The 239,369-nt window shown below is 46.3% G+C and overlaps 3 protein-coding genes across 4 annotated transcripts; 1 reads left to right on the forward strand and 2 right to left on the reverse strand.

Moving 5' to 3' along the window:
• The first annotated feature begins 3,931 nt into the window (after window positions 1-3,931).
• Window positions 3,932-79,531, forward strand: USP40 (ubiquitin specific peptidase 40). Of its 2 annotated transcripts, XM_080799856.1 has the most exons (32): window positions 3,932-4,025; window positions 4,692-4,904; window positions 7,411-7,478; window positions 8,584-8,697; window positions 11,139-11,303; window positions 13,097-13,243; window positions 15,599-15,742; window positions 17,934-18,062; window positions 23,986-24,084; window positions 25,765-25,872; window positions 34,033-34,333; window positions 37,268-37,349; window positions 38,809-38,980; window positions 41,414-41,498; window positions 42,869-42,939; window positions 44,036-44,355; window positions 46,687-46,810; window positions 48,313-48,370; window positions 53,089-53,142; window positions 53,898-53,986; window positions 55,185-55,271; window positions 59,218-59,254; window positions 61,002-61,066; window positions 62,967-63,041; window positions 65,100-65,223; window positions 67,331-67,419; window positions 68,598-68,716; window positions 71,777-71,842; window positions 73,795-74,005; window positions 74,138-74,233; window positions 76,454-76,545; window positions 77,898-79,531. In XM_080799856.1, the coding sequence occupies exons 2-32, from the start codon at window positions 4,706-4,708 to the stop codon at window positions 78,004-78,006; spliced, it is 3,699 nt and encodes a 1,232-aa protein (XP_080655982.1). In that variant the 5' UTR covers window positions 3,932-4,025; window positions 4,692-4,705; the 3' UTR covers window positions 78,007-79,531. The 2 variants fall into 2 exon arrangements, with proteins under 2 accessions (XP_080655982.1, XP_080655983.1); XM_080799857.1 differs by lacking the exons at window positions 3,932-4,025; window positions 4,692-4,904; window positions 7,411-7,478; ... (5 more) ...; window positions 23,986-24,084; window positions 34,033-34,333 and having other exon boundaries at window positions 25,770-25,872.
• A 5,229-nt stretch (window positions 79,532-84,760) lies between these two features.
• Window positions 84,761-202,707, reverse strand: DGKD (diacylglycerol kinase delta; the record flags this gene model as incomplete). Its single annotated transcript, XM_080799097.1, has 30 exons — window positions 84,761-86,937; window positions 88,187-88,317; window positions 89,496-89,613; window positions 97,426-97,545; window positions 98,528-98,620; window positions 98,705-98,816; window positions 100,473-100,624; window positions 100,943-101,077; window positions 102,150-102,263; window positions 103,208-103,315; window positions 103,564-103,660; window positions 105,053-105,163; window positions 107,613-107,709; window positions 108,900-109,028; window positions 109,907-110,056; window positions 111,400-111,673; window positions 111,750-111,849; window positions 111,955-112,049; window positions 113,235-113,319; window positions 114,476-114,615; window positions 117,770-117,878; window positions 120,733-120,895; window positions 121,520-121,622; window positions 121,752-121,877; window positions 122,235-122,341; window positions 123,790-123,922; window positions 124,180-124,284; window positions 176,836-176,916; window positions 178,611-178,721; window positions 202,552-202,707. The coding sequence occupies 30 exons, from the start codon at window positions 202,705-202,707 to the stop codon at window positions 86,848-86,850; spliced, it is 3,645 nt and encodes a 1,214-aa protein (XP_080655223.1). The 3' UTR covers window positions 84,761-86,847.
• A 7,039-nt stretch (window positions 202,708-209,746) lies between these two features.
• Window positions 209,747-235,565, reverse strand: SAG (S-antigen visual arrestin; the record flags this gene model as incomplete). Its single annotated transcript, XM_080798777.1, has 14 exons — window positions 209,747-209,852; window positions 213,160-213,219; window positions 214,722-214,745; window positions 215,792-215,869; window positions 218,856-218,993; window positions 220,912-220,984; window positions 222,908-222,992; window positions 223,521-223,656; window positions 224,527-224,603; window positions 226,028-226,087; window positions 227,671-227,864; window positions 229,493-229,537; window positions 231,735-231,795; window positions 235,491-235,565. 14 exons carry the CDS (start codon window positions 235,563-235,565, stop codon window positions 209,747-209,749), a joined length of 1,212 nt encoding a protein of 403 aa, XP_080654903.1.
• Window positions 235,566-239,369: the final 3,804 nt, after the last annotated feature.

Consider the following 239,369-nt stretch of genomic DNA (forward strand, 5'->3'; position numbering starts at 1 on the left):
CCTGCTGTCAGCACTATGTGTTAGCTAGCATTGTTACTCATTGGCTAGAACTGTGTCACATGATTACTCAGAGAGGGAAGTCGCGCCCCCTGTAAGACTGAGTGTCTGTTAGTAGAAGGAGAGAAGCACACTGAACAGCCGGCTAGCAGTGCTGCAGAAGAGAAAGAAGGAGGGAGAGAGGATGACCAACCCAGCAAGCAGGTGACTGACTTAGAGAGGCAGTGTAGTATCCGTGATTAAAAGGGCAAGCCCTAGAGCCAGGACTCAAGTCTTGGTTGGAGATTTTCTGTGTAACCTTGTAGGAATTATATGCTTCCCAGCATCTCAGTCTCCTTATCTACAGAATGGGAATGATATTAGTTCCCACCACGGGGCATTGTTATGAGAATTAAATGAGATAGTGCTTAGAAACCATCTGCAGGGTGCCTGGGGGGGCTCAGTTGGTTAAGCAACTGCCTTTGGCTCAGGTCAGGATGCTGGAGTTGTGGGATCGAGTCCCACATCAGGGTTCCTGCTCAGTGGGGAGTCTGTTTCTCCCTCTGACCTCTCCCTTCTCATGCTCTCTCTTAAATAAATAAAATAAAAAGAAACCGTCTGCAATATAAATGCTCACAACGTTTTTAAAGCGTCACTAAACCTTTCTTGTGCAAGACCTCACATGGTCGACGTACAGGGCGGAAGCTTCATGAGCCCAGAGTCTGGTCAACAGTTTTATAGGTTCAACTCAAATTTTCTGGGAAGCAAATAAGGATTTAAATTTTCACCATAAAGGGGGGCCTGGGTTGCTCAATCAGTTAAGCATCCAATCTTGATTTCAGCTCACATCGTGATCTCAGGATCCTGGGATCAACCCCAGTGTCAGGCTTCTAGCTCTGTAGGGAATCTGCTTGAAAATTCTCTTCCTCTCCCTCTGCCCCTCCTTCCACTCACATGTGCATTCTCTCTCTCTCTCTCTAAAATAATTAAATGTTTCTTTTTAAAAAAAAAATTCTAAAAATTCACCATAAACTACAAAGCCACATATCAGTGTTATTAATGATAATGCAACTAATATATTTAGTGTTAACTGCTGTGGGGGCAACAGGACAGATAAGGTATGATCCCTGACTTGGAGATGCTAACAAAATGATCAGATGTGACTTTGCCAGATTCATGGGTTACAAGAGAGTTACACATAATCCTGAAGGCTTAATGAAAGAAAAAGACAGATTTGTTTAGAGCTCTGGAAAACTTTTATGGATGATTTAGAGTCTGCGATGGGCTTTCATTGAAGGCAGTGAAGGGAGGCTCTGGGAGGACAGATATCCTGCACAGAGAGGACAACATGAATCGGTCACAGAAGCAGGAAGGCAGATGGCACCCTTGGAAACACTTTAACTAGAAAACAGGTGAGTAGTGAGAAATACAGCAGGAAGAGTGTTGGGACCACAGTGGACTAAGAACATCAAAATGAGGAGTTTCTACAGAAGACACTGGGGGAAACACTGAAGCTTCTTGGTAAAAAATGTGACCTCAGGGTAGATCTTGTAGTGAGTGACAGGTAGGGTGGACTGGATAAGTTGGGAGTCCACTGAAAAGGCTGTTGGCCTAATGCACATGAGGCTCAGTGAGAGTCTGATGGGCAGAGTGGGAGCTGTAGAAATGAAAGAAGCGTTGTCCAGGCGATACTTTGAGTCACAAATGGTTGACTTTATGGACAAAAGATGAAATTTCAAATACAGCTGCAAGACTTTGATGCCTATGAGAAGAACGATGGTGGTTTTAATAGGCCATTTGTTTAACAAATATTTATTAAAAGCCTTTTTAAAAAAGATTTTATTTATTTATTTATCAGAGAGAGAGAGAGAGAGAGCGAGCACAAGCAGGGGGAATGACAGGCAGAGCAGGCAGAAGGAGAAGCAGGCTCTCTGCTGAGCAGGGAACCTGATGCAGGACTCAATCCCAGGACCCTGGGGTCATGACCTAAGCTGAAGGCAGCTGCTCAGTCTACTGAGCCATGCCGGTGTCCCTATTAAAAGCCAGGAACTGGTGGGACACCTGGGTGGCTCAGTTGGTTAAGCGGCTGCCTTCGGCTCAGGTCATGATCCCAGCGTCCTGGGATCGAGTCCCACATCGGGCTCCTTGCTCGGCGGGGAGGCTGCTTCTCCCTCTGCCTCTGCCTGCCACTCTGTCTGCCTGTGCTCGCTCGCTCTCTCTCTAACAAATAAATAAATTTTAAAAAAAAATTAAAAAAAAAAAAAAAGCCAGGAACTGGGGACGCCTGGGTGGCTCAGTTGGTTAAGAGGCTGCCTTCAGCTCAGGTCATGATTCCAGGGTCCTGGGATCCAGCCCGGCATCAGGTTCCCTGCTCATCCGAGAGCCTGCTTCTCTCTTTCCCTCTGCCTGCCGCGCTGCTTACTTGTGCTATCTCCCTGTCAATTAAAAAAAAAAAAAAAAAAAAAAGCCAGGAACTGTTGAGGTGGCTAGGATACAACCCTGCAGAACGGAGAGCCTGTGTCTTCCTGGAGCTAACCTTCCAGCGTTCGTTCTTAGTCAGCGAATGGAAATTTGAGGAATATCTACTTTTAGCAGGAGGGGTATGAAGCACCGCAGGCAAGGGAGAAGCATTCAAAGGGCAGGATAGAATGCCACGGAGCATCGTGAAGAGGAGGCTGCCAAGGTTGCCAAGTGATAACTGGTACCTGTGAACAGCCATTCCCTCTGCGGTTTCCTAACCTAAACCTTAGCCTCGCAGCCGGTCCTCTGTTTCCAGTTCTTTCCCTATCAGCATTTCCTGAGCAGCGCAGCCACACGAATCTCCCTAAAATGTTCCAAGTACAAATCCCTGAGGGTTCACGTTGACACCTGCCTTGCAATTTCATCCATCTCTATAGCTGTCTTAATCTCTCAAACCTTTCGCTGAGGTAAAAACGATGTTCTCCCTGTCTCGCTCATCCGTTCCAGGATGGAGGCTGGATTAGACGAGGGAGATGCTTGAAGCAGAGCCTGAACAGCTCATTGAAATAGTCCACTAAAGGTGTCCAAAGGGGCAAGAGGAAAATTTTGAGGTTTTTATGTACTCTTGTGTATGCTACTTAGAGTTGGTGCAGACAAAATAAACACTGAACTAAATAAACACCGAACTAAATGCTGTACAGGTTTAAGGATATGTGGAACATTTTTCATTGGAGACACGTTTGGAATTGTCTTCGGAAGAGTGTGGCGAACTTGAAGCCCTGCAGTTTCCAATGTTTAGGTAACTTGTAAATTAACCATGCCAAAAGACTCTTTTGGAGTGCGAACAGCAGTAAATATAAACTCTAAATTGTGAATGAATGCATCGCCGTCTGACCGAGCGAACCCGTGGACCCCCGCACCCGCGAACACACAGGGACGCCAACATAGTCCTCCCACTGCGAGACTCCCGAACTCTGAGGGCAAAAGAACCACATTGCCCATAAGGTCCCGCGCGGCGGGCCGGCGCTCCCGCGGGGCATCCTGGGAAACGTAGTTCGCGCATTCCTTAAATGGCCCACGCTCCAGGCCGCGGGAGACCTCCCTGCACCAGCATGGCTGCGCCCGTTTGGGGCGCGTATGGTTGTTTCCAATGTGGGTCTGAGCCGGCTCGTGGGGCTGGGCTTTAGGCAGTAAGTGGGGCTGGCAGCTGGGGTTCTCGGGGTGGGGACGTGGGAGGCGCAGGGACGCTGTGGGCTGCACGCCTGAGGCCCGCGAGGCGAGGGGCTGCCTCGGCGGCCTCCAGACGCCACTCTCGTCGGGCGTCGGGTCAGCGGTACGCGCCCGCGGGGACCGTGGTGACTTAGAGGGCTGGAGGCCTGGCCTCCGCCGCGACGTGGGGCAGACCGGCATCCAGACCACATTCTCGAGGCCGGAACTTCAAGCTCCATTTTTTGTGCCTTTTTTTTTTTTTTTTTTTTGAGGAACGGGTTGAAAAGGAATATATTGCATTTCAGCGCTTCCTGCCCCTTAGGAACTGTGCTAGGCGCTTTGCGTGTCTCATCTCCAAGTGACCCTGCGCCACACTCGAGGTGAGACCTTGAGCGGGTCCTGCAGGTCCCCACAGCTAAGGTTAGCATCACTGGACACAGAGTGGCGGGCCTTTGGGCTCGTTGGTTTTCATGGCAGTCTTTTCCCAGTGAACCTCCTTCCCGCTCTTTAGCTTTGGGACCATGTACTAAAGTGCTGTAAAGATTAGGTTTTTTCCCTTTGCTTCCTCTGAGTGTCATAGTCTGGTACAAGAAGTGTGAGAAGCTGAGATTTCAGGAAGCGGTTGATGGCCCCCAGGCCCTTGCCAACTCTCAGACTCTAGGATTGGCTTTGCCACCCCAGCAGTAGATGAGGTGTAATGAAGGGTTTTCTTTGTTTTTTCACCATGCCTTTTTTTAAAAGCAGCTATTCTTTATCGTGAGCCAAACCCTGTGCACCAAGTGCCTTTCTTAAGTCTCTCATTTGGTTTAAGGGACCCTGCATGGTAGTCGGTATTCCATTTTACATATGAGAACACAGATTAGTTAACTTGCCTGCAGTCCCTCAGGTAGTGTGGAGTAAGGATGAGAAAATCCAGATCTTGCAGTCTCCAAAGCCCAAACTACTGGATAAACTTTCTGATGGAAGTATAAGATTGGGAGATGTGTGGAAAACTTGTTTTATCAATAAAAGCATTTGTATAACATGTCATATTTTTTTAAGAGTAGGATCTAGTTTCACAATGTTTGGGGATCTATTTGAAGAAGATTATTCCAGTGTGTCAAATTATCAGTATGGAAAAGAAAAGACATTAAAGAACGAAACCTTGGAGCCACCAGCTCCTAGGGAATTCACCAATTTAAGCGGAATAAGAAATCAGGGTGGAACTTGTTACCTCAATTCCCTCCTTCAGACTCTTCATTTCACACCTGAATTCAGAGGTATGCTGTGTTACATTTTGATTAATAATATGTACCTTTGTCTTTACGTGTAATCAATTATGCAAGATTACAAATTACCTCGAAGGTGTATTCCCCAGTATGTGTTTATTGTGGCTAAGGTAAGAAATGTTCATCCTCTCTGTAGGGAAATGTGTAGCTTAAATTATCTTAAATACATTCTGTGCAAGCGCAGTAATTTTTAGTAACAAAAAATAAGGCAATGGATTTCTTTTCTAATTCTAATTTAAAATACAACGTAAAGACAATTTTGCCAGCCTTCATTACTGTTATGCTATTTGTATTTTTGAGTTTTAAAATTTCTCTAAAGTAATAAACATTCCCGCCAGAGTTACCCAAAACAATTCTGTCCTGCCTTTTAGAATGGCGACGGGGCATCACATTATTTATATAGTCCACAGTCGTTTATCTGCAATTCTGAAATCCAGAATGTTCCAACAGCCTGGTTTGAACTGGTTTGGGGTCAGAACCTGACCTAATGTGAGGCCACTTATAGTCTTAGTTATCTCACTTGGGTGGTTATTCATACATTTATTACAGGAGTATTAACTCCTTGGTTAATGGATACTGTTTATTCCAAACCCTGCTGGGGATATAATGTTAATGTACTATGACCCTTTCTTATTACCTTTCTAAAATCTGGAAATTCCAGAGACCCAAGATGTTAGATAAGGAACTGTGTATAAGAAACAGAAACCCGTTCATGTTAGCTCAGTTAAAAGGGGGATTTATATAGGGGAATATAGGGAGTCTTCTTGAAACCACTACCGGAAGCCAGCCTGACCTCATCAGAGCCTTGATTTCTTGCCCCTGTTTTTCTCTTTGTCCCATTCCCATCTCTGCAAATTAGCTTCCTCCACGAGGGTCTTAGTCTTTCTGATCCCTTTACTTCAGTATGAACATTACCTTCCCATGGCCCTGACTGGGGCCTTCAGCCGCAGAGCTGCCTGAGTGGCTCAGCTCTCCACAGCCTCTGCTTATACTGAGGACAAACAACCTGGCTCATCCTGTATCCAGTATCTCATCCCTCTTCCCATCCCTACCAAATTTAGCAAATTTTTTTACATTTTCTGTTGCTTCTAAGCTTAGAAAGCCTTCCTGCCTCCAGAGATTTAGTAAAAATATACCATTATCCCCTTCCCAGGGCCATTCTAATGGATTAAGCTACATGTGGGATTTCAGAGTGGTGACATTTGTCCTTGACTCCATTCTCTCCGTAAAAATATCTCGCTAATGTATTCAGTTATTCCACCATTAGAAATTTTCAACATATGTTTCAATAGATTACTAAGGAGAGTTAAAGTCTTCCAAGTTTTAATATAGTTGAAGTAGAAAAGTAGCTTTAACAAGAGACTAAGAAAGGTGATTGGTGGGCAAGTGGTCCAGGTCATAGAGAGGGCCACTGAGCAAGGATAGGGCTGAATGGAGAAGGCCATCAAGCAAGAGCCCAGGCCATCTTACTCTCAGCAAAGGAGATCGCTGGCCAAGCACATGGGCTTGTATCTTAGCGTGGGCTGATGCATTCCCTATAAGGCTTTGCAGGAATCCTGATACTTATTGAAGGGATAAGAATTGGCAGAGTGCTGGCGGGGAGAAGAATTCTGGAACTTTTGGGGACAGTTTCTTGTGTAGGGCTGGATTGGGTTCTACTGTACTAGTTCGTGGTGGCTGAGATAGTGGGAAATAATTGTAAAAGTCCTTATATGGTTTTATGCTTTAGCTTTTATGTTTATAGTTCATTTCTTCCCAGTTCCTGCCAGAAGAGAGGAATATAACATTCATAACCAAGGCAGTGGTGGTTTCCAGAGAGAGACAGTACCCATGCCATCCTTTGTCTTCCTAGAGTAGATCAAAGTTTCCTGGTAGGAGTTCCCATCTAGTTTGAATACAGACTTCCCATAAGATTCTGATATACCCCAGTGGGTGGCATGCCTAGACTTGAGAGTATAAAACAGTTGTGAAGACTGGCTCTGGGTTATCAACTTATTTTTCCAGGTAAGGTCACTACCATCTGTTATTACCCTTAACACAGAAAAGACATTCTTATATCCAAAAAAGTAAGGGCATTGAGAGTTAAAGGTGGCCTTTCTCTCAAGAGGGTGATTAGAAGCCTCAAATGTGGCTTGTGGATGAACACACATGACACTATTATGTACTGTATATTTCCTCATGTGGCTTTTGGGACCCACTGCCATAGGCAATAGGAAGCCATCAAAGATTTCTGATATTACTCTTTTTACTTTTATAAGCGTGGTTTTCCTTTTATTGATCTTCTGTACTGAAACCTTAGCATGCTTCTTCATATAGAGTCGGTGGTTAAAGGTAATGTTATCAGGAAGTAAAATGTGTAGAGTAACAGTATAAATACTGCCACAGTCATACTTCTGAATCTTTAACTGATTTTATTTACTGGAAACTTTGGCTTTCTAAAACCATTTTTTAAAATGAAATAACATCATTTATATCTCTATTTCTACATTTTGTTTAGAAGCTTTATTTTCCCTTGGCCCAGAAGAACTTGGTTCATTCGAGGATAAGGATAAACCTGATGCAAAGGTATTAAATCTGTGATTTACAGGGTCTTTTTTTGGAATATTAAAGAAATGTTTTTTTAAGGAAGGAATTAATCCCTTATTCATAGAGATTCATAATTTTATTAATTACCAAATATTAATCTTTATTTTCAAGAAGCGACTTGGCCTGTGTGCCCGAATGAATGGAACCTTCCTTCCAAAAAATAATTACCTCAAATATACTGCTGCTACTGCTTTATAAACCTAGCTTGGTCAAGAAGATATTTGCAACTAGCCCACACTAGCCTACCGGAAAATCTGCTTAATGAACAGGTTTATAATAGCAACAGAAAAATAAAGACTGGTATTCTTTCAGTTTGATATTCTGGAAAGAAGCAGAGTGAGGAATTTGTTTATTATGAGTGCACATCTAATATGTGTTCTTCCTGGCTCTAAATACCATTCAGAAGTTTATTCCTTTCAGGCTAAAATCTGTGCTTCTTAATAGGAGTCTTCTGTGATCTGGCCCAGCTCTTCTCAAACCACCTGTGATGCAAAGAGCCAATTTTTGTGTATTTCCTTTTATTCCCAGTCTCTTGCAGATCATACATGTGGTGACAACGTCAAATTGCCATAAAAGTGTCGAAAGTCTTATTCTTACTTTAGATAGGAACATCCAGTCTCCCCACAAGGCTCTGAGCATCCTTCTCTCCTGCCCTAACCCTCCCCACACCAAATAAAGCAGGAAGACGATGAGGCAGGTGCAGACTCCACAGCGGGTGGGAGTCGTGACCGGAATTTTCCTCACAGGGAATGTGTCTCTATCTGAGAGGTTTCAGAGGAGTGAATGAGCAGAGACTGAAATGATTGGCAGCAATCAGTCAGGTGGTTTCTTAAGGCCTGTGTGGGTGTTCATACTGATCATACTGTGTCAAGGTAGAAAACTCCAGATAGCTAAAACTTTTTGGATTGGATTAGATTTTTAAAAGAGAAGCAAATCTTACTTCCGCCTGTGTGATAGTTTCAAACCTCCTCCGGGTTGAACTGAATGAACTAGGAAAGAAGAGAAAACTCGTTTGCAGTTCTTTTAAAGCACCCCAACTGAAGTGAACAGATTTCATTTAGAAATGCATTTGCTTCTCGACCAGGTTCGGATCATACCCTTACAGTTACAGCGGTTGTTTGCCCAGCTTCTTGTCTTGGACCAGGATGCAGCGTCCACAGCAGACCTCACTGACAGCTTCGGGTGGACCAGCAATGAGGTACGAAGGTCAGCTCCTCCAAGGAACCAGGTTATCAGCAATAAAGAGTAAACACTGGTTTAATGACATTATCTAACTTCCTTTAATTTTGTCTTAGAGTCTGAAGAAATAGTCCAGATTCTTACTTCTCATGTTCAGTAACTACAAGCTAGAGATATATTTCTAGACACTTGTGCTGTGAATGGGTATGATTTGGCATGGGAGAGAGGGTTGTGGATAGAGGGAGAAGTAGAACTGGCTTTTACAGTTTCTACCCTTCATATAGTCTAGTTGGGATACAACATCTACTATACGGAAATTGCCATCTGTATAACGAATTGCTTATCAGCTCGAAAACCTGACTGGCAATAATTCTGTGACTGTCTTTGTGATGTGTTTCTGTGTTTGGGTCTGGGTATTCTCCTTGGAACACTCGCTTGAAGTAAAAGGGTGGAAATGTTCTTGGCAGGTCTTTTTATTTTCCCTGTCCCACTTTTCTCCAGTCTCTCCTCCTTTTCCTTCCATATGTGGACATTTTCTGAATTTCTGTTGGCATTTCTAAAGGGTACTTCACTATACGCAAACACTAAACATGTCAGCAGTGAATAAAAGTGCTTTTTGTCAATATTGATGAGCTGCAATTTTTTTTTTTCTTTTTTATGGACTAGATGTATTCTTGCAAGAGAGAGGTGTGGGAACTATCACAGAATTTAAAGAGGCAATAACCAGATAATGTTATATTGCCTTCAGAATAAACTTTCCACTTTGGTCTTCTAATGAGGAACCCGCCTAAACCAAATGATGCTGTGAGGTTGAAGAGGTAGGGCTTAGGCTTTGAAGAAAATGGGGTATCATGCAATTAAATTTCTGGTGTAGGGCAGGCGCTTAGGGTTAATTCCTTGTTCCTTCCTTGTTTTAAAAATGGCCACTCTGCTGAGCTACAATTCACACGCCGGAAGATTCTCTCTTGAGGGTACAAGTTGCACTTGTTCGGATACTCACAGAGTTGTACAGCCGTCACAACAGTCCCTTTCAGAACATTTTTATCACCCCCCAAAAAGAAACCCCATACCCAGTAGCAGTCACCCTCCCCACCAGACCCTGGCAACCACCACCTCCTTTCTACCTTCCCAGATTTGCCTGTTCTGGGTATTTCACAGAAATGAAATTATATGACATGAGATCTTCTGAAACTAGCTTCTTTCCCTTAAAATCGTGTTTCCAAGATTCAGGCATGTTATAGTATGTATCAGCACTCCATCCCTTTTTATTGCCAAGTAATACCCTGCTGGAGGGATGGGCCGTGTTGTTTTTTTTAATCTCCTCATCAGCTGATACTTTTTCCTTTTTGATCCTGAGCGTCTACTGAGTTGCTGATTTCACACCCTTTAAGCAGTGAACCCCTTATTTATTAATCTCTAAATAAAATCTCTCAGGAAACCCGCTAGGACTGGTAGAGAGGGACTCAGAGGCGCCTAGGCACCTTTGCCAAACTCAGAATTGTTCAGAAACAGCGTGAAAACGTACACCGGTTCCCTTCAGAGGCAGTGATCATGAGTTGAAAAACAAGAAAAAAGATCCTGAGGCCCACTTCTCGCTCCAGCTTCCCTCCACCTTATCAGCTGCTTTTCCTGTGACACTTTCTTTAAAATTGTCCTCCCTCGTGGTCTCTACTTCACCTTTCATTTGTTCTCTGCCTCCTTTCTGCCTTTCTGGTCAAAGTCACTCATGATATCCATGTGCCAAGTTCTAGGAGACACTTCTCTGCTCTCGGGCGGGCTCTCAGGAGCACTCACCCCATCCCCCATGGAAGCACCAGCTCCCACTGGTTCCGTGACCTCATCTCCTGGTCTCCCCCACCCCCGCTCTTCCTGCTCTGCTCTGCTTCTGAGTGTTGGTGGCCCCCTTGGCTCCGATGTATCCATCGTTCTTAAAGCGTTCGGTCTGTTCTCACACAGTTGCCTGACTCGTGGGGTGAAGCAAGTGCCACCAGAATTTTTCTCATCTCTGTGTTACTTGGTCCGTATATGCAAGCAGTAAATTCTGGTTCTTTTCAAATGCTGGTAATTCGGATCCCCTGATACAAGTGAGATTGTGCCATGCCTACTCTGCCAACTCTTAGAGACTGCTCTGTGCGTATTGTGTTCTTCCCTCTTCTCCTTCTGTGGCGCGGCCATGGGTGTGGTTTCCTTCAAGAATAAAAGCACTTTCCTGTTTCAAGTAAGTTGAGTTGTATATACACACTGAACACCCCCGTTCGTGTTTCATTTTGGAGTGAAAGTAGAAGTAGTGATCTCTTCCCCTGGTCCCGGTTTGTTTAGCGTAGTCATCCTTAATATTTGGTCAAGACTTACCTTTGGATTTCTAAATAAATCTTGTGTTTTTTAACTAATACCTCTTTAAAAATCTGTTTTGAAAAATCTGAAGCACAAAATTCCATTTAAAAGTTACCTGTTTTATAGGAAATGAGGCAACATGATGTGCAGGAACTGAATCGAATTCTCTTTAGTGCTTTGGAAACCTCTTTAGTCGGGACCTCCGGCCATGACCTCATCAATCGTCTGTATCATGGAACCGTTGTTAACCAGGTTGTTTGTAAAGAGTGTAAGAATGTCAGTGAAAAGCAGGTGAATATGCAAGCGTGTTGTAATAATAAGTCATAAGTTCCAATGCACGTAATTAAATTTGTGATTTGTAATACCACATGAGGAGCAAAGTGTTTATTACTAGAAATGACCTTATCATGTTTTTTTTTCTTTTACTCTGACTACACTTCAGTCCTAAATTTGTAATCCACATTTCTTCGTATAAACTGAAAGAAGCAAATGTCTTAAAGCATAGCTTCAGATATTTAGAAAATAAATTTGGGGGATGTTTATAGGTAGAGGTCTGTGTCCTCATGAGAAAGCCAATATCATGGTTGGTGGGGACAAAAAGGAAGTAATAAAAATAGAGAACAGTAAGGAATGTTTACAGTAATAAACATGTATAATTAAATACTGGATTTCATTTATGAATGTCCTTCAGAAAGTTCACTTATATGTGTGAGCTTACGTTGTCCGTTTAATCTCATTGGAAATTAGAAATTTGCTCATGAGATAGAATAATCTCCGCTTGCTCTATAAATCTTGTGCAGCACATGATTGCATCACTGAACAGTTGTCCCTTAATAAAAATCTCCTTTTTTGTTAGGGCAGGAGTTAAAGAAAATTGCTGTGTTTATATGAATAAAAAATTAAATACCATTTTCTAAATTTTGCATTAATTGCTTTTTTGGATACATATATGTATTCTTTTTCTGCTTTTTATGAAAGAGTTGGGGATAAAAAATACTTTTTGGTCCTTTTTGCCTGTGCTCCTAGAGGGTTTGGTCAGCCTAGTTTGGAAATATTAAGACAATGTGTGTCTGGATTACCATATGATTAACTTAACCATTCTATAATAATTCGCAAAGAAATTTTGAGAAATAAATGTATGAAGGCACATAATAAATTATCAACATTAACTTTTCATATATACGTATTATAAATTGCATATAAGTGTTGTTTGTATTACTTTAGATTCCCACCATGAACCAGTTAGAACTCATTAGTTTCCAGTCCCTGTAATAACCCCTTACAGTAATGCTAGTGCACACACACACACACAAAACTGAACGATTTAAGCATGTCAGATTTTAAGTGTTTATTACTAGAAGTAAATTACAATTCAATTGCAGTTGTAGTAGATTCGATGGACTCCTGTTTGCAAAATACCGTTCTCTTAATTTTCATAAAAATACCTTTTTAGGGGCACCTAGGTGGCTCAGTGGGTTAAAGCCTCTGCCTTCGGCTCAGTTCATGATCTCAGGGTCCTGGGATTGAGCCCCATATCAGGCTCTCTGCTCAGCGGGGAGCCTGCTTCCCCCTCTCTCTCTCTGCCTGCCTCTCTGCCTACTTGTGATCTCTGTCTGTAAATAAATAAATAAAATCTTTAAAAAAAAATACCTTTTTATCCTGGCTCAAAACAATTTTTTTCTTACGACTTCTTGGTACATCAGCTGCAGCAAAAGAGGAGGAGGAAGTGGGGTTTACACTAGGGACTCTAGCCCTGCCCACAGCTAAGACAGAACTGATAAACACCGCACGCTTCTCGGTTCAGATGTGTGTTCGGTGGTTTGTTTTAGTGCCTGCTAAAATAGGTTTTATTATAGCTACACCGAACTTAAGGAAACCTGGACATATTTTAAGCCGAATTATAATTTGATTTAGGGTAATTTTGTGTGGTGAATTTCACCGTATCTCATCGGGAGGTCTACACCTTCATACAATACAGTGTTTTAGGGGAAAGTTATGTTATTCCCAGTTTATGTAGGAGTTGGTGATGTGTTCGTGAACCACTGCAAAATTGTTTTTTCATATTATGTTTGTGTATATTTCAGGAAGATTTCTTAGATCTAACAGTAGCAGTCAAAAACGTGTCAGGTTTGGAAGATGCCCTCTGGACCATGTTTGTAGAAGAGGAAGTGTTTGACTCTAACAACTTATACCACTGTGGGACTTGTGATAGGCTGGTTAAAGCCACAAAGGTAAGACAGCTACCTGCCTTCTCGCAGGGGGCCACTCAGTACCTGGTAGCATGAAGGTTTGCCAAGTGAAGTCCGCTTGTATGAGAAAGTCTGGAAGATACACGTGAACCTCTTCATTGGAACTAAAGATTGAAAAGACATTTATATTCTGCATATATCTGTATTTTTATTTTATGCAATCAAGAATTTTTTTTAAGCTTTCAACCCAACAGTTCTCTCAACTTCTTTCTGTCCCAGGAAAAAATTTATGTGTACCTCAGTGTTTCTTAAATATACCTTTTTTTTTTTTTAAGATTTTATTTATTTATTTGACAGAGAGAGATCACAAGTAGGTAGAAAGACAGAGAGAGGAGGAAGCAATCCCCCTGCCGAGCAGAGTGCCTGATGCAGGACTCGATCCCAGGACCCCAGGATCATGACCTGAGCCGAAGGCAGAGGCTTAACCCACTGAACCACCCAGGCGCCCATTAAATATACCTTTTTTAAATAAACCCCCTGTATCCTGGCTTTTTGCAGAGTAACATTAGGAAGAAGGTGATAGGTTTTTATTGCTGCCAAGGAGCTCATTGAGCTTTGCTTTCTTTGCTTACTACTGTGAAAACAGACAGCTTTGTTTTCTGTACACGGAGTTACTTGACTGGATAGATGCACGCTTCCCAGCCAGCTACTCTAGTGCGCCCCTTCTGCCTCCCTCAGTGGGAAATACTCATCTTGCCAGTTAAAGGGCTTGACAGGGTGCCACTGGATTTCTTACTAAAGGATGAGAGGGGGACAACTGTTAGAAACTATTCCACTGCTGCCAGATGATGTGATGGGCTCTCCAGTCTGTGGTTAGTGAGCACCCGCTTATAGAGCTACCACAAAAGATGGGTCTTTGCAATCATCTGTAATAGAGCACCGTTCCTAGAGCTGACAGTTACAGAATTTTCCGTGAAACAGAATGAGGACTGATTCAGATAACATACAGTGTTGATTTAGATCCTGGAGGTTGTGAGAATGTAGTAAAAAACAAACAAACAAACAAAAAACTCCATGCCTATAGCTTTCACAGTAGGATTGGGAAACCAGGGTAATTTTACATTGGTTAATATGTATTTCCATCCAGCCTTTGCCTTGTTGTGACACGCAAATGGAGACATTTATCTTCTGCTTATCTATTTTGTATTTCACGTTTGGTGTTAAAACTATAATAAACATAAAATTCAGGAGATGAAAAGTATTAGAAGGATACTTAAACACATTCTTAATTTTGATTGAACTTAATTTGCACATTAATAAAATAAGAACCATTAGCTCAACAAAAGTAGTTCTTGGCATGTACTTTTTATGTTATTGGTTTAATTCTGTTTCAGTGGAAATTTTTTCATCTCAGTACCTTTAAAATTGCATCATAAATTTCCATTTGGTTGTGATACCTAAAGTAGGTTTTCTTATTCTGAGCAGACTTTTCTCAGCCATAGTATAGATGAGATACTCAGGTTTTTTAGATGTATTTTTTTTTTAACGTGTTGGAGTTACATTGCTGTTTTTTAACCCCCAATTTGTGGAATTGTTTTAAATTTCTCTTTAGGAATGTTAGATACTTATATGTGAGGATAATATTATAATTAAGGATGATTTTATAGATGGGAAGGATTTTTTTGCCACCCCCTACCCAACACACCATTAGTACTAAGGGATTGGGGAAAGCTGATGACTTTTAAATAAAAAGCAGCTTCATCTAGTGTTTTGTTTTAAAGCAAGGAAATTTAAAAATGCCTTTTTACTTGCTTTTAAGGACAATCATTGTAAAACCCCAATCATTGGGTCTTAACATTAGGGGAGTGAGAGCGTTTTGAAAGTCTAATGAAAACTGTGAATCTTCTCCCCATAAAAATTCAAGTACGCAGACCATGTAATTTCAACAATTCAGATCCACTGAAATAGGTCCGTAGGTCCAGGTGAGGAGCTCCAGTCCTTCAGTAAATAAAAGGACCGTGTGCGTGCCAGACAAAGTGGAGACACCAAGGAGGCCAGGACTCACACAGGGAAGCAGCAGTGTTAGAAGGGGGAACACCAGTTACAACATGCTCATCGGATAGCTTTGATTATAGGATATCAACACTAAAAACATAAACTTGGGTTGTAAACTTTTAGTTGTTAACATAAATGAGTCATATCACCTTTAGTCCCATAAAAGAGATGAATTCACATCAAGTACTCACTTAAATCCAGGTTGATGAATTAATGTGCTTGAAGGACACATTTCTCTTTAAACTGCATCATGGGTTGCTTTTTTATATCTTAAGAAACATTATGTATTCTTTTCTATAACTCTGCTTTTAAAACAACTGTAAATGTTTTTTCTTTCAACAGTCAGCCAAATTACGTAAGCTGCCTCCCTTTCTTACTGTTTCATTATTAAGATTTAATTTTGATTTTGTGAAGCGTGAACGATACAAGGAAACTAGCTGTTACACGTTCCCTCTCCGGATCAATCTCAAGCCTTTTTGTGAACAGGTTTGGACTATTTTATTGTGAAATTCTTTCTTTCCTCCTCTCATGACTGTATCTTTTTTTGGCCTGATTTTCGGTTGACTTATTGCAGAATCTTTCAGCCTGGCACAGTTAATATTTTTGAGTTGGGTAATTCTTTGTTGTGGACTGTATCCCACGCATTGTAGGATTTTAAGCCGCGTCCCTGGCCTCTGTCTGCTCTGGGACAGTAACATCCCACCCTCTCACCGCACCCCCAGTAGTGACAAAATGTCCAGATCTTACCAAGTGTCCTGTGTCTCCTGGGGGAGAGCGTGGATGAAATCAGTCCCAGCCAAGGACTACTGGTTTCTTATAGTCCTTTTGATTTCCAAAGTATGGATTTGTTCCCAGTTCTTTTTAGTATACTCTCCTTGAAAAATCTTTGAGAAGAAAACTTAAGAACAGAATGAGAAATGACCCTACATGACTGATGAATGTCTATTAATTAGTATTTTGTTATTTGGATTTAGTTTACGTGAGATGGAATAATGAATTACACATCTAGAAAGTGAATAGATAATTGGAACTTTGCTAGAATTTATAATCTTTGAGATAGAGGAAGGAAAGTTTTGAGAACATTAATTATACAATGTACTTCATAAGCCGTTTCAAAATATTTTCTGTATAATTGCTGTACGTGCCAAGATCAGAGCCATGAGACTGCCGCATTTCTTCTTACAAGTGATTTGTATGTTTACTGAGACCAGAGAGAGCATTTATTAAATAGCTATTGAGTTTTTTTGTATAAAAATTGTATTTTCTTTATTCTTCAATTCGGATGGGCATTCCTCTACTTCAAGCCTGGTAGTTGAGCTTTTTGGGTTTTGTTTGATTGGCACATACAGAATGAACAGTTTTTCCAGAGTAAGTCAACACCCCCCCCCCATTTATTGCCTGAATAAAACAGTTCTTGGGGGCACGTGGGTGGCTTAGTTGTTTAGGCATCCAGCTCTTGATGTCAGCCCAGGTCTTGATCTCAGGGTTGTGAGTTCACGCCTTGCACTGGGCTCCCTGCTGGGCGTGAAACCTACTTAAAAACAGCAACAACAACAATTTTTTTTTCAGGATAACTGCGTTAATTCTTCTGTAATTTTCCAGTTTTGCTGAGAAATAATTGACAGACATCACTATGTACATTGAAGTCTGATTTACATATCTTACGAAATGACCACTCTAGATTTAGTTCATGTGTATCATCTCATACAGAAAAATTTTAGCTCTTCTCAAAAAAGTAGTTTGTCACATTATTTTAACATACTTTGAAATAACAAAATTGAAATAGGTGAACCATTGAGCACTAGCTAAGAAATTGACCGTAGTTTTACTTTTTGATTTCGGTATTCACGAAAAAAATTGTCACATTGCCTCTGTGTTTATATCTCTCATCTTTTGCCTGAACCAGACATTTAAAAAATACTACTTACTTTAGAAGTACAGTGTTTCAAGGAAATAAGTTTCTTAATAATCGTCACCCTTTAAGTGGTGTTTTCAAATGCAAAGTATCTCTTAACCTAAAGTAGGTTTTTTTTTTTTTAACGCCAATATAAGCCTTCATCAGTTGGGTCAGTCATAATTACAGAGCACATTAATTATAGAAAAGGTTGATCATAGAAGAATGAACCTGTTCGTTCCACTAAACTGTCTCTAAACAAACAGATAGTGTTCATAACTGCTTAATTCCTGTGTTGCAGAGCACTGAGTGTCAGGAGGGTGATAGTGAATATGGCTCTGACTCTGAGACCCATGACCATCTAGTTGGAAAACAGGACAAATTCAACAGCTAAAGAACACATTTCTAAAGCAGCGTAATAGTTATAACACAAAGATGGTTTTCTCTTGCTAAAACTATCGCAGATGCATTGGGGAGCATGTTTTATTAGCACTTCAGAGTACATGATCTTAGCCAAAGTTCATAAAAGTAACATTTTGTGTATTTTCCTATATAAGAGGCAGAATTTGCTTTGTCGTTATTTGGTATTAGATGAATGACAGTTTTCAGTCTCAGAATTAAAAATATTTAAATTTAAAGCCAATTACTCAAATTTATCTTAATTTGCCCCTAAATAACAATAATAAACAGGTTTCTTATTTTAATGGAAAGAAATTCTTCTCTTTGGTCATGTGTCTTCCCATTTTACGCAAACTATCACTGTTTATGCTCTGTTTCTCGTAGAGTGACTTGGATGACTTGGAGTATGTCTATGACCTCTTCTCAGTTATTATACATAAAGGTGGTTGCTATGGAGGACATTACCACGTCTATATTAAAGATGTCGATCATCTGGGAAACTGGCAATTTCAAGTAAGCATAGAAATTAGTTCTAGTCTTGGGGCGCCTGGGTGGCTCAGTGAGTTAAAGCCTCTGCCTTCGGCTCAGGTCATGATCCCAGGGTCCTGGGATCGAGCCCCACATCGGGCTCTCTGCTCAGCAGAGAGGCAGGCGGGGGGGCAGGGGGAGAGGCGGGAAGCAAGCTCCCTGCTGAGCAGAGAGCCCGATGTGGGGCTCGATCCCAGGACCCTGAGATCATGACCTGAGCTGAAGGCAGAGGCTTAACCCTCTGAGCCACCCAGGCGCCCCTGCCCATTACCATTTATTGAATAATGCATTCTTTCCCCACCAATCGACAGTGCCAGTTGTGTTATATCAATTGTTTATTTATGTATGAGTCCTTTTGGGCCCCTCTGTTCTGTTCCATTGTTCTTTTCTCTATTCCTAGGCCAATAGTAACACTGTTAATTTTGGTAGCATTATAATGAGTTGTGGAATCTGGTGGGGCAGGTGTCCCTGTGTCGTGTCATTTTCAGTAGTGTCTTGGCCTTTTATTCTTCTGTGACCGTTTCTAGGATCAGCTTGTCAGTATCCACACATACACAACACCCATTCTCAGCAGTAGAGTTTTGAACCAACATGTGTAAGTCAGATATATCTTTTCATATTTTAGAGGTTCTTATTAAAAAGGTTTTGTAATTTTCTTAAGAATTTGCAGATGTCCTGAGGGAAAGTGCCTCCTGGAAGTCTAGTTCCGATTGTTTGCAATGGGAAGAATCAAAGTGTGTTACACACCAAGCCTGGACTCGCAACCAGTTTTCTAACAAGTACCTAAAACACAGTGAAATGTCCATAAGTTACAGACCATCGTGGTAGGATGTAGAATGCTTACAACGTCTTCCCGATTATCAGACAGGTGGTAGTGTTAACCAGTAGTTGTACCACATATAATAATACAGCTTCTCGGGGTGACAGCAGTGTTCTGGGTGCACGTTCTCTTTGATGGCGTTGTTGGCTTTTCAGAACATCCGTCTGCATTTCTCATGCTCCATCTGTTGTACTTAGATATTAAAAAGTATTTGGATGTTTAAAAAGTCAAACTTTTTGCTTGATATTTACCAGGAAGGTGTTCTGTGGGGCTGTGTCTCAACTTTGTATTTTCTAGACTCTGTGTGGTAGTGTTCGAAATGCAGTTACCATTGTTTGTTGACTTTATAAACCAGCCATCTTGCTAAACCCTCTTAGTTTCAGACATCTTTGGAGAAAGGCTGCTTTGTTTCATCCTTTCCAGTCCTTTACCTTCCATTTTGTTTGGCCGAGAACATCATACAAGCATCTCTCCCAAATGCTTGTGCCACGGTTTGCCAAGATGCTGGTTTCTGGGACACATTCCCAGTCAGACAAAGGGAAGGTCTCCTCCCTCATCTGGTCTAATTCAGCTCTCGAGGTCTCTGTGCTTCGTTCGAGCAGATTCCCATCATGCTGCCTGTCTTCGCTGCTTTGCAGCACTTTTAGAGGTGCTGAGATTTAGTGTCAGTCTTTGACGCTTAAATATTCATTAGCAGTTTCACTTTCAAATCTGTGGTGGAGGTCACGCACAGAGGTAGGGTAGCCTAGTACACCGGTGAAGTCTCATGTCTCAAGTGGTGATTCTCTCTTCATGTCTCCTCCGTTCTGGGTTGTGCTTCCTTGGACGGCTCTGCACGTGTTCACTTCCTAAGAATCACTCTGCTCTTTTCTGGCATCGTCAGGCTCCCTTCCTGGGTCTGCAGTGTGACTTGAGAGGGCAGGCAGGTTCTCTGTCATTTGGTTTTGCTCTCCGCGCTGCTCCTCTGTTTCTGAAGCTTCGTTACATTAGAGCAATCAGAAGATTGCTTTCCATTTGCGCTTAGTGTATTTCCTTCTTCATGCCTCCTGTGAAGCATCCCATTTGTACAGTTTTTTTCCTTATTCCATTCTTCCAGGATCACTACTTTTTCATCCAGAGCTCTATGGTGCTCAGATAATGAGTAGTGCTTTAAGAATTTCAACTTCAGGGGCGCCTGGGTGGCTCAGTGGGTTAAGCCTCTGCCTTCGGCTCAGGTCATGATCTCAGAGTCCTGGGATCGAGCCCCACATCGGACTCTGCTCAGCAGTGAGTCTGCTTCCTCTCCCCCACCCCCCGCCTGCCTCTCTGCCTACTTGTGATCTCTGTCTGTCAAATAAATAAATAAAATCTTAAAAAAAAAAAAAAAGAATTTCAACTTCAGTACGTATACCTGCTAGGCCCTGCTTGTCTTTCTGTTACCATTCTGTTACCATTATCCTGGGAGATTGCTTGTGCCCAGAGACGTAGGATTCCATATATTCTAATCACAGCCTGGTATTGTTCTTTCTGCTGACAGTTTGGCAGCTTCTTCTTTCCTTCCAAGGAGCCGTTCCCTGCATTCATGGAGTTCTTTAGTAGGTACCTTCTGCAAAGAAATAACTTTCATGACCCATCGGACGTAATTTTCCCTGGTTTTAAGGCAACATTTCAGGGGCGCCTGGCTGGCTCAAGCAGTAGAACATACGACTCTTCATCTTGGGGTCATAATTTTGAGCCCCATGTTGGGTGTAGAGTTTACTTTAAAGAAAAAAAAATTTTAAATGCAACATTTCTGTCTCCCTTAGTCTGTCTAGAAGATGCTCCCCTTCTTCTAGTATGGACACCATTTCCTATTCAAAATGTGACTCGAGATCTGGCTGTGAAAAGGAGCCTGATCTTTGCTTTCTGCTTCTTTAGAGACTTTTTGCTTCATTGATGGTTGACTGACATTATCTTGCACATTTGAGGGATTGGGTCAGAGAAGGCTTCACAACAGCTCCCAGTAGGCAGCCCTGAACTAGTCCTACTGTCCCAACAAGGCCAGGGTTGGACACCGGCAAAGCAGAGGAGGACTGGGCCTTGCCTGTTTATCACCTGCAGTAGTGTGTCAAATAGGGGGCAGTGCTGGCCTGCCTCTCCCCTTCTGCCATTTTTACATCTTTTTTTCCTTAATGACGTCTTTAAACTTATTAAACATGCTATTTTATTGGTCTGCTAATTGCAGTCTGATTTAGATATCTGCTGAGTCTACTTCCTTGTGATTTTATTATTTTAGACTGTAGCCTAGGGTGGTTGGTTTTTTAAGAATGTGATTTACTGGAGTAATTTGAGGGCTGAGTTGAAAGCGCCTTCCTCTGAAAAAGTGTTTGTCTTTCCCACATTCTTGGGGTCACTCCAACCCTTAACTTTAAAATCACATCCTGACTTAGTGGTTTTAGAGCTATACAGCTAGCGTGAATTTGGACCACAAACCCCTATGGGGACCTACTTGTGAGTACAAAGCATTACAGATATTTTTCTACCTTCATCTCTAGTATCAAGGTCAAACCAAGCCAGTTCCTTGTCCTTTATTGTGTGGTGATTTTTTTCTAGGTCGTGTTTGTACTGAGAAAGTAGGTAGCTCTTTTTTTCTAGCTGTCTACTGAAGTTTATCTTTGTGGTGTAGTTAAAAAGTATATACTTGGGGGTGCCTGGGGTTACTAAGTTGGTTAAATGTCCGACTCATGATTTCAGCTCAGGTCGTAATGTCATGGGTCATGAGTTTGAGAGTCAGGCTCTGTGTTCAGTGGGGAATCTGCTTGAGATTGTCTCTCCCCATCTCCCTCTGCCCCTCTCCACCTGCTCATGTGTACTCTCACTCTCTCTCTCTCTCTGTCTCAAATAAATAAATCTTTAAAAGAAAGAAAGAGAAAGGGGGAGAAGGAAGGGAGGGAGGTAGGGAGGAAGGAAAAGCATGTATTTGGTCTTTGTCCCAGGTTCCTGGCATAGAGGTCCTTGAAATTGCATGAGCGATAGGCATGTGTTTTGTTGTTCATAATAAACCCCTTTCACCCACACCTGAGTTCATGCTAATGGGATGACTCTTGGCGGGGCCTAGACATCTTCAGACTGAAGGCTCATCACCAGAGCAAACAACCACACGAATAGAGCGTTTGTGTTTGTAGCCCCAGCTCCTGGCCTGTGGAGGGAAGATGGGCTGATGATTGAGTTCTGTCAATCAGTCATGCCTGCACGTTGAAACTTTGATTAAAACTCTAAAGCAAGGGGTGCCTCGGTGGCTCAGTCAGTTAAGCATCTGCCTTCAGCTCAGGTCATGTTCTCAGGGTCCTAGGATTGAGCCCCATGTCGGGCTCCCTGCTTAGCGAGGGAGTCTGCTTTTCCCTCTGCCTCTCCTGCTCTCTCTGTTTGAGTTCCCTCTCTGTCAAATAAACAAACAGAATCTTTTTTAAAACCCATGACAACAACTCTGAAGCCAGGACAGTAAGGGAGCTTCTGGACTGGTGAACATATCCACAGGGGGGTGGCCGCCCCTACCCCGTAGGGGAACAGAGGCCCTCAGGACCATTCCTGCCCTATGTGCTTCTCAATCTGGCCGTTCATTTGTATCCTTTGTACTAAACTATAGTCCTGTGTATAAGGTCCTGGGTCTGTGAGCTGTTCCAGGAAATTATCAAACCTGAAGTGGGGATTGTAGGAACCCTAGAATTTGTAATCAGCCCAGCAGAAGTGCAGGTGGCCTGGGACCCCACTTATGGCTGTTGTCTGAAGTGGGGGCAGTCTTGCAGGACTGCGTGAAGTTAGTATCAGAACTGACCTGAATTGTGACCCCTAGATGGTGTCAGAGGACCAGAGAACTGGTTGTTTGGAACACCAATCATTCGGCTCCGTACTTTGGAGGGTCCTTAGGCTTTGTCTCCCAGACCTCATCCTGTAAGAGCTATGTCGGCAAGGTGGGACAGCTGGAGGCCTCAATGCTGGATTTCCTCCTGGTTCCCATTTCACTTGTTCTCTGAGGATTTCCCTGATACTCTTGCTAATTCAGTGTGTGTTTTAAAAAGATGCCTTTGTTTTGTTGCGTTTGCTTATCCAGAATTTTTAGTAATCATTCAGTAGGATGGTTGTATTTAGTCTACCATTTTATTTTACTATTTCTTTATTATTTTTGTCTCATGTCATTAGGTCTATTTGTATTTATGGTTCTAAGTCAAATGAAAATACTTTTACAAGATGGCATGTATTAAAAAATCAGTGGAGGGGGGCGCCTGGGTGGCTCAGTGGGTTAAGGCCTCTGCCTTAGGCTCCGGTCATGGTCCCAGGGTCCTGGGATCGAGCCCCGCATCGGGCTCTCCGCTCAGCGGGGATCCTGCTTCTCCCTCTCTCTGCCTGCCTCTCTGCCTACTTGTGATCTCTGTCTGTCAAATAAATAAATAATAAAAAAAAAAAAAAAAAAAAAAAAATCAGTGGAGGGGCGCCTGGGTGGCTCAGTGGGTTAAAGCCTCTGCCTTCGGCTCGGGTCATGGTCTCAGGGTCCTGGGATCGAGCCGCGCATCGGGCTCTTCTACTCAGCGGGGAGCCTGCTTCCCTTCCTCTCTCTCTCTCTCTCTGCCTGCCTCTCTGCCTACTTGTGATCTCTATCTGATAAATAAAATCTTTAAAAAATAAATAAATAAATAAATAATCAGTGGAGAAAATACCTTGTTTTGACATGTTCTCGAATAACTTCATAGAGTGGGGTGCACAGTTTGGATGATCAGGAAATAGAAGCGAGCACTAGGCTGCACTTGCCAGTGACACACAACATGTCAGGATTTGTAAGGTGCAGCTGAAGTGTTGTTTCCCGGGAACCTGTCGGGATCTGCCACTTGTGTGTTGTGCTGGGAGTTTATCTACAGTCCCGTTCACAGATAATGCCAGAGAGGTTCAATAACGCGTCCGGGATTAGCCAACCAGAGCTGGAAATCAAAGCCTGGTCTGCTGGATTCCAGGGTCTACATAAGTTATTCCAATGTTTTTATCATTGTTTCTCCATCTTGAAACTTCCACAGCACAAACATTTCTGTTTTGTTAATTACCTCTTGAGTGACAAATTTTTATTGCTTTCCTTTCTAGGAGGAAGAGAGCAAACCAGTTGTGAATTTAAAAGATCTCCAGAATGAAGAAGAGATTGATGATGATCCACTGATAATTCTGAAAGCAATCTTATTACAGGTAGAGAGAGAGTTTATAGGGGTGTGTGTGTGTGTGTGTGTGTATTTCAGATATGCACACGTATGTGTTCATTGCTAGAACTGCTACTGGTACTAGTCAGAGTCTTATTCTTTTGGGGCTTTCTCTGTGTCTATTTTTACAGTTTATTTTTTAGAGACTTTCTGGTTATAAAAGAAATTCATGTTTGTGGTAGGAAATTTGAGGGAAAAAACCCTAGGAAATATGTGAAAAGTATAAAATATATAAAAGTATAATTAAACCAAGTACCCAGTAGTTGTTAACACTTTGATGTGTATTCTTTGCGTTCTGTCTTCTCTGTGTTTATATACATATATTGGTATTGGGTTATAGGGTTTTGGGTATTATTGTCCTTTTAAATCGAATTGGGATTTACCGTATGTATTATTGTGGAATTTGCCGTCTTCCTGTGTTAGCCTTCTACTGTCCTTAGTTCCTGAGGTAACGTCCCCCTTTTCATTCCTAATGTTGATATACCGATAATGCCTCAGCTATATGACTTTTTAACGTTTGCTTAGCGCTGTGTTGTAAAGGTGGTAAGTTCCTTGCATGTGTTTATCCATTCTTACAAAGACTTTTTCTTGACTCTTTACCATGGACCTAGGCTGCATCCTTTAACCACCTTGTTCTGTGGCCACTGTATCAGTCTACTGGGGCTGCCATAACAAAGGACCACAGACTGGAGGGCTTAAACAACAAAAATTTATCTTCTCCTGGTCATGGAGGCCAGGAGTCCAAGATCAGGGGGCCAACAGGTTTATTCTCTCCCAAGGCCTCTCCATGGCTGGCACATGGCTACCTCCTTGTTGTGGGCCCACATGGCCTTTCCTCTGTGCCTGGGCATCCTGTAGATCTCTGTGAGTCCATATTTCTTCTTCATATAAGGACACCAGTCAGATTGGCCTAGGATCCACCTTAATGACCTTATTTTGAACATCATCACTTCTTTAAAGATCCTATCCAAATAAAGTCAGAGTTGAAATCTTGAGGGTTAAGGAGTCAGCATATGAATTGGCCGGAGTGGTTGGGGGATGGACACATTTCAGCCCAAAACAGTCACTTCTTACTAGCTTTTAGAACTTGTTTTTATCTGGAAACATTCAGAAGAGATTTTGATAATCCTTTTTTGCACTTTAATATTTCTTGTAAAAATCCCACAAAATAGCAGGAATTTACTCAATCTTAGAATACTCTTTGGATGCTCTTGAAGTGTTTAAACTTGAGGCGCCTGGGCGACTCAGTTGAGTGTTTAGCTCAGGCCACGATCTTAGGGTTGTGAGATCAAGCCCTACATCAGGCTCTTTCCTCAACGGGGAGTCTGCTTATTAGTATTCTCTCTCTGCCGCTGCCCCTCCTCCCACTCCTGTGTGTGCATGCTCACTCTCACTCTCTCTCTCTTTCTCTAAAATAAATAAGTAAATCTTTAAAAATAAGTAAATGTGTAAACTTTGGTGTAGGAAAGCACAATTCAAGTTTTCTAAACTGAGGCTTAATCTACTTCTTAAAAATTTTTTTTATTTTGCAACAGTTATGGTTAATCCACTTACATGTTCGCTGTCTTAGGCGCACGTAATTAGATGGAATTCTGTTGGTGCATTTGAACTCATAAATGTTACAGTTACATCTCATCACATTTTCTTAAATGATTGTTTCTTTCAAAAGGAGGAGAATAATATAATTCCTGTTGATCAGCTGGGCCAGAAACTCTTGAAAAAGACAGGAATGTCTTGGAACAAGAAGTACAGAAAACAGTATGGACCATTGCGAAAGGTAATAGATGACATCCATATGGGAGGTCCCATAACAGGAAATTATGTTATGATCCCTTTGCAACAGAACTTTAGGTGAAGATTAAATTAGTATTTTTATTTAATGGTTAAAGTTCAGTTGAGTTCTTTATTAAATGTTAAGTTATTAAGTAATTTATTATAGAATCAAGAAGTAAGCAGAAAAAGAAGGGAGGAAAGCCTTTTAATACAACAGCAAGAAATGTCATGAAGTTTGTGCCCTGAAGCTCATCATTTATTTACAGAAATGTCTTAGGGTGTTCCCACAGTTTTCCCTTGATCTTTCTTTTACACATAATCCTGGTAAACTTGGTGGTCAGTTTTCCTAGGCTGTGAGATTAGATGCAAAAACTGAACACAAGTCAAACCACTCGACTTAAAAAACACAGCAACACTTAGTAAATATTTTGGAGCTATTCCTTACAGAAGCAAGGGGCTTACACACTTCAGTGTTTAAGTGCCTCTTTTAATTAGACCACACTCCAGAAGTGTATGTTGGCTTAATGACTCTGAGTCCATAGCATAGGTTTTAAAGTTTTCATTTAAAATGATTGGGTCGGGTGCCTGGGTGGCTCAGTTTGTTAAGCGACTGCCTTCAGCTCAGGTCATGATCCTGGATCAATGGATCCCAGGATCGAGTCCCACATCGGGCTACCTGCTCAGCAGGGAGTCTGCTTCTCCCTCTGATTTCTCCCCTCTCATGCTCTCTCTCTTTTTCTCTCTCTCAAGTAAATAAATAAAATGATTGGGTCACTGTCTCGGTATTTTACTCTTAAGTGTGATATTAGCTGTGCAGGTTCTTTAAAAATGCAAATACCCTTTATAAGTTTGAGGGAGTTAGCTTTTTTTCATCATTGACTGATAGTTTCATCTTGAATAGAGGTTGGATTTTATCAAATGCTGACTTTTTTTAATATACCATTTATTCTGTTAATGTGGTGAATTCCATTGACCTCTTTAATGTTGAGCAAAGCTTATATTTTTGAGATAAATCCCACTTGGTCGTGAGCTTTTCATGTATTGCTGCATTCATTTGGCTCATTCATATAGGATTTTTGCTTCACCATTTATGAGAGATATTAGTCTTTGGTTTTCTTTTTTTGTAATGTCTGTCAGATTTTAGTGTTAGGGTTATGTAGGACTCAGAAGTCAGGAAACACTCCTTTATATTCTTGGAAAGAATTCTCTAAGACTGATTTTTTTTTTCTTAAATGTTTGGTGAAGCTACTGAGACCTGAAAATTTTTTTTTTTTGATGCCAGTGTAGTTAACAGTGTTACTAGTTTCAGTTGTACAGTATAGGGACTCAGCAGTTCTATATGTTCCACAGCGTTCGTCATGGTAAGTGTCCTCCTAATCCCCTTCACCCCTTCACCCATTTTCCCCATCCCCCATCCCCCTACCCACCTCCCCTCTAGTAACCATTAGTTTGTTCTCTCTAGTTAAGAGTCTGTTTCTTGGTTTGTCTCTCTTTTTTTTCCCTTTGTTCATTTGTTTAGTTTCTTAAGTTCCACATATGAGTGAAATCATGGTATTTGTCTTTCTCTGGTGGCTTATCTCTCTTACCATAATACACAGCAACTCCATCCATATTGTTGCAAATGATAAGATTTCGTTTTGGTTTGTTTTTTTTTATTGGCTGAATAATATCCATTGTATGTAAATACCACACCTTTATCCATTCATGTGTTGATGGACACGTGGGCTGCTTCCATATCTTGGCCATTGTAAATAATGCTGCAGTAAACATAGGGGTGCATGTATCCCTTCTAATCAGTGTTTTTGTGTTCTTTAGGTAAATATTGTAGTGCGATTACTGGATCATAGGGTAGTTATGTTTTTAACTTTTTGAGGACCCTTCATACCGTTTCCACAGTGGCTGTACCAGTTTGCATTCCCATCAGCAATGCACCAGGGTGCCTTTTCCTCCACGTTCTTGCCAATACCTATTGTTTCTTGTGGTTTTGATTTTAGCCATTCTGACAGGTGTGAGGTTATGTCTCATTGTACTTTTGATTTGCATTTCCCTGGTGATGAGTGACAGTGAGCATCTTTTCATGTGTCTGTTGGCCATCTCAATATCTTCTTTTGGGAAATGTCCGTTCATGTCTTCTGTCCATTTTATGATTGGATTATTTCATTTTTTTGGTGTTGCATTGTATAGTTTTTTGTATATTTTGGATACTAAACCTTTATCAGATATGTCCTTTGCAAATATCTTCTCCCATTCAGTAGGTTGTCTTTTAGTTTTGTTGGCTTTTTATTTCGAGGTAGTCCCAATGGTTTATTTTTGGTTGTTTCCCTTCCCTTAGGAGACCTATCTAGAAGGATATTGCTCTGATCGGTGTCAGAGAAATTACTGTGCTTATGCTGTCTACTAGGATTTTTATGATTTCAGGCCTCACAATCAGGTCCTTAATCCATTTTGAGCTTATTTTTGTGTATGGTCTAAGAAAGCAGTCCAGTTTCATTCTTTTGCATATCATTGCCCAGTTTTCCCAGAACTTACTTGTTTTAGAGACTTTCTCCCATTGCATATTCTTGCTTCCTTTTTCAAAGATTAGTTGACCACGTAATTATGGATTTATTTCTGGGCTTCCTATTGCATTGAGACCTGAAATGTTTTTTTGTTTTTTTTTTTTTTTTGCAGTAAGGTTTTGTAATTATAGTTTAAATTTCTTTGCTTGTAGTGTTATTTAGATTTTCTATTCTTGCATTATTTTGGAAAATTGTGTTTTTTAAGGAATTTGTTCTCTGACATTATCTATAATATCAGATTTATTGGCATAAAGTTATTCACAGTATCCCATATTCTCTGTAGTGTCTGTAGTACCTGAAGTTATTTCTTCTTTTTCATTCCTAATATTAGTAATTTGTATTTTCTCACTTTTTTTTCATCAGTCTTGCTTGGGGTTTATCAAGTTTATTAAACTTCTTAAAAAACAAATTTTTGCCTCTGTTGATTTTCTCTACTGCTCATCTGTTTTTTATCTCATTGATTTCTGCTCTTGTTTTTAATTATTTCCTTCCTTTTACTTCTGGGATCTCATTAGATCAACTTTTTTCCAGCATGGTATCTCAGTTGTTTTTAAACCTTCCTTTTAATACAAGCTTTTAAAGCTATAAATTTCTTTTTAAGGGCTAATTTAACTGCAAACAAATCTGACCTGTTTTCATTATCATTCCATTCAAAATAGTTTGTAATTTCCCTCATGATTTTTTGGGGAACTGTGTTGCTTAATTTCCACATATTTGGGATTTCTTTCTATCTTTTTGTTTTATCTATAAGTTGATTCCTAGTTAATTCCATTGTACCCTGAGAACATACTCTCCATGATTTTAGTTCTTTTGAATTTATTGAGACTTGGTTCACACTTCAGAATATGCTCTGTGTTGCTATAAGTTCTGTATTCACCAGAAAAGTTATTTTCTGCACTTATTGGGTATATTGTTTTATAAATGTCAATTATATCAAATTGGTTAATAGCACTTCTTTTCTGTCCTTACTAATTTTTCTATCTTTGGGTTTTTATCAGTTACTGAGTGGTTTAAATTGTGGATTTGTCCCTTCCCCCTTTTACTTTGGAAAGATTTACTTCATGTACCATGAAGTTATATTATTAGATATATACACGTTTTGGATTTTTATGGCCTCCTGATGTACATTGCCCTTCCTTTATCTCTGCTAGTATTCCTTGCCTTAAAATTTACCTAATCTGGTATTAATGTAACCCTGCAAGCCATTTTATACAAGTGTGTTTCTTGCAAACAGTATGAAGTTGGTTCCTATTTATTTTGCATGGTTGTGATTTTTAAGTAATTTGTTCTTTTATTTAAAGTAAAATTTGGGGCGCCTGGGTGGCTCAGTGGTTAAAGCCTCTGCCTTCGGCTCGGGTCATGATCCCAGGGTCCTGGGATTGAGCCCCACATCAAGCTCTCTGCTCAGCAGGGAGCCTGCTTCCTCCTCTCTCTCTCTCTGCCTGCCTCTCTGCCTACTTATGATCTGTGTCTGTCAAATAAACAAATAAAATCTTAAAAAAAAAAAAAAAAAAGTGAGCCGCCTGGGTGGCTCAGTTGGTTAAGCAGCTGCCTTTGGCTCAGGTCATGATCCCAGCGTCCTGGGATTGAGTCCCACATCGGGCTCCTTGCTTGGCAGGGAGCCTGCTTCTCCCTCTGCCTCTGCCTGTGCTTGCTCACTCTCCCTCTCTCTCTCTGACAAATAAATAAATAAAATCTTTAAAAAAAAAAATCTGGGCAGTCTTATTAAAAAAAAAAAAAAGTAAAATTTGTTGGGGCGCCTGGGTGGCTCAGTTGGTTAAGTGTCTACCTTCAGCTCCGGTCATGATCCCAGGGTTCTGGGATCGAGCCCTGCATCAGTCTCCCTGCTCAGCTGGGAGTCTGTTTCTCTGCCCCTCCCCTGGCTCGTACTCTCTCCTTCTCTCTCTCTCTCTCTCTAAATAAACATCTTTTTTAAAAAAATAGCATAAATTTGTTTGAAATACCACCATATTATCCTTATAAGGTCCATTGAAGCAGATGTTAGGTTCCCTGTTTCATTTCTGCTATTGATCATTTCTGCGTTTTAGCTTTCTTTTCCATCAATATTGCCTAGGGGTTTATCTATTAAACTCTTCAAAAAAGCAGCTTTGTATTTGTTGATCTTCTCTACCCTTCTCTATTTGTTCATCTGTTTTCTATCAGATGACAGTTTGATAGTTTCTTTTAATGAGAATGTTCAGTCCATTTGGTTTTAATGCAGTAATGAATATGGTTGAGTTTAAACTTATCATTGAGGTATTTGTTTTTTATTTGCCCCTTCTGTTTTTTGCTCTTTCATTCTTCCTCACCCTTTAGGTTACTCAAGTGGTTTTCAGTCGTTCTACTTTATCTCCTCTGTTGGCTAATATATTGCTTTATTTCTTTAATATTTTTATTCTAGGGAATATACTGTACATAACTAAATTATACTGTACACAACTAAATTAATAGTATATCATTTCCTGAACTAGGGAATATACTGTACATAACTAAATTATACTGTACACAACTAAATTAATAGTATATCATTTCCTGAACAGTGTAAGATGCTCACAGTCATATAACTACATTTCCCCACCTCCCATCCTGTCTGCTGTTGCCTTTTATTGTACCATTACATGTAAATTCTACTCTGTTACTTATTTTTATTAATACTATTTTTTGCTTCAAACGCTTAGGCAACTTTTAAAGAAATTAGTGAAAAAATAGTGTCTTATATTTATCCATTCTGGTATTTGTTGCTGCTTTTTGCACATTCGGCTGTGCATCTAGTATCATTTCAATTTTGATTGAAATCTTTATTTTGCCTTCAGTTTTTTAAAGGTTGTTTTTGCTGGATATTAAATTCTAGTGTAGTAGTTTCCATTTTTTCCTTTCAGCACCTTAAAGATGTCATTCCATTATGTTTTGGCTTCCATTATTTTGGCTCAGAAGGCTAGTGTCACTTGAACATGGTGTATCTTTTTCTCTGCCTACTTTTAAGATTCTTTTTCTTTTTTCTTTGTTTTTTAGCAGCTTAACAATATTGTGTCTCAGTGTAGTACTCTTTATGTTTATTTGCTTTATATTTGCCAAGTTTTTTGTCTATAGCTTGACGTCTTTCTTCAGTTTTGACCATTATATTTCCAATTTGGTTTTCTGCCCCTTATTTCTTCTCCTTCCAGGACTACAGTTACATGTAAATTAGACCATTCAGGATTTCCTCACAGATCTTAAGTAACTGAGATTTTTTTCTTTTTCTAATTTTTACCTCTCCTTCAGCTTGGCTAATTTACATTGCACCATCTTCAAGTTCATTGGCTCTTTCTTTGGCTATATCCAGTCTTCCATTAAGCCCAGCTACTGAACTTTTCATTTAGATATTGTGGTTGCCAGCTTTGGGATTTCCACTTAGCTCTAATTGAGAGTATCCATTTCTCCACTGAAATTCCCTTTCTGAACCCACTCTTCATCCTTTTGTATAATTTTTGATTATTAGCTTTATTAAGTCATATAAATTAAATATTTTAATAGCTATTCACTGTCATAATATCTGGACTATTTCTGGGGCTCTTTCTGTTAACTTTATTTCCCTTATGAATTGACTCTGTCCTCTCTTGAATATTGAATATTGAATCACACTGTCCTGTTTGTGTGTCATTTAATCTTATATTGCCTACTGGACATAGTGGATTATATGGTGGTTCTTTTTTTTTTTTTTCTTTAAATGGTTGTTCTTTAAAGAGTTTTGCATTATGCTCTAACAGGCTATTGAATCCTTGATCCAATGGAAGCTTCATTTTGGGCTTTGTAGTGTGAATCTACTACAGTTTAGCTCTTAGTCCCGTGGGGAAAGCATGGTTCTTCCTCTGAAGGCAGAGTTTAGCAAACGGTGGCCTGGGGGCAAATATGACCTGCTGCCCCTGAGCTGAGAACTATCTTCACGCTTTTAAGTGGTTATTTTTTTAAAGTTATATATGTACCTACATAAGGTCCTCAAGTTTGCCTTTTATCTGGCGCTTTACAAGCGTACCAGCTCTTGGCCTAAGGCACGGCCCTTCTAGGATTTCAACAGAAAGCCTCAGATATTTGTCATATGTCTCTATCTTGTCAGAACTTCATTTCCGTGTTCTGTCTATCCAGAAATCTCTGCTAAAATCTTTGCACATCTACCCAGAAATCTCTGCTAAAATCTCTGTTCCAATCATGACTCTACCAGCTGTTGCTTTCTGTGGGGTTTCTTGTGTCTTGGGCCATCCATGTTCCAATCAGGAGTCAGCCAAGGATTTGAGGGGGATTTGGTATAGATTCTAGGCTCTTTAATGCAACTCTTTGTCTTTCACTTTCTAGCCTCTCTGGCATTTTCAAATTCTGTTTCCTCAGCTCAGTAAGACTCCTGCCCTTTGCTTGAACTCTCCCACCATGCACTGCTATAAAGTGGGAACCAGTAGCTTCATGTAAAACTCACCTAGTTTTGAAGGATTATGTCCCCTCTGCTTAAGCCTGTTTCTGGTTATTCTCCAAACACTTGTTTTCATTATTTTGTCTGGAGTTTATCATTTCTTATCAGTAAAGGTAGACCATTAAAAGTTCTCTGCCATTATTGGGACCAGACTCTGCTGAAGCTTGAGGCTAAAAAGAATTAACTCTCACTTCTCAAACAAAGGGAAAAAATGGCTACTCTCTGATTGTCACTATTTGATTGTACCTAAAAAATTAGCTGCAACACTGTTTTACCATCTTCTATACACAGTATTAGCAATACTGTCTTTGGGTCGTAGACCTGTTTCCATCTGTCTATGGTAAAACAATACTTTGATTAGTGTTGGTACTACTACACATTATTTCCATCCAAGTGGAAAATGAGAAAGTCACCTTTCCATATGGATTGATGGGCTAAGCAGATGTTGCATGTGCCTCCCGAATGGTTTCCTGTATAAAGTGAGTTCGTGCTGAGAGAAGAGGAGATGTAAGGCCACAGGAGTCAGGGAGTGAGAGAAGAGTAGAGATGGGAAGTGGGGGTAAGCAATGAGGAAAGATGCTTTTTTCTTCCTAGTCCTTTAGCTAGATCTTAAGAAATAGTCTTTGGGATTAAGACCTAAGCTTTCTGCACTTTGGTTTCCTGAGCTAACCTGTCTGCTTCCTTGGACAGACAACATTTGGTTTAGTTAATGTTACGTGACAATGTAGGCTTATGATTATGACTTTATTCCAACAGAGTTTGTCTGAGTCACTAGTTTTAAAATTCTCTTCTGTAGTGCTTCACTGTGGGATTGCCTTTGTGCTTCGTTTAGATTGCTTTAAACATCTCTGAAGTGTTTGGTTCTACCTAATCTGCTTTAGTAAAGTACTTTTTAAGAATGGTGTTACTGAGGCAGAAGTAACCTATGTTTTAGATTATGGCATGGCAGCTTCCTTCCTTGATGTGACTGTTGAACAGAGAGGACTCTGATTTTTATTAAATGTTTTAATCATGACTCAGATGGATTTTTTTTCCCTCCCAGCTGGCTAGGGCAAAAATCAAGTTCAAAATCTAGTCACAGAAAGGAAGATGTAGTTTTTTTACTGTGTCCAATTAAAAAAAAATTTTTTTATTAACCTAGTATTTGTTTTTTGTCTCTGTATAGTTCTTACAGCTTCATTCCCAGATATTTCTACTCAGTTCAGATGAAAGTACAGTTAGTCTGTTGAAGAATGGTTCTCTCCAGGCTGAGTCTGATTTCCAAAGGAATGATCAACACATTTTCAAGACATTTACTTCAAAATCCCCAGGATTAAATGATAAAACCTCCTGTCCCCACTGGTTTGATATAAATGATTCCAAAGTCCAACCAATCAAGGAAAAAGATATTGAACGGCAGTTTCAGGGTAAAGAAAGTGCCTACATGTTGTTTTATCGGAAATCCCAGTTGCAGAGACCCCCAGAAGGTATGGAAAGAGAAATGTTCCTATTTGTTCAAGTTGTTGATGTTAGAAGATAAATATTGAGTGCTATTTTAATTTTTACCCTTTTAAGAGAAAGTGTGCTCTTGGAACATTTTTAAATATTTTCAGGCTAATAGTAAGAAATACATTATGCCAAAAGAAATCCAGCAATCTGTCATTTTATAATTATATATTTCTATTTTATTTTTCCCCCTCTAATGATATGAGACCATAGTTAGTGTTCAGAATTGGTTTTTCTCGAACTGCGTGATGGTGTCTTGTTGGGTGGACCAACCTGAGTACAATTGCCCTATGCTTAGGTTTGGCTCTGTCATTTGGCCATGTGTCTGTCTCCTTCAAGTTGTAAGTGGCCTTTTATTGCCCTCTTTTTTCCTTTTCTTCAAGGTAACTAATGTGTTTTATGAGCAGTTGAAATAAATTCAAAGCATTCTTTGTTAAACCTTCTAACACAGCTCAGGGAGGCTAGACTCTGAGACCTCAATGATAAATTTTTTTATTGAAACCACTGACATGAATCAGTATGTAAGACTTTGGTCACTTCCCAAAGTCTACTCAGAAGTAGAAAATCCTAAGAAGGGAAGTTCCTTAGATAGAGGGATATCTGTAGTTACAAATTAGGACACTGTTCTTAGAAAATGAGAATAGTAATCATTTTTATAAAAAGTAAGAAGAAAGAAGTTACTAATTTGCATGTGAGTCAAAGGAAATTAACTTTCTGGTTTTAAAACAGTTACATAATTATTCTGTTTAACGAGAAATTCTAGGCTTTATTTTTCTGACGGGAAAAATATAGTCGTGGCTCTGGTAAAAAATATTCTGAAGCAGAATCCACAGTTACAGAAATCTATATTAACACAAAAAGAATGAATTGGATTTTAGTATGCGTTATGTTTTGGCTATGCACTGAATGGTAGTTTTCCAGTTAGCTTAGGAATTGAATCAAGGTTTGGCAGAAATCTTGATGGACTTTTTGTGGGGATAAAGGGACAGAACTTGGCAAAGTGATTCTAAAATCCATCTAGAGAGGTGAGCATTCATGAAGACTGAAGAAGGGCCCGCTGAAGGGCATCGACTCCATCAGTCAAACCTGTTTGTAGAGCTCCAGCAGCTAAGGGAGTGCAGTGCTCACACAGAGAGGGACACAGCGCTGGAGCGGAGCCAGCCCAGAAATCCACCCAGGTCTTTCGGAGATTTTAATCTGTAGTAAGGTGACTTTTCAGATGAATAGGAGGAAAGGGAATTACTCAAGATACAGAGTGGGGAAGCTGGTTAGCAGCCAGTCACTTGAATTAGCAGGCAGTATAATCAAGTGACTATAATCATCGCTTGAATGAAATTTGAGTTCCTTTAATGTGTATGTTAAAAGGGAACCTTAAAATGTATAAAATATATTTTCAAATATTAAGGTAGAGAAGACCTTTCTAAGCTTAAAAGCAAAGAAAGAAAAATTAAGGAAAAGTGTTATAAACCTTAAACAATAAAAAAGGCAAATGACAGGCCTAATGGGAAACAGCTAAATAAATGACAAATTTATTTCCCATCTGCCGAGTGCTTTTACATATATTCCATTGTGCTTAGTAGAAAATTGGGAAAATGATATAAATAAGCAATGTACAAAGGAAGAAATAGGAACAACCAATAAACTGGAGGGAAAAAAAAGGGAATCGGGCACCTGGGTGGCTCAGTCTGGCCAAACATCTGCTTTTGGCTCAGGTCATGATCCCGGGGTCCTGGAATCGAGCCCTGCATGTGGCTCCCTGCTCAGTGGGGAATCTGCTTGTCCCTCTTTCTCTTCCCCCGGTCCCTGCTCATGGTTTCTCTCTCTCTCTCTCATAAATAAATAAATAAGTAAATAAATAAATAAATAAGAATCAACCCAAATCATAATAAAAAAATAGGAATTGACATTGGGGAGGGTATGTGATATGGTGAGTGCTGTGAAATGTGTAAGCCTGATGATTCACAGACCTGTACCCCTGGGGCAAATAATATATTAAATGTTAATTAAAAAACTAAATAAATAAAAAATAATTTAAAAAAATAGGAATTGAAACAGAAATGAGATGCCACTTTTTCCCTACCAAGTTAAATGTTTTTTGTTACTTGTTCTCAACAGTTGGCACTTCCTCTACAGCTGGTAGGCATACACAGCCCTGTAACCAGTTGATCATATGTATTTGAAAACCTTAAACCAGTAATTCTTCTGCAAATCTGTCTTGAAATAATCAGAGCTGTATATAGATACTCATGTTCAAAGGTGTTTGTTAACTCCCATTATTTTATAATAAGGACTAGAAATCACCTTAAATACCTACCAGAAAAAGATTGGCTAGATTAATTATGGTATTTATAGAATGAACTACTATGCAATCATTTAAAACTTTGGAGAAACACAAATCTGAAGTGAAAAGCATGTTACAGATTTGTCAAATACGATCCCAGTCACTTTAAATAAGCGTGTGTACACGTGTGTAGGTACATGTGTGCGTACAGACACATTGTGTAGGTTTAGAAGGAAGACCACAAGTACATACAACAGGTCTTAGCAGTATCTCTTGGGAATGGGATTATGGTAATATCTATAAGATATCTTCTGTATTGTAAAAGTAATTTCCAGAATTTTTACGGTGGCAATTACTACATTTGTTATCTGGAAGAAAATAGTGGGTGTTCTTTTTAAAAAGTATGCTTAAAGAGAATTGAAGAATGGAATCCTTCTAGCGTGGCATAAAGAACTGTTTATCTTCCATTTGTTCCAGTGTTTTCATGTTTCACATGGGAAGACAGGTCCGCAGGAAGTTAGCATTCACAAAGGTAGTTAGTAGAGGCTTTCTAGCTCCCAGCACATCCTTGCCAGAGTCCCAGCTGCCAGATTCCATTTAATCAGCCCACGTTAATGAAGCGTTCTGTTCACAGCTCAAGCTAATCCAAGATACGGGGTTCCACGTCATTTGCTGAGTGAAATGGACGCAGCCAACATTGAACTGCAAATAAAAAGGTAATCTTAACCTACTTTTAGAGTTTGAATGGTTTTTTCCTGGAGAATGAAGATCTCATTTAGGTCTTAAGTCTTCAATCAGGAAAATTAAAAAGGAAACGAAGCCAACTAATCAATGCCTGTGTCTGTGTAGCTGCTGAATTTTTGTAGGCAGAGTATCTTACTTTGAAATCGTCTTTATCTGTGAGAGTGAATGAAATGATGTCACGTAAATGGCCATTGCCGAGTAGGGGTGAAGCCTCAGAAGCCTGGAGAAATCGGTGAACATGCAGGACATTAAGTGAATTGTATCCTGGCCCGTCAGGTGATTTCCAAGGTGTAGAGAGAGCCTGGGTGGAAGTCACCCCTCGTGAGTTAAGTAGTTATGGGGACCCAGCACTCAGTGACAGAAGACCAGAGGTGGGTGAGAGGAGGAAATATGGATTCTGCAAACTACCGGGCTTCGTGTCTGTCCGGGTAGACACCTGTAATGGGTTATCACGGGCCTGGTTTGTGAGGACTCGCTGATTTCATCTTCTCTTTTGCGGTTTCGCCTTGGACCCTGAAGAACTGTGTCCTCATTTGCACTCTGCCGTGGTTGGTAGGGGCGCTCGGTTAGGGAAGTGCATGTTCTCGTGGCCTCCTTGTGGACCCACGTGGCTGGCTGATTATGTAGCCAGGATGTGTTCAATATTTTAATCATTGGCTTAAAACTGAGCCAGAAAAGAAGCAGGTAGATTGAATGGCAAACCACTATCAAAGGAAATTAAGACATTAAAAATATAAGAAGTAGGGTAAAATATCTTAAACAGGATAAATAACCTGCGTGAGTGGGTGCGGACTGGCAGTGGGTGTTCACAACCACAGCGGCAGGGGTTTCGCCAGCCAGCACTAAGCTTTCTAATGCGGCCATCAGAAGAGCTAGTGCTGTCTTCGATTACATGAACAGGATTGTGTCAGGAGTTTTGGAGCAATGGTGGTGGCCTCATCCAACTCTCCCTGGGCCAGACTGCCTGGGGCAGAATGGTCGGGCACCGGCTCCAAGGCTGCCCAGCACATTCAGAGGCGAGCCGCCACTTCCGGTCTACTCGACCTGGGGAGAGTGGGCTGGAGGGTCATGAGACCCACTTGAAATATTTTACAGGAGAGCCTACGGAAGAGCATTTGCCACAATTTCAGGAGAAGGTTTCTAGCATATTTGTAACTATTTTCTCAGGGTTAGAAGAGTTTGAGTTTCAATACTTAGAGTAATACTGTACGGTGTATACTAAAATTTATTTTCCTTGGAATTGATGCTGGCACAGCTGAAATTTTGCTATTCATTGAGAAACTAAAATGTGTAAATTTCAGCACGTGGAAGAAAAGGACATTAATAATAATAATTAGAACAGAATTTATTGTAAATCAAGTATAATTGGTTTGGGATGAAACTGTGTTATAAAAACAGAGCATTTGTGTATTTTTTTATGCCTCTTTAAAGGGCAGAATGGGATTCTACAAACAATAATTTAGAGTTACATCTCCACCTGGGCCCTCATTATCATTTCTTCAGTGGGGCTCTGCACCCAGTCGTCTCTCAAGCAGAAAGTGTGTGGGATTTAACCTTTGATAAAAGAAAAACTTTAGGAGATCTTCGGCAGTCAATATTTCAGGTAATTTAGCCTTGATTCCTCTTAATTTAGACATTAAGGTCCATCTCAAGCTGATTTCTCCTTTTCAGAAATCCCATTTAGGATTCAGCTATTTATTTTGCAAAGCACTTAAGAAAATTCTACATCTCCCACTTTCCGAGGGTCGAGCCAGATGTTCTCTCTTTACTTGTACATCTTTTCCTTCTGCACAGGCGAGGCCCGCACTGTCCAGCCAGCAGGCTTTCAGGGGAGAATCAAGCCTGGTACATTTTATTTGTGGGAGAGAAAAGTAGAAAGCTGTTTCTTTCTTTTTGGGGGTGGGGGGAAGGAGTAAAAAGATAAAGATAAGCATGTTGCTGGGCACCTGGGTGGCACTGTCACTTAAGCATCTGGCCTTCAGCTCAGGTCATGATCCCAGGGTCCCAGGATCGAGCCACACATCGGGCTCCCAGCTCAGCAGGGAGTCTGCTTCTCCCTCTGCCCTTCTCTCCGCTCATGCACGCTTTCCCTCTCTCTCTCTCTCTCAAATAAAATCATCTAAAAAAAAAAAAAAGCATGTTGCCTAAAACCAAGAACTAAACAAAAGCAATTAACATTTCTCCCTTTTCTAAGTATAGGATAGCACTTACTACTAAAATTTTTCAGGGAAGGAAAACACCTTCTGTTGTGCAGTGAAAACAAGGATTGTTGTAAATCCTTACGTCCCAAGTAATTGATCCAGGTGTGTTTTTAGGACAGCAGTGCTGTTCATTTTACTTATAGTGCCTTCCTATAAGTTATGTCCTTTGGTTCTTTAATCTCAGGGTAACCTGAAGGTAAGCTAACCCCATTTTAAAGGTGAGAGACTTGTGATTTAGAGAGATCTAGTGGCTTGCCCACAGTCAGCCTTCTGGTTGTAGTAGAACTAGGCCTCAGCCCTGGTTTCCTTACTCGTCTTCCTTTTCATCACACTTCTTCACCTCTCACTACTTCCTGATCAAGGAAAAGGGAAATAGAAAATGTAGTCTTGGGGGCACTTGGGTGGCTCATTCAGTTAAGCGTCTGACTCTTGATTTCAGCTCAGGTCATGATCTCAGGGTTGTGAGATCGAGCCACGAGTCAAGCTCCATGCTTAGTGGGGCATCTGCTTGAGATTCTCTCTCTCCCTCTCCCTCTACCCTTTCCCCTAGTGTGTGCTCATTTGCTCAGGCTCTCTCTCTAAAATAAATCTTTAAAAAGGTGGGGGGGCTTTTATTTTTGCAGAAATAAATGAATTTTCTGGAAAACTTATCAAGCTCCAAATTATTAGCTTTCTTTAATTTTTCTCTGGTACAAAGCAAAGCAGGCTAGTTTCTTTGTTAACTTTAGTTGACTTGAATGATATTTCAGGGTTGAATTGGTATTAGGATTTCTAAAATTTCCTAATGTTTCTGAACTTTTGCATTAAAAGTTCATCCCTGAGCCATTCCCGCAGTGTTAGCGTAAGTGGGTTTGGGGAGCTGCCTTGTCTAGGGGACCTTTAATATGGAAAAGACCTACCTACTCACTTTCATAGGTTTTAGATTCACTCCAATCTGCTTTGTGGTGTTTGAAGTGTACGTCTCTGTTATCCTAGAAGTAGGCCCCTGGCGGGAGGCTACAAAATTGAGACAGTTAACTAATCACTTGTAAAGAGGAATTTTATTTTAAAGATTTTATTTATTTATTTGAGAGAGAGGGAACACTTGAGCAAGGGTAGGGGCAGAGAGAGAAGCAGACTCCCCGCTGAGCAGGGAGCCCCACATGGGACTTGATCACAGGACCCAGAGACCATGACTTGAGCTGAGGCAGACGTTTAACTGACTGAGCCACCCAGGAGCCCCGGGAGATTCCTTTTTAAGACAACTACCATGTGCTATTGTGGAGAGAGACAAAATGGGACTAACTTTATGGGTGATGTTACTCTGGTAAGGTGACCAGTCCCCAGAGTCTTGAATCTAGAAATTTAAAAAAACAATCCATGGTCATATGGAAACTGGTAATGCCACTTTTTTGAATTTATGGTGGAAAACATTCCTTTCAGATAACAAAAATTTTGATGTGTGCTAGAATCTGTGCTGCTTTTCCCTGAATGATGCTAATTAAACAAATGATTTTTGCTCTTTTGGACAAAGATTCCTGGGCTGGTGTGCTGCTCAGTTTGCCTTCTGATAAAAGTGGTCTTCCCATCAATTCAGTACAGCTGTTCTGGAGCTCACTGCGCTCATTGTGCACGCCAGCATTCTCCAGTCACTAGTGGCTGAGATCGACCATTTCTGGATTTGGCGAACTTAGCAACCAGTGGTGTCTTCTTTGGTGTTGGGTGGGATGGGCATACTCATTTGCTAGCTCCCCGTGTCATCTAAACATATGAAAAATAGTTCGATGGTGTTCTTTTACCTAGAAATGTGATACTTATGTTCTTTCTTATTGTTCTCTTTTCTTAATATTCTGTAGCTGTTAGAATTTTGGGAAGGAGATATGGTTCTTAGTGTGGCAAAGTTTGTACCAGCAGGACTTCATGTTTACCAGCCTCTTGATGGTAAGATAAATATTAAAACACTGCGACTCATTTCCTATACTTGTATTTTGTGGGCTCTTCCGTGCTTTTCCGCTCTTGGCCAGTCTTTCCCCCTACCTACTACTTTCTTACCTAGGCTGTCATCACATGGTCAGTCTTCAAATAATTTGATTTCTATAATGTGTGAATTTTGCTAACACAGAAATATTTTCTATTTTTTGAAATTAAGGCTACCTCTCCAACAAAACAATCTTTTTAAAAGGCTGTGGGGGGCACCTGGGTGGTGCAGTTGGTTGAAGCATCCAGCTCTGGGTTTCAGCCCTGGTCATAATCTCAAGAGGGTGAGATCGAGCCCCATATCAGGCTCTGTGCTCAGCAGGGAGTCTGCTTAAGACTCTGCCCCCGCAACTCTATTTTTCTCTCTCAAACAAATAAATCTTGTAAAAAATAAAAAATAATAAAAGGCTATGAAATTGTGTTTGTATTACGACAGATTTTTTTTTTTTTCGCAAAATGGTTCAAACCATTAACATTGTGTTTATATGGCTTAATTTTTTTTTTCTCCCAATCTCAGCTTCAGATTTTGTTTTTTGTTGTTGTTAGTTGTTTTTTTTTAAGATTTTATTTATCTATTTGACAGAGAGAGAGACAGAGCGGGAACACAAGCAGGGCGAGTGGGAGAGGGAGATGCACGCTTCCCACTGAGCAGGGAGCCTGATGTGAGGCTCGATCCCAGGACCCTGGGATCACGACCTGAGCCAAAGGTAGACGCTTAACAACTGAGCCACCCAGGCACCCCAACAGCTTCAGATTTTGTAGTAAAACAAACAGAAGTTCTTGGAGGGCTTAAAAATATTTACTACCTGTGAATAACAACAAAACAATAATAATAGCAGCTGTAGTGACATTTATTTGGGACTTCACTGCACCAAATCCAGAGATAAGTTTTATATAAATTATCTCTTGATTTTCACAAAATTCTTTACCTGCATTTCCTAAACAAGAAAACTGAAGCATGGGGATGCAGTACACAGGACAGACAGCAGACTCGTGCTGGGTCTAGGGCCACGTGCTGGCCAAGCGTCCCTCCCGCACACAGTGTCAGGTTCGGTCAGCGCCTCCCCTGCTCTCGTCCTCTCGGAGCTTCCGTAACAACACAGGGAGATGCTTACACAAGGTGGAAAAAAACCCTAAAGACTATGGTGAAAAGCATAAAGATAAAAATAATCTTAAATAATGCTGAGATAATAAATGTAATTACTGCCTTTTTCTTAAGTTTCCTTGGTGAAAATGCTTTTTCAAACAAATATTTAAGTGTCTCAGCTCTTTCTTTAGTTTGATTGTTTTTGGTGATTGTGACGAATGGTCTCACTGATGAGCTCATGTTCTAGGAGATGACCTGACACTATGGGAAATGGAGATTGCGGACGGGGAAGACCTCTTTGTATGGAATGGGGTGGAGGTAAGCACGGATTGAAGACATATTCTGATGGTCTTCAGTTTTTTTAAATGTCTTGTAAGAAAACTTTCTTCAGCATCTGTGAAGGTAACTAGATGCTAGAAAATATCTGAAATGTCTGACAAGTTTTAGGTATAGTCAGTGTTAGTCATATGCTAAGGAGATATTTGTGGAGCGCTTCTGCAATGCCAGGTGCTCATACGAAGGGACGTGATCAGTCAGTCCTTCAGGCTGTCCTGTTGTAAATAATCCCACTAACACGGGCAGCAGTAGGGTTCTGTGCATGCTCCCTGAGGGAGTTCAGGAGGGGGCAGGTAGCTACCCTGAGTTAGGGGCGTGACCTGCGGGAGCGGAGGGGGTTCTCCAAGTCAGGAAAGGAGTGAGCAGCATCTCACCCACTCTGTGGTCTGTCATTGGTCCATCTCATATATTTCCAAAGTCTTTTTCTCTCTGCTTCCCCCCCGCCAAGTCTTTATTATTACTGCTGAGGACTCCTGCATCTCTGTCTCCACTGCACATTGCTCTTCTAGAAAATAAAAGATGGCTAAGAGAAAGTTTCAAAGGAAAATCTAAAGTGCAAGACATTTCACTTAAAAAAAAAAAAAAGAATTCTCTAAGAGTAGTATTTCTTTTAAGATTTTATTTATTTATTAAGAGAGAGCATTGGTGGGGGGGGGGGCAGTCAGAGGCAGAACCAGACTCCCTGATGAGCAGGGAGCCTGCTGTGGGACTCGATCCCAGGACTCCAGGATCACGACCTGACCCGAAGGCAGTCACTTTAACCAACCAAACACCCAGGTGCCTTTTAAGAGTAGTCTTTTAGGGATGCCTGGGTGGCTCAGTCATTAGGCGCCTGCCTTCGGTTCAGGTCATGATCCCAGGGTTCTGGGATGGAGTCCCGCATTGGCCTCCTTGCTCAACAGGGAGCCTGTTTCTCTCTCTGCCTGCCACTCTGCCTGTTTGTGCGTGCTCCCTCTCTCTGACAAATAAATAAATAAAATCTTAAAAAAAGAGAGAGAGAGTAGTCTTACTGTGTGATTATGTTGACTTGATTTTGGCAAATAGGAACTGTACTAATGGTTGTCTTGGTATATTGTAGGTTGGTGGCATCCAGATTCCAACCGGGAATGACTGTGAACCTCTGCTCATAAGTGTTCTTCAGCTAGCAACAAGCAGTGAGGGGGACAAGTGTCAGCAGTTGATAGAGTCTCCACATGTCTTTCCGTCCAATGCACAAATGGGCGAGGTGCTCACCACCCTGGCGGTGCCCATGGGTGTCCTCTTCATCAACGCCACTGACCCTGCCGAGGAAGAGAACTGGGTCGCCATTCCCAGGGAGGACCTGAAGAAGACTTTCAGAGAGCTGGGCCTCGGGAACCACAGCTCGGTTCTCGTTCAGGATTCTAGAGATGATAACAGGTACCCTGCTGAAACTAAGAGAATTCCTTTTTAAGTTATTTAAGTTTTAAGATAGTTCTGTCTCTTGGAACTTGAAAGCTTTATCTTAATACTGTTAATAGTTCAGTGTTTTCCTTTTGTTTCTAAACATTGTGTCCTGGATATCATCGTATACAGGAGTGTTCTGAGTTAGGCAGCTTGGAGGAAGGTGATATTATAATGTGACTTTTCAAAATTTTTATTTGTTGGTAAATGAGATGACCAAATAATATCGATATAGATGAGATTTAATCTAGATTAGTTGTTTGTAAAGCAAGGTCTTGTCAAATGAATTCCGATTAGCACTTACTACAAAACTGAAGGCACATTCTCACAAAGAAAGTTCCTGAATCTTTTCGTGAGGAGGATATTAAGATCCAGCTAAGTGTGTCTGTTTTGTCACAAGACTCCAATAAGGCAATTCAGGTTTTCATTGTAATCCTTTTTCTGAGTCTTGAGACCCTCCCAGCTTCCCAGAGAGGGCAGGTACGTGGGGGCGCCTGCTCTGGGTTCCTTTGAGTCCCAGTGGAAGCCCAGAAGTGCCACCCGTCTCCGTTTTGTTATCCACGTCTGTTATGCTGCATTTCTGCAGTCAGTGTGCACTGCCCTGTAAACCCCTGGTTTCCATATGTTGAAGACTTGAGGTTGCAAATAACAATTTGTTCCCTGCTCGATCAGTCGGAGTCTCCATATTGTCACTGACGGTGGCTGTGACGCAGAGGCAAATTGTTTTCCAGGCATATATTTCTGCACTTGGTTTCTTTAATTTAAAAGTTTATTTTATGTCCCTTTATAAGAAGTAATACACATGGGGTGCCCGCATGGCTCAGTTAAGCATCTGACCCTTGATTTTGGCTCAGGTTGTGATCTCAGGGTTGTGGGATCAAGCCTCACATCGGGCTCTGTGCTGGGCTTGGAGCCTGCTTAAGATTCTCTCTGCTTTCTCCCTCTGCTCCCCACGAAATTAAATTTAAAAAAAAAAAAAAAAAGTCACACAGCATGTATTAGGACTTGGAAAGTACAGAAGTGAAGACAGGAGGCCCGAAGCAGCATCTGTACGTGGCAGTCACCATCCGCCTTCCTGTTGCCCTGAGCTCAAGTAATTGGTTTTTTTGTTCTGAAGGTTTTTTTCTTTTTAAGCTTACTAATGGTTATTTTACAGGCAGTTAGAGCCTGCTTCCCCCGCCCCATGTCTACAGACTTTTCACTGTGCAGCCATCAGTGTTGACATTGTAGCTTTCCGGATGCAGGAGGCAGTGTATGCAGGGGTGAGGACAGGGCCACCTGGGCTTGTTGCCAGCTTTGTCCGTCCTGACAGTGTAACTGTGTGCAAGTCACCTCCTCTCCTTCTGCTCAGTTTCTTCTTCTGCAAAATGAGGGTAAAAATCAGTGCCAGCTTCCCAGAGCCCGAGGGTTGGGAGTTCAGTGCTTATGGAGCATTTGCACATGGTTAAAGGTGGGGTGTAGTCATCACTGTCCTCATCCAGTCCTTCGCCATCCAGTCCTTCACCACATCAGGGTAGTCTTCAGGGAGCATCTTTGTGCTTAAAACTCTGCTGACTTTAGGACTGCTAGCTCAAGGGGTAGCCCCAGTGTGGGACAGCTGAGATAAAGAGTAGAATTGTGTTTCCGATACGCACTCTCAGGAGGACTTCTGCCCACCATTTCAGCACCTTCATGTGAATTAGAAAGCCACTCCTTCCTCGACAGCCTTTACCTACTATGTGTAGGAAAATTTTGTTAGTACAAGACACCCTACTTGTTCTTGTAGGCCATCTGCTGTCATAAAATAAAACTATTTATAATAAACATAAAAATATACAGCACGTATGATGGGAATGATAAACCCCCTTAAAGGTGGCCTTTATGCAGTGTCTGTCTGTACAGCCTACATGGCTGTCCTATTAGTATGATGCTGGATCTAAATCCTCTGGGCAGGCTTCTGGCATCAGTACTCTGAAAGCTCGCCTCGTGAGTCCACTGGGCAGGCTGAAGTTAGCAGCTGATTATTCCGCGACAACACTTCCCTTTGGAAAATGTGGCAACACAAAAAACAAAACAAAAAAACGTGGTAACAAATTATTTGTATAAGTCAGAGCATACTTGGAGTAGAAATAGACTCCGTGCCCAGCTGCCTCGCACTGCCCTAAAAAGGTAACTTTCTTAAAGCCAGCTTCATAGACCTTGGTCACCTTTAATTAGTCACATCAAAGGACACATGCAGAATTTTGGAAGTGAAGGAACGGTATTAATTTTCTGATCCTTAGAAGCGCTGTGTAAAGACACGTGTCTTAAATGTCTTTGTTCCCACAGTGTGCTCCCTAAACAAGGGAAGTGGTTCACCGGTATGAGTGAGATCAGCTGGCTCCAGGTTCAAAATTTATGTGAATTAGAATCCGAAGAGAAGCAAGTAAAAATATCAGCAACTGTGAACACAGTGAGTAGATTATAGTTCAAGCCTGGTGGACAGTTTTCTAGTTTAACAGTGTTTGATTTAAAAGGAAGTACCTGAAATCTTCCAGAACGCTTGTCTCAGTGGGTTTCTAGAGCTTAAGAAATCAACTTTTGGGGGCACCTGTCTGGCTCAGTAAGTAGAGCACACAGCTCTTGATCTCAGTGTCATAAGTTCAGGCCCCACGTTGGGCATAGAGTTTAACTTTTAAAAAAAAGTATGTTGGGGGAAGAAATCAATATTTTATTGTTCATATTTGATTACCACTCATTTACCTATATTAGCCCTTGACATGTTTCAAGAAAATATGTGCCTTTTTTCCATCCAAAGCTACAATTAGAATGTAGGATTTACCTATTTAATTAGTTCATGGAATCCCCTAGCTTTGAAAAATATAAAACACTATTTTCCCATAATCTTGTCTCTTATTTTTTAAACCAGGCATGTATGTTTTGTTTTTGTGTTGTGTTGTTTTTTGGTGATTGTTTTTTTAAGCTTACCTGAAATTGTTCTACATCATACTCTATACTCTTATGTAAAGCCATCTGCTTTTAAAAACAGAGTCCTTCCATTTTCCACTTGAAGACTGTGACCCTGGTTTCCTTAAACATCATTCCTGCAAATGTCTCTTTATATTCATGTGGTCTCAATTCATGAAGTTTGTTTTTTTTTTTCTAGAACATCAAAAGAAACTTTTTAGAATGTTTTCTATAAATATTATAATTTCTTAACGTGCATTAGTATCTGTTGGCACAGTAGAAGGGACAGTATAAAGCCAGCACTCTGGAGCTTGGCAGACTTGGCCTCCCACCTCACCCCCTGACCCTAAGTGGGAGGCTTTGGTGAAGTCCTGGTTACTCCAGTCCTCGTTCCTTCTTGGGGTGCTATGGGGAACTGCTGGGAGGGTCTAGTCCATGATCGCCGACATCACTTTCACCCCTAAATTTCCTGTTTCAAGCCCTAGAGTCAGTTAGCCTAAACTAAAAAGAAAAGATAAAAAGCAATCCAAAAGTAATTTAAACAAAAATTTTAAATAGTGCCCTTGGATTAGTACTGTCCATTTTGATTTTTTTTTAAGTTCGTTGGCCCTGAATTTATCATTTTTTTTAATTTATCATTCTTAACCTAAAGAAATATGATTAACTGTATTTTCTTTTGTTTGCTCTTGTTAGAAAGGTTAGTATGGGTTTTCAGCTTTTTGCCTTTGTTAGCTAGAATGGTTTCTTTAGCTTTCCGTCTTTCTGTTCTGGTTACCATCGGTTTGGTAAAGCCTTAACTATTAAGGTCCCAACATTTGCTTTTAACTTGGTAGAGGAGAGGAAAGAATATCCAAGATGGAAAAAAAAATCTTTTTCCAGTAGGCAGAAACTTCTGTCTGGTACCTGGTAAGTCAGCTGAGCTGTGTACGCGCACACTGGCAGCCTCCACACCCTCCCCTCCGGTTGTTCTCACGCACACAGAGTCACTAGTTGCTCTCTCTGTTTTAGGTGGTGTTTGATATTCGAATCAAAGCCATAAAGGAATTAAAATTAATGAAGGAACTAGGTAATCATTTACATTTACTTTTGGGTTTTTCTGGTTTAATTTAGTTTTGTTTGATTTTTGGTTGAAAAAATATGGGAGTACGGGGACGCCTGGGTGGCTCAGTCGGTTAAGTGTCTGCCTTCAGCTCAGGTCATTATCTCAGGGTCCTAGGATCGAGCCCCACGTTGGGCTCCCTACCCAGTGGGGAGTCTGCTTCTCCCTCTGCCTCTTCCCTGGCTTTTGTTCCCTCCCACTCTCTCTCTCTCTCTCAAATAAGTAAATAAAATCTCTAAAAAAAATATGAGACTACAAAAAACAATTTAGGGAAAATTCACGTACCTACCACCCCACATGGACAAGTGTTAACATTTTGTCATTTTGTTGTTGTTTGAAACATTGGAAATAAAGTTAAAATTCTCTCTGTTCTCCTCCTGGGACCTATTCTCTCTCCCTGTCCAGATGCAACCAGTATATCTGATTTAGGTGTCTTCCCTGTGCATTCACATTGTTCTGTTGATACTGTGTTTCCATATATCAGGGTACCTATATTTGTATATTGTGTTTTCACATTTAATTTCTGTCATACTGAATACAACATCTAAAACCCACTCTTGACTCAGCTTTAGGTTTTCTTAACAGCTTTATTGAGGTATAATTTACAGACCATCACACACCCATTCAGAGTATGAGTCAGTGATATTAGTAAACATACAGAGTTGTAGAGCCATGAGCACAGTCCATTTCTCCAAAAAGATTCCTTGTGCCCCTTTTGCGTTCCAAGCCCCGATAGCCACTTATCTACTTTCTGTCTCTCTAGACTTTTCTGGACATTTTAAGTAAATGGAAACCATATAATATGCTCTCCCTCTTGTCTGACATCTTTCACTTAGAGTACCAGTTTTGAGGTTCATCCATGACTTAGAAATGTGTTCCTTTTTATCGCTGACCATGTTCCACTATATGGATGTGTCACAGTTTGTTTATTCATGCATCTCTTGATAGACATTTGGATTGTTTCTGGTTTATTTTATGAATGACACTCTTATACACATTTGTGGACATGTTTTCAGTTCTCTCGGATAGATCTGCAGGATTGTAATTGCTGGGTCACGTGGCATATTTGTGTTTACCTTTATAAGAAACTGCCATTGTACTTTGCTGAGTGGCTGAACCATTTACATCCCCACTCGCAGTGTGCTGGCATTGCAGTTCCTCCACATCCTTGCCAGTGTTTGTATCCATCCTGTCGATTGTAGCCATGCTAGTGGGTATGAATTACTCTCATTGTGTGTTTAATGGATTTTCCTAATGCAGTGGTGGTGAATACTGTTGATGTGTTTACTGTCAGAACCAGGGAGTTTAACAAGAAGTCAAAATTAATACACAAATCCATTGTACATTTACTGGGAACAAAAAAAATGGGAAATGAAATTAGGAAAACATTTATAATAGCATAAGATATCATGAAATACTTGGGGATAAATTTTTTTTAAGATTTTATTTATTTATTTGACAGACAGAGAGATCACAAGTAGGCAGAGAATCAGGCAGAGAGAGAGGAGGAAGCAGGCTTCCCGCTGAGCAGAGAGCCCGATGCGGGGCTCGATCCCAGGACCCTGGGATCATGACCTGAGCCGAAGGCAGGGGCTTTAACCCATTGAGCCACCCAGGCACCCCACTTGGGGATAAATTGAATGAAATATGTGCAGGACGTATACACTGACAACAAGAAAATATCCCTGTGAAAAGGCAGAGAACTTGTAAATAAGTGGAACGATGCACCATGCTCTTGGATCAGAAAACACAACATTGTTAAGAGGTAAATTCTCCCAAGATCCATTTGTAGATTCAGTGCACCCTCACTCAGAATCCTGGAGGGGGGTGTGTGTGTGTGTGTGTGTGTGTGTGTGTGAGAGAGAGAGAGAGAGAGAGATAAACTGACAAGCTGACTCACAAGGAAATGCAAAGAACCTAGAGTATCCTGTTTGAGGGGAGAGGAAAATAAAGTGGGAAGAGTTACACTGTCTGATTTCAAGACTTACTCTAAAGCTGTAGGATCGAAACAGTGGGTCCTGGCACAGGAGCAGATGCAGAGCGGGGTCAGCAAGCTGCCTAGGCCTATAACATGTTTCTGTGCAGTCGCTGAGCTGAGAATAGTTTTCACACTTTCAATGGCTCCTTTTCTGCAATAGAGATTATACGTGGTTTTTGAGCCTAAAATACTGACAGTGGCACAACATTGGGAATCCAGAAATAGGTGCAGATAAATAAAAGTCCCTTGACTTTCAACAGAAGTGCCAAGGTAGTCCCATGGGGAAAAGTAGTGTATTTCCAGCATAAGGTGTAGGACCAATTAGCTCTCCATAGATGCAAAGATGAACCTCTCACTTTGCTTTACATCATGTAAAATACTAATTCAGAATGGATCATAGACCTCATTGTTAAAACCATTTCTGTAAAATTTCTAGGAGAGAACTTATGAGAAAAATCTTTGTTACTTTTATCATAAGGAAAAGATTTTTTTAAGTTAGGACTCCAGCACAAACCATAAAAGGAAAAAACTAATAAATTGGGCAATATCAAAATTTAAAGCTTCTGTACTTCAAAGGGCATTTTAAAAGGCAAGCCTCAAACTGGGAGAAAAAAAAATTTGCAGCGCGTTTGACACAGATGTGCATCCAGGTTATATAAAAAAATAATATTAATAAAAGAAATACTTGTAAGAAGACAACCCAGCCCGAATGGGGAAGACACTTTACAGAAGAACACCTACCTATGGATGACCCATAAGCACAGGAAAGATGCTTAGTGTCATTAGCTATGAAACTGATTAGCCGTCCCACTGAAACCGCTGCATACCCAGTGGGACGGTTAGCATTAAAGGACCCACAAAACCAAGCTTTACCGAAGACATGCGGCAGCCCCCACGCGCTGCCGCTGTGAGCGCACAATGCCAGTCGCTTTGGTGAAGAGCTAGCTTGCTTTTTAGGAATTTAAACATTCACTTACCCATCCCAGGTGCTTACCCAAGAAAAATGAAAGCATATCCTTACAAATAACTCTCCGTAAATATTCATAATGAAGAGGTGGCTACAGTCCAAAAGTCCACAAGCCAGTGGATGGGTGAGCAAATCGTGTTGCATCCTAACAGGATGCCGGTCCTCAACACGAGCTTTGAACTGCCGCCCCCTGCAAAACCCAGGTGACTCTCAAGAGTGCAGAGCAGAAGCCAGACACAAAGGAGCACATACTCTCATGACTCCAGTTATGTGAAATTTTCGGAACAGAAAACCCGTGCTTTAGTTACAGGGACGGAAGACTGGATAGCAGAGGGAGGTTGCCTGCAGAGCAGCATGAGGGAATTTTGGGGGGTGATGCAAATCCCATCTCGGGTTTGCTGGTGGTTGCTCAATGTCTAGATCAGACTCCATACGCTTAGACAAGACATGTTGTATTGTATCTTATACCTCAAATTGATTAAAAGCATATGGTTTATTAAAATGAACAGTTTATCATCTTCCCGTGAAACAGGTCTCCCTTCCTTCACTCTTGCCCCCCTCCAAACCACTCTCCTTTTGGCAAGTGACTCAAAACCCAGAGTGCTAAAAAAAATTAAAAATTAAAAATTAAAAAAACCCAGAGTGCTCCTTCCCAAAAAGCCAGCATCTTCACACCTGCAAGAAGAGGGCCTGCTGGCCCTAATCTGTTTAATAAGCATAAAAATCACCTGACCTATTTCACACAGAGGCAGTCTGCACGAATTTCGGTTACCAGGGCTCATTACATAACGTCAGCCAGCCGACAGCATGGTTCCGATGTCCGCTACACTGGACACGAATGGAGTCATTGCAGAAGTGCAAACTTTGCTACTGGCTCTCCATTCCGCAGGTCACTACTTAAATAGCAGGTGTGCATCAGGATCAGGGACCGGTTACCTCCCTCTAAAGTGTCTGATATTCGTTTCAGCACAGCAGAGGGAATGGTCTGTCCCCTTTCTCCCATGGTAAGTCCATGTGACATCTCGCTGTCACAGCTAAGCGAATCGCTTCCTGAAGATGAAGGTGCAGCAAAGGAAGTCTGCAGAGGGCTAGAGGAAATCACTGGCCGTGGGAACGTTGGCACTGCTGTCACTTGAGAGACAATATACACAGCCAGGGGACATGAAGGGATGTGAGGAAAGTGGTTGTGACAGAAAGGATGATGATGTCTGCGAAGAAGTGATGCTGCCAGGAGCCTTCCCATCGAGGGAGCCCCCTGCAGACCCTTCATGAGATTGAAAGCACAAAATAGGAAATTCTGGAAGCAGAGCCAACCTAGAGGATGACGGTTCGCTCAGGGATAGAAAAGATGCTCACTCCGAATTGTGAGCTCCGCACCAAGAAGCAAGCCCTGTGAAAACGAGTCTTGATGTTTTTTACCAAAAGAAAAATTCTCAATGTTTTTAGTGTTTTAACTTGCAGCATAAATATTAATTTTACTATTTTTTAAATTTCACTGTACACGTGTAACTGTGGAGATTTAACTGTTGTGACAATAATGTCAAGAGGTCCGCGGACAGCGGCAGTGTCCTCACGGGGACTCCCCGGCCTTCTCATGGCCCTGAGCTCCTGTGTGAGCTGAAGACTGCCTATACTTGGGGGTTTTTTGTTTTGTCGCTCATTGTAGCTTTCCTAATGAACACAGTAGAGCATCTCTCTTTAGTTGTTCTGGTGCGCTAACCAGCTTCTTTTTATTTGTAGCTGAGAACAGCTGTTTGAGACCTATCAACAGAAATGGGAAGCTACTTTGCCCAGGTAAATCTTCATGGTAGCCTCCAAAAACAGATACTCTCACACCATCGATCTTTCTTATTCTAATGATGGCTTCTGGCACCTAATCTTCAGTCACCTTTTAGAAACTAACTTGCTGGACTTACTGTCATCCCAGGGCAGCCTTCACGTATTACGGAAAAAATCATAACCAGAAATTCAGATCCTTCTGTTTGAAAGGAAAACACCTTTTCTGATGAGCTGATTCTCATTTTAGGCAGTTGTTTTGATTGAGTTACATCTTTCTAGATTCACTGTCAGAGTGTTTGCGCTACTCATGTTACTGTGATAACAACCGCGGAATAGACTCTGTTCTCACCTCTGTGACGCCTCCTGTCATTAGACTTAGTTAACTGATGGTCACCACAGCAGCTTTGAGCGTGCAGAAGGCGGGTCCACCGCTCATGAATCAATTCGGAATATCTAGCCTTTAATCCATGCAAACAGTGGCTCTTTGATGTTTATTAAGTATGAATCTCGAACCTTCGTAGCTGCCTCTTATTCCTTAGCCTTGTTGTACAGAGAGGAAGAATATATTCTAGAGTGTAGAAATGGAAAATCAAACAGAGCCGTAATGCAGGTCATCCTTTTGCATGGAGTGCCTCTCCTGTTTTTTCTTTCTTGACGTTCTTGGTTTTCAAAGGAAGGCTGATTTCAGTGTATTATTTTGTGTACATTTTCAGTATATTCCTGGAGGTAGGAATTAATAAGATTCATCCTGTTCTCCAAATTCTTTGTAGTGCCAGACAGTTACACTTTGAAGGAAGCAGAACTGAAGATGGGGAGTTCCCTGGGACTGTGTCCTGGAAAAGCGCCAACCTCATCTCAGGTAATGTGGGGTCACCTGACAGAGTGAAACCAACCTTCCCATAATCAGAAGTCCTTAATCTCATAATTCTCACCTTAACTACTGCACCAGTAATCATTTTCCTTAGAAGTTTTTTTTTTTCTTAAATGACACCTTGTATGTTAGGCATACAAAGAACCATCTAGTCCTTTGTGTTTAAATCAAAAATACTAATGTCAGAGCATACTCATAAGGTTCTTTTCCTGTGAGAATTTTGTGGTTAAGGGGGACCTTTAAAATTGAGTGGCCACCCTGTTTGAACCACCCTGTTTCATAAATTCTAAAAAGCACCCCTTTTCCCCACATTTTGCCGTCTGCAAGGCTGGCGTCCCTCTTCATCTGTGGCATCTGTGACTACAGCTGGCACGGTTTCTCTCTCTCAGTGGCACGGAAAGTGATGAGAAACAACCAGCGGCTTCTTAAAGTTAGTAAAATAGAGTATACTGATTCTGGACTGAATTACTCTCTGCCTTTGTTTTTAATCAGTCCTCGTTTTCTGTATAAAGTATTAGTTCGGCCTCTGCCAGAAGCCCTGCCTATTTAATAAAGTTTCGTTACCATCCAAAAGTCACGGTGTCCTTCCTGGTAAGACTCTGTTTCAAGGGAAGCTGGACTCCTGTCAGGATCCCTGTGGTTCCTGGATCCGCTTCATTAGTTTCCCAGCTACCTCCTCTCTAATCTGTTCTTCCCCTGAACTTGACCGCGTAGGAGTGCATGACAAGCTGGTAGGAAAACGTGACAGGTGAGATGGAGTTTGAAAGGAAAGGGAGGGCTGTCGGGAGCTGAGCTCACAAGCGATCAGATTTGCTGGACCGAAAATGAGATCACAGCCAAATGAGCCAGAGCAAAAACCCAGTTCATGCTCACACCCTGTAGCAGATCCCTTTGAGGAATAACCAAGAAAGAAACAAAGATCATAGTGGAATAAATAATATCTGTGAGAGAAGAACAGTGATGTAACACCTGTGGGAGTGAGAACACTGGTGTGAAGCATCTTACATTTCTGGGTCATCAAAATTGTTGTTTAAATTGCAACATTAAATTAACCAGCGTCTTTGTTTTTTTATGATAGGAGATTTTTATTAAAATTTCGTGGACCATTGGCTTTTCTTTTTTGGAAGCAGGTAATACGTTTTGTAGAATTCTAAAATTTAGATTAAATTGCATTCATTGGTCTTAGCTGTTCCTGTTTTTCACTGTGGGAAGTGATGTTCAGCCTGGTACAGAGATGGAGATCATAGTAGAAGAAACAGTGTCTGTGGGAGATGTAAGTAATTTTACTTTTTCCTGGTGTGGGGAGAGATCTGTGGGCATTTGGTATGGGGAGCCATGGTAATCCTGTTCGGATTTTGAGGTCCTAAGGCTAGGGTTCCCACAATATACTTGAGAGAATTCTGTCCATTCACTAAAAGAGGAGTTTGGGGAACTTGAAAATTGGTGAACCAACCCAAATTTTTAAAATAAGATTATTATCTTTTTCTTTTTTGGTTATCAGTAATACTTACAGAAATTTGGGTTCTGTAGAAATGGATTAAAAGGGAAAATGAAAACCTCTCATTATCCTGTATCCCACTAATATTAACATTTTGGCATATCTCCTACTGGTGTTTTTAGGTTATATAAGTACATAATCACACACCTGGGCACGAATGTGTGTGTCTGTGAGCACACGTGCATATGGGGTAACAGTTATGTTAGTGTCACAGATAACTACGACTTTCAGTGTTGGAAAATGGAGAGACACATGACAGTGGTATAGTTGAGTAGAGCCTGTACTCCTGAATTTGAATCAGAAGAGGCAGAATGAACTTGGTTGTTTGCTTTTAAAATTTTTTCGAGCTCTGCCCCCTGAAACAGCTCAGACACAGTGACCAACCTGGTGGGAGCAAGTGCCCCAGCACCTAGATTGTGGTTGTGGTTGCTAAATACCGTTTCCTACTGGAAGGAATCAGGGCTTCTTGGAGTGGCGGCTGGGTCTGTATCTAGGTCAGGAACAGGTCAGTGAGCCTGGAACATTTTGTCCTGACAGAAGCAGTAAAGCCAGCAAAGATTGCAGGGTCCACAGAGAAAGCCAGGAACCGACTTGAAGAGGCTTTTGCACGAGTTCATAAATGATCCTAAAAAGACCATCGTCATTGGTTACGCAGAGTGGATGCTGGGGAACCGAAAGGAGAGGGTCAAGCATTTATCCTGCCTTTCTTTTGGAAGCTATAGTGCAGGTATAGGTAATGAGAAGGTGTTTTTATAGATATATATCAGCTGATAAATGAGAGAGTTTTAGGCTGTCGGCTATTTTAACTCCTGATGAATTAATGGGTCTGAACAGTAGTCCTGAAAGCCTGCTAACTATCCAAAAAGAGTAACACACAGACATTGCAGGAGTTCAGAATGCTTCTGTTGCCAAAACAAAACAAGGCTCAGTGGACCTGAGCTCCCAGGTCTGAGGATCAGTTTCTAAGAAGCACAGGGGACAGAGGGAACGTGTCACCACAGCATGGGCCACTGTCTGCATGGTCCTAAAGGGATTCAGGAGACGGGAGGAGCGGGTGCAGTGTGTGCACTTCATTTGGCTCTTGGTACAAACCAGGAAAACCTTAGTTACAGTGTAAGAGAACTAAGGGAATGTGGGGGCCCAGCTGGTTCAGTCGGTAGGCCATGTGACTTGATACGGAGTTGTGAGTTTGAGCCCCACGTCCGGCATAGAGATTACTTTTAAAAAAGAAAAAAAGGAATGTGAACACCAACTGGGTATTTGTTATTAAGGAATTCTTGAGTTTTTCATAATTGTTTGAGGCTTATGTTTTTTAAAAAAATGTTCATCTTTTAGAGATGAGTATTAACTATTAATAAATGATATGATAGCTGACATTCTTGCCTCAGAGGACCTGGAGGGCAGGGGGCGGGACAGGAAATGGGCGAGGCTGTGGCACACGCCACAGGCTGCGGCAGTCATGGAGGTTGGGTGATGGGCGCCGACGGCTCACATTTACCACCCTCTCTACTCGTGTTTGCAATTGTCCACAGCAAAACATTTTTTAAATAATTTTTTTTTACTTGTTACCTGCTATAAATATTTTTAGTGTTTCATTTAGCTTTTAACTTTTTGGTGCTATTCATGTCAGAGAAAGGAGGCGGCAGAACTTTTCAGATGAGCGATGTGTCTGTCTGTCTGCTCTGAAGCCCAGTGTGGGCACACTCACTCCCCTCCACGTGGCTGGGTCCCATGAGCAGTTCTCAGTTGTCCTCTTCCCACTCTCTGTGGCCTCTGATGTGATTGGTGCCTCTCTGAGCCTAGAAATGCTTCTGTCACTTGGCTTAGGAGGACCACAGCTCCTCCCGGTCTCCCCCCGCCGCACAGCCCGCCCCCCCACAGTTTGCTCTGCGCTCCTCTCTCCCGTAGACTGGACCTCGGCCTGGGGCTCTGCTTGTAGGACCCGCTTGGTTGTCTGATAGCTGTCCCCCTGCTGTGTGACCCCTTTCCTCTCACATGCACCTCCATTTCCCTCCTTGTCAGTCGGTGGTGGCACCACCATTCCTCTGCTTACTCAGGCCAGAACACCTGGGAGTCACCCTCGGTGCTTTCGTGTTTCGCACCCAGGTTTTCAGGAAATCCTTTCAGTTCTCCCACCATGATTTGTCTAGGATCTGACCACATCTCATTCCCTCCACTGCTACACCCTGGGCACCTCTCCTCTGGGTTATTCTAGCAGCTTCCCAACGGATCTTTTTCTTTCCAGCCTGCATTTCCCCAGGGTCTGTTTTTACAGAGACGTCCAGCGCTCCCTCCCCTGTGCTCCCAGGCCTCCTGTGCTTCCCTGTGTCTCTCAGAGGCCCTGAGTGCTCGCCCCGCTGGGTCACATCGGCCTCCGCGCTCTGGTCCCAGAACACAGCTGAGGTGAACGTCCACCTGTTCGCTTTTCTTAAGTTACGGAAGTTGGGTGCGGCTGCAGCCGTGCTCCCAGTCCCTGTGTCTTACTGGATTGTGCTCTCACTGCCGTCCTTCTCTAAATAATCTCTAGGTATATTTTAAAGTCTTTTTTATTCTTAATCATACAAGTAATCCTGGGCTTATTCTTCAAACCCCAGTGGGGGTAGCGTATAGATAAAAGTCCTCCTTGGCCACAGCCTACCCTAGCGCCCCAGCCAGACGTCTCCGTGGTCTTGGCATGGCATGACCTGACCACCCCAGCGAGTGCGAGTCCTTCCAGACCGTTGATGCGCTCACACCAGCACAGGGACAGATGAGCTGGACTTGTTCGTACAGTTTCTTTTAAATCATAAATGGGATCACGCTGCATGTATGACACTAGGACTTTGTTTCCCTTCAAATTTGTGAAGGTCTTTTAAAACCATTGTGTATAAATCTATTTTATCCTTTGTTTTAAGACCTCTCGTAGTTTATTTAAGAGTTCCTATTCGTGGACATTTTGATCCTTTGCTCTTTTTCTTATTCCAAGCAGTACAGTAGTAATCCTCCTCATTCTTGCTTCCTTCTCTGCTAGCGTAGTATAATTCAAGTTTTATTTACTCTTGCTGTGAATTTATAGGTAGGCAAAAGAGTAGGTTTTTTCCCCCAAGGAAGTTGGGAGTTTCTGATTTTTATTACTGTTATTTAAATCTTTTTTTTTTTTTTTTTTAAGATTTTATTTATTTATTTGTCAGAGAGAGAGAGAGAGCGAGCGAGCACAGGCAGGCAGAGGCAGAGGGAGAAGCAGGCTCCCCGCGGAGCAAGGAGCCCGATGTGGGACTCGATCCCAGGATGCTGGGACCATGACCTGAGCCGAAGGCAGCCACCCAACCAACTGAGCCACCCAGGCGTCCCTTATTACTGTTATTTAAACTTCTGTAAAGGCTGATCTTTTATAGAATTCAGGGTTCAATGTTTATCTATGAAATCGGCCTAATCAGTGATATCCGGCCCAGACCCCAGCGCTGGTCCTCACGAGCGGGCACTCATGCTGCGGGCCTGCTCGTGGATGAGAGAGTCTAAGCCTCAGATACAGACACCAGCAACTTTTTCCCCTCCTGGCTGGCCCCACCTAGCTCTTAGGAAGCAGAGCTCCCTTAAGTCATCTTAGCTGTACATATCCTCATCCCTCCAGGAATTACTAAATATGATAAGACAGACATGCCCAGGGTCCAACAGGTGTGTCTTTCCCAATGCTGTATCTCAGAAACAGAGAACTGAATGTGGTTTTTCTCTTTTTGAACAGTGTTTAAAGCTCATGCTGGAGAAGTCTGGCCTGCCAGGTAAGTTTCAGACCATGACAAAGTCACTTATCTGTGTCCTCATAGTAAGTCATTTGTAAGCCTGATGACAGCCCCTCAGACATGCTTTCCTCCAGCTTTGTCATGCACGTAGTGCCTTCTCCTGGCTCTGCTGTTTGAGCTAACGGAAAGCCAGCTGTGGCTTAGCCGCTGTGAGGACAGAGAAGCTTGACAGGCTCCAGCAGGCCCAGAAGAGACAAAGCCAGGATTTATGCCCTCTGGAATTACCCAGGCCCTTCACTGATTTTTTTTCTTTTTAACCTCATTGATTCAGAGTTTCAGTGCCTTGTGTTTCGTGCCAGTATTGTTGTGGTGTACATTAGGGAATGTAATATGAATGAAAAAAATAAATCCAGGGTATCTTTGAAGTAGCTCCCCGGGGGAGTCATGCGAGAGGGCTCCCGGGGCATCTCGCTGCTTTCGTTGGGGCGTTGGCCATCCTCAGACCTGCTGAGGAGAAACCTGTGGGAGGGAAGTTCCAGGCCCTGCGGCCCGCTTCTAGGAGCTGATGGGCCTCCGTGCAGGGACCCACCCCTTCTCACAGATGACAAGACGGAGGCTGAGAATGGTTCAGGGTTTACCCGGAGTCATACGTCGAGTAGCTAGGACTCTCTGCTTTCAGAACCCACGTTCTTCTTTCCACATATGCTGCAAAGAAGGAATGGTGTTCACTTTTAACCTATTGGGGTTTGTTTGGTTTTTTAAACACAGAGGGGTGCCTGGGTGGCTCAGTTGGCTAAAGCATCTGCCTTCAGCTCAGGTTGTGATCTCAGGGTCCTGGGATCAAGCCTCAAGTTGGGCTCCCTGCTCAGCGGGGATTCTGCTCCTCCTTCTCCCACTGCTTCTCCCCCGCTTGTGCTGCTCACTCTCAAGTGAATAAAATCTTAAGGAAAAAACACACTTAGATTAAGTGCAATTCTTACTATATTTGAAACTAGAACTAATGGTAGGAGAGGATCTGCAAAGAACGGTACGGTAAGAATTAAAGACCTGTGGCATCTGGAGGTTCAGTATTAGATCTGTGTTTACTCCTTTGGCTGTAGCTTCTCCTGGTGGGTGGGACGGCTGACTGTTTCTAAAACATTGCTTTTTTTCTTTTTTTTTTTTTTTAATCAGGATTTCCAACTTTTACGCTATTCAGCTTCCCTCTCTGCCTCAAAAAATTTCCCATTTCATCAGTACAGCAAGCATATTGAGAGAAATCTAATTAAAGACTATTTAACATTCATAAATTCTTATTTATACCAACTTCATTAAAATGCTATTTCAGAAACACTGGTTTTTGTTAGATTAACCAGTAAGTGGGTGAGAACAGTTTGGTCGTACACATTATCAGTTGCTAAGAGATATTGGCCTATACTTTCAACCAAAACCATGAAATAAAACAACTTCATAATGATTTTAGAAGAGAGTCTGTACGTAGATGGACAGTATCTGTATTCGTGTGTAATGTGTGCACGAGTAACTGATAAAAGTAGGACGTCGGTGCTGTGTGACGGTAGCAAGGGTTAATCTGTTTGCAAGTATGCAGATCTTGGTGGAATAGAGAGGAAATTAACCAAATTGAAGGAATCACTTAATTTTTCTCCTGCCTGGAAGAGAGAATTTACTTTAGAAGTAAGTTATTTGCTCAAATCCCATTTGATACTTGCTTATCCAGAGGGTCATTACTGACAAACTCTTAAAATATATTTTTAATTTTTTTATGCTGATTTTGATTCCTTCACAGGAGACACATGGCATTTACGAAAAATGGATTGGTGTTATGAAGCTGGAGAGCCTTTACGTGAAGAAGTAAGATTATTGTTACACGTTTTATTCTTAAAAATGATTGTATTTGTGTTCTGTACAGGATACTCACCCCACTGGCGTATACATTCCAGAGAAAACTTTAATTATTTTAGGCTACAAAAATCTGTACCTGGTCTCCGTCTACTTCCTTACTGTATGTAGGTCTTTGCTAAAGTCAGAGGGAAGGTCTCAACCTAGTGGGAACATTTCTAACATCTGTGTTAAGTGCTCTTTTGACTTAAGAGAGTATGTCCCTAGAAATAGTAGGCCCTCATGAGAAAGCAGAGGACTTCTGAGAACAAAAGACATTTGTGAAACAATGTCAAGATACAGTCTGAATTTTGAAACCTGAATATTTTAATCTCTGTTTCTCTGTAAGTTAATGATGGCAGAATTCATCTTACCAGCCAGTCACTCAGGCTCTGGTCGAAGCTGCATCTCTAGATCCAACCAAACTCTCTGGGTAGTCTTGGGAACAATTTTATTACAAAATAGTCGGACTCTGGTTAACCATCTTATTACTGACCTAGATAGCGTCGCACCTGCCCGTCAAACCCATGGCCTTAGAGGTAGTCCCAAGAGGAAGCTCAGGGAGAAGCAAGCTTAGGTTCTTGGGGTCAGCCGTGCTCCCCCAAGTCCTGCTGTGCCTGCTGTTCAGTGGCAGCTGGTGCCTTGAGCGTCAGCAGAAGGGTGATGAGGCAGGTGGCCTGGGCCTTCCCCCGGGGCACTCTGCTGCCTGGGGCCAAGGGAGTGAGCGCAGAGAGGCGCCTCTGAGGCTTGGCCGGGAAGCTGACTGCCCAGACTCGGACCTCAAACCATCCACAGGACATGCGGTTTGGGGGTCAGAGAGTGTGTCCAGTCGTGTGTTTTCTGCATTTTCTTCTCACTTAATTCCCAAATCCGTATCAAATAATTCACCTAAAAGCAAACTTATTGCACCTCTTTGCAGAGATGCTGTGCTTCCTTGTGGTTTTGGCCTGCAATGCTGCTTGCCCTGTGGTCCTTCCTCTTTGCTCTCGGCTTTTCCACTCCTCCCTGGCCTTTCCCACAGCTGGCCGTCGGGCCAAGCTGCTTTCGTCTTTTCTTTTTTGTCCTCTTCCCTAAATTACACCAAGTGGCTTCCCCAAGTCACGTGTTCCCCACTCCAGTGTATCGTGCATGTAGCAGCTGAACTGTCTTTAAAAAACCCCTTCTCCCGCCTGGGTGGCTCAGTCATTAAGCAGCTGCCTTCGGCTCAGGTCCTGGGCTCAAGCCCCGCATCGAGCTCCCTGCTCAGCGGGAAGCCTGCTTCTCCCTCTCCCACTCCCCCTGCTTGTGTTCCCTCTCCCACTGTGTCTCTCTCTGTCAAAGAAATAAATAAAATCTTTAAAAAAAAAAAAAACCTTCTCAGAAAACTTGAGCGGCTTTTTTTCAAAGCAGCTAAAAATTCCTTAACGTCTAATTCACAGCCCTTCCGTCTATGACCTTCCGATGCAGCTTCCTGTCCTGTTACTCTCCAGCTGGTGCTCTAGGCTGTCTCGTCTCCTAAGCGCTTCCCCTTATTCTGGACTTGACCTTAACCCTGCTCTTCTTTTCGTGAGAATTCCTTCTCATTTCCTCTGGCTTTCCATATGCAGCCCGGCCTTCGGGCCTAACTGGTATTTCATCCCCTGCAGCTCAGTCTTCTGTCTCTCATCCCATCTGTCCCCTCTCCCCACAGCCCTTATGATGCTTCCAGTCCGTCCCCTATGATCTAATGCAGGAGATACTGCTTATAGTCTTAGTGTATTTCCTGCCTCCTCGATGCCTGCTTTATTGTTTCTTTCTTTACTGAAAGGGTTATAGAGTCATAGGATTCCAAGAAAAGATCCAGAGGTCTTGTTTGCTCCTGTCAGAAGTCATAAAAGAATTTCTGTTTCCCCAGGATGCAGCCCTGAGAGAACTTGCGATACATTCTGGAGATACTTTGCTTTTAATGGAAGGAAAACTTCCTCCTCCGGTAAGGTCTTGCTTCTGAATTGACATTTTGTAAGAACAGTTACTGCTTTCTGGTAACTAAGATGATGTTTCTCATTGTGAGGAGACACAGCCAGGCATGAAGAGAATGCTGGGATTTGGGGTAAGTTCTCTCATCAGACAGCTGCTGTGTTTTACGTCTTCATAGATATTCTTGCAAAATCAGTCGTATAAACCAGTTTATTTCCTGCTTTTCATATTTCAGTCTTTAACCTGCCTGCAGAATCCAAAACCAGTCATTGTATCCAGGGCGTGACTTACCAGTTTAATTCACACACCCTCCGTGAGAAATTTAGCTTGTTGTAAATGTCTTGTTTTTATACCTAATACTTAAATAGAAACCGTTCTCAAGATTGTTCCAAAGTCAAAATGAACAGGTCATAAGGTATGAACTTTTTTAAGACCGGATGCTAGCTCTGTGTTGCCACATTGTTTTCCAAGAAAGCCGCACCGAACCGGTAGCCCCATGAGCTGCGGACAAGAACACTCATTTCACTGCTCTGAAATAAACACCGCGGATTGCTGCTACCTAAGACCATTCTTTATTAGGTTCTTTTTAAGGTGGACACATGTAAAGATGGAAGTTAAAAAATGGCCCCAGATTCCAGCACTTAGATAACCACTGGCTTATGATTAGGAAATTCAAAAGACTTGGCAGGCTATAAAATGAAAAGAGCTTTTCCCATTTTTTTCTCTCCAGAAAGAGTCACAATTAACTTACTTTCCCTTGCATATCCTTCCCAGAAAACAGTTCCGCCTGTTTGTGTGCAGAATGTAAATATGTGCGTATCCCTTTTAAAGTTCACCCAAAGGGAATCGTATTCTATACCTTGTTTGACACTTCTTGTTTGTTTTTATTCACTTACTGTATCTTGAGGATCTCCTCACCCGCACACACGCGGACATTTCTGCATCACTTCGTGAATTGTATTTTATCCCATGGTCTTTAAAGTTAACTTTTTAGTTGGTAATATTCATAATACCAGATTTGAAGTGTATGAAAGCCTGGGCAAGGAAAAGTAAGTACCCCTCAGCCACTCAGGTCCTCCCTCTGTAGGTAGCCGGTTTCCACTGGATCCTTTCAGAAGTCTGTACTTGGTAATGCACACGTGTTTGTGTGTGTGTGTGTGTGTGTGTGTGTGTGTACACAGCACACATGTGTTTGCACATGTGCATATTTTTTCCTTACACAGAAGATTATTTGCTAGACAACCTACTTTGTACCTCACTTTTTTCATTAATATTTTATGGCCATGTGTATGTTGTGTTCGTACACATTCAGCTGTTTCCCTCTGTTCGGTGGCTGTGGAATATCCCATTGTACAGAGGTACCATAATTTATTCAGCCAGTGTCTTCAAGGATTTAGGTGGCTTCCAGTCTTGATACAAATAACAATGCCCAAAATATCATATATATGCCATTTGGGGTGTATATATCTCTAGGATAAGTTCTAGAGCTGAAATCAGTTTGTCAAAAGTCCCGGCCTCCCCTAATATAACTGGTCTAGAGGGACCTGGAAGCTGGTTCATGGTTTTTGCTACTGGAAATGGTACGGCTAGTAGATCAGGTTTATTTCATGAAGTTTCTTTATAGGAATCCAACTTGGAGCAATAGGTTCTTCTTTAGAAAGTGCCTGTAGGAATTTTAATGACTGACAACTGCTTCTAAGTGGAGCGTCGTGCTGGTGGTGCCCTTAGCAGGCCTGAAAATACTCGTATCATTTGTTCTGTCCAGTGCTTTGGTATTCCGTTTAGACTTTTCATTGATTGTAGTAAGGTCCTACAAGTAAGTGTATTTACAAAGATGCTTCTAAGCAAAGAACACTGAGTCCCCATCGTCCAAAGACTAATTTTTATGATCTGAAACTTTTGATTGTAAAAACAATTAACAGGTATAGTATATGGCAGTTAATATACCCAAAAGGAAAAATAATAAACTCAGGAACATTTGTTGTTCTCAAGATACTTCTCTGTGTGTGTGGAAGTAGAAACGTAGTTAATCCATGTATCTCACCGTGGTTGGCAATGCTCCATTCTTCAGGGTTTCCTGAGGGTTCCCGTCTGGTGGTACCAGCCTGGGGGGCCCACGGGTCACTGGAAGAGTCCGGTCCAGATGAACGGCACCCCTTCCCCAGGTGGGGTCTGCAGACCTGCTTCCACCCACGGTGAGAACAGAACTGTAGCCACCAGCATGTCCTCCCGAGAGTACAGTGACTGCTTCTGCTCTGGGAGGCAGATGGAGTTTGTATCTTAAATGTAAGGTTGACAAATCAAAACGTATTCATTCCGTAGAAGAACCCCATCCTGTTTTTATCCAGTGCTCTGCAGCCTGTCAAGTGCCGTCTGTTTCTATCTTTATTATTCTGGCAGCACATTAGAATTTGTCCACATCATCTTGCAAGATCCTCCCGCGGCGTACCCTCCCCTCCATCACAGACTCGGGTACTGAGCCTGAGAGTAGACGCGGGTCCCTCGCGGGGGCTGTGCACCGTCCACACCCTGCCCCTGCTTCTTTCCACTGCCACACCCCAGGGGCAGCTGCTGGGGTGCTTCGCCTCGTCTCTGACTTCTGAGGAGACACACAGGATTCAAACATGCTGTTTTATTCTCAGTTGCTTCTCCACAGACAAAATTCCACACACACATCAGGATGAACAAGAAGTCACTAGCAGTGAGTCTCAATTGCCGTTTGTAAAAAGTAGATTTGTGCTTCATTATAAAGAAAACACAGGGCCCCCGGGTGGCTCAATCAGTTAAGCGTCTGCCTTCAGCTCAGGTCATAGTTTCAGGGTCCTGGGATCGAGCCCCACATCGGGCTCCCTGCTCAGTGGGGAGCCTGCTTCTCCCTCCCTCTCTCTGCCTGCCATTCCCCCTGCTTGTGCTCGCTCACTCTCTCTAATAAAATCTCTAAAAAAAAAAACCCACACAAATTAATTTCCTTTGTAACTAAAGAGAATATGGTAGGACCAACTCTTTATATGTTTTTTCTTTTTATATTTATATGTTTTTTCTTTTCTTCATATGTTTTTTCTTTTCTTTTATATGTTTTTTCTGTTTATTCGGTTTTACTTATTTAGCCTTCTTTAGTGCCTTGGAGTATTACACACTTAATATTTCTTTTTACCTTTTAAGCCTCAGTACTGAAATCAACGTAAGTGAGTCACATTTTTATCTCCTTACTGCGAAGTTAGGGTTATATGTATAGAGCAATAAAATACTTCATACTGAATTACCTATGGAATCAGCATTAAGTTTTTTTGTTTGGGTTACATTAGATAGGTACTAACTCTAAAAATGTTTTGGTAATAGAATAATAATTACATATAGAACTGGATACAACCTTAGAAAGCTGTGTCTTTCTCCATAAAAGTAAAGGAAACAGTTCATTTTTTTATAGTCCTTCTAGATCACAACATCTGGGAAATAGTTTTTCATTCCTGAGTTTCCTAAAAGTATCTTCCTAGTGGTGCCAGCTCGCGGTGTCCTTAAGACAGAAGAACGACGCAGGAAGAGAGCTCTTTCACTTGACCTACTTAATCAAACGTCTTAGTGTGTATTAGCAGTGTACCCAGCAATCAACAGAGCAAATGTGAGTGAAGTTATTCCCAATTTTAAATTTAGTAACCTACATTTATATCTAGAACTTCAGATAAGAGAACATTTTGTTTTCACCTTTTTAAAAATACATGTAGAAAGTCCTTCTTACTGTCAAAGATTCTTTTAGTCAGTAAACCTCTAGTGGCCATTCACTGTGTGGCAGCCACCTGGGCACTGGACAAAGAGGATAGACAGCCTGCCCTCTCTGGAGAATGACGTTCTTTTGGGGAGACGGATTAGGAATACTACACACACAACACACAAGAAAATAGATAAAAGACTAACGTGCTGGGATAAGTGTATGAGAGAAAGAAGCAGGAGGGTAAAATATAGGGCAAGGGCAGTAAATCCTACCAGCAAAGGCCTCTCTGAGGAAGGAGAACATGTGGAGAAGAATATTCTAGGCAGACGGCACAAATGTGAAATTCCTCGAACCCATTACAGTGAGAAAACCAGGGCATGGCGCCCATGGCGTGCTCCCTGCCAGCTGATGCCCCAGCCATGGCTTCCACCCCTCCGAAGTCACCAGGGACCCAATTCATGGAACTCCCGTCCCGTTTCTCGAAGGGAGCTGTACTAAAGCTATCTATGATACCAAAACATGGCGTGTGTCTCAGAAATAGGAAGTAGACACAGTCCAGGCTCCTTTCTGACATCTGGCTCTGTCCTCTGTAGGTGCCGACCTGCACGGAGAGGTTTCCCTCCGCTTCCTGGGGGACCTGGAGATCTCCGAAGACGCCACCGTGGCAGAGCTCAAGTCCCAGGTCAGGCTTCTTCCTGTGGCGCGGGAGTGGTGGCCCGGCTTCTTCCAGTGAGATATTAATACCTTCTTCTATTTCCTTTTCCCTCACTTACAGTCTTTCTGATAGGGCATGTGTTGTAGGCCACGTTCAGTGGTAAGTACCCAGCAGGCACTCCCGCGCTCGGCTCACACGGCCCTGGTGTGTGTTTCTGCCACTCGCCCCGTGGCTGTCATGTGTCCCCACTCGGACGGGCATGCTGTGCGCTTTCATTTGAATTTCTCCTCAGTGACTTGCGGCTTATGTTCATTTTGGTTTCTTAGGGAAACATGTGTTGGATCATCTGTGAAGCATTCACTTTACCCCTTTATTTACATTGTTCTTGTATCATTGTGGTCCCTATGTTAAGTGTCCATTACAACATGTGTCCTAGAATGTGTAACTAGTACTGCACCCTTTTCTTACATACTCACACTCTGTAGACAGAGTTTTGGGTCCGGATGGAAAGGCTGGGCTGAGCACAACACAGAACGCTTTGGAAGTTCCTGCTGTTGTCGGGCCCACAACGCCGAATATCCGCCTTCTGTCCTGGATTTTCCTGTGTGCGCGCAGCATCTGAAGTAACCTTCCTCTTAACTGCCATGAGAACAAGAGAGACTTTTTTTCTTGAAAGAAATACAGAGTTGCTGTTTTTAGATAAAAATTGAGTACTGGCTGTTTTACATATTACGGTCCCAATCTATAAATAGCTGTCAGCCTGCTAAATGAGTACAGAAGTTTAGGCCTAGCAGCTGCATCCAAAAATTCTGGAACACTCCACTGACAGCCAACCTTGAAGAACTATATTAGCACTGAAGACAGCAGAAGGTGAACCCCTGGCTTTCATTAGAGCTTTTGCGAGTTATACTCACATTGAAATGAATTTCTAAGTTTCACTTCCTGAAATATTTAAAAGGAGCTTTTGGCTCATTGGAAAATTCACTCATCCCTCAAGCTGGCTTCCCGCAAGAGGAAGACAGAAGTGACTGGATGGATTTCATTTTAGAGATACCCCTGTGATTTTTTTTTTTTAATAGAGTTTATCATTCTTCGAGGCACTCTTCCCTCAGATGTCACTGTGTAGTGTCTGTGTCTTCCTAAAGCAATGTATCTGTTTGGAGCGCTTTTTCAAACCATTGGAGAAATGTCTGTTTTCTTTCTAGGCCATGACCTTGTCCCCCTCCTCGGAGTTGGTCCTCCCCTCCCCAACCTTCCTCAGAGCGTGGACCATGGAAGGCCAGCGCCCCAGCAGGCTTTTACGCGCCAACCAGCAGCAGCTCAAGTAGGTTCCTCAGCGGAATTGCCATCTTCCCTCGCCACCGCCATGAGGGCCGGGGGGATGGGGGGGTCGGGCAGCCTGCTGGTAGCTGGGTGACACTTTCCGTCAGACACTCTGGGGCTTTACTTTTCCCTATTAGGCATAAATGTAGCTCCCTGTATTTTTACTGTGCTTCAGGTACCATGAACAGAATGTTGAGTTTTTCAGGCTTTATTGGGATATCACTGATACATGGCACTGCGTACGTTGAAAATGATTGCCACCGTGGCGTTAGCCAACCCTGCAGGTGTCACATAATTAGCATTTCTTTTTTGTGGTAAGAACATTCAGGATCTACTCTCTAAAGAACTTTCCAGTCTGTGATACAGTGAACTGTAAGCACAGTGCTGGACATGAGAGGCTCTGTCTAAACTTACGGATCTTAAACTGGAAGTTGGGCGTCTCTGACCAACATCTCTTCCCCCTCCGCCCCTCGCAGCCCTTAGAAACTGCCATGTACAGTTCCTATGCGTTTGGCCTTTTTAGAATCCACATGTATGTGATACCACACTTAACTGTCACACTTAACTTCACCATTAGCCTGATGCCCTCAAGGTCATCCGTGTTGTCCCAAGTGACAGGATGTCCTCCTGATGCTCTGTTGCATACACATGTACACCACCTCCCTGCCCCCTCCCTGCCCGTCCATCCTTCCGTTGACGGACACTTGGGTGGTTTCCGTATCTTGGCTGCTGTGAATAGCACGGCTGTGAATGTGGGAGCGAGGATATCGCTTCCGAGATTGTTTTCATTTCCTTCGGATACAAGCCCAGAAGTGCCAGATCATATGGGTAGTTCTATTTTTAATTTTTTGAGGAACCTCCAAAAAATTGGCTTTACCAGTTCACATTCCCACCAGCAGTGCACAAGGGTTCCCATTTCCTCCACATCCCCGCCAACACTGTTCTCGCCTTTTCGGTGCTAGCCGTTGTGACGAGTGGGAGGAGGTCTCTCCCTGTGCTTGTGAGTCGCACTTCTTTGAGGATGAGTGACGGTCAGCACCTTTTCATGTACGGGGGGCCATCTGTAGATCTTCTGGAGAAAAATGTCAGTTCCTCTGCCCATTTTTAAATAGTATTTATGGTTTTTTTTTTTTTTATTCTTGAGCTGTATGGGTTCTTTATTAACCCTCTATGACATACATGATTTGCTAATTTCTTCACCCATTTCCTAGGTCACATTTTCATTTTGTTGATGGTTTCCTTTGCTGTGCAAAAGCTTTTTAATTTGATGCAGTCCCACTTGCTTATTTTTGTTTTTCTTGTCTTTTCCTTTGGTTTCAAATGAAAAAATCATTGCCAGGGCCAGTGTGAAGGAGCTTACCTCCTGTGTTTTCTTCTAGGAGTTTTGTGGCTTGGCCCTTACAGTCTAGTCTTTTAATCCGTTTGAGTCGATTTTGGGTTATGACGTAAGATAGCCGTCCAGCTGCGTTCTGTCGCACATGGCTGACCAGTTATCCAGCACCATCGACTAAAGAGACTGAGACTGTCCTTTCCCTGTTGTGTGCTCTTGGCTCCTTTGTTGTAAACTCACTGGTCGTATGTGCATGGGTTTATTTCTGAGCTCTCTGTTCTTTTCCACTGATCTTTTGTGTCTGATTTTATGCCAGTGCCATACTGTTTTGATTACTGTAGTCTGAAATCAAGAAAGATGATACCTCCAGCTTTGTTCTACTTTCTCAAGATTGCTTCAGATCTTTGGGATCTTTTGTGGTTCCATACAAACTTTCAGATTGGTTTCCTATTTCAGTGAAAAACGCCATTGGAATTTTGATAGAGATTGCATTGAATCTGCAGATCACTCTGGATAATGGGGACATTTTAGCAACATTCCAGTTCAGCAACATGGCATAGCTTTCCATTTCCTTATGTCTTCAGTTTCTTTCATCAGTGTCCTACAGCATATAGATCTCTCACTTCCTGGGTTAAATTTATTTCTGCATATTTTATTCTTTTTGATGCTCTTATAAATGGAACTGTTTTCTTGTCTTTCTGATAGTTCACTATTAGTGTATAAAATGCTAAGTGGTTCTCGTATCTTGACTTTGTATCCTGCAACTTCACTGAATTTATTTAGTTCTTTGGTGTTTAGGGTTTTCTGCATGGAATAGCATGACATCTGTAAGTAGAGGCAGCTGTACTGTTCCCTTTCTGATTTTATGCCTTTTCTTTCTTTTCCTTGTCTAATGGCTCTGGGCAGGACTTCAGTGGAGCGTCGGGTCAGAGTGGCGCAAGCGGGCACCTTCTCCCCGTGGCGGAGATGGGCATGCGGACGCGCAGCCGTCGGTGGATGAGCTGCCACTGGTTCTCGCGTCTGGCCTTTACTGTGTCCGGTTAGGTTTCTTCTCCTACCGGTTTGTCAAGTGAAGTTGTCATGAAAGAATGTAGAATTTTGTCAAATGCTTTTCCTTCATCTGTTGAGATGATGACTTGTTTTTCCCCTTCACTTTACTGTATCACATTGGTTGATTTGCAGACACCGAACCACCGTTGTGTCCCTGGAACAAAGCCCACTGGATCGAGGTGTAGGAGCTGGGATTTGGTTTGCGGATATTTTGTTGAGCATTTTTACATCGGTATTCAGCCAGGGTGTTGGTCTGTAACTTTTCTTGGGGTATTCTTGTCTGGTTTTGGTATCAGGGTAGCGCTGGCCTTGTAATAGCTCTTCAGCTTTCTGGAAGAGCTCGGGAAGGACTGGTAGTAATTATTGAAATGTTTGTTAGAATTCACCACTGAAGCCATCTGGTCCTGGACTTTTCCTTTGTTCAAGGTGTTTTATTACTTACTCAGTTCTCTTACTAGTAACTGCTCTGTTCAGATTTTCTCTTTGCAACTCAGCACACGCCAAGGTCTGTCCATGACCCCAGCTTGTCGGCATCTACTCACTCATAGTCATCTCTCAGATTTTGAATGTTCTTATTCACTGTAATCTTTTGCTTAAAAAGAAAGCTTAGTGTTTTTCCCCCAAAAATCTAAAAAATTAAATATGTCACTCACTGTTATTTTGTTTCATTTCTTTTATCAGGGAATACAAACTGGGAAGGAAAACTGAGATCTGCTTAGAGCCCCTTGAGAAAGAAGAAAATTTGGGGTAAGTCATCCGATTCTGCGTGCTTGACTTGTCATGGTGGGTAGTTTCTTGAAAACCTTAGTAGCGTGCTCAATAGTAAAGGGTTTTTCCCCACTGCCTGAGCAGCCCAGCAACTTAAACCAGACTGTGTTCTACAAATGCGTTTGTGTGTCTGGTGTCTGGAACTGGGAACTCATCTTCCCATGAAAACAGTGAGTCACAAATGCATGTTGACTCCACAGTGATCGAGTGCGAGCAGAATGCTCCTTCCCAGCCCTCATCCGTGCCCTAGGACAGTCTTTTATCACCGCCCCCTTCCCCTCCTTCATCATCATCACACCCTGACATAGGAGACCCTCGTGTGTGACTTGGCTCCCCCCACTGTGAGCTTTGCGGTCACTGCTCTACCCCCAGTACCCACAACCGTGCCTGTGTCAGAGCCAATGATTAATTATTGACTAAAGAAATACCCCAATGGGGTCTGTAATCAAACCTTCCTATTTCTTTTATCACGATAAGAAAATCTTTTTTAAGACCTTCTGTCGGCATCACTGAAGGGTAAGGTTGTTCTGCGTGATACGACGGGAATACTGTTTCTGCTGCTGCGTAGTAGCGGGAACTCTGCTTCAGCGTGTCTCACCTTCACTTAGCCCCACAGCTTTTATGAAAGTAAAAGAGTACCAAGAGTAGTGTCCTGGAGGGGGGTTTCTGGGTCAAACTGGTATGAACATCTTAAACTTCTTAAAACTGTTCGTTCCTTTCCAGGTAAGTCCTTCCCATTTACGTTCCCACAGGCAGTGCTCATGAGTATCGCTCCCTTCCCCCTCAAACCAGCACTGAATATTTTCTTCATTTAAATGTTTGCTAAATTAATCAGTGAGAAATGGTTGTCTTGTCTCATTTGCTTCAGTGCTCTGATTGCTAGCAAAAGCGGGCATTTTCTCAAAGGCTTATCATTTGTAAGCCATTTGTGTTTTGTGAGTGTGTGAATTCATATATTTTGCATGTTTTTGTAAAGGGGTCTTAGGAAAAAGTCTAATCTGTGAAGCCTTCTGAAATAAGAGCATTGACCCTCTGTCATTTGTCATAAGCAGTGAAGACCTGCTTGGGGCGCCCCTATCCTTGCCCAGCCTCCAGAGCTCTCTCCTCTCCCTCTCTCCCCTTCTTGGGAAGCCCTCTGCCACCCTGGCCCAGCCAGGCCTGCTCTCTCCCCAGGCCCTTGCCTCCGGTGGTTCCTTTTCTCTTTTGGTAAAAGCACCCCTATAACCAAAATAGAACTGAAATCCAGGGGCGCCTGGGTGGTTCAGTGGGTTAAAGCCTCTGCCTTCGGCTCAGGTCGTGATCTCAGGGTCCTGGGATCGAGCCCTGCATGGGGCTCTCTGCTCAGCGGGGAGCCTGCTTCCCTTCCTCTCTCTCTGCCTGCCTCTCTCCTTACTTGTGATCTCTGTCTGTCAAATAAATAAATTAAAAAAAAAAAAAAAGAACTGAAATCCAGCATGTAAAATCATACACGGTGTCCCCAGCCTAGACGCGCATACATGCTTTCCCTTCTCCCTCCCCACCTTCCAGCCAGAGCCTCCTGTCCTGTGACCCGCTCCATGGGCCCCCCACCATCACTAAGCCCTCAACCACTTCTTGCTGCCCTCCCCCCACTGCAGCTAATGGAGCTTTTTCCTGCCAACTTCTGGTTCAGAAATCGGCCTCTTCTGGGGCACAGCTGCGACCCTCATTATGGGCTCCTTCCCTGCCGCCTCCCAGAAGACACCACTGCCGTGGGGGCCCACAATGGGAGCTTCCCCCAGCTTGGGCAGGGTCAGGGTGAAAGAAAAGCAAAGCAGAGAAAAGGGTTAGAGGGTTTGAGGAAAGAAGATCTGTCCTTCTGAAAACCAGAGGGTCAAGGGGAACGTTCGCCCGTCACTGCCCCTGCCCCATGGTTCCTGCGACCTTGTCCTTTGGCTTCTCTTCTGCTGCAGCCCCCTCGACGTGGTGCTAAGGACGCAGATGCGCCTCCCTGGCGAGAGGGCCTACGCCCCGTGCATGGACCTGGTGTGGGACACCACCCGAGGCTGGACTGCCAGCTCCCTGCGGCAGCAGGTCGCCTACTTCTGCTCTCTGCCCGTGGAGAAAATTGAAATTGCCAAGTACTTCCCGGAAAAGTTTGAGTGGCTTCCGATATCGAGCTGGGTAAAGTTGCAGGCTTTCTCGGGAGACTGGGCCTTCCTGGCATAGTGAATAGGTTAACTGCCGTTTTTCACAGATGGGGAATTTGGTAAGAATGTGAATTTTCTTTATTCAAGGTGCTTGCTTTTTCTATAGAATCAGCAACTTACCAAGAGGAAAAAGAAGAAAAAGCAAGATAACTTGCAGGGGGCGCCTTATTATTTGAAAGATGGAGACACGATTGGTATTAAGGCAAGTTATTTAACAGCAAATTTATCATTTCAGTAAAACACCAGGATCGGTGACTTTTTTTTATTTTATTTATTTATTTAACAGACAGAGATCACAAGTAGGCAGAGAGGGAGGGGGGAAGCAGGCTCCCCACTGAGCAGAGAGCCTGATGCAGGGCTTGATCCCAGGACCCTGAGATCATGACCTTAGCCGAAGGCAGAGGCTTAACCCACTGAGCCATCCAGGCGCCCCTATCAGTGACTTGAGAGAGAAGTTGTATCAAATCTTCAAGGCTCAGATAGTGCCTTTTCCCTACATTTGTTTCAGAGAACAGAAATAAGAGGGCAAGCCAGACCGACCACTCCTTTCCTGAGGCCAGTAGAACCTCAGTATCAAAATCTTAATCTTGGGTTGGCCTTGCGTGAAAATGCTTTTGCAGAAGTTTTAACATGAAGTGTGTTGCTGTAGGTTTGGGGTCGGTCCTGACATCAGGGTAAGACATTTCCTTCCATGCCTAGTTTGCACTGAGTTCTTTTTTTTTCCATCCTGAGCTAGCGTCGGCATATTAAATTCCCACTATTTCTGCACCTGTTGAATTAGCTCCCTGGCTTCCCATCTTTAATCTGGTGTCTGTTACAGAAGGGGACAGAGCCATTCTGGCCTACGGTGGACAAACCTCCTTTGTCACATAGTGATATTCTTATATTAAGAATTAATAACTTTATCCTTAAGAATTAATTTACTGATATTAACTTAAGGATTAAGTTGCTAATCGATACTTTCACATCAAGGAATAAGTATTCCCATAAGCCCCACTTCGTCCAGCGTTGTGCCTCCTCCCCCCCGAAGAGAAGTGAACACACTGAGAGAGAAATAAGAGGAATTCTGAAAGGCAGGCCTAAAGCCATCCTTCCTAGGCTGTTCTTCTGCAGAGACCGCAGGGAGTGCTGCGGGGGTGGTACCCACATCTGTCAGCCGGGCAGCCCTGGCACGTGCAGGGAGGGGACATGCAGAGGGTTCCCTGAGACACTAGCTATAATAGCATCGACTGGAAAGAAGAGTGACCCCCAGGAAGGGGACAGAGAAAACGAAGAAAGTGTGGATGTGGTGGCACAGAAGCCAGCGGTTGACATCAATACGTCAGAGCTCCACGTGTCAGCGCAGAGAGACAGCCCATCATTTAATGTTGAAATGAAGTCACAGGGTCACTTCCAGGGACTGGAAAGCCCCGTGCAATGCTAAGGGTGATAGAGGGTTATGCCCCCAGGTAGTGCTCAAGTCCAGGAGAGGACGGGAACAGCAGTGCTCACCTCCAGGGGCGGTGGAGGACCAGCAGCTGATTCAGATACATGCGTCCCGAACACCATGTACTGGAACAGAGGTCCATGCATCTGCTCCATTTTTCTCACCTGAGAGCTGTGTGCGGACACAGCAGGATGCTCCCATGGTCGCTCGGTGACTAAGACAGTACATTTGTAGTCCAGTAGCTGTGTGTGCTGTGCTTTCTAAGAACTGTGAAACACTACAAAGTATGAAAAGGCACAGCAGTAGCGAGTCAGACTCCTCAGAGCGGCGCAGGCGTGTGGCCCCGGGGGTCCAGACGCGCCAGGTACGGGACTTCCTCATCCCCAGATGGCACCCACTCCTGCTGTTGGCCTGGGAGTTCGATGGCGCGGGAGCGGGTTACCTCTGCCGGATGCACCCGAGGGAGGCAGTCCGGAGCCAGGAAGCCGAAACACACCAGGGCGGCCAGTCTCGGAGTCCTTCCTAGAGCGCCGCTCGCTGAGGCCGGCCTGGGGGTGGCCAGTGTTCCTGGGGTAGGACATCTGTATAGGAAACTGACCGCAGCCCCTCAGGAGACTATGGGGGGCAGCCTGTGTCTATGGAGGCTTAGGGTTAGCAGACCGGGCTCACGGGGCAGCTGTGGACATATGTGGGTGTACATGGTGACAGTACTTCTAGAAGAGCAGCTGTACTCCTAGCAGACAGGAGTGCACGTGATCCAACAGGCGTGTCCCTGTGCCAGGTCTCCGTGGAGCCTTCGTGGCCAGAGGCAGAGGTCCGAGGGCTGGCATAACAGTCCCCGTGCCAGCTCTTCATGCCATTTGCTGAGCTAGTCCCCAGCCCTGGGATGCTTGGTGTCCACTGTTCAGGTGAATTCAGATGGCCTTATGTTGAGGTCTTTTTTATGTACACCTTAAGTGTCTGAAAACATTGTTCATTAATTATTTTGAAATGCAGAATCTCCTGGTTGAGGATGACGAAGATTTCAGTACAGTCAGAGATGACCTGGGAAAGGAAACACAGAAGCAGCTCGCTCTGGGAAAGAAAAGGTACTGTCCCGGCCCTCACGCCCGCAGCAGCTTCCACTGGCAGCCCCCAGGCACCGGCTCTCCCTGCTGGAGCACCCTTGATGGGGCTTGGAGCACGGCTTTCCAGACTGTGCTGGAAAGACATGCAGCCTGGGGGCTTCTGGTCTGCTGCCCAGACGTCGTCTTTACATCACCCCCTAACCGGGCTTTCTGGGAACCTGGGCAGAACACAGGGTGAAGCGTCCCCCAGCCCCGGTCTCAGGAACTCGCCCTGCTGGTCCACTTCCTCCCTGCTACCCTCTCAGCCCCTCGCCCCTCTCCATCACCTGAACAAATGAGCACTCGCACTCCAGCCACGCCCTCCTCTGTCTGCCCTCGTCCAGCCAGGGGTCCTCCACAGACCACGGCCCTGCTCAGCACGTGGACCTGCACCCCCCTCGTGCCCCATCCTTCTCCCTCCTTCCTTTTCGGCACATAACCCAGCTGTCTCCCCTGGCCACGGGCCATATACACCTACCAGAATCTGCCAGAACATTCCACCTCTGTCAGTCCTTTGAACTCCACGTGTCTGGACCTGGCTCTCACCCCTGTATCCACGTTACCCCATGCCGGCCACTCCAGGGGTGCCCGTCCTCCTTACCTGCTCCCTGCCTCCAGTCTCCTGAAATCTTCATTCTCAGTCAGCTTCTGATGTGGGGACAGGGGTCCTTCTTCCTGGTGTAATGCAGCGACCTGACCCAGCCCCTCCTTGCTTCTGCACATACATTCTCGGCTGCCTCAGTGTCCAGTGGGGCCAGAGGAAAGCACACACAAGAACGGGCCAAGGGAGAGGGAGTGTCACTCGGGCAAGCACAGCTGTACTGATGCATGGGGCTGGACGTTTCAGATATGTGCCTCTGTGAATGCTACATTTCGATACAGAAGGTATGGGGCACCTGAGTGGCTCAGTCGAGCATCCAACTTTTGGTTTTGGCTCAGGTTACAGTCTCAGGGTCAGGAGATCGAGCCCCATGTTGGGCTCTGCACTCACTGGGGAGTCTGCCGGAGATTCTCCCTGTCCCTGTCCCATCCTTGCGCTCTGTCTCTCAAGGTAAAGGTGTATTTTGCTGTGAGACATTTTGACCCAGCAGACTGGGAACATCTGACTCCCTGTGTGGACAGGGTGTGGGAACCCACTCTCCTGTCACGGGGTGGAAGGGGGCTGCATGAATTGAGGTCCTCCGGCTGAACAGTCTGGAAATACCTGCCAGAGGTCCACACGCACATTGCTGGGGCCTGTTCTAACTTGAGGGGAGTCATCCCAAATCCCTCAACCTGGTGAGGCCTCCAGTGTCCATGGCTGAGTCAGTGACAGCCTCTTCTGTCTCCTGCAGCCAAGCCCTTCATGTGCCAAGCAGTGACCTTTTCTCCGGTACCAAGACACCCGGCCAGCCCCGCGCACCAGAAGCTTCTCTTTCCATCCATGTCAGGAGTTTCAGATAGCACTGGCTGCCACCAACGTCCCCGGGGGCTCCGCATTCCTGCAGCAGCTCGCCAGGTGGGGCGGTTTTCGGCCTTCTGCAGACAGACGCTCCAAATCCTCCACCTCGTTACAAGCAGAGGGATGTCCTGCCTTGGGCCAGGCAAGTGCACCTTACACGTGGCCACGCTGCACTGCACACCTGCGCCGGGGGATGGCCCAGACCTGGCAGTGTCCTCCAGCAGCCGGTGACATGCTGTCCTCACGCCGCACCTGACTCCAGCCGCCATTCGTAGAAGAAAACTCCCCGGTTTTGCATGAACCACAGGCGTGGGTACGACAGCACGTTGCCAACCTTGGACCGATCTGCTGTTGGAAGTCTGCACAGTCCGCCTTCCCCGCCTTATTCCACTGTTCACGTGAGGGTGTCGGCCCCTGAGCCGACAAAGGTTGGGACAGCTCCCCTCACACAATGGGCTGGCCCGGCTCAGGCTCCCCAGCCGGTGGCTGTTTTCTGGTCCCCACGGCTCACACGCCCCCTGCGGTCTGAGTTAAAACGGATTCTGAAGCCTCAGCTTGCTTTCCGGCCAAAGGAAAGAGGAGGCGTCAGGCATAGCTGTGCCCGGGGCAGTGATCTGAACCTTCTCGCTGCCAGAGCCTCCCTAGGGCTGCAAGCCCGGTTGGGGCACACGAGCCCGGGGTGGGGGGCTGAGGCGGCGGCGTGGAGTGGCCACAGCACAGGGGACAGAACGTAAACCAAGACCGTACTCTTTGTGAAGCACGGCTCAGGGTCAGATTTGAAAGACTTCGTTGGCACTTATGACGGACCCGCCTCTGGTACAGACCAGCTGATGGGACATGGGGACATGGGGAGGGCTCACACCCTCAGACTCCGGCTGGGTCAGAAGCGGGGTTCCTGGGAAGGGAACAAACTTCACTTTCTTACCTCAGATGAGGCTTCGTGGCGGCTCTTGCTGTGCAGGCCTATCATGCTCGCTGCCCGCCGGTGCGGAGATGGTGCTCACGTGCTAGGAGACGGAAGGCAGCCGTGGACCAGTGTCCCAGCCGTGCCACGAGCTTAGGGAACCGAGGTTAACATTGTCTCACGTGGTTTCCACAGAGCGCGTCCCCAGACCCAAACCGGTCATGAGGAGCTAGGGCTGGAAGCCGGGCCCTCGGGGAAGCTGCTCCGTTCCTGCTGCTCTGACGCAAGCTCCTTGGTCTGCCCTTGTTTTAGGGTGATCAAATATTAAAGAAATAACCGAAAAACTGCTTTGAGAAAACCAGGGGGCCTCGCCAGACAGTCCTCCCAGCCACGCAGGTGGCTGTGCCTTCATGTGCGAGCCTCGGGCTGCTGTCTGCCCACTGGCCTGGCCTCTCCCTCCCGTTGGGGGGAGTGGGGCTCCATGGAGAGCTGTAAGATTCTGTTAAACTTTGTTCGGGTTGTAGTCTCCCCATTTCTGTTGTGCACCAACTATTCCATGTTCTTCTCCTTGGCATTTTTTCCCCCAAGTGCACTTCAGATGCTCAATAAACGTTTATATTTAGAAATACTGTGTTGGTGCTGGTTCAAAAAGAACAGAAGTATGTTTGCGTTTTAAATAAATCCCAACTCAAGGGGGACACTGTATCGGAAGAAATTAGAAGTGATCTGTTTTCTTTCCCTTCTAGGGAAAGGGAAGTGGCAAGCGTAGTTCATGACAGAGAACCTTTCTTCCCCTAGGACATTTTTCTGGCCAAAAAAAAAGGGGGGGTGCACCAGAATTTCCTGATGATTACCAAATCATGGCTTTATAGATGCCTTTCTCTCTGGAAGGCACTTAGCTGGGAAGGACCACAGCGGGCACTCCCTCCCCTGCCTGTCCCACTCCTCTGGGTCTGTGCCCCAGGACACACCCACCTGAAGCCTAGTCAGTAAAACACCAGTGGGTATATTTGCTCACCTCCCGAGGCACCACGAAGCATGGATAGCCATACATGGAAGAAGAGGGTTGTGGCCTCCCTGCAGTCTCCCCATTTCTCTCTGTCCCTCTGCACCCCTGCAGCGCAGCCACTCACCACAGTCACCCTGTCACTTGCTGCAGAGGGTCATGGCCAGGACCCTTCACTTCCAGGTGACTGAACCAAACTTGGGCAACTCAAGCGCCCAGAAGCAGAGCAGAACGCAGGCCCCGGGGTGGGGGAGGGTGCAGCAGGTGGTCTCCTGGAGGGAGCACCTTGGCCCGAGGTCCTGAGCCCTGGCTGCCCAGCATCTGCTAGGCTCCTTCCCGTTCTCGTATGTTTCCAAGAGGAAGGCACCCACCATAACACCAGCAGCTGTTCCACCTGCACCCTGACCACACCTGTGTCCCTCTTTTGGCACCCCCTGCCCCTACCAGGGGAGGCAACTCACACACAGTCCATGTCCCCAGCTCAGGTCTGAGGTCTCTGAGCCGCATTCCTCTGGGTCAGGTCCAGTGGACGGCCATCCTCACAGTTCAGCAACCAGTGCCTGAGAGACAAGGGTGAATCAGACCCGGAATCCATGTACAAAGCGGGTGAGGAGGGCCACAGCAGAACCTCTTCTGGAAAATGAGGGCACAAATGCAGCAGTCAGGACCCATGCAGCTAGACAGCAATCCCCAAGCTCCTGGTCCTGCCCCAGAGGCGAACCCTCACTTACCCCTCTGGTCGCCCTCCTGTTCTCCAGAGGATCGATGTCCAGTGTCCCAGCATGGACGCTGAGAGGGTGGCACCCCCTGGACACATGTCCTCCTGAGTGTGCACGTCCTGGAGGCCTGGGATGGATGACCCTGGGGGCTGAGTGACCACAGCTTTCACCGGCCAGCGTGGGATTTGGCAACACGCTTCCTGGGAGTGCACGGTTGATCTGCTTCCATCATCAACAGCATGAGTGACAAAGCCTTTAACTCCCAGCCAGCCAGCTTTCTTCTTGTTTTGCAAACCTGTTTTGCTTTAGTGATTTGGAAACCATGAATGGGCTGTGCCCAGTATGCTTCCGACTTGATCCAGACACGTTCTAAGGTCAGCACTTCGGGCTGGGCTGGTGGGGTTGGAGCTGCCATCCCTGGTGTGAGCAGCTCCTCTGTTCAGGCCAACACTGATGCTCTCAGACCCTGGCTTCAGAGAGGCCTCCATGCACTGCAAACACCTGCCCCATGTGTGCACCTGTCTGCCAAGTTTTCTTTGTACCAGTTCACCCATCTCCTTGGGGTTTGGGCCCCTTTGGCCTCACACCTGCATAATAGGTATAACTCATGTCTCTGTATGCTTTCAGTCTTGCTTCCCAAGTACAAAATCTTTACAGAAGGACTGCTACAGGGATAGGTTCAACTTAGAGACAAAACAAGACACGTGTAATTCTCACTCATATAAGAGAAGGCTGCTGGGCAGGAGCAGAGACGGGGCCAGGAACTCTGGGGAGACCATTGAGATGTCCAAGAGTGAGCTGCCACCCTCGACATGTGTTTCCATGCTCAGCGCCATCACGTGGCCCAGACTGGCTGCTGGAGCACCATCCATCATGCCCACCCTCCAGGCCAACCACAGGAGGAAAAAGAAAGGCTTAAAAGAAACTTTCTGGAAATCTCAGTTAATACTTACATTTCTTTGGCCAACACTTGGTCACATTACTAAGTGACCTCAGAGGAGGTACAACTGCTAAGGAGACTGGAGAATGTTGAGCACAACACATGACCCTGATGATGTGGGGATCTGTTAGTGGCACAAGAGATAGAAAACTGTTGTTTTATCGGCATCAAGCAGTGGCTTCCACAAATGCCAGGGAGTTGGAACTTCTAATATTCACAACTAGATTATGCAACAGTGGGCCAGGACTCGGAGAAGTGGAGGCCTTGGGCAAAAACCTAAAGGTGCCCAAAAAACTTGGTAGTCAAGACTGATCAGTTTTTAGTAACAGCATTTTTAGAAATCAAAATTAATGCAGAAAAATCCATGATGAACAAAATATTAAAATGTTAAACCCAGGATCAGTACAAGTCAGTCCTGCAAGCCTAGGGCACCTGGGTGGCTCAGCCGGTTAGGCGTCTGATTCTTGATTTCAGCTCAGGTCATGATCTCAGGGTCACGAGATGGAGCCCTGCATCAGGCTCTGCATTGGGCATGAAGCCTGCTTGAGGTTCTCGCTCCCTCTCCCTCTGCCCTCACCCACCTACCCCCTCATGTGCGCTCTTCAAAAAAAAAAAAAAAAAAAAAAAAAGCCATGCATGCCTAGATACTATCTTTAGCAAAAAGCCGAAGTCCTCCTTGCATCCTGTATGCATGTCCACAAGAGCAGCACTGCCAGCGCTCACCCTCGGCAGGGGAAGAGAAGCTAAGCTGGGGTCAGGAGAAGAAACACCAAGAATTAAAGCTCCCCGTTTCATGAAGTACTGTGGGACAAAGAGAGACGGAAGGAGAAGGATCCAGTGTCCAGATGAGTCTCGGTTTCCTCCTTAGCCCTCGTGCCCCCAGGCTTCATTTCCCCAGCCACCCTCGGCCAGTGGGGCAGGGCAAACACTCAGCCAGGAGCCAGCAGAGTAGCCCCACAGCCTGTGGCAGAGGCCGGAGTTCGGGAGATAGAGGCCACCCCCCCACAGGAGGGCACTGCCAGGAACGCTGCCTGGGTGGGGCCGGGACAGTCCCTGGGTCACAGACGTCAGCTTCCAGGAGCAAGGAGAACCTCCCAGGCAGCAAGTAAGGGCCACTCTGGCAGAAGGAACACTGCTGACCAGAGGACAGCCTGAGGCTCTGTCAAGGGACAGCTTGAGGCCCTGGGGTACCCTTCCGGTCCCCTCAGGGATACATGCCTCTCTCCTGCGAAACACCTGGAAACCCCCTAGAGGAGGAAGGCGAGCAAGGTGTGTGTTGACTGAGGGACCTTCTCCCCGAAGGACACCGGAAAGCAGAGGGGCCCCAGAGCAAGAGAAAACTGGTGATGAGCGATGAGCCAGTGCGTGTGCGGCCCCTGCTCGCACACAGCAGCCGGGCACGGCGGGGCGCGGGGGGGCGAGGAGGGTGGTTTGCCTTTCCAACCACCTTTGTCCAGGTGGGCTCGGGAAGCCTCACACTCCCCCCACCCCAGCAGAAGGTGACCACCAGAGCCACCTTGGCCACGACAGCCTGACCCCCAAGGGACATGAGGAGGGGCTGCAGCCTGAGTTGCAGAAACACACCTGCCCTTGACTGCTCTGGGAACGAAGAATAAACCAGTCTGAGCCATCACAGGTCAAGCAGCTTGGCCTTCCCTCACTTAGGGAGGCTTCTGTCGCTGGATCAGATGAAGGTAAACTGCATAGAGCACCTGGGTTTCCTTGGAGGATGACGTCTAACAGGAAGCGGCATGAGTTTAGAAAGACTGCTCCCCTTGCTGCACACACTGCCTTGGCGAGTCTGGCCATCGCATTACACCTGCACCCTCCCCCTCGTCCCCTCTGGGCTGGCATCTGGCCTCCCCCTGACTCTGCCCCACATGGTCTCCTGCCAGCTCCCTGCCTGCTTTGTGACACAGTGGAGACCAGCCCCGTGCAGTGCGCCTCCCCGGTGAGAGTGGAGGCCAGCAGCTAGCAGTGCCCACAGCAGCCCTCCCCAGACCCACCTCCCAGATGTGCAGGGCCCCCCATCTCCACCCCTGCCAAACCCTATGGAGTTGGGCTTCTGGGCCAGCAGACTGGGATAATTTGGACCCGATTTTCTCACCTGTCATGTGGGCTGAGCTTGGTGTCAGGGCTGGGACAGAGGACAGCAACTGAGGTAGGATCTCATGCACCCACCTGCCCCGTGACTCCCACCTTTGCCACATGCTAGCTGTGTGACGCACCACAAGCTGGGAACCTCTTTGAGCCCGTTCCTCATCTGTAAGCGGCAGGATTGTTAGGAAAAATAAAGGAGTTAGTATGTGCAAACCACTCAGGTCAGCATCTGGATAAAATATTCCATGCGTTAGCCAAACTGATCATGCATGATCAGTCAGCAGCAGCATGGTCCCATTCCTTTCACCCGGGTTTGTGTGCAGCTCTAGACAATGAGGCAGGAGGGGCGGTCAGCAAAAGCAGGGCTTCTGAAAATGTTCCTTTCATCTTAAAAAGAGACACAGAAGAGACCACCACCTGCTCACGTACACCTTACCCTGGACTTGGGTCACTTTTTGGGCGTGATGCTTGGGGTGGTGGCAGCCATCTTATAACCATGAGGCTAATCCTGGATAGCCACATGGGAGGAGGGAGCATACCACAGTACACCTGGGCCCCTGAAGAGCGAGGAGGGAGGGAGAGAGAGCTGTTGGAGAGGGAACCAGTGTATTCAAAGCCCATGCAGTCCTTTTGAATCCTGTCAGTCTCATTTTCAATTCTGTGATCCCAGTCACCATGCCTCACCCCAGAGAACTGAGAGATGACAGCATGACCTTGAGCTTGGAGAGGCTGCTGCCTTGGGATAAAGGTACTAGGAGCTAAACAGAGAGGTGGGAGAGCTGGTCTGTGGTTTTATAGGAAAGATTTAGGAGGATCAGAATATTTGCTTCCATCACATGCCCTCAGTAGGCTGGTCCAGGCTGCCCGTGATGGAGTCTGACCCTCAGCCCGACCTCCTTGCTGAGTTTTTAATTCAACAGACCCAAGAACTCACACTTTAAAAAACACAATGACTTCCCATTTTGTTCTTTAGCCACACCGATTCACCTTATTTTTAGAGTAGCTAAAAAACATAATCCTGAATCCAGTTTGGAAAGACTTGAGCAAGTAATGTTTTATGTCAAAGCACAGAAAATGACAACAAGAAATCTGTCAATGGAAGATTTTATTTATACACAGAACAACCTATTTACAACCCCAGATCGGGTATGTACACAGCAATACAGGAGGCATTTGCTTCCACGGCGGGCACTGTATAAATTAAGATCATAAATATGAGGGGTAAGCCCCACCCGAGGGCACAAAACCTCTTCTCCAAGACTCCCCAGGACTGACCCTTCCTCCCTCCATGCTGACAGGACTGGGGTCCCAGCAGGACCGCGCTCAGCCACAGCAGGGACATCGGGGCCTGGCAGAGAAGCGGGCCACGGAAGGTGACGTGGCCCCCACAGCAACGCAGCGCTAGCCCCACACCGGTGCACGTCCATGCGACACTCACATTTACTCCATTCACCTCTAACTTACTAGAATCAGAAAAATGGTTTCTACGTAAACAGTGTTGTTTTCATCACTGACAACACATTAATTTTAAACACCATGCTTGACCCAACCCTCAGGCTTCCCCGAGAGAGGGCCGGGAGGGCCTGGGGTGGCCTGCAGTTTCAGACCCAGCCACAGCCGCCACTCTCCCGCTTGCCATGGACGTGCTTATCCCTGGTCCCTGCCAGAGGGGACAGCACAGACACCGTGCTGGCACCGCGGGCTCAGGTCCCCACCGTCTCCTTTCTCAGCCTGTTCTACCTGGAAAACCAGTGATTCCTGGTGGCCAGATGACTCCTCTCTGCCTTCCACGTCCCGAACGGCCATCTGCTGGCACTGGACCTTAGGGTGGGGAAGGCCACGCACAGCTGCCCGGCCTACCTCCAAAGGCGCAGCAGAGCGCCCTGCGGAGCACAAGCCTATTCACCCCAAACCCAATGCTGCTAATCCACCCTCAGGGACAGGACTGGCTGGGTGCCCGGAAGGTCACCAGCAGGAGCACCCCCAAACCAGAGGCATGGGCCAGGTTGGCTCACGGAGGGGCCCACCAGGCACACCAATAAAGGGGAGGCACAGGGGCCTGCAAAGCGAGTGGCAAGTAGAGGCTGGCGGTGAGCTGCCCAGGGTCCCCTCAAGGATGACCAGACAGCACTTGCAGCCCAGTCCCCTCACATGGACGAGGGGTGAAGCGAGCTCCAGGAGATGGGGTGGCATGGCCTGCGGACGCTGATGCTCAGCACCCCCTTTGGGGCATGGAGCCCTAGCTGGCAGCCGGACACCATTCCCCCACCGGGGCCCGCAAGGGCTGGGGACGTGGGCCAGAGTGGCATGAGACAGAGCCATCCACATGGTCAAACTGTCGGGACGCTGGCCTGGAACCAAGCCTGGTCTCCCCCAGAATAGGGAGAGACATCTTCCCAGCACCCAGGAAGCGCTCTCTCCCCACACCACCATGCTCACAAAAATAGGTCCTCTGTGGAGAGACAAGAGAGGCTACAGCATCTCGGGGACAGACATCCCACGTCCCACACCAGCAGCTCAAGAGAGGGTACCAACCAGGACAAGGGACCAAAAGCAATGGGGAAGGGATCTGGCAGCCCAAGATCACAGCCACCCGTTTACTTGGCTTTAGGAGGGACGAGTTTGCTTCCTCTCCAGGTCTAGTGACAACAGACGGGACTGGCAATGCATTCCTGTCACACTCAAGCAACGAGAGGCAGATCTTTGTGAAAAACCTCATCCAGAAATGGGACATCAGCCGTGGGTGGCCTGGCAGGGGTGCTGTCAAGACCTGGGTGGCTGGTGGGCACAGAAAGAACTTTCCAGTGCAGGAGGCTGCCAGCCGGGTCAGTTTCTGCACACCCGGGAGATGCCACACGATGATGAGGCTCACGGTAAGGAACCCGCAAGACAATCCCGGGCAGCCCCGGGGCCCAGGAGGTCAGGCCTGGCCCAGGTCACAGGTCAGCAAGAGCGGAGGGGAGGTGGCGGTCCGCCCCACATAACGCTGGGTGGGACGAGGTGCTGTTTCAAGGTAGCTATGTTGGTGTGTTCGAGACCCCGGAGCAGTCACAGAACGGGCGTCTGCAAGGCTTCCTGTCTGGAGCAAAGGGAGTAGCACCATGAGAAGGGGCAGGCGCTGCGCCTGGCCTTAGTCGCGGGGGGCGCGGAGGACGCAGGCCGACAGGGCCAGAGCTAGGCCTCGGTGGCAGGAGTGCTCCGGCTCAGCTCCTTGATGCCACACAGGATCCTCTTCATGTGGCCCACCTTGGTCACACCGAGGTCCTGCAACGAGAGGACAGCACCCTGATGCCAGGAAGGGGGCTTGGCCCCCGCGGGCCTTCTACCTGGCTTTCTGAACACAAGCGAAGGAGAAAAAATGAAGACGGTGACACCAGATGGAGATGGCCCACGTGTGAAGAGTCGTGCAGATGCCCACCACACCCCTCCCACAAGCCTCAGTCCCTGCCACCGTGCAGGACAGACCCGGGACGCTGGCCTGGCGGCAGGGATACAGTGACTCAACAAAGCTGCCACCCAGGACGTCCCCAGGGGTGGGTCACCCACTCAGGTGAGGGGTCACCCACTCAGGTCATGGCTCCAGGAGCCCCGTGCTCAGACTGGCCCAGGCGAACCCCAGCCACAAGCAGCCTGCCTCCGACCGCTGAACCCACAGACCCCACGAACCTCCCACACTCAGGGCCCCTAGCAGCCTGTGTCCAGCAAGTCTGTCGGTCCCAGTTTTCCAACAGCTTCTGTTCAAGCCTCTGTGTCACATATTGGGAATTCTTACAATATTTCAGACATTTTTGCTATTACATTTGTTGCGGTCATCAATGACCACCGATTAGGACTCACTGAAAGCTCAAATGACAGCAGTTTTTTAGCAACTAGCATTTTTTTCACTGAGGCAGGCACACTTTTGAGACGTAATGCTGCTACACACTTGACAGACTGCATGTTCTACATGTGAATGTCCTGTGCACCGGGAAACCAAACAGTTCAGACTCGTTCCCTCACAGCATCTCTGTGGGGTGCCTGCGTGTCAGCTCCAAAGGGAGAGGGACACCTGCATGCTGAGGGCCACTGTCACACAGGGCTCTTCAGCTGACTCCTTAGCATAGAGCTGTGTCCCCCAACAGAGTTTATTTCTATGTGGGCTCCACCCCCAAGGTGGGGCTTAAGCCCATAATCCTGAGACCAAGAGTCACATGCTCTACTCACAGCCAGCCAGGCGCCCCCCGCCCCCGACAGGATTTTTAATGTTAAAATAGTTCATTTGTCCAATTAGATTAAGAAAAGCAAAGTTCTCCATCATGTCCGCTTTAGCTTTGTCTGGCTGTGGGAGGTGGCGACATCACTGCCGGGGGGCAGAAGCGCTCTGCTGGCCACCGTCGTGCATCACCCCAAGACACGCACAAGAGAACCATGAGGAGAGCCCTGATGCTGGGACGTGGCCAGGTCAGAGGGAGGGGACAGAGAAGGGAGTGCAGGGAAGCCCAGGGCGGGTTCCCAGGAGACGATGTGGAAGTACCTTGAGGTCCCTCCGCTCCAGGTGCAGGAGCTCAGAGCCCCGGATGTCGTGCCGCGTGAAGATGTCCTTATACTCACAGAGACTGAGGTGCTCCAGCCAGGCAGCAACCTCCTCTGTCCCCCAGAGGTGAACTGTCGGAGACGGAAAAGCACGAATGCAGTGAGTGCCCAGAGCCCAGCGCGAGGCAGGTGGCAGCCGGCACCTGAGACATCCCAGCAGCAGGCATCCCAAGATGCCCCAGAAGCCAGCACCCAGACAAGATGCCCCAGCAGTAGGTACCCCAGACACCCCAGCAGCTGGCACCCACATGCCCCCAACAGCTGGCACCCAAGACACCCAGCAGCCAGGCCCTGAGACGCCCCCAGCAGCCAGCAACCGAGACCCCCAGCAGCAGGGACCCCACACACACCCCCAGCAGCCAGCACCCACTGCCCAGCCACAGGCACCGCCCAGAGCTACACAGAAAGCAGCAGGGAGCCACCCGCTCTCCAAGGGAAGGAGCTGCAGTCTGTTCCTGCCAGGTCGGCCATCAGCCTGGTCATTTCCCCCATGTCCCAGGAGGGACCAGACACCTCCAAAGAGGTAAATGCCAATGTGACTGTGCCGCTGAAGCCAGCCTGCCCTCCTCTCTGGAGGGTCCTGTCACTTCTGGTCCACAGCAGGAAGGGAAATAGGCAGAGATTCATGTAGCCAGAGCCACCGTCATTAAAAGAAACCCAACTGCTGGACAAACATGCGAAGAAGAAAAATCAAAGGCAGTGACCACTATCCACAAATCCAAACTCGGGGCTTCTCGGCACCTGAGAGCACTGGAAACAGCCAAGCTAAGAGCCCCAGTTTACAGACTCCCCCCAAAATGTCCTTGAGTGCCATTTTCTATTGACCTCCCCAGCTGCAAGCGCCAGTGGCCTGGGCTCCAGCATGGGGCCTGGACTCATGAGTCGTCGGCCGGGGACCAGCAGCCCCTCACAAGAGGCAGGCCCGGTGGGCCCCGCACAAGACTGGAGTGTGAGCTCTGTGTCTCTGAGTGTCCTATCACCTCTAGTGTCCCCCTCCCCCCTTGCACCCCCTAATCCAGGGCAGGCACACAGCATGGTGTCAGTCACCGGAGTCCGCACAGGGGGTGACCCCGGGCAGGAGCGACAACACAGGGCTGGAAGTGCAGGGGCAGCTCCCTAGACAAACACCGCGGCAACAGGGGTCGTGATCAGGGACCACGGGGAAGAGCCAAAAGGCCACAGGAAAAAGCAGAGACCACAATGGCCCCCACAGCCGGTGTGAACAGCCAGAACAGCAGGAGGGCAGGTACCCGGGGCTCCCAGGCTACTGCGAGCTTCTCTGTTCTTGCTGTTTTTCTCTTTCTTAAACTTCGTCACCAGGCGGAACTTGCCACTGCGGCTGCGTTTGGAAAGCTCCAGCATCACATTCTGTGGAGAAAGCAAGAGGCAGGGAGAGTCAGAGGCTGAAGCAGCCAGGCAGGAGTCACACGTTGGGCAGAGGAGCTCGGTCCCTGCTTTACCACTGTCCCCCTTGGTTTCTAGGCTCACAGACTTATCTGTAACGCCTCTTAAAGGTGGTTTCACAGTGATCACAGTGTCTAATACCACATTTGATTTCCTTATTTTATAATGTGTGTTTTTCATGTGATTGAAAAGCTTCATGAATATTATCCAAATACTAATACATTCTACAAAGATTATCCAGTAGGTCACAGCCGATCTTCAGAGCTGCACAGGGACTAGTGGGATGTAAGTGTCTTTCTAAAAACAAAGCTTTTCTGGCATTTTTCAGTCTTTCCTTGGAACCTACTCCCCAAAGCAGCATCATTGAGGGACAGGAGCACTGGGTCTCTGCCACCCCCCCGCACAGTGCTGCCCAGGAAATGGGCAGAGATGACACTGCCCCTTCCCAGCTGGTCTGACTGTATTCACACAGAAGCAGGGCCACGGGCCTCTGCACACAATACACGGGCCTGGATTTACATGTGTACACATCCTACCCCCGTATTCACAAATAAAGCAGAATTTCCTATGTCCCAGGAGCGCCTGCCTCTTCTTGCCTCTGAGGGCCTGGACTCTGCCCCAGGGCCCTCTCTACTGATGTCCCCACACTGACCTGCATGGTCATATTTGGCAGCTTTAAGATACTTTCAGATCTGAAAGGGACACGTGGTCCCACTGAAAAAAAATGCACCAGGGATTTTCATAAGAATTGCACCAAATCGGGGGATGGGGGGGAGTACGGGTCCTCACGTCCAGGAACATGCTCTGTCATGCCTCCAACCCTCCGGGTGCCCCAAGAGCCCCTTCGTGGATTTCTGATCAGAGGCATTTCTGGCTTCAGGTTTTCTACTAGAAAAGAGACTTCTCACAATGGTATTTCTAACTGATGACTGCAGGGCTCAAGGAACTTATTTTACAAATTTCTTAACTTGGCAAAATCATCAACCATCCATTCTAACAGCTGCTCCATTAAAGACCATTAGCGCCTCCGCGCCCAGGCTCTTCTGTGCTGGGACTGGGGGGCGCCTGCCTCACTCCTCAGTGCTCCCACAGGAGGGGCACCCACAGCAACACAGAGCTGCTCTCCCCACAGCCCAAACAGAATCCTATGCCTGACTTTACAATTTCCTTTTTTTAAAATGCCTATGAGGATCACATTAATTTCTAACTTTTATTATTTTTTTTTTAAGATTTTATTTATTTGACAGAGAGAGATCACAAGTAGGCAGAGAGGCAGGCAGAGAGACAGGAGGAAGCAGGCTCCCCACCAAGCAGAAAGCCCGATTCGGGGCTCAATCCCAGGACCCTGGGATCATGACCTGAGCCGAAGGCAGAGGCTTAACCCACTGAGCCACTCAGGCGCCCCAAACTTTTATTATTTTTAAAAAGATTTTATTTATTTATTTGAGAGAGACAGAAAACAAGCAGGGGGAGCGGCAGGCATAGGGAGAGGGAGAGCTGAGCAAGGAGCCTGATGTGGGGCTCAATCCCAGGACCCTGAGATCATGACCTGAGCTGAAGGCAGACACTTAACTGATTGAGCCACCCAGGCGCCCCTACTTCTAACTTTTAATATGGGGATTTCATCCTAGGAGGCCAGAAGAATGAGGCTATCAGTGTATGACCTTGTCTCCCCACCTTTTAAATTAAGCAAATTCCAGACATCAAACTACCCCTCACACACACACAAATACTTCAGTATGCAACCCTAAAAGACAGGAATGCGCTCCTAGAGCATCTACCCACAGCACCATCACCACACTGACACCAGCAAGAGCTCACGGACATCTAGTAACATCAAATCTCCCCGCCTGTTCCAAAGGGTTACCCTCATGGCTGGTGTGTCTGAACCAGGACCCTCGTGAGGGCCACAAGTGACACTCAGCAGCTGTGGCTCTCAGGCTCCCCCACTTCATCCTTCACCACAGAGAAACCAGCTGCCTGCCCAGTAAGACGGCCCACCCCACCCCCGGCCCACGCGGATTGGATCCAAATTCCTGCCTTTAGACAGGACGCTGTCGCCAGTGATGCCACAGGCTTGCAACTGCCTCCCAACAGGTAAGGCCCGCCATCCTCTTTTTAGGGCCAGCAGCTTCTTTCACCACAGGTGCCGCCACCCATGGATGACCCACGGGAAATCGAGTGCTTCCTGGGGTGCGGCAGGGGGTTGCAAAATGGCCTTTCAGTCCCTCTGCACTTTCCACCCGGAATTTTTTTTTTTTTTTAAGGTTTTCTTTATTTATTTGACCGACAGAGATCACAAGTAGGCAGAGAGGCAGGCAGAGAGAGAGGGGGAAGCAGGCTCCCCGCCGAGCAGAGAGCCCGATACGGGGCTTGATCCCAGGACCCTGGGATCATGACCTGAGCCAAAAGCAGAGGCTTTAACCCACTGAGCCACCCAGGTGCCCTCCTCCCCCGGAATTCTTTTATAAAAAATTGTGTCTCAGATGGTTAAGCATCTGCCTTTAGCTCAGGTCATGATCTCCAGTCCTGGGATCAAGTCCCATGTTGGGCTCCCAGGTCAGTGGGGAGTCTGCTTCTCCCTCTGCCTCTCCGACTGCTTGTGTGACTCTCTCTCTCTCTCAAATTAATGAACTAAATCTTAAAAAAAAAAAAAAAAAAGATTAAAAAAATAGTAATAAACTGTTTTTGCGGATCTACTGATAATACAGGATTTTGAAATCAGATTTGTTAGTTTTTAAAATAATGAACTATTTGAAAGTTCCCAAGATTTGCTTCTCAATATGTGACTATACTTAACACTATTTAATCTATACACTTAAAAATAGCAGACATGGTAAATTGTGTGTATTTCTTATCACAATTTAAAACACAAATTGAGCCAACGTCCATCTTTTCCTAGCTTTGATGCTGTTTCTTATATAGGGGAATTACACATTCCTTGACATTTTTCCTTCAGAGATAATTACTTTTTCAAGTTGTCCTGTGGCTATTCTTTTTAAAATGTCTTTAGGGATGCCTGGGTGGCTCGGTCAGTTAAGCACCTGCTTTTGGCTTAGGTCATGATTCTGGAGTCCCAGGATCGAGCCCCACATCAGCCCCACATCCCTGCTCAGCAGGGAGTCTGCTTCTCCCTCTGCCCCTCACCCTGCTCATGTTTTCTCTCTCTCTCTCAAATAAATGTAATCTTTTAAAAAATAATTTACAAATAAAATGTCTTTAGATTTCAATCTGTATAGTTTAAATTTTCCCTGACATTTCAATGGTTTTAGCAAGATTTTTAAAATTAGCATTTCTTTGAAAATAATATACTTGATTTATCCTCTTATCTGATGTTACATGACCTTTATCACTTTGTACTGTCCAGACCTTCCTTGATTATATTTGCCACAGATTGATTTAATTTCTTGTATTTTATAGTTAAACTCTGAACAACACTGAAGTCAGGAGTGCCACCCCCCACCCATGAAGTTGAAAATCTATGTATAACTTCTGACTCTCCAAAGAGCCTTACTAATACCATAAACAGTTAACATAAATTCTCTATGTATATCATATACTGTATTCTTTTAAAAAAGTAAGCTACAGAAAAGAAAATGTTAAGAAAATCCTAAGAGAAAATACATTTACAGTACAGCACTATATTAATCAGAAAAAAACCTGTATAAGGGGACCCATGCAGTCCAAACTGTACTGTTCAAGAGTCAACTGTACTTCAAAGAACGAGCTCACAAACTTGCCAACTTTTTTTTTTTTTGCTTTCAAAGAAGTCATTGTCCTGTTTTTACACTAGTAGAATGTGGCACCACGCCTTCCAAGCTTCCACTTGCTCTCTCCCCTTGCATGGGTGAAACTGTGCAGAGGTCCCAGAGGCTGGGAGCGCTGAGCTGTGAGGCAGCCAGCAGAGAAAGGTGGAGAAGGTAGGAGACCTGGACAGCCCAGAAGGCCCCTAAGAGCACGTGTGGTTTTCCTTTCACTCCCGGGACAGCTGGCTGCAGTTTCTGGGTTGAGGTCCCATGGGATGAATGCTGGCAGTAACACTGCCCCGGCCCCGCCCTGCTCTGCCCCAGTTGGCTCCAGAAGGTTTCTGGTTTTGCAACTAACCTGCCCGTGGCACCATCTGTACAGCTTCCCACCTGTCACCCTGCACCGTCTCACCAGCCCACAGATAGGAGCTCTAGAAACCAGGGCAACTACTGACATGGCTTGAAGGATTCAAGAGGTCAGACATCCAGGAGGGACTTGCACTGGTTTGTTTCGGCAGTGGCTCTACATTTGATGCTACTTGTTTTGAAAATATTTTTAGGCTTAAAGCTCTGGAACCACAATCCCTGAAACAGACACTTTTAGTACTAACACCTGAAAGTCCCAAACAACCCAAGTTCACTGTGGTCATCCTGCAACCAGGCACCAGGCTGCGAGTCTCCCACTGCAGCAGCTGCTACACTGTCCATGGACTGAGGAACGTTCTAGCCCTCCCTCTGTCTTCAGAGGCAATCCGCATGCAGGAGGAATCTACCCACCCTGGGCAGGGCATGGGAGCCCACGGCCCACACCTGACAGCTGGCACTTTGAGTTGGTGTCTGAGGTGTCCTGTGGCCCAGCACTGTGCTGCTCAAACCACTCCTGGAAAGGAACCAACTTTAATAATTTCCATTCCATAGTGGACAGAAACTTCAACGAAATACAGTAAAATAAATCACTAAAAAAATGAAACCAAGAAGGGACATCCAAAGTATAAGCCTCAATTTTTTATTATTTTCAACAGAAATAAAACTTTTCTGTTAATTGTTTAAAAGTTTCTAAACTCTTCCCTTAATTTCTATAATAACAAAGAGTTTTCCACTGTCAGTAGTGCTCATCTAAAACATGATCCAATTCTGAAACTGTCCTATGGGCAAGGGGGGAAAAAAAACATAGTCCATCTTTACAGAGTATAAAATTCTCTCAATGGAGAAACATGATACATACACATACACATACACATACACACACACACACACACACACACACACACACACACATAACTTTTTCAGTTTCCTTTGTTTGCATGCTGTGATAGTTTATTTCATTATTCATGGACTGATAGTGATGGTTCACACTATAATTTGGTTTCTGTCACTTTCATTTCAGGAAGTCTTTCCTTCACAGATTCTATGTTAATTGAAATTAAAATTGGGGGATAGTCATTAAAAGAATAGAGAGCTTGCATTTCCAAAATACTAGAGAGTACAAAGAGAACTGTGTGGGAGGAAGGAGAGACTTACCAATCAAAAAGAAGAAATTAAACAAAAAAAGTAGAACAAATACAAAGCACAAAATACGGCAAAATATACAGATAAATAGATCAGTAATCACAATGAATATAAATAGACTGAACTCCTCAGTTAAAATGCACAGTACCCAACTGGATAAAACCTCAATTTGACAACATGCTATTTATAAAGGAGATACTCCAAATAAAGCTTGAAAGTAAAAGTATGAAAATGAAAATACCAAACAAGTAAACTTAAAAAGAAATTACTACAGAATTAGTCTTTACATAAAAACAAAACCTATATGCACCCAATAACATATCCTCAAAACACAGAAAGCAAAAATAAAACCACAAATGTAAATTGAGATCTCTACATTGATGATCAGAGTTCATGATCAGAGTAACTGATAGACCAAAAAGACAAAAATAAATCTTGCAACTATAAAATTATATTTTACCAATATAAAGTGATGTTTTAATTATGTATTACAATTATATTTTTATATTAAAATTTACTTCAGTTTTTTTCTGTTTCCTTAAAATTGTTTTAATCTTTCGGTGTCATAAGTTTTTACTGAGGATGGAGAGACTCCTGTGATTGGTATATGGTTAGGTTTCCTTTTTAACACAATCTTATAATAATCTGCTTTTAAGAGGGGAAGCTATAACATTTTGTTATCTTACTTGTATGCTGTTAGCTACATCTTTACTAGTCCCTTCTTTTTTCTTTCTTTTTTTCTTGTTTTGTTTTGTTCTGTTTCTCTTTAAATTCTAGTTAGTTAACATATCATGCAACATTGGTTTCAGGAGTAGTAATTAGTGATTAATCACTTACTACATATAACACCCAGTGCTCACTACAACTAGTCCCCTCCTTCATTACTATCACCCATCTAGCTCATTACCTGCCCACCTCCCTCCATCAACTCTCAGTTTGTTCTCTGTAGTTAAGAGTCTGTTATGGTTTGCCTACCTCTCTTTTTTTTCTTTTTTAAAGTCTCTTATTTTCTTTTATAGTGTAGATTATATGTTGTTTTTGATTCTGAAAAACTGATTTGGAAAAACATAAATCTTTTTAATTCTACTAGAAACTACCTTTAACGGTTTTTTTGTTTTTGTTTTTGTTTTTTAAGATTTTATTTATTTATTTGACACAGAGAGAGCAAGAGAAAGACAGCAAGCACAAGCAGGGGGGATGGCAGGCATGGGAGAACCAGGCTTTCCACTGAGCAGGGAGCCTGATGCGGGGCTCCATCTCAGGACCCTGGGATCATAACCTGAGCCAAAGGCAGCCACTCAACCAACCAAGCCACCCAGGAGCCCCTACCTTTAAGTTTTTAAAGATATTACTAACTTTGCATTTCCCTAATTATCAAAGTCAAGAACCCTTTTTTTAAACCTTCCACCTTAATGTGCCTTCATTCTTCTGTCCATGTCTTCTTCCCAGCTTCCCCACCTACTGTCCATTTCACAGGCTTTTGTAACTTAATCTGGAAATCCTGAGCTATGTTACTGCTATATCTATTAAATATTCTATATATTATTATTTTAGTAATTTTTTCTTAAATGAAAATTTTGTATTTACAGCTTATAATTTAACCAAGTTTGAGGAGCTCAGCCAGTCCTTTTAAACCAAAATATCCTCATACTTTAAGTTACTGAGTTTTGTTTTTTCATTGGAAGGCCTCAGAGTCAGTTTTCCATTAAAGGTTGCATTTGTCAACAAATGCCCGCATTTTCAGGGAAGAACAGGATAGACTATTGTAGCCTTCCTCTCTACCTCACCTTACTGCTACCAACAGGTTCCAACAAACAAAACTGGCAGTAGGGGTGCCAGATGTGTAATGTCTAACAGTTCTTTCTCTTGCAAGACAGTAGTACCCTACCTAGGAAGAACTTTTCTCCTCGCCCATTTCTGTTCTACCCCTGATAAAAAAGACAATCTATAGTACACCTTTAACAAGATCTGCCCATAAAACTGACTATCCAACAAGCACCTCTCCTGGACTCTTCCTACCTGTTCACTGCCTGCAGGAGGCAAGCCAGGGTGCAACATGCCCGGGGTTCTATCTATGCTGGCGGTAGGGAGTACACATGCTGGAGTCTCTAAACACATGCAAAAGAAAAGTGTGACTGAGTGGAACACACCAACTCTGTCCCTGTCGACAACAAACTCAAGAAGCTGCCATTTATCCAATGTGTCTTCACACCAGGGACAAACAGCGGGGCTAGCCTCAGGCTTCTATCTGAAGGCCAGCCCTGCCATTCTGTTTCTGAAGGCAGTAAGTGCCCAGTCATCAAGGATTGTGCTCAGTACTAACTCCCAACTCCTTCCTACCTGCCAGGCTTTCCATACCTCTAATGCGTTTTAATAGAGAAGTCTTGAGAAGCCCTATCAGGGGCTGCAAAATGGGCACCATCTTAACCTCAAAGCTACACAGATCACAGGAATTACAGGTACTGAAGGGAGAGCCACTGGACCCAGAGGCGCTCAAGCTGAAGGCCTGTGACCCACATACCTCTTCATCACCAGGCTCCATGGACTGGCACAGCCAGGGGGTGTCCGCCAGCTTCCTGAGCTGCTGATCCACCTCTGTGAGAGCAGCTCCAAGCCGCTCTTTCTGAGGGGGGTCCAACTGCTGCTCCAGGCAGGAAGGAAAGACAGACAGAGCTGATCATTAGCAGTGAGGTGCTGGGCCCACAGCAAAGCCCCCATGAAGGCACGTAGTCTGCTCCAAGGAAAGTGATGGTTCTCGGACAGTTCTTATAAGAATTCCTAAGGAAACTAAGTCAAACAGCACTGGCTAAGGGGCCAGATTCAGAACTTCCCCTTCAAAGAAGAATTGGGTGATGGAACTAAAACTCTCCTTTCATAAATACTGGAAAAAACCAAGCTTGTCTGAAAACTAAAATAGCAGCACTGACACTTGACCTACTTGGGTTTACCTTGGGAGCCCTATGTCAGAAAGAAGACAGGACCAGACTTGCGCCAGAGTGCAGGAAGTGCTATGAGGCAGCAAAGGAGCAGCCGTCACACTCAGAAGAGCAGACTACTGTGAAATGAACAATAGAAGACATGGAAACTAGACCTTTGGGGTGGTTCTCCAGATGTGTGATCTTCAGCAAGTCACTCCACCTCTTGGACCTCCACGTACTCATCTTTTTAAACAAGAATGTTGGCTAGGCCATCCCTCGGGTCTTCCCTATTTTAGCTTCTGCAATTCAGTGAAACCCAACCTACATGCTTCCCCAGGGCTGACTCCTCAACCAGGTTGGCAGGGCCAAGTGAGGAATGGCAACAGCACAGCATGTCTGAGAACAGAGTCTGCCTCCCTGGTCACAGGCAGATGGCTCCACACCTTCAGATTTCTAAGGCAGAATTCTGCGTATAGCCACAAAGGTGGTTCTGTCCACAGGAGTCTAACATGCTAGAGATGATGTGGTTGAGCCATGGCCAGAGGGTTGGAGAACCAACCACATGGCCAGATCAGATGACCTCCAAGGCCCCTTCCCACACTGAGTCTAGAATTCGTAAGGCCAGGAGCTCCAGGCTGAAACCTGCTGCCGTCTGCACAGTGGGCACTACTGCATGCCCAATGGGGGGCCAGCCCCCCGGCTTACCAGGGCCACCCTCCCGGCCAGGAGCAGTGCTGTCTCCCTGCACAGGGCTTGAATGTTGTTCACCATCTCCAGGACAAAGCCGCAGTTCAGCCCCTGAGAGGAACCAGAAGGACACCCATGTAGAAGGCCCACAGGCTACAGGACTCCAGAGGAGCAAAACCTGAGAAGCACAGGCACCTCTGTGGTTCTGGGCTTGCCATACACTCGGTCCATGGACTTGGAGCTGGCATTGACGGCGTGGGCAAGTTCCCGCTCCATGTCTTGATGGGACTGAGCGATCTCCCGGATACTAGAGAGAAAGAAACACAGCACTCATCAGACCAGATGAAGGGGCAGCCTAAATCATGTCACCTCGCTCAGACACAGGCCCAGGTCCAGCCCAGAGGGCCAACACAGACACAGCCCAGCCAACAGGGAATAGAGCAGGTCTTAGGGGAGAAATGGAATACCAAAATCCAAGTTTCTCCAGAAACTCAACCAGGGAGGAAAATACCCAAAATGAGACTCACACCCTGTAAAATGGCAAGCTGACAGGAAGCATGGTTTGCAGGCCTGTTGTGTGGAGACAGCTGATTGTTCCTGAAAGGGGACTTTGCCTCCCCACTCTATAAATGAGGATGATAGGACCCTTCTCTATGAGGATGATCCTGGTTCAAAAGGCTGAGACTCCAGGACATGGCCCCAGGCAGCAGCCCCTGGCCTGAGGGACTGACACCAATAGGGGGCGGTGACAGGGTCAGACACAGCAAGAGCACCAGAGACAGAGGGAGCACAAGTCAGGGAAGGAGGATGGGGAACCACTTGTCCTACCCTGGGGAAAACTAGGAGCAGCTGCCGGACTTTAAACAAGACAATGAGATGGCAAGTCCCCACCCATGGGGCTGGCACAGACTCCGAGGGAACAAGAATGAGATAGAAGAAAAGCAGAAGCCTGTTATACAGCAAGGAACTGAGAAAGAACGTAAGAAGTGAAGTCATCAAGCTGGAATACTGATCTGGTGCCAGCTACTTGAGACAGAGGACACAGCACACGACATGCTTTCAAGGGCGGGGACCCAGAAGGAGGCATGGAACCAGAAGTGCCTACAGGAATCCCAGGAGAGCTACCAACCCACAGACTGAGAGTGTGATGCTGGGGGAAAGGGCAGAAGAACCACCCGTAAGGGCACAAAGAGCCTAGAGCTCACAGGGCGGCAGTGCTCCCACCAAGGGGAGAGGAGGAGGAAACCACAGAGCGGCACAGAAGCAAAGTCAAAAGAGCACCGGGCCAGCATGTGGCCTCAGGGGGCGACCAGGGAAGGGAAATACAGTTGAAAACCAGAACCAGACAGCAGCCGAAGAGGGTCAAGGGATCTGGCAACTGAGGGGGCACAGGTCACCAGGCCGAACGACCCTTTCAGAGTGAGGCCCAACAGCAGCCGGCACCCACGCAGGTGGGAGAATGGACAGTGGCAGAGGGGGACCACCGTGCGGAAGGTCGTCCCCAGTGGCTCCAGGAGCCACTTCTCAAAAGCAGATTAAGAGAAGGAAATGCCTTTGGGTACTGGTGGGTTTTGTTTTTTTCCTAATAACTACAGGGTTTGTTTTTTGGTAACAAACCTGCTCTCTGGGTTGAAGTAGAAGAGGCAGTAACAGGACTATTCTGAAGAACCCGAGACAGATTTTTACATTTGTGAGCTGGCTCTGAAAACACCAGTGGATTTTAAGCTTCCAGCTACATGAACTCCGAGCAATCTCTGCAACTCAGTGAGCAGAAATGAACCAAAGCCCAGGGCCCACAGAAACCCCAGCTGGGCCCTGATGAAGGAAGCAGACTGGCACATGTGCCCCAGAGAAGGGACACCACGCCTGCACCCTAAGCAGTGACCATGCAGCCCTGAGGACGTCGGGGGCCCAGGGGTTCCAGCTGCAGGAGGCTGACCGCACAGGGAAGGCGAGGGCCCACCTGTGAATGAGGGCTCCCGCCGCCTGCCCGAACTGGTCCATCTGGGTGGCCTCTTCCTCAGACAGGATCTCCGGGTGCAGAGAGAACGACGGAGGGCGAGGAAGTTCACACTTCTGCTTGTCTTCCCAGGACTTGAGGGTGTTCTCAAATGCCTAGGGCACAGGACACACCATCATACCATGCACTGCTCTCTCAAGAGGCAAGCAGGTGCCCAACAATAAACACTGCTAGGACAGTCACTGGACAACAGCCAGAAAAGGAGAGACAGAGTTCAGTTTCACACCAAGGAGGGGGAGTGGTCCTGGAAATTACACCCCTGGTTCCCTTAAACTCTGTGTCTAACAAAAGTAAATTCCTAGAACAAAACACTAGAAACTCAGGCCTTCTTTGAGAAGGCGCACACGTGTGCCTGCAGGTGAGCCCTGGGACCAGTGTGTTCTCTCCGGTTTCCCACAGGCAGCCTTTCTTACCCTATCTCTGGTGAGCGTCTGTGCCCGGTTCTTGTGGATAATCCGAATGTATCCTGGAGGCTGGATCCAGGCCTCTCCGTCCACCTGCACAGGCACGCCCTCGTCCCCCAGGATGGAAATCTTCACCGTGCGACACTGAACAAACATCACAGGCGTTACTCGTGCGCCACGCGGAACCAAGGAGCTAAGGGGCTGTATCCCAGCACTGCAAGAGCCTTCCTGTCCCATGTGCCCCTGCACCCATCAGCTGATGTCTGGGGGGACACCACACCCGCTGCCGACCACCACTGCGGCCAGAGCATCTCCAGCCAGGGCACAGCTCATGAAGCCCCCGCGTCTGTCCTACCCCCGCCGCCCCCTACCCAGCAGTGCATCTGAGACCACAGCAAGGAGACCTCAGTGGTCAGACACAAGCACCAGGCTCAGGGTGGGACTCACGCCTGGCAAGAGCCACAGGGCCCTGTGCACATGGCAAACACTCCCAGAACAGGGTAAAGCCCTCCCAACAAGTGGTTAATGACTCACTGTTTTCTCTTTTCAACAAAAAATAATGCCCAAGAGTTAAAATCATAAAATTCAAACACCCTACCCTATATGGGGGCAGAATGAGGCCGGAAGGACTAGAAAGTCACTGGGTGGGGTTTGGGTGGGGTTTGGGTTTGGGTTATCAAACTCCCCACTTCCTTACACATAGGAGCACTGCCCTCCACTACCCATCACCAGAAATAAGTACTAGGGGAGCCTCCTCCTATCTCCCCTCTCCAGCTGGACCTTAGAGCAGCAGGAAGATCATGCTTTCTCCACTGCTCACTGCTTGGCCTCTGTTCCCAAACTCAGGATGTGGCTGCTGAAAGCCGCAGGCTCAGGCCGAGTTCGGTCGGGCCTGTCTCATCTCATCCCACCTCGACAGAAGGGAACAGGTACAGTGCACCCACAGACAAAGTCAGGGCAGGGAGCTCAAGCAGGATTCAGTGGGCCCCAATTCTGAAAGAGTGTCATTTAACTGTCAAATACAGCAGGTGAGGAAGGGCTCTGGGCCAAGAGGCAGGGCCATGGGTGGTCCTGGAAAACCACCCATTCTTCTGGGCTCTGCGCAAGGAGAGCACTGAGGCAAGAGACTGGTTCTGGCCCAGGCCCTGTCTCTCCAAACATGTCCAGGCCAGACTGCCTCCCAGGTCCCTCCCACTTGCAAGACCATGGCTGGTACCTGGGCGATTCGGTGATGCTGCAGCTTAATGACACGAGAGACGGCCATCTGCATGCTGCCAAACACAGCAACCACCTCGAGGATCTTATCATCAAACGATGGAGCTGCAAAAGTCTGCAAGGACCAGTGTTAGGAGCGGACCTCTGCTCCGAACTTCCCCGCACACCCCTCTGTGCTCCCTCTCCAGGCCGCTGCTCTGGTTAGAGAAAGGGCACTACCAGGGGGTGGTGTGTCCTAACTGAGAGGCAGCTGTGGGGCAAATGCATTACTGAGGGGGTTTCTAGGACCAGCTGCTGGGAATCAAATCTCCGAGTTGCCACTGACTAGCTGTGTAACCTCGAGCAAGTCACTTAACTTCTCTTGTCCTCGGCCCCGTCATCTGTGAACCAGAGCTAACCCTGGTGTGTTCTTATGAGGACCGAGGTAACATACGCCCAGTGCTTTCAACAGCTACCAGAGCATCTCCAGTGTATGGTTCACGTTCAGGATTTCTGTTAGCTCTTATGGAAAGGAGACCATGCCCCTGGTTAGAGGCCATTAGTGCCTCCCACAGGTCTTAGCACAGTTTCCCTGGATGGCACAACCCTACATGGCTCGAACCTGTCTGCATTCCACTCATTGCACTGTCAAGGGACCTTCTCCAAGCCACATCCCATCTCACCACTGAGCCGTCACATACACTGTTCCAGCCTCCCCACTCCGCATTTCCCCTCACCTGACCCAGCCAACCCTGTCTTCTTTCAGGTCTCAGTGTAGATGTCCCCTCCTCTGAGAAGCCTTCCCAGACTGCCCCAAATTGGAGTCAGGCCTGGCTTCTGCATCACACCTATACCCTGACCACATCTGTCCTGCTTCACGGACAGGGGTAGCTGTCTGTCTTGTTCTCCATTGTACCCCGACTGACAGCACAAGGGAGGAGATCCGTCCATACCTCTGCACCACTAAAAGAGCCCCCCTAAGAGGTGGAATGCTCCATCAGGGCCTGAAGTGGTGGATGCTCCTTGAAGGAATTACCCACACCCACCTGGGGCCACACCACCCAGGACCCCAGTACGTACATCATCTTCCTTGGTGCCCCCCCAGAAGTTGGTCCCTCCGGCATAGCTGGGAATGTTGAGGACAGCAATCCCCTGGAGGCTGGGGAGTGGGATGGGTCGCCCATCACACTACGCAGCAGAAATGCCAGAAAAAGGAAAAAAAGAAAGATGCGCAGCATCAACCTGGTCCTTCTTCACTAGCAATCCTCCCTTCCCCCACCCTTACCCCCATGCCAGGCTGAGGAGGCCACGGCCACAGCTGAGCTCTCACTGAGGGACCAAAAGGGCAAAGGGAGTCCCCACCCAGGTTGGAGAAAGGCTAAAAGGAGACCAGACGGGCCCAAGCACCTGCAGCTGCAGGAGACCCTCCCGCTCACCTCTAGGAGGACCTTCTGCTCTAGGTTCTTATAGGTTCTGTGCAGCAACTCTTTGGTTCCAAGAACTCCGTACCACATCATGTTCTTGGTCCGGCTCCTGCAGGTGGAAAGCAAAGAACGGACAGGGTCGCAGCTCTCTTTACACAGGGAGCTACAGTTGCTGCCGCGAGCTGCTGATCACACGCCGGTCAGATGCAGCACAGACACCTCGAGGGGAGGAAGGACAGTTCCTCTTTATGTGTGAGATATGGATAAAGAAATACATCTGTTGATGGAAAATTCTGCTGAAAAATAACACTCCCAAAAAAGTAATTTACAGACATTACAGAACCTCACCAAAAAACAAAACAAAACAAAAAATAATAATAATGATTTTTTTTCTAGCTATAAAAGTATGCTTATCACAGAAAATCTGGGAAGTGCAGAAAAGCACAAAGCAGCAAATAATCTTCATAATCCCCACATCTGTATGTACTGATGATGACAAACTTTAGTGCACTTCCTCAGTCTTCTCAAGGTATTTGGCTTTCAGGTGAAAGAGCCGGTCTACAGTCTCCTGACCAACTCTGTTCACTTGGCCCCGCAGCCTGTGTCTTGAGGCAGGACTGACCCCAGCAGGGCACCTTCCCACTGACACGGGAACCCAGCCACTTCCCACTCCCCATGGTTGCTGGAACCCAGCCACTTCCCCCTCCCGGGCTCTGTAAATCACGTGGCAGTCATCCCTTTGCGCACACCTCTTTGCAAACATTTCCAGTTCCTTCTCTAGGATAGTCTCCTAGAAATGGAATTCCTCTTAGACATTTTCAAAGATCTTGCTACAAACTTAGGGAGTATCCTATCAGGGTCCCGCGGTTCTAAAACTGTATGATGCATGACTGTTCGCCTATTTTACTCTGTTAAATTATGTGCAGTGTAATGCCCTTTTCACCTATTTTTTAACTAACTAGTACTTTTGAATGATTCAGGCTCACCACCATGAGCTATAAAACAGAGATGTCCCTGGGGCCTCGGAGACAGTCTCCTCTACTTCACGAGCCCCAGAGCTCAAAGTTCTCCTGAATTCTTACGCTCGATTCTGTTTTCTGAGACATCTGCAACTACACACGACTTGGGTGACCACCAGAGCAAGTCCTGAGGTGTGTCCACCTGCCCCTTTACAGCATCACCGTGAACTTACAACTGTCCGGAGACTTGGACCCTCTGACTGACTCAGTCACTCACTTTCCCATGTGGAACTGCCTCACCACGCCAAGCCTGAGGGGTGAAAACCTCCTCCAGGCCAGCCTCCTGGACTCTGACCTGGTTCCACCCACATCTCGTAAAAGCACCTCCATTTTAGACAACAAGGCACTCGGGCTTTACATATGCCTTCTGCCTTTGCACTCTGCACACCCTCTATCTCACTGACTCCAGAAGTCACCTCACTCCCGGGAGGGAGAAGCAAGGACAATGTAAAGGGCAGGTGTGCACACAAGCCGCCGCCTACCTGCATTTCTCCGGGTGCTCATCTCGTTTGTTGTTGAAGTCCAGGGAGATCTTCGCATCCAGGCCAATGCCAAAGTAATTGTTCATGACGCACTTCTCTGTGTAATACTCTCTGCAACGGGGGTTTCCGACCAGTGAGAACCATCCCGGGTCACCTGGCAGCCTCCCGACCTCCAAGCATTTCTCCCTGAGGGCGAAACGCCTTGCTCTTCAGGAGCAGATGTACTGACCTAGAACTCTCAGGCCACCCGACGTACCCGTTTAGAACGTAGGACTCGGTGATTCTTAACCTCCTCGATGAAGTCACCATCACTACTATCCATTTTAGGACACCTCATCACCCCAGAAGCAAGCTGCCGTCCTCCTTAGCCATCAGCCCCCAAATCCTCCCCAGCCGTGGCAAGCACAAATCTGCTTTCTGTCTCCAGGCTGTGCCTACTCTGCAAGTTTCACAGAAGTAGAAGCCACAGTGCACGGCCCTCTGCATCTGGCTCCTTTCACGGAGCATAACGTTTTCAGGGCTCAACCGTGCTCAGGGCTTCATCCCTCCCGATGGCTGGCCAGCACTCCACTGGGGATGCGTAAGCACCGATACACACACTGGTGTGAACGCAGTCTCCCTTCTCTCACGTGTGGCCCTGGGAACGGCACTCTGGGCCACGCAGAAACTGGGCTTTGGGGTACTGCTAGACCGTTTCCCGGAGCGGCCGCACCATCTCACGCCCCCAGCAGCAGTGTGAAGCCCGACAGTACTCCATATACTCCCACAGCTTCAACTGTGGGTCTCAGAATATGCCTCAAACATCCCTATGCCCAATCAAAGCCATCTCCAAATGCAAAAACGTCTATCCCAGCACCCATGGCAACACCTCCCTTCTCTGCGTCTGCCACTGACAAGACTCAATTCACTTCAGCTTCCCAGCCTCCGTCCTCCCCCTACAATCGTCGTGACTGCAGGGGTCACAAAAGGGCTCCATGGACCCTCCTCTCCTTCCAGGGCAGCACAGAGCCTCCACCCGGAGAAAACAGCAAGGAGAAAAGTACATGCCTGGCATGCCTGCTGGCTGTTCCCCCACAAACTCCCCAGGGAATACCGCCTGGGGGGTCAGAACCCCACCACATTTAAGGTTCACAGGCGTCTGAAGTCTGCTTTGAGAAGCAATCACCCCATGGATGTGTTTTTATGACACATCTAATCCAAGTGCCTGACAGCTTAGTGAGAGTAAAGCTCAGGACAGAACTGTTTTCTGAGCAAAAGACCACATGCTGACCAGTATTTATAGGTCCTAGGAAAAGGGAGGGATCCAATTAAGAAAAACAGCATGGGGACAAGGGAAGGAGAATGGAGAAACTCAGCACAGGGACCTGGGAAGTGGGAGGCAGCCAGGCCCTGGAAGCCACCGCAGGCAAAGCCAGAATGACAAGTCTGGGGGCCCCTGAGCCAGGCCCTGACATGCCACCCCACATGGAGGGAGGAGAGTGGCCTATCTCTCCAGGTGAGACTCGCTCTACATGAAGAGAGCAAGAGGAAAAGACACAGACGCCTAAGCGACCAGATGTGGCACTTCAGTGATCTTAGGCGAAGGGAACAAATGAAGAATCTAGCTTTGGAGGCCATGTGGGTACTGCTCATGGAAGGTTGGGCTCTGGCCTTACTGAGGAAAGGTGTTAGGGAGGGTGAGGACCAGAGCAGGGCGGTGGGGTGAGGGGCAGGCACACAGCAGTGTCAGGTCTGGGACGAGGCCAGCATCAGGCAGCAGATGTCTGAACCGAGGCCGCTCTGCACACGTCTGGCTCCGCTCTCCAGAAGCCCCCAAGCCTGTGCAAAGCTTCACATTCCTGTCACCCTTCACCACACCAGACACATGTGGCCAGTAACATTCAACCCATTGCCACCAGCCACGCCGCCTGGACCTTGCTATCAGCCAGCAAAAGGGAAAACCTAGAAGACCAGGTTTTCAAATACGTGTGTCTCCAGACACAAGAACTGGCCTTCATACACACAAGAACTGCCACGTCAGAGTCCTCAGTGCCTGAGCAGCAGGGCAGAGGACACGGCACCAGCCCACAGGGCAGCCCTGGAGCCTTCCTCCCTGCAATCCCAAACCCAGGACAGTATCTTCTAGATTTGGCCCCAGAACCCAGGCCCCTGTAGCACCAACAGGGGAGAGCGGGGAAAGGAAGGGTGTCAGGACAAGGTGCCAATGCAGGGCCAGATGGGGGCCTGGGAAGCAAACGAAGAACAAGGGCCAAGTCAGCTCCCAGCAGAAGCTTCTGAACCTGCTGAAACCTCAGACCCCGGGGAATGTTCAGGAACAACTGAGGCAGGACCCGTGTGGGAAGCTGGGATGAGCCAGGACAGGCTACACCCGTCACAGGAGTTTCCAACCAGACACCTGGCTGAGGCATAACAATTTCTGAGTTTTCCTTATCAGCTAACGAAGCTGGAAAAGGATCACCTAGTTAACTGTACATGAATTCCTGCAGCCAATTCCAAATCTGTTTTCTGCACTCCAACATTCCTTTAACAACATGCTCGCCTGGTTTACCCCCATACTCACAGGTTTTCTGGTTCTGAGTTAAAGGGATCAGCATTAATTAATAAGCGACTGATGACAGAACCTCCAGGCAAGGAACCAGACATCCCAGCCCGCACGTCTGTAAGGAGGAAACGGGAAGAGAGTAAGTCAGGATTCACTGAATTAAGAGAAGCTCGTGTCTTCCAGACTAAGAAACACATATTCTTCAAAACATTACTGCAATTAAATTATTTCTAAATAATGTATAAACAGATCCAAATTTTATATTTCAGGTCAAAAATCACCATTATAAATTGCTATTCACAGAACAAAAACAAACACCGGGTGGCAGAAACCACCACCTGGAGACACGGTAAAGAAGAGTTTACAATGACAATTCTCATTACACGTGGGAAGTTCCCCAGAAATAATCTCTCAGTAAAAGTAACCCTAAACGTTCAATCGTATGGCAGGGAACACCCCGAGTGAACAGAACACCCAAGAAACCCGCTCCAATTTACAAATTTTAACTCATAAACATTAAGGCAGAAACGAAGCTCTGATTTTAAACATTCTGCCAATTAACCCCTTCTGGTGACAATTATGCCTCTGATCAACCAAGTGTATCTCCTTAGCCTCATCTCCTATGGACTTCTGGAATTTTCTCTGTTCAGTTGAGATTCACCTAGAAATTACCGAATCACTTATGGGAGCAGATGGTGTAGCGTGCACTCAGGAAGTTGGTCAGGGGCCTCTTATCAGCAACCTCAACCCCCTGTGCTACTCCTTCCTTCTGCAGACACAGAGTACAGCCACAGTCCCTCTGGAGGGAAGATTACCTCAACCCTAACCTGGGTAAAATGAAAGCAGAGACAGAGACATACTCTCCTGGTGGCCAGTAGTGCCTCCTATAATCATGCTAGAAATGACAGGATGACTCGACTGGCTCCCCATCACACCCTACCCACTCCTCCCTTTTCACTCAGGATAACTCCTAGTCATCCTTCAGGACCCAGCTCAAGTATCACCCCCTTGATGACATCTTCCCAAGGCCTCTGGCAGCGATTTGGGTGCTGGCTATCCTTTATGATAAAGGTATTTTACGTGCCATGACATAACTCTGAAACCCAATCTCTGTTTCCCACAGACCTATATATAAACTCTTGAAGGACAAGGCCCTAGTCTCATAGGACAAGGACCTGGTCTCATTCATTCCCACAGACTCAGCACGAGGCAAAGCGACAGGCCTTGACCTTGCCAGCTGGCAGGTTAGTGTCCCACCTGCACGGGCCCACAGACACACACAGCCAGCCTGCAGGGGACACTCACTTGAGAACAAGATCTTGGTGTTCAGGGCTGGTAGGCCATCCCGGTTTCCTGACTGGGGAGGAAGAGAGGCAGAACTGCCCAGTGACAAACTTCCTTTGCTTATCAGCTTCTCACATGGGGATTTGGACACTACAAAAACAGAACAGAAAGCCATAAAACCATCCAAAATAGAACATCACTGAAGCACTGGGAGAAGTCATTAGAGAAACGACCATCGTAAGGGCTAGGGGGAGTGGGAAGGTCATCAGCCCCTGGTCAGTCCCCCCCTGGCAGAGTGTATAAGACAAATCAAGAGGCCCAGGAGAGAGGAGGGGAAATGGGAAGGGGCTCAAGAGGTAAGTGGGTCTGGATGCCATCTGGAGGGTGACAGAGGCGCTGCCAAGACTGGGATGGGGAGGCCTGGCTGACTCCGGGTCACAGTCTGGGCTGTGGGCATCCGTGTATGGGCAGTGTGGAGCTCAGAGCAGTAACGGTCACTGAGTAAAATGCTTAGGCAGACACCTCCCAGCAGGTGTACAGGCTCCAAGGGAGGGGGCTACACATAGTGGGGAAGGCAGTACCTCTCCACAGCAACAGCCTGGGTTGTGGGGCTGCTCTGGGAGGAATAAGGGTCCCCTGGCAGACACCCCATAGGGCTAGGAGGTACCCTGGCCAAAATGCCAGGCAGCCTGGCCTGGAGTAACCTGCACAGGCGCACAGTGTCTGGCTGGCTGCAGTCAGGGGTGACTGCCCTGGGTTGGGACCTCTGGTGCACCAGGAGGACCCACAAGCCTAAGCCTGGGTCTGGGGTGTATGGGCAGGTTCTGAGGAAAGCACACTCCTTTCGATGGGAGTCCTGCTGGACCCTCCCCAGACAAGGGAGGTGGTGCATGGAAACAGGCTGTGTGTTCATGACTTTACACTGCCAAGTGGCTAAAGCAATTATGAGAAGGCACCTAAAACTTCCAAACTGTGGCAAACCTCAGGGGCCCAACCACAGCGATGGGGTCACCAGGATTGACCGGTACCTTTGCGGAGGCTCCTGCCTTTTGCAACCCCGCAGCTCTCGGTGGGACACACTCTGTCATCTGACTTCAGGTCTTTCTTCTCCTCTGACTCAGAGAGACCTAAGGCAAACCCCTCCTGTTCCTGGGTCTGGGCGTTCTGCTCATCAACAGCTGTGCAAGAAAAGAACACCTGCAGTTGAGCGTGTGACGGCAGAGGACATGGACGGCGCAGGGCCGCAGAGCTCCTGCGCAACACGGGCTCCCCTCCTCGCCTCCATGAGCTCTCTTCAGACGTCCTCTCAGCTGAAGGCTCACAGCCCAAAGCAGCCACCCTGTCCCCACTGTTCTCCCAGACCTGCAAGAACACCAGGCACTGGGCATCCACGTGGCCAGGCTGGGAAAAAGGGGAGAGCCAAGAGGCTGGAAGATGTGGAAAAGGCGAGCAGAATGAGGGCACACAGGGCCTCCACCAACTGTCAGCCAGGAGCAGGGCTGGTGTACACACAGCAGTGTGTGGGGGGGGGGGGGTGGTCACAACCTATGCTTCTCATTGAAGGACAAGGAGGACAGTCTGCTGGGAAGGGTCTGGGTGAATGGGAGTGCGGTGAAATTGTTTCTGAAGGTTTCTGAGCACACCGACTAAGGACAACACAGCGCAAGGGAGCCTGGACGCAAGAAGTCCACAGGTCACCGTGCACCTGCAGTGTTCCCTTCAAAGCTTAGAAACCAAGTCTAGAAAAAGGGAGCAACCAGCAAACAGAGCCTTTAATCCAACACGGTCCACCTACCCACTGTCCCCAGGCTCATCACAGAGAGTCAGCAACCTGGCCACCAGGCCCCAAGTACCTGGGACACAGCGGCTGACCCAGCCTGGGACCCCTCAGAGCCCCCCACTGCTCTGACCACCTCACACTCAGCTGGCCTCCCACTCCTCGACACAGCAGTGCCCTGTGCCAGCCCCTCTCTCCAGACCTCAGCTGACAGCTTCACCCACCACCCTTGGCCAGGCGCACCTCTCCCAGGCCTCCCCCCTGCCTTAGGGCCTCCTCAGGGCTCCTCCACTCCAAGTGTGAAGCTCTTCTCAGAACACTCCCCACCCCAGGGGCAGTCCCACCTCCCCTTGGAGAGGCTCCCTCCACATCTGCTGCTACTGCCTGCTTCTGCCAATCTGCACCCAAGGGCCGGCAATTAGCACAGGCCAGGCCCCTTCCAGGGATGGGTCGCCCACCCAAGGACCCGTTTACATCTTCCCCTGCTGGGGGCACCATCCTGCTCTGCCCTCTACTTTCTGCTCCCTCTGGTCCTTCCATCAGATACAAGTGTGGTGAGGATGGAGAATGCTCCCCAGCGCGTTCTCGGATACGAGGTGCTGCCACCACACAGGCTGCAAGTGACCTTGGGGGGGTCTGGCTGTGACCTACATGGTGGATTCCTGCTTGTCACCCTGTTTGGGGGAAAACAGAGTGCCCAGTGCTTACTGAAGAAAGCTACTTCATCATTAAGAGACCCACTACCTTTTTCTGTGTGTTCTATGATCTGACGGATGGCTTTCTTCAGACTGTTGGCTCTGAGCATGAGCTGTTCCCGAGGACGGAATATCTGTGGCCGGGCAGGGCATGCCGACCCCACCGAGCGGTCCCCTGTGGAGCCACAGCCGCTGCCCGCCCCATCTCCATCTTCCACCTCCTCTGCGATGGTGGGGGGCGGGGTGGGCAGGGAGGAAGAGGCCTGGGACTCATCATCCAGGGTCTTGAGGAGAGAGTCCAGCTTCTCTTTCAGGACAGAGCACTGGCGGAAAACAAACGGAATGGGGCGGAGTGCTTCCCTGTCCCACACCCTCCTGCCCAGGGGCACAGGGACAAACCTTCTTGGCCATGACCTCTGACTCCTCCGAGCTCTCGGTGGTCTTCTCATAGGCCTTTCCCACCCGAGCCACAAAGTCCTTCACTGTCTCACAGAGCACTCTGTGGGAGGAAACGTGGAAAGACACTTCCAGGGCAAGTTCTGCCTGGGAACGGGGCGCCCTGTGAGGTTGACCCCTGGCTCCCCCGAGGCTGCCGGGCACTCACTTAGCCGAGGAGATCACCACCGAGTGCTGGTCGGACGTCAGGATTTTAGAAAGATGGGCTGCGACCGAGTCTTCATAGAAGAGAATTTGTTGCACCTACAGTTACCCCAAGACAGGGAGGCATGACCGGAAGCTCACAGCACACTCACCCTCGTCCCTGGCTAGCCTGGGGCATCCGCTTCCTTCACGCGCCAACCTGAGATTTGCCAGTGCGGCTGAAAGATTTCAAAGCTTCCTGAAGCTGGGAACAGATAAATCTTGACAAAAAAGACCACGTGGAGCCAATGCGCAGAGAGCTTGCGCTGCTTTAGTCTGACTACACATCCCCAGTCTGCACTGGGAGTTGCAGTATTCAATCCCAGGGTCTCAACGGCAGCGAGGCCGACAGGCAGGAGCCTCCTTAACTGAGGCTCCATTCCCAGCGGACAACACATTTCTCTTTCTGGTCAGGGCTTGGCCCTGGCCCCTCTCCTCTCAGTGTAAAGGACCCCGTCACCACTCACCTCCGCCTGCTGATGGGGGTTACCACATGACAAACCCTGAGGCCCAAGCCCAGGGCCAGCCAGACAGTAAGTATTTCAGACTTTGCAGTCTGTATTCTTCCTCAAAACATACAAGCCATTCTTTGCTCGTCGTCGGCCAGGTCAGAGCAGGCATGGGCAGACTGGAGCTGGGGGGTCATCGTTTGCTGACCACTGCCCTAGCCCACTGTCCTTGACCCTCCCAGTGGAGAGACAGCCCTTGGCAGAGCATTCTCTCCACTCAGCCAGCAGCCAGCCTGCCCAGGGGGAGGAGCACGGCTATGTGCCCAGTGCTGCACTGGTCTGGGGAAAATCTAGGCCCTGAGGGGACCATTAAGTCCCACAAAATGAAGAAAAGAGCTGAACCCTGAACTAGCACAGGCTGACCACAAGGGCAGCAAGACGGAGGGGGGTCTAGAGAAGGTGGGTCCAGAGAGGGAGCCTGGGGCCTGGTGGGGATGATGGCGGCACAGGAGCAGTCTCGGGAATGCACGCTGTGAGAGCAGGAAGTCCTAAGTCATCACAAGGGACCCCAAATGCTGGGGTAACCCCGGGAAGCCCCCCAGATGACCCCAAAGCCCACAGGGTAGTCAGAATTCACTCAGCTCCGGTGCCACCTGGGGCTGAGCCCACACCAGTGCGGGTCTAACCTCGGGCTGGACATTTAAAAAGAGAGGCTCATCACCGGAGGTCGGGGGACGAGGCCTGAACTGGTGAGTGGGCCAATGAGATGGTGCCCAGTGGGGGCGACAGCAAATACCTCAGAGCCCTCACTGAAGTCTTCGGTGCCCATAGAAGAGGAGGCCTGCCTCGGGAGTTTGGTCTCATAAGCCATGACACTCCACCTGCACACACAGAGGCAACCGTCAGCAGGTCAGCCCAGCCCCTGGGAAGCTAACACTCTGACTTTACCCGGAAGCCCTTTCTCTCCACTCTGCGGCCCATAACTGAGAACAAGCATCACAACCAGTAAGGCATACAGCCCTCTTGAAGGAGGGGAAAGGGATCCCAGGAAGGAACACCTGCTTCCGCAAGAGAAGGGTTCCCCTTCTGCAGAATGCTAAACCTCCCCAACACCCCCCCGACCCAGCCAGCAGCCAGCTCCCCAGGTGTGAGCGTTTCACAGGCTCCAAAGGCACAGACACCTCCCTTAAAGAGAGAAGACACAGCAGGGGCAGCCAGAGTGTGCTCAAAATCACACTGCCAATCGCAACTGCAGGATCCTTCCCGAGACCATAAAGCTTTTCCAGTGAGACTAATTTCCCACAGGCATGTGCTTAGTGGGATTTCCTACTTCTAGCTCAGAACTAAAAGTAGCTCACTCAAAAAGAATGCCGAAGTATTTTTAAACTTACCCAGGACAATTACCCAGAACTCAGATTCTTCTGGGAACAGAACATGGGGAAACGGGATTGCCCTGCCTTGTGATAAAGCCAACTCTGCTCAGTGTCCGCAGGGGGCAGAGCTGCCCTCTCCAACACCCCAAGGCCTCCCCGTACCCAAGCACAAGGGCCCGGTTCCTCACCTGTTCTGGTTGTTTTTAACTTCTGCATAATCTGATGAAAAGTTAGAAACTACCAGAAAAAAAGAATTCCTAATCAGGTGTAATTTTTTTTTTCAACAAACTCTAGCTGAATTTACCAAATGAATTAACTCTCATCTTTCAACACCCCCGCAAGGTAGCTGGGATTTTCTTCTTTTCCTGACAAGGAATCTAAGACACAGCAAGACTGAATAAAATGCTCAAGTTCATGCAACTCTCAGTGACAGGGCAGGGATTTACATCCCAGACCTGTCTGATTCTTTCATGTTTCTTACCGAAGTGTAATTCTTGTCCAGTGTTTATGTTAGTTTCAGGTGCAAACACTGATTCAATCATTCTCATTCGGGTCCAATTTCTATAAATGGGTGCATAGGACCTATGATCTCCAGGGAGTCCAGACTGAGAACACCTGGTCGAGGTGACCTGCCTTGTGTGGCACGAGAACGCCCACCACTCACCGGTCCAGCATCTTGGTGCTGGCTCGTTCCAGCTTTTCCAAGATCTGCGGGAGCTGGGTGTCGTCGTCACAGGCTGAGCCCCAGCCTAATACTCGAGCCAGGTCGTTCCCTGTGCCAAGGGGTAACACTCCCAGCTGACACTGGCAGGACACAGAGGGGAAGACACGGCATTAAACACCCTTATTACCTACACAGGCAGCTAAGTTCAGTGAGATTCTCCGCTAAGATGGGTGGGCTCTCATAATCTAGGCAAAGCCCACAGGAGACCACCTAGGGTCTTCTAAGCTGAGAGATTACAGAACCATCTGAGCCACCCTCTCCCACACCCATTTCTCATCTTGACACTTAATCCCCTATGACATCTCTGATACAAATTTTCGAAACTCCTTTCCTTCCCATTTTCACTACTCTGGCCACAATCCTGTCCCTTTCTCTATAGAGAATCATTCTCTGAGCTCCCCCACCACCTTTCCATCCACTACATCTTACTCACTAATGCCAGGATCAGCTTCCAAAAACATCACTAGTGTCATTTCACTCCTGGCTTCTAAGTCCTATCAAAAACAGGGGCCAGCATCAAAAGAAATGAAATCTTGCCATTTGAGATGACGTGGATGGAACTAGAGGGTATTATGCATAGCAAAATAAGTCAATCGGAGAAAGACAACTATCATATGATCTCCCTGATGTGAGGAAATGGAGATGCAATGTGGGGGGTTTGGGAGGTAGGAAAAGAATAAAAGAAACAAGATGGGATCGGGAGGGAGACAAACCATAAGAGACTCTTAATGTCACAAAACAAACTGAGGGTGGCCGGGGTGGGGAGGGGTGGGGTTATGGACATTGGGAAGGGTATGTGCTATGGTGAGTGCTGTGAAGTGTGTAAACCTGGCGATTCACAGACCTGTACCCCTGGGGCTAAAAATACATTATATGTTTCTTTAAAAAAAAAAAAAAAAAAAAAAAAAAAAAAAAAACAGGGGCCAGGACATCAATAGTCTAGTCACCAAACCTGAGCACGCCCCTGCATTCGGCCTCCACCCTTCCACCTGACCCTCCCCAGAGTGACAGTGTGCACTGCTCAGGCCTGGCCCTCCAGCTGGAACTCTCATCGGGCCAGTTCGGGCTCAGAGAGCTCCCTATATGCTGGATGCCCAAGAACTCGGCCTCCAGCTCCGCATGCAGTGTGTGGAAGCACAGTTGGTCCTCTGCAAGGACAAGGAAGCCCAGCACACCATGCGAAAGAACCAGGTGCCAGAGCCTTAAAGAAAAGGAGCAGGCTGCGCACTGAAGACACAGTGGTGTTCCAGGTGGAGAGGTATCCACCTGCCCTATCAGGAGTGAGGAAGTCAGAGAAACAGAGATGAAGGAGCCACACCAGGAGCTCCAGTAAACTGTGTTAAGTCTGAACTTTATCTGAAAGCCAAGGAGCCACTAAAGAACGCTCAGTTAGAATGAGTGAGGGTGAGTGTGCAAAACTGCCCGTGGGGAAGGCCCTGAGTGAGGAGCAGACGGACAGAGGCCTAGATAGACAGAGGCCCGGGGTCAGCTGAGGTGTACTCAGCAGCACACAGGAGGTGGCCTAGACACTGGAGTGTAATGCCAGTGATTAACTACAACATGAGGGAGGGCGAGGGAAGAATCCAGAATGACTGTCAGATTTCTGGCTTAGATGTCTGGTGGACGGTATTTTCAGACTCCAGGGAAAGAAATGAAGGCTGAGTGGGGATGAGCAGTAGGCTCTGTGCTGAAAATGCCAGGCCTGAGGCACTCTGAGGCAAGGAGGCAGGCCAGAGGGCAGCCAGGAAAAAGAGAAACAGAGAAAGGGTGAGGGTAGGTTCTCAGGGAAGCCAGGCAATGGGGGAGTGACCAGGACCAAGTGCCACAGAGAAGCCAAAGGAGATGGATGCTCAGTGAACTCAGCCGAATGGATGTAAACAGATGACTGGCCTCCCTGGCTTCCTGACTCGTGATAATGAACTTGTAAATAATCCTGGACCCAAGTGTGCTAGTCCACCTTCACCACTAGGGGGCAGTATGTGCCTGAGCGGAGCAGTCCACCTGCACAGGCCCGGTTCCGATGGGCCGCCTCCCGGCATCATCCCCGGGCCCAGGGCTCACCACAGACAACATAAGTCCACCCACCTACTAAGACCAGCAACACTGAGTCAGGAGACAAGGCTACATCTCTGAAAAACATGCCCAAGTCAGGTCGAAGATTTGAAAAACCTATGTTGAAAGCAACGACAAACTAGGAAAAATAGGACCAACGAGAAATTTATATCCCTAATATAACAATAATTCTTAGAAATCAAATGTTTTAAAAAGGTAAATATCCTAAGAGAAAACTAGGCAAAAAACATGAACACCTGATTCTTCTAAAAATTCATAGTTAACCGAGATGTTTGACTTCATCAGTATTGAAGAAATAAAAATCAAGCCTATCTTTTTTGTCTACTTAGGCAAAACTAAGAAGAAAAGCAACAGACAGTGAAGGGGAAGGGACAGCTTTTGCAGCATCAGGAAGGGAAACTGGCGCAGCCCTGACCGAGAGCAACCTCAGCCTGCACAGAGCAGGGAGGCAAGACAACCTGGGCCACACGGCTCTGCCAATGGAAAACCATCACAAGGCTCTCTATTTACTGATGAGCGGCACAAGGCTAAACACAGTAACAGGACCGTGGGTAATGTGAATCTGTTTAAATTAAAACAGCATCATATCTTACACTATATATACATGTCGACAGAAGGTCTGAAAGAGAGTCACTGAAATGTTAGTGGCAGTGGTTAATGCTGGGGGGTGGGGAACGAGGATGATGGAGCAAAGTGGAAAATCAAAGAACATTTTTTTTGTTTTCCAAACAGGAAAATCTATTTTTAATTTAATAGCAATGAAAACAAAACAAAACAAAAAAACAAAAAGAAACAAAAAAAACAAAGAAAGACATTAAGTCCAGTGAACCCTGTGACCTAACGTTCTCGTCTACTTCTGCCCTCTCCCCGAGAGCAGCAGATTCTACCACTACCCAACAGAAGCCAGTGGGGTGCTGTGGGATGGGGAACAACCCAACTTGTTCCTGCCTGGGACCTCCAAGGACTGGAATTTCTTTCGTAGCTCCCTTCACTTCTAACTGTGATGTTCCCATTCCTAAGCACAGCTCCTGAGCCCTGTGATGCCATCAGGCTGCCCACTCTTCCCTCTGAGACCCTCGCCACACCCTGCCAAGGGGACAAGGAGCATCACGGAACCAGAGCATCACTCTCCCCTGGCTGGGCCCCTACATGGCCACATACCTGTTTATGAAGATTGAGGCTGTCGATTTCAGAGAGAACCCAGCCAACACTGCCATCCCCACCACAAACCAGAATCCGGAACGTATCAAACTTCTGGAATAAGCGTAAGCTGCAGAGAAAAGAGAATGTCAAAGAAATGAGGTCCATTCTAAAGGACAAATGATGGTCACCAAGTCCTGAGCCAAAAGGCCCCATATGCACTCCTCTCGTCTGACCTGTGTCCCCACTGTGAATAGGCCTCTGGGAGCCAGAGCCCAGGTGTGCTCAGGCTCAGCCCACTGGGCCGCCCACCCATGCCTCTGTGCCCACTGCCCCTCACTCACATAGCTCAGGAGCCCTAGGCTAGTACTGCCCCTCCCTCCCAGGTGTGAGATCCATCAAGTTCCCCTCAAATCCGTCTCCATCTCCCTCCTGTGCTCCTCTTGGGCACCCTGCTACAGGCAATGTCCCTTCAGAACACCACAGCCTTCTGCTCATTCCTCACCCTCCTCCTGAGAGGCCTTCTCGGGGTTTTGGTTTCAGGGACCACACAGATACAACGACCCTGAATGAGGACCTCCAGGCCTTCCTGAAGGCAAACACTTCACCCGGCTACAAGAACATGTCACTCCATATTCTACAGGCACCTCCTAGACCTAAGCTTCCTTCCTCAGAGAATGGCAGCCTCCTCCCTACCTCACATCTCCTTCAGGACCCCTCCAATTCATGCCACCAGCATGACCTTCCCAAAAGTCTCGCCGAGTGTCTAGCTTTATTATTATTATTTTTTAAAGATTTTATTTATTTATTTGACAGATAGAGATCACAAGCAGGCAGAAAGAGGGGGAAGCAAGCTCCCTGCTGAGCAGAGAGCCCGACTCGGGGCTCAATCCCAGGACCCTGGGATCATGACCTGAGCTGAAGGCAGAAGCTTTAACCCACTGAGCCACCCAGGCACCCCTAGTTTTATTATTTTAAATAGGCTTCATACCTAGCAGGGAGCCCAACATGGAGCTTGAACTCACGACCCTGAGATCAAGACCTAGGTTGAGATCAAGAGTTTGATGCTTAACTAACTGAGCCCCCCAGGCACCCTAACCATCTAGCTTTAGAAACTGCCACTTGCTTCCAGCGAACGTTCAAACCTCTCGGCCTGGAGCTGCCTGCTACCTGTCCCAGCTCCATAGCTCTCCCAGCCACCCCACCGTGTCCTCACCTCTCTGCACAAAGATCGCCCTCTGCCTACCAGGCTGCCCGCCTCCCTCTGTGCCACTGGAACACTAACTCTTCTCCAGCGCCAGCTCGGCAGAGAGACTGAGAGACTCTCCAGTTCATTTGTATGCCCCTTCCTTGGGCTCCTAAACAATCTGTACATAGCCCTGTTCACGCCACAGATTGTCCTGTCCTGTGACCTTGACTACCCATTTGTGTGCTGGGCACCCTGAAAACAAGGTCCCTACCTTAACTTGCCCTTGCATCTGGCACAGAGTCTGGCCAGAGGAAGTCCTCACAAAACAAACAGGGATGAGTGACACAGCACGAAACTGAGGCTATCAGCAGGGCTGAGGGCCTGAAGCACCAAGACTGCACCTGACCTTCAGGTTATGAGAGAAATGGCCACATATGCTCCTTGCAAACACTGGTCTCTCTCAGGCCTTCCTTCTCTGGAGAAGATGGGACACATCCAGGCTGGGAACCAGGAAAGTGAAGCAGGGCCTCCAAGTTTTGTGGTGAACTGCAGGAGGTCAAGGCTGCTTCCCAGAAACAGGAACTTACTAAACCAACACCCACCGCACCTCCGCGGGGGGGGGGGGGGGGGGGGCCCATAGGGGGCCGGTCCCCAGGACACTCCTAGGGCCCACTGCAAGGGGTGGGGTGGGGGTTTACAGGGCCTGCCCCGCCCATTCCACAGGCCCCACCTAACGACCTGGGGCCCCGCTGTCTACAGGTCCAGTTTGGGATACATAGGCTTGTGATGATCCCACCACTGGTTCCATTTTTCAACTAAAATGACTTTTTTTTTTAAGACTCTCAAACCAAGAGTGAATGTGTTCCCACACACAGACCAACAGTTGAGCAGTCCATGTGCAGAAATGCGTGGAGCGTGGCCTCTGAGGACCAGGCCAGCAAGCTGCCACCCATGACTGCTTCCCAGTGGGGCCTTGCTGCCCATGAGGAAAAGTGACATGCCAGACCCCTAGGGCACCAGTGAGCCCGCTCCTTTCCCCTGCCAGGGGCCCAAGATCCTGCTCCAGCAACACCTGGCTCCAGAACAACACATTCCCAAGAGCCTCCGAGGCCAAAACACACCAGAGAACACGTTCTGCAAGCTCTTCCACAACAAATATCCTGGACAATCTCCCTTCCAGGGAAGGCCACCTCCTAGAGCCCTACCTTGAACTGGGGCTGCCAAGCAAGGAAACTAAGAATTCGTTACAGCAGCAAATGTTTTCCACAAACTACACAATATACAAAAGGAAAAAGAACACACTTCAGATCCCCAGCTAACAGAGAAAGGCCTAATTACTTTGCCGCACACACTGGGCTTCACATGTCTGCACATGTCACAGGCCCTGTAAGTACAGGGTACCTGTGAAATAAGAGACCTCCTGTATCCCCCCAGATGAAGACTCTCCCTGGGGGCCTCACTGGAGAAACACGGCCTCCTCAGTCCAGGCTCCACTACAGAGAACAAGAGGACCTGTAATGGCTGGCATGAGGACACGCCCATGCTGACAGACATGAAGAGCAAGCCGCTGTGACAGGAGGTAACAGGAGGGAACCAATTTCAAAGTGTGTCTGCAGGACTGAAAGACACACGTGAAAGCTAGAAAGACAAGCAGCTCTACTCGCTGTTCAACAGAGACTATTTTTACTTCCTATTTAAATTTGTCTGTATCTTTGAATCATTTTGTTCACGAGCGATGCATTATCTTCAAACGTTTTTAGAACTCCAAGAAAGATCGACTTTATAAGCTTCCTACCCAAGGTGTGGTCCTCCGTTCATGAGGTCAAAGACCTGGGCAGGGTTCAGCAGCTGTTTGAATCTTCTGAGGAACTTCACACCCTGGTTGTCGCCACTTTTCGAATTGACAAAGACCAACAGTGGGCTTGTGCAGGATGGAGGGCATGTGGCCTTCCAGAAGCCTGGATGTGAGAATGGAAAGGGAGAGGGAAAAATGAGAAAGCTATCCAAAAGCCCAGCAGGGGCCCGATCATATAAAAAAGCAGCCAACACCTGCAAGAGACCTGTAACTTACACATGTGTGCCCAGGCACCAGCCAGAGAGATCAAGAGACAATCTCCCCATCCCCATTCCCCATGGAGAAGGATGGGGGTCCCAGGCAGTTTGACTTTGTGCTTACATGACTCAAGTTCAGAAAGACCATGTACCTCACTGCTGTCCTTCCCTCTTGCTCTCAATCTGGAGGAGCTACTTCCTAAGATCCATACCCTAGCTTCCCACCTTCTACCAAGGCCTGTGAATACACACCATCATCTACCACCTAGACAGGGGAGCAGGTGCAGGTGAGCATGCTGGTTCACATCTGCTGCCCAATGGAAGCCAGCAGATGGAGAGCACAGTGCACCAGCTCCCGTCCAAGTGTGCTCAACGGCCGCCAGACTCCTTTACCACCTCTGTGCATATCTTCTCGCCCCAGCCGTCAGGACTGACCGCTTCCCGACCTCATCCCCAAATCACCAGTGTCACCCATCCTGGTGCAGGGAAGGGGAGAACGTGGGTGAGCCAGGAGAGCAAGAGGCACCCACCGTCAGAATCGATGCTGTTGAGCGCCGTGGGTGGGATGACCGACACCTTGCACAGGCCCAGCGGGCACTTGGTCTGTAAGGACTCTTTACAGGACGTATGCACCTGAAACGCACCACAAGGGGTCACTGGCATCCCCCGGAACACTCCCTGCCACTACGGGAGTGGGCACTTCGGGACCGGCTGAGAATGCACAGGGAGCAGGTGCCAGGCCCATGCAGCCTGCCCACTCACCATGGCCTTGCACCAGAGGCAGCGCCAGTCCTGCAGGCGCAGCACACTGCCACACGTCTTGTCGCACACTGTGCACTTGGCACTCACGGGCAGGTTTCCTTCCAGCCACTGATGCGGCATGGCAATCTGCAAAGCAGAGAGATGTGTGCACTAGGGAACGTCCCCAGAGCCCTACACACAGGCCAGGAAGCCCTCATGCGAAAATGCTCTGGAATAACTCAACAAAGACCTGCTCCCCAACATAAGCAGGGGGAGGGCAGGGTCTGCAGTGTGCTGCCCGGCACCCCACTCCTGCCGCTGGTGGGCGCAGCACGACTCACAGGGACAGGCCAGGCTGAGAGGCGCAGTGGACCATGCCGAGCCCCCCACACCCAGTGCGAGCAGAAGTGAGCACAGGCCAGTGGGGGCGGAGGGCCCCCTGCCCCGACACCAGCATGAGGGGGAGAGGGTCGGTGCAGGGTTGTCAGGTTCCCCCATGCATACCCCGTCCTCGTCCTCAATGATGTCCTTCCCGATGGAGGCCAGCGTGGTCCACTTGCAGTTGTTGGTTGCGCGCACTGCACACCGCTTGTGGGCCTTAAATTTACACACTGTGAAAGAACAGATGCGGGACCATCAAGCCTCGACCCCGAGCCTCGCTCGGCACAGTGCTCCCCATGCTTGAGGAGGCGGTCCAGCACGACCTGCCCTGCTCTTCCAGGACCGCCGGGAACGAACACTGAGCACACTCCATGTTGTAAACGACACAGTGGGGGCATGCACAGAGTCTGAGCACAGTGAGACCAGCATCCAGGACTGCAGGTGTCGCTTCATGGAACTGCACATGGGCTCTGACCCGACTCCTCAGCCCTGCCCAGCAGCACGAGTGCCACCGTGAACCATGCTGCAAGTACGGTCACCGAAATTTAAAAATCACAGGATTTCTATGTCACCAAATTGTCTCTTTTTTTTTCCACCATTTTTTAAAAAAGATTTTATTTATTTATTTGATAGAGATTACAAGTAGGCAGAGAGGCAGGCAGAGAGAGGAGGAAGCAGGCTTTCCGCTGAGCAGAGAGCCCGATGCGGGGCTCGATCCCAAGACCCTGGGATCATGACCTAGGCTGAAGGCAGAGGCCTAACCCACTGAGCCACCCAGGCGCCCCTTTCCACCATTTTTTAAAAGATTTTATTTATTTAGGGGCACCTAAATGGCTGAGTCAGTTAAGTGTCCAACTCTTGATTTCAGCTCAGGTTTGTCTCAGGGTCCTGGGACAGAGCCCCATGCTGGGCTCCATGCTCAGTGAGAAGTCCGCTTCTCCCTCTCCCTCTGTCTCACCCCTTGCTTACACTCTCACTCTGTCAAATAAATAAATCTTTTCAAAAAAAAAATTTTTTTTTTAAATTCAAGAGTGTGAGTGCATGCAGGGAAGGTGCAGCATGGACAAAGAGGGAGGGAGAGGGACAAGCAGACTCTGTGCTGAGCACGGAACCCAACATGGGGCTCGATCTCACAACCCTGAGATCGTAACCCGAGTTAAAATCAAGAACTGGACGCTTAACCAACTGAGCCATGCAGGCACCCCCCAACCATTTAAAATGTACAAACCATTCTTAACCTCACAGGCAGTACAAGAACAGGAGCAGGGGGGGAACTGGCCCAGGGTCCAGAACTGGTCTGCCTCCACTCCTGCCCTCTGTTCTGTGTGTCACTGTAAGCTGTCCTCCAGGTCCGGAAGACCACATTTAATGGGTTTATCCACAGCTCAGTTTATTGAAGGGCATACCTACCTCAGGGAGCACAGATTTGTAACCTCTTTTCCTCTGTGTTCTTCATGTTTCCTCTTGGTGTCTCATAACCACTACTTCACTTTTTACTTTGTTCCATTACTAATACAAAATAATTTATCAGACTCCTTAGTAGGTAAAATAAACAAGCACGGACTCCCAGAAATTACTTTCTACTGACTGATTTGTGGGGACTATTCAAGAGTTTCTATGGTTTCATCAGGTCCAACCTCAGACCATGTTTCCCAGCAGAGTACCATGCCACTCATACCTTCACAGGACAGCCCGTGTGACGTGACCCCGGACAGAGCCTCCCGGCACACATTGCAGTAGGTCGGCCTCGCATGGGAGCAGGCGTACCAGTTGTGCATCCCTGAGAAATGGTCCATGCTGTACTGCGTAGGCTGCAAGAACAGAAGAGGGATGGCAAAGATAAGGTGTCCCTTCGACATCCTTGACTGTGGTAACTTGAATGGGATTCAATAAAGTTTCCAAGAGAGGAGAGGAGAATAGCATCAGCCAAAGGACAAGCAACGAGCCTTAATTTTACCAGGAATATGCGAGAAAGTGAGTGCCAGACGGCTCAGTCCACACATGGCTGATGCTCGACGGCAGAATATTAACGGGCTGGCAATATGAAGGGATGTTTCTCTTTCCAGACCTCAAAGTGCTCCCTGTTCTGGACGGTTTTCAGCGCTGCGATCCACTCTTCCATTTCCTTCCTGTTATCGGCACACAAGATGAGTTTCCTACACGGAGTGATGACCTAGAAAGAAACAAGAAATACAGGCGATAGAGCAATGAACAAAGGACAAACACTAACAACTATACAAACTTCCAAAAATCTACTTTCACCACATATATTTTTTTAATGAAAAAGGGCAGACTCGTTCAGATTCTCAATTGAACCAAACATAAAAATGATCATCACGGATCATTAAAAATCAAGAAAAGTCTCAAACTCAAAAGACAATCAAATTTAGTTTATACATTCACCAAAAACCAACTTCAGCAGACATTCACCAACCACCTACCACTTAGACCATGGTAATAAGCCACAGGAAATTTTTAAAAAGGAAAGAAAACACAACTGCTATCACTCCAAAGAGCTCACAGATTGAGGTCCAGCATCTGAACAGTCTAGGAAAAGCTGATCCAAGTTACTCTAAATATGATGTTAGCATTTCAAATGTATCATACATAATGTTCTTGTATAAAACTCTGTACTGTGTGACAAGAGAAAAACAACCAGCTACTATACTCAAGGGCTTGAACAACTTAACTGGAAATGAGGTCAAGAACCTAGTAATAATCAACAAATGAAAATTGTATCTACAACATATAAAGAGTTTTTACAAATCAATAGAAAAATCTTTCTTACCAAGAAAAGCCATGAACTTGCATTTCACAGAAGAAATACAAAGCGCTAATAAATAAAAAGATGCTTAACTGCTCTAGTCATTGGGGAACACAGATGAAAGTAGCCAACTATTTTTCACCTATCAGACTGGCAAAGTTTTGAAAGATGGTAATCTGGTGTTGGCAGAAGTATGGGAGAAAAGAGTTCTCCTCAAGCAATCATGGGAGCTAAATACAGTATAAACTTTTTAGGGAAAAATTTAAAAATTTTGGTAAACATTGTCAAAAGTTGTAACATTTTACGTATTTTGTTTTGTAATGATGTAAAATATCTACTTGGTTCCAAAGTCAAATCTAAAAAAACAGATATAGTCAGAAGTCCAGCTTTGACTTGTGTCCCCCCAACCCTGGTTCCCTCCTTTCCCCATCAGCAGCTTTAAAAAAATAAGTACGAGTATGGTTTATCCTTCCTTTTTAAGACAGATGCAAATACATATATCTATATCTATTATAGATATATATCTATTCATAGTCCCCCTTTTTAAAACAGTAGTATATCACATATATTTTTCTCCGCCTTTGCTTTTTCATTTATTATCTACCCTGCCCACCACTCCTCAGCAACATGGAGTGTTCCCTTACTCTCCCTTACAGCTGCACAGGGCTCCGCTGGACAGAAGCACCAGAGTCTATTCAACCAGGTCCCTATTAACAGAAACCTTACGTTGTTAAAAATCCTTTCCTATCTCAGATAGTGCTTCAATGAATAGCCTTTTCACTGACCTCACATACTTCCCGGCATATTTAGGAGAAAAGTTCCTAGAAGCAGAACTGCCCAAAGAGCAAGCGCATATGTAATTTTGCTGCCAAATTCCCTCCACAGGGCTGATGCCATCTGCATTCCCACCAGCAGTGTTAGGAAAATACCTGCTTCCCCAATAAAATATGTTACTTAACTTTTGGATTTTGGCCCATCTTTTAGCTTTAATTTGTACTAGCAACACCCAATTTAAATTATTAGATGATCATGTTTCTGGTTCAGAAAACTCAGAAATGGTATTTTATAAATGATCTCTTTGGTGATTTCTATAACCACCTGTAAATCTTAATCACAGAAGGGGATAATTAGAACTGGGTCACAAATCCATGGTTCATTCTTTCATGTCACCAGGATAACTACACGTAGGGGCCAGACTGGGGAAGCTGGGGGCGGGAAGGGTGGTGAGTTGGAGGACAGAGAAAACAGACGACTGGAGAAGCTGGGTTCCCCTCCTGAGGGTGGGGGTACGGGGTGGCAGCCACTGTCCTTTAGACATGGAGAACATCGTGAACAGCCCATATCCCAGGATCTGCCCAGCAAGCACATGCTAAGTGTCTGCTCTAGATCTGAGATCCCAAGACTATGACAAGCCAGGTTCCCACTCACACAGAACTTACCCTGGGGAGAGAGAATTTCAGACACTGGCACAGGTCCTGAAAACAATTTCAGACACTGACACAGGTCCTGAAGACAACGTGGGTGTGGGAATGGGGCTGGTGGATGCTTTGTACAGACAGGGTGGTCAGTGAAGGCCATGGGAGAGCTGGCAACTGCCAATGGCCTGGGGTCAGTGCTTTAAGGCATTTTCATCAGTAACTGTCTATAAAATCTCAGAAAACACTTCTTTATTATTCATTCTGGGGTGAGATCTAATATTTTAAAATGTTTTATCAGTGTAATAAATACAGTTAAAGAAAGACTATACTTTCTTTTCATAACTCAGGGATTATGTTAAGAGTTATACAATACGATAGTTAAAGAAGAGAATAATGACTTTTTTTTATGTCCTTTCTATTTTAGGTCTTGCTTCTGCTACTCCTGTGACAACCTTTACAAGATGAAGTGCCCAAATTATTCCAGAACTCAGCCTATGTCATCTGAGAAGATGGATCTTTGGGCCCATCGTCTTCCACAAGCCAAAGGAGGGGGGTACCGTGAAATAGCTTCATGAGTACTGGGCACCACGAGGCAGCAAGTTATAGACAAAACTGTTGTGTTTATAGACAGGGAATAATAGGAAACAAACGATAGTGACATCCCTTCCTCAATCTGTGTGATTGTTTACAGGGAGTAAACACTGACAGATAAATGTCCAAGAACCTGGTTTCAGCCCTTTTAAAAAACTCTTACTAGTGCAGGTGTGAAGAAACCTCAGACAGACTCAGATATGAACCCTACCCGGCCACTGACTGGCCAGGAAACATGGGCAGACTGTCATTGTTTCTAAAAGTTAGCTACCTGGGTTGTTATGGGACTGAAAGGGACCCACGTGCACAAGACTCACGTGGCTTTAGGACATCCCTCCGGGTCTGAAGCCCTGACGAGCTGTGTGAGCCAGAGCAGCTACCTCCACACACCCCTCTGAACACAGGAGCTGTCATGTTGATGTCACACCCCAGTGTCATCTGAGTGTGGAGGCATGCTCTCTCACACACACACACCAGCACTGCTCCAGGCTCTCGGGCCTGATCTTAGAGCAGTATCTATTTGACAGGACCATGTGGCACCTCCCTCCTGAGACCGTTCCAATACCAACAGTCCATGTTCCAGACCATGGGAATCGTCACAGAAGACTCCCACCAAATAAAAGTCTATCTCTGCTTCTGTCCCATCATCTTCTGTCACCTTTGAGACAGAATCCATATTTCTTAGTGGTCCACAAGACTGGTCAGACTCCATCTCCTAGAAAGGCTCCTCCTCACGCTGGTCTCCTGACAAGGTCCTCAAAAGCATTCTAGCTCTGAGAAAGCTTCCCAAACACCAACTAGCAGTGTCATACACCCCAACAAAGGCTCCCGCCTGTCCCTCTTTGTTTCCCTAATACCAGCCTGGGGCCAATGCACAAGAAAAGTGGGAACAGAAGGGTCTCCTCAGAAGAAAAGGAAAATGAGCGGCTGCCAGTAAGAGAGCTGTCCTGCACAGGGCTTCTTCTTCAGTTCCTTGATCTGGGAGACAGAGGGGTCAGGACAGGCCCCAGGAGAGAAGCAGGTGCTGGATGAGACCTCTCCTGGCTGCTCATCCAGCTCACAGGACAGGAAGAAGGCAGGAAGAGATGTTCCTACAAATAAAACTGTCCTCTGCTTGGATAGCAGCCAAGACCACAACTCTTAGAAGCCAAGGAATGGTGCATAAAAGGTAAAACTCTTCCCACTATTCCCAAAATCTAGCCTTCACACAGAAAAGACTTTAGAGACCAAAAATGCCCCATATTTTTCAAGCAAAGAAGTGGCTCACATAACTAAATCAACTGAAATGGTAAACGCAAATTAAAAGGAGGGTAATACATGAACTTGACAGGACCAATCAGTGACATCACAGAGATTCAGTGATGAATAAGCACACTTGGTACCAAGGGAGAGGGCAGAGTAAGACTACAGAGCAAGATGACAGACCACGACACGGATACCCACTAACCAGAGAGTGAGAGCACCCTGCAGACCTTGAAGCTGGCAAGACAAGAGAGACTGAAAGAGAAAGGATATCACAGACAGAATGGTGGAAGCATTTCTCTCCTAATCCTCAGAGGCAGGCCAGGAAAGCCATAAACCAAGGTGAATCTTCAGACACTTACTGAAATTCTCCTGAGGGTAGAAGAACTTAAAAATCAGTAAGAAAAGGGGCATCTGGGTGGCTCAGTCAGATAAGCTTCCAACTCTTGGTTTCAGCTCACGTCGTGGTCTCAGGATCATAGGATCGAGGCTCACATCAGGCTCCCAGCTCAGCATGGTGTCTCCTTGAGATTCTCTCTCTCAGGCACCTGGGTGGCTCAGTCAGTTAAGCATCTGCCTTTAGCTCAGGTCATGATCCCAGGATCAAGTCCTGCATTGAGCTCCCTGGTCAGTTGGGAGCCTGCTTCTCCCTCTACCCCTCCCCCTGCTTCTGCGCTTGCTCGCTCTCTCTCTCTCTCAAAAATAAATAAATAAAATCTTAAAAAGAGAGACTCTCTATCTCCCTCTTCCCCCCGCGCTTGTTCTGATAAACATTTTCAAAAAATTAAAAAATCAAAACAATCAGAAGAAAAGAGGCCAACTAACAGAAAAATGGACAGAAGACTCGAACAGTTATTTAACAATCAATCAATAAGGCACATGAAAATGCACTCAACCTTGTTAGTAATCTAAGAATTGGACATTAAAATCCCAGCATGCTGTACCTTTCACAGGGGCCGAACTGAAAAAGATGGACAACGAGTATCAGTGAGGATGCATGTCACCTAGAACACCCACCTGATGCTAGCAGGAAGGCACTTTGGGACAACTACTATGGAAAACAGTAAAGCTGAACTCATGTATATCCTATGGCCCAGCAATTCCAACCAACCACTCCTCATCAAAACCCACACAAATATTTATGGCAACACTACTGTTAACAGGCCTGCAATGAACCCAACCCAAACACCCAGCATTAGTAGACTGGATAAATATACTGTAAAATATTAATATAACGGAAAACCACAGAACAAGGAGAATAAACCATCTACTGCTAATAACACAATGTATTCTACAATACTGAAATAAAGAAGCCAGACACAAAAGATTTCGTGTTTATAAAATCTCGTATGCATATATTAAGATAAACAAGGCAAAGCTAATCAATGGTGTTAGAAGCTAGCTGCTTCTGGTAGTTGCTTTTGGGAACAAGGATACATGGGAGAGCTACTGGAGGCAGCTAAGGTTCTGTTTCTTTATCTGGAACATCCATCGAGCTGTGCACTTGGAGTAAGTGTACTTTTCCATATGATGCTCTATTTCAGTTAAAAAGGATACAGAATTTGGAATAAAACCAACCATAAAACTGAATCAAAAGAAAAATGGCACAGCTGCGCAGACTCTTGAATAAAGTCTGGTTAGAAACGCAAATGTAGAAGAACCAGGCAAAAGAAGATGGAAATGTGCGAATGAACATGAGAGACTATCAGACCTATTCTAATATAGTGTTAGAAATGGATCCAGGGGCACCTGAGTGGCTCAGTCAGTTAACCATCTGACTACTGATTTTGGCTCAGGTCATGATCTCAGGATCATGAGATAGAGCCCTGCCACCAGCTCTAAGCTTAGCGCAGAGTCTGCTAGTCCCTCTTCCTCTCCCTCTACCCCTCCCCACCGAAAACACTCTCTTTCTCTCAAATAAATAAATAAATCTTAAAAAAAAAAAAAAAAAATAGGGCGCCTGGGTGGCTAAGTCAGTTGAGTATCTGCCTTCAGCTCAGGTCATGATCTCAAGGTCCTGGGATCGAGCCCCACACTGAGGTCCTTGCTCAGCAGAGAGTCTGCTTCTCCCTCTCCCTCTTACTCTACCCCGAAACTCGTGCTTTCTCCCTCCCTCACCTTCTTTCTCTCAAATGAATAAATAAAATCTTAAAAGAAAAAATGGACCCAAACACAGGGGAAAATGTTTAACTTGTAAAATAAATGCAAATTAAAATTACTAAATACTTTTTTTTTTAACTTACCAGATTCATAGAGTATCAAAAGTTTGATAACAGACCCTGTTGCCTTTCATATGCTACAGTATAAATGAGTACAACCCCTATGGGGAACATTAGTGAAATCAAGCAAACTTTTTTTTTTTTAAAGATCCATTTATTTGAGAAAGAGAAGAGAGAGCATGTGCCTGTGCGTGTATAAGTACGGGGAGAAGCAGAGGGAGAGAATCTTCAAGCAGACTCCCCACTGAGCACAGAGCCTAACATGGGGTCCAATCTACTGACTGATGAGATCATTACCTGAGCCAAAACCAAGACTCTGACGCTTAACCGACTGAGCCACCCAGGCACCCCAATCTAGCAAACTTTAAAATATACTTCTTTGTCTTAGCAACAGTGCCTCCATAAATTTAATCCAACAAATGTCTTCATGAGAACTGCCATATCATGGTCACTTGTTGTAAAGACAGTAAGAGTGGAAATAACTCAAATACTGATCAAGGTAAGCCTGGTAGAGACTGGCTACACAAATTGTGGTACATTCATAAAATGGAATACTACACAACCACTAAAGAGAGCGAAACTACTTCCTCATGCACTTACAGGGAACAACCTCTCAGAGGTATTGTCAAGTGCTCAAAGCAAACTGCAAATCATTGTGGGCAAAGAAGGAAAAAGACTGGTTACCTCTAATGATGGGATCGCTGCAAGCCAGGAAACCTTCTTTATAAACGTTTTATCCTTTCAATTTCTGTACCATGTATGTGAATTCTTTATTTAAAAAAAATCATTGGGGTACCTGGGTGGTTCAGTGGGTTAAGCCTCTGCCTTCGGTGCAGGTCATGATCCTAGGGTGCTGGGATCGAGCCCCTTGGGCTCTCTGCTCAGCGGGGAGCCTGCTTCCCTCTCTCTCTCTGCCTGCCTCCCTGCCTACTTGTCATCTCTCTCTATCAAATAAATAAAATATTTTTTTAATTATTAAATAAAGCCTTGTGACTGATTTCTAATCACATAGCACTGTGGTCAGAAAAGATGCACAGTATGACTTCGGTTTTTTTGCATTTGTTGAGACTTGTTTTGTGGTCTAATATCTCATCTATTCTGGAGAATGTCCCACATGCACTTGAAAAGAATGTATATTCTGCTGTTTTAGGATGGAATGTTCTATGTCTATTAAATCCGTTGGGTCCAGTGTGGAAAATGTGGAAAGACCACAAACACATGGAGGTTAAACATGCTACTAAACAATGAAACCAAGAAATCAAAAATTACATGTAAACAAATGAAAATGAAAACAGAATAGTCCAAAATCTTTGGGATGCAGCAAAATTGGGTTCTAAAAGGGAAGTCTATAGCAATACAGGCCTATCTCAAAAAGCAAGAAAAATCTCAAATTAACAACCCAACTTTACACCTAACGGAGATAGAAAAAGAACAATCAAAACCCAAACCCTGCAAAAGGAAGGAAATAATAAAGATTAGAGCAGAAATAAATGATACAAAAACAAAATAAGACAAAAAAAATCAATGAAGCAAGGAGCTGATTCTTTGAAAAGATTAGCAAAATTGATAAACCTCTCACCAGATTCATCAAAAGAGAGAGAGAGAGAGGAAGAGAGGAAAAAAGGACTCAAATCATAAATGAAAGAGGAGAAATAACAGTCAACACCACAGAAATAACAATTATAACAAAGTATTATGAAAACCTATATGCCAACATTGTTGGACAACTTCTCAGAAGAAATGGATAAATTCCTAGAAACATATAAACCAGCAAAACTAAAGCAGGAAGAAATAGAAAACTTAAACAGACCAATTACCAGCAATGAAACTGAATCAGGAGAGGTGCCTGGGTGGCTTAGTCATTAAGCATCTGCCTTCAGCTCAGGTCATGACGCCAGGGTCCTGGGATCAAGTCCCACATCAGGCTCCCTGCTCAGCAGAGAATCTGCTTCTCCCTCTTTCTCTGCCTGCCGCTCTGCCTACCTGTGCTCTTTCTGTCAAATAAATAAAATCTTTAAAAAAAAAAAAAAAGCAGTAGGGATCAAAACAGTATGTACCAGCATAAAATAGACACACAGATCAATAGAATAGAACAGAAAACCCAGAAATAAACCCACAATTATATAGTCAATTAATCTGCAACAAAGGAGGCAAGAATATGCACTGGGGAAAAGTCTCTTCAACAAATGGTGTTGGGAAAACTGGACAGCTAGCTACATGCTAAAGAATGAAACTGGGCTATTCCTTTCACCATATACACACACACAAAAAAAAATCAAAATGTATTAGATCTAAATGTGAGGCCTGAAACCATAAAAATCCTTGAAGAGAGAACAGGCAGTAATTTCTCTGACATCAGCCGCAGCAACATTTTTCTATATTTGTTTCCTGAGGCAAGGGAAATAAAATAAAAAAATTTTTATTTATAAAAATAAACTATTAGGACTACATCAAAATAAAAAACTCCTGCAAAGTGGAGGAAACAATCAACAAAACTAAAAGGCAACCTACTGAATAGGAGAAGGTATCTGCAAATGACATAGCCAATAAAGGGTTAGTATCCAAAATATATAAAGGACTGACACAGCCTAACCAAAAAATACCCAAATAATCCAATATAAAAATGGGCAGAAGATACAGACAGACATTTCTCCGAAGGCCATACAGATGGCCAACAGACACATGAAAAGATGCTAGACATCACTCATCATCAGGGAAAAGCAAGTTAAACTACAGAGATATCATCTCACACCTGTCAGAATGACTAAAATCAACAACATAAGAAACAACAGGTGTTGGCAAGGATGAAGAGAAAGGGGAACCCATCATGCACTGTTTGTGGGAATGTGCACTGGTGCAGCCACTATGGAAAACAGTATAGAGGGTCCTCAAAAAATTAAAAATAGAACTGCCCTAAGACCCAATAATCACACTACTGGGTATTTACCCAAAGCATATAAAAACACTAATTCAAAGGGATACATGCACCCCAATGTTTACTGCAGCATTATTACAATAGCCAATACATGGAAGCAGCCCAAGCATCTAGTGATGGATGAATGGATAAAGAAGATGTAGTGTGTGTGTGCGTGTGTAACGGAATGGATGGAATGGAATATTATTCAGCCATAGAAAAGAATGATATCTTGCCATTTGCAACAACATGGATGGAGTTAGAGAGTATAATGCTAAGTGAAATAAGCCAGTCAGAGAAAGACAAATACCATGTGATTTCACTCATACGTGGAATTTAAGAAACAAAACAGATAAGCAAAGGAAAGAAAGAGAGAAACAAACTAAGACACGGACTCTTAACTAGAGAGAATAAACCGAACACTAGAGGGGAGGTTGGTGGAGGGATGGGAGCATGGAGGAAATAGGTAATGGGGATTAAAAAGTACATTTAATTGTGATGAAAAATAAACAGAATAAAACCTTAAGCTTATAATATATGCTGAAGACTCCAAAAAAAAAAGCTTTAGAAGTTTTATTTGAAATGAGAACTTTTGCTTCCATCTTTTCATACAAATGATCATCTACGAGGTATGAGAAAATAGCTCCTCCAAACAAGTCTAAGACACCCCAGCCAGTCAAATGTCTTCCAGTATCCTGGGAAGAATTAACCAAGGTGGTCATTAAACTACCAGCAATGATCTCTGAGAGACCACGGTGAAAAGGGCGATGTGCCAGAGACATACAGAAGTGGTGCTTAAGGGGCCCCTGGATGGCTCAGTTGGTTAAGTGACTTACCTTCAGCTCAGGTCATGATACTGGGATCGAGTCCCGCATCAGGCTCCCTGCTCAGCGGGGAGTCTGCTTCTCCCTCTGCCCTCCCCCTTCTCATGCTCTCTCTCTCTCTCTCTCTCTCTCTCTCTCAAATAAATAAATAAAATCTTTAAAAAAAAAAAAGTGATGCTTAAATGAACAATGTGGACTTCAAGTACATATACACTAGCTCCTGTGACAGGGACAGCAATTAAAGTGTCAGATGACAGTAGCAGCCACTAGAATTGGGCACTCATTAGTCTCAGGAAATCTGCTGCGTGTTTACAGATATTTGCACATTACATCTTCTCCACAACCTCATAAAGGAGGTGTTGGGAGAAGAAACTGAGGCCCTGGGTCCCGGGCTAAGGAAGCAGGGGCCGGGACACCGGGCAGGCTGGCTCCTAACCTCCATTCAAGAGGGGCATCCCACCTGGATTCCCAGCACAACTGCAAGAGGAGTAAGGCCAGGCATGGAGGGCCTGAGGGAGGAGCAGCACTGGCACTCACCAGGAGTCCTCCCAGGCTCTCAGAACACACACAGTCTGGCACGGTGCATTTCCTTCTTGGCAGGGGCACTGGCCTGGAGCATTGGGGCAAGGACGACAGGGACAGCTCACTGAGTCATCTGACCGCTGCCCCGCCCACTCTGACCAGGTTCCCCACGAGTGTTCAACAAGAGGATAGAGAAAGTAGGTCTGGAGGATGATGACGAGGGCAGTCCCTGACTCACCAGCCACATCCTGTCCTGCAATTCCTAATCACAGATTTATCTGGATGTGCCTCTCATTCGTAAATGTGACCTTAAATGACAAAAAGATCAAGATCCTGCAAACCTTGCCATGCTGAAACCACGGGCCCAAACCAAACGTGAATAGTAGTAAACACCACAATCTGGGCCTGAGAGGGTCCGAAGGCCATGACAAGCAGCAGGGGCAGACATACAGCTCAGACTGAGGGCCGCTCAGACACTCTTGTCAGATTTGCGGGTCCAAAAAATAATAAAAGTAACAAGCAGACTTCTGCTTCCAGCAAGAAGCTTAGACATACTTTTTCCTATTCCTCTGGCTAAGTACAACTAAAACCCTGGACATCAGATATTTTAAAAATATGAGAAGACGATGACTCTGGGGGCACCTGAGTGGCTCAGTGGGTTAAAGCCTCTGCCTTCGGCTCGGGTCATGATCCCAGGGTCCTGGGATTGAGCCCTGCATCGAGCTCTCTGCTGAGCGGAGAGTCTGCTTCCCTCTCTCTCTCTCTCTGCCTGCCTTTCTGCCTACTTGTGATCTCTGTCAAATAAATGAATAAAATCTTTTTTAAAAATAAATAAAAATAAAAATATGAGAAGACTCTGAAAGGTAGACAGAAGAAGGCAGAGAGACTGAGCCTCAGGGCCTCAGAATGATACGCAAGAGAGCTCCTGGGGTCTCCACTGGCCTCAAGCATCCTAGAGCGGAGATGAGGAAGCGAGCAGCCAGAAAGAGTTAAAAAGTCTGCCAAAAACCTGCTGGCTCTCTCTCTAGCCATGGGCGGCAGCCTAACATGGCAGAAATCAATAGAAGAGTTGCAAATAACCACTCTATTCCAGCCAAACACCACAGAACACACTGGCCCTCACCCCCACTGTGCCAAACAGAAACGAGGCGCACCAGCACCCCACTGCGTAGTGTCCAGAGAAGGCCAAGTAGAAACGTCCATCCCCACAGGCCACACCCCAATGGTGTCAGGGCATGTACGGAGACAAATAAGCACGAGAAGTATTCTACCTCAGTAGCCAGTAAGGAAATGCTGATTAAAATACAATGCACTATTACTATACACCTACTAAATGGCTTAAAATAAGAAACAGTGACAACACCAAGTGCTGGAGAGGATATGGAGAAACTAGCTCACATTTTTGGTGGGCATATAAAATCGTACAGCCACTCTGCCAAACAGTTTGTTGGGAAATTTCTTAAAGAACCAAACATGCAGCTACCATATGACCCAGCAATTCCATTCCTGGGCATTCATCCCAAAGAAACAAAGACTTGCGTTCACACAAAAACCTGCCCATGAATCTTCATAGCAGCTTTACCTGCAATCACCAAAAACTGGAAACAACCCAGGTGTCCTTTAGCGGCAAGTAACTGAACACACTGTGGCACACCCATTCCACAGAATACCACTCAGGAAGGAAAAGCAGCAACTATCATACACACAACAACCTGGGTGGGAGATCCAGGGAGTTAGGCTGAGAGAAAAAAAGCCCATTCCCAAAGGTTATTTACCATACTTCCCATTTATACAGCATTTTTGAGATAATGAAATTACAAAAAGAATGGATTAGTGGTTGCCAGGGGTTAAAGAAGGGAGTGGGTGTGGCTAAAAATGGCAACCCGGGGATCCTTGTCAAGATGGAAACATTCTGGTTCTTGACTGTATCAATGTCAACATCCTGGTAGTGATGTTGTACCACAGTTTCCCAAAACATTACCACTAGGGGAAACTGGTAGAGAACACAAAGGATCTCTGTATTATTTCAATTCCATGTGAATCTACAATGATCTTAAAATAAATGGCTTAATTAGAAATAAGTAACCACAATCAACTTTCTATATCTAATATGTTTAAATTGGGGAAATAGGGAGTAACTCCAGAACAAGGGCATCTATGGTCTCCCCCCGCACAAATTAAAAGTGTAATCTTATCTTGTTAAAGTCATTTGTAGGCAGTGCAGACTCATGAGCCACCCGATCTACTAAGGAAATATGCAGATACACCTTTGGTGCACATACTCTAAGAAATCCTAGTCAGGTCCTCTCCATACACCTGAGTCCAAGTAAGCACATGAGGGTCACAGAGGTCTGCTACTGGGCTGTGACACATGGCTTGGTAGCTGAGCCTGCAGGAGAGAGCACCGGAAGGAAATAGCAGGACTCATTCCTACACACAACAGTACTTGAAAAATCAAGTTGCATCTCATGTCAGCCACAGAGGGAGGATATCAGAATCACAGGTCCTGCCCTCACAGGGCACCGCACACTTCCTGGATGGGCCAACCCCAGCAGCTGTCGCAGATGCAAGCGGGACAGACCCGAAACAAGTGCAAGACAAGCTGCCCCCCAGCTCCAGATCCACAGATCCTGCTGCCAACCAGAGAGCCCCTTTGGGGTACCGCTCCCACATTCAGACGTGTCCTTCTGCAAACAGTCCCCTCACAGGCCAGCTTCACCTCCTCTCCCACGCTTAACCTTCATGTCTGGGCTCCAAATTCTTCCTTTCTTCTCAGAAGTAAATTCAGGCAGCTTTCACTTGAACAAACCAACAAGACCCCCATTCCTATGGAGCTCTCATTCAAATGCAGACAGGAAATGAATACTAAATACTACCATGAAGTAAATCACATAGTATGGAGAGTAGTGACCAGTGACAAATCTATGGAAAAAAGAAAGATCAGAAAAAGGAGATCAGGGTCAATAGACCCTTTTCCTCATTGGAAAAGACTGGAAGAACATGGGAGGAAATGAGTGGGCCACAGCCTAAAGCAGAAGCACAGCTGGCAGCTAGAGCCAAGGGAACCAGGGGAGAGGAGCCAGGAATGAACTTGGAGAAGCAACAGACCACAGAGTGTCATGCAGGCACCACTAAGAACTTTGGCCTTTATGGGGCGCCTGGGTGGCTCAGTGGGTTAAAGCCTCTGCCTTCGGCTCAGGTCATGATCCCAGGGTCCTGGGATCGAGCCCCGCATCGGGCTCTCTGCTCCATGGAGAGCCTGCTTTCTCCTCTCTCTCTGCCTGCCTCTCTGCCTACTTCTACCTCTCTCTCTATCAAATAAATAAATAAAATCTTAAAAAAAAAAAAAAAAAAAAAAGAACTTTGGCCTTTATGCCAAGTAAATTGGGGAGCTGTGGTGCTCTTGAGCATAAGGTCCACATCTGACTTAGGTTTAAAAAGCACTGTTCTCGGAACACCCAGTTGGCTCAGTTGGTTAAGCATCTGCCTTTGGCTCAGGTTGTGATCCCAGGGTCCTCCTGCATCAGGCTCCCCGCTCAGTGGGGAGCCTGCTTCTCCCTCTGCCTGCTGCTCCCCCTGCTCATGCGCTCGCTCTCTCTCTCTCTCTCTCTGACAAATAAAGTCTTTTAAAGAAAACATAACAATAAAAAACATTCTGATTGCTTTATGGAAAAGAGAACATAAGGGGTAGGGCAGAAGTCAGTACCCTTTGGGGAAGGTGCTCAGCATTCCTATAGAGAGAGAAGGGAAGGGGAGTAGCCAGCTGCACTCTTGACTGGATGGGGTATGGGACAAAGAGGAGCCAACAACTACCCCTTGAACAGCTGGAGAGATGGAGCTGCCATCCTGGGATGAAGAAGGCTGTGAACAGACCTTGCAGTTAGGGAACGGGTTTGTAGCTCAAAATTTTGGACATGCTGAGGTTGAAGTGTCTATCAAAATCTCAACCATGCCCAACGTCTTTGTCATCCATGAGGACTTCACCTTGCCATAAGTCTGGCTGCATTAAAAAAAGAAATGAGAGGGGCACCCGGGTGGCTCAGTTGGTTAAGCATCCGACTCTTGATTTCGGTTCAACTCATGATCTCAGGGTTGTGAGATCAAGCCCCAAATCGGGCCTCATCCTGAGTGCGGAGCCTGCCTAAGGTTCTCTCCCTCTGCCCTTCCCCGCTCCCTTTCTCTCTGAAAGAAAGAAAGAGATGAGATCACTCATAAGTTACCACTGCTGGTAGTTTAAAAAAATTAAGTTTTAGGGGCACCTGGGTGGCTGAGTGGGTTAAGCCTCTGCCTTCGACTCAGGTCATGATCTCAGGGTCCTGGGATCCAGGCCCGCATCAGGCTCTCTGCTCAGCAGGGATCCTGCTTCCCTCTCCCCCTCTGCCTACCTCTCTACCTACTTGTGATCTCTCTTACTCTGTCAAATAAATAAATAAAATCTTTTTTTTTTTAAATTAAGTTTTAGAGAGCAATCCCACAATATTTCATCATGCTGAAGATGTTCACACCTGACAATTCAACACGTAGGAACACACTCTAGAGAAACTCATGCCCCGTGTGCCCAGGAAGGTGGGTATAAGAACTGCAGTGCTTTGGGGGGTGCCTGGGTGGCTCAGTGGGTTAAAGCCTCTGCCTTCAGCTCGGGTCGTGATTCCAGGATCCTGGGATCGAGCCCCACATCGGGCTCTCTGCTCAGCAGGGAGCCTGCTTCTCTGCCTACTTGTGATCTCCATCTGTCAAATAAATAAAATCAAAAAAAAAAAAAAAAGAATTGCAGTGCTTTTTATAATGGCCAAAGCTGGGAAGATACAGGTCAACAGTGGGACACTCTGGACACTGGACCACTACTTAAGCCACAAACTAACAACCAAGCACTGTGATCCTTCGACAAGGGCTGTACTTGTAAAAAGTTCTGAGGTTCATGTCCCATTCCCCAGAAATTCTGATCTAATTCCAGGAGTCAGGAATCAGTCACTTTTAACCTTGAACTACTTAAGTGAAGACAGTGGTATCCACACAGGTAGATCTTGGAAACACAATGCTGGGTGAGAACAGCAAGCTGCGGGAGATGTACGGTATGACACCACTTCCTCAAAACTGTGAACCTGGCCAAATACTCTGTGTTGCTTATGCCTACATAAGGGGGGAGAGAAAGGATTTAAAAAAAAAAAAAAAAAGGCAAACAAACGGTAAATAGCAAACTCAGAACTGCAGTGACTCTGAGGAGGGAGGGCAAGAGGGTGAGCAGGACCCAGAATACAAAGAACTTCCAAGTAGATCCATACTGTTTTATTCTCTGGCTGCGCAGGGTACATAGTTGTTCATTGTGTTACTTTTTGAATCCCAGAAATATTTAATAATTTTTTAATGGTAAACATTTTAGCACAAAAATATGCTAAAATACTCAAGTCAGAGCTTGAGACACACATAGCATGTCCTCTATTTACAGTTTACAGTTTACTACATGTATCCAGGTGAAAATACAGGTACCCAGTAGGTACAGCTTATAGTAACTTACAGTTTGTAGTCTAGCCTTATAGAAGGGAACAGGTCAGCCTGTAACTATGCCTGCAGACGGATTCTGCTGGTAAAATGGGGGGAGCCGGAACATGGTGCAGTGTTTCCACACCCCACTCACCCACACAGTGCCCTCCTCCAGGGGCTCCCACGGCTAGCACACACCCAGCTGCCTCCGCTGGCTACTGTGCATTTCATGACAGACACAAACTATTCCTAATTTGCCTCTCCAATTTCTCATCCTCGAGTGCATTCCTGCACGCTAAAGAACTGGCGGAGTGTGTGAAAGAAAGTAAGGCCGCTGGCTTATGAGGGGAAGGGACTGGTGGGACTGCTGAGAAGGAAGCATTTAGAGACTAACCGAAAACCTCTCCAACACACTCCATTCCGTGAAGCATCAGCGTGGCAGCCACAGGAAGTCAGTATCAAACCATAGAAACTTCCTTTCTGAGGTCTACTGAAGCACACAGAGATGCATGTCCTGCGGTTGGAGGATAAGCCGGCTCAGTAAGTCTGGGTGAGGGTACAGGGTGTCCAGCACAGAGGGGCAGAACAGCACAGCAGTTATGACAGAGACATCAGGGAGCCACTGGTACGAATGACCTGTCTCTAGGCCTCGGCTTCTTAACCCCCAAAAAGAGTAACAGCACCTGTCCCCTGGTGTCATTCTCAGGGTGAAGAAGGTAGGCCATGACTGCCACCAGCGGCAGGCACCATCCCCCACTATCCTCCAGCAAGAAGGCGCAGGCTGGGCCGTAGGCCAGCACAGGTCAGAGTGTGCACAGCAGTGCATGAGAGCAAATGGTTGGCTCCCCGGCTGCTGGACAGCAGGGCACAGGGCACACTGGCAATCCATTTGGGCACCTGGTGGGCGGCTGCCTGAAGTACTCCCCGCCACCACACCTCTCTACGGTGCTTCAAAGGAGTGAGTGTGCTCTAGCTGAACAGACCATCTCCCAGCCCCGCAGTGCCTGTCCTGGGGATGGGGGGTGTAATCTCTCCTGCGACAAAGTTCAGACAACGGAAATTCATCACAGGGAAGTTGATCTGACCTGCAGGCTTTCTGTCTGACCAGGCGGGGACCAAAGATTTTTCTAGCATGTGGGAGGGAAGTCACATCACCAAGCCTGTGGCTTTAAAAATCCCAGCCTCCCACCCCTAAGAAACACAAGACAAAAATCAACGCTTCCAGAGACGCTTACAATAATCTTCCATTTCTTCCACTCACTTCATTTTAAATCCTTACACTTCAACTGCTTTCCCCCACAGCTTCACACAGCCCCACTGCCCACCAACACCTAGAACTCTTACCTGCCACTCTCTCTTCTCTTGCAGAACATTTTCCAACTCCTCAAAATGGATCAGAATTGAAGTGGCCCAGCAAAAACAAAAATCGAGTTTTAAAATCGATGTACAACACCCTGTGTGTCACCGAAGGAGACCAGAGACACTGGAGTAACAAATCAGAACTTCGAAGTTGAGTCACTGACCAAAAGAGGAGCAAAGGGACAGTGTCCGGGCAGGATTAGGAACCTGGAAATACTAAGCTAAATATAGCTCCCCAGCCTGTGGGACTCGGAAAGGTGGCCAAGAATAAGTATCTGGCGCGTTTGGTAATTCCTGTCACTTCCTGTTACTCACATCCTGCTGTTCTGATGCTGCCCCAAACACTGGATTCGCCACACACAGATCCCTACCTTGAAGCCCCCCGAGACCCAGACTATTCAAAACAGCTGGGATGTGCGTAGACAGCAGACTTCCTCACAGAGGGCCATACCAAACACAAAAATAACACCATATAAACAAGCACCAGGAGGTCTCTGGGCAAAAGCAGCCCCAGAATACAGGGTCAGACCCCCAGGAACCCCACTGCATGCGGCCCAACCACCAGAGGAGCCCAGGAAGGAACTGCTGCCAGGGCACTTCTCTCTAAAGCTGGGCTCATCTCCAGTCTCGGGGCAGCTTCGAAGGAAAAAGGGGATCCCCACCCCCACAATGATTCTGCCTGCCCAGGGGCCCACAGCCCACAGGGTAAGCACCTCCACCCCACCCCAGCTCCCAACCATCCTGAGGAGACCAATCCCCAGGAACACAGGACACTCAGGTAGGGCGCAAAGCCAACTGGGCCAGAGGCCAAATCACTGTAATCCATCAGAGGACAGATTTTTAAAAGGAAAGAAAAGGCAAGATGAAGCAAAAAGGAAAAGCTATACCTAAAACTGAAATGCGACAAAAATAATTGGGATTATTGATCTAGTCAATATTTCTACAGCACTTTATTAACCTTTGGAATGTGCTCAACATGTGAAAATCTTAGAGATTATAGGTGACCCTGAGCAGGGTGCTGAAGGCAGGCAGCCCCTGGCAGGGGAAGGAGGGGGATTGCCAACAACGAGCACCCCAGGTGTGGAGGTGGTACCCCACACCGCATCTCCCCCACAGCAGGCAGGAAACGAGAAGCTGATCCACAGAGGGCAAAACTCAACGTTCCTCCAACAGTGAAGCACTATAAATAACTCAACCCTCCAAAGCACACGATGGAAAACCGTACAGCCAAATTTTACAAGTGCAATGTCAGCGTGTACTCATGGACACAGATGTTCATAATATAATGCATTACTTTTATGTTCTTTTTTTTTTTTTTTAAATGTAGGCTCTATGCCCAACGTGGAGCCCAACATGGGGTTTGAACTCACGACCCTGAGATATGACCTGAGCTCAGATCATGACCTGAGCTCAGATCAAGAGTCAGACACTTGGGTGCCTGGGTGGCTCAGTGGGTTAAAGCCTCTGCCTTTGGCTCAGGTCATGATCCCAGGGCACTGGGATCGAGTTCCACATCGGGCTCTCTGCTCAGTGGGGAGCCTGCTTCCCCTTCTCTCTCTGCCTGCCTCTCTGCCTACTTGTGATCTCTGTATGTCAAATAAATAAATAAAATCTTTAAAAAAAAAAAAAGAGTCAGACACTTAACCGGCTGAATCACCCAGGCGCCCCCATAATATAATGCATTTTATTTATTTATTTATTTTTAAAAGACTATTTATTTGACAGAGAAATAGCACAAGCAAGCAGAGTAGCAGGCAGAGGGAGAAACAGGCTCTCCACTGAGCAGGGAGCCTGATTCGGGGCTCGATCCCAGGACCCTGGGATAATGACCCGAGCTGAAGGAAGACGCTTAACCGACTGAGCCACCCAGGCGCCCCCAATATAATGCATTTTAAAAGCAGGTCACACATTAGTATGTATTAATGATTCCACTGTTATACTATTTACTGATATTCATAGGAAAACACCTACCAAACCATTTGCCTCTATCAGTTTTCAACCTTAGCACTACTGACATTTTCGGCCAAACAATTCTTTGCTGTCCCCTACAGCACTATGGGGTGCTGAACAACATTCCTGGACACACCAGTAGCAGAGATACCACCAACTCCAGCCCCCACATGTCAAACCAAAGTATCTTCAACTGCCAAATGTCTTCTATCCAAGTGGCAAATCCCACCTTCCTATTCCCCGCCCTGTTCCCTCCCATGATTGAGAACCACAGGTCTCTATAATAGTGTCTATATTTGGGATCTCAGTGATAAGACTTTTGAGTGTTTTTCACATGTTATTTGTATAAAAAAGTCAGTAATATGCCAATCTTAGCATGAGTAAAACATTACAGGTGTTTTGCTACAAGGCGGTTTTTTTAGTTGCTGCAAAGTTTCATATTCAGAAAGAAAATAAAGAAGTCTCATGGGAAAGGATGAGGGGGCAGACACTCAAAACCCTTGCAAGTCTGTAACCAAGCACTGGAAACAACAGCAATAGAAGTACACATTTTTAAATTTTGTAAGGAACTACTAAAGTGAATACAGGAAATACTACAGTGAATACAGAACTTTACCTTTTATCTTTTTTTCAAGATTTATTTATTTGAGAAAAAAAGCGGTGGGGCAGGGGTGCAGGGAGAGAAGGAGAGAGAGAATCTCAAGCAGACACCCCGCTGAGCCCAGAGGCCCACGCAATGTGGAGCTCGAGGTCATGATCCCAAGATCATGACCTGAGCTGAAATCAAGAGTCGGACATCTGTCTGATGAAGCCACGCACATGCCCCAGAACTTTACCTTTTAAAAAAGTGAGGGAGCTTGATGGATGGGAGGGAGTCTGCGTCTGAGCGAGACTAGCAAAATGCACAAAGACCTAAGATATAATAAGTAATTCCCAGGCAGAGTCCCAAGGCCCCAGAAGCTCAGGGCTGTGCTCCTCCTGGGCTGGCCCCGCCCTGGAGAGTGATGGCCCCTTTCAGAGGCTGCGCCAGTGCACGTGAGAGAGAAACACAGCCGCAGAAAGGGCTGTGACTGCATCTGGCTACCACACAGACGGAAAAATTAGCTCCAAGTCATTAGTTCAAGCACTAGGGTCATTATTATCCCAGTGATAATGGAATCTAAATTAAAAGTACCCTGGCAGTGGTCTTGAAGGGATGTGGAGATGGAGGGAGCGTGATGGGAATACTTCAACAGTCTCAAATCTGGCCACTCCCATGCTGTCACAATCCGTCTGTTTTTCTCTGGGATTATGTGATGCCAAATCTGCACACAGCCAAGGGCATCTACAGTAACATTACAGTCAACAAGTATCGGGAGAGGAAGAGAAGAGACATAAGCAGCCTCTACAGCCCAAGGTCAGCCATGCACTTTTCTGATCACTGAAGGTCAAACTGATCACGCAGTTAAGACTTCCCAGAGCAAAGAACACGTGTATCCACCGGCTTGCCAGGTGTCCCCTCAGGACGAAGGCTCGTGCACACCTTGACTGATGAGCTCATCTCAAGGATGTGTGCACGTCCAACACTTCCAGTGCTTAAGTAAACCAGGAACTAGCTACCGGGCAACAGTCGAGGCAGTCAGAAAGGAGATAAACACCTCACTAGGGGAAAACAAGGCTTACAAAGAATTTTGGAAAGGGTGTATTACATCACATTACTGCATAAAACAAGACAAGAGACTGAAAGGGCAGGACGCCCAGCATGGAAAACTGGAAGTTGGTATCTCAGGTGGTGAGACTGAATGGCTTTTCTCTTCTTCTTTTGGTTTTCTGTATTTTCCACATTTTCAAAAGTAAAAAGTGTTTTAAAATACATCTCTGCCTTTTTTTTTCTTCTTCTTCTTTTTAAATCTACAAACTCAACATCCAGGACAAAAAAAACTACCAGCTGCCTATGCAATTAGCATCTTCCCCTTCTACCTTCCAGAATGGCCCTGCTGTTCCAGGTAGCCTCCTGCTCAGCCTGGCTACCAGTGCACTTCCCACGGCTCCTGCAGCTCAGGGACAGCACTGGGGGAGCTCCCAGGAAAGCTCTTTGAAAAGACAGAACAGCACTGGCCATCCCTGCCCTGGCCCGCCTCCTTCCTGCAGCTCCTGCAGCCAGCATCTAGCCCCACCAGGGGACCCTCAGAGAGAAAGCCGGGTCTCTGCCGACCGTGGAGCTCCACACTGGCCCCAGACTGCTGGCCCCTGGTCTTTTTGAGGACAGATAAACAAATCTCTACCTTATTTAAACCACTGTTACCTGTTTCCTGTTCAACACCCCAAACCTAACCTTGAGACACCATCCTCATCATCACAGACCAAGGCACAGAAATGGAATCTTCTTTCTCTTCCAGGTCAATAACTTGATTTCTCCATTAACTAGAACTGAAAACTCCCAACTCAAATGGGCAGCAACACCAAGGGAGCTTGATTTAATAGAGTAACAGTGAGATTGAAATAACAACACTGAAAATCAAATCTGAGGACATAAGTCAGGGCCATGCAAACTCTACAACCTGCCCCCTATTCATTAAAGAAAGTTTTATGGGAGCACAGTCATTCCTGTATATATTGTGTCTGACGGCTACATACAGCCAGAGAGACCCCATCGCTCACAAAGCCTAAAATATCTGGCCTTCTGTAGAAGTCTGCTGCTAACCTCAGATAGATAAATTAGTGCTCACATGTATTTCAGGAGAAGCATAAAGAGAATTTGATGTGAAGGGGTTAAATGCAATGCATTACAAAAAAAAGATGGAATTTGCACCTTGTCCCTTCTCTCTGTCTCTGGCTCCACAAGGAAGGGGGCCTCCATTCTGTTCCCAGAGGAACCCCTGAGCACCTGGCAGGTAGTACTCGCTCAATGAATTCTCATAGAATTGAAACACATCCCGCTTACATGAAGGGTCAGTCCCTGAGCGATTTAGGGTGAAAACCCTCGTGGCCGTGGAACACAGCACAGTGATGTATCCTTGAGCGTAACTCCCCTCACACACCCTATCCCCTCCTCACAGGGAATATTTCCAGGTGGTTTACCCAGCGCACTAAGGGGTCCCGTGTTCTCCCACTTTCTTATGACTCAGTCTGGGAGCCATGCTGTCTGGGAAAGACCATGCTCCACAACACGGTGACATGCGTGAGCATATGCTCAAGTCTGGCTCCCAACAAAGCAGGAGGCCAGCGGGAACAGAATCAGAGGCAGGGGTCCTGTCCACCCCTTCCTGTGTCCCCCATGTCCCTCCCCTCCCAGGCAATCCACCATGCAAGATGCAAGGGGCAGCCATCTCCTCCCCTCCAGGACTAACTCTGAGAAAAACAGTTTCAGACATCTGACCAACACGATGAAGGTTTCACATCTCATGGTCATGATGCAAAGCTGGAGGAAGAGGAGGGGACAAAGACGCTATATGTGAGCCCTTGTTCCTCACAACCGACGGTTGTCAAGTGGCCCTGCTGAGGTTCAGCCGGAAGGTGAGGTCACAGACTCACACACGCCTATGACTGGATGACCTTGTGCCCCAACCCCATTTCACACATTAGGAAACAGACACCCAGAGAGGACAGGTGACTCCCCAAGGCCACACTGCTGTAGGAGGCAGAGCAGTGACCAATAGACAGTTGGCCAACTGGTCCCCTCCAGCACACGATGTGGTCTGTGGACCCCCCGCTTGAGGGATGGAGTGTCTGACCCACGTGTTCTGGAAGAACTGCTGAGTGCCAGCAGGGGCTCAGGAAGGAGACAGGACCACGAGGAACACTGCTGTTGTGTACAGCTCCCATTCCCCGCAGCTGCTGGAGGTGCAAAGACCCAGCCCCTGAGACACAAAGGAGGGAGGGGGAACTAGACCTTTCTAGATGCCATGTCCTCTCAGAGATGCCCAGTCCAAATCACACTGTCCTTTCTAACTCCTCAAGTGACGAATGTACTTGGTCCAGCATGGTCATTTGTAAGCGATCCAGGAAAGGACATCTCAGACCACATTCCCAGTAAGGCAGGTAAATCACACACAACGGCAACCGCCTTCTGGGATAATCTTGCCCCATGTATAACCCCCCCTTCCAAACCTAAACAAATTATCCCTTTCCTCTGACCAAGCTTCCTGTATTCCTCTGGTATTTCAAGTATATTTCAAAACTGAAAAGAAGTCATTCCAACCACAGGATTTAACATTTTAAAAAAACCAAAACAGAAAAAGGGTTGAAAATACTTTTTTCCCTTGGCTAGTCCTGACTCAGAGGGTCTGCCTACCAGAGCTGTGGACACATCACCGGGCATCTGAACAGCCACCGTGGGAGGACAAGGCATGCGGGCTGGCTGAGGCAGGCTGGCCTGACTCAGGAGCCACCTCCCTTTGTCATGGCACAGCTATGACACAGTCCCATGTGGATGGAGAAGACAGGAAAGCTTCCCGGAGATGCCAAGTGACAGACACACAGCAACTATGAGCCAGTTACCCCAACAGATATTTATAGAATGCCTACTTTGTGCCTGGCATAGTTCTGGGACGCTGGAATAGGGAGTGAGTCAGTAAGCCCCAGGACACCCCTTTTCTCGTAAAGCTTACCCCTCTCCCTCCAACAGATAGAAATCAGAGGATGAAAGAAAGGATGCATATAATGTTAATGTTGACAAAAGAAAGAGAAAACCTAAATAGCCTATATCCATTAAAAATTTTAACTTATGGGGGCACCCGGGTGGCTCAGTCAGTTGGGCACCCAACTCTTAATCTCAGCTCAGGTCTCGATCTCAGGGTTGTAAGTTCAAACCCTGCATTGCACTTCATGCTGGATGTGGAGCCTACTTAAAAAAAAAAAAAAAAATCAAAAAGTTTTAATTTGATTAAAAAATGTCAAAAAGTACTATCAAAATCCCCCCCCCCCAAAAAAAAACTCCACACCAAGTTCACTGGTAAATTTTAGCAAGAATTTAAGAAAGAAATAACACCAAACTTTATCGAAAAAATAGAGGGGGGAACAATGATATCCCCCCTTCTGTTACAATGCTAGTTTATGTTTTATAAAGCCAACTTAACCTAAGTACTAAAACCCAACAAAAGTAAAAGGAAAGGGAAAACTACAGACAAATATCTCTCATGGATATGGATGCAAAAATCCCTAACAAAATAAGAGCAAGTTGAATTTAACGTAAAAAGGGTAGTATGAGGAAATAAGGTTCGTATCAAGAATACAAGGTGGGTTTAACACCTGAAAAGCAATTTCATTTGCCCTTTAACAAAATTAAGGGAAAAACAAACATATGATCACTTCAGTAGATGCAGAAAAGTATCTGACAACATTCAATACCCATTCATAATAAACATTCTCAGCAAATAAGAAAATCCTCAAACTGATAAAGGGCACCTACAAAAAGCCCACAGCTAACATCATACTCAATAGTAAAGAGCTGAATTGTTTCCTATTAAGATTTTAAGAAATGAAAACATTCCTGCTTATACTACATCTATTCGACATTATATCAGCAGTTCTGGCTTTTACAACAAGGAAAGAAAAAGAAATATAAGTCATCTGGGTAAGAAATAAGTACAGCTGTCTCTATTTGCAGATGATACAACTGTTCATATTGAAATTTCTGAGGGATCTACAAAACAACTACCAGAATTAGTAAGTTGTTTTCCAAGGTCACAAAATCCATTATACTCTTATTTTTTTGCACAATGAAACATATTTTTATATTTCATTTATTTAATAGGAAATAAAAACATAAATTACATAGGAATGAATCTAACAAGACATTAAAGAGATCTATCCCGAAAACCACAAAACTCTACTGAGAGATATTAAAGACCTAAATAAGTACAGAATTATATTAATTCATGGGAAAATTCAATGTCACTAAGGTGTTGATTCTTCCCAAAATGATTTACAGCTTTGATGCAACTTCAATCAAGATTCCAGCAGGCTGGAACAACCTGAATTCAGCATCCTGAGTTCAAGCCCCACATTGGGTATAAAGATTACTTAAAAATAAAATCTTCAGAAAAAAAAAATTCCAGCAAGCTTATTTTGTAGAAATGGACTATTTTAAAAAATTATATGAAAATGGAAAGGACTCAGAAATAACCAAAGCAATTTTAAAAACAAAAGTTACAGGACTTGCAGGATACCTGGGTGGCTCAGTCAATTGAGCGTGTGCCTCTGACTCAGGTCATAGTGTCAGGGTCCTGGAATGGAGCCCCGCATTAGGCTTCCTGCTCAGCAAGGAGCCTGCTTCTCCCTTTGCCAGATGTTCCCACTACCTGTGCTCTCTTTCTCTTCCTCTCTCTCTGACAAATAAATAAATAATATCTTCGAGGGGAAAAAAACGTTAGAGGACTTACCCTGTCTGAGTTCAACACCTACTGTGAAGTTATAATAATCAAAGTGTGGTCTTGGGGTAAGATTAGAGCTATATAGATTGATGGAACAGGACAGAAAGTCAGGAAACAGATTCACAAACATATGGTCAATTGACTTGTGGCAAAGGTGTCAAGGCGATTGATGAGAAAAGAAACGTCTCTTCAACAATGCTGCTGGAAAAACTGAACATCCATAAGGGAAAAAATGAACATCAACTCTTACCTCACATTACACACGAAATTAACTGTACACTAGTTATAAATCTAACTTCTAGTAAAAAAATCCTTTGCAATAATGAAGCAGAAAAGGGTTTCTTGGATTGAAAAACAAGAAGCATGAACCATAAAGAAAAAAACTAATGAATTCAATTTCACCAAAAAGAATGACTCTGTTCTTCTAAAGATGCCACACACAAAAAAGGCAAGCCACAGATTGGGAAAAACATTCCTAACATATACGTGACACAAAGAATTTATATCCAGAATACATAAAGAAATCTTACAACCCAATAATAAGTAGTATAATAATTTTTTAAAAAATCTCACAACTCAATTCAGTGCAAAAATCGACAAATGATTCTACCATACACTTCACAAAATAACACAAATGGCCAAGAAGCACATGAAAAGATGCTGACATGATTTGTCGTCAGGGAAGGGGAAATGAAAAGCACCATGAGACATTACTACAGATCTATGAGGACACGTTAGCTAGAAGACTGATGCCAGCAAGTGCCGGCGAGGATGTGGAGCCACCAGAATGCCCTGCACTGCAAGAGGCCGTGTGAAATCCCAGGCACTCTGGAAAACAGATGAGCAGTCTCTTACAGAGCTAAGCGCACACCTACTATATGACCCAGCAATTCTCCTAGGTATTTACCATGGGACATGGAAACATTATGTCCACACAAACACTTGTTGTATACAAATGTTCACGTCAGCTTTATTTGCAGTATCTCATAGTTGGAAATTGCTCAAATGCCCACCAATAGATAAATGGATCAACAAACTGGGGGAAAAGAACACACTGTTGACATACCCAATGTGGAAAATTTCAAAATCCTTATACCGAGCCAAAGATGCTATAAAAAGGGGGACATACTTTCAACTTATATTCAATGATTATTCAATTTACATTGAATTATTCCATTTATACAGAATTCTAAAAAAGCAAAATAATGTTAAAGACAGAAAACAGATCCATATTTGCCTGAGGAGGGGGCAGAGAAAGGATAGATCACGAGGAAACTCTCAGAGGGGATGGAAATGTTAGCTGCCCTGTCTGGTGACAGTTTCAGTGGGGCGGGGGTGGGGCAGCTCCGCAATCCCTGCACTTGAAACAGCACAGCTCATTGTACAGCAGTTCCACCTCAACTAAGTTATAAAAATAACGTTAACATACCTTGGTGCACTGCAGTATTCTTTAAAGGACAGGGTGAACCTTCCTCTGAATGACTAGAGCAACCATATAGTTTTATCATCCAAGCCAGGAAATTTCTGCAAGTCAAAGTGGGTGCTAAAAATAATTAACTGTGTTATCTCATCTACAACAGGGTGTGTGAACTGGCAGCGCCCTGGACAAAGCAGCACTTACAGCTCTGGGAACAACAAACACCCAGTCTAACCCTCGATGTGATTAGATACTTACTGCATAAAGCAAACCACAGCATTCATTCCTCAGAAGACAGAGAGAGCCAGAGCTGGCAGTGGCCTAGAGGATCAGCTGTGCCTGGGTCCCTGCCTTCCAGTCATGGAAGTGGTCCTGGTCTTCAGTGCCAGGGGCAAGACAGAAGCCACGGATGGGGTGGGGACCAACCCCACTCCTAACTATTCTCCAAATGTGTGATTACTCTGATCCACCATCTTTGGACTTTTGCAGCCCGTGAACATGAGGCGACAGTGAGGAGAGCACATGACACGTCTAAGTCCAGCAGGGGGCGCCTGGTTGGCTCAGTCAGGGGAGCATGTGCTCTCAGGGTCCTGGGTTCCAGCCCCACGTTAGCCATCAAGCCAAAAAAAAAAAAAAAAAAAACAAAGAAAACAGTCCAGCAGGGACAGAGGCCAGCCTGGGTAGGGCCTGAACAGCCCTGTGCGGGCGGCGTTCCCAGCCTCCCATGAGCTCCTCAACCCCAGGCTAAGTTCTGGAGGGTTAGCTAGATACCCTGTACAGAACTGGTAGAGCAGCTCCTACAGTCCTCCTGACTTTAAAAAAAAAGGCGGGGGGGGAGATCACATGTTTCATTTCTGAGTTTACATTTCAGAGCAGGTGCTTCTGCTATGGAGGAGGGGGGAGAGTAGTGAGTCAATAAACAGCAGCCTCCCTGGCACAAAGCGGGGGAATTATCTTAATTTGATAAGAAGTTGTTTCAAGGAAATAAAAACCTCCTACTCCCTACTCTACCTACTCTGAAATGCCAGGTTATTCTGGGACAGGAAAGTAGGGTTTTTTTAAACATAATATCCTATAGAATGATATCATTTTCCTAAGTTTCAAGGAAAAAAGCCAGACAGGACTTGGCGCAGTCATAACCCTGGCACACGTACCAAAGAATACTAGGTAAAGGAGAGCTAAAGTTATTAATTTCCTAGACACCCTAAGTCAAACTACAGTCTCTCAACTGTTCATTTTGGTTTTTGTTTCTTCTTTTATTTGTAAATAAAAACAATTAGAAGTGTTAACAATTCATACACACACACACACACACACACACACACACGTACAGTGAAAATGGCCTAGATTTTATAAGTGCAACTCCTCCTTGGTAACACCACACAGCCCAGACAAGTGATGGAGTCCTCCCCCACCCCCAATCCTAAATACACTTAACAGACACCCACCACTGGCCCCAGCACTCACCAAAAGGCTGCCAGAAGAAAACAGAGTCCCCTCCCCTCTACCTGCTTGGAACAACCGTAAGAATCGAATCCTAAGTCCTCGTGTGGCATACCTGGCTCTTAGGACCCAAAGGCAGGTGCTGCCTTCAGCAAAACCCCACACTTAGCAAACACACACTACCAATTTGGCTCAGAGCCTGCTTTTTCCTGCTTCTTGAAACTGAGAACACAGAGTGGATTATGAAGCAGGGAATTCACTGGATTCATTTCCTCCTGCAGCTGCTCTCCTGGTCCTGTGCCCCTGTCCAATGGGTGTTTCATCAATCACAGCCTCTAATTCACTAAGCACCTATTACATGCTAGGCTCTTGCCCCCACCACCACAGGTGAGGTAGTACGGCCCCAACTCTGCCGATGGGAAGATGAAACGACAGGTGTTAAGCAGTGGAGGTCCCACAGCTGACAGCTGGCACAGCCAGGACGTGAGGTCAATTCTCCTGGAGCCCATCGCTTGAGCAGGAACCATGGTAGGCCTGCTCATGGCAGTGAGCCCAGGCAGTAGGAGCTGCTGTCCTAAATACATGGGGCTTCCCGTCTGGCAGGTCTTCTAGCTTCAGAGGCCTCTTGGGACACCCTCAGCCCACGACTATGACTTTCCCCACCCCAGCTCCAGGCCTGCAGTCACAGAAATTGGGAAGAGTTTCCATGAAGGAAATCTGCCAATTATATATATAGCTTTTCCTCTCTCTAAGCCAAAGTGACTGGTTGCAGGGGTTTTGCCCAGGAAATATCTGAGCTCCAAACAAGTTGAGAAGGAAAACTGATGCTGAAATCTGGATAAAGGTCATGGTTCTTCACCGAAGGAACAGCCCTAGCCACCTCACAGGCTGACGTCTGCTAGAAACAGCTGAGTAAGTCAGGTCCAGGGTTCTACCCTATAGAGTTCTACTAAGGAACTTTCATTCATTCAGCAAACACGAATGTCAAACAGATGAGATTAAAAACAACTAAAAATATTACTTAAATCCATTATATAGCTTCTTTTTTATTTAGAGTTATTGGACAATAAAAACTAAAAACAGGAGAAGTAAAAGGAAAAGAAAAACCAAAGTTTTTCTCTTGTTTTTACTAGTTATTGCCCAATAGCTCTAAGGAGAGTAACTCTCCTGATACCTACTCTTCGGCTGCACATGCTATTTTTCTATATTCTCTGGACCTCATCTGAAATCCTTTGAAATTCCTTTAAATCGAAATAACTGCTAAGTGTGGCAAGCTGAACTCTATTGCCATCCTAAAATCACTGATGACTGATGGTGTATATAAAAACCAGGAAAACTGGGGTGCCTGGGTGGCCTATGGGTTAAGCTTCTGCCTTTGGCTCAGGTCATGATCTCAGGGTCCTGGGATCAAGGCCCGCATCGGGCTCTCTGCTCAGTGGGGAGCCTGCTTCCCCCTCTCTCTGCCTGCTGCTGTGCTTACTTGTGATCTCTGTGTCAAATAAATTTTAAAAATCTTTAAAAAAAAAAAAAACAGGAAAACTTCAGAGAGCACTTTTCTGCCAACCCGATGACCTATGAGAAGTTATTTCCTTTTCACAGATGAGGAAACAGAGCCACACAGCTAACAAAGAAAACCACCTAACCTTGTAAAACCTCTGGATACCATTAAATAGTTCAACAATATTCCTTGGGGAAAAGGAAGTTTTCCCACATAGAGACACAACAAATCACTCCTTGCTTTGAATGACCTGGTTATTCTGACACAGTCATTTCAGGGCGATGGATGCCAGGAGCAAAGTCTGCTCAATCGATCCCTGCCCCATTAAGCCACATGGTGTAGACACACAACTAAGCAGAGGTGCCACATCCTACTTTGGGGAAGTTGTATGAGATTTCAGTATGGCATTTGGCAGAAGCAGCCCCCTAAACATGTATATTCCATAGGAGAATATAATTCTCATTCAATTTATAGGAAATTATATTGAAATATGGGCACATCTTTTTTGTGCCATGGACCCAGGTTATCCTGAAAACCCTCTTTATTGTCAATCCCCCTAACTTGGCCAATCCATCTTCCTAAAATTGAATTTTAATTTAAATAAATTTAAATTTATCTGATAGGGCCTCTCCTTCCCTTTGTTCTTATATGATGCCAACAGGCACTCACTTCTGGTTTTCTGCCTTATGCCCCTGCTCCTTCCGTTCCCTCCAACCACTCCCAGCCCTCACACCAGCATTTGCATAGACTCCCCTACTGCCCCTCTCCAGCCCACCCCTCTGCTCTCCTTTGTTCCTCAGCAGGCTCAGCCACCTCTGCCCAGGTTCCCTCATCAGCCTGCCTCCTCATCATCAAACCCAGCCTGGCCTTCCCTCCCTGATCACAGGTATGTGACACGCTTGCCTGAGATTCTGGGGACATAGGATACATTACGGTTCCAATCATGATCCATTCAAACTCAGGTAAACAGAAGCTGATGAAGCTATAAACCAGAATCAAACCTGAATCAACCTCGAGGGCAGGCAAGAGCAGTGAAAAAGGACACAAGACAGCACAGGCAGGCTGCCCTCTCTAGGACAGCAGCACCCTCCCTTGGGCCAGGGCTCAGCACAGAGGCTGCTCTCCAGGGGAGGCCACACCCATCTTCCCAGATGTCCCCCACTGTGGTCTGACACTGGATCTAGCAGTATCTCCAAACAGGAAAAACTAAAGCATTTTAAGTCCCTAATGCTGCAAGAGTGAGGAAATAAGGGTTAACCGATCAACTCTGCCAGACCTACAAATGAAATATCTCCACCTATAAAAGTGATCATTATAGACTCATGAGTGGAAATGTTTATGATGAAAATATAAAACTATACACATACTGCTGTATGTATGACATGTGAAATGTACCACACACCTCTGACATAGGACTGAAGGGGACCGGAAGATAGAAAGCAGCTGCTGAGCTACTGTGACCTTTTCTCCCCCTCTCCCTTGAAGTCTCCTCTAAATCATTATTTCCATGTACACACTCTACATAATAAATGGATAAGCTGCTCTCCACACAGCTGCGGTCCTGGAACGTTCCAGGACTCCGCCCCAGAGCCCACTCCCATGCCCCTTCTCAGTGGCCACATGCAGCCCCCAGGCCCGCACAGCTGCTTCCTTCTCCGTGCTCCCACCGTGTTCTTTACCTGCTTCTGCTACAATTGTCACAGGTCACCATAATTACCTCTTTTCATGTCTAACAGCCTCGGAGAAGTACCCAAGCACCGGGAACGTGTTTGTCCACTCTGTCTGCCCTCAGGCACCCAATAGTGTGCCACCACAATGGACAGCTGAAAGAAGGAAAAACAAGTCTTTCCAAACCATGCATGTTTTCCAATTGGTCTTGTTCGATTTCAGAAATCAGAGCGCCAAGGTAAGACCATGCTGTTGCCGAATTACTCCTGTATTCTCCAGGGGTAAACAAGAAGTTTTCAAACCATCAAACTTGCTAGAAACACACGCACGCACAAGCGCGCATGGACACACACACAGACGCATACACAAACAGCAAAGGAGCTGGCCTGACCCAAAGCTGCTCACCAGAATCCAGAGACACACAGCTCCCAGGAAGCTCCCGGGCCTAGTACTCAAGGCATTTGTAAGAGGGTAACAGCAGCAAGAAGGGGCCTGGCCCACAGAATCATCCACAGTGATGGACGTTTGTTCCATGGGACTTCACAAAGAAGAAACAATTCCATAACCTCTCTGAACAGAAAGAAGCAACGAAACCTACTTCCTGGCTCACACTTGCTGGCACAGGCCATGTGTATCCTGCACTGTGGACAGCAGCTTCAAAGAGAACCCCTAGCCTCAAGTCAAGACCTAAGAAGGTGTGACCAAGAGCGCACAGATTACTAAGGAGCCTGTGCTCCTTTGCCATCACATGAGTGTGGGCCCCAAACATGGCTGCACCTCAAAATCATGGAAAGTTCTAAGAAATCACCCATTTACAAGTCAGCATCAGAATCTCTGGGGATGGTGCCAGGAACTTTTTTCCCCCCCAAGGGTGCCCAGGCACAGATAAGTTTGAGAACCACTGCCCTGAGGGAGCAGAAGACAACAGCGCATTTCCTTCTGACTGAGGTCTAAACAGGAATATCCTACAAGGGAGAGTTTTCACCTGACCTTTGAGGGATAGGCAGGGTCTATGGAGGGAACTTGGGGAAAGGGCCTTCAGATCTGAGATGCCCCACCAAGACCAGGGTGACCTGTGCATGAGGGGTTTGTACCCTACAGAGAGCAGGTCTGTGGTGGGGTAAGAGGCTGGGACAGCTAGGGAATGCCAGGTCCCCTGGACTGTATGAGATAAGAACCAAGGTGGCACTCAATGATTCATAATCGCTTTTAGAAATGGGCAGAATGTGACTCTTTTTAATGGTTTTATATTTCAGGTATATTCCAGTCAAACTTGTCTTTCCTCTTCAAGGTCCGACTCAAGTGCAGTTGCTGCCAGGACCCCAGGGATAAGGGTAAAACAGTCAGACTGCTTTAGGTCCAGTGAAGTCCAGCATAATCCATCGTTGATTTTTTTTTTTAAGATTTTACTTATTTATTTGTCAGCAAGAGAGAAAGAGAGAGCGTGCACATGCGTGCACACACACATGCAGGCAGAGTGGCAAGCAGAGGCAGAGAGAGAAGCAGGCTCCCTGCCAAGCAAGGAGCCCGATGCAGGACTCGATCCCAGGACGCTGGGATCGTGACCTGAGCCAAAGGCAGCGGCTTAACTGACTGAGCCACCTAGGTGTCCCAATCCATGGTGATTTTTTTTTTTTAAGATTTTATTTATTTATCTGACAGAGAGAGATCACAAGTAGGCAGAGAGGCAGGCAGAGAGAGGGGGAAGCAGGCTCCCTGCTGAGCAGAGAGCCCGATGCGGGACTCGATCCCAGGACCCTGGGATCATGACCTGAGCCGAAGGCAGAGGCTTTAACCCACTGAGCCAACCAGGCGCCCGTCCATGGTGATTTTAATGAGAAGTTATTATTCAGCAAACACAGAATGTATGAAACATTTCACTTAAGAAATATAAGTAAACCAAACTAAAAGAAAAACGTCTAAGTACCAAATGACATCATAAATTAATTTGTATCACTGCTTTCAATGTCCCCATTGAACAGATAAGCAGTGAATGCCTATAATCATACTGTTAATAGCAGCAAACACTTACATCATGCCTACTGTGTATTAACTCATTTAATCCTCCCAATGATCCCACAGTAGGTACTATTACTATCCTCCATTTCTCAGATGAGGAAACTGAGGCTCAGAGTACTCTAATGACTTGCCCAGGGCCACTCAGCTAGCAAGAGGCTGAGCTGGGATTCATGGCTCGGCCTCCCAGTCCTTGCCCCTGAGCACGGGCAGAGCACGAGGGCTCATGGGGGGTACGTTCAACAGTAAAGAAAGGAACGTAACCCAGTCCTATCATCTAGGTCCTTACATTTGAGGAAATGCAGATTCTGGACATTCAAAGACAGTGGCCCTCCTTCCTCTGGGAAAACCAAAGCATGGAAATACCACATAGCACATAATTTCCCCCACAAATGAAGTAAAAATAAACATATTACAGCATGAGTCTCTAACACACAAGCGGCCTAACTGACACAGCACTGTCCTTCCCTCAGGCCCTGTTCGCCCACAGCACTGGTTTTCTCACAGCACTGACAGCCTCCGTCCCTGCCCTCTGGCTGCTCAGGGGAGATCCAGAGCCCCACAAGAGGGACCCCAAATAGAGACCCACCCACCAGCACGGGGAATCGGATGTGTGCCTCGACAAAACCAGAGCCAGCTGCTGGTCCCAGGGCCAAGGTCCCACTCGGGCCAGCACCACTGCACAAGGAGTTGGAGGAAGGGGGCTCAGGCAAACCCCGAGGGCACAAACACATGACACCATGACAGCAGGTGACATCCCTGACTGGGGCGAAGGACTCCAGGCAGCAAAACTTCCAGAGGGGCACCATCCTCTCCCAGGCAACGTGGGTGGAAATGCCTCACAATCCCCTGCGTGCTCCGGGCTCCCTGCCATCCGAGGAACATGGGCTAGTACTCAGCCCACACCTGCCTGCAGGTGTGGCCCTTTTCCTGCTTCCCGCTGTCCATCCACTGCACCTGTGTCACCCTCCGATGAGAAGTCGCCTTGTCCTACTTAATTTAGAAAATCTTCACTAAATTCAAGTCAGCTGATTCTGCCTCCCTCAAAACGGACAGTGCCTCTGACACTAGCAACCCTGAAGTCAGTCTCTCGGGTGAAATTTCTGGGAACTGGGGGCCAGCGATGCGCCCTGGTAGAGAAAGGGAGGGTGTCCAGAGCCCCCTAAGTCTGGCCCTGCCCATATCAGGTGACCGTGGGGCCTTATGCAGAGCTGCCTTCTGGAAGGCAATAATCACCCAAGAGCTCAAAACCCCATTTATGTTCAGCACCCTACTAAATTCCCCAGTCATGTAAGATAAGGAACGGCACTGCTAAGAGAGGTGTTTAACCAAAGTGCTGCAGCTGTGCTCTCCATCCAGACCCTTGTCAACCACTGTGGCTCCACAGAGGCTTCCACACACACCTCCCATTGGACCACAGCCCTCCCCACACCCATTCTGGCCACCCCCTCCTGGAAGATCGAGTCTTCCACAACAGCCAGGCTTGTAACAAAAATGACTTTCAAAATCTGGATGGCATCCCAGTACCCATGGCAAATAAGTCCCAACTCCACACAGCCTGGAAAGCACTTCACGTCTGACCTCCGTCCATCTCACCACCCTCGCACACTCTGCCATTCCGGCAAGAACCACTTCTACCCCCGGGGCACTAGCCGTGCTGGCCACAGCTCCCTCTCAGCCTCAGGCCTCTGAGCCTCTTGTCCCTGACACCTGGCCTCAGGGCAGCCCAGAGCTGCTTGCTCCCCAGCCTGCTGCTTCTGTGGCTGCTCGGCCTGGCCCCCAGGGCCACAGGCTGCAGGAGGGGAGCCATGCACGGCAACCCAGAGTGCGGCCTGCTGGAAGGGCTCTGCTGAGGGACAGCAGCCGGGGGAATGGGGCCCAAGTCATCCTGGATCAGTAGCAATTAAGTCTCTCCTCGACAAACACTGTGTGCTGGCTCTTAGGCGAAGCAGTAAACAAAACAAACAAAAACCTTGCTCTCACGCAGCACACACTGCAGCACGGGGACAAAGAAAACCGAAGGGACTCAGAGGACAGACTGGGAGGGACGGGCTGGGTGGCGGCGTGAGAACACAACTGTGCTGTGCTCCACTGCCTCGACTTGTTCTTGCCGCATCTTGACACTGAGTAACATTAAAGGAGGTGAGGAAATGTCATCACAGCTCTATTAAAATAGGACAAAAATGGAAAATGATGAAAACACAAACTTGGAGAAACAAGGTAAAAGCCCTGCACACTGACAGCCCTCTGATGCCCAGAAGGCTTTCCAGCTCCCGGCTGCCTCGGGAAGGCCGTAAGCGAAGTCCGCGCAGGATGGGAAGCTGTAGAACCACTATGGAGAGCTCAAAGATGAACAGCTCAGGCCGGGGGGAATATCCAAGTCAATGAGAACATTTGGAATGCCAAAAGAATATGGAAAATCTTTCTCTGAAGCAGAAAATGACTACATTAAACAGAAAGCACTTTTAAAATACTGCTCTATCAACCAAGAGTTAGCCAGGATAAAAACAAACTAAAAAGAACGTGAAAGTGATGCTGGCTGGCGGTAAAAATCACAAGTAAATGCAACAGGAAACAAAATTAAAACTTTCATAAGTAGAATTTGAGAAAACAAATTAAAATGACACAAAAGAGTGTGACAAGCACGGAAGATCCAGAACCCTCCCCCTACGACTCCCTGGCCCTGGGACTCTAACCTGCCTGACCAGCCGCTATGCTGGGGGAACCCGACACCTTCTTCCAGCTCCATCCTGGCTGCGCTGATGCACCCTCTATCCACTGCCCACCCGCCACCCCCTCCACTCAGAACCAGAAGCCACCCTCTCTTAGTGAGGGCTGTGGTCTCCCCCTGCCCCACATCCTACACACTCTCCACCCTTTCCCTTCCTCCTCCAGTTCACCCTCCACAGTGCAACCGGAGTAAAACGTTCTCACTGCAAATCTGGGAATTTCACCCAAAAGAACTATTTGATAGTATTACGGGTTGAAGGACTAAGTCCCAAGCCCTTCCCAGGGCCCCCCTATGATCTCTTGTCTCCTTCTGGCCTCAGCCAGCCACACAGCCTTTCTTCTGCTTCTTCCCACAGTCTACACTGCATCCTCTACCACAAGGCCTTTGCACACTGGTCCCTGGACTTGGCCCATTCTGGGATGCCTACAGGCATGAGACATACAGACACACTCACACATTTGTACACACTTGCACACACTTCCTTCAGTGAAGACTAACCAGTCTTTACATCCAGTTAAAACATTACTTCCTCAGGGGCAGTCCTCCTGACTCCACCCCGATACCAATGGGGGGGGGGGTCCTCCTTATGATGCCCCACATAGCCTTCCTTCCCTGTAACCTATTTCAGCCTGTAACCTCTCGGTGTGTGCTTCACTGAGCCCCCAGAAGAATGCCAGCTTGATGAAGAGCCCCTCTCCATCTCTGCTCAGCAATGACAGGTGACCACTGAGCACGGTGCTGGGCCCTGGGCAAGCTCGCAAAAGGCACACGCTGCTGAATCAATATATGAATAAACAACAATGTTCCCAACGAATAAGACAAAGCACACCAACAGAATTATACAGAAAATAGGAGGAAAAAAAGACCTTTTTCAAAGCTGGAAAACCAAAACCAAGTCTGGAAGACAGAAGATTTACTATATACCAGACAAATTAGTAACCAAATCCAATTATCACACAAGAAAAAAACAGTCACATGAGATTTCAAGCAGAAATGTACAGGGGCGCTAGGGGGCTTAGTTCGTTAAGCATCTAGCTCTGGATCTCAGCTCAGGTCTTGATTCCATGTTGGGCTCCACACTGGGCATGGAGCCTGCTTAAAAAAGAAAAAGAAAAAAAGAATAAGGAAGAAATGTACGGGTTATCTACAAAGATGGTAACAACAGCAACGTTGACTTCAGAGGCCTCGCCTCCAACACCAACACTAGGAAACACCGAGCTGCTAGAGTTATCTAATAAAAAACACTCTATTTGGGGGTGCCTGGGTGGCTCAGATGGTTGGGCGTCTGCCTTCAGCTCAGGTCATGATTCCAGGTCCTAGGATCCAGCCCCACATCAGGCTCCTAGCTCAGCGAGGAGTCTTTAAAAACAAACAAACAAACATATTTTGTTTCCTTTGCAGAAGGAACAACATTCTACATCATTTTTCTTCTTTGTTCTTCAGCACTTTCTCACTTTCATTAGTGTGATGCAAACAACGATGGTTGGTGAAAGAAAGCAGCAAGCAGCATGTTCTATGTGACTGAACACCCCGTGAAGTACACAGCTTCACCGAAAAAGGACATCACCACATGCGCTGGCTATAAGCAGATACAACATAAGAAAATTTGTAAATTGTGAATGTATTTTTATAGAATTTTTAAATTCAAATCACTACCAAATATAAATGGTGCATATACCACACGCAAAAATACAAAACAGAAGAGAGAAACCGAGAAAGCATTCAGTCAAGAAAGCACAACACAGGAGGAGGAGTCAAGATGGCGGAGAAGTAGCAGGCTGAGAGACATCGGGTAGCAGATCAGCTAGATAGCTTATCTAACCATTGTGAACACCTACAAATCCAACGGGAAATCGAAGAGAAGAAGAGCAACAATTCTAGAAACAGAAAATCGATCACTTTCTGAAAGGTAGGACCTGCGGAGAAGTGAATCCAAAGCGACGGGAAGATAGACCCCGAGGGGAGGGGCCGGCTCCCGGCAAGCGACGGAGCACAAAATCGGGACTTTTAAAAGTCAGCTCCACTGGGAGACATCGCTCCAGAGGCTAAACCGGGGGGAAACCCAGGCGGGGTTAGCATAACCCCAGGTCCCGCGGGGTCACAGAAGGACTGGGGGTGTCTGAGTGCCACAGAGCTCGCAGGTATTAGAGCAGGGAAGCCGGCTACAGCGACAAAGCCGAGGAGTGAGCTCTAAGCCCAGGGTTACCTTGTGCCGGTCGCAGGCTGGGTGGGCTCGGAGCGCGGCCGGAGGCGACGGAGACTGAAGCGACCCGGCGCTTTTCTCCAGCTCCAGCAATTGACTGCTTTCCTCAAGGCGTGACCGAAGGCCAGGGAGACGGGGCAGTGGGCGCTTTGCTCTGAGAGTGCACTGAGGAGCGGAACCCCAAGCTCTCGGCTCCTCCAGGCCGGAGATTGGGAGGCCGCCATCTTCATTCCCGTCCTCCAGAACTCTACGGAAAGCGCTCAGGGAACAAAAGCTCCCGAAAGCAAACCCAAGCGGATTACTTAGCCCGGCCCCTGGCAAGGGCGGTGCAATTCCGCCTGCGGCAAAGACACTCGAGAATTCTACAACAGGCCCCTCCCCCAGAAGATCAACAAGAAACCCATCCAAAACCAACTTCAGTCACCAAGAACAGCGGAATTCCACAGCAGGAGAAAGCAAATCTTATCTGGACAAAATGACAAGGCGGAAAAAATCACCTCAAAAAAAAGAACAAGAGGCCGTACCGAAGGCTGGAGACCTAATCAATACGGACATTGGTAACATGACAGATCTAGAGTTCAGAATGACGATCCTCAAGGTTCTAGCCGGGCTCGAAAAAGGCATAGAAGATATTAGAGAAACCCTCTCCGGAGAGATAAAAGACCTTTCTGGAGAAATAAAAGAACTAAAATCTAACCAAGTTGAAATCAAAAAAGCTATTAATGAGGTGCAATCAAAAATGGAAGCTCTCACTGCTAGGATAAATGAGGCAGAAGAAAGAATTAGTGACATAGAAGACCAAATGACAGAGAATAAAGAAGCTGAGCAAAAGAGAGACAAACAAATACTGGACCACGAGGAGAGAATTCGAGAGATAAGCGACACCATAAGACGACACAACATTAGAATAATTGGGATTCCAGAAGAAGAAGAAAGAGAGAGGGGAGCAGAAGGTATATTGGAGACAATTATTGGAGAGAATTTCCCTAATATGGCAAAGGGAACAAACATCAAAATCCAGGAGATGCTAAGAACGCCCCTCAAAATCAATAAAAATAGGTCCACACCTCGTCACCTGATAGTAAAATTTACAAGTCTTAGGGACAAAGAGAAAATCCTGAAAGCAGCCCGGGAAAAGAAGTCTGTAACATACAAGGGTAAAAACATTAGATTGGCAGCGGACCTATCCACAGAGACCTGGCAGGCCAGAAAGAACTGGCATGATGTATTCAGAGCACTAAACGAGAAAAACATGCAGCCAAGAATACTATATCCGGCTAGGCTATCATTGAAAATAGAAGGAGAGATAAAGAGCTTCCAGGACAAACAAAAGCTGAAAGAATTTGCAAACACCAAACCAGCTCTACAGGAAATATTGAAAGGGGTCCTCTAAGCAAAGAGAGACCCTAAAAGTAGTAGATCAGAAAGAAACAGAGACAATATACAGTAACAGTCACCTTACAGGCAATACAATGGCACTAAATTCATATCTCTCAATAGTTACCCTGAATGTTAATGGGCTCAATGCCTCAATCAAAAGACACAGGGTATCAGAATGGATAAAAAAACAAAACCCATCAATATGCTGCCTACAAGGAACTCATTTTAGACCCGAAGACACCTCCAGATTTAAAGTGAGGGGGTGGAAAACAATGTACCATGCTAATGGACATCAGAAGAAAGCTGGGGTGGCAATCCTTATATCAGATCAATTAGATTTTAAGCCAAAGACTATAATAAGAGATGAGGAAGGACACTATACCATACTCAAAAGGTCTGTCCAACAAGAAGACCTAACAATCTTAAATATCTATGCCCCTAACATGGGAGCAGCCAACTATATAAACCAATTAATAACAAAATCAAAGAAATACATCGACAGTAATACAATAATAGCAGGGGACTTTAACACTCCCCTCACTGAAATGGACAGATCATCTAAGCAAAAGATCAACAAGGAAATAAAGGCCTTAAATGACACACTGGACCAGATGGACATCACAGATCTATTCAGAACATTCCATCCCAAAGCAACAGAATATACACATACACATAGTGCACATGGAACATTCTCCAGAATAGACCACATCCTGGGTCATAAATCAGGTCTCAATCAGTACCAAAAGATCAAGATCATGCCCTGCATATTTTCAGACCACAATGCTCTGAAGCTAGAACTCAATCACAAGAGGAAATTTGGAAAGAACGCAAATACATGGAGACTAAACAGCATCCTTCTAAAAAATGAATGGGTCAACCAGGAAATTAAAGAAGAATTGAAAAAATTCATGGAAACAAATGATAATGAAAACACAACGGTTCAAAATCTGTGGGACACAACAAAGGCAGTCCTGAGAGGAAAATATATAGCGGTGCAAGCCTTTCTCAAGAAACAAGAAAGGTCTCAAATACACAACCTAACCCTACACCTAAAGGAGCTGGAGAGAGAACAAAGAAAGCCTAAACCCAGCAGGAGAAGAGAAATCATAAAGATCAGAGCAGAAATCAATGAAATAGAAACTAAAAAAACAATAGAACAAATCAACAAAACTAGGAGCTGGTTCTTTGAAAGAATTAATAAGATTGATAAGCCCCTGGCCAGACTTATCAAAAAGAAAAGAGAAAGGACGCAAATAAATAAAATCATGAATGAAAGAGGAGAGATCACAACCAACACCAAAGAAATACAAACAATTATAAGAACATACTACGAGCAACTCTACGCCAACAAATTTGACAATCTGGAAGAAATGGATACATTTCTAGAGATGTATAAACTACCACAACTGAACCAGGAAGAAATAGATAACCTGAACAGACCCATAACCAGTAAGGAGATTGAAACAGTCATCAAAAATCTCCAAACAAACAAAAGTCCAGGACCAGACGGCTTCCCAGGGGAATTCTACCAAACATTTAAAGAAGAATTAATTCCTATTCTCCTGAAACTGTTCCAAAAAATAGAAATGGAAGGAAAACTTCCAAACTCATTCTATGAGGCCAGCATCACCTTGATCCCAAAACCAGACAAGGATCCCACCAAAAAAAGAGAATTACAGACCAATATCCTTGATGAACACAGATGTGAAAATTCTCACCAAAATACTGGCCAATAGGATCCAACAGTACATTAAAAGGATTATTCACCACGACCAAGTGGGATTTATTCCAGGGCTGCAAGGTTGGTTCAACATCCGCAAATCCATCAATGTGATACAATACATTAATAAAAGAAAGAGTAAGAACCATATGATACTCTCAACAGATGCTGAAAAAGCGTTTGACAAAGTGCAGCGTCTCTTCCTGATTAAAACTCTTCAAAGTGTAGGGATAGAAGGCACATACCTCAATATTATCAAAGCCATCTATGAAAAACCCACCGCAAATATCATTCTCAATGGAGAAAAACTGAAAGCTTTTCCGCTAAGGTCAGGAACACGGCAGGGATGTCCGTTATCACCACTGCTGTTCAACATAGTACTAGAAGTCCTAGCCTCAGCAATCAGACAACAAAAAGAAATTAAAGGCATCCAAATTGGCAAAGAAGAAGTCAAACTATCACTCTTTGCAGATGATATGATACTATATGTGGAAAACCCAAAAGGCTCCACTCCAAAACTGCTAGAACTTATACAGGAATTCAGTAAAGTGTCAGGATATAAAGTCAATGCACAGAAATCAGTCGCATTTCTTTACACTAACAACAAGACAGAAGAAAGAGAAATTGAGGAGTCAGTCCCATTTACAATCGCACCCAAAACCATAAGATACCTAGGAATAAATCTAACCAAAGAGGCAAAGAATCTATACTCAGAAAACTATAAAGTACTCATGAAAGAAATTGAGGAAGACACAAAGAAATGGAAAAATATTCCATGCTCATGGATTGGAAGAACAAATATTGTGAAAATGTCATTCTACCTAAAGCAATCTACACATTTAATGCAATCCCTATCAAAATCCCATCCATTTTTTTTAAAGAAATAGAACAAATAATCCTAAAATTTATATGGAACCAGAAAAGACCTCGAATAGCCAAAGGAATATTGAAAAAGAAAGCCAAAGTCGGTGGCATCACAATTCCAGACTTCAAGCTCTATTACAAAGCTGTCATCATCAAGACAGTATGGTACTGGCACCAAAACAGACATATAGACCAATGGAACAGAATAGAGAGCCCAGAAATAGACCCTCAACTCTATGGTCAACTAATCTTCGACAAAGCAGGAAAGAATATCCAATGGAAAAAAGACAGCCTCTTCAACAAATGGTGCTGGGAAAATTGGACAGCCACATGCAGAAAAATGAAATTGGACTATTTCCTTACACCACACACGAAAATAGACTCAAAATGGATGAAGGACCTCAATGTGAGAAAGGAATCTATCAAAATCCTTGAGGAGAATGCAGGCAGCAACCTCTTTGACCTCCACCGCAGCAACTTCTTCCTAGGAACATCGCCAAAGGCAACAGAAGCAAGGGCAAAAATGAACTATTGGGATTTCATCAAGATCAAAAGCTTTTGCACAGCAAAGGAAACAGTGAACAAAACCAAAAGACAACTGACAGAATGGGAGAAGATATTTGCAAACGACATATCAGATAAAGGGCTAGTATCCAAAATCTATAAAGAGCTTATCAAACTCAATACCCAAAGAACAAATAATCCAGTCAAGAAATGGGCAGAGGACATGAACAGACATTTCTGCAAAGAAGACATCCAGATGGCCAACGGACACATGAAAAAATGCTCCGCATCACTCGGCATCAGGGAAATACAAATCAAAACCACAATGAGATACCACCTCACACCAGTCAGAATGGCTAAAATTAACAAGTCAAGAAATGACAGATGCTGGCGAGGATGCGGAGAGAGGGGAACCCTCCTACACTGCTGGTGGGAATGCAAGCTGGTGCAACCACTCTGGAAAACAGTGTGGAGGTTCCTCAAAAAACTGAAAATAGAGCTACCCTATGACCCAGCAATTGCACTACTGGGTATATATCCTAAAGATACAAATGTGGTGCTCCAAAGGGGCACGTGCACCCGAATGTTTATAGCAGCAATGTCCACAATAGCCAAACTGTGGAAAGAGCCTAGATGTCCATCAACAGATGAATGGATAAAGAAGATGTGGTATATATACACAATGGAATACTATGCAGCCATCAAAAGACATGAAATCTTGCCATTTGCGACGACGTGGATGGAACTAGAGGGTATCATGCTTAGCGAAATAAGTCAATCGGAGAAAGGCAACTATCATATGATCTCTTTGATATGAGGAAGTGGAGATGCAAGGCGGGGGGGGGGTTGGGGGGAGGTAGGGAAAGAAAAAATGAAAAGATGGGATTGGGAGAGAGACAAACCATAAAAGACTCAATCTCAAGAAACAGACTGAGGGTTGCGGGGGGGAGAGGGGATGGGAGAGGGTGGTGGGGAAATGGACATTGGGGAGGGTATTGGCTATGATGAGTGCTGTGAAATGTGTAAACCTGGTGATTCACAGACCTGTACCCCTGGGGATAAAAATACATTATATGTTTATTAAAATAAAAAAATTAAAAATAAAAAAAAAGAAAGAAAGCACAACACAGTCAGCCACTAAACACAGGAGTCAAATGTGCAAAAACCCTGACAAGCAGAAAATGTCTCAAGTTCACTATTAAAACGGCTCCAGACTGAGGAAAAACAACTTCTAACAACATACTGTTTACAAGAATTAAATCTAAAATAGCAAAGAAAAACTGAAGATAAAAGTGAGGGTGGAAGACATATTACCAAATTCTGAACCAAGAAATAGAGCAATATTAGTATCAGACAGAGTACAGTTAGTGGTAAAGACTGTTCAGTGTAAAAAAGATGTTACCATATTGACAAATAATTACTCAGTAATGAAGGTATTAACATTTCTGTGTTTGGGCGCCTGGGTGGCTCAGTCAGTGAAACAGTGAAGTGCCTGCCTTCAGCTCAAGTCATGATCCCAGAGTTCAGGGATCAAGCCCCAAGTGGTGCTCCCTACTCAATGGGAGTCTGATTCTCCCTCCCCCTCTGCCCCCCACCCCCACTCATGCTCTCTCACTCTCTCTCAAATAAGTAAATAAATAAAATCTTTCAAAAAAAAAAAATTATGTGCCTAAAAGAGCTTCAAAAGGGCACCTGGGTGGCTCAGTCAGTTAAGCATCTGCATTTGGCTCACGTCACAATCCCAGCGTCCTGGGACTGAGCCCTGGGTCGGTCTCCCTGCTCAGCAGAGAATCTGCTTGTCCCTCTCTGTCTGCCCCAACCTGCTGCTTATGCCCTCTCTCTCTCACTCATTCTCTCCCTCAAATAAATAAAATCTTAAAAAATAAAAACAAAAATAGAAGCACCTGGGTGGCTCCATCATTATGGTCTGCCATCAGCTCAGGTCATGGTCCCAGGGTCCTGGGATAGAGCCCTGCACTGGGCTCCCTGCTCGGCAGGAAGCCTGCTTCTCCCTCTGCCCTCCCCCTGCTTGTGTTCCCTCTCTTGCCATGTCTCTGTCAAATAAATAAATATTTTTTTAAATGTTTAAAAAAATAAAAATAAAAGAGCTTCAAAAATGGTGAAAGTGTTGCAAATATAAGATTAAAATGACAAATATAATTATCCTGAAGAGAGTAATTCTTCATCAATCTCTGGAATATCAAGTAAATTTAAAATAGGATCATAAGACCTAAACAACAAATTTATAAACTGTGACAAAGACCAAACTTGACTCCCTCTGGTAAACATATTACCTTTCAAATCAATGGTAACTAACATTTCTCATATTTTATAAAAAGTGATCTTGATATCAGATACCTGTAAGTATCACTGAGTGACGTGATACCGAAAAAATTCAACTAGCAAGAATTGCCAATTCATCCATTAAGTGGAAGAGGCTGAGAGGCTGAAAAGAGCTCTAGCAATACCATAGGACTGGTGGGAAAAACAAATGCAGAAGGACTCCTGGGTGGCTCAGTCAGTTAAGTGTCTGCCTTCGGCTCAGGTCATGATCTCAGGGTCCTGGGACTGAGCCCCCCAACAGGCTCTCCACTCAGCAGGGAGCCTGCTTCCTCCTCTCTCTCTCTCTCTGCCTGCCTCTCTGCCTAGTGATCTCTGCCTGTCAAATAAGTAAATAAAACATATTTTTTAAAAAACCCTCTAAATATATAAAGCAAAACTAACAGAATGAAAACAAAAAACAGGTAAGTCTACAATCATAGTAGGACATCTTAATAAATCTTTTTTTTTTAAGATTTTATTTATTTATTTGACAGAGAGAGAGAGCAGAAACACAAGCAGGAGGAGCAGCAGGCAGAGGGAGAGGAGAAGCAGGCTCCCCGCTGAGCAAGGAGCTGGATGTGGGGCTTGATCCCAGGACTCTGGTATCATGACCTGAGGTGAGGGCAGACGCTTAACCGACTGAGCCACCCTGCCACCCCGAGATTTTAATAAATTTTAATAATAGGGCAAGCAGAAAAATCAGTAGGTTATAAAATATTTGAGAAAAATAGCTAAACCTTTGTCCTACTCAAATGCATATAGGAACTCCGAATCTTAAGTTATGTTCAAATGCACATAGAACATTTATGAAAACTGGTAGGTCATAAAAGTCTCAACAATTACAAAGGATTAAAATCATAGAGTATATTTTCGGATCGTAGTAGAATGAAGCTAGAAATCAATTAACAATATAACTAGAAAAATCCCAAGTGCCATGATACTAGGAAATGCACAGATCACAAAGATACAAAATATACATTATGACGCCATTTATATCAAATAGCTAAAACACTCAAAACTAAAAATCTACAGTGTTGGGCACCTGGCTGGCTCAGTGGGTTAAAGCCTCTGCCTTCGGCTCGGGTTGTGATCTCGGGGTCCTGGGATCAAACTGCAAGTCGAGCTCTCTGCTCAGCAAGGAGCCTATTTCCTCCTCTCTCTCTGCCTGCCTCTCTGCCTACTTGTGATCTTTCTCTGTCAAATAAATAAATAAAATCTTTAAAAAAATAAAAATAAATAAAATAAAATAAAAACCTACAGTGTTGGAGGTCAGGGCAGTGGTTACATTTGGAGAGGGGAGGTTAATCACGAAGGGAGCCTCTCCGGACTTGGAGATGTTCTATCACTTGATCTGAGTGGCTGTTAAACATCAAGCTTCCACTTACACTCGTGTATTTTTGGTATGGAAGTCATTTTTCAATCTAAGAATTTATTTGAAATATATAAAGTTCCAGTAAAGCAGAAATTCTACTTTGACAAACTCCTTTGGATTCTTATAGTCAAAATATACCTTCAGCACAAATCTGTAATTTTGTGATCATAAAGCTAAAAATAATCTTAAAACATGTTAAAAAATGGAAAGAAGCATAAAGGAAAAATGAATAGCATTTTAACCCGGTAACATCAGGCCCACTATTAGTGTATAAAATCTAGTTCAAAAAAAAAAAAAAAGGACAAAGACAAAGCACTAAAACTATTACAACCAATGAGGGCAGATTTAGACAAAAAGTGAAATGAGTGAAGTAATTCTGAACCCTAAAAATACAGTGCCAATTAGCTGAAAGCACAGGAAGAAATCAATTCATCAAAAGAGAAATTTAATGGCCAGTGTTCAACCTCACTTTGATAGTCAAAGAAACAAATCAAAACAAATTACCATTTTTAAACCAGCCAAGTGGCAAATATATTTTAAAATGTTAACAACATGGAGTTTGCAAAAATTTTGAAAAAGAGAACTTTCAGGGGCACCTGGGTGGCTCAGTCGGTTGGGCAGCTGCCTTCGGCTCAGGTCATGATCCCGGAGTACCAGGATCGAGACCCACATCGGGCTCCCTCTCATGCTTCTCCTCTCTCATGCTCTCTTTCACTGTCTCTCTCTCAAATAAATAAATAAAATCTTTTTAAGAAAAAGAGAGAACGTCAAAAAAAAAAAAAAAAAAGAACTTTCATGAAGTTCTATTGACATAAGCTCTAAGGGCAAGTGGGCAATGAGCTATCAAAAGTCTTTGAGTTTTCATTACGATTAACATGCTCAATCATCAAAAACATACAATTTCATGTTATTACAGAGGCTGGGATCTAAGTTGGCAAATCCCTTTTTCCTCTTCATGCCACTTTGTTTTTTGGCCTTGTAAGGGGCAGCCCCACAGGCAGAGGATACTGTCAGCTCTACTCCCTATCTTCCGGAAGCTCCCACCACCACCACACCACCTATGAAGACTCTGAAGGCAATCCTTAAGTCTTTAGCTTCATCCCAGCTTCACTTCATTCTTAAAGAACAGGAAGACAAGCAGACCTGTCTAGTTACACAAGTCTCATTTTTTCCACCTCTTCCACCCAGCCCATCTAAATAATTTCTCCTCTCCCCAAATATCTCCACCCATCTCCCTTGAAGTCTCTTGTCCAAGAGGTCCCAATTTCTTTACAGTACAGTACAGTACAATCCCAAATTCTTTACAGTACAGTAAAACTGTACAGTACAGTACAATTGTAAAGTACAGTGGCCATGTGGAGGAGGAATAAAAATGGAGCCTTTTGCACTGTGGAGGAAATTTACCCTTGCGTCTCCAAATACAAAAGGTTCCCAAGCATTAACTGATTCATGATAATAGCAGCTTTCACGGACTAGTTGTTTTTATCAGGCATGCAATTTTAGCCAAAATTGTGAAACTGGGAAATTACGACTGGAATAGTTAGAAACCAAATGAGATGTCCCAGGAAATGTAGTAGCTTCTGGGCAAATCCATTTGTTCATTCTGCACTCTGAGCAAAGTCCACAAGGGCCCAGCCTATGCAAGGCAGACCTGCAGAGACACTCCGGAGGTTCGCCGTATGGTACGCAACCGGTTCAGAACTTGGCCGGTAAACACCACAGGGGAGTAGAAAGAGGGATAATCGTTAAGTGTTCATTTTAAGCAGAGAAAATATTTCTATCACCCACAGCCCCAGAACTGAAGGACTCTCTACCGATGCATGACTGGGGGGAACTGGACTGCAAGCTCTCTCCATTTATCTCCATATTCCATACGCCATCATGAATCACTCATGGGATGAGCTTCCTTATCTTGGAATGTTTCTGGGGAACCTCAGTATTAATCTTTCTCTGGTCCTTTCAGCACATCCTCAGATGAAAAGGCAGTTTTTAAAGCACTAATGAAACGGAAAATAAATGTGAAAGAATTGGTGCCTCTACCCTTGAAGGCTAGGAATTATCCATGACTACCTGACAGAGCTGGAGTTCCACAGGTCTCTCCAACACAGACAGGCTCTACATCTGGAAGTCAAGTGTTTAGCACTCGGAACACATTTTCCCATAGAGACAATGTATAAATCAGGGTTCATTCTCAGATCGGGCTGACAAAGCTCCATATTAACTCAGATAGTACCAAAAGCATAGTACCATCCTATTTCTTCCGTAATATTTTTACTGAGAAACAATTCCCGCACAGTTCACCCTTTTAAAGTATACAATTCAGTGGTTTTTAGCACACTCACAAAGTTGTGCAACCATCACCTGTATCTAATTCTAGAACATTATGTCAGCCCCTCAAAAAACTCCTGTACCTCGGGCAGTCATTCCTCCTTCCTCCACAGTCCCTCCCAGCCACTAATCTACTTTCCATCTCTACAGGCTTGCCTATTGTGGCATTTCATATCAAGAGAATCATAAGATGTGGCCTTTTGTGTCTGGCTTCTTTCACTCAGGATCATGTTTTCAAGGCTCATAAAAGTTGTAACACATATTCAGTACCTCATTTATTTGTCCAAAGCCTTTTTTTTTTTAAGATTTTATTTGTCAGAGACAGAGAGAGAGACAGAGAGAGCGCAAGCACACAAGCAGGCAGAATGGCAGGCAGAAGTGGAGAGGGAAGCAGGCTCCCTGCCGAGCAAGGAGGCCCATTCGGGACTCGATCCCAGGACCCTGGGATGATGACCTGAGCCAAAGGCAGCGGCTTAACCGACTGAGCCACTCAGGTGTCCCTGTCCAAAGCCTTTTAAAAGTTTATACTTTGTACCTCAAATGGAATTTACAGAAATAATTGGAAATGCACCAAAGGATCTGTGTACAAGTATATATCACAATATTATTTATGATAGGAAAAAAGTAACATTCACTTTAAGGTCCGGTTAAATAAACTTATACATTTATATGATGGAATACTATGCAACATTAGTAAATAAGATTTTAAAGGATATATGTGAAAGGAAAAGCTCATTGTTAACTAAAGAAAGAACACTGAAAACATTTTTTTTAAAAGATGTTATTTATTTATTTGACAGAGAGATCACAAGTAGGCAGAGAGGCAGGCAGAGAGAGAGGAAGGGAAGCAGGCTCCCTGCTGAGCAGAGAACCCGATGCAGGGCTCCATCCCAGGACCCTGGGATCATGACCTGAGCCAAAGGCAGAGGTTTTAACCCACTGAGCCACCCAGGTGCCTGGAATATTGAAAACATTTTTAAAAAAGTGTGTGTGGGATGACGTCAACCAAAATATATTACCAGGTATCTCTGTGTAATAGGAATATGGATGGTTTTAAATTTCCTGTTTATATTTATATACTTCAAATTTTTCTTTAATAACTTGAATGATTAGTAAAGTAATTCTACTGGGAGAAAAAAATAACTTTTGGAATGTGAACAGAAAGGCACTCAGAGTTCAATTCAGAGTCCCTCATACTTTCATTATATAGACAATCTTATTGTCTGTTTAATTATAAACACATGCACACACATAACAGAAATAAGAATAAGCTAATCAGTAAGTTGTTTTTAAAAGTTGTGAAAAGCAAAAAAGAGAACAAACAGAGATGCAGAAACTGAATTAGGTACCAGAAAAATGGAACTGATCAATAATCCAAGACTGGTTCTCTTACAAAAACAACAAAAGGGATGGAGAGTAAGAAATCTGACAAGAAAAACAAAAGCTAAACCAAAAAAATTAGAAATGCGAAAAGGATATAACCAGAAACACTGAGGTTTAAAGTGCAAATAATACATGCTACTAAATGCAAAGGTGGGATAAGTGGGAAAGGAAATTACAAAAATGGAGTCAAGAGGTGAAAAAGCTCAACCTTTTCACAGCCTTACCTCCCTAGAGAGTCTTCTTTTTTTAAGGCTTTTTTTTTTTAAGATTTTTTTTTTTTTTATTTATTTGACAGGTAGAGACCACAAGCAGGGGGAGCACCAGGCAGAAGCAGCAGGAGAGGGAGAAGCAGACTCCCCACTGAGCAGGGAAATGCTCCCAGGGATAAATAACCAGCGGAGCCAAAAGACAAAGACACACGTTTAACCAACTGAGTCACCCAGGCACCCCCTCCCTGAACAATCTTAATGACAGAGAATTTAAAATAAGTTCTCTCATACTTTCAAGAAACAATCAATTCTAAAGATATATAGATGTTCCAGAACACATAAAGTTACAGAAAGTTACTAAATGAATTTTATAGGGCTAGTTTAACTCTGAGATCAAAACACAAGTTACCTCCTACCCCAAAGGAAATCTCCATCCATACACAATAGATAGGAACATTCTAAACACAAAATTAGGTTGAAAAACTTAACATTACCAAGAACAATTTATTATTAGGAAATGTACAAATACCCAAAACCAACATGATCAACTAAATTAATGCTCAAAAACACCCCAATAAAATACCTATTCCTATTTAAAAACTCTAAAAGCCACAAATCACAGAATAATCCATTTACAGTTTTATTTTTTTTTCAATTACAGTTTTAAAAGTCTTTCCCTAGCCAGTAAGTAAACAATAAAATGGAGTAAAAATAAAAATATTCTAAGTAAAATGAAAAATAAAATAAGAAAGACCACCAGGAAAGTCTGAATAATTCGATAAGCCACAAACTAAAACCAAGCAGTTAGTTATACCAAAACAAGTAGAAGTTTAAATGGAAGAAGGAAAATCCCATTCGAATCAGCAACATCAATAACCAGCCCATAAATAAATAAAACCTGAAAGTATCTGAAACTAACACTAACCCAAATGTCAGATCCTAGATGTAAAAAGAAAATTACCCACTTTGACTGAGTTATAAAAGAACTAGAAAAAAAAATCAGGGAGCATACTTTACTTCTAGATTGGCTAGCTTAATACAGAGAAACAAGCTTCTAAATATTCCATTACTGCCATTAGAGTCATACTTTATAAGGATTTTTTTTTTTAAGATTTTATTTATTTGCCAGATAAAGAGAGAGAGAGAGAATGCATGAGAGTATAAGCAGGGGGAGCAGCAGGCAGAGGGAGAGGGAGAAGCAGGCTCCCCTTTGAGCAGGGAGCCCCATGCAGGACTCGATTCCAGGACCCCGGGATCATGACCTGAGCAGAAGGCAGACACTTAACCATCTATACAGATTTTAAAGTCAGCCCCCGAAACCAAACTTGTCATACCAGAAATGCTGTCTATAAAGCCATTTAAAAAATATGAGGAACATTTTGATCAATCAACACGGAAAAATGCCCAACATAAATTGTCAAGAGGAAAAAAAACTGGTATAAAATAGAAGAATCATAATAATCTTATGGTGTATGTGGGGGAAGGCACAGGTATTTAGAAATAAAGATGAACACTCTAGAGTAAGCAGTTGGCTACCTCTGGGTGGTAAGGTCACATGATTTTAGGTATTTGGAACTTTTACAAAAAGTACAATGTAACTTCTATAAATTTGGGGGTAGGGAGGGGAACAGTTTAAAAGTAAAGAAACACCCAAAATATCAACAGCATATGTTTTGAGGTAGCCGAATTATCGTTGTTTAGTTGTTTCAACATAGTTTCCTGTGTTTTCCAAATTTTCTACAATAATCGTAAAAACAAGCCTCTGTGCAAAACTGTTAGAGAAACATGTTAAAAAACAACATGTTAAAAAATTCACTTGGACCCTCTTGTTCTTTTGAGCTTCCATGTGCCAAATTCTTAGTTTTTCTCCAACCATTCTATTATTTTCAACATTAAATTCAAAATTTGCCAGGAAGACTTCCAATCAGAAAAAATAAAACAGTCTGAACTGCTTTCACACGCTTGTTCATATTAAAAAGGAAAGCAAAATGTCGTGAGGAATCAAGAAAGGTGTGGTCCAGAGTCTTACCGTGAAACTGTTGTTGACGTTCTTGGTGCTGGATTCAGCCACGCTGGCATCTGTCAGGTCCACCTCGTCAAATATGATTGACTGGAGAAGAGACCCAGGCATCAGAGTCAGTGTGGGGCCAAGGCACCCTGGCCCAGCCACTCTCCCTCAAGCCCAGCCAAGCACCCACAGACACCCAAGCGCCTTAAAACTTGAGCACCTGACAACTACACGAACACTAACTGCGTCCACAGCTGCCTGCTTCTAACAAGAGCACAGAGCTCAAAAGTAGAGCTCTGTGTGTTTTTTAAGCCAGGAGTTCATGAGTGACTGCATTCGTGGAGAAAAACAAAACAAAACAAAAAACCACTGTGGTTCCTGTATTTATTTTTTATAATCAGCATTTCACTTCTATACGTGAAATATGCTCCACGTGGAGTCTACCTGAGGGAGCAGGGTTCCAGACCGAGGATCCTCCGTTCCTTCTAGCTAGAATCACACTTAGGGGGAAAGGTCCTGGCTAAAACAAATGATTCTAGGAAGAGAGACCAATCCAGATAGAAGGGATGTGGCCCTGAGGAAAAAAAAACAAAAAAACAAAAAAACAAGGGAGCAGACCAGAAGGAATCTAGTCCTGGAGAGAGGACAGCCAGGCTCCAGAAGGAGGACTGGGAATTATGCCGGGGAAACTTCCCCCCAACCTATTTTCCTCCCCATAGTAAACTTCCCCCCAACCTATTTTCCTCCCCATAGTCCCCATCTCCTGTTTACCTTATTGTCCCCTCTAAGAAGATTCCACTGGGAACCCCTGGAGGAAATGCTAATGACTTAGGAAAGAGACTCACCCTTTTAAGTAACAAGCCTCCTCACCCAAAACCCCCTCCCCAAACACACACACACACACACACACACACACACACACACACACAAAACTAACTATAAGTGTTTTTTTGTTTTTTAATGAGGGATGTGGTCAGAACCCTCTCTAAACAAATTGCTCTGTTCAATTTCAAAAATTTTAATGCATTCTCTAGGGATCCATCTCAAAAAAAAAAGTCTGGAATCTAAATCATTTACATTTTAATACCAAAACATCAGTATTGACAACAATACCAATACAATACTGGTATTCAGGTCGCCAAAAACTAGCTTTGCAAACACACATTCATTTAAACAGGACGGGAATTCAATGGCTTTCACTGGCTTCTTGTCTTTCTCTAGAGCTGCCTGTGACTCTCCCTGCAAAACTCACACACAAGCCAGCACAAGGGAAGGCGGAGCTGGGCTAGAACTTCACAGTTCTGTTCACACATCAACAAGCCCAATACGCTCCAAAAACAGCTTCCATTAGTGTCACAGGCATGTACTACTTACCTCCATACTCATTAAGCTGTAAACATTAAATATCTATAGCTTTTTGAGTGCCAATTATAACTCAATAAACTGCTTTTAAAGAAAAGATATTTTAGCCCATAAGAGATTTATAAGCCTGTGACCCCAATCCTTCTGAAAAAAAGATCTTTCACTGTAATTTGATTATTTCTGTGACATTCCCCCTTTTCCCCACTGGGGACACAGAACATTAAGGGGGAAAACACTCAGTAAAAGTCAACGTTTATAAGAAATAAAACATGCCTTGAGACAAATTAAAGCTAGCACTGCAGAATATTACCAAACTCATGGGAAATAACAGATCTAAGCAGTGGAGGTTTGTCCCAGGATAAGGACTTGGTAGGGGACTCGGCAGAGACCCTGCCGAGTCTGTTCTCCAGTGGTCTCCACTCACTGCACCTCACCTTTGCTGTTTTTGCATAGTACAGCGTTCGCCCCCGCAGCTTGAAGTATCTCCTTTTTGATCGTTGAAATGAATTGTTCTGTTTGGTCAGCATCCCCTCTTTGATGACGGTCTGAAAGCACAGAAACAATTCGTGAGCAAGCGTCTGCACAGTGCCCTGGTGCCCATCCCTCGGAACTACACACAGACGGGCCAGTGCCTGCCTGACCAGTTAGGCCAGTGGCCTGACCCAAGTACTTCTCACACTCTCCCCAGACCCTGGACGCCCCGCGCTGCCTGGGAGGGCTACACAATTCTGAAGGACAGTGGCATGCCTGAATGGTGAGGGTGTCAGGGGCCCAAGGTGTGCCTGGCCATGCCCAGGGGATCAACAGAAGGGGGACAAGAAGACTCGCAGGAACACAGTAAGCAGCAAGGGGCCAGAGCATTCTCCAGCTTCGGCATTTGGTATTTTTCAGCTATTCTTGGCCCCGTCTCCGTGTTCTCTGGCCTCCTGCCATTTCTCAGGATCCCGTTGCCAAAACTGTCGACGTAGGTTGCTGTGGGGTTCAGCACAGCCCCAAGCATGTGCCCCAATCAACCCTCACCCTATTCACAAGCTGGGTACATGCCTCTGCCCACATTGTCAGACAGAAGTGCCACAACCAAAGTCACTAAACTCCTCTCTTCCTGTAAATCCAATCGGTCCGCCATTTACCGGGAGTTCCCTTAACAGCCAAGGTGGACAGCGGTCCACTCACTGTGGCTCAATGAAAGCCAAGAACGGGGGGCATGGCTTCTCCTGGAGCTGTTTCCCCTCCCGTGCTGTCCCGGGGGCCAGTCTAACAGGACAAGGGAGCCCTGCAGAGCGCTCAGAAGCAAAATGCTCAAAGAGCTACTTGATCATTAGACATGTGAACCACTGGGAGCCACTAAGAGATAAAACGAATAAACGACGTGCCTAATACAGGAGCCTGGCTCTCGGCACGTGCATACACTGTTTTCCCCAGCTGACAGAAACAGCCAATGTACAAGGGGTCTCACCATGGAATCAGGGAGAATGCACAAAAACTCTGCCCCATATACTAATACCGGTTCAGAGAAGTTTTAGAAGAATTACCTAATCCCATATAGCTTTGCACTTTAGGTAACTTTTTAAAGAAAGTATCTGTCCAAAGCACTTGGGTACCTGTGGCCACTGAAGATGACCTAAGATGAAACCAGATATAGAAACCTCATGTAACCCAAACACGTCAGAAGGCAAGAGCAGAACACCAGTGCAGTCTCGTCCTTCCACTAGCCAACTCCAAACAGAGCAGGGAGGGAACTCGGGATGCAGCTCACCCCCACCCTGAGAAGAACTCCGAAGAAAGCCCCTGAGGTCTTCACCAACATGGGGCCATGCACCGGGACCCCAACCTGAGCTGCACAGTGCCCTGTCCACAGGGCATGGAAGTGCTGGCGGCTGCTCCCCTTCTTATCCCTGCCATAGGACATCCTCTCTAGGAGCTTCCCGGGCAAGGGGAGCTGCACGAGTCAGCTCGGGACCTTGAGCCAGGTGTAATGGGATCTGTGCTATCCAGCTGGCCTTGTGGTACGACAGCAACCTTCTCCAGGTCCCAGGAGAAAAACTACTGAGAACCTCCCTCCTCATGCTGCGGCGTATGCCTCCCCCTTTGCTTCTGAGGTCACCCGCCAGCTCTCCCAGGTAATGAAAGACTGGCGGCAGCAGAGAGAAGACGACAGCAACACCCAAGGACCAAAGGAACAGACACGCCAACTACAGTCACAGAATCCAAAACGGCCATCCTAAACGAAGGCGCTGCTTTTCTGAAGGGCGGGAACATGTGCCCAACCAGAGGCAGATTCCAAGGCAGAGACCAAGCGCCCCCTCTGATCCCAGTAGCTACAGGTAGAAACCATCCCCGGTACAGAAGGACTAGCAGGTCGTTTCCCAACATTCTTTTCAGAGCCAAGTACACATGGACGTGCATGTCAGCGTGCTCTTCAGAGACCCAGAACAGCTATGTCTGCGCACAGCAAGGTAGACCCACAGGCGCCAGGGCGACGCTCCAAGGCAGCCTCTCCTCCTTGACCTCACAGGACTCTCTCGACAAAGGCACCACTCCTCGCCCCCACGCATCTTCCTTACCTCTGCAGGGGAAGTCACCACTTCCATCTCTTTTCTAAACAAAAATTAAAAAAAAACAACAACAACAAAACCAACAAGCCCAGACCCAGAAAAGTTATACTAAGTTATCTTTAAAGGATAAATGCTAGAGTACTTTTTCTTACATCTCCCACCACACATCTCACACATAAAAGAAAAGCAAAATTAAAACACAATCCACTCCACCACACACACACAAATCTTTCAGAAAGCGGATGAGAGCTGCGATCTTGGGCTACCCAAGGAGGGCCGCTGGTCTATTTATAGAACAAGAGCACTCAGAAAAAGACTCTGGTGGGTTTCAGCGGAAAAGGCTGGGGAAAAGATAAAGACCAGTATTTCTTTGAAGCTTTCTCAGAAACTGCGTTTCTTCTCCTGATTCGCTGCTCGAGAATACTACAGATATGCTGCAGAATATTTTTAAACACTCAGTCAAAAGCAATGAACTAAAAGTGGTCAAGAAAATAACACCCCTGAATAATCTGCTGTGTTTTGCATTTGGCAGCTTGTAAATGGCACCCACAGGAAACACTGCTCAGCTGGCAGGGCTCCTCCTCGTGCCCAATGGAGCAGAGAACCAGAAGTCAAAAACCCAGACTGAAGCACAGCTCGATCAGGACATGCTGGGCGGCCATGCTCTTAGAAACATTTTGTCAAGTTCTTTGCACAAACAGAAGGGCCCACTCTGTCCTTCAAGCAATCCAGGGCACCTTCATCACCATCAGAAACCCAGAAAGGATAGATCTGAAACACACACAGGCAATGAGAATCAGAGTGGGTAAGTGAGTCCCATGCCCACCTCCAGAGAGGAAATAAATCCAGGGATGAAACCGGTAGTCCAAGCGTGGCCCTGGGTGCCACAGCCACCCACGGTGAGCAGACAGAGAGCAACTGGCCCACAGGGGAGACTGCCAGGCACCTGCTGTAAGGGAAGCTCAAGTCTCTAGTCATCCTGCTCAGGAACAAAGGACTGAGGAAGGCAGCTCTGGAAATGCCCTTAAAAAGGCTTCAAACCAGGGGCACCTGGGTGGCGCAGTCAGTTAAGCATCCAACTCTTGGTTCCAACTCAGGTCATGATCTCAGTATCCTGGGATAAGCCCTGCATCGGGCTCTGCACTCAGCACAACCTGCTTGAGATTCTCTGTTGCTCCTGCTTGTGTGCTTGCACACTCTTTCTCTCTAATAAATAAATAAATAAAATCTTCGGCCGGGGAAGTAGGGGGAGAAGGTTTCAAACCAGTGGGCAGGGAAAAGCAAGAACAGGCCCCTCGAGCCCTGGTCAAACCTGCCCAGATTACTGAGAGCCAGGCCTGTGGGTCTCAGACCCTCAGGTATACTTTGCAAAGATGCTCTTGGCCACAGTATGAAGGAGAGGCGGAGGGAAACCTAGAAGCACGCAGAACAGTTCAGAAACTTGTAAGAGGGCAGCCAGCAACACTGAGCCTCTGGGAGGGAAACGGACACAGACATGAGAATGCCTGGGAAGGAGGCCACCACAGATGGAAACGAGGAGGACTCTGGTTTCATGGGGGAGACTGGGGGCTTCATTTGGGGCATGCCCACGAGGTCCTCAAGCATGCCAGGAGGAGCTGAGCTGAGCAGAGAGACAGCAGTGGATATGAGGTCAGGGTATGAGACAAGGTTTAACAGGGGAGACGTTTTGGTAAGGCACATATGGAAAAGGAGCACAAAAAGAGCAGGCACAGGAGACCAGGAACCCCAGGACACCAAGCTCAGGTACAGAGAGGCAGGAACCCAAAGGGAGGATAGAAGAAAGCAGGCACAAGGCCAGGATCAAGGAGACAAGCCCCAGGAGGCTGCACTGATGATGATGACTGGGTAGAGCCGGAGGAGGGCCTGCCAGGGCAAAGCCAGAGCACAGCACACAGAATGTGACCAGGATGGGAGGAAGCAAAGATGGGAAGTGGGTTTTTTAACCCACGTTTCTTAACTTTTTATAAACATGGAATCACAGTGCACACACCATACTTTAACTTCCTATTTCCTGTCATGATATATCATCAGCACCCTTCCACATTAGTGAGTGCCTCTGTCAGCTACAGAGCATTTCCATGTACTGCTGTGCGTGTACTCAACTCACTTGGGCTGCTAGAACAGGTGGAACGGGTCCCACTCCACACTACCAACAGCACTTCGAAGAACAGCGCTACACCAAAAGTCTGTGCCTGTCCTGGACTCTTCCTTAAGGCAAAATGACGAGAAGCAGCATTTGGGGCTCAGGACAGCCCAGAAATAGATGCTGACAGATTCGAAAGTGTGACGAGTGACAGCAGCAGCTTCTCCAGCTGGGGGCGAGGAGGGACCAGTCAGTGGCCGGGCCTAAAACAACAGATTATCCAAGGGCAAAAATGCTCTCAGTCCCCCACCTCACACACGTGGGCTACAGATGAAATACAAAAGGCACAACTCTAAAAGTTTCAGGAGACAATAAAGGAGAATTGCCTTATGATATTGGGATTGGGGGGGAAGGGGTCTTAAGCAGGATTGAAAAAGTACTAAATACAAATTATAAAACTGCTAAAGCCAACTATATTCCAACAGAGAACTTCTGTTGATCACAGACGCCTCACAAAGAAAGGAAGAGGGAAGCCAGAGTCTGGGAAAAGATACACACAATACTGCCAATGGCCAGAGAGAGCATCCAGAACATTCTAAGAACCCCTGCAAAATAGTAACAAGAAAAAGCAACTGCTAAATGGAAAACTGGCAGAAGGCATGAACCAGAGCAAGTCCAACGGTGACTAAGAGATGTGAAGGGCAGTATGCTGGACAGAAAGGATCCCTGGGGGTGACCTCCTGATGCTCTGCTGGGTTTACACATGCAGTTTATTACACACGTTTACGCTGCACTGACATTTACATGCGTGTTACTCAACATGGGAAAAGAAAGGGAAAACAAAGTTGGTTAATAAAAGGATAGAAGTAAAAGCTCAGGCAGAGCTCTACTGGTGTCTTCAGCATCTTGTGTAAGTGGGAGAGTGTGCACGTGTTCCTGACGACCAGCCTGCCTGAGTGGACAAGGTTAGCGGCTGAAGGCAGGCCAGGAAAGAAGGGGGAAGATAAAGGAGAGAGGAGTGAAAAATCCAGCCCAATGTTCACATCAGCCATCTACCTGTCCTTAAACCTTTTTAGTCCTCCAGTAAAAAGGTATATAAACCTGATGTTAGTCCACATGATAAAAAATCCACAAAGTTCAAAAAAAGTGGGGAATTAGCATAAAAGTTAATACACAAAAGAACTATTAAAATGTTTCTGTGGGGGAAAAAAGCTAGTAAAACTTAATACCTTAAATTTGCATATCACTTGAAATTTTCATGAGCATTTTTACATCTGCTCGCTTTCTTTTTCTCCCTAAGATTTTATTTATTTATTTGACAGAGAGAGAGAACAAAGCAGGGGAACAGCAGACAGAGGGAGAGGGAGAAGCAGGCTGAGTAGGGAGCCCGATGCAGGGCTCAATCCCAGGACTCTGGGATCACGACCTGAGCCAAAGGCAGCCGCTTAACGACTGAGCCAGCCAGGAGCCCCTCTTTGCCTTCTTAACAGAACAAATACATGCTAATATTCTAACTGGCAAATAAGAAAACTGGGCATTGAAAGATTGAATAATTTGTCCACAGTTAAACACCTACTAATAGACCACAAAGATATATGAGGGCCCCTTCACTCTTATCAAAAATAAGGCATGCATGACATACCCAAAGACCTAGAGGTTATTTTAAATGCTTACTAAGTACTCATCACATTTACTATATACATATCTGGCATTTTTAACTTTTAACCTTCCATCAACTTCAGAGTTACGTAGTAATATTCCCATCTTACAGATTAGGGAATAAAGGGTCCAAAGAATTAAGTAAGTCACTCAAGGCCACACAACTAGTAAAAAGACAACCTGGAATTCAAACCTAGTTCCTAGACAGCAGACCAAAAACATCTGTTGGCAAAAAATCTACTGATCATAAAAATCTACTGATCACTCTGATTTAAATAATTTTTTTAAAGATTTCATTTATTTATTTGACAGAGAGAGAGAGATCACAAGTAGACAGAGAGGCAGGCGGTGGGGAGAAGAAGCAGGCTCCCCACTGAGCAGGGAGCCCCATGCGGGGCTCATCCCAGGACCCTAGATCATGACCTGAGCAGAAGGTAGAGGCTCCACCTACTGAGCCACCCAGGAGCGCCTCTGATTTAAATAAATTAAGCAAAGGTAACTTCATCAATTCAAAACACCATCCACAAATTCATCCCAATTCATCCTGATTGAGAACTACCTGCAACTTACCTACAACTCCCCTACCTACCTACCACCTGGTCTTGTCACATCATTTCAGAAGCTGAGAAGTCTGCTCACCTTGGGCCACAACTGTATGTTGACACATCAGTGTCTCCATGGCACCAACAACCAGCAGGAGCGAGAGACCAGAGGTGCACATGGGTTACTGCTGTACTGGAGAATTCCTCTCAACTCCTCAGAGCCGAACCCTATATCTGCTGCCACCAATCCAACACAAAGGTGCCCACATGAGTTGTTTTTCCGAAAGACCCCAAAAACGCTAACCCACAGAAAAAGGACAGCCATTCTTTTCTTACCAATCAAGAGAACCCAACTTCCCCTTTGCTACTACCCTGGTTTTCCTCCTTCAATACACTGCCTGCAAGGTTAAAAGCAACCATGTCCCAAAGCCTCTATGTCATTTGAAGTTCCACAGAGAGTTAGGAAGATGTCCCATTCCTGTCCCCAGTAATATGAGGAAGGACCAAAGCAGAAGACCAAAGAGTGGCCCCAAAGTGTAAGGCCAAAATTCCCCCAAAAGAGCTGCTCCTTGATCTGCCCTTCCTTTGAAGTTCACAACCACCTTCCCTAAATCTGAGGGCTCTCCTATTACTCTGGTATGGCCCCTCTTTGCTAATGCACTCTCAGTTCTGAGGGGGCTGGTTGAACCAAGTGCGGCCAACATCACAACGCTGATCACACCTCCCCAGTCCTGGCCACATGATTCACTTGGTCACAGAAACCTACACAGATGTCCCGCCAGGGCTGGGGAGGCAAGAGAGTTGCTTTGCACACATGTGAGAACACATGTGGCTTCAAGTCCCCCTTCCCAGTCCCTCTCACCTTGAATGCAGTCACCAAGTCTAGAGCTGTGGCAGCTACGGGGAGACCATGAGCTGGCAGCCAGCAATCTAAAGCTGATGAGGCAGAAAGGCACAGTGTGGGGTCCTAAGGCATCATGTGGCTGACTCCCTGGCCAGATCAAGGGGGTCCCAAGTGGCTGAAGCTGTATTAGTGATCTTAATCACCCAGGTGTCCAAGCACAGCACACTCTGAGGAAACTTTCTGCAAAATATCATAGGGGGCTAATATCCCTAATCAGTAAGAGCCTCTAAAATTTGAGAATAAACTAACAATCTGTTTTTTTTTAAGACAAAAACTAAAAGAATCTGTTCACAAGAAAAAATAAGTAAAAATGGCCCTTAAACACATGAAAATATGTTTGACCTATCTCATTAAAAAAAAAAAAAGAAAACTAAACTAAAATACACTATCATCATCAGATTTGACAGGGAAAAACAAAACAAAACCAGGTACTGTGGGCGAGGCCATGAGGAAACCAGTACTCTGGGCACCACTGATCCAACAGGGCCTGAGGTGAGTCCTGAGGACAGGGATCTGCCAAACCTAACACACCTACACATCTACCCTTTCACCCCGCACGCCAACTCCAAGAAGCCCATCCTACAGATACTCTGGCAAAGAGCATAAAATGAAGTCTGAAGTCTGTACAAGGCTATCTGATGCAAAATATCATAGCAAAAGTCTAAAAATAACGCAAGTGGTTGAATAAGCTATGGTATATTTAAAAAAACAAAACAGAATACTATACAATTGTAAAAGATGAATGAGGAAGATCTTTATACAGCTATGGAATGATCTCCAAATTCTATTAAGTGGAAAAAAGAAAAGTGCAGAACACTTATGGAGCCTGCTACCTTTTGTGTAAAGTGGATGTGTGTATACACGCACACGTGTCTGCAGAGATGATTAAAAGCAACTATGTGTATATATAATTTTTTTAAATTTCCAAACAGAAACAATGGAAGAATTAACCAAAATAATAAAATAATAAAAATGACTGAATGGTTCCCTCTGGGTGGAGAGGACCAGAGCAGACGAGACAGGAAGGAAGCCAGCCTTCTAGAAGTTACAGAATTATAAAAGGACTCCCAGAGAAGGGAGGCCGCCGCCACCTGGCGCAGCACCCAGGACAGCTCTCACTGGCCCCCATCTAAGGGCCTCCACAGATGACCCCACTCCATCTACACAAAGACACTCCATCTACACAAAGGATGTGCGCATTCCTATTCCTCACAAACAGGTGGGGAGAAGACAGAGTCAAGGGCGTGTGTGCGAGGCCTACTCTGCACCAGGAACTTAGGAAGCCTCAGGATCTCATGATCTTCACTGTGAGAAGTTGCTTTCCCATTTCCTATATGAAGAAACTGAGGTCCAGAGAGGACCAATATCCACAGAGAAGGGACAGACTTGGGGTTTAAACCCAAGTCTGTGTGATTTCACATCTAGATATCAAGTGAAAAAATTAAAAAGTATGCTTGATGAAAGGTTTTCTTTTGTTTGTTCTTAGAGGTAAGACTTAACCACAGTCACAACTAATCCTCCCACTTCTCTGGGGTGAGCGCATGGACAGATGTGCACGGGTCGGGACACAACCATCCCCACTGCACACCACGTGGGCAAACCCAACCACCAGGAGCAGAAGCGACTTCCAAGTACGTTCGTGTACACACACACACACGCTGTGGTGCACTCATAGCACCACAGCCTCGCCGGGCTGCTGTGAGCCTACAGAGTAAAATCCTTCTCCCCATGGACCGGTGGAATGAAATGCACTCTTTGTTTCAACAAATATTTATTGAACACTTAAGTGCAAGTACGGCTGGGAATATGATGATGAAAGAGACAGGACCCTTGACCCTTAAGGAAATTGTGCACTGACAGAGGGATACTTTTACAACATAAAAAGTACCATAGGAATGTGCTTTAAATTCTTAGAAGAAAGCAGGGCTCGGGGCTGAGGACAGAGGAAACAAGAAAGACACAATGCTGATGACTGCTTAGACCGGGTGACTGATTAAAACTCCTCTCCCTACTTTTGTGTATATTCGGAAATTTCCATCAGAGGTAGAGACAGGGTGCTCTGGAAACTCAGAAGTGAATGAAACACACCAGAGGCCTGAATGCAAGGCCTGCAGCTGTTACCACTGGAGCTAAGGGCAGCGGATTCCCGACAGCCCAGGTTCCTGACCTGCAGATCCCACCTCAGGGGGTGCTGCCCAGAGCAGGAAATGCCCAGGAAGCTGCAAAGTGCTACACAAATGCAAAGCAGTGTTATAACCATCACTACTCAAATGCCTCTTCCCTAGGTCCCACTGCCCCCTTGCACGTTTTCAGATAGAAGGTGGAAATAGAGTCCTGTATTAAGCAGCTGCCTCTGGGCTTACAGGAAGTGCTTTTTCTTCACTTGAGAACACTCAGTCCAGCCACACTGCTAACACCTGCCACTGACATCCTGCGATAACATCCTTCCAGTGTGCTCCCAGTGCATAAATAAGACAGAAAAGAGGGGTTATGTAATATACAAATTACTTAATAATCTGCTTTTCCAAATATATTGTGACCAGATCCACTTTTCTGTGTTTCTCTGTAGCCTGTTTCATCTTTTCAAGTGCTTAAGGGCACTGAAATAATTATGAGCAAATCTAAAAAACTGACAGCATTTCATATATGAAATAGTTTCAATGTCAGGTTAAAATATATCTTTTTAAAAAAAATATATCTTATTTATATCAAGACCCTGAACTCTGCTTAGGTAAGTTTAAGTTATTTTCAACACAGGAGTTAAAAGTTTAAACAAAGGGGAACATAACTAAGATACTGCATATAATTCATTTATTAGGATACTATGAAATTTAAATCCTACTTATCATGCCCTTTTGTGTATCTAGCTCCTTACACTGCATCTGTTTTGATCTGACAGCTGGAACTGTTTCAACTGTGATTCAGGACATTCCAGAAAAAAGCCTAAGGGCAGACTCTTCTCCATCTTCTGCTACCTGCACACAGCACCCTTTATACCCTCCACATCAGGAAACCTCGATTGAAGGACGTCATGTTAAGCTTTTGTTTTTGTTTTCTTTAATAAACAATATGCCCATTTTAGAAAATTCAGAAAAGCAAAAATAAAAATAATCCAAACTGCACCACCCCTGGTATCAGGGCACAATCTCTGGCATCAGTTTGGAAACTTTCGTTGTCTTACTTCCTATGCAGTGTTTTGCACACAGCTGAATGGCATTCTGTACACACTGCCTCTGTTTCCCCAACATGACAAAATACTGTCCACATTACTGCCTTCCTCAATCACCCGAATGGCTGCAGTTGGCACAAAAGCCGCAACTCGCTCTGCCACTTCCCAATTGTGCGGCCTGGGCACTCGACCACCTCATGGCAAGCTTCACGCACTTTCAAAAGGGAAGCTAAGACCACCTATGCAGGGTGCGTGATGCCAGCACGGAAAAGCTACATCAGCTCTGTCATTAACCCCCTGAGTTGCTACACTGGGCTGGACTATCTCCAGGTTTGCAACTTTTTATATTTAATGCTGCAATAAACATAATGTCATTGTACTTTTTCTTATTTAAGACTATTTCCTCAGCATATGATTCCACCAGTGGAATTACTGAGTCAAGAATATGGACCGTCTATGTTTTTCAAACATGTCACCAAATCATTTCCCCAAATGGTTGCACCCATATGTGCTGCTGGAGAGTGAAGAAGCTACAGGGTTTCTATAAACAGCAAAATTCCAGCTCACGCACAATACTGGCTGGATATAAAAATCTACTTAGACAATTATGACTAGTAGATAGTAAAAATACACTTGGGCAATTAGACCCATAACGCAGTACTGACAAACCTCGTTTTTACTTGCCCTCTTTAAGTACCTGAAAACATAGAAAAAAGAGATAAAGAACAATTTCTTAGACTTCCTTTTCACTCAGCTTCTGACTACTAATCCATCTTTGTCAAAGAGATCAAATATAAAGACCACCAAGTGGGATTAGACTTAACAAGATGAGTATTTCAAATTTTCCCAAACCAGGGATGCCTGGGTGGCTCAGTTGGTTGAGCGGCTGCCTTCGGCTCCGGTCATGATCCCGGCGTCCTGGGATCGAGTCCCACATCAGGCTCCTTGCTTGGCAGGGAGCCTGCTTCTCCCTCTGCCTACCACTCTGTCTGCCTGTGCTCGCTCTCTCTAACAAATAAAAAAAAAAAAAAAAAAAAAAAAAAATTCCCAAACCATGAAAAGAACTGAACCAAGTCCACACCCCATACTTGAAATATGGAGAGTTCTAGGACAAGAAATTCAGAAATACAGATATTTCCTTTCAAACTCTTCAAATGTGTAACTGTCTCATAGCCTCCATAAGAACGATTCTATTATCAATCCTTCTACGAACTCCACTGAGACCACTCCAAAATAGTCAAGATTACCAACCAATTCTGAGAAGCTCATAGCTGATTTTAAGTATTACAGGGTATGTAGCTTGAGAGGCCAAATCCAGCTGGAAAAAAAGTGGCCCTCTTCAACAAACGATGCTGGGATATCCATATGCAAAAGACTGAAACTGGACCCTTACCTCACACCATATAAAAAAAAATAACACAAAAAGAGCTAAAACAATAAAACTTTTGGAAGAAAACACTGAAGTACATTTTCATGACCTTGGATTTGGCAATGGTTTTTCAAATATAACACCAAAAGCACAAGCAAGAAAAGAAAAACATAAACTGGACTTCTCTAAAATTTAAAACTTTTGGAAAAAAAAATTTTTAACTTTTGTGCATCAAAAGACACTATCAAGACTGTGAAAGGAGGGGTATGTGGGTGGCTCAGTCAGTTAAGTGTCTTACTCTCAGTTTCAGCTTGGGTCATGATCTGGGGTCATGAGATTAAACATCACATCAAGCTCCATGCAGAGTCTGCTTGGGATTCTTCCCCTCTCCCTCTCTCTCTGCTTCTGCTCCTCCCCCCACTCACATGCACATTCTCTCTCTCTCTCTCTCTCTCTCTCTCTCTAAAATAAATAAATAATACTAATCTTTTTTTAAAAAGACAGTGAAAAGAGAACCCACAAAATGGGAAAAAGTTGGGAACCTGGGTGGCTCAGTGGGTTAAAGCCTCTGCTTTCGGCTCGGGTCATGATCCCAGGGTCCTGGGATCGAGTCCCGCATCAGGCTCTCTGCTCAGCGGGGAGCCTGCTTCCTCCTCTCTCTCTGCCTGCCTCTTTGCCTACTTGTGATCTCTGTCTGTCAAATAAATAAATAAAATCTTTAAAAAAAAATGGGAAAAAGTTCATTGATCTGAATTTACTGAATACTGAAGGGCCCAGTATTCAGAATATATAAAGAACCCCACAACTCAACAACAAAACGATAACCCAACTTAAAAATGGGCAAAGGACTGAAATAGACATTTCTCCAAAGATACACAAGAGGCCAACAAGCATATGAAAAAATGCTCAACATCATTAGTCACTAAGGAAATGCAAACCAATACCAGGAGATGTCACTTCACAGCCACCAGGATGGCCATAATAAAAAAGAAAAAAGAAAAGAAAATTAAACAAGTGTGGGCAACTGCAGAAAAACCGGAACCCTCCTACATTGCTATTGTGCTGTTGGAAATGTAAGATGGCATGGCCATTGTGTGAAACAATTTAGAGGTTCCTCAATAAGATATACACATAACCACCCAACAATTTCACTCCTTGGGTAAATACCCAAAAGAACTAGAAACAGACATTGAACCAATAACTTGTTCATAGCAGCTCTATTCTATGCACAACAGCCAAATAGTAGTAGTGATTCAAATATGTATCAACAGATGAAGGGATAAACAAAATGTGGTATATCCATACAATGGCATACTATTTGGCTATAAAAAGGAATGAGGCACTGATACATGCTACAACATGGATGAACTTTGAAAACATCATGCTAAGGGAAAGATGCCAGACACAAAAGGCCATATATTGTATGATTCCATTTATATGAGATATCTAGAAAAGGCAAATCCACGGAGACAGAAGGCAGATGAGTAGCTGGAGAAGAAGAGGAAATGGGGAGTGACTGCTTAATGGGAAAGGGGTTTCCTAGGCGATAAAAAAATCTGGAACTAAATACTGGTGATGGTTGCACAACACTGTTAATACCTAACGCCACTGACCTGTATACATTTCAAATGGTTAAAGTGAGGGGGTACCTGGCTGGCTTAGCTGATAAAGTATGTGACTCTTGATCTCAGGGTCTTGAGTTCAAGCCCCACATTGGGAATAGAGCCTACTTAGAAATAAAGAAGTAAAACAAAATAAAAGTAAATAAATTTTTTTAAAAAATAAAATGGTTAAAATGGTAAATAAAGAAAAAGAACAAAAATGCCCCTCTCCCATCTTGCTACAAGGGACAATGCACCACTTGGCCTGGATCCTGGGGTGTACTTCACCATCATGGGGCAAGAGGAGCCAGGCTTAGGTAAACTACCACAACCCAGGCACCTTCACCTTCAGATGCAGAAGAGCAGAGCCAGCCGAAAGCGGGTGGCAGGTGACCCAAACATCATACTACTCAGACTGAGGTGGCAGGGAGAGCCGGCCCAGAGCAGCACAGGCACAGCACTGGACCTGTGGCCAATCTCAGGCAGGACTCACATTCCCTCCAGCAGCCAAGCACACAGTAATGGCACTTCAAACCCGAAGACCGGGAAAAACATTCCAGGACTGATAAATCAAAACAAGACAGAGGTGGGGAGGGGGTGGGCTGAAGATACATTATAAAGCACATGCAAAAATCTGAATTTATTACAGAAACCAGAAGATCATTTTAGCAAATATGTGCTTCTTGTTTTAAGATTACAGGAAGACTCTGACTCTATTAAAAAATTAGTTTTTTCAAGGACAGGGAGCACCAAAATGAGAACAGGATGAAATTAAAGTACAACAAGCTGCGATACAGGACATGATTAGAAAAGGAAGCAAATAATCACACCCCAGCAAAATTAAAATCCACATATAAGGGGCTAAAGGGGAAAACGTACATTGCAGGAAATGTCATTGGTCATGTACAAGACAAAAAGTGAGACCTCAGAAAGCTGCAGGATACAGTGCAGAGAAGACAAGACTGGGAAGAGCTCAGTGATGAAGGGACAGATTAACCCACAAACAACAAGAACCACAGAAAAGGAACACAAAATAAATGGAGACGCAAAACTGAGAGGTACGAACCCAAAAAAGGAAAACCAAAGCCCCAGTAGGTTGATGTGCTAAACTCACTGGGCACTGCCTGTCCCAGACACCTCAGCCCCAGCCCACCATGACCTACAACCCCACCTCTGGGATCTAGCCCAAAGATGAAACGACAGATCAAGGCACAGCAAGCAAATGCTCACAGGCCAAAGTGCCAGCGTGAAGGGGCTCCCCTAGGAAAAAGTGGACAATTTAAGCATCAAAAGGAATTACTACCACTGATTGTAAAACACTGAATAAAAAGAATGAATCCACAGTGACAAAGAGTGAGACAGCGAGGGAGAACAGAAAGGGAACATTTGCCTCAATTGGAGAGGATTCTTCTACCAAATCCTTACTTTGAAAATTGGTAATTAAACAGTAAGAAACCAGCAATTACCCTGCCTTTTTTTTTTTTTAGAAGAAACTGTAGCTCTTCCCCAGTTGAAGTGGGAAAAATTTACAGAATACCAACAGACAAACGTGGAAGAGATGACAGAAAGGGGGTAATCTCCATTTTGCAAACTCGTAATTGGTTCAGGAAACTCTTAGGCGTGAACGCTGAAAACTGTTAAAGGTAAGTATATTTGCTTGGTGCCCAAGAACCACCTCACAGGTTCCCTCCTGACAAAGAGGGAAATCCACACTTCCAATGGAAATATCTAGCATCTCCACATAAAGCAAATGATGACACAGCAGAGGGGACAGCCTGACAGGACACTGAATATCCCAGATCAAGGAAATTTGCCCAAAACATCAACCTGAATAGAATCAAGTCTTTAAAACTCTCACTTCCAGTTTACAGCAAATAAAAGGATCAAAGAAACCACAAGGAAACAATCAAACAAATCCAGACACAGATTTTACAAGACCACTGCCCTTGTCTCTCCAAATCTTCCATGTCATAGTGGGGAGGAGAAGGAGAAAGTGCCTGTGGGGAGTATTTGAAGCTCAGAGACTGAAGAGGTACAACAAAATATACAATTTTGATTGGTACATGATCCCCCAAGGGAGGCTATAAAAGACATTTTGGTTCAACTGGGGGAATCTAAAAATCATGTGCTTATTAGATATTAGAAAATTACAATTAATTTTTAGGTATAATAACGGTGTATAGGAAAACATCCTTATTTTTAGAAATCCTTATCTTTAGGAGTTTAGGTAGAATAATGATATACTTTAAAATGTCATTTTTATGAGTTGCTTGCTGAGCTATCTAGGTGTAAACTATTGTGATACCTATAAGTTACTTTCAGAAGATTTAGCAGATTACTTATATTCAACACATATAGATAAGGCATTTTTGGTGATACATTAACAATTATTGATTCTTGGTAGTAAGCATATTAGGCATACACTGTATATTATTCTTTTTAAATTTTTCATAATTAAAAATTGAAAAAGAGCCTTCCTTGCAAAGGTATTCTTCACAGAATATACGATACAACCATTACAAGGGGTAAGAATAAAGAGATTTTAACAACACAGAGAAATGCTTGTAACATTAAAGTGAAAATTTACATAAACTTTCATTCCAATTCTGTTAAACATACCCAGAAAAATACTCTGTAAGGAAATACAAAAGTAACAGTAATGATAGTGCAGGTGGACCTCTGGGTGCCGAAATCAGGAACTTACCTTCTTCCCCTCCCCTCCCTTCCCTCCTCTTCCTTCCGAGCTTCTCCCACTTCCTTCTCTGACTGGTCCTCCTCCTGCTCTGCTGAGTGGGCCTTCCCTCCCACGGTCCCACTGCTCCCTCTCTCAGGCTCCAGGAAGCACTCCCACTGCTGCCACATGACTATCAAGGGACAAGGTAGGACCCAGTAGGAAGAGGTGCCATCTGGAATCTACGAGGCTTGGGTGGCTTCATGGCACCCTGGCAAGCCACCTAACTGCCCACCCCTCACCTGTGAAATTGGGATAGTTGAGAATAAGGGGAGCCAGGGTACCACTGCAGCAGGGCCCAGTGAGAGTAAAATCCCAGAGCTGGTCCTCAGGTAGAGCTCCTTATCTCAGAGAAGAGCTCCATTAACCAGTCAACCTAACCACAACCCTCCTCTTTCCCAGCACACACACCAAACCATAACTAAGTTCTACCAATGCCAAATACAACAAACTCTATCACACAGCCTTGACCCAGGCTACTAGCTCCCATTCAGGGGGCCACAAAAGAGCCAGAGTGATCCTTTCAACATAGATCAGATTACATCTCACTCCTTACTAGAACCTTAAAGCAGGGATGGCTGGCTGGCTCAGTCAGTAGAACATGCGACTCTTGATCTTGGGGTCATGAGTTCGAGACCCATATTGGGTACAGAGATTACTAAAAAAACAAAATAACAAAATAAAATCTTCAAGCAATAGCACCTCACTCCTACAGAGCCCCCTAACACAGCCTCCTACCCAGCTCCCCAGCCTCATGTCCCTATCAAGGTCGCCTTAAGTCTTGCCAACTCTATCCACATCAGCTTTCTTTTAGCCCTTTGACTTCCCCAAGCTCCCTCTGGCCACAGATCCTTTGTATACCTCTTTGACCAGCTACATCCTCCTCATTCTTTTATTAATCCTTTAAAAAAAATCCTTTTCATTATAAGATAGCATACATAATAAGTCCACAGAACAAATACTCATAATTACCACAAATTGAGAACCCACCACCTACAGCAAGGAACAGAACACAACCAGCACTCTGGAAGCTTCTTCTCTAATGGGCCATCCAATCACTACCCATATTTTCCCATTATCCAGACCTCTCTGGTAATCATTTCTTTGCATGCAAGCTTAAAGACACAAGCAGGCAAGACTAAACACCTTATGTCCTATCCATTCCATCCTGGATATAAATGGAATCATATACAACATTCTTTCATTTCTGGTTTTTTGCCCAGACTACATTAATGCTGTGATTAATCCTAAAGTCAGCAGGTAGCAGCAGTTCATTTTCATTGATGCATAATATTCTCTTGTAAGACCATACCATAATTTACTTATCCATTCTACGGCTGACTGATGTTTGCGTCTTTCCACTCTTGAGCTATTATAAAAAACACACTAGTAATACTCTTGTACTCTTGGGGTACATTAGCTCACATAAGCTATTAGATACATACACCTAGAAGTAGAATTGCTGAAACATAGGGTATACATTTGTTCAACCTTAACAGACACTGCCAAAATGCCTTCTAATGTGATGTTACCAAATTAATATTCCCACCAACAGCAGCCAAGCTTTCCCTTGCTCCACATCCTTCCTAACACCCAGAAAGACACATTAAATGAAGAGGTGCATAGGGCAGGGTATGGAGAGTGAGGAGAAGCAGAGCTTCCATGCCCACTCCGGGCATGCAAACCACACACACACTCACACACACATTACTGTGCTCACCAACCCAGAAACTCCTTGAATATCCTTGTTAAAGAGGTTTTATAACTCAATCTCCAAACCCCCTCTGCTCCAAGGAAGTTGGGGGTAAGGCTGAAAGTTCACACTTTTCATCAGTTGTTTGGTCTTTCTGGTGACCAGCTCCCATCCTGAAGCTATCTAGGAGTCCCATCACAAGTAACCCCATTAGCATAAATTCAGGTGTAGCCAAAGGGGCTCATTATGAATAATAAAAGACAATCTTATCACTCATGGTCCAAGTGAACATGAATTTTAGAGGGACACTATTCCAACTATTCCTGACCTCAGAGTAAAAAGCAGCCAGCCCCAGATGCCAACTCACTTCCGCAGACCTTCATCCTCCCCAGTCCCAGCCCTATAATACTGCATTTTCTTAACAGCTGCCTCATATTAACAGATGTGCTTGGCAGAAGACTAGTCAGTTAACTAGGCCCACCATTACCAGGAGCAGAAGTCACTTTATCCTACTCATCTCCCCTTAATGCCCCCCTCCCAGGATCAGATCAAAATTACCTGTTACATCCTCTCAAAGCACCCTGGCTATCACCTGCCTAACGCTCATCCCTGTCACAATGCCGCACTAACTATGCAATTGCCTTACTAATGTCTGTCTTATCTTCAGACTGTTAGCTCCAGGGGTATTTATGATTGTGGTTCAGTAAGGTACCCCAAGTGCCTAGTACACTTAATATTTGCTGAGTTAAAATGAATCTGTGAAAAAAAAAATGAATCTGTGAAATAAGAAAAATAATGACTAGCCCATGGTATTCCCACTCATATTCAATAAATTAACTTTTTAAAAAGATTTTCATTGCTAATTGTTTGCCACATTCATTTTTATTTGCTCTCCTGGCTGCTAGAGATGATGAATCAGCCAGCTTAAACTGGGGGAGGAGGGGTTCAGGGAGAATGATTAAAAAGACAAAAATAATCATAAAAGAAACAATTTACTGAAGGCTGATGATATGTCAGGCCCTATGCTAAAGTGTACATAGATTGTCCCATTTACTTCTATGACTTAACATCATCATTTCTATTTTAGGGATCTGACTACTCCTATTTCCTTTCTATTTTGCAGATATGGAAATCGAGGCTCAAGAACACATTTATTGTCGCTGCCAACCCAGGAACAGGTATTTTCCCTGTTTCAGATGAGGAAACCAAGTCTTGAGAGGTCTAGGATACTGTCTATGACATCTCAGGTCTCATAAGTGGGAGAGAAGGGTGTGAATCATTTCGTTTAACACCAGAGTTCAGCCTATTAAATACACACATGAGCTTTAAAACTTTTCATACGACTACACAGCCGCTAGGATGGCTATAATCAAGAAGTAATAACTGCGGGCGTGGAGACACTGGAACCCTCACACACTGCTGGGGGAATGTAAAATGGTGCAGTCACTCTGGAAAAGAGTATGGCAGTTTTTCAAAAAAAAAAAAAAAACAAAAACTACTCCCAGATAGACATCCATGAGAAATGTCCCACGAGTCCAACAGAAACATGTACGTGAATAGCCAAAAAGTGGAAATAATCCAAATGCTCACACTGCTACACGGAAGAACTTTGAACACTTAACGCTAATGAAAGAAGCCAGACACAAAAGGCACATACTGCATGATTCCATATATGTGAAACGTCCAGAATCGGCAAATCCTCAAGACAGAAAGTAGATGAGCAGTTGTCTAAGGCTGAGAGAATTGAGAGGGAATGAGGAGCGGATGCTAATGGTTATGGGGTTTCTTTTGGGGGTGATGAAAACATTCTAAAATTGACTGTGGTAATGATTGCACAATTGTGCATATATTACAAACTACTGAACTACATACTTTAAAGGAGTTAACTGCGTGGTGTGTGAACTATATCTTTATAAAGCTATTTTTTTAAGTCTTTTACAACATAAACATTTTGTCTAATATCTGCTAGTCTTCACTTCACAATGGCAAAAATGCTTTGTTTAAATTTGAAATCAGGGGAGCGCCTGGGTGGCTCAGTGGGTTAGGTCTCTGCCTTCCGCTCAGGTCATGAGCTCAGGGTCCTGGGATCGAGCCCCACATGGGGCTCTCTGCTCAGCAGGGAGCCTGCTTCCCCGCCCCCCGTCTGCCTCTCTGCCTACTTGTGATCTCTCTCTCTCTCTGTCAAATAAATAAATAAAATATTTTTTAATTATATCATTTAATAAATAAATAAATAAAAATTGAAATCAGGAATATGAGCAGTTTTGTGCACAAAGCCAAAAATGTAACTTCTTTAAAACTCTGAAATAGGTTAAACTCTATCTTAACTGATAATGCATCACAGAATCACACTGTTCTTTATTCAAATTTCAGAATACTTTATAGTATGCTAATGAATTAATCTACCAGTGTATTAGCCCCATCTTCTTTTTCCACTCTAACTAGGAGGTCCTACAGAGTCGTTATTGCACTTTACAGTTAGGAAACACAAATGAAGTAATGTGTTTGTTGGGCACAGTTGGAACTTTGGAAACTATCAGACAAGCGTGAAATGCTAAACTCCTAAACGACCATGTCAAATCTCCACTCATCAAGTTTTCATAATGCTGAAGACTTGGGGAAAAGTTTTTTTTGTTTTGTTTTGTTTTTAATTTGACAGACAGAGATCATAAGTAGGCAGAGAGGCAGGCAGAGAGAGTGAGAAGCAGCAGCACGCTCCCTGCTAAGCAGAGAGCCCCATGCGGGCCTTGATCCCAGGACCCTGGGGTCATGAACCTAGCTGAAGGCAGAAGCTTTAAACCTCTGAGCCACCCAGACACCCCTTGGGGAAAAGTTTTCAAAAAGAACCCCATAAACTAAAGACATCTTTGGGATTTGGGAAAGCTTCTCTTGACACCTATGTCATAAGGACTTGTTCATCAAAGTCTGGTCCATGGGCCAGCAGCAGCAGCAGCAGCAGCAGCATCTCCTGAGAGCTGATTAAAATGCAGACACTTGGGCCCCATCCTGGACCTACTCAACCAGAATCTGCATTTTTAACACGATCCCCAGGGGATACGCCTGCACATTAAAATCTGAGAAGCACTGCCATAAGATCCTTCCCTTCCTTTTTCCGTTAAGACAGCTCTTAGCTTGTACTGGACTGGTATTTCAAAAACTTGTCCTCAGTTCCATTCCCTGATCTGCTCTACTCCAAATTGCAGAGGGGTTGACCCCTAACAGGCCGGGTTTCCCAAGCAAGAGGGGGATGGGGTAAGTCTCCAGCAGCAGCTGTGCCCTCTGAAGGCACCAGGGCCCACCAGACAACCCAGGGCAGTTCAGTCTCTTGGCAGGTGGGAGTTGCTCCTGGGGTCGGAAATGCCCCCTCCTCCCTCTGTCCTCCAAACTCAGGGGTGACAGTGGTTTCCTACTTGTTGCCTCATCTCAGGGTTGCTTCACTGGCCACTAGCTACATCCTCGGTTCTCAATCACTTGTACAACTCCCCTACATTAAATTCCCTCTGTTTTAAAGATTTTTTTTCTTTATTTGAGAGGGAGAAAGAGAAGGAGAGAGAGCATGTGGGAGCACAAGCAGCGGGGGGGGGGGGGGGACAGGAGGGGCGGGGAGCAGAAAGGAGAAGGAGAAGCAGACTCCCCACTGAGCAGGGAGCCCCAACTCAGAGACATGGCCTCACTTGATCCCAGGACCCTGAGATCATGACCTGAGTCTAAGTCAGACACTTAATCAACTGAGCCACCCAGGCGCCCCAAATTCCCTGTTTTAAATACTTCAAGTGGCTTCAGCTTTCCTCTTTAGTCCCCAGATGACACCCGTACCATTTTGGATATTTCTCTTATGTACCACATATACCAGAGCAATTTTCTGAATGGTTTATCTGCTTTAAAAAATTGGGGGGAGCTATTGCACACAGAAAACCTCACACTTCCCACATTCAGACAATCTCTAACAACATGAAAAAAAAAATTAGCCTTAAGCTATTTGTACAGCAGATGTGACTGTATTCAGCAACTCAAATCCTCAGGGTGTATTTTTAACACACTACCCATCACTCCTCCTCAACCAGAACAGCTGGTAGTTACAGCAGCTATTGTGGGTTTTTTTTCGGGGGGGGGGGGAACACCTCGTAAAGAACATAATTCTGGACAACACTGGAATCTCTGAGAGATCTAATCTTAATCACTTGTAAATCCCATGATCTACCCCACACTGGACACACGAGGATCCAGGACCAGACAAGGGAGAGCAACTCTTAGTATCATTTACGGCTCTGTGGAGATCTTCCTACAAGCACATCTGACTGGTCACTCCCATGCTCTGAATAACCATCAGCGGCTCCCTCCTGCCCAAAGCCAAAAACCCAATTCCACAGCCTGCCCTTTAAAATCCAGCCCAATCTACCTTTTCAGCCTCTTCCTATTTCCTCTCACTCTGACCCACTCACCTTCAGATCATTCCCAGGTGTGCCTAAACCTTTAGATACAGTATGTGTCAATATGCATCAACTATGTGGAAAGTGCTTCCTTCCCCAATTAGCTTGGCAAACTTTTTCCCTCGAGATCTGTTTTAAAGGTGACCTCGCTCCCCTGCATGCCACAGTAGGTGGATTCTCTGTCCTCTGAGCTTCCACAGGACTTACTAGGTCATACTGTCACATGCATAGATGTCCATCTCCTACAGACTAGGATCCAGACTCCTACTGTCCATCTTAGGATCCTGACCATGGTTCAAATCCAGATCGACCTTTCCTACCTGTGACACCCTGGGCAAGTCGCTTCACATCTCCACCTCGATTTCCAATCCCCTGAGATGGGGATGATAGGTAACACCCAGCTCAATGGGTTCTCGATAGTACTAAATGAGTTACGGCACATGTAGACTGCTGTAAAGTTAACCCAAGAAAAGTGCCTGGCACATTGCCTGGTAAGCGCTGAAGAACTGCTCTCATTACAATTATTACTATTACCGTTATGCCTGGAAAAAAGGAGGTGTCCAATACCTATTTGCAGAATAACTGGAACACTTCCCAATAAACTTGTCTGTAACACGTTCAGACCCAAGATTACCCCCATCACAGAGGCTGACAGAGGGTAAAGCAAGAAATGGCTCCCACAGTGAAAGTGTCAGCTAAACCTAACTGGCCCCGGAGGAGAAGCGCACTGCAGCAGGATGAGAGTCTGTGCCAGCTGGATCGGCCGGGGCTGCCCACAGAGCCAGCATGCCCTCAGCCACCTGTCCAGCCACCTGCCCCAGGCAGCCGTGTTCTAACAGCAAAGGCTCACCTGTAGCCAAAACCATAACCAGTTTGCAACGGGAACCGCAAAGGGAAAACAAAGGGCGCAACTTTCCTCCCGCAGAAAGGAAATGCGTCTTTCTGCAGCGAATATTTAGCGTCTGGAAGTTCTCCGCCGAGTTAGGTGCCCAGCGGGTGCGCAGCCAGGAAAAGCCCCCTCTCCCGGCTTTCCCCAGAGGGAGGGAGAGCCGGTCAGAGAACGCGCATCCCTTGTCTTAAGGGCACGAAAACACACGCGAGTCAAGGAAGAGCCCCCACACGCCGAGTCCGGTTGGATTTCCCAGGGGACCACAGGTGAGTCTGCGGGGCACCCAGCGGGAAATGACCGGGTCAGTCCTCAGAAACGAGCAGAACCCGGGGTTAAGGGAGCGTGCGCTCGCGGGGCGCTGCCAGCAGCCCCCATTTTTGGTGCGCTCGCCCCCCGCCTCTAGGCCTCCGTTTCCTCCCGGTCCTTGCAGCGCGGGGCTTCCTCGCGGCCCACCCGCGGCGGGCGCCCCTGGTCCCGGCGCCCCGCCCCACCCGCTCGGCCCACCTGCTCCCCCGGCCCGGGGTCTCCGCCGCCGCCCCGCCCGGACGACGCGCTCAGCCCGGGCGCGGGGCGGGGCGCCTGACCCGTTACCCCGTGAGGCGCGCTCCGCCCGGACGGCACCCCAGGCCGGGCTGGGCCGGGCCTGGGCGGCTCTCGGGCCGGGCCGCGGGCCTCACGGGTCTGCCGCGGCGTGAGGGGCGCGCGCCCGGGCCGCCGCCGCGGGCTCACCTTCTGGCGGATCTGGCCCGACGTGGACACCTTGCGGATGAGCTTCTGCGGGGAGCCGGGCTCTGCCTCGGGCTCGCTGTCGGACGACTCCTCAGGCGGCGGCGGCGGAGGTGGTTGCGGCGGACCCGGCGGAGGGGCGCCCGCCGCCGCCGCCATGCTGCCGGGCCAGCGCGCGCACAGCGGGCGGGGGCGGGGCCGGGGGCGGGGTCTGGAGGGTGGAGCCTGTTCGGGCGGGGGCGGGCCCGGGGCCTGGGCGGGCCCCCACGCCGCCTCGCCGCGCCCCCTGCCGGCCGCGCGCGCAGTCGCAGACGGAGCCGCGCTCGGGCCCCTCCGCCGCCACCGCCCCCCAACTCCATGTCTCCTGGCCCACGGTCTTAACGTCTGTTGTTTTCCGTCTAGGACACAATTTGTGTGGTGTTTTTGTTTCTGTGTTCACTTTTTTTTTAATCTTTAGTCTTCCCATTCAGGAATATAAGTGATCTCCAGGAGGCGCGGACCGTCCTGTCTTGCTCTGCATCGTGTCACCAGCGTCTAAAGCAGTGTCTGGGATTTAGTACTTAGTTGCACCATGAACAAATTGGGAGTGGATGGATGCATGCAGGAGTGAGGAAAGAAAGAAGAAAGTCCTGGCCTCTGGGATGTCCGAACAGGGATACACAACTGCATCTGGGAAGACTTCCTGGAGAAATGATGCCTGAGAGAAGCAAGGGGCTAGTAGGAGTTAGCCCTGACAGGAGAATGGTGTTCCAGGAGGAAGGACCAGGCTGGGCAAAGTCCCAGAGGCAAGAAAGAACAAGTGTGCAGGAGAAAATGGAAGTCGTACATAGCCTGAAGGGAGCAAAATAACAAGAAGGGATGAGCCTGGGGGCCAGCGGGTCAGATAGGGCTTTGTAAACCTGATAAAGGGGTTAGTCCTGAGTGTTAACAGGAAGCCCTTGGCAGGGCTGGGTCACAAAGCTGGGGCCTGTGATCCAGGCTTTGAAGTAATCAGGGCAGGTGGCTGCTCTGGGTCATTGGGAGGGGCCACAGAGATAGAGAAGTGGACTCGGGAGTGATCTGTAAGTGGAAGCAGGAGGCACAGGTGAGTGGGATGAGGCCCCGTGGGCTAGCCAGGAAGTGCCAGATGATGATAGCCGGGTAGGTGGAACCTTCCTGGAAGGGCACAAAAGAGTACACTTGTTTTTGCTGCTAGACAGGTAAGAGGGGCAAACCCTTAGGGGGCTACGTGACTGTCCCCTTGCCGTTACAGAGGGCAGCTGCTGGAGACTCGGTGGCCCCTGGCCTGCCTGCCGGTCAACATGCCCTGACCCCCACTACTCGGGGTGACACTTTCCAAAGGCAAAACAAGTGAACCCATCTAGCATGGGGACATGGCCAGGGAAATGTACTCACATCCAGGGTAGGGCCTATCAGGGCCTAATGCAGGAACACGCTGGGACAGGGCCAGAGCTCCCCATGCATTGCCCAGTGCTATAACCACTAGCCACATGTGGCTACTTCAGTTTCAATTCCAGTTAATTCAAATTAAAAGTTTGGTTCCTTAGTCACGCTAGCCACATTTCAAATACACAATAGCCATGTGTGGCTTAGCAGCTACCACACAGGACAGCACCAGTATAGAACATTTCCGTCATCACAGTAAGTTCTTCAATGCATGGAGGTAGTTATGGCTCTCGTAAGCTGACCACGGGGCAGACACACCAGACAACCTGACCAGTGATTCTAATCCTCACACAAGCCCTACAGAGCAAGTTCGCTGGGCCTTGAGTTTCAGATAGATACCTCTTCCAAGGAGTGGAAAAGAGATAGGGTTTGGACCTGGGCCTTGTGACTCCAAAGTTCTTGATGCTTCTAGGCTAGCCTTCCCAGGAAGCTGGACCTGAAGGAGCTAGTAGGAAGCAAGAGGAGAGAAGGGACTGTTACAAACTGAACTGTGCTCTTACCCAACCCAACATTCACATGTTGAAGTCCTAACTATCCTTCAGATGTTATTTTTTTTTTTTTAGATTTTTTTATTTGACACAGAGAGAGATCACAAGTAGGCAGAGAGGCAGGTAGAGAGGAGGAAGCAGGCTCCCCGCTGAGCAGAGAGCCCGATGCGGGGCTTGATCCCAGGACCCTGAGATCATGACCCGAGCCTAAGGCAGAGGCTTAACCCACTGAGCCACCCAGGTGCCCCCAGATGTTATTCTTAACATCAGAACCTGACTGTGTTTGGAGATGGGGCCTTTAAAGAAGGCATCAAGTTAAAATGAGGCCATTAGGGTGGGCCATAATCCAGGATGACTGGTATCCTACTGGACACAGACAGGCTCAGTGGGATGACCATGTGAAGAGACACAGAGATGGCATCTACAAGCCAAGGAAAGAGGCTTGTCAACTCTGAAGAAGAAACGGACTCTGCCAATCTTGATTTCAGACTTCTGCCCTGTAGACCTGTGAGAAAAATTTCTGCTGAAACCCCCAGTCTGTGGTCCTTTGTGATGACAGCCAAAGCAACTAATATGGGCACTGAGGAGAGCCTGTCCTGCATCCCCATGGAGGTTAGTCATTTCATATCAATGAATTATAAAGAGTGTGACACGTCAGTGGAGGGGAACTAAGAGTTCATTCTTTTCAAGGGTGTCTGGAGTCTCTCCAGAGGAGGAGTGACCCCAGCAGAGTTTGGAGATTTGAGCGGAAAGGTGAGGGGACAGAGGGAATTTTCCAAGAAAACACAAGGTGAAAGACTCCCAGGCAAGTTAGCTGCTGAGCCGATGGTGAGGGGAGGAGGAGGAGGCCGGGAACATGCACAGCTGCAGCTGGGCCCAGGGCACCTCAGTGCGGTTCTCGGGAGCAAAGACCGCATCCTCTGGCATGGGGGCCGCTGAAGAGTGTTTAAAGCAGAGGAACCAGTGTATCTGGACAGAGAATGATCCAGAGGAAAAAAGACTAGAAACAGGGCATTAAAAAGCAATCCAGGCAATGCTTGATTGAGGGCACAACCAAGGCAGTGGTCCTGGTGGTAGAAAGAGGAGGTAACACGTGTGAGACTCAGCAGAGGTGGGAAGAAAAGGGACCAGCTGCTCCTTGTCGGGAGATTAAAGAGCAGGATAAATCGGGATGTCTCCCAGGGACCTGGCTTTCAAGGGGAATGCCGCCCCAGTGACCACAGGTAGACCTAGAGGAGATGAAGATAAACTTGGTTTGGAACAAACTGAGTGAGAGGTGGTTGACTGACCTGTCGCCTCCACCCGACAGAAGCTCAGGGGACGTCTGGGCTCTAGAACCCATCATTTGAGAGGCAAAAAACCAGAGACATGAACGTGAGTTTCGAGGCAGCCGCTGTGGCTGGATAAAAGTATATTGCAATCATGACAAAGTCCTATAAATTGTCCCAGCCACGGGGAGCCTAATGAGACATGACAACTAAATGTCATGTGGGATCCTGGAACATAAAAAGGACATTCGGTAAAAACTAAGGAAATGTGAATAAAGACTGGGCTTTAGCTTAGTCACGTGTCACTATGGATTCACAAAGTGTGGTGGGTGTGTCATCCTAGTGTGAGACGTTTGTAACTAGGGGAGATGGATATGGAGGAATTCAGGGTCCTAACTGCGCAACTCTCCCGCAAATCTCAGACCCCTCAAAAATTAACAAGTGTATTTTTTAAAAGAGCATTAGGCTCATTAAGAATCGTATTATGTTCCTAAACCAGAGAAACCTAACTCGGGCATATTTCCTGTGATGAGCGGAGAAGGCTTTCTGTTCTCCTGTGACTGCCGAGTGCTGTTCCCTTGGAGATCTCCCCCGAAGTGCCTTGCCTGTAAGAGCACATTCCCTCCGGTGCCTCTTTATGGAATGACTCACGCTGTGAATCATCTCGAACAATGTGCGCCTCCCTGAGTTTACCCCACCTTAAGGGCATATCAAGGTGGCGTTAATAACACACTTCACATCCTAATCCTTCTCCACTTAGCAACGCAAAAGTGTGTGCATCTCCTGTCCATTTCCGTTAGAAGACATGATGCGCTTCAAAACATGGGAATAATCTTATTTTTTACCCTGGACCCAGGTTATGATCGACATTTGGAGCGGGACGTTTCTTCACTGCTTGTGACATATCGCTTCCCTGGCCCCAGGCAGTGTGACAACCAAAACCCACCCCCATTACATTTCCAAACATGCCCACTGGGGTCCCCACCCTCCGCATCCCCTCAAGGATTAGTGAGGTAAACCATGAAGAAGGCAGTAGTCTTAAATGGGGAGGGAAGTGTTACAGGGAGGGGAAAACAGACTCTCTAAAAGGAAGTTAACCAGTGACACACGTGATAAATTTGTAGCTCACTAAACACACACACGCACAAACACACACACACACACAAGTACCAGTAAAGCTAGGGAAATCGGAAACAGATGGGCAAACCGTACCAGGTCCGTATCCTTTGGGATAGTATGCATTAGTTGTGCAAGATGTTACCCTTGAGGAAAACACAGGATCTCTTTGTACTGTTCCTTACAATTGCATGTGAATCTACAATTATCCATAATGTTTCGATTAAAAAAAAAAAAAAACAAACTTAAGGGCCACCATCGCTGAGTCAGAAGTGCTAACCTCCCCCCTCCAAGACCCCAAAGTCTCAGAACCAGAAGGGGAGCAAAGGGCTGATGACAGACTCAGGGAAACCAGAGTTCAGGTCTTGACTCTGACTCTCACCAGCTGTGTGACCTCCAGGAAGTTATGTAAGGTCTCTGAACTGTACTTTCCTCATCGAACAAATGGCTGTGACAGGCCCCACTTACGAGCGCGGCTCTCATGATGAGATGTAAGAGTAAAGTGCCTTCAGCACAAGGCAGGTGCTTGATAATAAGTAGGAGGGATTCCTCCTCTACAGCCCTCCGGTTGCTGGTTGCCGAACTTTGTCCCTCGTTCCCAGCCACCACTCCCTCCGCATGGCACTCTCAATTCCTTTGTGCCCCGTTTATTCCAGTGCACCCACCCCAGGAACCCCCGGGGCCACCCATCCGACCTGTGCATGATCACCCAGCCTCCTGACAACATGCCAGTAGAGACTCAAGCAAGCGCAGGCCCAGCCCAAGCAAGGCTCCGCATCCCATTCGGAGCAGCTGGCTGCTGGCTTCCTGCTCCCGCCCCCACATCCTCTCCAGACTGACCAGCTGCAAGCTATATTCCAGCCAGCACCTGGAAGTCTGTGAGTGGGGCATTTTGATCCCAAAATAACCTGGAGGGCAAGGGCCATTAGGACCTCTGGTGTGCCAGATTGGCCTTCCAGCTCTTTCTCTCCAGCTCTAATCCACACAGTTCCAAAGGTCAAGCCCATTAACATCCACCCTGACTTAGGATGTCCTGGGGTCAAGCAATGCAGGAACCAACAGGCTGGTCCTCTCACCAGGCACTGCCGGGTGCACTCCCTCGGTGCCAGGCTTGCCCAGGATCTCGGGCAGGAGCCAACCACAGCTGCCCTGTGGGCTTGGGCGGAAACAGAGGAAGGGCTTCATCCCCAGAGCAGCCTGCCACCCTGATCGTTCCTGAGGCTCCTGAGAGGGGGCATGGGCTGGAGTGGCGCTGCTCCCTTGGAATCGGAGAAAACACCAAGGAGAAATTGTGTCTGACCCTGCAAGCCCACAGGCCAAAGGCCCAGTCTTCTGCCTATATTATTATTATTATTATTATTTCTCCAGAAATGAATCCTCATCCCTGTCATCCCTGTCAGTATCAGAATGCCTCAAACGCCATACCTTGTTTCGTGTGTGGGAGATCATGTCCAGCGTTCCCAAGTGGAGCCTCTAGCCTAAATCCCAGTCCCCATGGAGCCTCTAGCCTAAATCCCAGTCCCCAAGACACAAGACAGTCTGGAATCCTGCAGAACCACCCCAGGTATGGGAGCCTTCACGTGCGTGGAGCCCATGCGGCTGTCCTGCTCTCTCTGCCCCTGGTCCCGAAGACCTGACCCCAAGTGTCCACCCTACCCGTGTCCCCTCTCATTTACCCTCCTACCTTCTGTGAGGGGGTTGACCTGTGCAGAACTCTGCAAAGCCCTTTGTTCCTCCTCCCCTAAAGCATGGTCCAGAGCCTACCAGAGGAAGCGTACCGGAGCTTCCCCTGACCCCTCTGTGGCCTTTGGTTGCAGCTCCCAAGACTGGCGAGTACTGCAGGCCAGGAAGGGGATTCTGAAGGACAGGGCCCTGGTGCCATCTCCCCTTCAGCTGCACCTTCCTGCCTGACACAGAGCCGCCTTGCTCCCTCACACATACACGCCCAGTCTCTGTGAAGACCCTCAAAACAAGAAGCCTCCTCTTCCAGGACAAACCATTCCTAGGGCCAGGTGCTGCCTCACTGGCTACAGGGCATTGATCTACCTGACCAAAGGTGGGCCAGCCAGAGTCTCCTGCTCAGGACCTGCACACTGGAACCAGAGACCCCAAGACTGAGGGCATCCTGGGAGAGGCCACATTCCAGGAAGATGGCTGCCCAGAGGGTGGGACCCTGAGCTCCCGGGCAGCCCCGGGAGCTTCTGATCCCTGCCCACCTCAGCCATGGCTACTCAAATTTTTCCTTTAATTCTGTTCTCTTAGCCCCTCCAAGGTCCTCCCAGGGCACTCCCTGTTTCCCCTTAAACTAGTCAAATCTAATTTCATGGCTTGCTTTCAGAAGCAACTTAACCAGCATCCCAGAGCTCAAACAGGGACTTGGACCAAAAGTTAAATTAGTAATGAAGAGTGTTTTGGTCACATTTGTCCTTTGCCCTGTTCGTCTCAGGAGGCTCCTGGGGGGCTGTGGAGCTAAGATTGGCTATGTCATTAGAAACCCTGCCTCCCCCCTGCCACCATATGTTTCCAGGGAAGCAATTTACCCCAGGACCCCTGGAGAAAGCCCTGGGTGCTCCAGGCTCCACCGGTGAGCACACCAAACCTGGGGCACGTTCCCACCTCCACGAGCCTGCGCTGAGCCGGTCCTGCTCCCTTTCTAGATGCTGCCCTCCCCCACCTGAGGCACAGGACCCTGACAGCTGCAGCTTCCTTGTCTGTGACATCACTCAGCCCCCTCAACAAGCCGGCCTGAATCAGATCGCAGCAGAACAAACTTTATTTCTGTGGAGAAGACTCACACTTTGGTATTTAGCATAATTAAAGGGCTAACTGTGGAGCGTGGCTCATCCAGGCTGTGAACTACCCCGATTCCCAGCATCTTCTTCACTCATCCCTGGCCTCCTGGTCTTTCTTCCCTTCCTCGGTGTCTCCTGAGTCTTTCAGATTTTGGCGAGCAAACTCCTCGAAAACCAAATTTTCATCCTGGAAACTGAAACAGAGCAGAGAACGTTTCGATCGTGGCATGCTCTCGGCAGCTCGCGGTGAAATCGCAAGCAAGGCAAGATGGGTGGGTGGTCTTCCTTTGGCAGCAGAGGAACCGACCAACATTTTCCTGCAGGATGGAACCTAGGACCAAGCCGTTCTGCTCACAGCTTTTCATGTCAAATCTCTTTAACGGACACAAAGAAGAGAAAATGAAGGAACCCACAGAGCAGACACACATGCCCAGTATAACCAAGTGTGTGTGTGTGTGTGTGTGTGCGCGCACGTGCGCGTGAGTGTGTGCACAAGCCATAGTACTAGGCAGCAGAAGGAAGACTCTGACGTGTTCAGAGCATGCGGTATATACAGAAAGACCCCAAAGGGGGTCTGTGCCCAAGGAGGAAGTCACAGAACCCGGGGAAGCTCAGGGCAGTGACTCACCTTTCCTTTGCTGTAATTGTAAGCATGGTAAAGGAGAGAGAGAGAGAATTATCGGCATAAATTTTTTTTTTCTTTTGAGAGAGAGAGAACAGGCATGTGAGTCGGGGGAGGGGCAGAGGGAGGGAGAGAATCTCAAGCAGACTCCACGCTAGGCATGGAGCCTGACAAGGAGCTCTGCCTTGTGACCCTGAGATCATGACCTGAACCGAAATCAAGAGTCAGACACCCGATCAACTGAACCAACTTGGTGCCCTCTCAGCATAAATTCTGTGTGATAGCTGCACCTGGAAAATTTCTTATTTTGGTGACTTTATAGCTGAAGGGAAAAGAAGCCTAGATAAGTGCATTTCACAACAACTGCCTGTGCTCCCTGCCTCTTTGCCTTTTCCAGCTGCCAGAGCCTTTCTCGCTGCACATCTGAACCCTGGGCTCCTCTGCAGAACACCTTGCCCTCACCTCCCCAACCAGAACAAGGCATACCCTCACCTCTGGGATGCCTTCTCTTTTCAAAGCGTTTCTCCCTTTGGATTCTATCTAGAGCCGAGTCCCAGGTGCAGTTTCGACCCACCCTCCAAGACCAGCTCACAGCTTCAGGTCTGGCTTGCAAGGGGCGAGTCCCAGGACTGGACGTCTAACCATGGCTGGGGGTGGGGGTGCACTCAAGCTGGGGAACCACTCCCAGGCTCCTCAGGGTTTGGTTTCTCTGTTAACACATTGATCATTGTGTTGTTGTTGTCGGCTTATATTGTCAGATATGTTTTATAGCCCCTGATTAATTGCTATTCATCTAAGTGGTTCTTTGCTGTTGTTCATTTGTTCCTTTAGCTTTCTGCCCACCTAGTAGAGTCCCATAACCCTCTGTGGGGAACCAGCAAGAGCTGAATGAAAAGCTCCAGAGGGTTTTTCAGGAGCACCAGAGTGATGGAGAGGCTCTCATCTCTCAGGCACTGGGAGGGAGGTGGCTGTATGGGCTGCTAACCACAGGAGACCAACGGAGGGGCCCCCAGGGCAGGAACCATCCTGGGCTCCCACATGCTGGCATAATTACACTACCTGGGACCATCAGCCACAAAGAGAATCAAATCAGCACCTGCATTCCATTGTGGATGCTCTTCACAGCGGATAACAAAAACTTAGTAGCATTTCTTTAGTGCCTATTAGGTATAAATGATTTGGCCCCAGGCCCTGGCAGAATTATTAATGCCATTATTAGTGCCATTTCTGCTTAGCCTACCTGTCTGGACTCAAGAGCCTGGAACTAGGCAGGGAAGTTGTGAGCAGAAGTGAACGGAAGTCTTGTGACTCAAATCTCAGGAAGTCAGAATTTCGAGGCCATGGGGTGATCTGTCCTTTCTCCCTGAGATCTCCCAGAACACAAGGTCATCATTTAGTCTTGACATGGTGGTGTGTTCAATAAAAGGGCCATGATGATGGACCATGAAAATGTCATACCCAGAAAAGGAAGAGCCCCACTTCTGCGAAGTCTGTTCACAGCTCCAGAAAACAATCTGGCATAAACGATGGCATTGCCTCGGGTCATAGTTTTAAAATATTCTTTTAAAATGTCCTTGAAAGGGACCAGAATGCATCTCAATCTCACATAGTTAAAAAATAGTATCTGAATGATACCACCAGATACAAAGAAGAAAAAATGTGGCCAGATTATTTTTTCCCCAAAGTACATTGACTATTTGAATCCAAAATATTTGGAAAAATACTTTGAGACAAACCCAAAATGAATAGGGGGACTCATTCTAGTGTTTAAAGGGCATTTCATAGGGCACCTGGGTGGCTCAGTTGGTTAAGCATCTGCCTTTGGTTCAGGCCATGATCCCAGGGTCCTCAGATGGAGCCATGCATCGGGCTCCCTGCTCAGTGGGGAGTCTGCTCCTCTCTCGCCCTCTGCCCTTCCTCCCTGCTTATGTTCTCTCTCTCAAACAAACAAACAAACAAACAAATTTTAAAGGTCGTTTAATGATCAAGATACAAAAAGCTATAAAGTATAAGAAAAATAAATCTTGCTTGCTTATACCACTTTTTTTTTTCTTAAATAATCCCTGTGCCCAACATGGGGCTCAAACTCAGATCAAGAGTCATATGCTCGGGGCGCCTGTGTGGCTCAGTGGGTTAAAGCCTCTGCCTTCGGCTCAGGTCATGATCCCAGGGTCCTGGGATCGAGCCCCGCATTGGGCTCTCTGCTCAGCGGGGAGCCTGCTTCTTCCTCTCTCTCTGCTTGCTTCTCTGCCTACTTGTGATCTCTGTCTGTCAAAAAAAAAAAAAGAGTCATATGCTCTTCCAACTGAACCAGCCAGGTGCCATGTTTATAGCACTTTTACTAGAAATATTCTTTGTTACTATAACTATAGAGGGTTTGCAATCCAAAGGAACCAAATCGTCAGGAACCTGGCCTGACCCTTTTCTCTAGTATTTTCTGTATTCTCATCGCAATCGCTACTGTCAAAAATACTCATCTTATGAATGCCTGTTAATGCTTCCAAATGAAATCCAAAAGCCTCAGCCTCTCAGATGTATTTTGCACCTAAACTTTCTTTAAATCTCAGTCCAGTTCTATTCCCACCAGAGCTTCTGCTTGTAAATCGTCCCTGATAAAACCCAACAAGAGAGTCCATGTCCAAGAGCAGGGATGCTCTGTCATCCACGGGCTGAATGAAGGTCAACAAGCCATGGCTCGTGGCCTGTGGCTCGTGGCTGAGGAGATGAACACTCTTCTATGGGCTGGCCCGGGGCATCGTGAGGATGACAAGCCATGACCTGGCAATGCCACTGGGGCCATGGTCAGGAACAACCAGCCATAAATAAATAAGAAATCTGCAAGCAGTAAATGACTTGAGAAAGCCAAGACAATGCGTGACTGACCTGGGTCCTCGGGCTGGGGATGCATGAGGCGGAAAGGCACCTCAGTGGCCACTTCACTGGAAAAAAGAGAAGGCAGATGGGTGAGAAGACACATGGGATTATAAAACACACAGAACCGAGCAGTGGCTGCAGAGATTCCCAGCTGGAAGAGAATTCAGTGAGATTCAAAACAAAACAAACTAGAAATCAGGAAGTGGTCATGGAGGAATTTTAAATGTATTCCCTGGAATGTGGTCCAGAAACTTCGCTGAGGCATGGCGGAGACTGCTGGGTTTTGTAGGCTCATTCCCCTTCCTTCTGGTTATTAGGTCCAGTGATGAGCTCTGGTGGGTAGAGGAGAGGTGAAATCCTGCCGAAGGGACAGTTTTGGGGGAAAAAAAAAAAAGGCCTTGCCAAAATGGACGTGATTTTTTATGTGTTCACTCTATGTCAACAGTCACATAGTTGCTTGCTAGAGAGCAGAAGAGAAATGAGCAACACACGCCACTCCAAATTCCAGAAGCTGAAGGGCTTCAGAGTGACTTGGAATTTATACAAAAAGAAGGAAGGACAGGGGTCAGGAAGGAGAACAGAAGGCAAATCTGGACCAAGGAAGAACAGAAAGGAAGGAGTGAAAAAAAGCAAGGGTCTCTCCTTCCTTCACCCACGTTATAGCTTTGGTCAAAGCGCACCTGTTTACAGGGCCACTCTGGTCAGACCCCAGTGCAGATGGGGTCTGGGTTCTGTGTCAGGGAGGGAGACAGTAAGAGCCAGGATGACGGAGCCTGAAAGGTCAGTGGCTGCCTTGGACGTGGCTTTGGGCCTGACGCATTGGGCACGATCTGAAATAAGGTAGCTGTTAGAATTCACAAGAGCTGAATGGTAGAAACAACCCAAATGCCCACCAGCTGCTGAACAGAGGACCCACACGTGATCTGTCCACACCGTGGAATATTACTCAGCCATAAAGAAAGAATGAAGTAGTGACTCAGCCTACAACACGGATCGGCCTCGAAGACTTGGTACTCAGTGAAAGAAGCCAGTCGCCCAAGGACAGATACCATCGATTCCTTTTGTGAAATCGCCAGAAGAGGCAAATCCATCGTGATAGAAAGATTAGCGGTGGCCCTGGGCGAGGAAAAGGGGGGGGATGGCAGAGACCACTTAATAGGTACGGGGTTTCCTTTTGCAGTGGTAAAAACATGAAGGAGCCAAAAAGCGGTGACGGTTGCACAATATTTTAAGTGTCCTTGATGCCACTGCACTGTACATTTTAAAATGGTTCAGATGGTAAGCTTCATACACACAGACAAAAGGCAGCTTCCTGAGTGTGTGTGTGTGCGTGTGTGTGTGTGTGTCCTCACCCAGTGGAGGCTCAGCTATGGTCTGGAGGAAACATTTCTAGCCTCACATTGATTAGGCAACATTCACAAGATGCCTCCAGAAGGCAGTGGGCCTCCTTTCATAACACCTCTGAGCATAACTGTCAGCAAATCAGATTTCACTGTTACTATCTTGAACCCCAGATTGGTTTCCTATGACATCCTGAGAATCAAGGATGGAAGGTGACAAGGCTTACCTGGAGGTGAGTTCTCCCAGAAAGCTAGGAAACAAATGCAAACAGTGCTGGTGAGTGTCCCAGTGATACTACAACCTCATTTCCCATTATTCAGAGATGGACATGTCCCAGGCACACTCCGCACTTGCAGCTTACGGGATCCTTGCAATCCCATAAAATTCAACTTGACTCTTCCTCTCTACTTGTGATGTCATCTCTTTCTCAAGTGGATTAGCTAAAAAGAAGAATCACTTAGGTCTAAGCCCTGAGGTTCAAGAATAAACCACAAAAGTCTTTGTGGAATACCTGCTATTCACTTATCTTGACACTAAAAGAAACTCTACCATTTTAGATCCTCTTGGAGAAAATCAAAGGTAATTCTGCTTGCTTTGAAAACCACTACAACTACAAACACTGGGGTAACACAGTTTGTAAAATCAACCCATCCTTTACTTTGGTGTCCCAGCCAAAACTGGGGGAATTCTTTATCGACTTAGAATCATAAAAGATGCAAAAATGGATGGGGCGCCTGGGTGGCTCAGTGGGTTAAGCCTCTGCCTTCGGCTCAGGTCATGATCTCAGGGTCCTGGGATCGAGACCCGCATTGGGCCCTCTGCTCAGCAGGGAGCCTGTTCCTCCTCTCTCTCTCTCTCTCTGTCTGCCTCTCTGCCTACTTGTGATCTCTCTCTGTCAAATAAATAAATAAAATCTTAAAAAAAAAAAAAGATGCAAAAATGGAGATCTATGGAGAATTCGTTTGGCTGCTGCCCTTCTCTCCTGAAGTGTGACGTAGCACCAAATGGATTTCCATTTTTTGCGTATCAACTTCTACCCCGTGAGTGGATGGGCATACACTTCTGCCAAGTAGAACTAATGTATTTTGTAGTTTGCTCCTTCTACTTTTTTCCACGTGCCGTCAGATCAAACACAATCAACAACGAGACAAACAGAATCTCTCCAAAACTCTCCTTGGTCATCCATAGAATTTGTAGATCTTTCCACCTTGCTGGTTCCCAATCATTCAGGAAAGGAAGAGTTCAGAAGGGGAGAGGCCAAGACAGAGCCCACAGCATTGGTTCTTGGACACTCACCCTGACACCGTGAGCTTCACTTTGATATGGTAAGACACCAGGATGCCCAGGACAGTCCGGTCTATGCCCTCCTTTATTCTGCTCAAACAGAAAGGAAGAGTGGAAAATTGCAGAGGAACAGCAGAAAGCAGAGACTGGATGAAAAAACCCCTCACCTCCAGACAAGCTTGTTATAATGGGTGCATCTTCTTAAGGAACTGGTGAATTCAACCAAGCTGTCAGTCCTAGAACTTTCCATAGTCAGGGAAGGGGATTCCTTTCTTGCATTGGAGTTCAGGATTCCCCCACCACCACCCCAGAAGTTCAGAGGGCAGAATGTGCTTCCTGGTTCTTCCTGCTCTGCTCCATTGATGTTCACCCACCTGCTTATCAGCCAGAAATGCATCCCCTGCCCCCACCACCTCGTCTTCCTGGGCTCCTCCCTCTGTCCCACCTGCCATCCCTGGCCAACCACTGAGTCCTCCATAGGCTTTTTGTGCCTCCATTATCTCAATAACTTACCTCCCATAGGCCCGGCCTCTTCCCTGACCTCTCGGCCACTGTGCTGCCAGAGAGCCCCCCAGGGTCAAGCTTCAGCATGGCTTGGCAGGCAGTCTGTGAGCTGGCCTTTACCTGCCTTTGCCACCTCACACCCTGCTATGGTCCAGTGTCTTCCGTGCACCAGCCTCACCACACACAAGGCTGCCCTGGAATGCCGTCCTCCTCTGTTCTCTAAGACCTCAAGTTGAAGTTGACCCTCCTTTGTGAAACCTTCCTGGCCCCCTGCCATCAGCACACGTCTCCGTCCTTCGTGCTCCGGCCCCAGAACCCAGCATCATGTCTAAGTGAATGAACGTAGTGCATGAGGCCATTGCCTGTGTCCCCAAAGAAAGTGCCATCTAACTTTCCCCATAGAAACTCCATTCCGGGTTCTACTAACAGGTGCTGAGCTCCCACTGTCCGACAGGCACCGTGCTGGGTGTTCTAACACATTATTATTTCATACGGCATCCATTGCAGGAGCATTAAGTAGTTCAGGATGCCCAGTCACAGGAGTTAAGTTCTGAAAAACATCATGACACACTTGCTAGAACAATGTGAATGACAACAGACAAACACGGCCAAGAGAGCTAAAGGCTTCAGGCAGAAGGCAGGGCACGATTGTGCTGAGAGGTCTGAGAAGGGTCTGAGAGTGCAGGGCAGGCTCTGGGCCCAAAGACCCCAGCCTGGGATCCCTCTCATGGGAGGCACCTTGGACATTGCTCCCAGGGCCACGATGCCCTCCAAAGACTCCATCGGCTCCTTAGTGCCTGGAGCTCCTTGGGGAAGGCAAATGCCTTTATCTGGAATCATGGGACATGGCCAGTTGAGAGAGGTGGACATCAATGGGGACAAAAAGAGGATGCAAGCCTGAGACCCCACCCCATTGCTAGGCCTGACTGTCTGACTTGTACTGAATGGAGGCAAAGAGCTGGGGGGAGAGAATGTGCTTCACCTCATGCCTGAGAATACGCTGTAAGCCTCCCCTCCACCATCTTCCTTGAATGGAAGAGTCTCTCCGTAGCCCCCACTCGCTCTCTCTCTCAATCTCTCTCTCTCTCTCTCACACACACACATACACACACACACATGGGTTCTGCTGTGATTGTCACTTTCCAGGCCCCTGAAAGGCAGCCCCGAAGCTGGGGCCAAAGGAGGGACTCAGGGTTAGAAGTGGCCTTTGCTCTGTCATTAACCGACCAGGTGACGTTAGTCAAGCCTTTCCTTCTGGCTGAACTTCAATTTCCTCATTCATAAAATGACTATAAATTCACCTTCCTCACAAAAGTATGCAGGACTTACATGGTTGTGAAACAGTCCACAAACCATACAGCATTTTTACAAACGTGGCATTCCACTGTTGGGGTCTTGATGGCCACCCCTGGAATAAACTGATCTAGTGTCAGCATGCCTGCTGGTCACCCTCCCAGACCCTCACCAAAGTGCCTTAGAATTGAACATCCCAACTCGGCAAATTATTCTCAGAAAATCCATCGACTCCACTTCCTGCCAAATGTTTGCTGACCCCACTCTTGTCTTGGAGAACAGCTGCTCCTGAGCTACAGGGTCACGGAAGTCAAGCAGGAGAGCCTCTTCCAGAAGGCATCCCCTTGCAGGTGGCCTAGTGGGGCCACAGAGGGAGCCCCAGTGCATCACATGGGGGATGGCAGGGAGTGGGCCTTGAGCCCTCCCTCAAACACTCAGGGTTCCAGGAATGGAAGCCTCGAAGGCTGCCTGGAAGTGGCAGTGGATAGTTGACCTTGAAGCCTCCCTCCTGTTTGTGCTAGATCTGCTGGTTCTTTGAGTTGGGGTCAGCAGAGCAGTGTTTAGCTTCATTGAAATTTAATTGACATCTGCAGCTATCAGGACCTCCCATTCTTTACCTTTCCTGGTGGAAATGAATAAATGCCATTTCCATCATGCATGAGGCCACCTGTATTACTCAGTTTATTTTTTTTTTAATTATAATTTTCTAAGTAGGCTCTATGCCCAATGCGGGGCTCGAACCCATGACCCCAACATCAAGAGTCACGTAAGCTACTGACTGGGCCAGCCAAGTGCCCCTGCATCACTCAGTTTCTGTGTTTAAGGTACTACACTAGCTAATGCTATTTTTAGAAGGTAATGGCTGACATTTCTAGAGCACTCACTGTGTACTCAGCCCCACATTTTACATGGATTGTCTCCTGTAATCCTTATAAATTTCCCCATGAGAAAAGGCAGCACCCCCACTGTACAGACAGGAAAACAAAGGTTCTTAGAGAGCTCAAGTCATTTGTCCAAGGTAGCCTAGACTGCGAGCAGTGGAGCTGGGGTTTGGCATGAGGCCGCCTCCAGAGCTCACTCCCCTAACCACCATGTCACACCAGGGGAGGGAGTGTGGGCCTGCCTGGGCCACGGAGTCTTCACTCTGCGCCTGGAGTGACAGCCATCAGATCGGGCTCCATGTGAGCCCGTGAGCCCAGGGGGTGAGACGAGAAGGGGGCAGACCAGCTCCATCTGTGCACTGAGTCTTGGGGGCTCGTCTCGAGCTATGAGGACTCACATGGTGCTGGAGGCAAGGTTCGTGTCCTCATGCTTGATCTTCCCATCCAGGGCGATGCCCCGTCTTTCCCGGTTGTTGGTCAGCAGAGGCACCAGCGTCAGTGTCGTGGTCAGAGTGCTGTTTGGTAGCACTTTTTCTCTGTAGGAAGAAATGCAGAGTGGATATTTGGCTAACGGTTCTTAGGGCTATAAAGCCACCATCAGTCCCATGAGACACTATTGGCCATCAAGCATTTTCCAGGATCCAAGTTCCCTGTGACTCACGGGGAAGATAGTGCAGATTATCGGTGCCCTTGCCTTACGAGAAATACTAGTGACATCTCAAAACGGGCTGGCAACAAGTCCCTCATCCTCCTCTGAGTCACTGAGTTTCTAGAGTATTCTGTGGAGTTAAATGAGACTGACTAACACAAGGGTCGGGGATCACAGCAGTTTCCTCCTGCCACCACGCAGTGGGCTGCAGGCTGTCCGGCCAGTGCCAGAAAGAAGCCACAGCTGGAAATGGCCTGTCACCGAGAGCTGTTGCTTGTCAGGAGGATCAGGCTGTTTGAGGAGGGTGTAGTGGGGCCCTCCGTGAACCATGCAGACCGGACTGGTTTTGTTCAAAGCACACAGTGCTCTGTCTCTCTCCTGGTTCTTCCTTGTCACTGGGTCACACCACTGGTCAGGTGGTGTGTGTCTCAGCCTTAGACAGACACAGGGAACCTGTGCCAAACTGTGGGTCTGCAAGTCAGGAATGGAGCTGGGGACACAGCAGCGAGGTTTTGCCAGGTCTGGAGCATCCCTGACTCCTGGAGGCCACAGAGGTTGGCCCTGCCGGTCACCAGCAGGCTCGCACCACACCTGCACACAGAGCTGTCCACAGGGCTGCAGGGCCCAACCAGCCAGCTAGCTGCTTGTGTCCACACTCCTCGTGCAGCCTCTCTCCTCATACCCAGCCAGGAGAAGGCAGGGAGTGGCCCTAAAAACACTGCCCAGGAGTCAGCCCCAGGGTCCTGGGAGCCCCGGGGTTCAGGGACAATGCCTTGGGCTCTGCAGCCTCCAGACTGACTTCTGGTCTGAGACCCACAAGCACAATCTAGCTCAGCTTTCAGGCTCCGTGCCTCCCATTCTTGGTCGCCAGTGTCCTGGGAATCCTTTGGTCCAAAATGCACTGAATTGCTGAAAAGAAGTCCAGATAATGGCATATGCCCCATGATGAAAGGAGAAAGTGGTCCCTGGCTGAGTTCTCCCCCTCAGATAGCCCCCCACAAGCAGCACCAAGGGAGCAGCCAAGGAGCTCCAGCTCTTTCCTGCCACCCTCCCTTCTGGACCTATATTTAAACTCGGGTCCAGATCTGCTTTGAGTAATAGTTTATTCTAAAATTGTCTTTTAAAGTTTACGTCATGTTCTCTGGCTGAATCAGGTTGTCTTTGCTCACAGGCCCCCTGCTTGTAGCTCTGGTGATATTTTTTGCATACAAAAAAAACATCAGACACGTCATTGACACAAAGAGGGAAAGACCTGCCCGAGTGACCCTCTCGGGGAGGCGTCACCCCCAGTCACCTATGTATGAATGAAGAGCCGGGAGCAGGACTGGGCAGGTCTCCCTCTATTCCTTGGCTTTCGATTTTAATGAAGGGAGAGAAATGGTTCATGACGCCGGGCTCAGAAGTGACATATCACTGGAACCCGGCTGTCACTGGTACCACATTTTCAAATCAAAAGACAGAGAACCCTTGCCTGGGCTGACAGACGATTGGATTGTCTGCTCCGGGGCCAGAAATCGCATCAGATTCCTCTGGACTTATTCCAAGGAGCAAGAGAAAGTTCCAGCTGTTCCCACTGTGACATTTCAATCTTTATTTCCCTCCTTTCCATTGCTCCTTGTGAAGGAGATCTCTGGGAACGCTCGCGAATGAGAACAGAGTTGACTTGCTAACTTTCTTCGTAGCCCTTGAAGTGAGAAAAGGGGAAGGAAGGGAAGCATCCTCCTTCCCTTTCAGGGTGAGCGAAAGGGGAACTTGACAAGGAAGCCTGAGCTGCCCAGGAAATAGAAACCCAAGAAGCTACTCACTGTGTTTCCTCCTGGGCCACCGGCTTGGTGTAATAATCGCTGGAGTAGAGAACCACATTGGCCACTTGCTCCACTGCAAAGGGAGGACAGGGGTGGGTGATTCAATGTGGGGTCCTCCACGCACGTGCACGGCGCCTGCCGGGGACGCGGTAGGTCTTTCCACTCAATTGTTGGAGTGTACTTCTCAGGCTGGGTTTTAAGGCTGGGGTTTCTGAGTTCTGTCCCCAGGCCACTCCTGTTTGCCAATAATCTGCTCTGCGGGAGCTCGGCCCCATGAGCCAGCCTCCCTAAAATGGCACCTTCTAGAAGACTCCTCCCAGCTGAGCCCACACCCCTTCCAACACTATCTTGTTTAATGAGAAACTTCTTCCAGTTGTCCATGCTTGAAACCATCTACCGGCAACACAGACCTGATTTGTGTATGTGGGTGGAAAAGTGGGCTCTGGAGCCAGACTCCTTGGGCTCAAATCCCAGCTTAGCTGTCAGCCGTGGGGTGTGACTTAATGCCTCTATGCCTCACTTTCCCCATCAGCAAGATGGGGGTGACACTTGCATCTAACTTACATGGCTGTTGTGATGATCAAAAAAAATAAATTTTTGATCTCTATTCAAATCAAGTCTGAGGAGTAGAAGAAACAATTTGTGTGACACATTCAGGACAATGCCCAGCCTATAGAAAGCTACTAACATTTTGCTTCGGGAATTTCAACAGCTTCTCTCAAAAAATGAATGGTTTTGATGTGAGAACTCATAAAGTTTTGAGAAATAATTTAAAACCAAAGTATCCAATGATACTTTCTCAACCCTGCTACTTCTGGAATCCTGTATTAGACACTACATACAACACGCTAAATAATACCAGGTCCTACGAAGACGGAATGCAGATGAACTTGACCAACATAAGACAAAGCCATATGATCTATAGTAATTCTTTAGTACACATGCACCAAAACTCCTGAATCTTATCTATGATGCACATACACAAGGAAAGAGGAAAGTAGTGTGTGACCCAAGTGGCCAACCATCTTGATCTGCCCGGAGGTAGCCCATTCTAACACTGGAAATCCTGATCAAGGAGTACGCGGCTGGCTCAGGCAGAAGAGCGTGCAATTCTTGATATCAGGGTCATGAGTTCAAGCCCCACATCGGGGTAGAGATTATGTAAAGAAATAAAACTTTAAAAAAAAGAAAAGACAAAGAAAATCCTGATCAAGACAGGACTGTTGGTCACCCTACACATACTATGAGTCTGGCTTTGTCTTAGTCACTGAGTGTTGTTTGAGTTAGTGGTGAACTGAGAGGTCACCCTCCCTGGTCATTCTGTCGTGTCTTTTTTATGTAGCCCCTAGAAGACCATGATATCCAACCATCCCCTGTACTTCGATGCCCTCTGAGCTGAAGAAACGGGTAGGACAGTAGGCACGTTGTGCCTCGTGTGTAGTATCAGGCAAGGGTTGGCCCTTACGCTGTAGTAGGGCTTCACCATTTACAAAAGCACTTCCAGGCTCCAGTCCCTGGAGCCTCACACAATGCAGGAAGGTAGACAAGGAACAGTGCTGTGGATGTTAACTGGAATTCAGAGAGGACGCACATGGCACGAGCCCACAAATTAGGCACACTGTTCTCAGTCCAGTGCTTTCCCCACTGTCCTGTGCTCCCTCTGTCCACAAAACTTAATTCTGATCCGAGAAAGAAAACTCCTCCCATGGCATCCCCCCCGGGATCTGGCGAGGGGCTCAGAGGAGTGATCGAGGATTGTCTGTCAGGGATGTTTCAGGACAAAAGACAGCTCTAAGTGGGACACAAGGTGACATGAGGTGACCCCTGAGGGTCTTTCCTCCTGTACGTTCCTGCTGTCCATGACAATAGTGGTAAACAGGCAATTTCAAAGACCCAGGAGGGGGGCCTTATCTGCCCACAGGAGAGACCCTGGGGAAATAGGACCAGATGGAGAGATTCTAGAAGACTCTGCCTTCCCATTTTGAGAAGTTCCTACCTAATGCTTTAATCTTCTTCACTGTCTTCTCTGTGTTATTGGTCACGGTAATCGTCACCGAAATGGGCTCCCCATGGAAATAGGTCTGAAACAGTTAGCAGTTAAATCAGAAAAGAGGAACAGAGCATCATGGTATCGTGAATTCATGGTTTTCTAGGTTTATCTCCATCCTTTAACCAGAATCAAAGCGGCTGAATTCCCACACTTTCAAGGAAAATAAAGGGATAGGAACAGGGTTCCTTTAGAACACGGAACATGGTCTGCCTCGTCTGGGGCGCACTGAGGAGAATGGCAGTGACCAGGGTGGAGTGGAGCAAGGGTGCTCCGGCCTGGAACGCCCAGTCCTGAGGGTCATGGCGGCGGTGGCCGTGGGGGATCCCGCGTGGAGTCACAAGGCCACTTGGGGCAGAATGAGTGCTGGGAAGGGGAGTCAGTGGGGAGCTCAGGGACAGGGCTCTCCTCAGCAGTGACTTCCTCCTGATTCAGGACCAGGTGGGCGCACCTTCGCACACGTGTTCACAAACGGGGCTTTAACCACGCCTAGACACAAGACAGCTTGCTAACACACCCGAAGCCTGCTCCCAAGCAGGGCCCAGTGCTGGCCACGGCTCACCTCTTTGTTGAGGGAGACAGCCAAGTGCAAGGGCTTGTCTGACATGAAGAACTGCCAGGAGGACTCAGCTTGGGGCTGGGGACCCATCTTCGCTGGCGCGTGCTGGACTTTGCGGATCAGTAAACGCACAGAGCTCCTGTGGATGACAAACGCAGACAGTTCTGGGCTTCCGCCGGGTCTCCTCAGAGGGCGTCCAGGCCTCTGTCCCCGGCCTCACGCTGTGAAGCTTCAGGAATGCTCCCATGGGATGACGGCGTGGGCTTGAGGTCACTGTCACCCTCAGTCTCCAGGGCACAGCCAGGGGGGTGACAGTGGAGGGGGGTGGTACTCTGTACGCCTCACATGCGTGACATGCTTCCAGGCTCCCCACAAACATGACTTGTTACTACAATTGCTATTTATTAGAGCAAGGCTCCACAGCGCGTGTGTTGAGTGTGAGGAAGAGTGTTGAGGGCACAAGAGAAAACCTCGTTCAGGTTCAAGAGGGAAGGTGAATGCTGGGGTCCACAAGGGCGGGGGTGGGTCACTGCCTGATGGGCAGAGAGCCTCTGTCTGGAGTGACGAAATGTTCTGGGTGGGGACAGTTTGGGGTGCAGACAGTGTACAGGGTTGTAAGTATGGTCCCACGACACAGGGGAAGTACTTAAGGCCTCCAAAGCGCACACTCAGAAATGGTTCCAATGGTAAACTTCATGTGGTGTATATTCATCACAGTGGAAGAATGACCGAGAAGAAGAAAACTGAAGAGAGAGGGAATCCAGGGGCTGCTAGAGCCTTCTGTGAACCTTGAGGTTGCCAACCCCTCTGCCATTTTCCTTTTTTCCCCCAGATGATGAGCCGCTGACCCTGCCCCATGTGTAGACACCCTGACTGCTTGGGCCGGGCAAGCCCCATCACCCTGGCCACGCAGCTCTGTGGGGGGAACTGAAGTGAGGGGCTGCTTCCTACCCCAGCTCCTTGCCCCCCACCCTGGGCGCTGCCCCTTGACCCACAGCTACACTCTTACTTCTTGGGCACTTTGTCCTCTTCATCCTCTGCACTGTCTCTGGCGAATGCTTTGACCTCAAAGTCGACCCCACAGCACTGCAGAGGGCAAGAGAAGAGACAAGGCTTCAGTCCATGCCTCCCTTCCCGGCAGCTGGGATGGGGTCACACGTCCCACCGGAAAGTTATAATGGCACTCCATCTTTTTGTCTTAGCCATGTCCTTTGGAGGGCTACCCCATGATGGCTAGATTTGCCACGTGCAGAAAGAACAGAAGGAAAGAACGACGTCAGGACAGGGAGTGGGCTGTGGCCCCGAGCTCCCAGGGAGATCATGTATGGTGTCCAGCCCTCCCCGCCCATTTAGTTGTCCCTCTTTGTGTGACCCCACATGCATGGCACTGAGGTCACACCGTAGACACAGGTGCTCACGGGGCTGGCAGGGGATCCAACCCTGGGGGACCGGTTGGCCACACACAGGTGTGGCCCAGCTGGAACGGGGGCCAGGTGCTGGCGGCTCTTCCAACTTCTGCAAAGAAGCTGGAAATGGAATTGGGGGCAAAGTCTTCTGATTTTTAAACTGAGTCAATAGCAATATGTTGTGTGGGCAGAACAAATGCCTCTGTCCCGTGGGGTTCCTCTCCAGCCGGCTCATCTCTGCACGTCACCGCGTGCACGGCGGGCACGGGGGCGGCACCGCGCTCACCAGCCACCCCGGGGGAAGAAGTACAGTCGGCTGAAGGACATGAAGTCGGTTGTGTTGACGGTGGCATATGAGCCACAGCTTCATTGGTTCTACAGCTGTGGAATCGTAACAATTCTGAGATCTAGTTTAAAAATACACCAGCACGAGGGGTGCCTGGGTGACTCCTCCTGGCGCACACTCAGCCCCTTTGCTTCTCTCCCCCCATGGAAGCTTGTGTTTGGCCCACCTAACCCCTCTCTGTGCAGTGGCCAGGGTGCCCTTGGGAAGCCCAAGTCAGCACCTACTGCTCAGAGCCCACCAGTGGCTCCCTGCTCACTGAGAAATGGCCCCAGGGTCCACACCTCCCCACGCCTCTGACCTACTCTCTCCATTTCACCCTGCTCCTCTGCCCCAGCACACCAGGCAACATGCCTCTCTTTCTGGAAGGCTCTCCCCTGGGGTAGCATGCCTTCTCCTTTACCCTCCTGGGGAGGTCTTCTTTACACATCCTGAACAACTAACTACCCCCAAGATACCCCTTTGCCTCTCACTAGCCTCTTGTTCTCCAGAGTGCCTACTGTCCTTGGATGGACCCTGTAGACACCTGTTATTTAGTTTTTGCCAGATTCTCCCCAGGAACCTGTGGGGCCCACGAGGGGTGGGACTGATTAGTGTTCGGTCCACAGGCTCCGTCCTGGCTATAGGCTGCTAAAGATAAGATTCATTGCAATGTCTCTCTGCTTTTGTGCATGAATTGAAATTGTCCAGAACAAAAGGCGATTTTTAAAAAAGTAATTTGAAGGAATGGACGAGTCCATGGCCTTTCTTTTGGAACTAACCTTCCCTACGTCTTGCGGAGCGGGCTGCAGCATCACCGAACAGGGTAAGTAATCAGGAAACTGCGGGAAGAAACAAACCAGTTCGTTCAGAGGCGGTCACTCCACATGTAATATGCACTCAATGTACAAAACTGGGAAAAGGAAGGAGGAGCAAACAAAACAACAACAACAAAAACCCACAAAAAGCACTGTTCACCCATATTGCCAAGGCCCGGAATGACATCACGAACGCGAACTTCTGAGTGTCCCGGGGGATCCCTCACACACGAATATGCACGTACACGTGTGTGTGTTACAGAGGTGAGACACAGTGAGGCACGCGTCCTATCGTCTCCTTTGCTCCCATCCCTGCCCTCACCCTCCTCAGAGTGCATTATAACCGCTTCGCTGTGCCGTGAGTTGCGCCACTCTTTTGGCCTTTGGTAACACCACATTGAATTTGGCCAGCCCCCTTGGTCGGCTGTTGCTTCAGTCACTGGAACTTTGCTTTTCTGCCATTATAAACAAAGGTGCCATAAACCTTCTTCATCCACCTCGGCACAGTTTTGTCCAATTAAGTTCACAGGCTATGCTGCTAGGAAGGGAACCATAAGTCAAAATCACATTTTTAAGGTTTTTGAGATGTGTTGGCATGTTAGCTCTCCAAGGTGATGTCCCTTCAAACTCCCAGTACCAGAGTGTGAGAACACGCAGGACCACAAAACTGTTTTTTCAAGTGATTAAAAAAAAAAAAGTTGTAGAGTATGTACAACGTGAGACTTGGGTCTTCAGCGCACCGTTTAGTGGTATGACGTCCATCCACGCTGTCCTGCAATATTCCCAGCATTCACTCCCAGGAGGTTTTCACCTTCCCGCACTGAAGCTCCAACCCCAGTCAATGCTAACCCCACACACTACTCTACGCTCCGTGTCTATGAATCTCACTGCCCCAGGTTTTCCATGTAATTGGCATCAGACACTTGTGTGTCCTTGTGTGTCTGGCTTCTGTCACTCAGTCTAATGTCGTCGGGGTTCATTCGTGTTGCCGCGTGTGTCAGAATTTCCTTCCCTTTGAAAACTGAGCCGTAGAACTTTGGAGAAATGTATAAGCTTAAGACACATGAACATGCTAGTAAAAGAGGTAGTGGCAGCTTTCCAGAGACTGAGTTCAAGCCCAAGCCCTTCAGAGGCACTGCAGGTCACCAGGACTCCCCCCACGAGAGATGGGGCTATTTATCTAGGGATCCAAAGCCCAGCAGTCAAGGCGAAGGATGACTTCTGACTTGAGTACGCTCTCCCGTCCGTCCGGCAGGGAACTCTTTCGTGTTTCGAGCTCCTCCGGGCCAACTGAGGGCCACTTCTTTCTTTTTATAGCCAAGCAAGTGAAGGAATAACCACTCATATAATTAGGTGGTCGGATGAAGGGAAATATTTAAACTGTAGGTTGAAGTGGTGCCTTCAGAGGCTGAGAGGCTATTTTCAAGGGCTTAAAAAAAGACAATCACAGCCCGTGCAATCTAGAATTTCCTCCAAGGAGGCAATTTGAAGGCCCACAAATGTGAAGTTATTGCCCCATCCCCTCTCCTTCCCTCCTGGTCATGCTGCAAGGTGCTGTGGGCGAAGGAACCAGGACAGGGACCTGGAGGGGGAGAGGAGTCACTCACCTTGAGCAAGAAGGGGTATGTGTTGCCCCCCAGCTTCTTCATCAGGCTCTCCTGCAGTTTTGTGGGGGCAGGGGTAGCCTCCACGGGCGGGAACACCTGGGCCTGAGAGAAGTACAGGTCCCTGCGGAAGCTCAGGCCGATCACGTCAATGTCCTCCTGGCCGTAGCGGAAGGCGCAGGTCAGAGACACATACACTGGAAGGGAGACGAGAGGAAGGTGGGCCTGTCCCATCGGCATGACGCCCCCCGCCTGGCCGGGTGAGCACAGGGCAACCCTGGACACTGCCTGCCCCTCCCCAACACCTGCCCACCTGGAGCCTCTGGAGGGTAGGGGTTTTGAGAACCACACCACCCAGCCACCCAGATGCCCGCACTATTCTGGAGATCCAGCACCTTCGCTGGGGCTTGTGCTGGTTACTCTAAAGGCATATGTGAGTCAGAGGACTGGGAGGCACCTTCCATGACCATGTATTTTGCCTACAGACTCCCCTGTGTCCTCCACCCTACCACCCCCTTCTCTCTACCCACCAGCTTGGGGACCTCAGGAGGCTTTAACGGAGAGTGAAGGTGGTAAACAGAGGGAAAGAGCACGAGGGAGCAAGACAGACCCGCACCAGAGAGGGATCGGCCAGAGCTTCAGGACAGGGGCTCGTGGACCAGGAGGAGAGAAGCCACCAGATCCCAGAAACACTTCTTTCACCTTGCTCAGAAACTTATCAAGCATTCTCTAAGTCAACACCTCTGAAAGTTCAGTTTGATTAAACAGACATAATCCACGCCTGAGGCAGACCTATAATATAGGAAACTACAGGTTTGGGGTGTGGACTATTTACAACAGTCTGTAATGGGGTAAATCAAAGCACACAACATGCATTCTTCTTGAACAGAAAGCATATCAGAAGTCCTTGGAAGTCCTCCCTTGTGGATTTTGTCTGTGTCTTCACCAAAAGCTCAGAAGAGCCCCTGATCACTTGCCTATCCCTCAACCAATGTTTGTGAGAGGAAGGTACCCAGAGATGACCTGACTTTATGCCTCCCTCACTGTACCCTGCTTTTCCCTCAGAGCAGCTGCCCTTCTCTGACCAAGGGTGTGGGCTTTCAGGGGTCAGACCAGGCTCCTCCATGTGCCCAAGAGAAGCAGGACGCCCAGGAGGAAGTCAGAGACAGTAGAAGTGTGATTTTCAGCCCCATTTCTGCCGTGCCCCTTCAGAGCTGCCACATCCATGGGTGGGACATCTACGGACACATCCAGGGGTGGGAATAATTCCTGGTGGTTGCCAGTAGCAACCACTCAAAAGGCATAGTTAGAATGGAACTGAGTCAGTGACATTATCATAAGGATAACTCAGGTCTGCCCTAATTTAGTTTCTACAACTATTATTAGTACCAACTCCTTGCCCCACACATCACAGCTGCCAGAGATCTGCAAGGATACTGTGATACTTGGCCTCAGAACCAGAGTAACCATTTAAAAAAAAAAGAAAAGAAACCCACCCACCAATGAGCCCTCCTGAGTTTTGCTGCTGACCAGGGCACATGCACAGCTGGTGGAGGCCATGGACTTGCCTTCCACACTCTGGCCACTATTTACTTACCCTGCTGCCCAGGACAAGTGTCTCCCTTGGGTCTTAACTTTCATCTGAGAAATGGGGACAATGAGCTCCAATGTGACCAGGACAGTGTTCTGAAGATTTTAATGAGGGAGTGTGGGTAACAGCGCCTGGCAGTGATGGATGTGTGAGAGGGCACCAGCTGCTTCCCGGCTCCTCCTCCCCAGAGTCCCGACCAGACCTGCTCCTGGGAGGACAAGAAACCCGGCTCACCTTTCTTTCCCTTCACAAGCTCGGGATCCACCAACACGATACCATCTAAACCAAAAGGGAGAGAGCAATGAGGGCGGAGAAGACGAAAGAGACCAGAGGACTTCTTTATATATTTATCTATGGTTTTTGTTTTGTTTTGTTTTTAAGGAGGTTCCAAGCCCAGCGTGGAGCCGGAAGCAGGGCTGAAACTCTGACCCCGAGATCAAGACCTGAGCTGAGATCAAGAGCTAAGATCCTTAACCGACTGAACCACCCAGGTGCCCCTCTCTGTAGTTTTTAATTGCACAAGTAATCCATGTTCATTACAGGAAAATTAGAAAGGGAAGGGAAGCAAAGAATAAAACAAAGTCAAATATCCACCAGTCAGAGATCCCCATTGTCAAGATACTGGTGCAGAATTTTTTTACTAGATGTATATGCACTGATAAGGATGTTTTACTAAAAAAATGAGATCCCAATATACATACAGTTCAGTTAACTGCTTGTCTCATACAACTATAAATTGCAAACACCTATTCTTACACAAAGACACACATAATACATACTCATCATTTTAATGGCCACACATGGCTCCACTGAATGGACATACCATAAGTTATTTAATTAACCCCCTCTAGTTAGGGCATTTATTTCCAGTTTCCCTGATTATCATGAACAGGGTGATGAACATCCTTACAGATACACTTTTGTATCCATCGACAGTAGAACTGGATTTGGCTTTTGACGACATACTGCCAGATGACCTTCCAGAAAGTACTCTGCCGAGGGACATTCTCACCCTCAAGTGCCTAGAAATGCCAGGTTTTTTACACTCTCTCTTTATTAAGATAGCTATTGTAGTTGAAATCATTACAGATTCGCAGGAAGTTGCAAAGATAGTACAGAGAAGTCCTGTGCATCTTTCATTCAGTTTCTCCCAGTGGCTACATCTTAGATAACTGTAGTACCATATCGAAACCAGGAAGCTGGCTGACACGGGGTACACTGTATGTGCAGGTCCAAGTCATTTTATCTCATGTGGCGGTTGACACTTCCCTCACCAGAGAGCTCTCTCTCTGTGGTCATGCCCTCCCCGAACCAACCAGCTTTAGTACTGCCTCCTCCACACCCCCTCCCCGCAACTACTGATCAGTTTACCATTGCCATGATTTAGTCATCCCTAGATTATCATCTAAGTGAAATCGTACAGCATTGTGGCCTTTTGAGATCAGCTCTTCCCACTTGGCATAATGCAGGGTCTTGAGAGCCATACGCTGTTGTGTGTTATCAGTGGCTCGTTCTTTTTTATTTCCAAGTAGGATTTCATGGTATGAATGTGCCACTGCCCGTTTCAACTGATTCACCTATTGAGAGATGTTTGGGTTCCTTCCAGTTTGGAGTGATCACAAATAAAGCTGTCATAAATGATCGCACACAGGATTTTGTGTAGATGTGCGTTTTCATGGCTCTGGATGAGTGCCCGGGAATGCAACTGCTGGGTCAGATGGGAAGTGTGTGTTTGATTTTTAAAGGAACTGCCAAACTCTTCCAGAGTACGTGTTCCCTTTTACATTCCTGCCAGCAATGTATGAGTGATCCGATTTCTCAACATCCTCACCACATTTTGGTGTTGTCACTATTTTTCATTTTAGGCATTCTGACAGGGGTATAATGAAATTCCAGTCCATTGTGGTTTAATTTGCATTTCCCTAATGGCCAATGATGTTGACCATTTTTCCATGGGCTTCTTTGCCATCCATATATCTTCCATATATCTTCTTCAATGAACTGCTATTTGGGTTTTTGGTGCATTTTCTTTCTTTCTTTCTTTCTTTTTAAAATTTATTTAACAGACAGAGATCACAAGTAGGCAGAGAGGCAGGCAGAGAGAGGAGGAAGCAGGCTCCCTGCTGAGCAGAGCCTGATGCGGGGCTCTATACCAGGACCCTGGGATCATGACCCTAGCCAAAGGCAGAGGCTTTAACCCACTGAGCCACCTAGGCGCCCCTTGGTGCATTTTCTAATTGGATGTTACTTTCTTATTGCTGAATTTCTTCATATTCTAGAAATGAGTCCTTTGTCACCTCCACGCCCGGAAATTGTTTCCAATCAGCCAGTGGCTACCTCGCTGATGTTTTAATTTGCATTTCTTTGATCAGATTATCAGCAAAGCCCATTTGAAAAAATACAAAAGGAGCTGTTGTCTGATGGCTTTAAGGAAAACCAGCGTTAAAACTTAAATCTTACTCCAAACTCAACTTACCCACAGGTTCTACTTGATCAATATGGTCTATATAGTCTCTCTTCCCCAGGTAGATGGTCACCTGTAGGAAGAACAGATGCAGATTCTAAGTGGCCAAAGAACACTAGCACATTCGTCTTAAAAATCAGCAACAACCAAACCCTCCCCCCCCCCCCAAAATCCCCAAACCTGGCAACAACTGATACATTTTGATTACTCTTTTTTTTTTTTTTTAAAGATTTTATTTATTTGACAGAGAGAGAGAGAGAGAGACAGCAAGAGAAGGAACACAAGCAGGGGGAGTGGGAGAGGGAGAAGCCCATTGCAGGGCTGATGCCAGGACACTGGGATCATGACCTGATTAACGACTGAGCCATTCAGGCACTCCACATCTTGATTAGTCTTGAGAAGACTTCCTGCCTGGCTCTGCTGCTTGCCCATTCCCTCCTCTCTCCCCGCTTGGCTGTGGGCAGACTATGAATTATAAGCAAGTTGGACTCTCTCCTCGGTCCCATAAATTTGCTCCAAGGAAGTCTTTCCACCCCTTTGAATGGTTCCTGTTCTCCCACCTTTTCCCACCAAGCTCAGGTCTGACATTAACCAGGTGACCTTGTTGAATTCACTAGTAATACTTCAGTGGAAAGTTATACTTATGCAAATGAGGCTCATCCCAATGTTTAAGCCTCTTATTTCCGTCTGTGAATGAAAGGTTTCCCCTCCTCATCAGAAGTATATCTGAACTGAACATAGAGGCAGGAGCTCCAGAGTCCCTGAAATCCTACCAGGTGAGCTGCTGGACGGGTACACCTGAACCCATGCTCTGAGCAGGAAGGGGGGGTGGGGGGCAAAGACCGCTGTTTCAGTCCTGTTCCTGTCTGCTGCGTGTCCTTTGCAGTGGAGGTCTCTGCCAACTCCCTTTGTGGAAGAGCGTGGGTCACATTCACCATCACTCATCGCTCTAAACGACAGGACTGTGAGTGCCTTGATTGTGGGAATTCTTTCATCGTTCAGCCATCAAGTTTCTACCACAGTACCTGGTGCACAACAGGATTTTAATCCACATTTGCTAAGGGCACCAATGAGTGAGTCCTTGCACTCTGCCTAGCCCCCTTCCTCCCTAAGCCTCTTAAATTCATATTCTTATGTCCGTGAACTCCCAGAATCATTTCTGTTGGCATTCAATCATCTCCTATTTCCACCCCCTTGTATCAGACATCCTGGAGTAAATCCCTATACCTTCACTTTGTAGGACTGATGGTGAAGCACCCCAAGGACTACCTAGGCAGGTGGCTGGGAAGGAGGTAGGTGTTGGATGGTATGAGGATGTTTTCTGGACAAAACCAAAAAATCAATGTATACAAAGCCCAGAATGCCTCTGGAACCAATGGCCACCAAATGGGAATGCAGGCTGATGCCAGAAAGGGTCTTACAGGCCCAACCTTAAAGACTCTAGGAAGATATTAAAGCATTTTTTAAAGATTTTATTTATTTATGAGAGAGAGAGCGCAGGGGAGGGATAGAGGGAGAGGGAGAAGCAGGCTCCCAGCTGAGCTGGGAGCCCGACAAAAGGCTCGATCCCAGGACCCCAGGATCACGATCTCAGCCAAAGGCAGATGCTTAACCGACTGAGCCCCCCAGGCGCCCCCAATGTTGAAGCATTTTGAACAGCATGAAAGGCCTGCAGCTAAACAACAGAGTATTTATCATGTCCCAGGTGCCAAGCTCAGCACCGACTACGTTATTTCACTGAATCCCCACAACTACTCTCTCTGTGAGATAGGAATTAGCCCCATTTTATGGAGGAGATGATGGCAGCAAAGTAGAGAATGAGTGGACAAGGAGAAAGCCAGTTAGGCATTTGACTGAGGTTGGGAGTAGGGAAGACTGAAGGTAGGTAGAGAGAGTGTGTTTTCTTCTTTTTCAAGCTTTAGCTGTGGAGTAAGAGGAACTGGAAAGGCAATAGGGTCAAGGGGAGTTTGTTGGTTGCTGTCTGTAAGATGCATGAGGTCCGTACTTGTTTGTATGCTCAGGCAAAGAACTGGGAAGGAGGGAGATGCTGATGATGGAGGACGCTAGGGAGGAGATGGCCCCTGAGACCCAGGTGTAAATAGCATGAACCTCAGCTGGGAGCAAAGGCATGTCTTCTGCTGCAACTGGAAGGAGAGGGAAGGCAAGGGGCAGGTGCAAGAAGAGAAATGGGGCTGAACAATGTGGGACTGTGGCCCACCGGCTGCCTGTTCAACCAGCAAACCAAGCCCCATTTCCTGGATACAAGTTGCCAATTATGTTGAGGGTTTTATCATCCCCCATGGGGTCCCATGCTAAGAGGAGGCCAGCCCCGGAGGATGGTTCTTGATGGGCCCGATCCAATTATGATCATCCAATTCCTTTGGCTCAGGACTGGTTTAGGGTGGTCATGAGACCCATATTTGACCAATAAGATATGAGAGAAGTCTGCTGGCGGGCTGTTGGGGAAATATTTTCCCACTCTGAAGGAGAAATACTGGGAAGCAAGAGCCTCTTCCTTCTTTGGGAAGGAGGTGAGGGTGAGATGCCTGGAGCTAGGCAGCCATCTTGCCACCAGCTGGAGGATGAAGATCACAGAAGAGGGCAGAGTGGAGAGAATCACCGAGAAATGGGCCCAGGGCTCCTGGTGCACCATGCCTAGAGCCATACAGAGGTTGCAGTTGGAATAGTCCTAATATGTGAGACATTAACAGAAGGATTTCCCCCCATATACAACAATTCTAAATTTCTTGGTTCAAAGGTTGTGTATAGATATGAGGGGGGAAGAAAAGTGGGAAAATGACAGGGCCTGGCAGGAATGGTTTCTCTCTTCTGCCAGAAGTCAAGACAAAGTGTGTTGGGAAGATGCAAAGTTGGGAGAGAGTTTGGGGATTGGTTGAGGGGGTCCTCAAATCATCACCCCAAAGTGGAGTTCCTCAGCTGGGAGCAGAAAGGGCAGAGAATGCCTGGTGCAAATCTGTTTCTCCTGTGTTGCGCTATGAGAATCAGAGAGTTTCCTCTGGGCCTTTGGCTTAACATTTAAGAAACCCAAAAGGAAAAATCCAAAGTTCAGGTTCATAAAGCACAGGAAATAGAGCACATCTAGGCCGTCTACTTTGCCCCGATGGAGTCAACAGTGGCGTCATCTCTGCCAAGCACGCAAGCTGCCCGGATATGGGTACCATGTTCCCTTACCCAGTGGCCCTGAGCCAAGTGAGGACTGAGGGCATGGTGGCTGGGGTAGGTGCACAGAAGACAGAGCTGCCTTGGTCCAGCACTGGGGCTTTCCCCCAGCAGGCGGCGAGATGACAAAAGACCAGATGAGTTACTATCGACAAAACCGCGTTTGAAATGTCAAGTCATTGGTTCAAGGGCAGCTAGGAAAAGGAGTAAAATTGGAAGTAAGGGGGTGGGGGCTGCGAGACAAGGAGAAAATTAAGAGTCTCAGGGTTAGGTTCTTTAGGAGACTGAAAAGTTATACATGTTCAGTTCATTCATTCAATTATGTCTCATTGATCATTCATTGCAAAATAGAGACAGAACACAGACACAGAGCTTCCCTCAACCTCTCAGGATTCTGGTGTTGATCGTGTCTCTTCTTTCTTTCTTTTTTATTTTTTTTAAGTAATCTCTACACCCAACGTGGGGCTTGAACTCATGAGATTGGGAGCTGCATGCTCAGCCAGGCGCCCTGGGTCTATTCTCAAGAAAGCTCCTTTAAAAAAAAAAATTTTTTTCCCCCATCACGCCACTCACTTCTGTACCACTTACCGACTTGTCCCGGGAGACTTTCTTGAAAATCACGTGGTTTGGCTCAGACTTGCTGCCCTTTGCGTTGGCTGCCATGGTCCCTGTCGCCAGCAGCTGGCTTCTTCCACCTTGGGGTGTGCGTCTGGTGTTGTCCGCGGCCTGCGGAGAGGTAAAACCATGCTGCGAGTGCAGTCAAGAACATTCTGGGTACAAAACCTGCTCATGAGATGCTGCACACCCGGGAGACATTTCCTTATATCTGCTTAAGTATCGTTGTTTGATGAAATAAGGCTTTTGTCTCATGTGTATGACAAGGGGGTGGGGGGTGCTTTTTTCCGAACATGTGTTTTCTTTTTCTCCATAAGCCTCAAACATTTCTTAGTAAACCTCAGCTAGAAGGTTTGCCTTCCTGACTAGCCTTAGGTATCGGCACACTTCGCCAGGTTGGAATCAAAATTCTATCATGGGGGCGCCTGGGTGGCTCATTGGGTTAAAGCCTCTGCCTTTGGCTCGGGTCATGATCCCAGGGTCCTGGGATCGAGCCCCGTAACAGGCTCTCTGCTCAGCGGGGAGCCTGCTTCCCTTCCTCTCTCTGCCTGCCTCTCTGCCTACTTGTGATCTCTGTCTGTCAAATAAATAAAATCTTTAAAAAAAAAAATTCTATCAAGACGATGTCCCATGGTAATTAGAATAGGAGAGGTTCCCGAAAACTACAACATAACCACTTAGCAAATATCATTTTGAAAATGTGTTAAATCCCCAGGAGTCCTGTCCTGTTCTCCCACCTCTCCCCAGCGTGACACATAGTGGAAAGGCCCTCTTAGCTGTCTGGACCTCAGCGTACCCTGAGTCTCATTAACAAACAAAGTCTGTGAAACCACACGGAAAGAGTGAAAGTGAGACAGACTGACCACAGGAAAACACCGGTGGTCCTGCCCCTTGCTCTCCCCTCCCTGGGGGTCTGAGAAGCTTTGGACCAGGGGCCGTCATGTACCTTGTTCAGCCAGCCAGATGGGCCCAGGAGGCGAAGAGAGGGGCTCCGTCCCTCTGGGGAGAGCAGCCAGCCCCTGATCTATGTAACCAGATGACCCTGCCGAGGCCCCTGGCTTGACGTGCGTGGGGGAATTTGTAGGGAACCTGGAGAGGGGGCCCACACCCGCGTCTCAATGTCTAGAAGCCAAATCCCATTTAAGGAGCAGAGTGGAAATGGGATTAGTGTTGAGATGGGTGAACTGGTGGTTTCAGCAGTTCTAGGCATTAGGCAAAGGCCTCTAGTCTCCTTCCAGAGGGACTCACAGATGTAGGAGCTCCAGTGGGGAAGGCGTGGTGGGAGGGACAAGAGCTAAAGAAAAGCTACTTTCTATCCTAACCCTCTTTGGGTTCTGGAAATAGACTGATTATCCCTTCACTCCCAGTATCACCAGGACAGGGGATTTTCAAGTGCTCAACAGACTTGATTAAACTCAGCAGGCTGCTAATGCAACCTTGGGGATAGAAACGAAAAGGTCAAGGGGAAATGTCAAGCTCGAGATGAACCCTGGTCTTATAGAAGCCAAACCCATGTGAGAAACAAAGACCAGAGGAAACGTAGATAAAATTAACCGTCTTATAACCTGCAACCCACTGACAAATACTTGAGGGGGGCAGGGTAGACCGGTCCTCCAGGAAGCTCCGGCCTTAACGCTAATGCCTTGCTGGAGAGAAAAACCACCTTCGCGTGACAATAGCCAGGCCTCCAGTATCCTGTAAGTCTTCTTCAGCATCTGAAAATCCTTTCAGAAGTTCCCTTTGTCTTTACTTCCCCCAGCCCCAAAGTGTATAATCAGTTCCTCACAATCCCAGGCCAGGAGCTATTTCTGCCCACAGGTCTTGTCCCCGTGCTTTAATAAAATCATCTTTTGGCACCAAAAGCGTCTCAAGAATTCTTTCCTGGCCATCGGCTCCGGATCCCAACAACGCTACTCCAAAAACACATCAGAACTGGAGGTTCCTCTCCTCCACCCCAAGCCCTATTGATTATGGAGATGAGTCTTGTCAGATCTGCCCCCTCCCTGCAACCCGCCTCCCTAGTGTCTCTGGAATCTGACCACATCATCCCATCCCCAGAGCCTTCTCCTGCGTCCACAGCACCCACTTTGCTTTCCTGGACCATAATGTTGCCTGCTGTTGGATTCCATCCAGCTTCAGCTGCCAGGCCCTTCTGCACGTGGAAGAAGGCCCTTCCGAGCCCTGATCCGTCCTCTCCACTTAGTGTCTCCCACTGCTCTGAGAGAGGACGTGGGCACCTGCTTTCCACATTGTCCTGCACCGCGTTCCTCCTGCTCCCCCATACTGTTCTTTTTGCCTAGAACAATCCTCTCCTATCCCCAAGTTGCTGACTCCTTTCACGCTTCAGATGCTGGAAGAGAGGAGTCCCATCCTCAGGGGAGCCTTTCCCAACCTCCCTCCCAGGCTGGGTTGGAGGCACAGTCGCCTTTGACAACTGTGTGGGAAATTATTTCATGGTCTCTCTTCCCTTACTTGACTCTAGGCTCCAGGAGGGCAGGGGCCCGTCCCGTTGTTTCCCTCACCATTGCATTCAACAGCTGCTTCCGAGAACATTCAGGGAATAAACAGATGGGACCATTAACACATTCACATATTGAACTTGACGTGGTGTCTGAGAATGAAACAAGTCTAAGCAGAAAGCTTGTTCTAACATTCGAAATGCTAGCATGTGTGGAAACTTCCAGTGGCTTCCTCCTGCCTGGACAAGGCCTGTGAGGCCCTCCATGATTTGATCCCTTGTTACCTCTAATCCTCTTTCCTTTCTTTCTTTCTTTTTTTTTTTTTTTTTTTAAAGATTTTATTTATTTGACAGAGAGAGTGAGAGAGCACAAGCAGGCAGAGCAGCAGAGGGAGAGGGAGAAGCAGGCTCCCCGCTGAGCAGGGAGCCCGATGCGGGCCTCGATCTCAGAACCCTGGGATCATGACCTGAGCCGAAGGCAGTGGCTTAACCAACTGAGCCACCTAGGCACCCCCTTTAAAAAAAAAAAAAAATGCAGGGCTTGAACTCACAACCGTGAGATCAAGACCTGAGCTTAACGGACTGAGCCACCCAGGCACCCCTGACCTTAGTTCTCACTACTCACCCATTTTGCTCCAGGCCACCTTCCTCTTTGCTTTTCTTCAAACCTGCCTCAAGGCGTTTGCACTTAACTGTTTCCCCTTGTGGACCATTCTTCCCACAGAGAGCCACTTGGTTTGCTTCCTAAATTCCTCTGGGTCTTTACTTCAGTGTGACCCCATTCATCTGGTCCCTAATGTGCCGTCTATCATGCGCCAAAACTTGTGGCCTCCTCTGCATTATTTTTCTCCATTGCCCTCATCACGGTCTCGCATGCAGGAGAACCTGTGTATCTTGTTTCCTGTCTGTCCTTCACCCCATCGTCACTAGTACATAAGGTCCGGGAGTGAAGAGAGCCCTGACTTTATGCACCTATCCCATCTCCAGCATCTAGAAGAGGGATCTCATTATACTTAAAGCACATGGATGAGTCACTGGATTGCAACAGTGTGATAGCTGGCAATAGCTAAAATTGAGAAACAGTATTTTTAATTTCTAAGGGAGAAAACCTTTTTTTTAAACAGAGAAATGCCAGCTACTAAATGCAAAAGGAATGATGGAAGTAGAAAAACATGCTTTGACAAACTCTGAGTGGATTAATCATGACTTCTGATTTACTCAATTGTTTTAAATTTGTTTGTTTATTTACATAATCTCTAGGCCCAATGTGGGGCTCAAACTCACAACCCTGAGATCAAGAGTCACATGGTCTTCTGACTGAGTCAGCCAGGTGCCCCCTATTTTCTGCCTTTCTGATGCTGTGACATCCTGGGTTCTGCGGACTCTGGAGACTG

The sequence above is a fragment of the Martes martes genome (assembly GCF_963455335.1).
Source record: "Martes martes genome assembly, chromosome: 3".
Taxonomy (NCBI): Eukaryota; Metazoa; Chordata; class Mammalia; order Carnivora; family Mustelidae; genus Martes; species Martes martes.

Bases quoted from the DNA above. Each gene is read 5' to 3' on its own strand.
- USP40 (XM_080799856.1), top strand. From the start codon at position 4,706: ATGTTTGGGGATCTATTTGAAGAAGATTATTCCAGTGTGTCAAATTAT. The intron at 59,255-61,001 runs GTAAGTTTCAGA...ATTCCTTCACAG, and splicing joins GGAGAAGTCTGGCCTGCCAG to GAGACACATGGCATTTACGA. The intron at 71,843-73,794 runs GTAAGTCATCCG...CTTCTGCTGCAG, and splicing joins GAGAAAGAAGAAAATTTGGG to CCCCCTCGACGTGGTGCTAA.